The following is a 288,358-nucleotide window of genomic DNA, read 5'->3' as shown; positions in this document are numbered from 1 at the left end:
CACGACGACCCAAAACCCATGGGATGCAGCAAAGCAGTTCTAACAGGGAAGTTTATAGCAATAAAATCCTACTTTAAGAAACATGACACATCTCGAATAAACAACCTAACCTTGCACCTAAAGCAATTAGAGAAAGAAGAACAAAAAACCCCCAATGTTAGCAGAAAGAAAGAAATCATAAAAATCAGATCAGAAATAAATGAAAAAGAAATGAAGGAAACTATAGCAAAGATCAATAAAACTAAAAGCTGGTTCTTTGAGAAAATAAACAAAATTGATAAACCATTAGCCAGACTCATCAAGAAAAAAAGGGAGAAGACTCAAATCAATAGAATTAGAAATGAAAAAGGTGAAGTAACAACTGACACTACAGAAATACAAAAGATCATGAGAGATTACTACAAGCAACTCTATGCCAATAAAATGGACAAACCGGAAGAAATGGACAAATTCTTAGAAATGCATAACCTGCCAAGACTGAAACAGGAAGAAATAGAAAATATGAACAGACCAATCACAAGCACTGAAATTGACACTGTGATTAAGAATCTTCCAGCGAACAAAAGTCCAGGACCAGATATATTCACAAGGAAATTCTATCAAACTTTTAGAGAAGAGCTAACACCTATCCTTCTCAAACTCTTCCAAAATATAGCAGAGGCAGGAACACTCCCAAACTCATTCTACGAGGCCACCATCACCCTGATACCAAAACCAGGCAAGGATGTCACAAAGAAAGAAAACTACAGGCCAATATCACTGATGAACATAGATGCAAAAATCCTCAACAAAATACTAGCAAACAGAATCCAACAGCACATTAAAAGGATCATACACCATGATCAAGTGGGGTTTATCCCAGGAATGCAAGGATTCTTCATTATACGCAAATCAATCAACGTGATACATCATATTAACAAATTGAAGGAGAAAAACCATATGATCATCTCAATAGATGCAGAGAAAGCTTTTGACAAAATTCAACACCCATTTATGATAAAAACCCTGCAGAAAGTAGGCATAGAGACAACTTACCTCAACATAATAAAGGCCATATATGACAAACCCACAGCCAACATCGTCCTCAATGGTGAAAAACTGAAACCATTTCCACTACGATCAGGAACAAGACAAGGCTGCCCACTCTCACCACTCTTATTCAACATAGTTTTGGAAGTTTCAGCCACAGCAATCAGAGAAGAAAAGGAAATAAAAGGAATCCAAATCGGAAAAGAAGAAGTAAAGTGGTCACTGTTTGCAGATGACATGATACTATACATAGAGAATCCTAAAGATGCTACCAGAAAACTACTAGAGCTAATCAATGAATTTGGTAAAGTAGCAGGATACAAAATTAATGCACAGAAATCTCTGGCATTCCTATACACTAATGATGAAAAATCTGAAAGTGAAATCAAGAAAACACTCCCATTTACCATTGCAACAAAAAGAATAAAATATCTAGGAATAAACCTACCTAAGGAGACAAAAGACCTGTATGCAGAAAATTATAAGACACTGATGAAAGAAATTAAAGATGATACAGATAGATGGAGAGATATACCATGTTCTTGGATTGGAAGAATCAACATTGTGAAAATGACTCTACTACCCAAAGCAATCTATAGATTCAATGCAATCCCTATCAAACTATCACTGGCCTTTTTCACAGAACTCAAACAAAAATTTTCACAATTTGTATGGAAACACAAAAGACCCCGAATAGCCAAAGTAATCTTTTTATTTTTTTCCCTTTTTTTTGTGGTATGCGGGCCTCTCACTGTTGTGGCCTCTCCCATTGCGGAGCACAGGCTCTGGACGCGCAGGCTCAGCGGCCATGGATCACGGGTCCAGACGCTCCATGGCATGTGGGATCCTCCCGGACCGGGGCACGAACCCATGTCCCCTGCATCAGCAGGTGGACTCTCAACCACTGCGCCACCAGGGAATCCCAGCCAAAGCAATCTTGAGAACAAAAAAAGGAGCTGGAGGAATCAGGCTCCCTGACTTCAGACTATACTACAAAGCTACAGTAATCAAGACAGTATGGTACTGGCACAAAAACAGAAAGACAGATCAATGGAACAGGATAGAAAGCCCGGAGGTAAACCCACGCACATACGGTCACCTTATCTTTGATAAAGGGGGCAGGAATGTACAGTGGAGAAAGGACAGCCTCTTCAATAAGTGGTTCTGGGAAAACTGGACAGGTACATGTAAAAGTATAAGATTAGATCACCCCTTAACACCATACACAAATATAAGCTCAAAATTGATTAAAGACCTAAATATAAGGCCAGAAACTATCAAACTCTTAGAGGAAAACATAGGCAGGACACTCTATGACATAAATCACAGCAAGATCCTTTTTGACCCACCTCCTAGAGAAATGGAAGTAAAAATAAACAAATGGGACCTAATGAAACTCAAAGCTTTTGCACAGCAACGGACACCATAAACAAGACCAATAGACAACCCTCAGAATGGGAGAAAATATTTGCAAATGAAGTAACTGACAAAGGATTAATCTCCAAAATTTATAAGCAGCTCATGCATCTCAATAACAAAAAAACAAACAACCCAATCCAAAAATGGGCAGAAGACCTAAATAGGCATTTCTCCAAAGAAGATATACAGACTGCCAACAAACACATGAAAGAATGCTCAACATCAGTAATCATCAGAGAAATGCAAATGAAAACTACAATGAGATATCACCTCATGCCAGTCAGAATGGCCATCATCAAAAAATCTAGAAACAATAAATGCTGGAGAGGGTGTGGAGAAAAGGGAACACTCTTGCACTGCTGGTGGGAATGTGAATTGGTACAGCCACTATAGAGAACAGTATGGAGGTTCCTTAAAAAACTACAAATAGAACTACCATATGACCCAGCAATCCCACTACTGGGCATATACCCTGAGAAAACCATAATTCAAATAGAGCCTTGTACCAAAATGTTCATTGCAGCTCTATTCACAATAGCCCGGAGATGGAAACAACCTAAGTGTCCATCATCAGATGAATGGATAAAGAAGATGTGGCACATATATACACTGGAATATTACTCAGCCATAAAAAGAAATGAAATTGAGCTATTTGTAATGAGGTGGATGGACCTAGAGTCTGTCATACAGAGTGAAGTAAGTCAGAAAGAGAAAGACAAATACCGTATGCTAACACATATATATGGAATTTAAGAAAAAAAATGTCATGAAGAACCTAGGGGTAAGACAAGAATAAAGACACAGACCCACTAGAGAGTGGACTTGAGGATATGGGGAGGGGGAATGGTAAGCTGTGACAAAGCGAGAGAGTGGCATGGACATATATACACTACCAAACGTAAAATAGATTGCTAGTGGGAAGCAGCCACATAGCACAGGGAGATCATCTCTCGGTGCTTTGTGACCACCTAGAGGGGTGGGATAGGGAACATATGTATATGTATAACTGATTCACTTTGTTATAAAGCAGAAACTAACACACCATTGTAAACCAATTATACTCCAATAAAGATGTAAAAAAAAAGAATCAACAATGAATCAACAAGGTAAAACAGAACCCCAATCTAAAAGAGGAAAAAGGAAAAAAAAATAAGCCTTGGCTATGGGGGCAGAGATTAGGCTGGGGTTGAACTTAGGCAGGGGCGGGGTTTGGGGGGGTGGGGGGGTGAAGTTCAAGCATGGGGCAGGGCCAATGCTTAGGACCTGCGCAGAAGGGGAGAGGCAGCACATCAAAAGGAGGGCTTCTGGAGTGTGGGATTCCGAAGTTTGGAGGTAGGGTCCTGGGTGAGCGTGTGTGGGTGGGTTTTAGGCCCTGCACAGTTGGAGGGGGTCTCAGAGCGGGTCTCCGAGTGTAGAGGTAGGGCACTGGGTGGGGGTGTAGGGGCGGGGCTTGGGTTCTGCACAGCAGGAAGGAGGATCCAAGGGCAGAAGTTTAGGCCCGGAGGCCCAACAGGCTCCCCTGTGCCTAAGTGGACAGGGAAAGTGCTGGCCCCATTCCTCCACGCGCCCCCCTCCATCTCGCCCAGGGTCTCCCCCGTCGCCGCTGGACCCCTAACCCGGGGTGGGTCCTGATGTGTGTAGGAACTCCTCCCCTGCCCCAGCCACCCCTCAGGGGTGCTGGTCCTGGAGGTCCGGCCATTACTTCTGCTCGCCCTTCCCTCCCTCCCACTCCCTCAGGTCCTGTGTGGCTGGAGGGGGCCTCAGTGGGCAGAGGATCAGGCCCAGGATCTCAGCGGGTTCCTGGGGGCCCAAGTGGGCAGGGGAAACCCGGCCATGCTCCCTTTTGATTCTCTGCCCTCCCAATGGTCCCCCAATTTCCCCTTTGAGGCATGGGATCCCTTCCCCTCCCACAGCTGCCGCTCAGGGGTGCCAGTCCTATCCTGCCTTCACTTCTCCTCCTCCTTCACTCCCCCCAGGGCCCACGTCCTACCCAGGTGCTGGGGGTTCCTCCCGTCTCCTTAGGTGTCTGTGGTCCCCCACTGGTGCCTGGTAGGTGCCCTAGTTGTGCGAATACACGAATTCCGCGTCCTCCTAGTATGCCATCTTGACTCCGCCCTACTGTGTGGTTTCTGATTCCTGGTTGGACCCTCACTGATCTAGCCATATCTTTTGGAGGAAATGTTTGTCATACTTTTTAGCATATTAAAGAGTAAAACCTATTTTCAGATAAAAATGTACTAATCCTTATATATTAATATTTCCAAAAAACTTATTCTGTTCAGAGGAATTCAGTACTTATCCCATTTAATTCATACTTCATCTTTTTTTTAAGATTTATTTATGATTTATTTATTTATTTATTTTGCCTGCGTCGGGTCTTAGTAGGGTCATGCGGGATCTTTGCTGAGGTATGGGGGATTTTTGCGGTGCACAGGCTTCTCTCTAGTTGTGGCATGCGTGTTTTCTCTCTCTAGTTGTGGCGTGCAGGCTCCAGGGCACGTGGGCTCTGTAGGTGTGGTGCACATGTTCCAGAGTGCATGGGCTCTGTACTTTGCGGCATGCAGACTCTCTAGTTGAGGTGCACGAGCTCAGTAGTTCTGGTGCGCGGGCTCAGTTGCCCCACAGCATCCTGACCAGGGATCGAACCCACGTCCCCTGCACTGTAAGGCATTTTCTTTACCACTGGACCACCAGGGAAGTCCGTAAAGTATCTTCCTAAAAATACTCTACCTTTACGTGATTAAGAAAGCTACAGATTGAGAGATAAAGGGCTGATGCTCATACTCCTTTTCTCATCCATAGCTAATTCTCTTTCTCAAGGGTAAAAATACCACACTTCTTCAACCTCTAACTACCAAGCCTTTTTTTTTTTCTTTTAAAAGGCTTTGTCCCTTGTCTGTACAGTAAATTTATGAAGCTTAACTAGGGAAAGAATAAAAAGTGTTTCATTACTTAGGCTAGAGTAGATAGGAATCACCAAGAAAGAATATTTGCAATATTGTGCATTTTACTTATTCTTTATGAATTTTTAGTAGGTTTGTAAGACTTCCTCAATTAATCCTCAAGTTATCAGTTAACACGTTTGTGACTTCTAACCTCCAAAATATTGAGTGTTTATTATGAAAAAATGAGATCGTTCAGAAGTCATAGTTACCAATTTCTTTCTTGTGAATGTATTATCAGTTTTATAATTTTATAATACAATTCATTAAAGTGTGCCTTGTCATAACAATGGCCAAACAGCCCAAAGGACAGGATTCTGATTGCTTCTCATACAATTGTGTGTCTCATCACTTCCAGAGACTCAATTGCCCACTGAAAGAAATCAACCATTGTGCAGTAAATTGGTGTTTTTACCAGTAAGTCAAGTTTTCTAATTATTTCTTTGTTTTTTTCCAAATAACTAAATAATACATTATTTTGATCCCTATCTATTGTGAATTTTCATATTAGAATAAATTGTAAATGGTGTGAAGCAGGTATCAAAATACAACTCAGTAAGAATTTTTGTTGCCTTCATCATCCAACTGACTTCACATCTTCATTAGCTCTGAATACTTGAAAACGGAACAAGCATTCCTTGAGCCTCAGGCAACAGACAGGCACTTAATCCTCATTGAAAAACTACTACTGCCCTTATTTTATAGATGAGAGCACAGATAAGGCAAAGGATTAAAGGAAAGAACCTACAACCAAGATTACTCTACCTGGCAAGGATCTCATTCAGATTCGATGTAGAAATCAAAAGTTTTACAGACGAGAAAAAGCTAAGAGAATTCAGCACCGCCAAACCAGCTCTAAAACAAATGCTAAAGGAACTTCTCTAAGTGGGAAACACAAGAGAAGACAAAGATCTACAAAAACAAACCCAAAACAATTAAGAAAATGGTCATGGGAACATACATATCGATAATTACCTTAAACATGAATGGATTTAAATGCTCCAACCAAAAGACAGAGGGTTGCGTAATGGACACAAAAACAAGACCCATATATGTGCTGTCTACAAGAGATCCACTTCAGACCTAGGCACACATACAGATTGAAAGTGAGGGGATGGAAAAAGATACTCCATGCAAATGGAAATCAAAAGAAAGCTGGAATAGCTATACTCATATCAGATAAAATAGACTTTAAAATAAAGAATGTTACAAGAGACAAGGAGGACATTACATAATGATCAAGAGATCAATCCAAGAAGAAGATATAACAATTATAAATATATATGCACCCAACATAGGAGCACCTCAATACACAAGGCAATTGCTAACAGCTATAAAAGAGGAAATCGACAGTAACACAATAATAGTGGGGGACTTTAACACCTCACTTATACCTATGGACAGATCATCCAAAATGAAAATAAATAAAGAAAGAGAAGCTTTAAATGACACAATAGACCAGATAGATTTAATTGATATTTATAGGACATTCCATCCAAAAACAGCAGATTACACTTTCTTCTCAAGTACACACGGAACATTCTCCAGGATAGATCACATCTTGGGTCACAAATCAAGCCTTAGTATATTTAAGAAAAATGAAATCATATCAAGCATCTTTTCTGATCACACTGCTATGAGATTAGAAATGAATTACAGGGAAAAAAACATAAAAAACACAAACACATGGAGGCTAAACAATACGTAACTAAATAACCAAGAGATCACTGAAGAAATCAAGGAGCCAATCAAAAAATACCTAGAGACAAATGACAATGAAAACACGACGATCCAAAACCTATGGGATGCAGCAAAAGCAGTTCTAAGAGGGAAGTTTATAGCAATACAATCCTACCTCAAGAAACAACAAACATCTCAAATAAACAACCTAACCTTTCACCTAAAGGAACTAGAGAAAGAAGAACAAACAATACCCAAGTTAGCAGAAGGAAAGAAATCATAAAGATCAGAGCAGAAATAAAGGAAATAGAAACAAAGAAAACAATAGCAAAGATCAATAAAAATAAAAGCTGGTTCTTTGAGAAGATAAACAAAATTGATAAACCATTAGCCAGACTCATTTAAAAAAAGAGGGAAAGGACTCAAATCAATAAAATTAGAAATGAAAAAGGAGAAGTTACAACAGACACCACAGAAATACAAAGCATCCTAAGAGACTACTACAAACAACTCTATGCCAATAAAATGGAAAACCTGAAAGATATGGACAAATTCTTAGAAAGGTATAACCTTCCAAGACTGAACCAGGAAGAAACAGAAACTATGAACAGACCAATCACAAGAAATGAAATTGAAATCATGATTAAAAATCTTCCAACAAAAGTCCAGGACCAGATGGCTTCACAGGTGAATTCTATCAAACATTTAGAGAAGAGCTAACACCCATCCTTCTGAAACTCTTCCAAAAAACTGCAGAGGAAGGAACACTCCCAAACTCATTCTATGAGGCCACCATCACCCTGATACCAAAACCAGACAAAGATACTACAAAAAAAGAAAATTACAGACCAATATTACTTATGAATATAGATGCAAAAATCCTCAATAAAATACTAGCAAACAGAATCCAACAACACATTAAAAGGAGCATACACCACGATCAAGTGGGATTTATCCCAGGGATGCAAGGATTCTTCAATATATGCAAATCAATCAATGTGATACACCATATTAACAAATTAAAGAATAAAAACCATATGATCATCTCAATAGACGCAGAAAAAGCTTTTGACAAAATTCAACACCCATTTATGATAAAAACTCTCCAGAAAGTGGGCATAGAGGGAACCGACCTCAACATAATAAAGGCCATATATGACAAACCCACAGCAAACATCATTCTCAGTGGAGAAAAACTGAAAGCATTTCCTCTAAGATCAGGAACAAGACAAGGATGTCCACTCTCACCACTATTATTCAACATAGTTTTGGAAGTCTTAGCCACGGCAATCAGAGAAGGAAAAGAAATAGGAATACAAATTGGAACAGAAGAAGTAAAACTGTCACTGTTTGCATATGACATGATACTTTACATAGAGAATCCTAAAACTGCCACCAGAAAACTACTAGAGCTAATCAATGAATTTGGTACAGTAGCAGGATACAAAATTAATGCACAGAAATCTCTTGCATTCCTATACAATAACGATGAAAAATCTGAAAGACAAATTATGGAAACACTCCCATTTACCATTGCAACAAAAAGAATAAAATACCTAGGAATAAACCTACCTAGGGAGGCACAACACCCGTATGCAGAAAACTATAAGACACTGATCAAAGAAATTAAAGATGATACCAACAGATGGAGAGATATACCATGTTCTTGGATTGGAAGAATCAATATTGTGAAAATGTCTATGCTACCCAAAGCAATCTACAGATTCAATGCAATCCCTATCAAATTACCAATGGCATTTTTTACAGAACTATAACAAATCATCTTAAAATTTCTATGGAGACACAAAAGACCCCAAATAGCCAAAGCAGTCTTGAGGGAAAAAAACGGAGCTGGAGGAATCAGGCTTCCTGACTTCGGACTATACTACAAAGCTACAGTAATCAAGACAATATGGCACTGGCACAAAAACAGAAACATAGATCAATGGAACAAGATAGAAAGCCCAGAGATAAACCCATGCACCTATGGTCAACTAATCTATGACAAAGGAGGCAAGGATATACAATGGAGAAAAGACAGCCTCTTCAATACATGGTACTGGGAAAACTAGACAGCTACGTGTAAAAGAATGAAATTAGAACCCTCCCTAACACCATACAGAAAAATAAACTCATAATGGATTCTAGACCTAAATGTAAGACCGGACACTACGAAACTCTTAGAGGAAACCATAGGAAGAACACTCTTTGACATAAATCACAGCAAGATCTTTTTGATCCACCTCCTAGAGTAATGGAAATAATAACAAAAATAAACAAATGGGACCTAATGAAACTTCAAAGCTTTTGCACAGCAAAGGAAACCATAAACAAGACGAAAAGATAACACTCAGAATGGGAGAAAATATTTGCAAATGAATCAATGGACAAAGGATTAATCTCCAAAATATATAAACAGCTCATGAAGCTCAATATTAAAGAAACAAACAACCCAATCTAAAAATGGGCAGAAGACCTAAAGAGACATTTCTCCAAAAAAGACATAGAGGTGGCCAAGAAGCACATGAAAAGCTGCTCAACATCACTAATTATTAGAGAAATGCAAATCAAAACTACAATGAGGTATCACCTCACACCAGTTAGTATGGGCATCATCAGAAAATCTACAAACAACAAATGCTGGAGAGGGTGTGGAGAAAAGGGAACCCTATTGAACTGTTGGTGGGAATGTACATTGATACAGCCACTATGGAGAACATCATGGAAGTTCATTAAAAACCTAAAAATAGAATTACCATATGATCCAGCAATCCCACTACTGGGCATATACCCAGAGAAAACCATAATTCAAAAAGACACTTGCACCCCAATGTTCACTGCAGCACTATTTACAATAGCCAGGACATGGAACCAACCTAAATGCCCATCGACAGACGAATGGATAAAGAAGATGTGGTACATATATACAATGGAATATTACTCAGCCATAAAAAGGAAGGAAATTGAATCATTTGTTGAGACGTGGATGGATCTAGAGACTGTCATACAGAGTGAAGTAACTCAGAAAGAGAAAAACAAATATCGTATATTAACGCATGTATGTGGAACCTAGAAAAATGGTACAGATGAGCCAGTTTGCAGGGCAGAAGTTGAGACACAGATGTAGAGAACAGACGTATGGACACCAAGGGGGGAAAACCATGGTGGGGTAGGGATGGTGGTGTGCTGAATTGGGTGATTGGGATTGACATGTATACACTGATGTGTATAAAACTGATGACTAATAAGAACCTGTAGTATAAAAAAACAAACAAACCAAAAGCACAACTAATACTAAACTTTCTTTGGGTTATTTGTATGGAAATATCTTAATATAAATGTTTCAGACATTACATGAAATTTCTAAAAATCTTATATGTTCTGGTATAACATTATAAGTCATAATTCTAGTTATTACTTTAAAATGTATATCTCAGAAATAACTAAATTTCCTTGTCATTTGCATTATTACAAACTTTCATCAAATCTTTAACCATGGTCATTTTTAAGTCTTTTGTCATTTACAGACAGTTCTAGGTGTACTCTGATGCTTTTGCAAAAATGTTCCTATAAAAGGGTTTCATCTTCAAGGAATTCATGGAAAAGACTCTGACAAGTACAGGATTCTGGTAACTGACTATACTGCTGAACTGAATGAATAAGCATTTTCAGAACTCTAATGGAAAAACTGATGAATTCATAAAAATGCTAAAAAAAGATCAAGATGAAAAAGAAAAATTAATTTCATGGGACTGAGTGAACTGATTAGGATTATAATTTTTCTGACTCTGAATTAAAAAAAAAATCCCACAAGGACTCAGAGGCAAAAATATACAAATCAATTTTCACTACAAAGTAAAGGAGCTGTTACAGTGGAGGATTCCTGGACTGAATGTCAATATTATGACATAGTATGAGTGTGTTTCGTGTTTGGTAATTGCAATCATTGTTGCTTTTGTTGTGGTCATCCATTTACAATGCTTGGTGTCAGTCTATTTATCTCTTGTAAAAATAAAATACAGTGTATGTGTGTGAAAAAAACAATCATGATATACAATTTGACAGTAAGTACAAAGGTTTAAATCTGGGAATAAACGTCTTGGAAACATTCCAATGTAATTTTATTTCAAGAAGGTGCAAAACTTACATTGTTGTACACAAACCATGTATAAATTCATTTATAGCCCTCCTGATCAGTTTATATTATATATGGATCAGAAAATTTGATCATAACCAATGACACAGAATTCCTAAAGTTCTGAGAAAGAACTATCAAAGGAAGCTCTAAGTCTCTCTTTCTTCAGTCAGTTCCATGAGTTGAATTTTTGTTATAAAAGACAAACCAAGGAACTCTTTGTCCTCCATGCCTGAATGCAGCCCTTCTCCAGGTTCCCCCTCATAATGGCATTCAGCTCAGGGCAATAGATTATAATAATTGAAACCACACACTTATTTTAATTACTCTCCACATTTTCCATTTGCCATCTTGTCAGAACAACGTATGAATCACAGGGAACAATTAGTGCACTGAAAGAAAAGATTTGCAAGGCTGAGTGAAAGCCTACTTCAGTTTGTTGCTCAGGCCAATGCAGTGATGACTCCGACAGTCCCATTTCCTTAAGACCAAAGCCACCAGTGACAGTGACTTACTCTTCATGAAGAGAGAGAGGAGCTCTACTGATTCGATACCAAGACCTCCTTCTCACTCTCCCCAGGTTCTGGAAGATCCACACAAAGCAAAGCCACGTGCAAAGAAAACTCCTTCAGGACTAACCTGGCTTGACTCACCTTCACATTCTCACTTTGCCCAGTGCAGCCCTTGTGTCAATACCAAACTGGTTCTCAAAAATGCTGGGCAGATTAACCTACATGGCAAGCTCCTGTGATGAGGGAGAGAAGCTGTTTCCAGAAGTCTGCGGTTTCTTTCTTATTCTCAACAATAAAAGATAAATGTGTTCATTTCTAGCTGGATTATGCTATGGCCAGATCAACTGGTGGTTTAATTCTAAGAAAAGGCTTTGTTCCTTAGGTTCTCTCAACTGACATAACTTCTATTTTTGCAGAGCCACAGGCCCACTGGGGTTTTCTCATGGCTTTCTCTTATTTCTTTCAGGAACTATGGGCAGTAAGGTTTTTACGTTATTAATATTTGGGATTCTAAATAAGACCTGGACATGGGTAAACACCAACCCCAAAGTGCCATTTGAAGGACAACAGAACCCTACCTACTGAAACCTTCTCTTTTATAATCCTTCCAGATTCTAGAGAATCACTCCCCTGTTTATTGCTTCGGGCTCAATCCCTGAGGGCACCTGATAAAAACGCAAGAGTGTAATCCAGGAAAAATGACACACTGGGGTGAAACTTCGTTATAGTTTTATTCTTGTAACCTTTTAAACTCCTTCTGAATGTGTTTTGGAAATCTACATGCTGGATAAGCGTGGATTTGTTACTAGGAAGAGATATGACCCCTGTAACAGAAAGTTGTGTTCTAAACCAAGTTTATGAGTTTGAGCTTCAGTGAAGTGGTTAATGAGTACGTTTAACCAACGCACTTAAATTAGCTGCAAATTTCAAGTAGCACCTGGCAAGATGGAAGGGAAAAGGAGATGTTCTCCTAGTCACTAAAAGGAACTTAGAATATCCTACTGATTGGGAAAGACAGAGACCAGGGAGCCACCGCTTTTATGTCACCTTTCTTCTGGCTTCCATTGAAAGCAGAAAGAAAACTCTAAAGGAAACTAAGAACTATGAGACAATGACTTCAGTAGCAAGCTATATAAAAATGCAGTTAATGCAATCATTCACTAAAATAGCCATAGGTGCTACAACATGGAATTTCAAGAAATTTTGGAGCCATGCTGGTATAAAAAACCATGGCCAAGAAAAACATAAAAAAAAAAAAAAAAGAAGTGGCTATAGGGACTTCCCTGGTGGTCCAGTGGTTAAGACTCCATGCTCCCAATGCAGGAGGTGTGGGTTCGATTCCTGGTTGGGGAACTAAGATCCCATATGCCTTGTGACACAGCCAGAAAAAAAAAAAAAGTGGCTGCAACCTTGAGGCTAGGTCTTTAAACCAGAGTCATATTAAAAAGAAATTTATAAGCATCAAGCAAAAGTGAAGAAAAGAAATTACTAACAGTTCTACATTGGGTATGTGTGTCTGATTCCTTAAGCTCTATGTTATTGTCCAGTCTGCTGCTTATTAACAGAGCCAAGTCACAGAAGGGTTGAAAAGCCCCTGGATGCCCACTCCCCACCCTTACCTGGTTCAGTGCCATCGTGTGACTATCCGACCCAGACTGAGCCCTTTGTGAGGCTGATCATCCAATCTGTGGGTCCTCTGTTTTCAGAAAAACCCATCCCCCTACATCAACAGGTCCAAACGCTTCTGAAGCAAATAGAAGCCCCAAGTCATTTCCACGAGACAAAATTTGAAAACAGCTGTTGTATGCCCCCTGGGCCTCATGTTTTCCAGTCTAAATATCCAAAGTTCCTCCAATCATTTCACATATAAAATGGTTTCTGGTCTTTTCATCCTTTTAGTTATTCAGTCCTGAATGAGTTCCACTCTGTCTAATTCTTTCAGAATGTTGGCACCAGAATGCTTGTTCCAGCTGTCCTGTCTTCAACACACTGCAGGAAAAAACAATCACTTTCCTCTTTCCGAGTAGTATTCTCCTAAAATCACGGGCCAAAGTTGAGGGCATGCACACTTGCTCTGTTTCCTGCCTCATGCTGCAGGAAGGCCGTCTCTCCCTCATTCTGTGCCATGCATTTGGTTTTCCAAAGCCCAGAATTGACCTTCCACTCATCCCTGTTAAATTCAGACCTTCCTTCTAACCTCCCAAGATCTTTTCTATTCATATTCTGTCATCCAGCACATCTGCTGGGCCTCCAGATTTTTACTGCTTGCAAATGGGAAAATGACATCTAGGCCTTCATATCCCTCACCCGGTAAGGGAACAGGCCTGAGATGTGGGCTTTCCATCTGCCTATTGCTAAAGCTGGACTGGATGCTTTGCCTGGTTCCCTACCTCATGGGAAAAGAGATGTGCTATATTCTAAACTTCTTAATGTAGCACCACCACATCCCTCCCCACACTTTTAGGTCATTATTTCAGATACCACTCTGGTCCCCTCTCTGGATATCCACCTACTAAATGAGGAACTACTGGCCACCTACTTCACCACAGCAATACTTCCTGCCCTTACACCTTACAGACTTTTGCTAATCTCCACACTCAAGGGGAGTAGAACATGGAGCATGTAGAGTCAAGCCTTTATTAAATACTGAAAAGGCAACATTAACAAAATGGGGGGGGGGGCGGCAAGGAGGAGAAAGAAAAAGAAAAGAAAAGAAGGGACTTCCCTGGTGGCGCAGTGGTTAAGAATCCGCCTGCCAATGCAGGGAACGCGGGTTCAAGCCCTGGTCTGGGAAGATCCCACATGCCGCGGAGCAACTAAGCCCATGTGCTACAGCTACTGAGCCTGTGTTCTAGAACCTGTGCTCTGCAACAAGAGAAGCCACTGCAATGAGAAGCCCGTGCGTGCACCGCAACGAACAGTAGCCCCCGCCTGCCACAACTAGGGAAAGCCTGCACCCAGCAATGAAAATCCAACGCAGCCAAAAATAAAGAAAAGAAATTTATTAAAAAAAAGAAAAAAGAAAAAGGAAGGGAGGGAAGGGAGGGAAAGGAGGGAAGAAAGGAAGGGAGGAAGGAAGGAAAAGAATAATCAGATAAGGAGGCTGGAACATGAAGAAAGAGAAAAGAGTTACAGCATTATGGGCTTCATATTCTAGAAATTTCCATCATAGCATTAAGGTCCAATTCAACTGCTCCCATCTTATGAAGCCTTCCCAAATGTACCTTCACCAGTACAACTAATTGATTTCTCCTCCGAATTTCCATAGCTTTTTTAGTATGATTCCTAACAGTAATTTTTGCTTTATGTCAGGGGTATAGCAAATATGTCAAGCTTTGCAGGCCATACAGTTTCCGCTGCAGTGCTTCAACTCTACCATTTTAGCGTGAAAGCAGCCATTAAATCAATGGGCATGGCTGTGTTCCAATAAAACTTTATTTACAAAAACAGGTGGCAGGCTGGATTTGGTTCATGGACCATAGTTTGCCAACCCGTGTTTGATATCATGATTATCTGTGTATGTGTCATCTCCCACTCAGCCTGTGAGTTCTTCAGCATATCACAGCCATGTCTGAATTCTCTGTGATTCACTCACAGTAAGTGCTGTGGACTGAATGTGTCATCCCCCCGCCAGGTTCATATGTTGCAGCCTATTAGGAGCTGGGGACTCTCAGAGGTGATTAGGTCATGAGGGTGGAGCTCTCATGATGGGATTAGTGTGATTACAAAAGAAACCCCAGAGAGCCCTCTCTCCTCTTCCACCATGTGAGGACAAGGCAAGAAGACAGCCGTCTGTGAACTAGGAAGAAAGCTCTCACCAGACACTGAATCTAACAGTGCCTTGATCTTGGACTTCCCAGACTTCAAAACTGTGAGAAATAAATTTCTGTTGTTTATAAGCCACCCAGTCTATAAGATTTTTGGTATAGCCACCAAAAATAGACTAAAGAGACTAAAGAAAAGACTAAAACAATACAGGATCAATAAATGCAGAATATATAAACTGACAGAAGCTATCAGAAGGAGCACCACCTCATGCCTTGCTAAACTCCAGGTATACTACGACTACCAGGCTTCTCTCATGTATAGTCTAGGACCCTGTCAGAAAGAGAACAAGAGTCATCTAACATGAACGCCTGCTAGATCCTAGTGATACCTGCCTGAACTTCCGAACTAACTTGCTTGATTAACATCGAGATTGCTAGCACGTACCATGTGGGCTCCACCTTCTGGTGCCCCCAGTCTGAATACTGCAAAGTGTATACATCTGCCCCCTTCTAGTCTTTTGGGACGTCTTTTTTTTCATAATTGTTCAGCAATTATGAGCAGCAGTTCAGGTAACTCATAGGGAAGATCTTCCGTGGTCCTGAGTGTAACACAGTCACTTTTTAAAAGCCAGAAGTCCTATTGTTATACCACCTCCCATCGCCACCCCCTCAAACCTTTACCACTGTCTATTCTATGTGCAAAGAACATTCTTCACAGCACAAAAAAGAGAAAAAACAAAACATGGATAGATAAGATCAAAATTTTTGCTAAACAATCAACATTATGCTAACCATCTTTTATTTGCTCTGAACATGTCTTTAAAAACATCTTTTGTTGTCCTTGTCATTTTTCCAAGTTTCAACTCATCGGAGATTTTAGCTTCCGTGACACCATTCTGACAGACACATACTACCCTCTTACCATTACCCATGTATATACCTTACCTTTCATCTCTTTTATTACATAGACACGTTTGAAGAATCTTAACTCTGCTTCTTCAGGTACCTCCATTTGCTCATTTAGATCATTAGCAATTGGACAATCACAGTGGTAGCTCTGAATTATAGGAGGGGCTTAGGGATAGTAGTAATCTGACTGAAATAAGAGCTGGGTCTTACTTTGAGGTCACAATAATAATAAGCAAATATCTTTTTACCTATATTGTGTGTTATAGATCAATAAAAACAGTAATATTAATAAATATGCTTTCACACTTTAAATGAGATTAATAAAATACCTATTATCCATATCAATAAATAATATTTTATTATTATTCCCATTATTAGAGCTTTGTAGGGGCTAATGGAGATTAGTGAGGGGGGTCTCTTCCAAGGCTCCCTTTGTTACCACCTCTTCAGAGTTAGAATTGCATTTTTCTGAGCTTCCCATTTCTTGGGCCATCCTACCTCTCTGGGTATAATTCCATTAAAATGCCCAGGCCTTTCACTTCTCTGAACTTTTCGACATCTCTGGCACAGTCTGATTGTGCCTGCCCTCCCTGGAAACATGAACTCTTTGCCACGGGAGACCTCCTCCTCCGGACCTTCTCTATCCCTCCCACGGCACTAACCAGTGCCTCCTTAGCAGTCTGATTTAGAACCAGAATGGTAGTTTCCTTCTGACTTCCTTTCTTTTTCAATAGGGAAAAAAAATCAGGTTAAAAATGTTGGAGATTCTTTCCTTTGGGCCAAAAGTGGCTTCAGCAGACACCCAGAAAATGAAAGGTCCCCTTACTACCAGATCTTGGGCTATGGCAATGGCCAAGTTTTTCATGACCTTAAAGGAATAACCACTTCTAAAAGTGTCATTTTAACACACACACACACACACACACAAAATCACCAGAAGTAGATAAGCATATTTAAGAAAACAATCTTTTGCACACTGTAGGATAACATATTTCCCAACTGAATTTGTCAGCCACCATTCTAGGTACCAGGGCAGCCAGTTCTGAGCTTCTTCAAGAGTGCACTTCCATGCTCCATGAGGGTCCAATACAATTCCTCTAGTTCTTCTCTTGTTCTACTTCTTTCATTTATTCTCAGCCATTTACATTCTCCAAAAAAACCACCTACCTCCAAGTATATCCATATCTATGTAGGTATAAAACTTCTTTATATTATTCAAACTCCCCTCTTTGTTGTAATGTGATTCACTTTCCCATCACTGTGTCCTAAAATTGAGTCCTATTCCAGTAAGTTTGGGGGATACCTCTGAGAAAAACAGATTCCTTTTCATTTGAGTAGTGTGACCTTGATACTTCTCCAACAGTCTGCCATTAAGGAATATTAAATCCTATTGTAGAAATCCAAGGCCAACGGTTTACCCAAAGATCTTCTCTCTCTTCCAATGTCAAAATAGATGTCAAGTAGAAAAAACACCAGGCTTGTGGTAGCAGACTCCATATGGGCACACGTGTGCATATGTACACATGTGCATGCACACACACAATGCATCACGCCTCTGAGCATCACACTGTTGTATAGTTCATTCCCAAAGTGAATTTGGCCTGGTCCTGTGTAACCAACAGAATGTGGTAGAAGTAATGCTGTGTGCCTTCCGAGGCTAGGTCATAAGAAGGCTCACAGCTTCCTTCTTGCTCTTGAGGAACATTTCTTCTGAGAAAAACCACCCACTATGTAAGAAGTCCAACTATACTGAGATCCTCATCTGTGAGGAACCTCAAGATAACCATGCAGAGACTATGTGGAAAGACGAATGCCTGGCCAGCCTCAAGCTGTTGCAGATGCCCTAGATGTTTGAGGGAAAAAGCCATCTTTAAAATACGCCTTCCAGCCCAGCTGAACCTTCAGATGGCTACAGCCCTAACCACAATCTGCCTGCAAGCAAGAACCAAGGTGACTCCATAATTGGAAGAGATAATAATCATTTGTTATTTTAAACCACTAAGTTTTGGAGTGGCTCGTTATGCAGCAATGGATAACCAGAACAACATTCCATGTACTTACTTCAAATGCCCAAGTTTCCATAAACCTCAAAGGCATTTCCAAGTTCTCTTCTGTGTCATTTGTCCCCGCAAAAAAATTACCAGGAGTGGGTGAGTATTTTTCAGAAAACAATCCTGTTTTCCAGGATTGTGTACCTGTTTCCCAATTGAACCTGTTCAGCTTGCTCTGTTCCTGCCTCCCCATTAACAGGAAATCAGCAACACCACAACTTTTCATTCCGGGCCAGTGACAGGTGGCTGGCAAAGCCTAGGACTCTTCCTGGTTGGCATATAATCTTCCCCCAAACATCCAGCTCCCCTCTGTAGGTGACCAACACCCATCAGGAGTCTCCTGCCTCATCTGTCTCCTCTGTCCCATCTTCTGCTTTCCAAACCCCTGGTGCTGATTTTGATCGCTCCCACCTTAGCATAACTACCGTCTCCCTGCTTTTCCTTCTCTCTCACAAGCTCACGTACAGCCCCACTTTCCAAGCCTCTTCACTTTCAAGTATAAACATCAGCTTAGGGTTTACTCTCACCTCACTAGGGTTCATCCCAGGCAGGAAGACAAACACTTCTTCCAATCTCCTCAGTCCTCTCAATGGAGTCTGATCTCTTTTCTGGGCTTCATTCTTTATGGGATCCCCTTCTTTAATGGTGGCAGGTGCCCATCCCCTGCACCACCCCTGATGGGTTCTGAGAGCTGCTACCCTGCTTTGACTCACACAATCCTATGATGCTTCCTCCCATCTCTGACCGGACTCCCCTTCCCCACACATATCAGTATGTATCCTTGCTCCAGGCCACCTGCCCAAGTCCCAGCCTAGTTTTCTTGATTCAATCTTAGTGCCTCAGTCCAGACAGGGTCCCAGAAGGAAGAATTTCTCCCTCAAGACTATAGCCCTTGCTCAACTCCTGCCACTTCGACAACTAACCCAATTCCCCCTCTCTCCAGCTCTCTGCTTTCTGCATACACTCATTCTCACTCAGCTAGAAATTTCCTCTGCCTTGGCTCAGACCCCAACTGAAACCCCTTTGAGAGATATGCAGAAATAGGTTGGAGCAAAGTACAAGAGAGTGACAGAGCCTCAGTCCAGGTCATTCCAGATCTTCACCCACATCTGAACAGGCTTATCTGATTCAAGGAACGTTAACAAGGAAAGCACTAAGAAGAGAAATATTTTACATATGCATAGCACTTATCACTATAACATACACATTACATATTTAACTTATCTTGCTTATTGTATATCTCCCTTCATTAGAATGCAAATTTCATGAAAACACAGATTTTTGCTTTATTCACTACTGTTTCCCAAGTGTTGAGAAGAGTGCCTAACACATAGTAGGTACTCAATAAATATTTGGTGAATGAGTGTATATTCACAGTCTCAATCAGAAATCCTGTTTCCTGTGGGCTCACAGATGCCCAGTTTATATATTAAGGTTTTTTTGTTTCATTCAAGAGAAACCATTTCTGGTTTAGTTAAACAAAGGGGGATTTATCCGGATGCTACCATGGAGCTCCCAGATTTGTCAAAGATAGGAGAAACAGACTTGGAAAACAATTGTCACTCTGATGGCCAGAAAAGGGGAGTGACCAGAACATTCTGATCATACTGGAAATAAAGGACTCCAAACTTTTCCAGTGTTTTTGCCTCTACTGAAGAGTCCAATTCCAGAGAGGAGCTATGTCAGATCAGGGGCTGGCCCCTTGGACACTGAAGGATAGCATCAGACTACAGACAATAGGGCAGGGGTCCATCCCCCAAAGAATTTGTTAGGAAAGAGAAATTAATTCTGAGCAACCAAATACAAAACTCTCCAATCAAAGGATCATGTGATTAAACTTGGGTTTAGCAACTCCCACACCCTCACTAATTCTTAAACTGCTTTCCTGCTAAGAAGAGAATTTTCATGTATTTTCTTCCACTACTGCATGCTTAGATAAGCAAAACCAAACTGTATTAGAAACTTATTAAAAACACTGTAAAACTGTTTTAAATGCAGTTTCAATAAACTTTAGGAGTCAATACTATAAAGACTTGAAATATACTGATTCATTAAAAAAACGCTCCCACTTAGAACCTTCTCTAGTGGCCAATCACAACTTCGGGCTGCTTTGATTTACGACGCTGGCCACTGTGGCCCAGCCATTTAATCTTATAATCAACATCAATCACGAATTTTTATTACAACATTTTGCAGATTGAGCAAAAAATATTTCTCCTGAGGACAAATTAGCACCCCAAAGTGACACTTGCAAATAAATACTGTTGGCCATTACTTGCTGTGCTACAGTTCGCTCACAGCAATTCATTCTATAAGTGCCACAGAAGTGAAAAGCAACTGTATAATTTTTAAAAATAAAAGAAATATCCAAAGAGATTCATATAATATAATGGCTATCTGGTGACTGAGTAAAGATTTTTAGTGGTTCAATGACAACACGTACTTTCATTTATGCCTCCAATGGTTGTCATCCAGAAGATATTAAGTGTGTCCAAATATCCTTCAAGACAGATCATAACTCACCATTAAGATGATGCAAGGCCCCATTAGGTTGACAGGCAGACTTCCCCATTGGTTCAAGGTGCTCATCCCTGAGCTTGCACTCAATACTGAAAAAGTAATGGCCAAACAGAAGACACTATGCAGAATGGCTAATTGCCAGACAGACCACCAATAAATCAGCTTGACCCCATTAATAAGTAATGGTGCTCAATTTACTGTTAATTCAGATACTCCCTGCAAACCCAGGGAGCTCTTTAAAAGTAACTGCAGTAATAATTCCCCTTTATGTAAGTCAAATAAAATTAGCATTTAATCCTGAGGTTGTATCCTATAGAAATAATCATTATGATAAATTATTTAAATATTTCTCCACACAGGTTCCAGGATTCCCCCGTCCTGGGTTCAATATTGCTGCTTGGCTATCACTATACCATGCAGCTTGCTGTCTCTGAGTTCCCATGCTGCTGTTGGTAAACAGGAAAGCCCAAAATATTCCATAAATAATACTTAAGTCCAGATTGAATCACTATTGACTATAATAACAAAATGGTTTGTTTCCTCAGACAATCTCTACATACTTGATTCTCCAGGTTTCACCACGAATGACACAAGAAGGATACAAAAAAGTGTTTTTAAACAAGAAGGATATATATAAGTATTCAATAGGGAATCCAAGGGTTCACTGCTAATTTCTGTGAAGTAGAAGGTAGTTTTCTCCTTTAATCTTGTAGTTTTTCCTCCAAGAAAGTACTCATATATTTTGCTCTTTTTTCCTCCTACCATGTGGAAGAAATGATGAGACAGGATCAGTCCCTGGAGACTGACATGTCCAAAGCCAATCTGAACACCTGCTACCACACTGGTCCAAAATAGAGTAGAAAGAATGTTTGCGTTTCTATAGCATCTTTTTCTTCCCACGCATTACCAGGACTTTATCTCAAGCAAAGGACTTCAGTATCAACACTTGAAAACATCCCACTTCCCTCCCAGGATTGTTGTGAGAAACAAATGAGATGACACAAGCAATGGCCCTCTGTAGATCAGTAAAATGTCATACACATGCTGGACATGTGTAGGATATTATTAATACAATTTAGAGATAACAATAATATGCACTTAAACCCTCCATAAAAATAGCCCTCCATGGTCCATTAATCCAAGCCCTGTCTGTAGCCTGGTATTTATATGTGCAGCACATCCTCTGAGAGCTATTCTGAAGTGAATGCATACATTTTAAAAATATAATGACTTCCAAATTCCAAATTACGAATTTTTTTTCTTTTTTTTGGCGGTACGTGGGCCTCTCACTGCTGTGGCCTCTCCCGTTGCGGAGCACAGGCTCCGGACGCGCAGGCTCAGTGGCCATGGCCCACGGGCCCAGCCGTTCCGCGGCATGTGGGATCCTCCCAGACCGGGGCACGAACCCATGTCCCCTGCATCAGCAGGCGGACTCTCAACCACTGCGCCACCAGGGAAGCCCACGAATTATTTTTAGAAGACCACAATGGCTATTATAATGGGTAACACATTTAAATAACAATATAAGCTTTTCAAAAACTGTATTAAGAAATGTTTGCAATGATTGTTTTGTTGGTCTTCAAAGGGTCGAGCTAATATATACCACAATTTGAGCTATCAGAGTCTTCTTTTCTCCAAGTAGCCCAGAGGGCACCTACCAGGCTCTTATTTTCTTGGATCTGAATCTTGTAAGATGGCCCCACCTTCTACTACCAATATGAACCACATGGATAACTCAGTAAAGTCAGTGCCGGGGAAGACAGTGAGATCCAAGCATGGTGAATTTCTAGCACATTAACTACAAGAATTATTGTTGGTTTCAGTGTTGCTTTCAGTGTTCAGATATTTTAAAATAATTACAGAAAAATTTTCTCATTTTTTCTTCAGTAGTTGAAATCTTTTTTAAAAAAGATCAGGACCTTTTGTTCAAATCAATAACTAGCTTATGATGTGCACAAATTTGCTTGAGTTCAAAAGGCTCAAAGTCTAAGTATACAAAATAAATGAATCAGCGCTATAACTCTAAAGTGCATTTAAACTCAATACTCAAGACATGAAGAATATTTTCCTACCATCTCTCAAATCAAGTTAACATCCTGGATTAGAGAAATTAAATATTCATATAACAATTCCTAATGTGAGCTCTTGGAGATAGACATGATCAACCAGGGATGAACTCAGATTCTCCACAAAGCCAGGTGAAGAATGCAGCTCACCAGCCTTTGGGGCAGGCTCATCATAAGGACATGTGTCATCACATGTGCCCAGCACATCTCATATCCACCAAAGCACTGGCTTTGCCCATCACCACACAAAATCCTAGGAAGACCCAACAGATTGTGACAACTGCACAGATATGGCCAAGTCCCCCAACTTGTTTCATGTCTGTTGTATTATATATTATACATTTCCAACACTGAGCCAGGGAAGCTTGCTAGTGACACAAATACAAAAAGCTGCAATTTACTTGGTGTTTTCCTCAGAATCAGGGTTTCCCAAAGGGTGGCAAATGTGCCATAATTTTAACCAATACCTGGACAAACTTTAAAATGAAATTAGTAGGTCATAATTATTTTCATAGACATTTAAAAATACAACCAGCACATCAAACTCATATTTTTATTATTAAGATGTGACTATTAGATTCTTTAAAATTTTTAATTCAAATTTAAGTTGATATTTTTAATGTGTAAATTTAAATTTAATTTTTTTTAAGAACAGTACGATCCTAACCTATATGAGAAAAGAATCTAAAAATGAATGATTATATATATATATAGGTATAACTGATTCACTGTGCTGTACATCTGAAACTAACACAACATTGTAAATCAACTATACTCCAATAAAATTAAAATTTTTAAAAACTTTAAAGAATGTAATAGTATGTAGATATAGTAAAAAGGGTGCTGGTGGGCTTGCAAATTTCTGAATATTTAGAAATGCCAAGACTTTTTCTGTTACTAAAAATGTATTTATTTTTAATATCTAATAGTTTAGGATGCAGAAAGCTTAAATTGAGAAATTTACAGGTGTAAGTAGTATTGGGGATTTTTCCTCCTCGAGTTCCCTTAATGGCCTACTCAGTGACAGAGTGAATGTGAGTAGAAACTCTGATGTTTCTGTGTGCTAAACTGCGACTACAGACATTTATATATATATGAAAACATTCAAGCTTAAAATTGTGGCCCTGCACTGTGCAGATTAAAAAAACAAAACAAAACACAACATAGGCTTCTAAGGCCCTACTGGGCTGAGTGACTGAGATCTGCGGCAGGTGCTCTGAGCCTTCTCTGGAGCTTATCTGCAAAACAGGGGCAATAATAATCCCTACTTTTAGCAGGTCATGGTTGAGTGGAAAGGAATGATTTACAAGGAGGCATTTATACATATACATTACATGTGTATATATATACATATATAATTGTGTTACTATTATAACCTTTATTATGGAGAAGCCCCACAGTTCTCCAAAAGGATTTAAAAAAAAAAACAAAACATACTTCTCTGTCCCTCATTTTAGACTGCAGTCAAGTTCACCTCCAGGGAGTTCAGAATAAAGGACTGCAGGGCCAGACCCATGTGCCACTGTACTCAGAACCAGCACCTGCACCCAGCAGGCTGGGATCTGCCAATAGGTTCCCAATAGTTACAGGGCATCAGCACTCAACTTCCCAGCTCTCTGACCTGTGATGAAGTCTATAGAGCAATAAAGCCCAGAGCTCTGGAAGAGAACCAAGGGCTACGATACAGGATCCGCACTGGTGGCACAGGAAGACAGGCTCATTGAGGGAGCTCCTGTGACAGCAGGGGTAGCACAGGGGCCACTAAAATGTGTGGGAGCTGGGAGCAAGGCTGTGTCAAGGGTCTCAAACTCAAATGCCTTCTAGAGCCAAACAGATAATGAACAAGCCTGGACAAATGTGGGCCATGGTGAACTGGGGAGCCGATGCCTCAGCTCAGAGAGGCAGCCATTGCCCAGCGCCAGCTGACTATCATCAAACAAAAATCGACTCTTCAGGAGAAGGTGGGAGTCATTTTTATGTGAACTCTCCCACTTACTAACTAGGAACTAATCCCCCCCGCAAAAATGTTAAATCCTCTGCAAGCCAAATAACATAAGTCTGTGGGCCACATGCCATCCTACAGCTGCCATTTTGCAAGCTTTGCTGTATCTACCCGGGAGGAGGGTGGAGAAAAAGCAAATCATGCTAAGAAGGCCATTTTTTAGCCATTTTCCCATGACACACACACACACACACACACACACACACACACACACACACACACACAGGCGCGCACGCAAGATAGCTGGCTTGTAAACCAGAACTAACAACTCCCTTGCAGGAACGCTGAGAAGACCGGCCAGAACACGAGTTTTCAACCCTCTGAAAAAGCACTCGACCAGTGTTTGTCTTTAGCTGTCCAACGCGGTACCGTTACTCCAGCCTCCAGGTCCCTGGATTTTGAGGCAGGATGACAAACCTCTGACAGCGGCATACATAAGCCTCAGTCACCTGGCTTCCTAACAGAGAACTGACAGCTCTTCTGCCATTTCCCAGCCTTCCCCTCAACCCTTGGGGTGCAGGTCTCATTAAAGATGAGCACGGGCAGTGCAAACGCAATCATCTCCAGAGGTTACTGCTGTGCAGGCAAAGCTAACCCGGGCAGCTTCGAGTCTTGCTCTCCAAATTGCACTGCAATGCAATTTGGGGGGCTCCTCAATCCAACAAAGAACGGTCCTGAGAATACCACATTCACGGCACACCTGACCCCAACACCACATCTACTCGGAGGGGACCCCACATTTCTGAACAGAAACTTAAATCACCTGCCTTTTCATCCTGGAGTATGTCTTCCAGAGAAACGGGCACACAGGAAGCGCTAAAGCCTGTAACTTCTCCCAAGGCAGCTGATGTCACCGGATTTCGGGGCGCTCTTTGGTCGGGTTCGCGCGCCGCTGCCGGATCTCCAGGCCCTGCCTCCGTCGCTCCCACAATGCTTTGCGCGTCGCAGGGTCCGCAAAGGCGGCTGAGCCGCAGGGTTGCAACGACGCGCGGAGCGGCCTTCTCTCAGCAAGGAGAAATATTATAGTTAGTTCCCCTCATTTCTGTATTTCAGTAAATAAAAAAGGGAGAAGCATTCTTCGTACTCTGTCCTGATGAAACAGTAGAGATGTTTGGAAAATCATGAAATTCCTCCCGTGCAAAGCAATGAGATGTAAGCGATGAAACTCAAAAGCATTTTCCCCAGTATTTGGAGGCCAGATTTGCCCCCATCTGTAAATCCTACTTAATCCGGGTTTTTTGAAAAACCCAGAAGAAAACATCAGATACCCTTAGTTTATATTTCAGCTATTAGGTGGTTCCTTACCCATTGTATGCTGTGGATTTCTTTAAGGGTATTTTCTAGTTTAACAATTCCAGAAACACTTTAAGTTCTCCTTTTCAATTGGTACTTTTTACTAAAGCAAAGTTATGCAGTTTTTCATACTGGAGGCCTGGATTAACTGTATTTTAAAAAAATGCCATTAACTCAATAAAACAAGACTGAGAAAACAATAGCACTGAAAGAAATATTAGAGCTCAATCTTCCCAATCTCTTTATTTTTAAAGAATGTTTTTAATAAAAAGATAGCAAATATTCACCTGGGGAACTTTGCTCTTTGGGAATCACAGGTGGATGGGCTTAGAAGAAGGGCCATATTGTAATCACCTGTTATCAGGAGAAAGCTTTTGAATAAGGAAGTAAGAATTTTCCCTACTGGGTAAATTAGCCAAGAGTAAAAGGGCCTCAATGAAATTGGCAATTACAATGAAATATGGCCCCCATGTATGCCGGCCTTAGGGACATGCCACTGTGAAATGTGGTACAAAAACCCAGCCAATATAGGTATGGCAGCAACAACAGGAGGAAGCTGGACGGACCTCTTCACTTAGTTCTCTAAACCGACAAGGCCAAGAAACAGGGAGGGACTGTGCAAATGACCCTCGAAATCAGTCCTTCTTTTTCAGTGACTGAACACCTCAAATCCGACAGCACCACTTTCTTTTTCCAAAGACCACCATCTGGAGTGAAATCTGCCTCATCCCATCAGCGTCAAGGCCCTCATTATTCCTGACAGGGGAATTTTGTGTGTGTGCGTCTGAACTCCCAAAGACCAAGCAAGAAGTCTCTGTACAAGCCCAACCCACGGTCAGCTGCACAGACACCTGCGTGACTGTGCCCCCAGCCCACAGGACAGGCTGGAGGGGGGAAAGTGCCAGGAGGACGCCTAAGCACAGCTGAGTGCGGGTGTGTCTGAGACGCAACCCCACAAATCTGTTGTGTTGGCATAGCAATCCCATCTGAGCAGTAACGCCTGGAAATCAAAGAGCGGCACAGCATCGTTGGTCCTACAATGCCAGTCCTGTAGTTATCAAAAAGGAGGTGGGGTAATCTTGCAAGCACAGTTTGCCTGCCCTCGGCCCCGCACTCTGATCTGTTTGCCACCATGTCCCTGACCCTCCAAATGGCAGAGGTTAGAATTCAAGTTGGCAAATCTAAAGCAGAGCTGAAACTGTGTTGCTGAAGCTGTGTTGCTATGGAACACGAAGAAGTGGCCACAGAAACGGCGGCCTGGGGATGGGGAGCCCACAATGGCAAACAAGCAGCCAGAAGGCAAAGAAGGAACGTGGGAGAGCAACATTCCTCCTGTCCCTCCATTCCTCTTGAGCAGTAACTACACAAATAACTAGCCAGCCGCTTTCCCCAAACAGTACAATTCCCTAAGTACTGCTCAGTGCCTGGTATTAGGGCACTAAGGGGACAGTTGTTTCTGATAAAAGTGGGGGAGGCTTGAGATTGGTTTCAGAACAGAAGCCAGATTTGAGCTGGCCGGTAATGACAATGGGGATAACAGCTAAATGTACTGCGTGTTTACACAGTTTAATTAACTGTGTTAAGTGCTTATGTGGATTATATAATTTAATATAATTATAAAATTAGATGGGAAGGAAGGTATGTAGAGAAAGCGTTGCAGAAGGAAAAGCATGAGCAAAGGTAAGGAAGAGAGAAAGTGTTATCATGTTCAGGAAATGGTGAGATAGAAGAAATAATGAGCAGGTGAGAGAAGAATCATACCAAAAAAAAAAAAAAAAATCATGCCAGGATAGCATATTCTTCCAAGAAGCCTTCCCTCATGGCAAGTCCCATTCTGATCACTGCTCTGTGTATTGTCCCCTCCACATTTAAAATGCACGCTTTGTAGGAAGTGCCTGTCAGGATTACATTTAGCTGAAAGTATCAGCCACCCAAAATAACACAGATGGCAGTTTGCTGATCTTTCGTGGAGAAGCCCAGGTGTAGCTGCCCCATGGCCGTATGGCAGTCCCACAAATGCAGGGCCCCCAGCCGCTCCTGGACTCCATTCCACCATTCCTGGGTGAGGCCCTCATCTGTGTGATCCAGCATGGTCATAGGCACTCCAGCAATTACATCCACATCCAATGAACAAGAAGAAAACATGAAAAAGAAGGGCCAAAGGAGACATAACTGACATATAAGGGAGCTTCCGGAAGCTGCCACAGATCAGTTCCTCCTATACAGGATCATCCAGACGTGGCACTGGCCACAACTTACCTGCAAGGGAGGCTGAGAGATGCATTTTTACTCTGGGCGGCCATGTGCCCAGCTAAAACCTGGAATTCCGTTACTGAGGAAGAAGGGGAGAATAGATGTTGGGGGACACCTACCAGCCTCTGTCCATAAAAATTTATTTAATCTCCTGTTTCTAGAACATTTTCTTTGACTCAACCAGATCACAACTTCCTTAAGAGTAAGGACTACCTTCTGCTCTTGAATGTGTTACATGGCATCTAGCACATACCAAGCATCCAATAAATGATGTAGGAAAAGAATTGATGAATGACAAATGAAACAAGTAAATTCTGAAAATCTTGGTAGTGTTTATGGAGACTGTCTATTTTCACAGCTGAGCTACACACAAATAGTGTGACCATAAGATAATAGAACCGATTTCTTTTTCCAGTATGTATCATGGAAAGATAAGGACTTTTTAAAAGCCATGATCATAATACCATTAGAAACAGAAATTTTTTTAACAAACAAACCAGACCCTATGTAACAAAGAAGAGTCTTCACCTTCAATGCAATCTGCACAGCCCACTGCACTTTCTCTTTCACAGTAACCAACAGTGTTGAACCTTCTATCTTGTTAGGATGTGTTTGGAATTTGGAAAAGTGATCCAGAACCAAGTCTGATGAATAATAAGCTAGATGATCCAGCTATATCACACCATTTCAGTGTTTTTTAATTATGATGATAAAGTAACTAGTCTAGATTCCTCATACACTTTTTTTTTTTTTTTTTTTTTGCAGTATGCGGGCCTCTCACTGTTGTGGCCTCTCCCGTTGCAGAGCACAGGCCCCGGACGCGCAGGCTCAGCGGCCATGGCTCACGGGCCTAGCCACTCCGCGGCATGTGAGATCTTCCCGGACCGGGGCATGAACCCGTGTCCCCTGCATCGGCAGGCGGACTCTCAACCACTGCGCCACCAGGGAAGCCCCCTCATACACTTTTAAAATCCCTGTGGAAACTAAGTTCAGGAGTGCAATTCGTAAAATCTTTTCAAGAATGCTGAATTAACTAAATGTCATAATTAGTAGTTACTTACCATGCTACATTATTTTTGTAGAATAATAATACAGACATATATAAGCATATTAGCATAATATATGTATATCATGCATATGTATTATGTATACATACATACATCCTGTTATTTAATGAACAGGATTACACATTATGGATAATGCAAATTACCATTTTATATTTCTATGTATGTATACACAAACACTACATATAAAGATAGATACACCCACACACACATATATGAACACACATTTGTGTATGTAGGTATGTATGTATCCTCCCTATTATTTGATGAACAGGATTATCTAAAATGGATAAGCAGGGACTTCCCTGGTGGCGCAGTGGTTAAGAATCCGCCTGCCAATGCAGGGGATATGGGTTCTATCCCTGGTCCGGGAAGATCCCACATGCCACTGAGTAACTAATCCTATGTGCCACAACTACTGAGCCTGTGCTCTAGAGCCTGTGAGCCACAACTACTAAGCCCATGTGCCACAACTACTGAAGCCTGTGCACCTAGAGCCTGTGTGCCGCAACTACTGAAGTCCACACACCTAGAGCCTGTGCTCCGCAACAAGAGAAGCCACCGCAATAAGAAGCCTGCACACCACAACGAAGGGTAGCCCCGGCTCACCGCAACTAGAGAAAGCCCACGCACAGCAACGAACACCCAATGCAGCCAAAATAAATAAATAAATAAAATGTTAAAAATAAATAAATAAAATGGGTAAGCAAAATGTTTACCAATCTAGGCCTTCCATAATATAAAGCATTTACTGGGCTCAATATTACCACTGATAGTTGCTGAAAAGCAAACCAAAACAAACAAAAAGAAAATACTCTGATAGGCAAATAAAAATCCAGTAACAATTTAATCAGTTTAAATCAAGTAATAATGTCTTTTCAGAGAAAGAGAAGGCATTTTACAGACATCAATTTTCCTAGGGGAAAACACAGGCCACATCTCTCCTGCCAGCAATTCTTGGCTGTTTATGCAATGCTGAGCCATTATCTGATATGTGGAGAACTTTATGTTAACCACAAGGGAAAAATGGAATCAATAATGTTGCTTAGAATGGACACAGCACTTCTCATCTTCCTAGCACTTTACCAACATTGATGAATTAAGCCTCCCACGGTCCTAGTGAGACAAAAAGACAGTCATACTCTTTCACTCAGGGAAGGAGACAGAGATAGGAGGTCAAGTCAGGTGCCCTCAGCTCGTGGGGGGGAGGGTCAGGGCCAGCACCAAGGTGAGAACCTGGCATGTGGCGTCATGAGGACCACACCCAGCACACTCAAGCCTTGGACCCCGCCGCCTCGCGCCATCTTCAGAGAACAGTGGTCTTCAAGCTCAGGCGCCCCACTGTCTGAGGCAGCGTGGAGAATGTTTTCAAGTCAGATATCTATCAATCGACACACATTGATTTTCTTTAATTATCTCCACAGAGCAGACTTGATTCTGAAGAGCTTATGTGATTTGAAAAATGTATCGCCTGTTTGTCAGACATGTATAATTTATGAAGGCCCTTTCACTCCAGGTCTGTAGTCCAAAGCTGACAATTTGTGAGTTACTAACATGTTATTAGACATACCCTATTAAGATCTGCAGACTTTCAGCCCCTTACACAAAGTCAAGAAAGACACTATGTAAATTTTCACTTGTGTTATTAAGCTCAGAGGATTCTGACTATAACACCACCCCATGAATCCTTTCCAAGGAACTGCCTAATACAATGAAACTATCAAAAAAATTACCCTTACTTCAATAATTAAAGTCTTTGGTTTAAAACAAGCCTGCCTTACATGGAATGTGTTTCAGTGACTTTCTTCCCATGCATAGTGCTTGCCAATACTGCTAGTAAACTCAACAGAAAATCTTAGGAATCTTTATTACCAACACATGCTACTGAATTGGAGGACAGATCATCTATTTTAGAGGTAACTGACTTAAAAATAACTACTAATACTTAATTCATGAGGCAATATTCCCTTTATATTAGCTGTCACTAATACTAAATAATATTAAATTTAGATATATGTAAAAAACATGGTAGGAATTTCTATTAATCTGGTAAGATAATTAACTTTACACCTATTGTTGTCTTATGTGTAGCAAAAACGAAGCAAGAATACATAGACATATCTCCATTCATAAAGAGGGATAAGAGGGTGTTAGAGCGTGACCTGATTCATTTAATCTCTACAATTCTCATTTCAGGTTAGTTAGTGAGAGTTAATAAATATGTTTAGATCATCTGCTCAGCACTGGGGATCCAACAGAAAACGAGACCAACACAGACCCCAGTGAGGGGCTCAGGGAAGACGTCCTTGGAGAAGCACCTGGAGGTTAGGGCTGAAGGAGGATGAGGGACAACAGTAAGGCAGGCAGAGGCCACTGCCCTGTGAAGACCTGGTGGGAGAGAAGGGGGAACGTGGTAGGAGACCAAAGTCCAAGAGGCAGGGGAGGTACCTGGGGCCGGATGCTGCAGGCTGCAGGCCAGCTGGACTTCATTCTGAGGACAGCAGGGGGCCACGGGAGGGTTTTGACCATGGGAGTGGCAGAAGCAGGGGAAGGACCTCAGGGACTCCTGAAAAAATAATCATTATGAACGAAAAGGCCCTGAGAGTCCAGCTCTTTTTCAAAATGTATCTTGAATCTGAGTTTGAGGTAATGTTTTTAAATTAAAAAGAAAGAAGAGATCACCTTCTCAAAACCACATGAAGGTAACCCAGTCTTCTAGAGGTTGTTTTCCACATGCAATGCTACAACATCTCTCTGAGGTTGATATGAGGAAAAGGGGGGGGGAAAGGGAAAGGGGAATGACCATTTTATTAAGTATTTCCCATATACCAAAAAGCATAAAAAAAATAATAGATACCCTCATGCCCACCAGCAAGATTTAGCCAAGGTTAATGTCTTATAATATTTGGGGGTTTTTTTGTTTGTTTTCTGTTTTTATGGGTGGTTTTTTTTTTGAGAAATAAAACATTACAGACATAAACTAATTTCCCCAAAGGTGACCATTCTGAAATTCTTGTGTATCCTTCTTCTACATTTTACTTTAATTATAAATGTGTATACCTATATATAATATGGAGTCCTGTACGTTTTTAAACTTTAAGTGGTTTCATACTATATGTATAATTGTGCCACTTGCTTTTTTTCACCCAACATTTTTGAGATATTTTCATATTGATACATTTAGTTCTAGTTCATTCATTTTAACTGCTGCATGAATACTGTATGATTATAGCACAATATATTTATCAATTCTCCTATTGGTGGATATTTAGGCATTCTTTTTTTTTCCTGATCTCAAACAATAACTGCAGTGAACATCCTTGCATTTCCTATCTCCTGATGCACATGTGTGAGAGCTCCTCTGAGAGACAATGTTTATGTAAAATGTTTTAACACATTACAGGAAGGTAGTCCACTAAATTGAACTAATATTCTAATTGCTAGCAGTGATGACAATGACAGTGATATATTTCGGTTACAGGGAATAGTTCGAAGCCACCATTTTCAGGACACGTATTCAAAAATAAACGAAATCACTTTTGTAGAGATAAAGAATGGGCATTTAGAGGTCAACTAGAACTTGGTCAAGTTTTTAATCCAGTGGCTGAAGCTCTGCAGGGTCTGATCTAAGCTGAAACTCTGGTTGAAAGAGCTGAGCATTTCTAATTTAAGATATATGCCAAGTACACCTAAATAGCAAGGAAAAAAGGAAATAGATGTACTGAGAGAAAAAAATCTTGACATGTTCCGGTTAGCTTCTCACTGAATAAGTTTCCCAAACCCCTGAGGCTCATCCAACACAAAGAATTATACTGAATTAGCTATAGATCAATGAGATTTTCAAAGTCTGATTTTTTCTTTTCTGATTTTTTTTCTTTCCCAAAACTAACAATTTAGGGCCAGGCTGGAGTCAGGATTTCCATTCACATCCTACTGCTGCTTTTTTCATCATCACTCATCAACAAAACTCAAACAACCACCTTGTCAGAACTTGCCCTTTGGCTAAGTGAATTGAGAATGAAAAATCCTTCTAAACTGAACAGCAGTCCCATGTGGGCAAGTGGCAAGGCTTCAGTGGGAAGAAATTAAGTAGAGGATTCATCCGCTCTAAGGCTGGCTAAGGGTGAAAGCCTTACATCTCCCTACCTGCCTACAAAGTGCAGAGCAATGCTTTCTAACAGCCCAAAGAGGCCCCACAAATCACGCCCTCAATACTACCACTACTGTTACCCAGACACACCACACAGCATGTACCTGGAATCAGAGGAACATAGATGTTTTTTATTACAATAAACTTGGAGATGCGCCCTCAATACTACCACTACTGTCACCCAGACACATCACACAGCATGTACCTGGAATCAGAGGAACATAGATTTTTTTTTTTACAATGAACTTGGAGACGTGCCCTCAGTACTACCACTACTGTCACCCAGACACACCACACAGCATGTACCTGGAATCAGAGGAACATAGATGTTTTTATTACAATGAACTTGGAGATCCTCTAATTTAAACCCCTTGTTTTGCAGAAATGGGAACCCAGTGATACTAAATGTCTTGCCCAGGCTCACTCAGTAAACTATCGGCATACAAAGACTTCAAATTCCCCATATCATGCTCTTTGTCCTGCATTATGTGGCTTGCACATACTGCTGATATATCATGACAATTTAAAATATTCATTCTTTATTAAATTTTCATTCATTAGAAGTTGCCAAAACTTTTCAGCAGCAGTACTTTTAGATCATTAGAAACTTCCTGTGGAATATTATATTAACCTTCTCAATCATTTGCTCTGCCTCCCTATGAGAGAATTAAACTGTCCCAATGACATGCAAGCAGAAGTGAAGTATGCCTTTCTAAGCAGAAGCTTTAAAAGGCATTGCATATTTCCTCTCTCTTTTTTCCCTCTGCTATAAGGCAAACACGTCCCAGACAGGGACCATTCCCTCAGCCTGGATCCTAAGATGAAGAAGAGAATGGAAAAGAGCTGACCCTCACTCACATTGGCACATTGGGAATGGGAAACAAACCTTTGCTGTTTTAAGCCATTAAGAGTTGAGGGTTCTTTGTTATTGCAGCATAACCTAATAAAAGCTGACTGATACAGTTACCAACAAACAGCAAAAACCACAAAAATGCTTGGTCAGTCATCACAAAACAACTCATATAAAATTGTGAGTACAACTACTGAGACTGCGGGCTGCAACTACTGAAGCCTGCAACAAGAGAAGCCACCACAATGAGAAGCCCGTACACCACAACAAAGAGTAGCCCCCGCTCTCGGCAACTAGAGAAAGCCCATGCACAGTAACAAAAACCCAATGCAGCCAATAAATAAATAAATAAAATTATTTTTTTAAAAAAATGTGAGTAGAGAGACCAACCTAATACGTTATTTTTGAAGATGAAGACAAGTCATAATTCATTCTTCTTTATCTATTCACTTTCACATTGTACAGAACTTCTTTTCCAAGAGCAGAGTGAAAAGTTGGCTATGGAATCATTAATATTGGATTAGCCAAAAGGTTCATTCTGTTTTTTCTGTAAGATGGCTCTAGTAGCACTTGGTTATCTTTAACTTCGTTTAAAACATTTTTCTTAGATTGTATGTGACAGCTGTCATATCAGCGTGCATTTAAAAAAAGATCAAAATTGGTGAATTTCTGTGTAGCCAATTTAATATTGAGGATGGAAGAAAAAAAGCAACATTTTCAGCATATTATGCTTTATTATTTCAAGAAAGGTAAAAATGCAACTGAAACTCAAAAAAGGATTTGTGCAGTGTATGGAGAAGGTGCTGTGACTGATCAAACGTGTCAAAAGTGGTCTGTGAAGTTTCGTGCTGGAGATTTCTCACTGGATGGGTAGACCAGTTGAAGTTGATAGCAATGAAATCGAGACATTGTTGAGAAGAGTCATTATACTACACAGGAGATAGCCGGCATACTCAAAATATCCAAATCAAGCGTTGAAAATCATTTGCACCAGCTTGGTTATGTTAACCGCTTTGATGTTTGGGTTCCACATAAGTTAAGCGAAAAATACCTTCTTGACTATATTTCCCCATTCGATTCTCTACTTAAACATAATGAAAAATTCCATTTTTAAAACAAATTGAGATGGGCGATGAAAAGTGGATACTGTACAATAATGTGGAATGAAAGAGACCATGGGGCAAGTGAAATGAACCACCACCAACCACAACAAAGGCCGGTCTTCATCCAAAGAAGGTAATGTTGTGTATATGGTGGGATTGGAAGGGAGTCCTCTGTCATGAGTTCCTTCCAGAAAACCAAACGATTAATTCCAACAAGTACCCCTCCCAATTAGACCAACTGAAAGCAACTAATTCTCGATGAAAAGCATCCAGAATTAGTCAACAGAAAACGCATAATCTTCCATCAGGATAACGCAAGACCACATGTTTCTTTGATGACCAGGCAAAAACTGTTACAGCTTGGCTGGGAAGTTCTGATTCATCCACCGTATTCATCAGACATTGCACCTTCAGATTTCCATTTATTTTGATCTTTACAAAATTCTCTTAACGGAAAAAATTTCAATTCCCTGGAAGACTGTAAAAGGCACCTGGAACAGTTCTTTGGTCAAAAAGATAAAAAATTTTGGGAAGATGGAATTATGAAGTTGCTTGAAAAATGGCAGAAGGTAGTGGAAAAAAGGGAGAATACGTTGTTCAATAAAGTTCTTGGTGAAAATGAAAAATGTGTCTTTTATTTTTACTTAAAAACTGAGGTTGTTTGGCCTGAAGGAACCCAGCACTGGAGCCTACAGGCCCTTTGGTGGGGTTAATGGCAGACTCTGGGAAGGCTCACACCAAGGAGTACTGCCCAGAACTTCTGCTGCCAGTGTCTTTGTCCTCGCAGTGAGCCACAGCCACCCCCACCTCTGCAGGAGACCCTCCAACACTAGCAGGACAAGGCAAGACAGTGAAAATTTTTGTACAATCAACCTCAAATCTCAGTGCATCAAACCCCACTGCGTCCTCAGCAAAAACTCCAGAGAGAGACAGCAACCTAAGCTTAAGCTCAGTACGTGCATGAGATTGCTCCCTGGGATCCTTAAAATCTTACAAGAAATAGACTTGGAATCTGTACACCATGTCACCAGGTGATGAACTGAAGGTCAGTCTGTGTGGACCACCAAAACAAACAACAAAAGAACACAGAAGGAGCTTTAAGATGGAGGAAGAGTAAGATGCGGAGATCACCTTTCTCCCCATAGATACACCAGAAATACATCTACATGTGAAACAACTCCTACAGAACACCTACTGAATGCTGACTGAAGACTTCAGACCTCCCAAAAGGCAAGAAACTCCCCACGTACCTGGGTAGGGCAAAAGAATAAACAGAGACAAAAGGATAGGGACGGGACCTGTACCAGTGGGAGGGAGCCATGAAGGAGGAGAGGTTTCCACACACTAGAAGCCCCTTTGCGGGCGGAGACTGCGGGTGGCGGAGGGGAAGCTTCAGAGCCGCGGAGGAGAGCACAGCAGCAGGGGTGCGGAGGGAAAAGCGGAGAGGTTCCCGCAGAGAGGATCGGTGCCGACCGGCACTCACCAGCCCGAGAGGCTTGTCTGCTCCCCCGCCGGGGCGGGCGGGGCTGGGAGCTGAGGCTCGGGCTTCGGTCGGAGCGCAGGGAGAGGACTGGGGTTGGCGGCGTGAACACAGCCTGAAGGGGGCTAGTGCGTCATAGCTAGCCAGGAAGGAGTCCGGGAAAAGTCTGGAGCTGCCGAAGAGACAAGAGACTTTTTCTTCCCTCTTTGTTTCCTGGTGCGCGAGGAGAGGGGATTAAGAGCGCTGCCTAAAGGAGCTCCAGAGACGGGCGCGAGCCGCGGCTAACAGCGCGGACCCCAGAGACGGGCATGAGACGCTAATGCTGCTGCTGCCGCCACCAAGAAGCCTGTGTGCGAGCACAGGTCACTATCCACACCCCCATTCCAGGGAGCCTGTGCAGCCCGGCAATGCCAGGTCCCGGGATCCAGGGACAACTTCCCCGGGAGAACGCACGGCGCCCCTCAGGCTGGTGCAACGTCACACCAGCCTCTGCCGCTGCAGGCTCGCCCCGCACTCCGTGCCCCTCTCTCCCCCCGGCCTGAGTGAGCCAGAGTCCCCGAAGCAGCGGCTCCTTTAACCTTGTACTGTCTGAGCGAAGAACAGACGCCCTCAGGCGACCTACACGCAGAGGCGGGGCCAAATGCAAAGTTGAACCCCAGGAGCTGTGCGAAAAAAGAAGAGAAAGGGAAACTTCTCGCAGCAGCGTCAGGAGCAGCGGATTAAAGCTCCACAATCGACGTGATGTACCCTGCATCTGTGGAATACATGAATAGACAACGAATCATCCCAAATAGAGGAGGTGGACTTTGGGAGCAAGGATATATATTTTTTCCCCTTTTTTTCTTTTTGTGAGTGTGTATGTGTATGCTTCTGTGTGTGATTTTGTCTGTATAACTTTGCTTTTACCATTTGTCCTAGGGCTCTGTCTGTCCTTTTTTTTGTTTTTTACTTAAACAATTTTTTTCTTACTAGTTATCTTTTATTTTTTATTTTAAAAACTTTATTTTATTTTACTTTTACTTTTATTTTATTTTATCTTCTTCTGTCTTTCCTTCTTTTTTTTCTCCCTTTTATTCTGAGCCGTGTGGAGGACAGGATCTTGGTGCTCCAGCCAGGTGTCAGGGGTGTGCCACTGAGGTGGAAGAGCCAAGTTCAGGACACTGGTCCACAAGAGACCTCCCAGCTCCATGTAATGTCAAACGGTGAAAATGTCCCAGAGATCTCCATCTCAACGCCAAAACCCAGCTCCACTCAATGACCAGCAAGCTAGAGTGCAGGACACCCTATGCCAAACAACTAGCAAGACAGGAACACAACAACGCCATCCATTAGCACAGAGGCTGCCTAAAATCATAATAAGGCCACAGACATCCCAAAACACTCCACCAGACGTGGACCTGCCCACCAGAAAGACAACATCCAGCCTCACCCACCAGAACACAGGGACTAGTCCCCTCAACCAGGAAGCCTACACAACACACTGAAACAACCTTAGCCACTGGGGACAGACACCAAAAACAACAGAAACTACTAACCTGCAGACTGCAAAAAGGAGACCCCAAACACAGTAAGATAAGCAAAATGAGAAGACAGAAAAACACACAGCAGATGAAGGAGCAAGGCAAAAACCCACCAGACCAAACAAATGAAGAGGAAATAGGCACTCTACATGAAAAAGAATTCAGAGTAATGATAGTAAAGATGATCCAAAATCTTGGAAATAGAATGGAGAAAATACAAGAAATGTTTAACAAGGACCTAGAAGAACTAAAGAGCAAACAAGCAGTGATGAACAACACAATAAATGAAATTAAAAATTCTCTATAAGGGATCAATAGCAGAATAACTGAGGCAGAAGAACGGATAAGTGACCTGGAAGATAAAATAGTGGAAATAACTACTGCAGAGCAGAATAAAGAAAAAAGAATGAAAAGAATTGAGGACAGTCTCAGAGACCTCTGGGACAACATTAAATGCACCAACATTCGAATTATAGGGGTCCCAGAAGAAGAAGAGAAGAAGAAAGGGACTGAGAAAATATTTGAAGAGCATACAGTTGAAAACTTCCCTAATATGGGAAAGGAAATAGTTTAAAAAGGCCAGGAAGCACAGAGAGTCCCATACAGAATAAATCCAAGGAGAACCACGCCAAGACACATACTAATCAAACTATCAAAAATTAAATACAAAGAACAAATATTAAAAGCAGCAAGGGAAAAACAATGAGTAACACATATTGGGAATCCCCATAAGGTTAACAGCTGATCTTTCAGCAGAAACTCTGCAAGCCAGAAGGGAGTGGCAGGACATATTTAAGGTGATGAAGGAGAAAAACCTACAACCAAGATTACTCTACCCAGCAAGGATCTCATTCACATTCGATGGAGAAATTAAAATCTTTACAGACAAGCAAAAGCTAACAGAATTCAGCACCACAATACCAGCTGTACAACAAATGCTAAAGGAACTTCTCTAGGCAGGAAACACAACAGAAGGAAAAGATCTACAATACTAAACCCAAAACAATTAAGAAAATGGTCATAGGAACATACATATCGATAATTATCTTAAATGTAAATGGATTAAATGCTCCAACCAAAAGACACAGAGTGGCTGAATGGATACAAAAACAAGACTCGTATACACGCTGTCTACAAGAGACCCACTTCAGAGCTAGGGACACATACAGACTGAAAGTGAGGGGATGGAAAAAGATATTCCATGCAAATGGAAATCAAAAAAAAGCTGGAGTAGCAATTCTCATATCAGACAAAATAGACTTTAAAACAAAGACTATTACAAGAGACAAAAAAGGACACCACATAATGATCAAGGGATCCATCCAAAAAGAAGATATAACAATTGTAAATATTTATGCGCCCAACATAGGACCACCTCAAAATATAAGGCAAATACGAACAGCCATAAAAGGGGAAATCAACAGTAACACAATCATAGTAGGTGACTTTAACACCCTACTTTCACTAATGGACAGAATATCCAAAGTGAAAATAAATAAGGAAACATAAGCTTTAAATGATACATTAAACAACATGGACTTCATTGATATTTATAGGACATTCCATTCAAAAACAACAGAATACACATTCTTCTCAAGTGCTCATGGAGTATTCTCCAGGATAGATCATATCTTGGGTCACAAATCAAGCCTTGGCAAATTTAAGAAAATTGAAATCATATCAAATATCTTTTCCAACCAAAATGCTATGAGACTAGATATCAATTACAGGAAAAAATCTGTAAGAAATACAAACACATGGAGGCTAAACAACACACAACTTAATAGCCAAGAGATCACTGAAGAAATCAAACAGGAAATCAAAAAATACCTAGAAACAAATGACAATGAAAACACAACGACCCAAAACCCATGGGATGCAGCAAAAGCAGTTCTAAGAGGGAAGTTTATAGCTATACAAGCCTACCTTAAGAAACAAGAAGTATCTCAAATAAACAACCTAACCTTACACCTAAAGCAATTAGAGAAAGAAGAACAAAAAAACCCCAAAGTTAGCAGAAAGAAAGAAATCATAAAGATCAGATCAGAAATAAATGAAAAAGAAATGAAGGAAACAATAGCAAAGATCAATAAAACTAAAAGCTGGTTCTTTGAGAATATAAACAAAATTGATAAACCATTAGACACACTTATCAAGAAAAAAAGGGAGAAGAGGGCTTCCCTGGTGGCACAGTGGTTGTGAGTGTGCCTGCCGATGCAGGGGACACGGGTTCGTGCCCCAGTCTGGGAAGATCCCACATGCCGCGGAGCAGCTAGGCCCGAGAGCCATGCCCTCTGAGCCTGCGCGTCCGGAGCCTGTGCTCCGCAACGGGAGAGGCCACAACAGTGAGAGGCCCATGTACCGCAAAATAAATAAATAAATAAAATTTTAAAAAGGGAGAAGACTCAAATCAATAGAATTAGGAATGAAAAAGGAGAAGTAACAACTGACACTGCAGAAATACAAGGGATCATGAGAGATTACTACAAGCAACTATATGCCAATAAAATGGACAACCTGGAAGAAATAGCCAAATTCTTAGAAATGCACAACCTTCTGAGACAGAACCAGGAAGAAAGAGAAAATATGAACAGACCAATCACAAGCACTGAAATTGAAACTGTGATTAAAAATCTTCCAACAAACAAGAGCCCAGGACCAGATGGCTTCACAGGCAAATTCTATCAAACATTTAGAGAAGAGCTAACACCTATCCTTCTCAAACTCTTCCAAATATAGCAGAGGGAGGAACACTCCCACTCATTCTACGAGGCCACCATCACCCTGATACCAAAATCAGACAAAGATGTCACAAAGAAAGAAAACTACAGGCCAATATCACTGATGAACATAGATGCAAAAATCCTCAACGAACTACTAGCAAACACAATCCAACAGCACACTAAAAGGATCATACATTATGATCAAGTGGGGTTTATCCCAGGAATGCAAGGATTCTTCAATATATGCAAATCAATCAACGTGATACACCATATTAACAAATTGAAGGAGAAAAACCATATGATCATCTCAATAGATGCAGAGAAAGCTTTTGACAAAATTCAACACCAATTTATGATAAAAACCCTGCAGAAAGTAGGCATAGAGGGAACTTTCCTCAAGATAATAAAAGCCAAAAATGGCAAACCCACAGCCAACATCGTCCTCAATGGTGAAAAACTGAAAGCATTTCCACTAAGATCAGGAACAAGACAAGGTTGCCCACTCTCACCACTCTTATTCAACATAGTTTTGGAAGTTTTAGCCACAGCAATCAGAGAAGAAAAAGAAATAAAAGGAATCCAAACTGGAAAAGAAGAAGTAAAGCTGTCACTGATGGAAATGACATGATACTATACATAGAGAATCCTAAAGATGCTACCAGAAAACTACTAGAGCTAATCAATGAATTTGGTAAAGTAGCAGGATACAAAATTAATGCACAGAAATCTCTGGCATTCCTATACACTAATGCTGAAAAATCTGAAAGTGAAATTAATAAACCACTCCCATTTACCATTACAACAAAAAGAATAAAATATCTAGGAATAAACCTACCTAAGGAGACAAAAGACCTGTATGCAGAAAATTATAAGACAGTGATGAAAGAAATTAAAGATGATACAGATAGATGGAGAGATATACCATGTTCTTGGATTGGAAGAATCAACATTGTGAAAATGACTCTATGACCCAAAGCAATCTACAGACTCATTGCAATCCCTATCAAACTGCCACTGGCATTTTTCACAGAACTAGAACAAAAACTTTCACAATTTGTATGGAAACAAAAAGGACCCCGAATAGCCAAAGCAATCTTGAGAAAGAAAAATGGAGCTGGAGGAATCAGGCTCCCTGACTTCAGACTATACTACAAAGCTACAGTAATCAAGACAGTATGGTACTGACACAAAAACAGAAATATAGATCAATGGAACAGGCTAGAAAGCCCAGAGATAAATCCATGCACATATGGTCACCTTATCTTTGATAAAGGAGGCAAGAATATACAGTGGAGAAAAGACAGCCTCTCCAATAAGTGGTGCTGAAAAAACTGGACAGCTACATGTAAAAGAATGAAATTAGAACACATCCTAACACCATACACAAAAATAAACTCAAAATGGATTAAAGACCTAAATGTAAGGCCAGACACCATCAAACTCTTAGAGGAAAACATAGGCAGAACACTCTATGACATAAATCACAGCAAGATCCTTTTTGACCCACCTCCTAGAGAAATGGAAATAAAAATAAACAAATGGGACCTAATGAAACTTCAAAGCTTTTGCACAGCAAAGGAAACCATAAACAAGATGAAAAGACAACCCTCAGAATGTGAGAAAATATTTGCAAATGAAGCAACTGACAAAGGATTAATCTCCAAAACATACAAGCAACTCATGCAGCTCAATATCAAAAAAACAAACAACCCAATCCAAAAATGGGCAGAAGACCTAAATAGACATTTCTCCAAAGAAGATATACAGATTGCCAACAAACACATGAAAGAATGCTCAACATCATTAATCATTAGAGAAATGCAAATCAAAACTACATGAGGTATCACCTCTAACACCAGTTAGAATGGGCATCATGAGAAAATCTACAAACAACGAGTACTGGAGAGGGTGTGGAGAAAAGGGAACCCTCTTGCACTGTTGGTGGGAATGTAAATTGATACAGCCACTATGGAGAACAGTATGGAGGTTCCTTAAAAAACTAAAAATAGAATTACCATATGACCCAGCAATCCCACTGGGCATATACCCAGAGAACCATAATTCAAAAAGAAACATGCACCCCAATGTTCATTGCAGCACTATTTACAATAGTCAGGTCATGGAAGCAACGTAAATGCCCATCAACAGATGAATGGATAAAGAAGATGTGGCACATATATACAATGGAATATTACTCAGCCATAAAAAGGAATGAAACTGAGTTATTTGTAGTGAGGTAGATGGACCTAGAGACTGTCCTACAGAGTAAAGTAAGTCAGAAAGAGAAAAACAAATACCATATGCTAACACATATATATATGGAATCTAAAAAAAAAAGAAAAAGAAATGGTCAGAAGAACCTAGGGGCAAGATGGGAATAAAGATGCATACCTACTGGAGAATGGACTTGAGGATATGGGGAGGGGGAAGGGTAAGCTGGGACAAAGTGAGAGAGTGGCATGGGCATAAATACACTACCAAACGTAAAACAAATAGCTAGTGGGAAGCAGCTGCATAGCACAGGGAGATCAGCTCGGTGCTTTGTGACCACCTAGAGGGGTGGGATAGGGAGGGTGGGATGGAGGGAGATGCAAGAGGGAAGAGATATGGGGACATATGTATATGTATAGCTGATTCCCTTTTATAAAGCAGAAACTAACACACCATTGTAAAGCAATTATACTCTAAAAAAGATGTTTAAAAAAACACACACTAAGAAACAAAAAAAAAAGTTAAAAAAAAGAGGAACACAAAAAAAATTGTTACAATTGCATATAAAATAAAAGTCAGTTTAAAAAAAAAAACCGAAGGCACTTTTTGGCCAACCCAATAGGTTCTTCTCACTTACCCTCAAGAACACACATCTCATATTAAGGGAATCAAGACCTGAGAGCATGAAATTGTAATGTTCTACCTTATCACCTATGGCTTCTAGAGAGGGGACTGAAGAGCAGGGGCCATAAAGAAATTCAACACACCAAAAGTCAAGACTTTGGGGGCTGAAGGCTCAAGCTACCTTCCTGTGTCCATCCATGATGGTGGTTACCCAACAACCATTGTCTCAGAGGCTAGCCTGTAATTGTCTGTATGAATCCAGCAATAAAGTCCACCCTGCTGGGATGAGAAAGGCAGCATGACCCTCAACGGAGCAACACACTTGTCTCCCTCCCTCTGGGACATTAAACAGGGCACTCCATCATTCAGCTAAGATCTGTTGAGTGCCAACTAATTGCAAAGTGCTGTTAGGCCCAAGGATATAAAAAAGAACAAGACAGACAAGGTCTCTGACCTCAATTAAATTATATTTAACAGAAAAAAAAGCAAAATAATAAACAGATTTCATTAAAATATGGAAAGTAAATAAAATCCATAGGAAGGAATTACAGCACAAATTGTTTTAGATAGTAAAAAGCCCTCTCGGAACATATTTCGATCTGAAGGATAAGATGAATACGATCATACAGAGAAAAAGCTGGGGAAAGTGTGCTCCAAGCAGTTGGGAGCAGGAATAACAAAGACTCTGGGGCATGAATGAGCATGATGTGTTCAGGGGACAGATAGGCCTTCAGGGAAATGGACTTGTGATTTGGGTCCTGGAACCAAATTCGGCATGAGAATAATCCAGACTGAATGAGAGTCAAGAACGGACTATGGGGAAACAGGTTTTCTAGAATGCTTAAAAGCTACAGGCAGACATATTTCTCAGGCTCAACTGAATATTGACTCTCCTCCACTGATAATGTGGCTTTGCTGATGCTGGATTTGGTTCAAACCTGGAAAATCTAAGGGCACCATATACAGAAGGTTAGGCTAAGTCTTGATGTGAAGATAAAAGACTTGTGGTACAGCAAAAATCTGGCCATTTACTTAGAAACAGCAGGCCCCTACCCTGTTCTGTGTGGACATGCCATGGGGGAACTAGTAAAGAGGAAAAGCCCAACCAGAATAGACTGCATCTGCTCCTGTCCTCTGTGGCCACACTTTTTCTGAAAAGTTTCTGGGCCTTGACTCCACCAATCAGGGTGTGTATGTGTGTGTGTGTATGAGAGAGAGATTGCTTGTTGCTAACCCATAACCCACCTGACACATTGCAGGTAGGTGGTGGTTGGTGTGGCTACAGCCCCGTAACTAGGGGATAGAGAAGATGAGACGAGGTTGGAGTGTGGAGCAGGGATAAGACCACAGAGGACCTTATAGTCCATGGGAAGACATTTGGGGTTTATTCTGAAGGACAATAGGAAGGCAACAGAATGCCTTTAGATGGGCACAGAGTCTGACTTATGCCTCATACAGATCACCCTGGCTGCTGTGCATGGAGCAGGTAGGAGGCATGGAGACCAGTGAGGGGTACAGCTGAAGTGGGCAAAAGATTACAGTGCAAACACTAGGGTGGTGGAAGTGAATTAGCAGTAGTGGATGGTGTGACAGATATTTGATAAGACTTGGTGATGGACTGATATGGGAGAAGGGAAAAGAGAAGAATGGAGAATGATTTCTGGGATCTTTGCTTGAACGACTGGATCTGTAACAGTGCCATTTACTGAAATGATAAAGAATGTTGAGCAGAGAGACAGATTTGGTTGGAGAAAAATGAGGATATTAGGAGTTCACCCTTGGCAACATTAGGTTGGTGAAATCTGCAAACTATGCAGGCAGTTCCAAGTGGGCAATTGGATATACAAGTCTGGAGCTCAGGGCACAGAACAGAGCTGCGGGTATGGATTAGGGAGTTATCAAGACACAGATGGTGTGAAGAAAACAAGCTTCACATACTGTTTAGAAATTATTCTTCTAGAATCACAAATATATTTTTCTCATATAAACCCTATAACAAGGAAGTCAAGACAAAGGGGCTTAACAGTTCCTGCTAGAAACTGGGTTTATGAATTTATATAGAAATAGAGTTATGGGACAGTTAGTGAAGTCATAAACCATCTCCTACCCAGACATATTCTAATAGATACAATTTCTTATACCAGACAGATAGTGAATAAATGCAATTCCCCACAACAAATATGTAAAACAAGCTTTGCAGTTACTATAGCCTCGAGGTTAAAGATTGTAGTCCATAGATGATTACAATAAACCTCTATAATAAGGAAGGGAAATATCCCAGGAGAGTTCTTCACCTTCTCAGCAAACACGCCAGGAATTCAATTTCACAAGAAGAAGAGCAAGTATTTATAGATCTAACCTTAACAAGACTTTTAACCCACCTGGCTAATACACTTTATGTTTTGTGCCTTTATGGTAACTACTTGTAAATATTCTCCAACCTTATCCCTTATCTTTGGAGCAAAGGATAAGGAGTAGCTCAGTGCTTTGCTTTCTCAGATACACTTGTGTCAACAGTCTTCCTTCCTCTTAAGACTTCCCATTTAAATACCGTTTCTCATTAAATTCCATGGCCTACAGTCTCAACTACCATGTGAGCCAAGGTTGACTCAAAGTGCCTTGGGCTATGTCCATCTTCTTGGACTTGATGAAATTGCTTTGAGAACAAGTATAGTCATGGAAGGTTAGAAGCTCTGGAGCAGGGCCCTGGGGATATCCAACATGAGAGATCAAGTTGAAGTGAGTGACACAATGAGTGAGACTGAAAAGAGAGAAGTACTAGGCATATTAGGAAAGTGTGGTATCAGAGAAATTGCTCTGGGCATTTGTTATTTTTGCTGTCCAGTATTCAGTCCCTTTCTTGTGGTAACAGGACCCCAAATATGCTTTAGTGGAACCACCCTTTCCTCACTCTAATACATGTGATTTGGGTGAAGCCAATTCTCCCTTAGGTCCTAGGGGTGGAACATTTAACCAAGGCCTGGGCCAATCAGTGCATCCCATGCCCTGGCCATAGTGGTTGGTTCAGGGATGGACACTGAGCTTAGGACAAGACCACAGGACCAATCATTGCTAATCCCAGGACTTTCTGGTTGAGGCATAATTTTTCCTGCTGGATTTGCATATAATTAAATGAAAGAGTGGAGTTCATGGCAGCCGTCTTGTCACTATGAGGGGAGCGTATGTATGAGAATGGAGCCAATTTGGAGAAAACAGGGCCAAGAAATATATATAAAGAAAGCAGTCTTAGTAACCCTATGTGAGCTCCTGCATCAGACCGTGCCTAAAGCCAGCCTCCCCAGGACAGTGATTACATGAGCGAATCAATTATCATTTAGTTTTGTCACTTTTGGCATGGGTTTCTCTCAACAGCAACGAATCTTAACTCATGGAGAAAGCAAGAGAAGAGATGCTTCAAGGAGTGCTCAACTGCAGTATGCTGATTAGAAATTTAAATTGAGTCAGAAAAGTTTGCAGAGAATTTGGCAGCATGGGGACCATAGGGAACCTTGAAAAGACCAGTTCAGTGCACTGGTAGGTTTGCAACCAGATTCAGGTGGTTCTGTGGAATATCCTCCAAGCATGTGTATTATCAGTCACGGCTCCTAATTGATAAAATGGAGCAGAAAGAGCCCTGCATAGAGAACCGGGAGATCTGGACCTCAGATACAGTGCAGCCACTAACCAGCTGTGTCTCCCTGGGCAAACTGCTCACTTAATCTCTTGGGGTTTAACAGCTGCCTCATCTATCAAGTGATTACCCCTGCCTTGCACCCAGGGGCCCTCTAGCTCTAAAATTCTCAGCATTTTGTTATTTTCAGCAACCTTGTTCTGTTCTGAAATTTAGTGGAAGTGGAAGTCGTCCAAATTGGCCCCAGTCCCATTAGCATTCTCTACTATGCTGCTAAATTAAATTCTCCTTGGCTTGGTTCTCATTTCATAGAATCATTTCACTGAAGTCCACAGCACTAATGTGACTGGCTTGAGCAGAGCACTGGAGTGTGCTCCCTGCCTCTGGCATTCCAGACGGAATCTCTTCTCTGTGACCATCCAAGGCTGACACTGTCCGCACGTGTCCTCTCTGTTTTGGGGTCTCCATGCCACTTCCGCTCTCATTGTTGCTCTCATACAGAAGACACAAGTTATGGCTCCACAATACCTGACCAGGAGAGTTGCACAGGCCTTCTGACCTTCTAAAAGGCAAAGATATTTGCTGACTGGCTTCCATGCTTGGCAGAGTCTTTTCTGGAATGTTGAATATGCCCTGCTCTTTACTTCACACCATGGGCCAATCCCATCGCAAACTGGACATTGGCCAGGAAGCAAAACATGCACCAAAGGTCAGTGACTATTAAAATGAATCCCTCTTACTTAGCTCAGTCAGGAACAGGACAGGAGAGGTTAATTTTTCCACAGAGTAACATACCGTATATATCAGCACTAACAATGAGGTTTTATTTCCCTGAGTCAGCTTTAAAAATAATGTTGACTTTTATGGTCGATACATTATAGATCACCATATTTATGTCAGAACATATTGGCATAAAAATAAATCAATGAAGATACTAATACACGAGGCTTGTGTTTAAATGAAACCCCTTGCAACTCCACACCTTCCCCTCGTATTTCACCATAGTGCTTTCTGAGACTTCACCTCTGACGTGTTTTACTGAACATGACATCAAGGCCTGTTTTCACTCTCTACAACTCCTGTTTTTAATATGTCTTGCATATAATGAGGTTCAAAAAATATCCAGTTGGTTCTTTTACCATAAACATACTTAACTGCATTCCTTCATTAATAGGACTGTCAATTCAAATGCATGGTTTATGCATGAACAAAATATCTCACAGTCAAAGCTCTGATTGGTATACTATTAATAAATGAAACTGCGTTGGAGACCATCTTCAAATATTATGTTTGCTATCTACAACCGCTTTAAGGGTCATGAGAAGTTTCTAATATAAATATGTGTTTTAGAAAGCAAGTTCATAGTATAGACATCATTAAAGAAAAAGCGGGTTTAGTGAAAAAGAAAATCCATTCTCTTAGGTGTATCTTCTCTTTCTAACGCTCTGCTGCGCTCACAGAACACACCGAGTGCCAGCTGCTCACAGCCCTCCGCTGAGGGGAGCTGTCTTTCTCAAAACCTCCACAGAAAGAGCAACCCTTAGTGCTCATCCGTCAAGTGTGGCCCTGCTCCTAACTCTGTGATCCCATCACAGCAGCCCCTGGCCATAATGAAGGGCCCACCCAGGCAGCCCATGTGTGTGCAGACCCACAGCATGCCAGAGGCCTGGCTGCGGCAGTCCTATCCAAACAGGAATGATGGTGAATACCTGGGTCAATCAGAGCCTCTTGGGAAATTTTCTATGACTCTGTGGGCAGAGTTAGCCATCTGAAGCAGTGCTGGAAGTCGAAGGAAGCCCAGAGGGAAAGCCGAGTCAGGAGAAGCAAGGAGGAAGCACAAACTGAATGCAGAAGCAATGAAATCGAGAAAAAAAAGAAAAGGGTGAGTGTATTGGTTAGAGCAGCAGAAAAAGGGTTCACTAGGGGTAGTCCTCAGCCCCTCCCCCATATGCAATTCACACCAAGTCACACTCATTTCCCTCCTAAATGTCCACTGAATACATCCATTTCTTTCTGTTCCCACCCTCACCACTCAGGTCAAAGCTACCATGATGTCCCTTCTAGACTACAGCAAAATGCTCCCTCACCTGTTTCCAATGCTCTGCGCTCTCCACACAGCATTTAATCTAATCATCTTTCTCTGTGTTTCTTAGATGCACGCGCGCGCGCGCGCGCGCGCGCACACACACACACACACACACACATTAAACCCTTTAGTAGGAAAAATCAAATAGATCTAAATGGGAAAGGCTTTCATATGCTAATCCAGAAGAATATCCTTATGACCTCAGGGCAGAGAAAGTCTTAAACCAGATACAAAAAGCACAAACAAGGAATACTGATAATTTCAACTATGTTAAAATTAAAAACTTCATTCCTTAAAAAAAAAAACTATATATATATATATATATATATATATATATATATATGCAGTTAAGTCAGCGAAAGCCAGAGTAGGAAAACAAATAGTTGTAACATGAGTAACAGAAAATATTTTTATTGAAAATATGTAAATATCTCCTAAAACTCAATAACAAAAAGACAGACAACTCAATAGAAAAAATGAGCAAGAAGAAACTAGAAGAATCACTTCATACAAAAGGATCCCGGTCCAGATACAGCAGGAGCCCCTCATCTCCCACGTAGAAGCAGCACAGAAGTGTGTGGGGAGGAAGGGGGAACACCTCACAGGGCAAAAAACCCTGGGGTTTGGTGAGAAAGCCTGATGCCTGAGGGTAAGAGTGGATGAAGGCAGGGTCCCTCCTTCGCCGGTCACTCCCCTTGCCCCTCACCCTGCTCCCTGGGATTGACTCCCAAACACGACGGTAGCACACCCTGCTCCCTCTCACCCACTGTGCTGAATGTCTGAAGCCATTGTGGATTCCTCCCCCAGACCCTAGCAACACCCTAGCAACAGGAAAGACTCTGACAGTGGACCGCACATCCATCAGCGTGTTACTGCTGTAAAGGGCATTTTAGGGAAGCTGTGGGTGGAACCTGATGCCTAAGGGGAAGAGTGGATGAAAACAGGGTCCTAAGATACAAGCCCTCTACTCTGCAGATGCCTTGGGCAACTTTACCATTAGTCCTCAAGCCCCAGACTCTACCACTGATCTCCTCTCTTGCCCCAAACCAAACCAGCTTTCTACATATCTGCACAGGGCACACAGGCAAAGACTCAGTCGTGACGCGTTTAGATATCTTTGATGCCAAATGAAAGGAAAAGGAAGAAGTTTCATAAAGATCTCCTTTCAGGGTCGTGAGCCTAGAGGCAATGATGGACTTCCAGAGCCACAGGATGTTGCAGCCAAGATTATTTTTACTGCACCATTAATGTTAAAAATTCTGATTTCAAAGTCAGTGGAGGGGTGGTATTACACATTTGTATAGATGAAGTAAAAAGATAATTTTTTCAGTAGTGATTATTTTTCCAGACAGAGTAACATCAGTTTCAGGGCAGCCACCTTCTCTGTTGTGACAATACAATGTCAGAGTGATGTTTCCCAATCCCTCCCTGTGTTTACACTAATTTGAAGCTGCCAGTTATGTCAGATCCTTGTCAACAGAAAACAAAAATGTACAAGCTGCTAAATTAATTATTGAAATTAAGTACTCACTGTCTCTCGACAGTCTTTTAATTATTTAAAGGATCCAACTTGCTTTCCCTTGTGGAAAATAAAAGCCCTTGGGCTCTTAGGTTTGGGGACAATTCAGACATGGAAGAGAGATCTAGGTACACAGCAGGTGTAAGCCCACACTGGAAAAATATAATACAAAATCATTAAAAGGCTAACAAGTGCCTTTTATCTTAAGACTCAAGGTACAGTTTAAAACGGGGTTGCTGGACTTCCCTGGTGGCACAGTGGTTAAGAATCCACCTGCCAATGCAGGGGACACGGGTTTGAGCCCTCATCCAGGAAAATCCCACATGCCGCAGAGCAACTAAGCCCGTGAGCCACAACTACTGAGCCTGCGAGCCACAACTACTGAGCCCACGCACCGCAACTACCAAAGCCCGCGCATCTAGAGCCCGTGCTCCGCAACAAGAGAAGCCACCGCAATGAGAAGCCTGCCCACCGCAACGAAGAGTAGCCCCTGCTCACCGCAACTAGAGAAAGCCCACGTGCAGCAATGAAGACCCAACGCCGCCATAAATTAATTAATTTAAAAAAAAACAACTGGGTTGCTATGTAGATCTCGTTCTTGACAGTTTTTTAAAACTCTGTTTTGTCCTCTTTCTCTTTACCATTATCTCTAGACCATGCTTTTTGAGCTAGTGTTCAGTTATCTATAACAAAGGCACTACATCTAGTGACTTCTGGGATGACCTGCTCTTTTATTTCCCTGCTTTCTTTCTTTCTTATGTGATTAGGGGGGTGAGAAGGGGGAAGGTAGCTAAAAAAAAAAAAAAAAATTCCCTGGAAATCTGGAAATTTGCTGAGTCTCTGCTTTGTGAAAGAAGCCCAGGCTTTTCCCAAATCATTGCAGATAAGACTTCCACTGAACCTCAGTTTGCTCAGCTGTATAATGGGGGAAATAATGCCAGCCATGCCTATCTCACAAGATCTTTTTAAAAATCAATCCCAGAAAGGCTGCTTTCAGCTGATTGCAACACCATTTCATTGTGTGAACCTAACATAGTAACTTTGGACAGGAGGTGGTTTGGTTGGTGTGATTTTCTGTATGTCCTCAATGAATTATATCTTATCCACAGCTGCTATGGCTGGACCTGAGCCCAATCCCAATTTCTGCTTCCTTGTGGAGGAAAAAATTGTAACCTGTCTGTCAGTCTTTATCGCCACCCAGTGGTCTATTGGCCAAATAACACCAAACTATCTAGTGGATTTGAAACACTTAGGAAAAGTAATTCAAAGTAAACCACCGACTACGGTAATCCACCACCTAATTAAATGTACCTTGGGGCCCCATTTTTTAAAACTTATTGAAAAATAGAATAATTACGTTGTGAATATGAGTATGAATAATAATTTCTAATTCATCTCTGGAAATTAAGAAATGCATATATTACAGTGGCTTTTTGAGAAACCTCCATACTGTTTTCCACACCACTGTGGGAAGGGCATATAGGGGTGGGGAAGTGGGAGGTACAAGCTTTTGGGTGTAAGAGAGGCTCAGGGATGTATTATACGACACGGAGAATATAGCCAATATTTTGTAATAACTGTTAATGGAGTGTAACCTTTAAAATTTGTATTAAAGGGCTTCCCTGGTGGCACAGTGGTTGAGAGTCCGCCTCCCGAAGCAGGAGACACGGGTTCGTGCCCCGGTCCGGGAGGATCCCACATGCCGTGGAACAGCTGGGCCCGTGAGCCATGGCCGCTGAGCCTGCGCGTCCAGAGCCTGTGCTCCGCAATGGGAGAGGCCACAACAGTGAGAGGCCCGCGTACCGCAAAAAAAACAAATAAATAAAGTTAAAATTTGTATTAAAAATTAAAGGTAAAAGTATTAAAGAAATGCATATATTTATAAACAGTTTTAAGGAATAACTTGTAAAAACAAATTTACTGTCTGAAGGCATTTATGAGACTCCATTAAATAGCTCCATTTCTCTAAGAAAGGTCTCTAGATACAAGTAAAATATTAAAATCAATTTATAGATTTAAACACATTTATAATACAATAGTGGCATTTTAAAAATGAAAACAAGCAATGCCCACTCCTTTGACCCAAAATCTTTTTCAAAGGGGATCCTATTTTCTCAACAACCACTCCTCCACAACTGGGAGGCAGTTAACATTTTGTTGCTACTCAAATTTATTCATAACTTTTCCCTTTTCTGAACTCTTGAAATATGTATCTTACAAATACTTGTTAAAGGAGAGAGAACACCTCTTTCTTCATCTTAGCTGAGTCATTTCTCTGGGTAGTAATAACTATTTCAAACCATGAAAATGATAAAGACTTCCCTGTCCCCTTGGGAAGATGTACACCATGGTACTCAGAGGTCATTGCTGCTCCAGAGATGACTAGCTGAGACCCCTGTTTAGCAGGGAGCCAGGCTCTTGGAGACCCACAGTGGGAAGAACTCTAGGCTGAAGATTGGAAGTCATGGTACCCATTTAACCCACATTCAGGATTCTCACTTCATTATTCTCTCAAGGCCCAAATCCCCACTGAGGCCAACAGTGAAACAAATTCCAACTCTAAACCATGTCAGTCTTTTTGAAAGCTTGTGAATAAATGGTGACAAAGAGGGGAAACTACAGGGGCTTCCCTGGTGGCGCAGTGGTTGAGAATCTGCCTGCTAATGCGGGGGACACGGCTTCGGGCCTGGTCTGGGAGGATCCCACATGCCACAGAGCAACTAGGCCCGTGAGCCACAACTACAGGTCCGTGAGCCTGCGCGTCTGGAGCCTGTGCTCCGCAACAAGAGAGGCCGCGATAGTGAGAGGCCCGCGCACCGCGATGAAAAGTGGCCCCCGCTTGCCACAACTAGAGAAAGCCCTCGCACAGAAACGAAGACCCAACACAGCAAAAATAAATAAATTTTAACTCCTACCCCCAACATCTTGTTAAAAAAAAAAAAAAGGGGAAACCACATGTTACAACATACACTCACTTTCTAGAAGTGAGGACATCTCTCTCCTGAGAATTCCATTCATCACAGCAACTGTCCCCCAACTTCTCTTTTATTGTAAAACCCCAGCCTGCTTCTCTTCCACTGAGTCTTTTCCTCTGTTCTGTGAATAGCTAATAGCCCCTCGATGCTGCATCCCAATGAATGGAAGAAGCTAGGAGTTCTAGGGAGACAGGAGAAAAGTCAGGGGATTGCAGAGGGTAGAAAAGAGGCTTCAAGGAGGAGGTGGTCAACATCATCACAGCTTTTGGCAAGTGAATTAACCCCTTATGGCCTGAGTTTTTCTCCCTCTTCCTTTCTCCATAATAGCAGCCTCAGTAATGCACTGTTCCAAACATTGTATAGTTCTCTTACACGATGTCTCGACTAAGGATGGTCAATCTCTCACCAAAAGCTGTCCCTCCAGACTGGGTAGGCCTGGAAATGCATGGAAGATATCTGAGTCTTCTCAAACTGCTGGAACAAAATGCCACGGACTGGGTGGTTTAAAACAACAGAAATGTATTGCTCACAGTTATGGAAACTGGGAAGTCCAAAATCTCAAGAACTGCAGGGTTTGGTTCCTGACGAAAGCGCTCATCCTGGCTTACAGTCCACCTTCTTGCTACGTCCTCATGAGAGAGAGAAAGCTCTCCGCTGTCCTTTATTAAGACACTAATCCTACTGGATTAGGGCCCCACTCTTTTTTCTTTTTTTAACATCGTTATTGGAGTATAGTTGCTTTACAATGGTGTGTTAGTTTCTGCTGTATAACAAAGTGAATCAGCTATACATATACATATATCCCCATATCTCCTCCCTCTTGCGTCTCCCTCCCACCCTCCCTATCCCACCCCTCTAGGTGGTCACAAAGCACCAAGCTGATCTCCCTGTGCTATTCGGCTGCTTCCCACTAGCTATCTATTTTACTTTTGGTAGTGTATATATGTCCATGCCACTCTCTCACTTTGTCCCAACTTACCCTTCCCCCTCCCCGTGTCCTTAAGTCCATTCACTATGTCTGCATCTTTATTCCTGTCCTACTCCTAGGTTCTTCAGAACCATTTTTTTTTTATTCCATATATGTGTTAGCATATGGTATTTGTTTTCCTCTTTCTGACTTACTTCACTCTGTATGACAGACTCTAGGTCCATCCACCTCACTACAAATAACTCAATTTCATTTCCTTTTATGGCTGAGTAATATTCCGTTGTATATATGTGCCACATCTTCTTTATCCACGCACCTGTCGATGGGCACTGAGGTTGCTTCCATGTCCTGGCTATTGTAAACAGAGCTGCAATAAACATTGTGGTGCGTGACTCTTTTTGAATTATGGTTTTCTCCAGGTATATGGAGGCCCCCATTCTTATGACCTTATTTGACTTTAATTACTCCCTTACTCCAAATGTAGTCACACTACAGGTTAGGGGTTCAATACATGAATTCGTAGGTGACACAATTCAGACCACAGCAGAAAGTCATAGCCAGGAAGAAAAGTGACCTTGTCAGTAATGAGGCAGTAAAGTCACACTCGTCCTCCCATCCTTCCACATAAACCAAAGAGCTCAGGCTTCCAGGGCACCATGGTCTCTAGCAGAAGAGGGATGAGGGGAGGGAAGAGAACCAAAGCATGTTGGGTCACTCCCTTGTGAGTGTGCCTTTCTTCCAGCTAATTCTCACAGCAACCTCACCAGACACACTGTCCCATCTTACAACTGGGGAGACTGTCGCTGAGAGAGATAAGGTGACTTGCTTCTTCAGACTGTACTCATGGTCCCCGGCAGAGCTGGGATTTGAGTGCTTTTCACCACAGGTGTAAGGGGGCAGAAGCCTACAGCCCCCATCAGGGGCAAACCCCCCAGACTGGAGGGCCTAGCGAGCCCCACCAGGGTGTCTTCTCTGACCCGCAATTTCCTCACAGTAAAATGGAGCTAATGCTGCATCCACACGGTTGTTCTGAGGACTGAACAAGATCACGGTGTGACATGGCAGGCCCGAGTCTGCATTGAACCAGGCTGGTTCCCCTCCTCAACCTCCGTCTGAGAGCCCACACCGAGCTGGGAAGGCAGCTTCGCTGGAAATAACTAAGCATTTGCCAGCCCTCCACGTGGAAGGTGATGGGACAAAATGAATGAAAACGAGATTCTTTTTACCCACCCAGCCAAAAAGCTTTGCCCTCCCAGTCAGGCAGATCTTCAAGTCAGGCGACGAGGTGGCGAGTCCCTTGGCAGGCTGCAGCACAGACGGCCACTGTCCCCACCACCTCAGAGCATTGGCCCCAGCCTTCAAGCTTCAGGCTTCAGCTCAGGCACTGGCCTCACCACCTGTCCGGTCTCAGGGACACCCTCAACACCTCCTCTGGCTCACGCCCCACATGCAATCTGTCCTGTTGCTCCTGCCTCAGCAGCGCCTCTGGGGTCAAGTCTTCTCTCCTCGTCAACCCTGTATGGCCTCACTTGGGGTCCCGAGCATCTCTCACCTGCATGCACTGCTCCGGCCCCCTTACAGTCTGACTGTTCCAGCCTTGGTTCCGTGCTGCTGCCAGGTGTCTTCCTGCCACACAGCCTCATCCCGTCACTGTCCTGCTTAAGCACATCCATCATCCTCCTTATGCATCCTCAGTTTTCACCCTCCACACGGGTAATCCTGCCATCCCAGCACCCTTCGGCTCTGTTTCCTTGCATGTGCTGTGCCCCCAACCCTGCCCCAAATGCCCCTCACCCTTTTTTCCCAGCAAGCTCCCCTTTGTTCCCCCAAGCAGCTCCCATGGCACTAGTCTAAGAAGCCTTCACTCGACTCCCTCAGCACCCTGCTGGTTTTCCCAGCATTTGGTTGACCATTTCCCATATTGCAGGGCAATCATCTGTATCTGCTTGTCTTCCCCACCGGACTGTGAGAGCCTGGAGAGCGAGGACCGTGCTTTATTTATCTTTCGTCCCTAGTGCCTGACCAACAGATGCTCCGTAAGTGTTTGTTGACTGACAGAATGCATGAGGTCTCTGTTCCTTCTGTTGTGAATAAACATCTATATGGTAGAGTTTACAGCCAACAATCAATTTACCCCAAAATTACCCAACTTAAACTTTTCTCTCTTGCCCCGTATTAACGCATCTTTCTGAAGGTTAACCCCTAGAAATCAACTTCATTCCACCCCTGTAGGCTCCATGCCGACTGGCCCACTGATTTCCCAACGCACCAGGAACTGCAGGCTCCACGCACAGCTGCCTCAGCTCTGTGGGTCCGCCTGTTGGATCTGTTTTGTCAGCAGGGACAGGGGTAGGAAAGAAGATGCACCTGGCTTCATGGCTCAGATCTGTTTTCTTGGATGTCCGGGATGCTGAGATGGTTAATAAGCACATCAGCCTCAAGATTCAGATACGCAGTTAATAAATCCTGAAAGAGATACAAACCAAAATCCTCCCGCAGAGCCTGCAGGCAAAACCTGTGCTTTCCCTAATCCTCCCTAGCCCCCAAGGATCACGTTCTACTCCACCGTGGCACGTGGGGTTAGGGCCAGACTGTAGGCAATACTAACCCCCTAGGAATGTACCAGCATCTCGGGCTGCAGAAGGTCCTCTTGGAGGTTTCCTAACTCTATGCAGAGTAGCCTAGCCAGAGAACAGGTCACAGCGCTGGAGATGGTGTGTCCTGTTCCAATGACAGCAGCATCTTCCTGCCACCATTTATATCTGAGCTTCCTACCAACCCAGCCTGGAGCCAAGAGCATACAAGTCAGGGTAAGGGCAGCCCTGTGGACCTGTTAAGTCTAGAAGCCCTGCTTTTGAAAACTGCTTTGCCCTTGGGGTTAACTCTTTTTTTTTCTGGAGCTGGTCTCTCTCAAACAAGGACTCTGCCCAGACTTTGGGAATTGGATGCCACATCAAGGCAGATACTAACGCCCAGCTGAGGTCATGATGCTCTGCCATCCACCTTGTTTCTCCCCAGGGGAAGGAGAAGCAGGAACAGCTGTGCTCCCAGAAGGGGGCCTCCCAGGAGATGGAGAAGCTGGATACCAACATCTCAAAGGCAGAAAGATTCTGCTATTTCTCGGAGGACTACAAGCAGATCTACCTCCCCCGACCTACAGTATCATCTTCGTGCTAGGCCTTCCCTTGAATGGCACTGTTCTGTGACTCTCCTGGCACCAAACCAAGCGCTGGAGCTGTGCCACCATCGATCTGGTGAACCTGATGGTAGCCGACCTGCTTTATGTGCTGACACTGCCCTTCTTCATCATCACCTGCTCCCTGGGGGACAGATGGCGCTTCGGGGAGCTGCTCTGCTAGCTGGTGCGCTTCCTGTTCTACACCAACCTCTACAGCAGCTTCCTGCTGCTGACCTGCATCTCGGTGCACCGCTTCCTGGGCGTGTGCCACCCGCTGCGTTTGCTGCCCTACCGGACCCGCCGGCATGTCCTGCTGGGCACCACCGCCACGTGAGCCCTGGTGGCTCTCTAGCTGCTGCCCACGTTGGTCTTCTCCCAAACGGACTACATCAACGGCCAGATGGTCTGCCACGACATGACCAGCCCAGAGCATTTTGATCAGTTTTCCACCTATGGCGTGGTCCTGATGTTGTCCTGTTTGTCTTTCCCTCCTTGGTCATCTTGGTGTGCTATTCACTGATGGTCAGGAGCCTGACCAAGCCAAGGGAGACCCTCACGAGGGTCGGCAGCGCGGCCCGGGCCAAGTCCCTCCGGACCACCCTGCTGATGTGCGGCCTCTTCACCCTCTGTTTTGTGCCCTTCCGCATCACACGCTCCCTCTACGTCACGCTCCGCTTCCTACCTTCACAGAACTGCCAGCTCTTGAAGGTGGCCAGCCTGGCCTACAAGATACGGAGGCCTCTGGCGAGCCTGAGCAGCTGCCTCAACCCAGTCCTGTACTTGCTGCCAGGTGGGAACAACAGAGTCAGGCTCTTGCAGGAACTGAGGCGTAACAAGGTGGGTGAGCACCCAGCTGGAGCCAAGGGAGAGAGACCCAGGGGTGGGCACATCTGGGTACTGTCAAGATGAAGTTCAGGCGGAAGCTCCAAGACGTTGACAATGACTTGTTTGAACACAGTCATGTGCTATGGGACAGGGGCTCAGGATCTCCTAGTGGTGTCCTGCTAGAAAGGATTTTATATTGATGAGAGACTTTTAAATAAGAATGTTTGAAAGAGTCACCAACACAAAGGAAAACTTTCTTAATTTAATGAGAGCTGACATTTATCTCTTGTCATTCAGATCTCAGCTCAAACATCACCTCGTCCAAATCCACTCCTGCCACCCTAGCCAATGTTGGCCTCTCTCCCCCTAGCCCAGTCACTCTCTATTTCCCTATTTATTGTCTTTGTAACACTTATTAGTACCTAGACTTGTTCATTTTTTTTTTTATGGTCTCTTCCCCCTAAAATGTAGCCTCCAATAGGACAGGGACCTCTTCTGTCTGAGTGCTGTACCCCTAACACCAGCCTCCACAGCAGGGCCCAGCACATGGTGAGTGCGCAACAGATAGGGGCTGAGTGAGTGGGTGGATGGAGGCATGGATGGAGCCCTTGATATGTAAGAGCGCTTTATGAGAAGTAACTCATTTAATCCTCACAACAGCCCTTGGAGACAGAAGCTACTGTTAGCCCCATTTACAGATCAGGAAACTGAAGCACAAAGCTTTAAGTAGCTTGTCCAAGGTCACCCAGCTGGAGAATGCTCAGATCATAGTGTTGGATGGAAGCTTTGAACCCAGGCACTGGCTCTGAAGCACACACCCCTGAGACTGAAGCAGATGGCCCAATCCAAACACTGATCAAGAGCTGGCTGACGCTATGGAGAACAGTATGGAGGTTCCTTAAAAAACTAAAAATAGAACTACCATATGACCCAGCAGTCCCACTACTGGGCATATACCCTGAGAAAACCATAATTCAAGAAGAGTCATGTACCACAATGTTCACTGCAGCTTTATTTACAATAGCCAGGACATGGAAACAACCTAAGTGTCCATCAATAGAAAATGGATAAAGAAGATGTGGCACACATATACAATGGAATATTACTCAGCCATAAAAAGAAATGATATTGAGTTATTTGTAGTGAGGTGGATGGACCTAGAGTCTGTCATACAGAGTGAAGTAAGTCAGAAAGAGGAAAACAAATACCATATGCTAACACATATATATGGAATCTAAACAAAACAAAACAAATGGTTCTGAAGAACCTAGGGGCAGGACAGGAATAAAGATGCAGACATAGAGAATGGACTTGAGGACACGGGGAGGAGGAAGGGTAAGCTGGGACTAAGTGAGAGAGTGGCATGGACATATATACACAGTACCAAATGTAAAATAGATAGCTAGTGGGAAGCAGCCGCATAGCACAGGGAGATCAGCTCGGTGCTTTGTGACCACCTAGAGGGGTGGGATAGGGAGGGTGGGAGGGAGACGCAAGAAGGAGGGGATATGGGGATATATGTATATGTATAGCTAATTCACTCTGTTGTACAGCAGAAACACAGCATTGTAAAGCAATTATATTCCAACCAAGATGTTAAAAAATAAAATTTAGGGCTTCCCTGGTGGCGCAGTGGTTGAGAGTCCGCCTGCCGATGCAGGGGACAGGGGTTTGTGCCCCGGTCCGGGAAGATCCCACATGCCGCGGAGCGGCTGGGCCCGTGAGCCATGGCCACTGAGCCTGCGCGTCCGGAGCCTGTGCTCCGCAACGGGAGAGGCCACAACAGTGAGAGGCCCACATAGCGCAAAAAAAAATAAAATAAAATTTTTAAAAAAGAGCTGGCCGAGTTTTCCTTGACAGCACCAGCTCGCTTGTTTACATAACTGCTGTTACCAGCAGACCACTGGGTATGCAGTAAGTGCTCTTTTCCTACACTTCTTAACCAGCGTTCTGGTTAAGGTCAGAAAAAGCTCTGCAGGGTAAAGTGGCTGTGTGAATAACGATCCACCTTAATCTTATTTGAACATAATGTCTCAGTTCATGACAGAAACGTTTTACCACTGTCTTAAGTCATAATGTAATGTTCATCCTCTTAAAAAAAAAAAAAATCCAAGGTAATCCAAAAAGAAGCCCTTAAAAAAACACCTCTAATATTTAAACAATAATGATCTCCAAGGAGTTCTCAGATCTAAACATACATTATTTAATAATTCATTATAATCTCCCTGTGAAGAGAGATAAGCCTTTTTCGTAAAAACCAAAGTGAAACCCCTCATTACCACCCCACTCTATTTATAGGAACTGTCAGAGTAAACCACGTACATATCTAAATTATAAAATTTTATTCTAAACGTGCAGTTTATTGCTTTCAAGGGCACACAATAATTAGAAGTAGACTAAGTGTTGCCTAGCGGAATTCCTCAGGATAATTAGTTTAATGAATAGGCAAGGATGTTTTCTAATTAGCAGGTCAGCTGTTTCTACATAAGTAAGTGCTTCTATAGTAGCTGAGAGAACTTAAAACTGTTTGCTCTTTTGAATATTCTCTCAGTTGTCTTGCTTATATTATTAACTTTTGTCCCTTTCTTCTCATCAACACACAGGGAAGATTCAGCTGACCTCCAGTCCTAAGTACCACCCCTTACGAGTTAGCAAGGTTTAACATTCCTGGAGAACTGGCACGTAGGCTCCCCAGTAAAAGCTGAAAGCCATTCCACGTTCCACTGAGCCATGACCTCTTAGGCCCACCAGCCTGCCGACCCTAGAAATGGAAAGAAAATTAATCTAGACTCTTCAGGATGCATCACCTTTATCTAAAAAGCAAGCGCTTTCCACCCCTGGCCAAAGTTTTCCACCTTCAGTCCTTGTTAACCTATGTGCTTGCAATTATTTCTCTGATCCACATAATGCTCATTTTGCTTCTGCAGAATCTTCTGACCCACTTAACAGCAAAGTATAAGCATCCACTTTTAACTTATTTCTCGATAGTTGGTATCAAAAAAGTTTAACTTAGTTGTCATCGTATCCTGGTTTTCAGGGATAGCTATCGCAAGAGACAAGAATCAAAGCAGACTATTCCCTTTGAAGAAAGGGCCTTATTGAAAGGGGAGCTGGGAACCCACTGCCCAACAAAAGTCAAGGGGATACTCCTGACTCCCTTGTGGTTATCCAAAACCTACCTACACAATGGGACAAGGAGACTTTAAGAAAAAAGTTCTTCCTGAATCTCCCCACTCAATGCCCACCACCCTGGTGAAAGCCAGCATCCTCAAATGTGTTGTCACCCTGGGCCCCAAGCATCTCGCATAAGCTGCCTGGCTGCTTGGACAGGTTAAAACAAAATGGAAGGTCAGCAAATATCACGTTCGAAATACCATGACTGGGGCAGTACTGGATGCAAATATAATGGCTATAGCCACCTACAAGTGTCAAGCACAGTGCCAGCCCGTGAGGAGGTTACAGACTGTTGGAGAAAAAAACCAAAACATACAAACAACAGTATGAGCGCTAATTAACAACTTCAGCAGCTACAGAAAAAAAATCATGTCAGTTGTTGATTAATCAAAAACAAACCACACCGTCAGTATGAGGGAAGTTTCGGCAGGGGGCAGAGGCTGTGGGGACCATGAACGGCGTCATGAGTATGCTGAAGGCTGGGTGAAACTGCAATTATTAGAATTTCCCAAGCACTGGAGAGAACGGAAAATTTTGTGTGGAGACCAATGGTTGGTTCCTGAAGGGTAGGAGGTGGAGACAATGCTGGGAGGTGGGCTGAAGTGTGATCAAGAAGCGCCAAGAACCGCTCCTCAAGGCACAGGAACCCCCCAAGGGCATTTGGGCAGGAGGGTGATAGGATCAAAGCTGTGACTTAGAAACTTAATCTGGCAGCCATTGTGTTTAGAGAAGAGAAACAAAATGTCACAGCAGGCTTCTGTGAGATCTCCTAATGGGCCTTCCTTCCCTTCAAAGCCAGCCTACACACCACCTACAGATTTTCTTTTAAAGGACATTTTTGATAGATCACACTCTCCCTATTTCTGTCCATTCCCTCTCCCTATATCCTTACTTCTAATAGGATAAAGCCCAGATTTCTCATGCTGGTCTACCAGATCCATCACAGTCCAGTTCCAGCTAAACTTTTCAACTCACAGGTCTCCCACCAAACCATGTGGATTTCCACCTCTCACATGTTTACCATGGGGCCACCATTTACCACTCAACACCCTCCCCCAAACCTTCTCCACATGCCTAGGGACTCATCTTTCCCAGATCTTGGGCTCTACTTCCTCTGATCTCACAGTGCACTGCTGACTCACCCACTGGGCCTATCACCTTGGAGTTGACAATGGGCTCCTTTATCATTCAGGTCTATTTTGTCTCCCCTTCTACTCCATTTATCAATCTATAGACTATGGCATCCTAGCAACATTCTGAACACTCAGTAAGCAATGGTGATGCTGACAATAAAGAGGGGGAAGAGGAAGGTGATTACCATTTACAGGGGACCACTGCAGTGATCCAAGTGTACAGATAATGGGCGTGAGTAGAACTAAAAAGATTTTAAAACATACTGGAAAGAATGAAGACCTAAATGGGAAGGAAATCCAAAAAAGAGGGGATGTATGTATACGTATAGCTGATTCACTTTGCTGTACAGTAGAAACTAACACAACAGTGTAAAGCAACTATACTCCAATAAAAATTAAAAATAAAATAAAATGTGGTCATAGAAACAAACAAAGAATGAAGAGAAATGAAATAAATTATTGAGACATGGGTGGTAAGGGAGACAGAACAAAAATGACTCTGAGACTCCAAGCCTGAGGAATCAAAAAGAATGATCAACTAGCACCTAGCACGCGATGGGCACTCAACAGTTACTGGGGAAAGAAAAAGGAAGGAAGGAGGGAGGTGACGAGACTGTGTATCACGAGGGAGAGTTCAGGCAAGTTAAACGTGAGCTGCTAGTGAGGCCTCAAGTTGGAAATGTACGATGGAGGTTCAGAGACAGCTTAGGCTCAAGTTCTGGGTTTAGAGTTATCTGTCCAGGCAACTATTCAAAGCTGCAGATGGAAATTACATCTCTGAGGAAGAAAGGAAGAGAAAGAACAGAGGACCTAGGAGATACAGGAACCATAAAAAAAAGTCCTTCCAGGGAACACAGGGACAGGAGGTGGTGCTGGATAACAGAGCATTGGAAAATCAAACGAGGGCACAGTTTTAAGAAAGAGAGTAGTCAAGGGTATCACATGAAACAGACTAGTCAAAGAAGAATGAACAGCTTTCTCTCAGCAAACAGCTCAAATGCCACCTCTTCCAAGAAGCCTACCCTGATCACCCATAAGAAGGCTCTTTCCTTCTCTGACCCTTCATCCACATCTATTAAGGCACATCTCCCTTCTACCAAGTATGAGCAGCATTATTTAAGTCCCCTTATTTCCCCTCCTGCAGGATCTAACAGAGGCTTGAATATATGGGTACTCGCTAAATTTCTGTGGAGTACTCCTGTACTCCTGCGTATGCTTTTCTGGAATTACTGCCTGAACCCAGTTTATGAATGTGTGCCTATAAAACTAAATCACAAATCATTTGGGATTTATTTGTTCTCACACTCACCAACTGCAATTCAAAGCAATTCCAGAACACACAACACCTGTAAGCATTCTCACTTTTTAGCCCATATTTCAAGGACAGTAAAGACGGAAAATTTTTCACAAAGTCGTTTGCAATTAAACATAACCTAAGCTTATAAAGTTATGTATTCCCATTGTCTTTTACTTTCTTGTAAACAAACCAAATCTCTCGCAATTTCTCAACTTCTTGTTTTGTTGAGGTTTTTTGTTCGTTTGTTTTTAATGTACCAAACAACTTCAAAGGTAACCACCTCAAAAACAATTCCATGATAAGCAGAACTTATGTTCCTGCAGCAAGCTGTAGCTGGGCATTTTTATAGCGGTTAAATCACGAACAAAAAGCAAAAAGTGCCACTTAGAAAATTAAAGAATCAGAGTCTGAGAATGCTCCATTCTGCAAGCAGAAAAACACATTAGCCACAAGACCTTTAGAAAGCCTTAACCCAACAATCAAAGACACAGCCGCTGAACACTCCTTATGTTCTCTCTTCTTTTATAGCCTAGTTTCTTGTGAGAATAGGCTACATTTTTTATTGCAATTTCTACCTTGAATTCATATGCCAAATCATTATGAGCCGGCTGCTGCCCATCCCACCATCCCACTCCACTGAAATTGCTCTCAACAACACACCAATGGCTTTCCAGTTACAAATTGAACTGTCAGGGCCTACCCTGCTTGAGCTTCCATGGCATTTGTCACTGTCACCCACTCCCTTCTTAAACTCTTGCTTCCATAGAATGCACTCTCTCCTGCTTCTCTTCACACCTCTTTCTACTCCAGCCCCGTTAAGTGTGGTTGGGTGGGCCCAGAGCTCTGTCCTTGGCACTCTCTACTCTATCCTCACACTCCTCCTGGGCGATCTCACTGACTCCCTGATGGACCCACTGATGACCCCCAAACGTCTCTCCAGGGAAATCCTCTTGCATTTCAAACCCATGCTTCTGTCCATACAGCAGTCCCTTGGGCACTGAAAGTTCCACAACGCCAAAACTGAAATCACCTTCCTCCCAAACCTGATTTCTTTTTTTTGAACATCTCTAATTGGAGTATAATTGCTTTACAATGGTGTGTTACTTTCTGCTGTATAACAAAGTGAAGCAGCTATACATATACATATGTACCCATATCTCTTCCCTCTTGCGTCTCCCTCCCTCCCACCCTCCCTATCCCGCCCCTCTAGGTGGTCACAAAGCACCGAGCTGATCTCCCTGTGCCGTGCAGCTGCTTCCCACTAGCTATCTAGTTTACATTTGATAGTGTATATATGCCCATGCTACTCTCACTTCGTCCCAGCTTACCCTTCCCTCTCCCTGTGTCCTCAAGTCCATTTTCTACGTCTGCATCTTTATTCCTGTCCTGCCCCTAGGTTTTTCAGAACTGTTTTTTTTTTTTTTGATTCCATATATATGTGTTAGCATATGGTATTTGTTTTCCTCTTTCTGACTTGCTTTACTCTGTATGACAGACTCTAGGTCTATCCACCTCACTACAAATAACTCAGTATCATTTCTTTTTATGGCTGAGTAATATTCCATTGTATATATGTGCCACATCTTCTGTATCCACTCATCTGTTGATGGACACTTAGGTTGCTTCCGTGTCCTGGCTATTGTAAATCGTGCTGCAATGAACATTGTGGTACATGACTCTTTTTGAATTATGGTTTTCTCAGGGTATATGCCCAGGAGTGGGATTGCTGGGTCATATGGTAGTTCTATTTGTAGTTTTTTAAGGAACCTCCATACTGTTCTCCATAGTGGCTGTATCAATTTACATTCCCACCAACAGTGCAAGAAGGTTCCCTTTTCTCCACACCCTCTCCAGCATTTATTGTTTCTAGATTTTTTGATGATGGCCATTCTGACTGGTGTGAGATGATATCTCATTGTAGTTTTGACTTGCATTTCTCTAATGATTAATGATGTCGAGCATCCTTTCATGTGTTTGTTGGCAATCTGTATATCTTCTTAGGAGAAATGTCTATTTAGGTCTTCTGCCCATTTTTGGTGGGTTGTTTTTTAGATATTGAGCTGCATGCCTGTATATTTTGGAGATTAATGCTTTGTCAGTTGCTTCATTTGCAAATATTTTCTCCCATTCTGAGGGTTGTCTTTTCGTCTTGTTTATGGTTTCCTTTGCTGTGCAAAAGCTTTTAAGTTTCATTAGGTCCCATGTGTTTATTTTTGTTTTTATTTCCATTTCTCTAGGAGGTGGGTCAAAAAGGATCTTGCTGTGATTTATGTGATACAGTGTTCTGCCTATGTTTTCCTCTAAGAGTTTTATAGTGTCTGGCCTTACAGTTAGGTCTCTAATCCATCTGGAGTTCATTTTTGTGTATGGAGTTAGGGAGTGCTCTAGTTTCATTCTTTTCCATGTAGCTGTCCAGTTTTCCCAGCACCACTTATTGAAGAGGCTGTCTTTTCTCCATTGATGGCCCACCTCCAGGCCCACCTCCCCACCACCTCCAAGTCCCAGGCCAGGCTTCCTGCTGCTCATATAGGCCCTGTTCCCCTTGCAGCTGATTGTCTCATCCCAGCTCTCCCAGCCCTGCTGCTGCCAGCTCAAACCCACCCTCTCTCCTCTCCCTCTCATCCTCTTCCTACCTCACTCCACCAACCGTTTGACCACCTCTTGTCCACTGTAGCCCGCAAAATCTGGGCTCCATTGGGGTGGGGAAGGGGGAGAGGGATTCGCCTCTTGTCCTGATACTTTTATTTACTCAGGGCAGATCGGGTCTGCTTTGAGTGGTTAAAAACCACCTGAACGTGATAAGACACAGACCCTGGAAATAATCAGATTTTCCTTGGGAAACTGAACCAGCCTCAATATTTGGGGAGGAGCAGGGGGGAGGGGGTTGGAATGAGCCTGGCAAGAAGCTTGAAACTCTCACCAGCCCACAATTTTGGCTGTTCCTGAACAACCCACTGTATCCTAGAAATGTCCGAGAATGCTTCATTTGCTTGCCAAGGCCCAAAGGAATCTGAACGTGATCCTAAGAGGGCCCATCCTGACCAAGCCATCAACTGAATGCAAGGAATGGATAGCTATTTCTCTAGACAATGTTTTAGGTCATCCCTCAATGAATGCATATCTAACGTATGGCAATTAACCATACTTATATGTTTCATAAATTAAGAACATGAGTGGCAGAAGGAACTCTAGTGATATTCCATTTTGCTAATCAGGAAATGGAAGCACAGAAAGCTACTACCCTACTAAATCTTCGGAGACAGCACCGAAAGCAATCCCCTTCAAAAAACCAAAAAAGACAAACTCCTAAAAAGTAGATGCAAATCCCAAATGGAATACCTCATAAGTCCACTGATTTTCATTACACAACTGATTTGCAGTCAAACTTATGCGGGAAAAAAAATCAGTCCAGGGAGCAGAGTAAGTTGGGCAGGGTCGCTGCCAAGAAGTGGGACTGATAAAGATTCACCAAGAAGAGGCCACGTTCACTTCAGTGCATGACCATATATAAGAACACCTCAAGGGTATAAGTACTAATGATTTTGTAGTAAGTCTGGCTGTCTGTCCTGCCTGTATGATGTCAAGAACTTTTCAGTATTTCTTACAAAACACCGAAGTTTTCCCCATTGCCCTCAAGGCAGCAAATCTCTGCTCAGAGCTCCAAGAACCTGCAAATGGCAGAAGCCAAGGGGGCTGAGGCTGAGGCCAAGTCATTCCAGAAATCATGGACAGCTTGCAGACAACTTGAAGCTGCTCTCTGCTACCACTGAGTCCAAAATATAAGTGCCTTTATCCCCCATTTTCTATTGTTTTTTTCACCTGTGGTTCCCTTCACATTCAATTTCCTTCCTGTCAATGCAAATTCCGTTTCTCACTCAGGGTCTGTTTAACTCTCACCTACATTCCGAAACTTCTTTGGAAAACACTACCTGTTACCTCCGTCCCTTCTGAACACTAACTACCACTTTCTTCAAACAGTAGCACTTAAATTTCTGTTGAATTTGGTTCTTTGTGAGTTTTTTTAAACTCTCATTATACAGTAAGTATTTACTGTTGAAAAATTAGAAAATACAAATAAGCAAAACAAAAGTCAGCACCCAGAGACATTTAGGTACATATCCTTCAGACATGTTTGTGTTTGTTTTTACAAAAACAACAGCACTCTGAATCTTCCACATAATAATGCCACCATTCCACGTCAATATGCTCTCTAATGAAACCACGTAAAGACTGCTCAATCTTCCACTTTAAGCAAATCATACAACATACCTAACAAATGGTCGTTTCCTATTTTAGGCTGTTACGAACAACCTTGCAATGAAGATACTGCCTTAAAATATATTTATGTGTATTATTTGTCTGATGGTTTCCTTAAATTATTAGAAATGGAAGTGCTAAGTCAAAAGACATGCGGCCCACCACCATCCTGCTTTTTAGGTCTTTTTATTCATAGTGCCAATTTATCCTCCAAAAAGCTTATTCCAAATTACTCTCCATTTTACTTATCCATCATTCAAAAAATATTTATTTTGTGCCTAATTTGCACTAGGCTCTATCAACACAATCATTATCAACATGACAGACACAGTTCCTGCCCTCATGGAGCTTACAACTTAAAGGAAGAGACAGAGACCCCACATACCTCATCACAAATTCTTCATTATAAGCAGAGGTAAGCTTAGAAGGAAAAGTTCAGGGTTTTTCAAAGATCACAGGAATTTTAGAAGAACCTGATAGAGCCTGAAGGGTCCGGAAGAGCTTCCACAGGAAGAATGGTTCTGAGTTGGACCTAAAGTTTTCTGTTGTAAATCCTGTGAAACCAGGTTGCAGAGAACCCTGGATAAAATATTCTAAGCAAAGGGAGCAGCATGGACAAAGCCCCTGAGAAGGGAAGGAACATGACCAATTTGAAAAAATGTAAGCAGCTCACTGTAGCTGAGACAGAGAGAGATAGTGAAAAGAGTAAGGCAGGGCCAGACCACACAAGCCCTCCACAGCAGCAAACTTTTCCCAGCTGGTAAGGCCAAATTTCAATAGCCATGGGCCAGAACAGTCATACGGCAGTCAAAGCCTAGAGAACTAACAACTGAATGATGACACAATAAACTCTAAACCAGAAAAACGGATGTAAATCAACTTACCCTGAATAAGGAATGCACTTTCAAGCTGCTCTAGAACTTTTAAACTTACAATGTTAGGCCACGTACTTTCAAACACTATAATCAGCTAAATACATACAATAGTTGCTGTCTAAAATATCTGCATGTCCACAGAAAGCAAAACACATAAATTCCTTGACTTTAATACGTAATATGACAAGACTAAGTCAACTAAAAAGTGTTTAAGTTTGTCAGAAAAATTTCATATCTGTATTTTATTTAATGCAAAAAACATAAATGTTACTCAAGATCCTAGTCTGGAGAAAAAAACTACTCCCATAATCTTTCAATGACTGTCATTAGTCAAATTCTCTTTATTCCAACTTAGATTTTCTTATAGAGATAATTTTCCACATAAATAAGAGTTAAAATCAGTGTTTTAATATTTTTTTAAAATAAAAAGTTAAAAGACTTCAAGTATTCCTTTTGCAGTGTTTTTATTTATCCTTGTAGATATGCAATTATCATAATTTACAGGACGTTTTTTAGTAATTAATTGGACTATAAGAAAAACCGTACAGAAAGTTTGTACCACAAAATTATGTCCCTAAGGGATCAGGGTTCTCAGTAACAGAGAAATAAAGAAGCTCAAAAGGGTCACTGCTCAGCAACCTCTGGTAACTAAAGAGAGCAGAACACAATCTGCTATTTGTGGAAATGAGACTTCATAAAAATACCTTTCAAATATTCCCTATTACAAAAGGGAATGCCTATTAAAATGCCATTGTTTATTCTATATAAAATATCCTTTCTAATCCCCCAAAACTTTTTTTTTTGCTTTAAGATTAAAGGCCATATCCCTAAGATACACTTTGTGAAAATTATCTCAACACAAGATCCAAAGATTTCCATTATTTACTGTCCTTACTCAAAATCACCTGCACGTACCAGATGCAATTTTCTAAACTTCATCATTGATGAGCCTATTCCAAAGCAGAATTCTTCAGCAATACAAAAGACACAGGCTAAAATAGTCCTCACAGCTATACTTTAAAATAGATATATTCAAAATATAAATATAATAATTCTCCAGACCATTATTTTTCCTAACGACTGAACTCTAAATTAAAAGAAAAAAAAAAATGGAGGTTTTCAAACCAATGATGTGTGCAGCCCATTCGCATGACACAGTCATTTAAACTTCTCACCTGCAAAACACAATGCAATACATTATCAAAAAAGGGAGGGAAAAAACCATGAAACCCCATTATTACAAAATGAAAACCATAACCACTATAAAACATGCAGTGCCAAATATTAAGTTACACATTTTGCTGGATAATCTTTTCATTCCTCTTGATCATAAAAGTAATAGAGGATCGACTTAGAAAATTTGGAAAATATAGAAACGCCAAGAAAAAAATAAACTCTTCTAACCCTACCATTCAAATGGAATTGTTAATATTGGGGATTTTTCTTTCAGCATTTTTTCTATTATATATAAGTAATGGATTTAAGAAATACACATGCCTACATACTTTTTCTTGAATAAAACTGGGATATTATATTTGCATTTTTACCTTTTGTTTACTTAACACATGGCATGTTGAGTAACTCTGACTTCAAAAATCCTTCTTAAACATGATTTTAACAACATTTGTTTATAGTAGAATTACTATGTGAAAAGGGAATTTGAGACGGCCAAGAATCAAGCCCCAGAAAACACAGCCTTGTTCTACCAGATTTTAACCTACTCAAAATTCATAAAACTTACAGTCAGGTGGTATATATTTACAAATAAAGTTTTTAAATCATAAAAAATACAATGTCTAAAACACTAGAAATAACAAAAGAAATAGAATCACTACTATGCTTTAGCATGCACTCATGGAAAAAATTAATTTAACTTAAACCCCACACTAGATACTTTAATCTGTTCCAAGTGAGTCAGAGAACACATAATGGCATGTTAGTACCAGGAGAAAATAAAAGATTATCTCAACTAGTTAAGAAAAAGAAAATACGAGAAAGAATGGAAGGGTGAGCCCAGCACAGGAAGTCAGGACAAAGACCTTTCCTCCAATAAATTACAAATACTGCAGGTCTCTCTCTCTCTCCTCTCAGAAGGCAAGTTAAAGCCCAATTTGTTCTTTATCCCCTTCATTTTAACCTTTGATATCCTCCCTTTAAAATTTTTCTAACACAAAGAAAAATTATGTTACAATAGTTCCAGAGATAATTGTTGGCTCTCAAAATTTAAGAAAAAGACTAATTTCTTAAATGTCTAAACCCAATATCTTGAAATAAAATGCTACTGTTTCAAGATTTTCATAATAAAGACAAATTTTCTTTCTTTCAATACTTACTCTGCATGAGAAAGTTTTATTTCTTCCCTTTGTCTTGCAGAATAATTTAGGTTCCCACCTAAAATACAAATAAGCATTGAATCTTTTCAACACAACTATCGAAAGTAAAATTCAAACATGCACATGTGTACACACACACATACAAATGCCTTTAAGTAACAGAAGAGGCTATGGAAGGTGAGAAAGAAATAGTTTATCTCCTGGAAACTTCCCAAGGGGGAAAAAATGTTTCTTAAGAATCACTATATGATACAAATAATCACTCCTTAATGTTAGCATTTTTTAAAAAATTTTGGACTTATGTATTGCTCGAGGTTTTGTTCTTTGGGACACTGCATCAATATTCAATAATAGTGAAAATTAAGAGGCATTAAAGTAAATGACCTAAAATTATTTAAACAGCATATGTATTCATTCTTCTAAATACATGACAACCCTTAGGGCCAAGCCAGTTTAGAAAAATTAATAAAGGTAATATCAAAATCTCATACATAACAAAAAAAGCAAAAATAAATGTAGTAGATATTAGCAAATGAAAAAAATCTATAATTTCTCATTCTATATTAAACACTTTCAACCTTAAAATGCAAACTGCAGCTATAAATATGTTTACTTCTCATTTTTTAAAAATATAAGACAATAACATAGGAAGGGCTTTAGGTTATTTTTTTAGAAGTCATACAAATACGACCTTCTGCTAATATAAGAAGAACATCTAAAATTTTATATTACAAAACTTAAATTGAACTGGCCAGAAAGAACATGACAATGATTTTAATATATGGGAAGGTCCAAAATACATAATTATATGCTATGAAGTAAAATGTGTTTCATCACTATGAATAGAATGTTATTACATGAAATAAAGCCTCCTGGATGGAGACAATCCAGGAGCCCCACAAGATGATCCACTGTGGGCTTCCCTGGTGGCGCAGAGGTTAAGAATCTGCCTGCCAATGCAGGGGACACAGGTTTGAGCCTTGGTCCAGGAAGATCCCACATGCCACGGGGCAACTACGCCCGTGTGCCACAACTACTGAGCCTGCACTCTAGAGCCCGCGAGCCACAGCTACTGAGCCTGTGTGCTGCAACTACTGAAGCCCACACACCTAGAGTCCATGCTCCACAACAAGAGAAGCCACCACAATGAGAAGCCCGCACACCACAACAAAGAGTAGCCCCCGCTCGCCGCAACTAGAGAAAGCCTGCATGCAGCAGCAAAGACCCAATGCAGCCAAAAATAAAATAAATTAAATTAAATTAAATTAAAAACAATGATGATCCACTGTGGTTTAAGAAGAAAATACCTGAACTTCTACTTACCTTGGGCACGATTCACCAAGTAGAGTAAGAGCACAGATAAAAGTGAGACTGGAAATGAAAAAAACATAAGGTCCTTAAAAACATGTACTTTTCCCCAATGATTCCTATGTAATCATAATTACAAAGTAAAGCTTAGAAAATCAAATCTTTATTAACTAGCATTTAAAAATGAAAACACTCTTCACATTATTTTCCAAAAAGCACTAAGTTACACACCATTTTCTCCATGAGAAATATATTTTTAAAACCTGAGCCCAGGGATGGCAGGGACAGAAAAAGAGAAACTGAGACCCCTCTGCCCCCAGGAGAAGGGGCCAACCCACCCACAGATCATTTCTCTTTCCTCTCCCTTTGTAATGCTGGTAGTTCCCAGCACTTTCCCAAAACCCTGCCAGCTGCTAGACTGTTTATGTTTTTACAGAGAGCCAAATAGAAGTAATCCTTTGGGGGTTTTAGGTCTGAAAACACCATGTTCATTTTACAAATTAACCAAATATTAAAATGTGGTCATTAAACTCCCAGAAACCCAGACCAGTAAAGGCCTCAGAAAGTCAGGTAGTTGGCTTTTCACTTTAACAAGTGTGGCACACTTAACTTACTTTAATACCTCAACAAAAACCTTTTTAAATGGAGTGGTGTTTGGTTTGAGAACCAAATTTATAAGGAACCGCTGACTGAGATTAAACCACACGTTGCAGCATCAAAAATAGACAAAAACACTTTCACAACCTAGTACTATGAATTCGTATATGGCCCACTATTTAAGAATATATTTTTAAAATTTGATGTGCTAATTTCTAAAATTATGAGATAATAAAATGCATTCAGGCTATTATTCATAAGCAATCATCTGCAAATACCACACCTCAAGTATAGACAGTCTTTATTCCTGTAAATGAAAATGAAGTCAGATAAAATCATTACTCGGGCTTGCCATTTTAAACACAATTTATCGAAGCATGAAAGACATCTGATATGTTATGTGAACATTTTTTTTCAGATGAACACGATGTGTAAGGAGAACACAGTGGAAAAATACTGATTTATTTTTGTAGTTTTCGGCAGTTTCCTAATGCTGCCTATTTTTAACCAATGAATCATTACAGGTAAAAATTAAATTACAGGACTAAGAATAAAACCAATTCAAAACAGACTAATGAATAAACAATGAGCGCTCACACCTAAGCCACACTAATGTCCACACATTCACACCAGGGACATACTCAGGACCCTTCAAATGGTTCCACTCTAAAGAGGAAAGTGTTTTCTAACAACCATAAATATTTACGAAACAGACAAGATGAGTATGGGATCTGGGTGGCCTGTTCTGTATGGTTTTTTTCACTAAGGATGTTTTTAATGTTCACTGATATTGTAACATGTATCCATACTACATTCTTTTTTCTATTATAATTAAAAATACATAACATGACATTTACCATTAAAACAAAATAAATACTTAAAACAGAATATAGAGCAGATTCCATTCCTGCCTTCAAGAATAGGAATCTCCTGAAAAAATCCTGTGAATCTTCAGAAAACTAAAAAGTCACCAGCTGAGAAACTGATGCACAGGCTAAGAATTAGGCAAATCTGAATGATACATCTTAGGGATTTGGTTTAAAAAAGGGGAAAAAAGAACAATAACAACAAAAACCTGAAAGTATAAATGAGAACATTCTGCTGCATATTAAAAGAAACTAAATGTTGCCAGGTGGCGCACTTACAAGAAACACAGGCAATGAAGAAAACTTCTAAAAACAGATATCCCCAAGTATCCAATATCATGCCAGCAATGATGGAAATGACTGCCAACCCAAGATTCTGAATGGACTGCATGCTACAATTTAAGAAATTAAAAAAAACCAAACATTTCAATTCTAAAGTCTTCACACACAGAGTACCAATTCACTATAAATATTAGTATCTATAACCACATACTATCAGTGTTAAGAGGGTTTTCAACCAGGAATGACCTGATTAGATTTGTTTCTTTAATCCCATGACTGTTTCCACTACTTAACTTTAGGCTCAAAGGCAAGGGAGTTTGCCTTAGCAAGTACAGTCTGAACTCAACGCCTTCCTGCGGAATGAATCCAAGGGCTAAGTGAATACCAACCAGAGATGTGGTTTCCCTGTTCAGCTTTTGTGCTAGAGATTGGAACTCAACTTCTCACTGAGAGGCCCTCAGATAAACGGGCGGTGGGATGGTCACGTCAGCAATGACCTCTCATGGGGTAGCTTATCTCCAGCTCTCTTGCTGGAGGCTCGGAGCATTTTTTTTGCCACAATAATAATACAAATAGATTAACTGATTTTCTGGTTATTTCCAGGTTCAGAGCTGTCCCAAAAGCCTGAAGACGACTAGATTCAGGAGACCTGGAGTTTTATAAGATAATTAAATTGACACAGCAGAGAGAGACATTATATGATCCACAGTGCAAACACTTACAAGCCATATGCAGTTCCCAGTTGATGTTCGGGAACTACAAACGCCACCATTGGCCACAATGCACAGGCAAGCAATGAGTAGGAGAGTCCCAGGAGACACTATTGAAATCAATACGGAAAAGGGTAAAGAAGTCTTATATTTACCAAAAGGTGATTTTCTTTCGATGCAGATTAGCAAGAGTGACATAATAACTAATATATGAATATCCATGCAAATTGTGTTGCTAAATAATTAGGCTAAAAACTCATATTCAACACAAAATGGTCTTGGGCCTCTCTAACAGTATCCCTCTAGGGACAAGATACACATAACACTGTCTTAACCATTTTATATTATATGAATACATAACTGGCTGGGCCCAGGGTGCAGTCAAAGACCAAACAAGAAAATAAAGCTAATTTGCAAAATGTCTTTACCAATGTTTCAGGCAAGCTAATTTCCCAGTATTCATTAACAATTACAAATTAAGCAATCAAGGTAACATCATGCCAACAGTCCATTATCTTACTTCTGGGTCATCACCACCCAACTGGAGAGCCAAGCAGAGGACCAACAACAAGCACTGCTTGATAAACATCACCTAATGCTAACTTTTTCTTCAATTAAAGAAGAAACCTTATGATTTAAGTTAAAATAAGATCATTTATCAGATTGGGAACAATTAAAATAATGCCAACGTCTAACAATGGCAAGGATACTAAAAAACAAACACATTCATGTATTATTGGTAAAGCTATAAATGGGTAGAAAGTTGTTAGAGGAGAGGTTTCACAGTATCTATCAAAATGTTAACTGTGCAAAGCCTCTGCTCTAGCATTTCTACTTCTAGGAGTCTGTCCTAGAGAATTCTAACGAAGTGCACAAATATATATGTTCAAGATATTCTTTTATTAACAGGTAAGAAATGCCAGCACTTTGGCCTATGGTCTTAAAAACGACATTCTGAAGAACAATTACAAAAACTTGATGAATTCATTATTACTTTTTGACCTACTAAAAGTCAAAGACAAAAGAACGCAAAATCATGGATACTGGGTTGACAGATGTTTTTGCCACCTATGATGGAATGACTTCTTTTAATGAAGTACTGAAAAATAAATGGAACTAATAAGCATTGGGCTTTTATAAGTCTATTTTATTTCAAATTCTATAGCAGCATTGAGGGTACTATTATATAGGCCAAATGAAATCAAAAACATCTTATGCATTAATGATTAATATTTATATACTTTAAAAATAGCTAATCTGTAGAAACTGAAATTGTCATTGTTTTTCCCACTGTCACAAGCACTACTATCAGAAGAGCTGAGGGTTGGCTTCTGATACGTGCTGTACAGAGTCCTCCCTGAAGCCCTGAGCCCCCCAGCTGTTCGCAGCGACTTTACCATAGCAATCCAAGGGTTCCACAGAGTGAAGGCCAGCATCATGTGGGAAGCAAGAGCGGTCACCACTGCACACAGAACCCAGATGATGTTCTTTCCTGTTTTATCCACCAGAAGCCCAAATATTGGGGACATGGGAGCTGATATTACATATACAATACTGCCCAGAAAATATAAAAGATATTTAATAATATATCACAGGAAAAAAGAATTAAAAATCCACAAAGTCCTAAATCCTACAATGATTAGGTAAAGCAAACCCTAGCTCATTTAATTTAACATCCTTCTAAAATGGTCAGCAATAAATAGAAATATAAAGATATAAACAGTGGTCCAAGACTTCTTTGGTTTTCCCTTAATGCAAAGATGGCCATTCAGGATCAAGACCCAAGACAGACTTTGTTTCACACTGTAGATGTTAGTTCACATACATCTTTTCTGTCTCTTATAACATCGGGTTATAATTAAAGACCCACAATAAGCACACAGTAAGCACTTACAGAATTAATGGAATACCTGTTAATAGCACTCGCTGCCTGGGAGGAAAATCCAAATTTCTCTGTAAAGAAAACTCTAAGATAAAAACAGAGAGGACAAAAAACAGAGACTTTAGAAAGAACTATTCTGTTTTTTAAAAATAAAGGCAAAATAAAACTGAATAAAAATAAGTTTAGGCAACTTTCCCTTCTTTATACTGTTTTCCCACCTTATTTGGTATCCATCTTCAAGCAACTGGCTAAAGATTTAGTATTTACGTAAGTACTTCACCAACTAAATAAAATATATCGATACCTATTCTTTCCTCTTTTACGTGTACAGCAAACAATACACACAAATTTTCAGAAACCCAAATGTATTACTACAAGGAATTAATATGGCTTCTTTTCCTTAAAAGCAATACTGGACGGGTTCTTTGCTAAATAATGCATAAGGTTCTTGTCTCAAACTGTAAAATGACAGCCTGAATTTAAAGGTTATAATTACAGAGATGCATCTCAACAAACACACTCACACTCACACACTGTTTAAGTAGCTGCCCGTGAAAACGGAGAGAAGGTAGAAGATAAAGCAAAGAAGAATTTGATTTAAACCCTGAATTTGAGTCTGCAGAAACGCAGTCCTAACAAATGGAGATATGCCCTGTCACTACGAGCTAACGCACTGCCTCCATTCTCAATAAGAGGCTTCCTAACAAAGAAATAAAGAGGAAATGAAAAAAGAATACAAATCCAAAATCAAGCATTAAAGTAGATCAATATTATGTATCAAAAACTGTTTCAGGTATTTCTTCAAAAACCTAATACAAGTATTAAAGCAACACTAAACCTTAAGCTAAGAAAATCAGTTGTGTCCCAGGATGTAAAACAATTCCTGTGAAAATATCAACCGTAACAGAGAAGCAAAATTTATACCTTAAAAAAATTACATTTATGTGACTGAATTCTCATTATAATTTAGCCAACAAAAACGGAATGCTAGAGAAGACTCACTTCCCAAGTCCAATGAAAGGGAACACAGCAACATAATAGCCGACGCAGATGATGAATATGAGCCACAGGGGGAAGGAGAAGTCCTTCACGTCAGTTAACTTGATAACTTCACCTTACAGAAGAAAGGGAAGATGCTGTCAGTGTCATTTTGCATTTCTAAGTCAAGATTATTTTTCTTTTATCATGTGATTAACCTTTGCAATTCAGTTAAAAAATACTTGTCTCAGTAAATTACTAGAACATAGTTTCTAGGATAAACTAAAAAGACAACAGAAAATGCAAAACCTAAGATTAGCATCTACCTTCTTTCTTTCTTCCAGAAACACTCATCACTTTGCAAATATACAAAGTACAATCAAGAATGTAAATTCTGCCAAAACCGCTTAAGGGGGAAAAAAAAAGTATCCAAAAATTTAGACAAATGGAAATAGATTAGGAAATAAAAGATTTAAATAAACTATATGCCCATATAAAATTAAAAAATTTTTAAAGTGGAAAAAAAAAGATTTAATAAACAAGTACTAAGCCTCACTGGGTTTACAACACTACATTAGGAATTTACCTCATTGTAAATTATCTCAAAAAGGCCATAATTCCTAAAAGCCTAACTTTTTCTTGCATTTAGACTAACCTGTTTTTCCTTGTTCTTTATGAAGGATTCGTTCTGCTCTCTGATCCAAGTACGCAAGGGCCAAGGCACAGACTAGTGAAAGAATACATGTTATACCCCCTATAATAAAAAAAAAGAGAGATTTTTAAAAGAGAACCAAAATGAAGGTTCCTAAAAGGTAGCACATTACATTAACAGCAAAATACTTAGCAACTTAAAGGGATGGCATCTAGACACATATATGAAAAGCCTACAATTACTAAATCAGGACAGAAGGAAAGGAAGTGCATTGGGAAGCACTCAATGAACAGCAGTCGCTATTACTATTGTATATTATTTCCCGGTAGAAGGTTGGAGATTAGAGGGGAAAGACCAGAACAAACTAGTCTAGTCTTATAATCAGAATATAGACTGAAGAAAGCTGATGACCAGCTAGCAAATTAGTCCTAATTTCTTAATTCAGTCTAAGCACCAATTATTGATGGATGCCAGGGGAAACAAACCGCAAAAGCAAAGTCTGATTCTGTGATCACCTCATGTTCCCTCTGATTCCTTCCCAAGTCTGACTCTTGCTCCTACCCTGTGGCAGCCCCAAGGGCCCCAATCCTCCCACAGCACAGCCCGCTCACTCTCCTTCAGGTATCCAGCATTACTCACTAATGCTGACGTCGTATCATTACAGTGAATCAGGATAAACAGTGAATCAAGTGTACACTTCTCAAAATTTTTAATAAAAAGCAGCTTAGTAAAGTAAATGACATCTTTAATTGGCTGACATAATAATGAAAAACGGCAAAGAGTCGGTAGACGTGGGTTCTACGTCTGGCAGTAACAAGCTGATTGATCTTGGGCAAGGAATTTAACGTCTCTGGGCTTCAATTTTCCCAAGTGTAAAATCAGAGGCTTTGATCTGATGGCACAGATCTTTTCTGGCTCTGAAATTCTCTAAAATTCTCAAATTCTCCACTGTGGAGAGAACTGGAAGGAATACTGAAGAGAATCTGAAAGTAAGAAAGAGGTTATAAGTGGCAAAGGATTTAATAGGGAGGGGGAGAAAGAAGGGGTCTCTAGACACAAGTTGCCCATCTAGGATTACCTCTCACTGTCCTCCCTTTAGGAGCCTGTACCAGGGAATACAAGGAATAAAAGATGGCACAGAACCTTCAACCCAGCACCCACAGGTCTCCCTAGGGCTCTGCAAGCAGCTCTCCACATCCTGTGGGGCTCAGTTAGACAAATTCACTGCTCAGAGAAGAAGCACAGGTGGTAAACCCAGAGAGCATCATGCGCTTCTCAGTGACCCACCCAGCAACCAGCAGAACCCAGCTTTAGCCAAGAGAACTTAGGGTCAGAAGGAGCCTATACAGTTTTAGTCCAACACCCACAGTTTTACAGAGAAGAAAACAGTTTTACAGAGAAGAGACACAGAGGTTAACATCCTGTCCAAAATGAGCCAGGACCAGAACCTAGACTCCCGACTCCCAACTTGGTGGATTTCCCATCACATCCTATCACCTCTGACTTCTATAAAATCTAAGCTCCATAAGCGCATGAAATGAATTTGATCAAAAGGAAACAATTCTCCCTTCTGCCACAGCCTATTAATGAACACCTTAGAGGTACAAACTCCCTGACTGTTTTCAGGGTTCTCACATACACTCTCATTTGCTCATCACAACAAAACCGAAGCACAGGGACTTCCCTGGTGGTCCAGTGGTTAAGAATCCACTTTCCAATGCAAGGGACTCAGGTTCAATCCCTGGCAGGGCAACTAAGCCCGTGCGCAGCAACTACCGAGCCCGTGCGTCACAACTAAAGAGCCCACACACTCTGGAGCCCATGTGCCACAACTACAGAGCCCAAGCGCTCTGGAACCCACGTGCCATGACTAGAGCCCATGTGCCACAACTACTGAGCTTGCACACTCTGGAGCCCACCACAACTAGAGAGAAGCCCACGCACCACAACTAAGACCCGATGCAGCCAAGAATAAAATAAATAAATATTTTTAAAAATCTATCCTTATTTAGGGAAAAAAAAAACCCTGAACACACGTGGTGGTACAAGATCATTATTTTAAGAAAGTGGAAATAAAAATACAAATGGGGTGAATGATTGCCAATATGTTCACTGTGTCTAATTAGGTCCAAGAACTAGTGAACTGTACAGGCAAAACTATAACCAAGTGGTCTAAGCCCAATTCCTGTGTTCTTTCCTCCCTGTCACACCATTTCCTATGACAAGCTTTCAGGACAGATAAAAGGTGGGACTTCAGGATCCACTAACCGATAATAAGTGTGACCCCAAGGGTTGTGTGACCAGCAGAACCCAACGAAGCTTCAACCTTAGAATACAGCCATCCCATGAGGTTCATGTTTACTGTACTTCCCTGAAAGAAAAGGAAAAAAAAAAAATCAACAATTTTCATTTCTATCTGTCTTGCTCAGAAAAAAAGGATGTCAGTTAGCTTAGAGAAATAGGTTTAATAGGGTTCAGATTAAACAACAGATAATTTTTTAAAAAAACACTACAAGGAAAGAGCTAACAACCTAGGATAAAGCCGCAGATAAGATTACCACACAAAAATGCCAATTTATAGAAAATGCTAGCATTCAAAACAGCACAGTACATCTAGATCTTCCTAGTAGCCTAAACAAAAATGAAACACAAGTTATAAAATTCACAGGGTACCCAAGACAAAAATAAACTTTGGCTCATAAAAAGCACAGCTTTTCCTGATCCTGACATGTGAAAAAAAAAATTCATCCTCTGATCATCCTTTAGAAGACAGTAATAGTACTACCCTCATTCATTTATTCTTTCATTTAGCAGTTATTGAACCCTGATTACATGCCTGTCACTGTTCTAGTTACTGGGAATAAAATAAAGAACAGAAAAATTTCCAGCTCTCATAGAGAGCAACCCCATTTTAGTGGGGTAGAAAAGGTAAAATATACAGTATATGAAACAGCAATGAGTGCTTCTAAAAAATAAGGAAAAAAGATAAAGCATAGGGGCTTCCCTGGTGGCGCAGTGGTTGAGAGTCCGCCTGCCGATGCAGGGGACACGGGTTCGTGCCCCGGTCCGGGAAGATCCCACATGCCGCGGAGCAGCTGGGCCCGTGAGCCATGGCCGCTGAGCCTGCGCGTCCGCAGCCTGTGCTCCGCGGCGGGAGAGGCCACAACAGTGAGAGGCCCGCGTACCGCAAAAAATAAATAAATAAAAGTAAAGCATAGAAGGAGAATAAAAAGGGGTAGAGACCTTGCTGAGAATGTGACTCTGGGTTAAGAACTTGAAGGAAGCTGGGAGGCTACCTGGAAGAACAGCACAGCACTCCTGGCAGAAGGAATAGCCAGGGCACAGGCCCCGAGAGGGAGGCTGCCCGGCGTGCTCAAGGCAAGGAGCATAGAGACTAGAACAGTGTCAATGAAGAAGGGAGAGGATGAGACGAGGTCCCCAGAGAGGAACTGATAGGAAAGCAAGCTATTGGTAATAAGAACTTCTGGCTTTTACTCTGCGTGAGATGGGAAGCCATTGGGGTTCTGAGCAGAGAAGTGGCACAATCCCTTACGTTTTAAGAGACTCACTTTGGCTGCTATATCCAAAGCAGACTGTCAGTGAGGACGGTGCAGAAGCAAGGACATCGGCTGGGGGCGGCTGCAATAATGCAGAACAGAAACGATAGGTCTTGGACTGGGGAGACTGGCAGTGGGCACAGTGGGAAGTGGTCGGAATACGGACATATTCCAGTGGTAGAGCTAACAGGATTTGCCAATGGAAAATACGTGGAGAGTGTGGGGTTAGGGATGGGGGTAAGGAGTGGTTCAGGGTGACATCAAAGTTTTTGCCTGAGCACCTGGAAGAACAGAGTTGCTCATAACTGAAGATGAGAAAACTTCAGCATGAGCTGGTTTGGAGGACAGGAGGTGAAACATTAAGAGCTGGGCTTTGGCTGTGTTGAGTTTGATATGCCTACTAGACATCCAAGTGGAAATGTCAAAGGAGGAAGCTGCAAATACGGGTGTGGAATTCAGCGGAAAGGCCTGGACGATATAACTTCAGGAGCAAAGACACGCTATTTAAAACTTCAAAACTAGATAAGATTACCAAGGTAGTAAGCGTCAAAAGAAATGAGAGGGTGTCCAATGACCAAACCCACATTTACAGGTTGAGAAGACTGAGGTGGAACGAGCAAAAGAGGTAGAAGGAGCAGACAGAAGGGCAAGAGGAAAACTATGAGACTGTGGAGTCCTAGAAGCCAAGAGAAGAAATCAAGGAAAGGGGAGTGCCAACTGTGCTAAATGCTACTGATAAGGAGACTGAGAAATAAACATGTCCTCAACCATGTTCCCACAGCAAATACAGCAGCAAATCGCACGTGGCTATTTCTCACAAAATGTTAGCCAGTGGCATTATTCAGATGCTCCTCTGAATAAGGTATAAATGTAGACCTGCTGGAAACGTTCCTCAGCATCAGCAAAAATACAAGCCCCTCAAAGACGTATTGTCTCAATAACCCTTTAATTCTAAAATGCCTAACATGACCTGGCTTAGCAAGTACTCAATAAATATTTGTTGAAATAAGGAGTTTTTAAAAGTAACAAATTACAGAGGAAAATCAAAAGAGTGCTGGACTTCCAACCTCCAGCTAAGACAGGAATAATAAGAAAAGTGAAAAGTCCACTGCCTGAATGATAAGAGTCCAAGGGTCTAAAATCAGACAAACTCACAGTTCAGCCGACAAAAAACTCACGGCGAGGTAAAGCCAAAACCTCTATGATCATTCTGAGTATGTGCAGGGCCAAGAGAAGCCACAAAAAAGACTGAACCTCCATCTACCCCAGCAACTCTGTAATGGAGTCCTTTGGTCTCCTGCGTGCATCTCACAAGGACCCTCAATACACCAACCAGATCAGAGTCGAGCCACCCTGGCTGACGGAGAGGTGGCTGCCTGAGATCTGGCTCCTGCCACCTCCTCCTCAGGCCCCCCCACCATTCCCATAACCTCCACCCCGCATCCTAGAAGCCCCTGAGATTCCGTTCTAGAAACTTAGGGCTCCTGGGGACGCAGGTGAATGGATTATAACTAGTTTGTGACCACACAGAAAAGAACGTGAAGATCATTAGTAACCACAATGGCGTCACTGAGAATGAGTCTTGCTCAACTGCTCCTATTTCCTTCTTTTAGAAGTTATTAGACGATGAGATCCACCAGGTGCCACAGACATGTCTTGACTTGCACAAGATACATAAGGAAGTACCAGGAATGTCCTTGTGGTTAAAATTTAGAAAATGTGGAAAACCACACTAGTTATCAAAGAATTACAAATTAAAATAATGTTTAGGTGTTTCCTATAAAATTGATAAAATGACTTTTTTTTTTTTGCGGTATGCGGGCCTCTCACTGTTGTGGCCTCTCCCGCTGCGGAGCACAGGCTCCGGACACGCAGGCTCAGCAGCCATGGCTCACGGGCCCAGCCACTCCGCGGCATGTGGGATCCTCCCGGACTGGGGCACGAACCCGTGTCCCCTGCATCGGCAGGCGGACTCTCAACCACTGAGCCACCAGGGAAGCCCAAAATGACTTTTTTAAAGTACTATCAAAGCTGCAATAAAAAGGATCCTCTCATATCTCACAGATGGAGATGTAAACATCTCTGAGAGGAAAAAGTGGAAATATGTCTCAACAGTCTTAAAAAACCCTAACAAACCCTCTGACTCAGTGATAATTCCATTCCTAGCAAGCTAGCCTCAGGAAATAATCAGAGATGCAGACAAGTTCTGGAGTGTTGCACAACAGTTCTATTTATAATACTGGAAAATTAGAAAGAGCCTACATGTACAAAAATATAGAAATGTTACATATGTATGACATATGTACGTGTTATATATTTCATAAGATGAAATATTACATTAAAAATATTTCATTTGTACTGGGTTTTTTTGTATTGGATTTCTTCCCTCAAGACTATGTTCCAAGCATTTTCATGCCACTTACAGTCTTTAAAACCTTGATTTTTAATGGCAAGGATCTTTTTAAAAACCTCTATTCACAGGAGCTCATGAAGGAAAAAACCTAACAGGGTTTGGGATGGCCAAAACCCCTTCCAGGTTGCATTTATAATAGCATAATGTTGTTCCCCTGGGTACCCTCTACCAGATCCCCTATCATGAAACACCACGATCACTTCCAGGTTCCAAATGCTGCTGAGGAGTACTGGCCACCTGTGATGAAGTCCAGAGAGGCGGGAGCGCCACGGTCAGGGAGCTGAAACCCATGCCACATGGCTTAGACAAGCACAGGAAATGAGCATGTCTGACCAAGACCTTCAGAGTTGTCTTCATAAGCAAAGTGCTGCTGCACAGCAGAGAAAATAAACACTCACTAGAGGGCAAAGGTCGGAACAATCACTAAAAGCTACTTGTACAGGCAGATCTCATCTCTATGGGAGATTGAGCTTCACAGAGTTAATTGTAGTAGATGAGCTGTCCCATCACACGGCGAGCTTCTAATCACTAGAAATGTGCGAGCAGAACCCGGATGACCATATGTAAAGACTTTCATTGCAGGAACGCCGAAAATGGGTAAAGAAATTAGACAACAAAATCTATACGATCCATCCCAATGCTCAGGTTCTCTGAACTAACAAATGCTCAATTAGCCATTTTAGACTGTTTCCTAAGTGAAATAAGGTTAGAAATGCCTTAATTAAAGTCAGGTAAATGGGGGCTTCCCTGGTGGCACAGTGGTTGAGAATCTGCCTGCCAATGCAGGAGACTCGGGTTCAAGCCCTGGTCCGGGAAGATCCCACATGCCGCGGAGCGACTGGGCCCGTGAGCCATGGACGCTGAGCCTGCGCATCTGGAGCCTGTGCTCCCCAACAAGGGAGGCCGCGATAGTGAGAGGCCCACGCGTTGCAATGAAGAGTGGCACCCGCTTGCCACAACTAGAGAAAGCCCTCGCACAGAAATGAAGACCCAACACAGCCAAAAATAAATAAATATTTTTTTTTTTTAAAAAAGGTCAGGTAAATGGTATACTATGGTCTAGAAAAATATATAAAAAATCAATACCTAACTTATACACAAACACATTTCATCCTGTAATCTTTAAGAGATAACTACAACATTCAATCTTTTGCTTCCCATTTGGCTTCATTATCTGTGTCATACTTACAATTCTAGCCATGCTAAGCTGGAGTCCAAACACCAAGTTTAATTCTTTGCCTTTAAACCAACTCACAGCATATGTATTCTGGGCAACTGCTAAGGACTCCCCACCAATCCTAGAATAAGGAAAGAAAAGTCACAGTTTTCAAAGAAATACCCCAGTTAACAAAGCAGCAGGTGTAAAATTTTGACACCCCTCCCGTCAAGAGGTGGGGTCTATGTCCCGTCCCTTGAATCTAAGTGGGCCTGTGACTGCTTCAACCAGTAGAATGTGGTGGAGGCAGGGTTGTGTGATCCCAAGGCTGGGCTATAAAAGGTGAGATCTGCCTTTCCATTCAAACATTCACACTTAGAACCCTGAGCCACCTTGTAAGAAGTCCAACTACCCTGAGTTCGCCACACTATGTGAAAGCCAAGAGAGGCCCTGTTTAGGTGCTCCAGCCAGCAGTGCCAGCCTTCAAGTCATCCCAGCTCAGGCTCCAGACACACTGTGCACACTGTACCCTGTCCAAATTCCTGACCCACAAAGCCCACAAGGTAAGGGTTGTTTTATACTCAGTGTGGGTAATTTAATACACTGCAATGACAACCACGACCAGCAATAAAAGGAGTTTGAGCTACCACATCACCATCTATGCTATATAAAATGCTCATGTGGGGAGAGCGGTCCGTACTTGTGAAAACACAAAAATTCACACTTTCCAGGCCAGTACCTTCCATAGTCGACATTCTCCTACTTCCCGGATTTTAATTTTCCTTCTGTAAGTTCTACACATTGACCTTTATGTAGGAGCTTCCTCTCCCCTGCATCCTAGCACTGAGTCCTCCTCATCACTGTCCTCGTCCAAAAATATCTCCCCTCTTCTACTAATCCAAATCCTATACTGATGTCAAGGCCCACTTCATCCACGAGGCCATTTCTGACCACACTTCCATCTCTGAATCCCTTTCATATGTTTATATACTTTTTTTTTCCTTCTCTCTCACTTAGAGCACTTTTGGGGGTATGTCACCTATGTCTACATGTCGCTTGTACTTGTAAAAAGCATGAGTAAGTTATGTCATCTGCATCCCTCTGGGCAGGAAGCCCAAGGCTGAACTCAGAATGGGTTTACTGAACAGACACTGAAATTCATTAAGAGCAGTTTGTCTTCTGGTAATTTACTCCTTCAAGCCTCTTCAACACGGTTCAAAAGGACCTACACATACCCGCTAAGAAGGAGCAAAATGTCCATTAATCACCAACCTAGAAAATGATGGTCTATGCTTTTCTAAATGAGGTTTAAATCACAGTCTTCAATACTATAGAAAAGCAAAACACTTGAGAAAAATATCATTTCTGGAGAACTATTTAATATTCAAACCCTACACAGAGTTAACTATGACCCCTCAAAATTGTTGCTTACTTTAAGGGAAAATTAAGACAACCATTGAACAATCTTACAAATATAGCTAGATTTCAAGGATTTGAAGTAATTCTCCAGAAGATATAATAATATATCTTTTTGTAAATCTTTAATAAATTGACAGATGAACACTAAAACAGTAATATGTTGGGATAAGTGAAATCATGCATAACTTACCCAAACACAAACCTTCCAAATTCCATCAGCCAAAAAGCATTAAATATTCCACCCAGAGCAAAAACAACCTGTAATGTAGAATATAACGTAAGATCAAAGAAAAAGTAAATTCAAGGAATCTAAGAGAAATAAGTGACTTATGATGAAACACAACCTCTACAATGATTTTAATATTCCTTCTTAGTAAATCTGTGAAATTTAAGTATCAAGGTTCATCTGTCTCAAGGCTTAAAATGCATTACTATGCATTACGTTACACGGGCATTTGTGAGCCCTGCTTAATTAAGTCAGGCATTCACTAAACACATCTTTGCTGGTGGAATGAGACAAGAATTCAAGAGTCACTGTCACAATGAATCAATGAACGTTTTGTCTTTTCTTACCTGTCCAACGCAAACAAAGCAACTAAAAATAATGGTGCCCCATCTGTTAGAGAAAGAGAGAGAATGAAGGAAGAGTATATCACCGAGTCCTTCTTGGGTTTCTCTGACCCCTCTGCATTCCCTCCAGAGAAAGGGGTCGGCCTCTGAAGTCAGCAGCCTTCCTAGGCTGCATGGTGACCTACAGAAGTCTTGACTTCCAAGGAGATTCCAGAGGCTTTAGTGATGGCATATGCTTGTTTAAGCCATTATCATATCTTGAACACAACTTATTAAATAATCTTCAAGAAGTTCCCAGGGTTCCCATTTAAAAATGGATATTCTTTATAAAATTTTTATTGAGTTTAGGATTGACTCCAAGGAATCCTAGATTAAGTAATTTTAAGTGGTTATAATTCTTGATAACTAAAAACTATCTTTAAAAGGAAAAATAGCCACCATGCTAATACACTTATAAATCTGCCTACTCTAGTATCCCACACTCTGAATAGCTCATTAATGTTTCCCCAGAGTAATAAAATACCAGTACCAGGAGAGTTCTTAAAGATCATATGAGTAAACCATTCTTCTGAAACTCAAATCCCTCCAAAGATCCTTGTGAAACGGTCATACCAGAGTCTCCTGAATGTTCTCTAGCACTGGAAAACTCACTGTGGTCCCAAGGCACCTCACAGCCCCACCTGTCACCCTGATCAAGCAAAGTTTCCATCATACTAAGTGGAATCTGGCTCCCTGAATTGCAAACTTATTCTACCCCTTTAGACCAAGCAAATTAAATTTAAGTCCTCCTTCATACACTCTTCAAAATGTTTAAAAGTTAGTCCCCAAATTTAAACACTTATAGTTTCTTCAATTCTTTTCCACCAAACATGGTTGGAAAACCCCTCGTCATTTTGCCCTCTGCCTTCCGAAAATATTCCCAGACTACCTCCCTGCTAAAGTCTCCACTAACAGCGCACACACAACCAATCATTAGGATGAAAACTGACAGATCTTATAATGTATGCCTTCCTCAGCTAAGAGGAGTGGCCACAAAAAGTTTGATGCCTAAAGAAAGCCAAAAGAGAAAATCTCATTAGGGCTGGGAGAGGTAAACACTAACTACGTGCCAAATACTGTCCTTCCATCTCTCTCAATCCTTATAACCACCTTGCAAGACAGGAAGTACTATCCATATTTTATCAATGAGGAAACTGAAGATCAGGAAGCTAGGAACAGCTCAAAAGAGCTAGGAAGTTGAGTAAGTGGCAGCAAAAGGATTCAGACTCTGGTTTGCTGATTCCAAGTGAGGGCATAATTTACCTTTAGATAACTGAGCTACCATATTCCCTGAGCAGCATTTACCTTAACTGAAATACCAACCAAGTTTCAAAAGCCAATTCCAGGGGCTTCCCTGGTGGTGCAGTCGTTAAGAATCCACCTGCAAATGCAGGGAACGTGGGTTTGATCCATGGTCGGGGAAGATCCCACATGCCGCGGAGCAACTAAGCCCGTGCGCCACAACTACTGAAGCCCACGTGCCTAGAGCCCATGCTCAGCAACAAGAGAAGCCACCGCAATGAGAAGCCCACACACCACAACGAAGAGTAGCCCCCGCTGGCCACAACTAGAAAGCCCACGCAGCAACAAAGACCCAACGCAGCCAAAAATAAATAAATTTATTTTTTTTTTAAATTCTGGAGATATAAAAATCACACACACACAAAAACTAATGCAGATTATCACAGTCAATACACAAGTTTATTCAGTTCTTTCCAGAAATACTTAATCTAGTTCTGTGTTTTCTTAATAATCATATTTACCCATAAGTGAGATTTTTCCCAAGCTTACCGTATTCCAAATACGCGGTCTACCAAAAAGCCACCAAAGAAACACAAAACTACATTGGGCCAAGAATACCAGGCATACAGCAGCATGAATTTCGTGGTATTCACCTGCATATCCTATACGGAAAGAAAACAAAACTATTTTTTTCCAGTTAAGTTTAGCAACTAACAAATCAAAACATTCTTTCTGGAAGGGCAGGCGTTTCTTAATCATTTGCAGTTGCTAAGTGCTTTGAGACTCTCATGACATCTATGGCCGCTACCCCAGAAAAATGGTCACACCGAGGAACTTCCTGAGTGTGCAGTCATTTCAGAGGCTTCATGGAGTTCAGGATCAATCAGCTCTTTCACTACTGGGACCACTTCTGTCTGCATCTGCCTGTATCTTCTACATTTTATTCACCATGTACAACCTGCTGTGGGGTTCTATACCCACAGGAAAAAGGGCCATCTTAGCTTATCCCTTCCCTCCCCTCCACTAATTCCTATCTTCCTTCCCTCTCATTCTAGAATGTGAAGGGCCAATCTATGTATTTCTTCCTATCCAAAGGTGAAAAAACTTACAAAGGAAAAAAAAATCTAAATACACAAGAAACTGTAAATGTCAAATATATTTTTATAAAGCCAGACTAAAAATACTGACATGGACAATCCTCTGGAATCAGTAGCCGCATTTTAAAAATGAAATAACAACAAAAACATATTTAAGAAAGCAAAATGCCATCCTACCAAATCATTTGTCATTCCAATGATTACACAATGAGAGAAATGCAAACAAAAAACTGCCAAAATACTTTTTGGCAATACTGTAGAAATAGCAATTACTTATCTAAGATGTGAAACGATATCAAGTCACAAGTGCTATGAATGAATTTTTTGTGGCCATTCATTCCAACTCAAGAATACTCCTTGCCCACACAAATTTGGTGACAATGGATATTAAAATGGATTCATTAGACAATGTTTCAGACCGGGCAACCTGAGAGCTGATGATGCCTCAACAGTATACCTGTTCCAGAGCCAACAAAAGAAACAAAGGTGAAAAGTCAACTTACCCGTTTAACCTGAGTCTGAAGGGCAGCAGGATTATCATAGCAAAAATAGCTGCCTAGAAAAAGAAAAAGCAATTTTCTTCTAAGTAGTAATACTTTCCATATAAAAGTTTCAAGCTGCAATTACTACTCAAATGCTGATTTTAAATGTCTATACTAGGGGTTCGAAGACTGACACTGGAACCTTTTGTAGACCACTTCCTTGTCCACCAATATTCTCTAAATTGCAGCCAAATAATCCACAGAAAACATGCCAAGTTATTTACAAATTATGAGCCTGCATACACAGCAAATACTGGGAACCTGGATTAAGAAGTTAATCAACAACTAATTGTTCTTCCACCTTACTTTCATCATGTTTTGTATGTCTATTGTTTTATTAGCGCCTTCATGAAACAGTTGTATTTTCCTTAAAGCTACCAAAACACACATACACTAAAAATTTCAAAAACATCCTCAGCAGTTTCCTAGTAACGTTACCTAAAGCCACCACTTATCTTGAGAGCAGAGGAATGGAGTTTAACTATTCTGATTAAACCTGTTTTTAAAACAAGAACTCTTAATTCTACAAACAGCATACCCAAGATCAAATAATTTAGCAAATACAGTGCCAGGAATGAAGAAAAATAAAACAAGAATTCTAAAGGGTTAAATTAAAACATAATAATAACGTCTTTTGAAGGGTAAGAAAGAGAAGTGGAGAGAGGTTGGACATTCACGCACTCAGAGTTATTTTTACAGTAATAAAATCGACAGATTTTTTTATAGGCACAGGATAATGCTGCCTCCATTTCTTCACCAACTCCGTCTAGAAGTATACATTAGAAGGCACCAGTTCAAAAGAAAGAAAACTGTCATTAGTAAGGTATGACTCTGGCTTCTGAAACCCATCCAGGTAACCATAATTTACTAAAAATAAATTGCTTAAGTACGTGGTATTTTAAGTGTTTCGTGTTGTTCTTGTTTTTTGTTCCTCAACTCAGCAATTTATGATTCCTGCTTTAATCTCTGTCAGGGATACCAATCTCAGGCTTTAAAGCCAATGAATGGGTACCATCTTTCCACAAAGTGAGAAGAGGGGGAACAAAAAGAGATGCAAAGAAACTAAAGCCCAAAGCATCCTGCATGCCTACTTATATATTCCAGCAGTAGCATAAAGCAATCCACCATCATGTTCCTAAATCTGTTGATTCCACCAATTCCAGCCAGCCCATGAAAAACACATTACTACTTTCCTACCAAACTGATATTGACATTAGAATGTTGCTGAATAAATTAGTTGCTGAAATATAATAGAGAGATATTTTAAAAATTATCTCCAGAAACTGCTTTCAGAGTCACCAAATTTCATGACTGAAACCAAACACCACAAGTCCAATCCAGTTATGACTGCTTCACATTGGCAGAGCGGGAGTACAAGTACACATCTACTCACTGAAGCTATCAAGATATACTCATACGTTTTACCAAAGAGGGTGAGAAACATATAAATAACTGCCAACGAATTATTCAATCGAAAATTTTAAAGTATGTGTGGGGTTTCTTTGGGGGGAGGGGGCCAGTTAAATCTTTCTGAATTCCTTCTGAACAGTGTCATGAGAGGGTTACCAAGGGGGGAAGCGGGGAGTGGGACAAACTGGGAGATTGGGATGGACACATATACACTACTATAAATAAAAGAGATAACTAATGAGAACCTACAGTATAGCACAGGGAACTCTACTCAGTGATCTGTCGCGACCTAAACGGGTAGGAAATCTTAAAAAGAGTGGATATATGCATACGTATAACTGATTCACTTCTCAGTACGGCAGAAACGAATACAACATTGTAAAGCAACTACACTCCAATACATTTTTTTTAAAAAAAGGATTAAAAATAGTGTCATGAGAGGAACCCTGACGATCTAGGAATTTCTTCGTATCTGTGGCCCCAGGGCCCAAGCTGCTAGCCTTTGGGACTTCTTGGAAGCAAAGGAGTGGGACGAAACTCGCCCAGCTCAGTCCCCTGACCCCCACCTTCGGGACGCTGAATAGCTAGCAATGTCCACAGGCTTGGGTGGGGTCGCGAAAGTTAAAGAAGGGAAGCCCAGGAGCTGAAGCAAAAAGCTTCCCTGAGGCCACGTGGCACCTAGGAGCTCAGTGCAGCTCCGAGAGAAAGTCGGGAATTCCTTATTATCAACCCCACCCCACCAGGCCAGCCGGCTCACCGAAACCAAGGAAGCACATCGGCAACAGCACCAAAAGCCGGTGCGCCAGGCGACTGGGGTCGCAGAGGGCCGGCAGCGCCCCGGGGGCAGGGGGTGTAACGGGGGCGCCTCTGCCGGCCTCGTCGGGGCCGCCGGGCAGCAGCGCCCTCACTTCCTCCTCCTCCATCGGGCTAACGGGAGACCGAGAGACGACAGCGACTGCAACTCCGGGAGGAAGCCGCTGCCAGAGCCCGGCGAAAACAGTGCTCACGTGACCGCAGTTAGTCATGTGACGCCGCGGTAGGTCAAGCAGGGTTACGCTCACGTGAGTGGGCGTGAGCACGTGGTGGGCAGGGCCGGCAGGGAAAAAGGGGAGGCGGCGACGTTCGTTTTCTTCAGCAGCGGTCTAGGCGCGGAACCCCGGCCTTCCACCGTCGACCGCGCTGTCCTCTCGTTTCTTGCCCTGCTCTCGTTGCCGTCCCCGCGCCGCTCCTTCGGAGAAAGTGCGGGCCTCCCCTCCGGCCCGACGCCAGGCGTGATCCCACCGCGAAGGAAGCGAAAACGCCCGCCGCCCTTCTCGCAGCGCTGCTCTCCGCAGCCTGTTTGGCTTTTCTTAATAACACACAGTTGATTGAGCACCTTATGATGTATCAAGTTACGTGCCAGGTACTGGGAATACAAAATGGAGTGTGACAAGCTCTTGGACCTCAAGGAGTTCACGGTTTAGTTGGAGAGATCGACAGAAACTGATACTTTAAAGACCAGTTTGGTTAATGGATGAATGTAGTGAGAACAGCGGCTGAAATGAGCACTGAATTCCATAGGAATGCCTGGGAAAGGCGTTCGGGAAAGGGAGAGTAAGTGTACAGTTTAACTAGCTTTGGGGGTAACTTGGCGGCGGGGGGTGGGTGAGGAGTGGAAACAGATTAAGTATTTCGCAGGTGAAATGGATGACGTTGTGAGTAATAGCTTATGAGGTCTGAGAGAAAGGCAGGATTTGAGAACATCTCCCAGATTTCTAGTGTGGGCTCCCCAGTGTAGATCAGAATATAGGAAGAGAAGAGAGTGGGGGAGGATGCCAGAGAAGATAGATCAGTTTGGAATGTGTTGCCTTTGAGATGTCTGCACAAGAGGACTCCACTTTCCACCTCCCATGGTCTCTTCAGCTCCAAAGGAGGAGCCCCCGGTCTAATAAAGCTGACTTTTGTTAGATGACTAACAACTCCATCTTCCCAATCACAGTGGTCACTTCTCTGTCCTCATCTTACTCCACTTCTCAGCATCAGTTGATGCAGTTGACAGCCCCCTTCTCATGGCCTCCTTGACACTACACTTGCCTTGTTTTCTTCCTAGTTTACTGGGCTCTCATTTGCTGTCTCATTTGTCAGCTCCTCCTCTTCTACCTAAACTCTAAATGTTCAAGGGCTCCAAAATCCAGTCCTGGGCTCTCTTCCACTCATCCAGCCCCATAGCTTTAAATATCATCACTGTTCTGTACTATCCAATAGGTAGCCATCACCACATGTGACAAGTTTATTTTCTAGGAATTCTCTTCATATCCTTTGCTTATGTTTTCAGATGAGTCGTTTTATTTTCTAGGAATTCTCTTCATATCCTTTGCTTATGTTTTCAGATGAGTCGTTTGCTTTCTCTTACTGATGAAATTGGCTTTGTCAGTGACGTGAGGTAATTTCTTTTGACTATGTTTATGGTATATTTTTCCATAGAGTTTTTTAGTGTAAATGGTTTTTTTTTCTCAGAACTCCAGGGATTTGCTTCCCACACAAGATTTTCAGCAGTCTTAATTGGGTTTCCTACTTCCACTGTTGCATTTCTGTGATATGTTGCCCACACAGCAAATCAGAATGATCTTTTCGGTTAGTTTTGGGGTTTGGTTTGTCAAAGGGTGATGAGACAACCGTCCAACATGTGAATTAAAAAAGACAAAACTGGAGTTACTGCGTACTCTTGTAAGGGAGAGCTGTGTGGGTATGCACAGTGTCACCAAGCAGAGCAGGCCGTGGATCCTGTATAGGACTTACAGGAAGTACAGGGTTCAGAGACAGGTACATTTAGGAGGCAAAGGGTTGGGCGTCATCTGTCTAACTGCACTGGCTAATACCTCCAGTTCAGCGTTAGATAGCAGTGGAAATAGTGCACATTCTTACCTTGGACCTGGGTAAATGCTAAACAAACAAAAAAGGGGGAGACGGGAAAGCTCTTCCTTACAGTGGAGACCCAACTAACAAATGTAGAAGGAACGATGGAGGTAAAACATCACAATTTAGCAACCATCATAGTACTGATTCAGGCAAGAATCATCAATGTTTGCTGAAATTAGTGGGTGAAATTTTGAGGAGGGGTAAGATACATATATAGTCTCAAAGTATCTCTTCACAAGACACTTATTAATTATAAAAAGAAAAAAATAATGGAAAAACCTGGCACACGCACCACCTGAACCAGGTGATCAAAGGTAATATGACCAGTACTGAGATAAACTGACATCATGGGCCTCCTGATATTATGCACTGAAATGGATACAGCCCTCTGTAGTAGACCTACCAAAAGCTCATGCCTAGGGCTTCCCTGGTGGCGCAGTGGTTGAGAGTCCGTCTGCCGATGCAGGGGACACGGGTTCGTGCCCCGGTCCGGGAGGATCCCACATGCCGTGGAGCCGCTGGGCCCGTGAGCCATGGCCGCTGGGCCTGCTCATCCGGAGCCTGTGCTCCACAGCGGGAGAGGCCACAACAGTGAGAGGCCCGCGTACCGCAAAAAAAAAAAAAAAAAAAAAAAGCTCATGCCTAAATCTAACCATGAGGAAACATCAGACAAACCCAAATCGAGGGACATTCTACAAAATAACTGCCCTGTACCCCTTAAAAAAGTCAATGTCATAAAAGACTAAGGAACTGTTCCTGATTAAAGCAGACTAACGGGGCATGACCACTGACTACAACATGTGATCCAGAATTTCTTTAGTTGTAAGAAGCATTATTGGGTCAGTTGACAAAATCCGAATAAGGCCTATGATTAGATAATTTATACTCTATCAATGTCATTTCCTTATTTTGACTATCACACTGTGGTTATGAAAGAGAGAATACTTCCTTTTAGAAAACACACTGAGATATTTAGTACCAAGTTACCTGAAGCTTACTTTCAAACAGTTCCAAAAAATGTGTGTGTGTATGCATACATGTATGTATATGTGTATAGGTATGCAGAGGGAGGGAAAGAAATCAAATGTAAAGTGTTAACATTTAAGGGATCTGGGTACAGGATATATGGGAATTCTTTGTACTAGTCTTACAACTTTTATGTAGGTCTGAAATTATGTCCACCAGACTTTAACCTCATGAGAGCCTTGTGCATCTTTGTATTTCAAACACCTTGCACAGGACCCAGCTTGAAAAAATGCTGAAGTGGATGGATGAGGCTCTTAAATCCGGGGAGAGTTGCACCAGCTCGTGGTGTAATAAGGAAAGCATACTGCCGTGGAAAAGCCCATTCCTGCCTGTACAATAAGCATGCTTATTCTACCTTCATCGACCTTTTACGAGTCAAGCAAGTCACACTTAAAATTACCGAGTGATGGAAAAATAGGAATGAGGGTATAGGTGTAGATTTTATCATCTGGCCAGGACACAAGGCCATTAGATTGATCAGCTGGTTTCATTGGTGTGGGGATGGCTGTAGCCTCTGGAGCAAAGTTAGCCCCACAGGCAGAGAAGAGGATAGGGTTCTCTCAAAAATCTGAGTTCTAGATTCAGCCTTCACCTGCCTTTGCTTCCTACCACTCATCCTGAGGGCTGTGTGGGTCAAAACATTCCCCTAAACCCATCCTATTCGGAAGCCAAGCTGGAAACCATATAGTCCTTGTCAGTGTCTTCTTTCCCTCCTGGGTCTGCCCCAAACCCACCTCTCCCCACCAGCAGTGTGAGTTTCTAACGTGGGACAAGCAGTAATAAGTGAGCTTGATCTCAAAGAACAGAGAAGACTGAGGGAGGAGGAAGAGGAGATTGAAGGTATTTCAGGCAAAAGCAACATCATATGCAAAGGCTTAGAAAGATATTCAAAAGCACATCAACTGACGTATCAGCTTCATCCAATTCTGTGTGGAATATGTGCCAAGGAAAGCTTTGGATATAATATAAATAATTTTTAGGTTGATTTAAGTCCTGGAACTAGAATTTAAGTCTGGTTTTTCCATTTATCAACTTATAACAAATATTTTATAGGTCTCTGGTCAAGTTTATATGATCAGAATGAAAATTTTGTAGATCCTTATTTGAATGAGGTACCAATTTTTAAAAGAAAAATATGTGGTTTAGTAGTATAAGATTGCCTTTATACTTTAGAGTTTAATTGGCAAAACTCGTGGACCAGATCATGAAAAGGCATCCACTAGGAGGTCTGGGGAGCCTTAGCTAATTCACCTACTAATCATTCTTCTTTTCTTTTCTTTTTTGACATTACCATCGTGACCTGAGAACCTGTGTCTTTCACACATTTTGCCTGTTACCTTGCCTTTGACTGTCCCTGGTATGGAGAAAGCTCTTCCTTCACCTCTCAGCTCTGGGACTCAGGTAATGTTCCTGTTCATTCATTAACATTTCTCTCAGCAATACATTTGCAAGGAAGTCCACTCTGAATATCTACTTCCTTTGTCCAGAATAGAAAATTCAGTCTTTATAAGGAACAATAGCATAACAAAAAATTAAAATGATGTCCTCATAAAGCATAATTTTAAAAGTTGCTTGAAATAGAAGTGCTTTTTTCAGTAAAACAAGATATTCACTATATGATTTGGGCTCATTTCAGATTTTAATTTTCCTATCAGTAAGAATCATATTTGTGACCTGCATAACTCACTGGGATGCCAAAGTGATAGTGGGATTTTTAAGCATGTCCATGTCCTCATGTGGAAAAATATGAACAATAAATACTAATCTTAATGTCTTTTGGGTACAAAGTCTTGAATATAAAATAATTAAAGCCAAAGAGTAGTCTTTGTGGATCACAGCCTCTGCAGCCAAACTTTTTTTTTAAAGGTCTGAAAGAATGTTTACATGCTTAGTAAATAATGCTTTTTATTATATAGCAAAATACATAAGAATCATTTAGATCTATTTTACACACTTCCCATGGAATAATTCTGTTTTCCTCATTTGTTTATGGCAAACTCGAGTCCTGAAGGAGCAGAATTTGTTGCAATACAAATTAGTGAGTGAATGAAGATTAAAAGTAAAGTACTGTATAACTTACTTCAAACCACTGGTTAAAAGAAGGAAAAGGATTGCAAAAGATATTACATTATTTATATATATATATATGACTATTCCACTGAATGAAAAAATTCATTAAAAATGCAAAAATCTATGGAAGTATTGGAAATATGTGAAGCAATATGACCAAACAATAATAAAGAGATATGTAATACAGAATTACAAAATGAAGAAGAAAAGATAAGAAAAGACTAACACCAAAACCAGCACCTTGTAAAAGCAGCCTTAGAAAGTAAATATGAGTGTGCTGGTACAGCAGCATATGAGGTTTCCCACTGGGAAGAATAAAAATTGGGAAGGGGAAAACTCTTACACCTCAGAGCTCGGAGCCTCTGACCCTCAGATGCCAGCATGACTGTTAGAGCTGTAAGTACATGCGTGTGAAGTCTAAGAGTAAATACATACGTGTGTTTCCATTTATACAGATGGGCACATTATTATCTGTTTTGAAAACTAATTAAAAACTAAGGGGGCTTCCCTGGTGGCGCAGTGGTTGAGAGTCCGCCTGTTGATGCAGGGGACGCGGGTTCGTGCCCCGGTCCGGGAAGATCCCACATGCCGCGCAGCGGCTGGGCCCATGAGCCATGGCCGCTGAGCCTGCGCGTCCGGAGCCTGTGCTCTGCAGCGGGAGAGGCCACAACAGTGAGAGGCCCGTGTACCGCAAAAAAAAACCCCAAAAATCTAAGGGACCTGCTCCCAAAAATACTAAGTTGGTGAATATGTCAGGATGAAGAGGAGAAAAGTCTGGCTTATGGGGCACAAAGATAGGTACAATGCCTAGGATAAAATGCCATCCAAAATTGCCCCAGATTTCTAACACCAATGATTAAATTTATGTCCTACAGACTTCAATTTTTAATAGTTATATCTCTCTTACTATGAGCGTTATCTGTGTATGCATTCTTCTTTCAAACTATTTCTGTTTTTCTCTTTCTGTATGTGTCCAGCTATGCATTCATTCATATGCCTATACACTTATCTGCCTATTTGTCTACTACAGTTGTGGAAGTCTGTTTTACAGTCTAATTGCAAAAATAAACTCACCATATTTTTCCTCCTTCATAACAGGTGAAGGGAGTCAGGAAAGAATAGGTAATATTACATTTTCTAATTGGAAAAATCTAAAGGAACTCTCTCTCTTGGTAAAATAGAAAAATATATACACGTATAAATATGTATGTGTATATATGAATATAAGCAATAAAAAATATGTGCACACGCTTATGAATTACATATTGAAGAAGAGAAAGACAAAGGATGAGCAAATATTTTAAGAAAGAATTAAGCTGTTAGAGGAACAGCCATAGCAAGTATATATGGACACTCCTTATGCAGGTTATGGTTTTACTGTCTGAGCTCCAGTTCATCCTTTTCACCTATTCTGTGACCATTTAAATATGCTTCCTTCTCCAACTGGCACCAGTTGACCTTTGTCAGTAGATGGCGCAGGAGAGACATCTCAGACGGAAAGGGTTTCGCCCCCAGGTCTCCTATGCTCCTTGGGCTTCTGAGTGCACAGGCTCACCAGCACCCAGTTCCTGCAGCACAGGTGTTTTTTGGGTTTTTTTTAAGGAAAAATATTAAGAAAACCACAGCTTAATAGAAGAAAGAAATATAGTACTATAAAATTAGTACTGTTACAAAACTATACAATAAAGATACCTCTGAAATTCTAAGAGAAAAAAGGATGAGAAAAAATTACACTAAATTAGATTAAAGTAAATATAATCTAATTTAAATGACCAGCCTGCTGGAAGAACAATGATAGAAAGGGAAATAGGAGCATACCTCTACAGAAGCATGGCAGATTTCACAGTCTGGGAAGCAGTAATGTCTTCCCTACTCTAAGCTTGAAATTTGAGTCAACACACACCCATGTCAAACAGATCAGTGTAAAATCTTGAAGTAAACAGTCTTACTAGACTCTGGTCCACCTGCTGTCATCTGTTCAAGTGTGATTTGTCTGTAAATACTGCAAATGGCAGAGTCAATGTGTGATTCAATTCATATACCTAAACCCAGACATTTTTATTTTCTGCTTCAGATATCTATCTGAAGCAGATATATCTACGTATGTAGGTATGTATGTATCTATCTACCTATGTATGTTTGTATGTATGTATGTATCTATCTATCTATAGAATGACTATCCCTGATAGATTGCATTAGTGAGTGTATCAAGAGGGCTGGCCCATGAAAGACAAAAACAGGTATCACAGGTATCATACCTGGCTTGAAATGCTTTTCTCATCCGTCTTTACCATGCCTGATTCACCACAAATTTCTAGCACTAAAAATTTAAATTATCTCCTGGATTACGTAAAAAAAAAAAAAAAGTATTGTTACCAATGTCAGTCATTAAAAGTGGTTTCTCTCTGCCTAATGATCTATCCTGAAAAGCCCTCCATATCAGTTCATATAGATCTTACTCTTTCTTTTCTTTCTCTTACCTGCATAGTACTGTATTGTATGTATGTACCATAGTTTTTTCAACGACTTTCCTATACTGAGGCATTTATTAAGTTTTCAGCATTTTGCAATTATAAATCAAGTTGCAATAAATAATTTTGTGCATATGTATTTTTATATTGTTGGAATTTTCTCAGGGTCAAAGTGCGATTGCTGGGTCAAAGAATAAATGCATATGTGGTTTTGTTGGATATTGAAAAATTTCCCTTTAGAGGGGTTGTAACATTTTGTGTTGTGAAAATACCTGTTTTCCCACAGCCTGACCAAGAGAGTATGTTGTCAAGCCTTTGAATTTTTGCCAATATGGATTGGCATATGCCGCATAGATTTGTAAAAATAATGTGAAGAAGTGTATGCAATAGTGGATATAAATTTTTAAAGGTGGAAATCATTTGCTTTTGGATAGATGTGTTCAGCTATGTAGAGCATCTGTCTTTGAATGTTCTCTTTCTTTGTCACTCCTCAGAGGTGAGCTCTCTCCCCCATAGTCACGAAAGCTGTTTGGCCAGTGGATGTCACTTTTGTGCTACTTTAAGGGATAGATTCTAGTACAACCCTCTCAGTTCGTATATTTTAGGACAATGACCCTCTTTAAAAATCCACCCCATGTGTTCATTAGATAAAGTAGGCAAGAGTTGAAAAGCCCAAGACTATCATGCTTAACAGGAGTGAGCGGGAGCTTTTTAAAGGGCTAAATTCAGCATGTTCTGATTTAAGCTGTGTAGTAGGTTTGAGCTGATACCTAAAATCAGCTAAATTAAGAACAAACTTCATAAGCAGTGAGAACTAAACGATGATCATGTAGCTCTTTGATGTACGTAAATATTAAGAGCTTGGCATTTTTGTCCTTGATGAAATGTCCTGTACAGGTTCAGAGAACTAGATGGAGAGGGTTTCCCTGCACTTCTACAGACCCCTCTCCAGCCGAGGGCAATGGCTTTTTTACTTAGGACAGTATACAAACACGAAATGCAAATCTTTTAGCTTAGCTCTTGCAGTCCCTCTCCTAACACTACCTTCGTAAAATTGAACTTTAAATGAATTCCTGAAGCATTTATACATTTTTTTTAAAATTGGCAAGGTCGATCTTAAGGACTGGGGAATCCTTGAATTAGTTACTTTGTGCATTAAAGGGAAAGGGAAATCTTAGCCAATCTAGGGCAGTTAAATATTCATTATTGTTGCTCTTTAGGATTCATTATTGTTTACTTCAAAAAGCAGGTAATTTTCAAATCCGAGAGAAAGAAAAGGTTAAATTCAGGGATTAGAGCTGTGTTATTTGTCATCAATCCAGCATATTTGTTATCAAAATTAATTAAATATAGTTATTTTTAAATAGATATTTTATCAGGAGACTCCCAGCAGAAAAATGATAGCATATTCAAATTAGGATACATCAAAAAAGGTTCGAAGAATCTTAAAGACCACAAAACATTAGTTGGGATAGCCCCACTCCCCATTCTGGTATAAGCTCAGTATTCAGTAAACATAACCATGATTAGTAAAACTGGCAACAGTGATACACACTGAGTTCTGGTATAAACAGGTAAATCCCTCCGGATGACAGCCCTCAGGCAGGGGTGGCCGAGAGCTCATCTCCATTCTGAACCTTTCCCTCCACACTGGGGAAGTCTTGCCACACATTGTCACCTGCTGGCTCAGTCCTGTTTGGGCCTTTGTTCCAGTTGCCAGGCCGCCTGAGGTTCTTGCTTGTGCTCTTGTTCCAAGATCACCTGAAGTGCAGTCTTCACAGGGGAGTTCTCAGGAGCACCCTCTTCCTTCGGCTGTGCTTGCTAAGCGTTCGTTGTTCATCACGTGTGACCACAGGACTGGCTGTCTCACGGAGCCCATGAGGCCCTGTGGCTTCTGTATGTTTCTCATGTGAGCACTCTAAATTTTTTGGCCGTGGCCTCTCTCTTCTCCCCACAGGTGGTTTTGGAGGGGGAGGAGTTTTCAAATCTGTTCTGTAAATATTGGACTTTTTTTTAAAAAAGAGAAGATTAAACTGTATGGATAGTAGAGGGTACAGTGAACTTAGGAGAGTTACCACTTTATTACCTTCCATTCCTTGAGCAAGAATGTCACTAAGTCTTCCTAGCAACCTTGATTTTAGGAGTTGAACATGTAAATCACTCACAGCTGTTTGAGAGGAATAGTATTTTACCTAGAACTTCTGACAGTTTTGAAAAAGCTGAAATTGGAAATCGGCTGAGAGTTCTTGAAGAATCCATTACCATGCTAGTCTGCTGATGCATTGCAAGGAGCAAGTTGAAGCAATCTGGGCGTTCTATTCTTCTAATAAATACACATCTGCCAACTAGTTATAAATACCTAATAATAATAGTTAACTCTATTGAGTGCTTACTGTGTACCAAGCACTGTTTTAGGCACTTGTATTATCTGACATAATCCTCGTGGCAACTCTCTGAGGTAGGTACTCTTAATATCCCCATGTGACGGATGATGAATTTCTAGCTACGTAAGTAGGAAAAGGCAGAGTGAGGAAACTGTAAGTAAGCCAGAGAGTTCTGGGGAGTGTGGGAACTCTACCAAGAGCAGACAAGGTGGATCAGCCCCAGTGGACCCACACAGCACCCAGACAGGGAGACCATCGCTCAGTGTGTAGCCTGATGGAGGAGGCTCCGTCCGCCTAGGTGCCCCTTCTGTGGGAGAGGAAGCCTCCCATTGACCTACTCATTAGACTGAGCTAGTAAAGAGGTGAAACAAGAAACAGTAAACCAAAGCAGGGATTCCTGTGCCCAGGACTTGAGGGTGGAGAGGGAAGAAGAAGGACCACATCTCTGTCTCGAATAGATAAGGCAACCTCTCCCTTGTGCTCATGGTGCCCCGGGCGAGGCTGCAGCTTACAGCGCCCTCTCCTGGAAGGAAGGGCCTCTCTGGTGGGAATGAAGCACAAGTAATCCATCTTCCCTGTGTTGCTAAGGCAGGTGATGAGCACCTTGGGAAAGACTGGGCAATGGTCCTACTTCATGTTTGATTTCATGCCTTTTAGGGGCAGTAGCAGAAGTGCCCCACCGTATCCTCCACAGGCACATGGCATGCTTCCAGCTGCAGCTCTTGGCTTCAGGGCTGGCTGTGGCCACCAGAGCCCACTGGGCCCATGCACAGGGTAGGCTGGAAGTTCCAGATAATTAATACCAACTCAGGAGTTGGTGGATAAATATTACATCCCCCCTTGCCACAGAAGTGCATGTTCTACAATCGTTCCAAATTCCCCAGAAGAATTTTGTCCCATTCACCCACTCTGGTAACTTATTTGACAATATATACCTTTAAGGCCATCATCCCTTCCCTTCTTAGTGTCTCCTGGGATCACCTCCTGTGTTGAGGTCTCCAAGATCACCCGTAGGTTCAATGATTATGTAGAAGGACTCACACAACTCAGAATATATTCGTACTCGTGGTTTTGATAGATTACAGCTAGAAGACACACAGCAAATTCAGCAAAGGGAAAAGGTGCATGGGGTGAAGTCCAGAAGACCAGGAACAAGCTTCCAAGACTTCTCTCCCAGTAAATCACACAGGATGTGCTTCATTCCCCCAGCAACAAGTTGTGACATGCTGTGTGTGAAATGCTGTCTGCCAGGGAAGCTCTTGAGAAGCTCACTGTCCAATGTCTTTCATGATAGGTGGTCACATAGACACCCTCTGCCTGGCCTGTGCCCAAATCCCAGGCTCCCAAAAGGAAAGCGTGTGTTTAGCACAAACCACATTATTGGCACAGTTTAGGCACAGTGAACCATTCTTATAAGGGTTTTGGGATCCTTCCCCAAATCCAAGTTCTCAGATGACCACCAAGGGCCTCAGGATAGCAGTCTCAAGCCTGCATGTTAATGCTTTTCTCTACCTCTCAGGTCCCTGTCTCAGGGTTCACTTAATCCAGGCTAATCCTGGAGCATGCCCTGCCTCTGAGGGTACTGTCCAGTAACTCTGTCATAACTCAACATATTTGCTTTTAAAACTCCTTCATGGGCTTCCCTGGTGGCGTAGTGGTTGAGAGTCCGCCTGCCGATGCAGGGGACGTGGGTTCGTGCCCCAGTCCGGGAAGATCCCACATGCCACGGAGCAGCTAGGCCCGTGAGCCATGGCCGCTGAGCCTGCGCTCCGCAGCGGGAGAGGCCACAACAGTGAGAGGCCCGCGTACCACAAAAAAAAAAATAATAATAACTCCTTCATGTTTCACTCGTTTTCACAATGCTTTGGATTTGTATAAAGTGATACTATACAAACTAAAAAGAACTGAACATGTGGCGTAGTGGCCAGACCCCTGCTCTGGGAGTCACAGGGGTCCTAACTTCTCATCCATATGTACCTCACATAAGGACTGGCTCACATTGGTGAATTGCAGTTTGTTACCACCAATAATCCCTTGTTAATTCCTGTTTTAGTCCATTCAGGCTACTATTGAATAAAACAGAATGCCATAGACTGAGTAGCTTATGAATGACAGAAATTTATTTCTCACAGTTCTGGAGGCTGGCAAGTCCAGGATCAGGGTGCCGTCAGGGACAGTATCTGGTGAGAGTCTGCTTCCTGGTTCTTTTCACTGCATGCTTACATGGCAGAAGGAACAAGGAAGCTCTCTGGCTTCTTTGTTATAAGGGCACTGACCCCACCTCCCAAAGGCACCACCTTCTAATACCATCACTTTGGGGCTTAGGGTTTAACATTGAATTTTAGGGGGAAAACAGACCTTCAGTCTGTAGTAATTCACTACCTGCATAAACCCCACATTTCTTTGATTTTTGTCTAAAAATTTTTATCACTTTTATTAAGGCATAACTTACATTCAGTAAAATGTATACTTTGTCACTGTACAAGTCAATGACTCATGACAAATGTATTCCATTATGTAACCACCACCCACATCAAAACATCACCCCCCAAAAGTCCTTCACAGCCCATTACAGTTGATCCTTTCCTCTACTCCTGTCCCTATACATCCACTGATCTGGTTCCCTTCATTACAGTTTGCCTTTTCTAGATTTTTATATAAGCAGAATCATAGAGTATGTAGTCGTCGTTATCTGTCTTCTTTCACTTAACATAAGCCATTTGCGATTCATCTATATTGTTGTGTGCACCAGTAGTTTATTCCTTTTATTCCTTTGAAGGGATATAGAATGGTTTGTCTATCCAACCACCTTTGCTGAAATCTTGAGTTCCTTCCAGTTTAAGCTATTATGAATAAAATTGTTAAGGACAATCATGCATACGTCTTTGTAAAAACATAGGTTTTTATTTCTCTTGAGTGAATACCTGTGAGTAGGATTGGTCAGTTGAATGGTAAGCGTATACTTCAGTTCTTAAGAAACTGCCAAACTGCTATGCAAACTGGGTGTGCCTTTCAGCATCCCCAACGGAAATGTATGAGAGACCCAGTAACACCACGTGCTCATGCACACTGTGTATTGTAAGGTTTTTTCTTTGATTTTAGCCATTCTAAAGGATATGTAGTAATAGCTCTTGGTAGTTTTACTTTATATTTCCCTGATGACTAATGATGTTGAGTGAACAACTTTTCATGTGTTTATTTAGCATTTATATATCTTCTTTGGTTAATTGTCTATTCAAATCTCTCCTCCATTTTTTCAAAATTGAGTTGTTTGTGTTCCCAATATTTAGTTGTAAAAGTTTTTTTTATATATTTGGGATGTAAGTTCTCTAATCAGATTATATTTTGTAAATATTGTTTCCCAGTCTGTGGCTTGCATTTTTATTTTCTCAATGAGGTCTTTTAAAATAACTTTATTGAGATACCACTAACATACCATACAATTCAACCATTTAATGTGTGCAATTCAATCGATTTTAGTATCCCTACAGAGTTGCGCAGCCATCACCACAATCTAATTTTATAACATTTCCACACTCCAGAAGGAAACCCTTTACCCATTAGCACTCACTCTCCATTTCCCCTTACTGTCCCCTACCCACCCAGGCCTCAGGAACCACTAATCTGTTTTCTGTCTCTATAGATTCGCCTGTTTGGAACATTTCATACAAATGGAGTCACATGTGTGGTATATTATGATTAGCTCCTTTCCTCTTATAAAATGTTTTCAAGTTTCATCTGTGTTGTAGCATATATCAGTACTTCATTCCTTGTAATTGCCAAATATTAGTCCATTGTGTGAATATACAACATTTTCTTTATCTGTTCATCACTTGACGGACATTTGAATTGTTTCCACTTTTTGGCTATATTGAATGAAGCTGCTATGAACATTCTTATACAAGTTTTTGTGGATATATGTTTCAATTCTCACTAGTAATGTATAAGGGTTTCAGCTTCTCCACATCCTTGTCAATACTTGTTATTGTCTTGTCTTTTTTTATCATAGCCATCCTAGTGGGTGTGAAGTCATATTTCTTTGCTTTGCATTTCCTGATGGCTAATGATATTGGGAATCTTCTCATGTGCTGATTAGACTTCATAGATCTTCTCTAGAGAAATGCCTATTCAGATCCTTTGCCCATTTTTAATTGGATTGCCTTTTTATTATTGGACAGAATGAATAGTTCTATCCATTCTTTTCTGGTTATATAGACTACCCAAAATTTAGTGGTTTAAGCAATAACCAATTGATACTACGTGGAGGAAAATACTTTATAGCTGGGGAAGCCTTGTGAAAACATAAGGGATTATTACTACTGATGCTCCAGGCTAACTTAAGTTCTCACCAATTCCAGCCAACTAACTGGGAAAGGAGTAAAATAATGTCTAATAATGTACTAATGCCACAGTTCTGAGCACTTGTAATCCTGACCAACGTCTAACCAGCAATGTCTCATGTATACTCTAAGGTGAAGTCACCTATCAGAGAAGGAACTGGGCATAAATCCCCCTCCCCTCTCTCCAGATGAGGCAAGCTATGGCAGCCCAGTCCCCCTGAGAAAGAATAATATGGAAAAGAAGATGCCAAGGCAAGATGACACATGGGAAACAGGGACAAGGAGAAAGGTAGCTCATTCCTTCCTTCCTCCAAAAGATCCTGGATCTTGTCAAACATTCCTGCTTGGCTCAAGGATGATCCAGGTTCTAGCCTGGCCCTACCACTAACTTCTCTATCACCTTGGACAAGTCCACTTCATCTCCCTGGGCTTCAATTTTCTTACTTTTTCCCGCCCCCCCAGCTTAATAGTGATATGATTGACAAATTAAAATTGTATTTATTTAAGGTATACAATGTGATGTTTTGATATATGTATCCACTGTGAAATTATTACTATAATCAAGCTAATTATTATATCCATCAACTCACATAGTTATCATATTTTGTGTGTGTCGTTAAAACACTTGAGATCTACCTTTTTAGCAAATTTCTGTTAGTACTTTGTTATTAACTGTAGTCACTATGCTGTACACTAGGTCTTCAGAAATTATTCATCTTGAAACTGAAACTTTATCCCCTTTGGTCAATATCTCCCATTTTCTTCCACTCCCACCCCTGTCTGTGGTACCCAACCACCTTTCTACCCTCTGCTACTATAAGTTCCACTTTTTAAAAAATTCCACATATAAGTGAGATCATGTGACATTTGTCTTTCTGTGTCTGGCTACTTCACTTAAAATAACATCCTCCAGCCTTATCCATGTTGTAGCACATGGCAGGATTTCCTTCTTTTTATGGCTGAATAATATTCCATTTTATATACCACACATTTTGTTGTCCATTCATCTCAACACTTGTGTTGCTTCCATATATTCCTAATGTGAATAATGCTGCAATATAAAATGAGGAAATTTAGCTGAGTCTATGTGATTTTTTCCAGTTTTAAAATTTTATGACCCAAAGGCAGTACAGTCAGCCCTCCATATCTGCGCATTCCACATCCACAGGTATGAAGGGCCAACTGCAGGTCTTGAGCATCCATGGATTTTGGTATTCATGGCCGGTCCTGGAACCAATCCCCTATGGATACTGAGGGACGACTGTAGTTGCTAACCGCCTGTTTGAGTGCACAGTCCTCACATATGCATATTTATTTAGTTTCAAAATGTATGCATGTATCACAGTACTAGTACCTTATAGTAATGAACACACACACACACATTTTAAAAGATGAGAGTTTAAAATGAAATAATATTTTAGATATTTTGATAACTGGGATGCTCTATATATCATTATCACTATCTCAAGCCACAATATAGATTTTGTCAATAAGGATAGTGAATGTGAATCCATTTTTTATAATATTTTTAATCTTAAAGTTTTGTGTGTTGATTTTTATTGTTGTTTGTTGTAGCTGTGTTTTTTTTCTCCTGCTAGGAGAAAGAGGCATGTCTGCTAGTCACTTTCTTCTTCATTTGTCCCTGCCTTGTTATTTAGCTGAGAGTCAACAAATAACCCTTATCTGTTACCCATGTGTGTTCCAAGACACAGTCAGAGATGGAGATCAAATTGATAGGTGTTACACTAAAGGGCCTTATGTACAGAGAAGAGTTAACATAGCAGGTCTGCCCTGCTTAACTTGAAAACGCTTGCAAGGTTGGCCGTTGGCTGGCATCTGGGAACTTAGATTTCAAGAGGGTTCCCATCCATTAACTGATAAATGAGGCTCACTGTGCCAAACCGTTTGTACAAATAGTGTAGTTTATGGTAAACACGTGCTTTCCTTCTGGGAGCCTGGAATTGGGATATGTGCTAGATAGAGTGCTGTGTGATCAGTCTCCAGGGAAACCTCTAGGCACTGCATCTCTAATGGACTTTCCCGGTTGGCAACATTCTGTATGTATTGTCACAGCTTGCTGCTGGAGGAATTCAGTGTCCTCTGTGACTCCTCTGGGAGAGGACTCTTAGAAGCTTATGCCAGACTTCACCTCATCCACCTTTTCCTTTTGCTGATTTTGCTTTGTATCTTTTCTCTATAATAAATCACGACTACAACTTACCTTGCGTCCTTTGAGTCCTCCTAGAAAATCATTAAACCTGGGACCTCATGACATGGCCTGCCAACACTCCCTGAAATGAAATTGTACACCTCCCTTTGTTGAAGTATTTGAAAAGAAAGAGCCTTTGTCAAACTTTCAATTTATTTATGAAAACAAAAATAAGCCCACATACAATATCTTGAGAACAATAGCAAGGAACACACAAGCTAGTCAAAGGAAAGCAATACAAATCTGTGCCTTTGGCCCATGCAAATTCTCTTTTTCCCTTCCTTTTGGCCTTACTGTATACACATAGGCTGAACTCAATAAATGCTTACATACTAAAAATATGCATTCTGCAAATGAAAATGGAATCTTCTCCAAATTTTTCATAATTTCTTTCAAACGTTTAAAACATCTCTTAAATTAGCATTAGGGATATTGGGTGTTTTTTTTCATTATGCTGCCAACCACCTCTTAGATGAACTAAATGCATTTTTGTCCAAACTTGTTTTAACACTGTCTAAAAATAAACATTTTTCTCTCATTAAAATGGACTCAATTATAAATAATGTTTCCCTGTTATGAAATTACTTTGAATTTAGACTCTCTTTACTTTGGTTTGTACTGAAGTAGTTCTTAATTTAATTATGCCAGCGTAGTTGTATCCATGCTGGCAAAATAAGCATGAGACAATCCACATAAAACTAAACAGACCTCAAGGGAATTATATTTGAATGGAAAAAAAAAGCCAATCTCAAAAGTTTACAAACTGATTTCATTTATACAGCATTCTTGAAATAAAAAAATTATAGAAATGAAGAAAAGATTAGTGGCTGCCGGAGTTGGGGACTGGGCGAAGGAGGCGGGTATAAAAAATAAACAGAATATGATTATTAATCAGAAATGTAGAAAGGTGAAATCCTATATATCATTTATTTGAAAAATATCATTACACATTTAATCTTTTTCATTTCCAACCATGTATAGTTTTCACCTTGGTGATGACCTTGCTGAGTGGGAAACATAATATCTTTAATACATGAGTTAAATCTAAGATGATGATCAAGAGGACTGCAGGTAACCATTTATGTCAATAATAAATACAGTAGATTACTTAAAAAACCCATACTTGGGGCTTTTTATTACAGATGCAATTGCTGACTTACCATAAATCAATGTGCTTAAAGTGCCATATGATATCAAATGTTTAGCTTAACAGCATAAAATTGAGCAGAAACTATAAAACATGTTTTATAGATGCTATAAAACCCTGGGGCTGGAGGACCCGCTTTTTTGCATTACTTTGATCCATCAGGTCCACTGAAAATTCTCGATAGCCAGTACACTTGGGAACTGAAAATTGGCTTTCAGAGTTTTACTCACTTCGGTTATTATGACCTCCAAGGAGAGCATTTTATGTTTCCTAACGTGAGGAGAGAAGCAGAGGCTAGTATAGGACCCATTGAGAGTTAAATCATTGTATCCTTTGTAATGCTCTTTGTTACTAGTCCTTCCTGTTGTATCAGGTCTCCCCTACCCCCAACCCCTTGTGGGCCTTTAGTATCTGAAAAGAGGCTAATTGATATGGCAAGAGGGTAGTCTTGTTTGTCTTAAAATGTTTGTTTCTGTGAGCATTCATTTAGCAAATTGAGTCATTAAGCACTGTTCTGTGATTTAGCAATAGAAAAGACTGGGTAGAGGCAGTAAGAAAGAGTATGGAGGATGTGGATGGATGTGAGGGACCTTTAAAATATAGAGGCGGTCAGATTTGGTGATAAAAAGAGATGAGAAAGAGGGGGAAGTCAAAGATGATGCCCAGGTTCTAGGCTTGGCAACCTGGTCGATGGTGGTGCTATTGCTGAGATAGAGTACAGAGAAGCGAGCCAGGGCAGAGAGGGAGGATACACTGAATTTGAGATACTCATGGGTAATCCAGTATAAATTTCCAATAGCAATTGGTTATTGGATCAAAACCAGAAGGCAAATTAAAAGGAGTTAACTGTTGTAAACACCACTGACGGTGTTTTCCTTTGTTGCAAATGTAGTCCCTTCCATGTAAAACCATGTATCTCATGGATTCCTTCAAAGAATTACCTAGTTCAGCCTTCCATTTTTATTTATCCATCCAACCATTAATTTCTAAGCTTAAACCATCTATTGCCCACCCCTTAGCACTCAGAAAGTTTGCTACTTTTCCTCTTCAACCTGTGAAACCTGGAACTGAAAGTAATACCTTAGTATGTAGTCAGAGATCAGCACTGAAGACATGAAAACACTAAGTAAAGAAATCTATGACATGTTAATGAAGGGGTAATATGGAATGATAAAAAAATGTTTCAGTCATTCAAGAGAAGGAAGGGAAAAATTTTAAATGGAACATAAAGCAGGCGGGTTAATTAGAAAACAAATAGTAAGATAGTCACTATAAACCCAACTATATCAAGAACTAATATAAATTAATCCAAGTAAAAAGCTAAAACTGTAATACTGTATAAAAAAATAGACACATTTGAAATATAGGAACACAGAAAGATGGAAATTGAGAGAATGAGTTCTCATGCAAATGTTTACTAAAGGAGCTGGGGTAGCTCTCCTAACATCAGACAGTAAATTGTGAGGCAAGAAGCATCACCCAGCAGGAAGCGGGACACTTTATAATGACCAGAGGTCAATCCACCAGAAAAATAACACAATCTCAAATGCTTACACACACAATAACTTAGCTTTAACTTAAAAGTACAAAAAGTAAAAAATTGACAGATCTGAAATCCACTGAGGGAAGTCACGGATCAAGTTCAAAACTGATCTGAAGAGTGACTCACTTCTAACTCTGAACTCATTATTGCAAACCACCTGACTTTCTTGAGCACCATTGGCCTTGAAGTTGCCTCAGGGACAGTCAGGAAGGGGCAGCAGCTGGACAGTGAGCTGCATCCATCCCACTAGATCTCTTGCTTAGTGAGACCTCAAGGAAACATCTCCAGGCACTTCAAGTAAAACACTATGTGTTTATTACATCATTAAGTGAGACAGTTGCATTCCATCTGCATTTTTCTAAATGAATTCTAATGTCAGCAGATCACCAGGGCCCTGTCCTGCCTTGGGATCCTCTAGCTTCTAGTCTTGTTGTCAAAGGACCAGGTACCTGGTCCCTCAGGAGCCCTCCTCAGACACTTAGAACAGTGAAGCGCTCCAGGAATATGGTCCAAAGGATGGTAAATATGTAGAGGATTTTAAAATGCTGGTTTCCTCCCCAGCAAGGAGCACATCGTTCGGTTCCCTGTGTCATGACTAATTTCTGCCCCAAGAGCTATTGTTACATGAGGATCATTTAACTCTCTCCATCGAGTCTGCAGAGTCACCTGGTGCCTGCCACCGTAACACACACTGCCTACTCAGGGCACAATCTCAGGTCAGAGGTCGCAATCTCTGCATTAGAATCCCTGTCTCTAGGAACAGGATATTACTCTACTACATTTAACCATCAAAGAACGTGCACCATTCTTTTGAGGTGTCCCCTCTCCCTGACATAGGGCTTTGGCCCTAGAGTTCACCCACTTCCTCTTCCTCCAGGAGAAAAGACCCCCTTACTCTTCTTTAGTGCTGGGAGAACTTCCTGGGATTCCAGCCACTGCCTTCTCCCCAGAACTCCCTGTATTTCTGCCATCTCTGCAGGATCCCACATAATCCACCTCCAGCAGTTCAGGAAGTAAACCCAGCCTCTCTTGCTGAGGGTGGCTGGAGGGGTGAATTCAACAATGAGTAGGTTATTATTAACAAACATGGTGAGATGTTACCTTGAGATATTAGTCTGTGGATTTTTCTTTCCCTGCTTCCTTATACAGTGACCAAGTGACCTCATGGGAGAGTAAAGTTGATAGAAGGTGATTGAAAAGAGCCAGAAATAGTTAATGTTGAGATTTGTGACTCCAAAGCAGCTTTAGAAAAGCAAAAAGTGAGGCTTAGGGCATGAAGCATGGAGAGAAACAAAACAAGGAGAGAGACTAGAGGAATTGCCAGACAACTGCACCCCAGTGCCTCCCAGGGAGGCCAGAGTAGGTCTGCTGAGCTGGGCAAGGGGAGGAGCAGGTAAGAGCACCTGGAGAGGAACAGGTCAGCATCAGGAACCTGGAGAGCACCTGAGAGGGCTCCCCATCAGCACCCTTCCTCCTGGGAGGCTTTTGGGGGCAGCATACTCCTGGAGATGTTTGCTAAGCCCTTTCCACACTCCTCTGATTGGACACCCTCCCCACTTCCACGTTTCAGGACTCTCACAAGCCCCATGTATCTGTTAGGAATGCTTTCAGTTGCAAACAACAAAAAAAGTATATGATTTGCAGTGCCTTAGGCACCAGAGGTTTCTTTTTCTAATGTAACAAGAAGGCAACTGCATTTCAGGACCCAGTTCCTGAGGACCAGATTCAATTAGTTCTGGAATAACCTTCGAGGATCTGTAATTTTAGAAGCTTCCCAAGTGACCCAACCAGATGTGGAGCCACTGTTCCTGAGCTCACTGAACCTACTGTGCTCTCCCCCCTTCTGAGTTTCCAGAGTCCTTTAGCTTCCAAAGGAGCCAACAGCACTACCAGTAAACACCTGATTCATTTATTCATTCAAATAGTCAACCAGCAGTAACTGCTCACCTTTTACATGGCAGACAGCTGAGCGAGGGTCATGAACTAGACCTATAGATGCGATGATTTAACTTTCTCAAACTAGGTAGAATTGTCATAGAATCTATTTTAAGTACTTTTTTTCCATTGAAAGATGGGGTAACCTTCCAAGTAAACATGGTGGATTAAACACCCTCTTTTGCCTCCATTCTGTCTCAAAACCTCATTACGATATAAAGATTTTGTTAAAGGCAACAAAATCCTCAAGGATAAAGCTAAAAGAAAAGGCAATAAGAATGGAGAGAGAGATGTGAACAAAATGTTGGAAACTGGAAAGCAGATAGCAAGTAAGAAGTGACTTAGAGACCAGGCATGAGTTGCAGATAGGGGGCAGGAAGCTAACAGATTGGCCCCATAGAGCCCCTGAAAGGCAAGGGATTGGAGACACCAGGAACCTCTCAGGAGGTGGGGTGTGGGCTAAGAGGCTGTACTAAATGCAGGGGGACCCCTGGATCACTTCTCCACCCCACCAGTGAGGCATCTACTTCATCCAACAGAAAACATGCTGGAGAAGGAGCTTAAAGGCAAGTTGGCATGCTGAATGAATGGTGAGAACCACCAGCTACAGGTTGGAAAGTTCTTCTTTAGGGTAACTGAGCTCAAAGAAAAGACTTATAGACCATGATTGTTGGGAATCCTAATCAAACACAGGAATTCAGAGGAACTTAAGGCAGCCCAAAGAACAGCATAAACTTTCAGGAAAATCATAATTAATATCTTCAGAGAGGTAATGGAAGATAATTGCACCAATGAAAAAATACTACTTATAGAATAAAAATGAGTTCTCAGTTTTAAAAAAATATAAAGACAGAAAAAAAAAATCAATAGAATCCAAGCAGGCTTTATTGGGAAGCTACTGGAGGATGTGTTCCACCCAAACGAGGGAGTAAACCAGGGAAAGAGAAGACATAGGTTTCAAGAAACAGGGATTCAACACAGGAGAGTTGGATGACACATCAGAGCAGGAGGCCAGTGGGCTCCAGAGGGGCTGTGTTAAAAGTAAAACATCAACAGGTTACCTGACACCTTTGACTGTTATGAGGAGATTAACAATTCTGGCAAAGAGTTGAAAGAACATCCGGAATAGTTATAAATCACAAGATAATTTTGAACTCCAGGGAGAAAAATAAATGTTGCATTACAAAGGAAACATTATCAGTTCGCCTGAGCTGGGAAAAATATTTACAATAATCACCACAGTGTTAACCTTGACTATTGATTTAATAAAAAAAATTATGAGACAGTTACATTGGAAGAATGGGCAGAACAAGAGTGCCAAATCCTCATCTTTCACAGCAGGAAGTCAAGAGTTTATATCTAAATCTGAAAAATCATTACAGAAGCATATGATTTAGACACATGGAGGAAAGATCCAGAAGAAGCAGCGGAGCCAGTTGAAATTGAGACTCATTTCTCCGATGAAGAGGAACATGTGGGAAATGGTAATCTGTCAGACCACAGGGACTTTTCTGGTCAACTAGTCCCAGGCTTTTGTAATTCTTTCCCCCTAGTTCACAGGGTTCAGCCAAAGTCCTCCCTTGAGGATTGCCAAGTGTAAGCTCTAAGGAAACATACAAACACACACAATGAACTTCAATTGAACTTTGTTTCATCCTTTTTTTTCTAAGCCAAAAGCATCATAACAACTAGGGAAGGCGCCAGAGCCACACGGATAGCTGGGGGTGTCTGTGCAGAGGCTCTATTCCCTGAGCCTCTTGTCAACATGGAGACCCATGAGTGTCTTCACCCAACGTACAGGCACAGGTTTGAATGAATGAATGAAAGCGAAAGAAAACCCTACTATTTTTCATACATCGTGAACGCTTAACAAATTTTAGGACCAACACTGTTTGCCTCTAGCGCTTCTTTCTGACTCGCTCAGAGATTTACTGGTCCATTGTGTGTTTTGATATATATGAAGTGTGCATCTCTAATGTGCAAGGGACACTCCTGCCTTCAAATATATTACTATCTGTTTGGGGGGGCAAAATGTGAACAAAGGAAAATTTAAGCTTATGGCCGTGGGCAGTTGAGCAGTGGGTGCAAAGGAAGAAGTTACTATGGGACTTGAACCCATAAGCTGAGTGAGGGTGTGGTGCAGGGAGGACTGACTTTCCCGACACTGGCTGCAGAGTCCCTCTGTTCTTTCCCAAGTATTTTGTTCACACTGAGGATGGAAAGAAGGGAAGACAAAAGTCAACAAAGTGCAAATTTGGTTGGCTTCCCGCAAGCATTCTCATGTTTACCTTAAGGCTTTCACTCTAAGTCAGAGAAATAAGTTTCTCTGGTGATGAAATCTCACCAGTCTTTCCTTCCTGCCGGGAGGGCCGTGGGAGGAGTGCTAGGCAGCTGCCTGCTCTGCTCACTCCTTGACTCCAGATATCAATTGATTTCCTCCATTTGTGTATTTCTTCCCACTGGAACAAGCATTAAACCATTATCCAGGAGTAGCTAAGAGAACTTTCACTGGTCTAGGCCCCTACTTTTGGTGTTTTCTAATTCTGCAATTCTGTGTCTCCACTTCTGTGTCCTCAGGAATTTACTGGGTACAATGCCAGACACACCAGTTCACATCAGAACAGCCCCTTCCACATTCTAGGAGGAATGTCCCGGTGGAGGAGAATTCTTGGTCTCACATTCTACTTGTTCAGACTTCCAAGTATAGTGTCTTTATTTCTTTAGCTCCAGTTCCTTTGCTTCTATTTACTCTTGTAAAAATATCTGGAGAGCAATACTCTCAGTTTTGTAAATATTCCTTTTTAGCAAGAGGCATGCCCTTGACATTTAAACATCCCTGACTTTGGGAAATAAGATAACTACAACAGGCGTACAATCTTAAAAGGCTCTTGAACTCTATAGGTTGGTCACTTCCGGGGATCTGGTTTCTTGTATGTGTGTGTTGGAGTGCTCAGTTCTAACCATGTGTGTCCAGAACAGAGCCTTGCTTAGAGAAGTCCCTCCATAAAGATTTTTAGGTGAATGAAAAATAAAAACCTTGCATCTGATAGCCGTAAGCTTTTTCTACCACACAAGAGAGTGTCAGAGAGTTCTCTTTTGTGTTCTTTTCATATCCACTTGTCTATCCTGTGAGCTTCCATAGACTCTACCAATTTTGTTTGAGGCTGGCCTGGAAGCCCATGTATGCTGATTAATCTAGTGGTTCTATGGCTCAAATGTAGAGGAAAAGACCTCTCTCCTGGCTCTTTTCAAATCATCTCCTTTGTGAGTCCAGCTCCTGGAGGCTGGGGCTCAATCTGCCATTTTCCATGAATCACACAGGCTCTCTAGAGTGGTTTATGGTGTAGGAAAATCTGTGTGGACAGAAAGCAGGTCTCCCCTTAGAAGGCATAGGAAGAAGGTCCCCATACTCTGTGTCCTGACCGTGCTCCATTTAATGGTTCTCTTGGGGGTGCTGAGCACCTACTACGTGTCAGTGGTAAACAAGACAGACACGTTTCTGCTTTCAGGGAACTCGAAGTCTCGTGGAGGAGCTGGAAGTTGTAGAGTCTTATAAGGCTACATAAAGGGACACATGGCCCAGATACCCAGAGAGTGATCTCTAAGAGCTGAAACCAGGCCAGAGCAGGTGGGCAAGGAGAGTTCCCAGCAGGGGAACAGCCCATAGGTGAGAGATGCTGTGATATATTTGGGCTAAACCTGGAACAGAGAATGCACAGAGTGCAAGAAGCTGCAGATGAGGGAGGGTGAGGGAAGCAGGGAGAAGATCACAGAGGCATCATATTAGGAGGTTTGGGCTTTATCCTGAGAGAAATGGGAAGTCACTGAAGTATCTTAAGTGCAGGGCGAGGGGGGCATAATCACATTTGCATTTTAGAAATATCAGATGGTGATTTGAACAAGCAGAGTGACAATGGAGATGAAAAGAAGCAGCAGAATATTAAGAGTCTTTTAGGAGACAGAATTTATATGTAGGAGGGAAAAGGATATGGGGGATGACGGAGGAGGAGAAGTCAAGATGAAGCTGCAGGCTTCTAAAATAAGCAAGTGGGTGAACGAGGTGCCATTCCCTGAGCTAGAGCCCACAGAGGAAAAGCAGGTTTGGAGAAGGTGGGAAGACAGCTGATTCAGTTTTAACCTGTTGAATTTGACTTACCTGCAGGAAATCCAAGCATAGATAAATGTCCATTAGATGGACACTGTGTATTTGGGTCTAGAGCTCAGCAGAGAAGCTGGGCTGAAAACAGGGACTTAGATAGCATCAGCACAAAGATGGTAAGGAAAGCCGTGGAAGTGGATGAGAGTGTGTCAGAGAAGAAGAGAAAACAAGGACAAAGCCTTGAGGAGCCCCAACATTTAAAGGCAAGACAAACGAAGAGGAGTCTGTGGCGGAGACTGAGGGGAAGCAGCCAGAGAGATGGGAGAAAAACCAGGAGTATGGAGACAGGGAAGGAAGAGAGGAGAGAGTTGTAGGGGGAGGTGAATATCTTTGTCCAGTGATGCTGAAGGATTAAGCAAAACAAGGGTAGAAAAGTAGATGTTGGATTTAGCAGCAAAGCAGATTTTTTGAGTTGAATTGTGTCCCCCATTCCAAATTCATATGTGGAAGTCTTAACCCCCAGTACTTCAGAATGTGACTATATTTGGAAATAGAATCTTTAAAGAAATAATTAAGGGAATTCCCTGGCGGTCCAGTGGTTAAGACTGCACTTCCACTGCAGGGCCCGCGGGTTCGGTCCCTGGTCTGGGAACTAAAATCCCACATGCCGCGCAGCCAAAGGAAAAAATAAAAGTGATTAAGTTAAAGTGAGGACATATGGGTGGACCCTAATCCAACATGACAGGTATCCTTATAAAAAGAAGATATTAGGACACAGACCACACAGAGAGAAGACCATGTGAAGACACAGGGAGGAGGCAGCCATCTACACGCCAAGGAGAGAGGCCTCAGAAGAAACCATCCATCTGACACCTTGATCTCAGACTTCCAGCCTCCAGAACTGTGAGAAAATGAATTTCTGTTGTGTAAGCCACCCAGTCTGTGGCACTTTGTGGTGGCAGCCCTCGAAGACTAACTCAGCAGCAGTGGTGACTTTGACAAGAGAGGCGGATTTGAAAGCAGCATGAGGGGAAGCCAGGTGGCAGGGAGTGAGGAGTGAGCAGGAATGAGGACATGTCAACGATCGTAGAAAATGTTTTCCAAAACCCTGTCTGTGAAGGGAAGGAGAAGACACAGATGGTACCCGGAGGAAGCTGTGGGGTCAATGGAGGGGAGTTGACTAGTTAGTTACTGGATTAGTTAGTTGGTTTAAAAGTGAAACAGCTAGTTATTAATAGCTCTGCCACTGAAGATTCATTTCAAGAAGGTCACTTTGTTTTTTACATGTTTTATAAATTTTATTTCTAAAAAGTATATGTTGTGCTAGTGTAAATGGTATTTTTTTAATATCTTTATTGGAGTATAATTGCTTTACAGTGTTGTGTTAGTTTCTGCTGTATAACAAAGTGAATCAGCTATATGCATATGTATATGCCCATATCCCCTCCCTCTTGCATCTCCCTCCCACCCTCCTTAATCCCACCCCTCTAGGTCACTTTTAACATTCCAAGGCTAGAATTTAACCAAGACCAAGCTAACACCCATTCAGGTCAGGATTCTAGAGTGGCACTCTCCAATAGAGCAGCCACTGGCAGCATGTACTTATTGCAATTTAAATTAATTACAATTGAATAAAATTTAAAATTCAGTTCCTCAGTCACACTTGCCACCTTTCAGGTGCTCAATGGCCGCATATGGCATATTAGGCAGCACAGAGGATATACAACATTTCCATCGTCACAATGGTCAATGCTGGTCAATGCTGCCCCAGAATTTATACTATCGTCAAGTGAAGAGCTGGCGCAAACTCCACCATGTCACATGGTACAGCTTAAATGAATAGGGGAGGGTCAGCAAGAGAATGCATGTCAATCCCAAGCCACTTGTCATTCAAGAAAGATATGCTCCTATTTACAATAGCCAGGACATGGAAGCAACCTAAGTGTCCATCGACAGATGATAAAGAAAATGTGGCACATATATTCAATAGAATATTACTCAGCCATAAAAAGAAACGAAATTGAGTTATTTGTAGTGAGGTGGATGGAACTAGAGACTGTCATACAGAGTGAAGTAAGTCAGAAAGAGAAAAACAAATACCATATACTAGCACCTATATATGGAATCTAAAAAAAAATATATGGTTCTGAAGAACCTAGGGGCAGGACAGGAATAAAGACGCAGATGTAGAGAATGGACTTGAGGACACATGGAGGGGGAAGGGTAAGCTGAGACGAAGTGAGAGAGTAGCATTGACATATATACACTACCCAATGTAAAATAGATAGCTAGTGGGAAGCAGCCGCATAGCACAGGGAGATCAGCTTGGTGCTTTGTGACCACCTAGAGGGGTGGGATAGGGAGGGTGGGAGGGAGGGAGATGCAAGAGGGAGGGGATATAGGGATATATGTATACATATAGCTGATTCACTTTCTTATACAGCAGGAACTAGCACAACAATGTAAAGCAATTATACTCCAATAAAGATGTTAAAAAAAAAGAAAGAAAGATATGCTGGCTCAGACCAGGCACAGCTGGACACAGCCTGGCTTGTGCTCCAGGAGAGAGTCTCCTTGGCTCTCCCTTTTGCTATGGACTTTGAGATTTGAGACCAGGCAGTAGAACCTGACCGATGGTATGACTTTTATGGTCAGGAGGCCTGATAGTGGAGATGAACTTCCTGCCAGCTGAGCAGGGGCCCCTCTCCTAGGGGCCAGGAGTGAAGCTGAGGCATGGGAGTCCCAGGGAAGGACCTCTGTGTCAGCAGCTTGGATTGTCCTTCCTAGAATTTCCAGGCACTGTCTCTGGTGCTAGAAAGTATGAAATGGGTTACTTTTCTTTAACCATTCTACTGGTACTGTTTTTTGCTGTTGTTATTAAAATGGATGTATTTGTTGCTTTTCATTTTTTAAGACACAGCCATGTTTGACTGCGTCTTTTTTTCTTTTCTTTTTTTTTTTTCTTTTTTTTGTTGTGTTAAAATACACATAGCATAGGGCTTCCCTGGTGGCGCAGTGGTTGAGAGTCCGCCTGCCGATGCAGGGTACATGGGTTCATCCCCCGGTCCGAGAAGATCCCACATGCTGCAGAGCGGCTGGGCCCGTGAGCGAAGGCCGCTGAGCCTGCGCGTCCGGAGCCTGTGCTCCGCAGCGGGAGAGGCCACACAGTGAGAGGCCCGCGTACCGCAAAAAAAAAAAAAAAAGGGAGTCTTCCCTGGTAGCGCAGTGGTTGGGAGTCCACCTGCAGATGCAGGGGACACGGGTTTGTGCCCCGGTCCGGGAAGATCCCACATGCCGTGGAGCGGCTGAGCCCGTGAGCCATGGCCGCTGAGACTGCGCGTCCAGAGCCTGTGCTCCAAAACGGGAGAGGCCACAACAGTGGGAGGCCCGTGTACTGCAAAAAAGAAAAAAAAAAAAATACACATAACATAAAAATTTACCATCTTAACCATTTTTAAGTATACAGTTCAGTGGTATTAAATATATTCATCTTGTGTAGCCATCACCACCATCTATCCCCGTAACTCTTTTCATCTTGTAAAACTGCAGCTATACCAGTCAACAATAACTTCCCATTCTCTCCTCCCCCAGCCCCTGGCAACCATCATTATACTTTCCATCTTTATGATTATGACTACTCCATATAAGTGGAAGCATACAGTATTTGTCTTTTTGTGACTGTCTTATTTCACATAGTGTGATATCTTCAAGGTTCATCTATGTTGTAGCATATTGCAGAATTTCTGTACTTTTTAAGACTGAATAATATCCCACTGTATGTATAGACCACATTTTGCTTATCCATTCACCCACTGATGGACACTTGGGTTGCTTCCACTTTTTAGCTATTGTAAATAATGTTGCTATGAACACTGGTGTACAAATATCTCTTCAAGACCCTGCTTTCAATTCTTTTCGGTATGTACCCAGAAGTGGAATTGCTGGGTCATATAGTAATTTTATTTTTAAATTTTTTGAGGAACCTCCATAATGTTTTCCATAGTGGCTGCACCATTTTACATTCCCACCAACAGTGCACAAGTGTTCCAATTTCTCCACATCCTCACCAACACTTGTTGTTTCCTATCTTTTTGGTAGTAGCCATCCTAATGGGCATGAGGTGTTTCTCCTGGCACTTTTTTGGAATACTCTAGTTTAAATATGTCCATCCAAAACTGACCACAAAGCTGACCAGTCCAGGGTTACCTGAGCTTAAGCTGTCAGTAGGGTTTGCTGCAGCGCATCACTCTAAAGGGACCTATTACACTAGTGGCCAGCGAAACCACACACACACACACACACACACACACACACACACGTTTTAAAGAAGTTGTCATTTAAAAGAGGAATGTAACCATGGTTAAAACGTTCAAACAGTATAGAAGTATATAAAGTGAAAAGTAAATCTCTTTCCACTGCTTCTCAATCCCCAGAATTCTACCATCAGGAGAGAAACACAGTTGACCTGTGTATCCTCATGGAAATTTTCTATTCACTTCCTCACACACCCTATTTTATACCACCTGCAAACTGATCAGGAAGACACAATAAATCTCATAAATTTTGTATTTTAAAAATATATATGTGTATGTGTGAATACGCCCAGTTCACTCCTACGTTGTGATCTCCCCCCCATGTCGTGGGCTCTCAGCTAACAAGAGCTAGTGTGGTCACCTGTGGGGTGTGTCTATATGAACCTATGTATATATTTTACACAAATGAAAGCTTACCTCATATACTTTCTGTATAAGTAAGGTATAGTAAGATACACTTACTTTTTTTTTTTTAACCTTTTAAAGATATCACAGTGTGATGGGTTAATTTTATGTGCCAGCTTGACTGGGCCATGGGGTGCCCAGATATTTGGTTAGACATTATTTCTGGGTGTGCCTGTGAAGGTGTTTCTGGATGGGATTAGCATTCGAATCTGTCGACTGAGTCAAGCAGATTGCCCTCCCCAGTGTGGGTGGGCCTCATCCAGTCCATTGGACGCCTGTGTAGAACAAAGTGTGAGGTAAGAGAGAATTTGCTCCCTCTGCCTGTCTTCAGCTAGAACATCCATCTTCTTGAATACTTGGACTGGAACCACACTACCAGCTCTCCTGGGTCTCCGGCTTGTAGATGGCAGATCTTTTTTAAAATTTTATTTTAACATCCCTATTGGAGTATAATTGCTTTACAATGTTGTGTTAGTTTCTGATGGCAGCTCTTTTAACGAATCTTCGTAAAATTCATGATCTACTCTCACTGTCCTGACCTTAAGCTGCTTAACATTTTTGTCTAATTAGTTTTCTCTCCAAGAATGGCTCTGACCTTTGCTAGGGTGATCACCTTAGAGAGGACACCCCTGAGGTCCCACGAAAGGCCCCTTGGGGAGGGGAGAGCAGCCCGTCAGTGACTCGAGGAGTGGATGGCTGCCTGCACGCCTCAAGGGCAGGTCGGGAGGAAGGACCCTAGGTGTTGCCCTCATTTCAAAATTCGACATTCCATTGCTTGGCCCTTGCAACATGTCAGAATTGGATATCTTTTGTTTTTCAAGAGAACCAATCCGTGATTTTATTTAGTTACTTTTCAATAAGTTTAAATCCTTGAGGGGGTACAGCATTGCACAGATTCTACGTGCAATGGCCGTAGCAGGAAGACCGTTCCTAGCAGTTCGGCAGGAACTGCCACTGTTTCCATGGGCACGAGTTACCTTTCTCCAGATTCCTCTGGTTTTGTTTGGTTTGCCGCCAGAAGTCACTCTGTTGCGCTTTATGCACACGCCTCTTGCCCAAACAGAATTCGGTTTCATCTGGGGGCATAAACACTTTCAGTTTTAAGAAGAGCTGTGTGCTCCTTCTGGTTGCAGAGACCTCACTTAGAGCCAGCAGAAGTGGCCCTAGGCCCCAGCCTCCCCAGCGGTTACTGCTGTGGAAGTCCCGTTGCTGGCAGGCTTCCACAGGCGCCAGGATGGTGAACAGAGTGGATTTGATCTCTTTTGATAGGGTAAGCATCCCTCTGTTCTAATTAGAGAAGAACAAAGTATTTTTTAAATGTAATTTGTCGCAAAATAAACTATTTTGATTGCTGAATCCAAGATGCAGTGATACATGTAGTCCTAAATCTTACTCAGATCACCTAAAACCAGCCTTAATTTCCAGAAGGTTGATACCATATTATTTTGTTGGTACCATTTATTATTTTGTGGCAAAAAATTAACACTACAAAAACGTAATAGCTCCACTAAATAGTTCTGCCAGAGAAAACTCACTTCACTTTTTTAAGATTTGAAAGACAGCATATCAGTTTACACGGACATTGCCTCAAAATTCATAATTAATCCTCAAATGATGTACGTGAAAGTTTTGCAGGTCAGTAAGGAGGAAAATAGAAATGAATTTCATTAAGAATTACGATTGCTCAAAGTATGGCCTGAAGCCATGCCCTCTCAGGCTCTGTAGGATCGTGTCCTCAGGCAAAGTGGGGTTGGGGCAGGAGAGAACACAAGCAGGACACCACCAAAAAGCACCCTGGGGCCTAGCAGGATGCGGCAGTTATGATTTAGGAAGCCTCAGGCCCATTGGGTCAGCAACAAAAATATTTAGCCCTCCTGGGGTGCTTTTGAAACCTTAGAAGCTCCTCAAAGCCCCACCGTAGGCCCAGGGCACCGAGTTGCTGAGAAAGGTCACCGCTACAAATATTGTGTAACCTGAGGTCTTGGTGGACAGACTGGGGGGAAGGAGACGCCAACACTGAGTGGGTGTTACAGTAACACCCTCCTCACTGAGCTGCCAGCATCCTCCTGTGCCTGTTCCTGTATGTTCACAGCAGGGCAGCCAGAGTGACCCTTTCCAGACACTTCTGATCGTGTCAGGCCTCTGCTTAAACATTCAGGCCTCATGTCACTCTTAGAACAAGGACCACATCCTCCTAGGGTCTTCAGGCCCGCCTCTCCACCTTCATCGTCTACTTCCTGCTCCCACGCACCAGCCTTCTGTAAGCTCCTCAAGCATTCCATGAGGGCATTTTGCTGCCCTGGAGCTCTGTACAGGCTGTTCCCTCTGCCGGGAACTCTCTCCCCTCGCCTTTCCTCTGCCTTGCCTCACACTTGTGCTTCAGATCTCAGCCTAAAAGTCAGTTCCTCCATAAACTTCCTGCCCCAGGCTAGATTGTCTCTCCCAGCACCAAGTGTCTTTCCCTCAAGAATTTATCACAATAGGACTTCCCTGGTGGTGCAGTGGTTAAGAATCTGCCTGCCAATGCAGGGGACACTGGTTCGAGCCCTGCTCCAGGAAGATCCCACATGCCATGGAGCAACTAAGCCCGTGTGCCACAGCTACTGAGCCTGTGCTCTAGAGACCGCGAGCCACAACTACTGAGCCTGTGAGCCACAACTACTGAAGCCCGCGCGCCTAGAGCCTGTGCTCCGCGACAAGAAAAGCCACTGCAGTGAGAGGCCCACGCACCATAACGAAGAGTAGCCCCCGCTCACTGCAACTGAGAAAGGCCGCATGCAGCAACGAAGACCCAATGCAGCCAAAAATAAATAAATTTATTTATTTAAAAAAAAGGATTTATCACAATATGCAATTATGCAGGCATGTGCATGATTATTTTATGTCTTCCTCCTGCACTTAGGCAGTGATCTCCACAAGGTCAAGGCCCATGTCTGTTTCGCTCACCATGTTATTTCCTAATGCCTGGCACAGGTACCTCATAGGCTCTCAATAAATGCTTCATGCATGAAGAAATGGTAGAGTGCTGTCCCATCCTTTATAAATGTAAGATTGGGGTTCACTCCCCAGCACTCCAGCACAGGGTATAATCAGCATGCAAATTTCTATCACAAATACAGTGAAGGTTGCCTTGTATCTTATCCTCTAGGATTTAATTGTATTTTGATTACTTCAATTCGTGTATCTCTGTCCTTTAAAGACAAAGAAAATCACAGACTCATAACGGTGAAGGGGACATCGTTATTTTGACTGGGTAGTTTAAATATTAGGCAAATGTTAAGCAGTCTAGTCTAGTTAACTGAGCTTCCTAAATTTTTCTACTGTTAGAGATTATCTCCCTGCCCTGGAAGTCTAGTCAAATGCCACTTAAATCTTCATGCACCCTAATAGACAAGGAAAATTTCTCTTTGCTTTTCATGTACCTTCCCTCTGACTGATGGTCTGGGAAGGGAAGATCAACCAGATGTAGTTGCAGCATCTTCCTCATCCTTCATGAGCTCTCTGAGTAGCTGACGGATGCTATGCCCTCCATTCTCTGAAACATTTCTAGCTTCATTCCTTTATTTAAAGTGGTTTTTCTTCTTAACTTCTGTGTAGGTGCCATGGAAAAGGCAACTTTGGAAAGAATTGTAAGGAGGAATCAGCTCTGCCAAATATTAAACACATTATAAGGCTATGATAACTGATGAGACGAGCGCCAGGATTTCTGCTTCAGTAGCCATGTCCTTCGGGCACCAGAGTAACTAAAGCACTGGAAATCCCAGACAGTGCTGGCCAGGGCTGTGATCCCTCATGGCTCCTCATGGCGTTCCCCACTTGAGGCTACCTCTAGGCCAAGGCACCCACTTAAGGATCACAGTCTCAGCCTGAGAGTGCCTAGCTTCTCCTGGCTTTCCCGGCCTCACTTGTTTTCTGGTCGCTATCCCTTTTATCCTCTGAGTGAAAGCCCTGCTCTCTTCTCTTCCCTTACAATATCTGTGGTTAGCTTATTGGGAAGACCCTCAATTGCCCTTTCAGTGATAAGCCCCACTTGTCATAAACTGACAATCAGTCCTCAAGGGCAAGTGGTGCCCATTCTTCATCACACCTGATAAGTCTCATCTTTCTCCAAGGAGGGAAGAGAGGTGTTAACTCTGAGCCCTAGAGAAATTGGACCTCACACCCAGAATGGACCAAGCTCTACCATCCACAAAGAAAAAGACAATGAAAGTTGAATATTCATTTAAAGAGAAAGTTTATATTCTGCTTTTCAGACTATAATCCATTTAATACTCACAAATATCTCCAACATACACACACAAAAAAGTGATTACTTTTTTTATATTTAAAAAACTCCCCTTGGAAAGAACACTCATTGTAATTTGTATTTTGTTTAATGTTCAATTTACTAAACCTTCAATTTTAATAAAACTTTGAAAGTCAAATTTTCTTATACATTCAAGCAATGATCATATACTTATATTACCATAAATTACCTAAGCTACAATTAAAATTTTAGCATGACTCATTTTTGAACACTTCACACACGAACACAATGACTACGGAACACTTCAAACTACTCTAAATTATCAACCCAATTCATTTCCTAATTTTTTCTATACTTCATAAGCCTTCTCTAAGTTATACAAAATCTAGTACTATTTACTACAATACCTTTCTAGTATTATGGAAATTTTGGTCCAAGATTTGTTGAACCCACTGTTTTTGGAAAGCCAGCTGTAATCATGGCCCAAGGGAAGAAATAAGTGGGTGTGTGTTACTGTTCTACTTGTTACAATCAACCCAAAATTAAACACGTGTCATCGCATTCATTCTTCTACTGTGACCTCCTCTTCATTCATCTTATATTTTCTTTTTTTTTTTTTTTTGCGGTACGCGGGCCTCTCACTGTTGTGGCCTCTCCCGTTGCGGAACACAGGCTCCGGACGCGCAGGCTCAGCGGCCATGGCTAACGGGCGCAGCCGCTGCGCGGCATGTGGGATCTTCCCAGACCGGGGCACGAACCCACGTCCCCTGCATCGGCAGGCGGACTCTCAACCACTGCGCCACCAGGGAAAAGTTAGGGAAGCCCTAACTTTTCTTTTAAATGTTATTAACTTTGTACAAATTCAACAATTCCAACTATAATTACCATTTCCTTTGTGATGGTCAAAGGCAGGTGGGAACCTCCCCAGGTCAATTCCTGTGTCCTTCCAGCACAACTCTGGAAGTCCTGGAAATCATTCTTGCTTTGCTCCACATATATCCTGAGGTTTTCTCTGCCCTGGACATGGACTCAGCTACCCTCTGGGAGTCCTGTTTCCTTGTAGAGACCAATTCTGGGTAGAGGGGTGCACAAGAGAGTGAGTGTGGGGAAAAGTGCCTCCACTGCTTTTCTCCATCATTAGCAGTGCTAGCAGGAAGTGTCTTTAAGGACTTGCATTACAATAAGGTGCTCTGATTTAACAGATATTGTTGTAACCCACTTTTCTCTTTTCTTTTTCTGTCTTGTAATTGTTACCATTTATTATTTTTTTAATTGGAGTACAGTTGTTTTACAATATTTTGTTAGTTTTTACTGTAGAGCAAAGTGAATCAGTCATATGTATACATATATCCCCTCTTCTTTGGATTTCCTTCGCATTTAGGTCACCACAGAGCACTGAATAGAGTTCCCTGTGCTATACAACAGGTTCTCATTAGTTATCTGTTTTATACATATTAGTGTATATATGTCAATCCCAATCTCCCAGTTCATCCCACCCTCCCTTTCCCCACTTGGTGTCCATACTTTTGTTCTCTATGTCTGTGCTTCTATTTCTGCCTTGCAAACCTGTTCATCTGTACCATTTTTCTACAGTCCACATATATGCGTTAATATATGATATTTGTTTTTCTCCTTCTGACTTACTTCACTCTATATGACAGTCTCTAGGACCATCCATGTTTCTACAAATGACCCAGTTTTGTTCCTTTTTATGGCTGAGTAGTATTCCATTGTATATATGTACCACATCTTCTTTATCCATTTGTCTGTCAATGGGCATTTAGATTGCTTCCGTGACCTGGCTATTGTAAATAATGCTGCAGTGAACACTGAGGTGCATGTGTCTTTTTGAATTATGGTTTGTAACCTACTTATAGTGTGAGATTCATTCACCACCACGTTATTTTCTTTTCTACTCTTTCTTTCCTCAAGGCAACTGTGGCTGAGAGAGCTTATGTAATGGGTCCCAGGTGACATCATCAGTAAGCAGCAGACGGTATTTCAAACCTGGTCGAATCCTAAAGCTCATATTCTCTCTGTTACACAGCACTTTGTGAACCAGAAGCTATGGTCCTAGTCCTTTGTTCATTTATTCCATCAATCAGTCCTTCCATATATCTTAGGACTTGTCTTCTTTCTCCATCCTCTGTCAAGGGTTATAAGGTGATCCATTCTGGACACACTACCAATGAGGAAGAGAAAAAACGGTTCCTGTGATTTCATCAAAATGAGAAAGAGTTCTTTTTAAAATTATTTTTATACCTTTAAGAACTATTCTCTCAAAGCGATAAAATTACCTTATGTTTCAAGGTCAAGGTCAGGATAAAGAGTAGAGTATACGTGAACAACAAAAGAAATAACCTGGACAGTGCAAGCCAGCAGAAGGACAGTTAATGAGGATTCAAATCTCGCTGAGCCCTAAATTTCACAATAAACGACTTGCTTCCTCCTTATACAATTGGCCTGATGATCAAAAATCAGCCCATTTAAAGCTCTTATCCCAGCACCTGGCATAGAGCAAGTGCTCAAAAAATATTATCAACCATTAGTAGAGTTACTTCTTTCTGAACCAACCAGCTTTTGGAACACCTACAATATGTACAGTATTATGATTCAGTCTGGGGGTTAGTATAAACAAAACAATCCTGCCTATCACATAATTAAAATAATGATTTCAAGAATTAATGTTGCTGATAAAAATGTTTATAAAAGTCACAAGGTGCTGTTTTGAGTCAGAGGAAGAAGACGGGCTGGCAGCAGGTGGGGGTGAGCCAGCTCAGAGTGATGGGAGACACTTGCCATGCTTCAGTGGTACCCTTCCACCCGTCCTCTTTCACAGCCTGAGAAAAATAAATGAGTCAAAAATAACTGAGCTCAGAACTGTGGTGGATTAACATAGACTAAAGGTACATCTTTATTAAATATTAAGTCAGGTGGTTTAAGCATTTAAGATGTCTTGCCTTCATCAAGAAGTCAAAGGGCAATCTTGTTTTTAGACCTAAAAAAGACTTTATCTCACCCCAATCCTACTTTCTCCAAATACGTCACACTAAAGTATAACTAATACTTTAGTTATTAATACTTAGGTTTCTTCGAAATTGAGTTATTTGTAGTGAGGTGGATGGACCTAGAGTCTGTCATGCAGAGTGAAGTAAGTCAGAAAGAGAAAAACAAATACCGTATGCTAATACATATATATGGAATCTAAAAAAAAAAAAATGGTCATGAAGAACCTAGGGGCAAGACAGGAATAAAGATGAAGACCTACTAGAGAATGGACTTGAGGATAGGGGGAGGGGGAAGGGTAAGCTGGGACAAAGTGAGAGAGTGGCATGGACATATATACACTACCAAACGTTAAATAGATAGCTAGTGGGAAGCAGCCGCATAGCACAGGGAGATCAGTTCGGTGCTTTGTGACCGCCTAGAGGGGTGGGATAGGGAGGGTGGGAGGGAGGGAGATGCAAGAGGGAAGAGATATGGGGACATATGTATATGTATAACTGATTCACTTTGTTATAAAGCAGAAACTAACACACCACTGTAAAGCAATTATACTCCAATAAAGATGTTAAAAAAATTTTTTAATAAAAAAAATAAAAAATAAAATGTGAATACCACAGTCTAAAAAGAAAACTTAGGTTTCTTCATTCAGAGTGATTATAGTCCCAAATGGGGGTCTACTAAAGTCTTCAGTGGCCTTCCATCTGTAGGGCTGCTGGATCAAAAATACTGTAATCAGCTCAGTAGGATGTAGTAATAAGTAGGTGAGAAATTTGGAAAGTCCCTGTCCCACATATTATAAAAGTTATTTTGTGTAAAAGCAGAAGGAAAATCCTCAAACCACTGGTACACAGCAAATCTTAGTCAAAGCTGATCTCATTTTCTGTAGACAGTGGTACAAATAGATAATAAATAATTCCTTTTAGTTCCTAATTTCTCAAATACAGAATAAGTTGGCTAAGATAGCTGAGCAACCTAATTAGTAGCTTCAGCCAACTCAGTAGAAGTTTTAAAAAGATAATTTTAAAATATTATATATGACTGAAGTCTTTCTATCAAGCTCAAAAGTAGTGTTGGAAATACATGCTAGAATAAACACTACAATGAAAACCTAAGCTTATACTGTTATATATTTTTTCCCCTTGTAATTGGCACTTCTGTATCATTTGATCAAGTGTTCATTGAGAGAGTCACCTCTCAAATTTCTAATAAATGTAGCACAAGTTTTGTAACTCTCTGTGAACCCTTCCATGAAAAGGGGGCTAGAAAAACTATACACATAAATATAAGTGATTCCCCCAGGACTACGGGTGTCCAGCGAGTTTGTCATCTGTCTGCTGCTATGGATAAAGAAGAGTAAGTGTTTCACATGAAATCAAATCCCCAGGCTTACTCACTCACAGAAATAGGAGCCACGTGTACATTATTCCCAGAGCACAGGAATCCTAATCCAAAAAATTAAACTGAGTGCAAGGCAGAAATAGAGACACGAATGTAGAGAACAAACGTATGGACACCAAGGGGGGAAATTGGAGGGGGATGATGAATTGGGAGATTGGGATTGACATATATACACTAATATGTATAAAATAGATAACAAATAAGAACCTGCTGTATAAAAAAATAAAATAAAGATGTTCAAAAAAACCAAAAACACAAAAAAACAAAAAATTAAACTGAGAGCTAGTCTGGGACTCCAAAAGCCCTTCGATCTAAGAAAAGGCAGACTACCCTGTAAGGATATCAGAAAGAATTAGTGTTTCAAAAATTTGGAATAATCTGACCATGTGCCCAATGTTAGGAACGTATTTTTTTTCCTGTCACACTTAAAACATTTATCAAAGTTGAATATTTACAAAAATTGATCCCTGAACAACAACAAAAAGAATCTCAGTAAGTACAAAAACTCAGTACCACCAAGAAAATACAATCAAAAACAAATTTTTTAAATGAATCAATGTATTTGAACAATAAGAAATAGTTTTCTAAATATTTCATGTGTTAAAGAATAAACCATTATAAAGATTACAAAATATTTAGAAATGGGTACCATTCTACATGTGGAATGCAACAGTGCTTAGAGAAGAACTTAGGTACAATAGAAAAGAAGAAGAATTAAAAGCTAATGCTGTAAAGCATTCATTTGAAGACATAAAAATAATAGTAAAACAAAGTAGAAACTAATAAATGTAAGAACAGAAGTGAATGGGAAGCTAACTAACTAGGTTTAATAAAAATCAAAAGCTGACTCTTTACAGACCTGTAAAATGGATAAAACTCTCCAAAATTAGTCAGTAATAAACAAGAAAAGGCACAAATAAATGATACTAAATATGAAAATTAAATATAAATATTGATATGGGAAAAATTTTTTTAATTTCATGAAAGCTGTGAACAATAGAAAATTAATAATTAGATGCAGTAGACAATTTTCTAGAAAAACATTAAAAAAATCAAACAAGAATTTTAAAAGCCTGAAAAGATCTATAAACTTTAAAAAATAAGTCAAATCAGTAATAAAAAAAAAATTCAACAGCTAAAAAATGGCAATGATCTTTCAAAATCGTTCAGCAACTTGGGAAGACAGTTTGGCAGCCTCTTGCAAAACTAAACATACTCTTACCTATGATCCAGCAATCACACTCCTCAGTATTTACCCAAAGGACTTGAAAACTTATGTCCACACAAAAACCTGCACATGGATGTTTATAGCAGTTTTATTCATAATTACGAAAACCTGGAAGCAACCAAGATGTCCTTCAGTAGGTGAACAGATAAACTGTGGTACATGCAGACAATGGAATATTACCGAGTGCTAAAAAGAAATGAGCTATCAAGTCATGAAAAGACATGGAAGAAACTTAAATGCATATTATGAAGTGAAAGAAGCCAAAGCTGCATACTGTATGATTCCAACTATATGACATTGTAAAAGAGGTAAAACTATGCAGACAGTAAAAAGATCAGTGGTTGCCAGGGGTTGGAGGGAGGGAGGGATGAATCAGCAGATTGCAGAGGATCTTTAGAGCAGTAAAAGTACTCTGTATGATACTATAATGGTGGATGCATGTCCTTATGCATTTGTTAAAATCCATAGAATGTACAACACCAAGAGTGAAACCTAATGTGAACTATGGACTTTTGGTGATAAGGATGTGTCAACGTAGATTCATCAGTTGTTAACAAATGTACCACTCTGTGAAGGATGTTGATAACGAGGGAGTCTGGGAGCGTGGGGAGAGATGGAGTTTATGAGAACACTCTGTACTTTCTGTTCAACTTTGCTGTGAATGTAAAACTGCTCTTAAAGAAAAATTCTATTTAAAAAGAAAAAAAAGCGAGGAGCTAGCGACAGGGAGGGCAGGGGGTCTGGGCTTAGTTTTGGGGGAGGAGGTGGCCAGTTTAGGGTCTCAGGAGACAGGTGGGGGAGATGGCAGAGTTAGATGGGACTGGGGGGATGGGGGGTGCCAGGAGAAGGAAGGTTGAAGGAGAGACTTGATGTTGGGGGAACTGTGCTGGGAAGAGCTGCGTCGGAAGTGCCCACAGTAACCCGGGGGGAGGACAACACCCCAGTCCTGGCTGTCGCAGCTGCCTGCTGGAGAAGGGGAGCCTGACCTCTAGGAGGGCGCCGCTCCTGTGTAGGCTGAGCGGCCCCCAGTGCCCTGGTTTGTATGGAAGGAGGAAGGCAGAGAGACAGGAGGAGGAGGCTGATGGTCCCGCGGCCCTTGCTGGAGACACACTTGGGCAGTCGACGCCCTCAAAATTTGCAGGAAGGAAGGCAGTGGGGTACAGGGATGCAGATGGGCAGGGAGGGCAGCACTTGAACTTGTCAATACCAGCAGCCCCCTTTTTTTTCCAGACAGAGGGTTGTGAACCTGCCTGGCATTGTGGAAACTGAACTTAGCTTCGTGGGGCTGACAGTTCTGGCACAGGGCGGTATGTAATTCTGGTTCGGCCTGGGACAGGGTCCAGCCAGGCCCAGCTGGGTGGAACCCAGGTCTGGGTGTGAGGGTGGTCTAGGGAGTGATGGAGGTCAGGTGCCACCCTGAACGGTTACTGGTACGGCGCCTGGTGTATCTGACAGGCGGGAGCTGTAGGCAGACAAAATTGACGCCCACTTTATTTTCCAGGTGGCAGTGCACCCCTTTGGACTTTTCCTCTAGGTCCCATGCTTACCTCTTCTATGACCTCACTCTGCCCCTCCTCCCCCCTCTTAACTCTCTCGAGGTTACCCCTTCACTTAAAACGTTGCTTCTGGTAATCTGGTAAGCCGGGAAAGTTGCTGGAGTCCCTGCCGGAGTCGGTATTGTTGGTAATCCCGAAGGAGGAGAGGCGTCCCCAGCGGAGACTCTGGGTGGGCGGGTTGGTCTTGCTTGCCGGTGGAGAGGGTGGGGATTGAAGGTGCACCCTTGGGTGGGCCCACAGCGATGGTACCAGCTGAAAGCTACAAAAATGCTTCGTAGACCGTGGTTTGTTACTATAGTGTTCATCATGGCAAGCTGGTGGCACCAGGAGAAATGGAGCCCCTGGCCAGTGTGAGTCGTAGCAGTGCCCGAGGGGAGACCCTGGAGGAGGAGAGAGCCCGCCTAAATTGATGTCTACAGATTGAATTTCCAGAGGCTTAGGAGGAGGAGTTCTTCAGTGTCCTGTTTCCAGGCCTTGCTCAGGAAGCCCTGTATTCATTCAGGAGACCACCCTTTAAGGTTTTCAGATGAGCTTATGAGGGGGCAATCTTTAAAAGTCCAAAGCAGATGCATCCGGGGCCTTCAGCAGTTGTGTTGCTTTGAGTGTGTAATCCGGGAGCAGCGATCTCTGGGCACGTGAATGCCAGCAGGCACCTGTCCTGTTCTGGGGTGGAGGTTTTCAGATGCTGCATCTTCTAAATTCAGCCTCCTGTTGTACTAGTTCTGTGCTATGCACCTTGCTCCCAGAGGACTCTTAAGCTGTAGAGCATTTTAACGCGATGCCACAACGCAGAGTGCTGCCTTGTAGACGGAGCTTGCAGATGCATCCCCGTGACCCTCTCATCTACCCGCCCGCCAGTCAGCATACATGAAGTGATATAATCTGTGTGTTGGGAAAGCGTTCAAGATTGAAATGCCTTAGGCAAATACTTAAATGAGCCAACTGGCAAATTGAGGGGGGTCATTGTACTGTGCTGGAGGTACGAGTTGGTCATGCCCAAATTGTGATAGAAATGGCAGGTCTAGTTTGGGCATTCCTACTAAGAAGGGAGTGGTCAGGGTACCGATAGTGATCTTTGATTCATCTTGCTCTATGTGTTTTTTAACTTCGATTTTACTTGATCATATTTCAGAGCAATCTTAGTGTTCAAATGGGAGGACCCTGAGGTGAGGGGTGGTGGGGAGGGAAAAGCCTGCCGCAGGTGCTGGGAAGGGTGGGAGGGGTGGGCGTGAAGAAAGGGAGAAGGGGGGAGGGTTGTGGTTAGGTATGGGTTGTAGAGGGTGGGAGTGGTAGGGAATGGGGGTTGAAGGGAGTTCTCTGGAGAAAAGATCAGTAGGCAGAGCTCTGGGGAATTATATAGAGCTCATGGGCAAATAAAGCACTAGTTAATAGTAAATTGTTAATGCTAGTTAAATTATCGCTTGCAAGCACACAAAAAAAGTTGCTTGGAAACTTTCTAAAATGCTTAGAACTCTGCTAAGTGCAGGGGAAAAAGCAAAATTGCTTTGCTGCAAGATGGGGAAGACTGAAAAGATAACTGAAGACCTGGTTATTGGTGGCTTGAAAGATTGGTGTCAGAAATTTGCATCAGCAGGTTAACATCCTTCACTGCTTTCAAGCTTCTTACATGGTTTATCTGGAGATGTGTGGTATTTGGGAGAGGTCTTCGAAAAGACTTTAAATACCCATATTGTGGGCTTTTAAAGTAAGCTTGAGATTTTGGAGTGCACTTAAGATGGTGAGATGTACTCTTATGGGTTTGCAACATTTTTTTCCACTGAGGTTTTGCAGTTGAAAACTTGAGCAAAGTGAAAATGCAATGATTTCTAAAGGAATTTTGTGTTACTTCCTGCCTTATAAGCACATCTCTTCTTTGTGATGAGTATTAGAAACAGCAAGAGTTTTTACTTTTCGTCGTCATTGTAACAAGGAGAACCTAATGACTTTTTGTGATCACTGTAAAATTACTGTAATATTTGGGAGCAAACAATCCATGTAGGCTTGCTAAGGTTCCAGTCAGTAATCCACTGTATCTTTAGTTTGAATGTTTGTGTTTTTTTAAGTGATAACCGTATTAGAGAGGAAGCTATCAGCCAAAATCAGTTTGGGAAATAAGCAAAACTGGGGATGGGGAGGTGCTTTATTACCAGATTACGGTGTGTTTGTGAAAATTCAGGGAAAGATCTGAATCCTTTGTGATAAAGTAATACCAGTGGCTTTTTTATCATGTCCCTCTTCCCATTGAACTTCATTTTGAAAATTTTAAATCCCCAATATTTATACACTTGGGATCTTTCTAGGTGCTCTTTTTAATGTTTAAAAATATGTTGACATGATAGTTCAGTTCTTAACCCATGATTTGGGCATGATGCAGTAACTGTCATTGGTATTTAAAGAATACTAGTCATGCATGTATGGGGAAATGGTAAGCTGTTGTGAAATTGAAACTGTAAAAATAGGAGGATAAAGTACTTTTATGTTGCTCTGTATGGGAAGAATCAGTCTTGTTACACCATGTATGTGACTGCTAATCATTTTTCTTCCCCTTTCCAGCATGAATAAAAGTTTGAGTTCTAAACTCAAAAAAAAAGAAAAGAAAAAAAAGCAACAATCCTTGATAGTTTTCCAAATATTTGAAGAAAGATAACAAAAATCTTAAATAAGATTTTAGCAAACTAAATCCAGCAATGTATTAAAACCTAAAAAATAAAGTGAGGTTCATTGCCAGAATGAAACAGTGGTTTAGTTTCAGAAAATCTATCAATGTAGGGGCCAGTTAGCATGTTAAAAAAGGAAAAATACATAATTATTTCCATAGATCTAGAAAACTCATTTAACAACTTAAAACCCATTTATAATTAGAAAATAAACTCTTAGCAAAGTAGGAATAGAAGGGAAAGCTCATGACCTCATAAAAGATGTCCTCCAAGAAATCACAGCAAACATTATACCAAATGATGAAACATTGGAAGTGTTTCCTCACAATCAAGAAAAATTCAAGGATTTTCAATATCAGCTCTTCTATTTAACCCAAGGTTTCAGCACCCACAGTAAGACCAGAGGTGAATATAAAATGTTTAATGGTTGGAAAGGAAGAAAAAAATCTTACCATTAATTGCAGACAATATAATTGCTTATGTATGTATTTGTTTTCTGTTTCAGGGTAATAAATTATCACAAGTATAGCAGCTTCAAACAGTACACACTTATTACCTCATAGTTCAGTAGAATTTTGTTCTCTGCTCAAGGTCTCAGAAGGCAGAAATCAAAGTGGCTCCCTGTTTCTATTCTCAGTTGGAGCTCAGGGTCCTTGTCCAACCTCATGCAGTTGTTGGCAGAATTAAATTCCTGTGGTTGTAGGACTGAGGTGTCCATCTCCTTGATCGTCTGGGAGCTGCCCTCAGCTCCCAGAAGCCGCCTGCAGTCCCTTGCCACATGCCCCGCCCTATGACAGTGTACTTACTCAAAGCCTCCAGGAGAGTCTTTCCTTTCCATGTGCTAAGACTGAGTCTTGTATGATATAACAATAATGGGAGTGACTATCCCATCATCTTTACCATGTAAAATAACCTATTCAAGGGAGTGACTATTCCACCATATTCACAGATCTTGCCACACTCAGTGGAGGAGATTACATGGGGGTGTATATCAGAAGGTGAAAATCTTGAGGACTTTCTTAGACTTTTGCCTACCACAACACAGAAAATCTAAGAGATCCTTTAAAACTATTATACCTAATATGACATTTTAACAGGTTGCTAAATATAAAAGATCAACAGATGAAAAAACAAAAGTATTTAGACAAGAGTCAACTAATAAAAATTGTAATAAAAAAGAAGTTTCCAATCTTAATACAAAACAAAACAAAACCACCAGGTATTAAACTAGGAAAAAAATTCTAACAAAAATAGTACATGATCCAGGGGAAATTATCAAATTATAATGAAGGACATGAAAATGAAGTACACCTAAACAAGTAGACATATGTACCACAGTCACAAATGGCAAAACTTAATATTTTTGTTTGTTTGTTCTGTTGGGTTATTTTTGGCCGAGCCACACGGCTTGTGGGACCTTAGTTCCCCGACCAGGGATGGAAACCAGGCCCACAGCAGTGAAAGCGCCAAGTCTTAACCACTGGACCACCAGGGAATTCCCCAAAACTTCTTATTTTAAATAAGTCATTTCTCTCCAAATTAATCAATAAATGCCATGCAATTCCAGACAAAACCCCAACAAATTTTTTTCATGGAACTTGTCAAGTTCATTCTCAGATTAATAGCAAGTAACAAAAGGAAAAGTACAGCTAAGAAAAAAATTGAAGAAGGAGGAGGAAGAGAAGGAGATGGGGACTCACACTTCTGGATAATACAACTCACTAAGAAGGAGACACTAAAATAACGAGTGCCAGGTGTCTGTAAAATAACAAGCCCAGATAGACAAATCAGCCAAGGAACACATTTACATGCAGGTCCCCACACGTGTGAAAACCCCATTCATGGCAAGGGTGGCATTACAGTTTAGACCAGTGAATGATGCTGGGACAACTGGCTGTTTATTGGGGGGAAAAGTCACTTTTTCACCCGCACATACAAAATTATAGATACTAGGGACCAATGCGGAAAACAACATCTTAACACAGGTAGAAGAAAATAAGAGCCTATTCTTACGACATCTGAGTAGGAAAGGAATTTCTTTAATGAGATAAAAGCACGAACCATGAAAGAAAATCTAACTCTGATTATATTAAAGTGTAAAACATATGTAGAACAAAAGTCAGCATACATGAAGTGAAAAAAGCAATCCATAGACTGAAAGAAGTTTTCAATACCCATACTCGACTACGTCAACGGGGCTCCACCGCTTGCTTCCACTGGCTTTATCAACGGAGAGCCCAGTGGAGTGGAGGCAGGCGAGTGCTCTGAGGTCAGAGCATCTATCCTCCCCGTATCCGTGGATGTCCCCATGACTGACTGTGACTCTCAACCAAAGACCGCAGCTCCTGAAAGAGCCCTCTCCACACAGCCTCACTGTCCCCAGCTTTCTCCTCTGCTCCACTGGCTTAGGGGTCCAAGGGCCCCACTGTTAATAGCCCTTATGGTTTCCTTAAACCCTGCCCACACCTTAGGTATACTCACTTCTGATCGCCTAATTTATGTCGGCCATCTGTTCTCCCCTGGGACACTGACTAGTAAACCTGGTACAAATGCTGCTGCTCATGTGGTGTAACCCTGTTAGGCAAGTTACTTAACCTGTCTGACTCCAATTACTTCATCTATAAATGGTGCAGCCGTGGGAATTAGTTAATATGACTTACATAAGCTCCACAGCACAGCATCCAGCACATGAGCAGACAGTAACGGTTGCTATTGCTGTCATAATGGTGGTGGTTATTACTGATGTTACTGCTAATAGTTCTTCATTGCTACCCAGTGATGTAAGTAGGACCTAACCATAGCTGGGCAAAAACACCAAAGCTGAACCTGAGACAGGATCCCTAAAACATAATTTGCTATCCGACTTAAAGAACTTCCCAGAGTTTTCCTAACGTCACCATCATAATAAATGTTTCACGATTTACTATTTCCACACTCTTTACGAGGTAGTATTACAGAGAGTTATCTTCTGTCCACTTATGATGAATGGGCCAGTCCAGTTCCTCTCTGGCAACAGAAGAAGTCTTCACTATTTGCAAAGCCAGGCCCCACCAATCACTCACATTCACCAGACACCTGCAGGTGTGTCAGCCACAGCAGTCAGCGATGCACTTGCAAATGCAGGGCTCCTTAAATAGCAGCCAACACAAACCAGTGATGGAGGCCAGCCGGCACCCACTCCTGCACCTCTGCCGACTGCAGGCTTCATGGGTCAATTCTGCCAACCAATGACCATGACATTGGTCCTTACATACCTAATGACACTTGTGTCCAGACAGATTCAATTTTATATACATATTTGTTAAATACTACAAGTTACAGCACAGAATAAACACTTTAATTGTTATGACATGTTGAGGTATTTGAAAAAAATTATGCAATGGGAATTGTGGGGAAACAATGTAGTAAACACTTGGTTACCTTGCCCCGTGGAGAGGGAGGAACATTCTAAACTGGAGGGACAGTTGAATGTAGGAGGGACATTCAAATCATGTATATCTCTTAATTTTATTCTTAGAGCTTATTTACTCCACCCTAATTATATCTGCATGGTGTCTAAGATCTGTTGCCATGTTAGAGCCTTAGACCGTGTGAAGGGTAAAGGAGGGGACCTTCCTAGGGTGATGGACATGCTCTGTACCTTGATTGGGGTGCTCATTATATGGACGCATACTTTTGTCAAAACTCTTGGAACTGCACATGGAAGACCTTGGCGTTTCTCCGTAGGCCATAGCTCAGCTGTAATCGAGGTTATAGGAACAGGTAGAGGAATAGAAAAGTTAAAACACAAGTTCTAAGAGGATACATTTGAAAGTATAATATATCCCACGGTACCAATTTCTTTATGTGACAGAATAAAATCTTGGAATACTAAGCAAATCGATCTGAACTCCCCACGGGTTTACTAACTAATTTCTGGTGAGAGGAGGAGACTCAGAGACCTGTGAGTGACCAAAGGGAGTCAATTGACCATTAGGGCTTTGCAGGGAGTAAACCGCCCACGTAATTATAGGGTCAGTACCTCAACTATCTGTGCTCATTCAGGTGGAGTTGACCTGGTGACACCCTCACCTCTTTGGGAAAGGCTTCAGCCCCTAAAGTATCTTTATTTTTCAGGAGCATATGCTCAAAGTCATTGTGGTTTACCCCCAAGGGCCAAAACACAGTGAGATGGATTCCTAGGTGGCTGAACAAGAAAACTACAGATTATTGACTGACAGCTTGTTGTTACTCTAAAAGGATGTCTCGGTGGTGTGCCCCAGGGCTCTTTGTCAAACATAATCAACAATTTGGATGAGGGCATAGAAGAAGTGTTTACCAAATATTCAGAAGTCACACGCAGGCGTGAGACCACCAGTAAGAGATGCTACATGCTCACCATTCACATCACCTGGACAAGAATGATGCCTGGGCCCAAGCCAAAATGTTAAACTAGAATAAATTAAAAAACAAACTGCCATTAGTTTGAAAAAGCCAATTGCCAAATCCAGGGTGAGAGCGGGGAAACCAGACTTGAGGGAAATAAGCCCTATGGTTTTAATTGACCACGTGTACACTTATGAGCCAATGGTTGTACAGTTGGTTACAGATTGACTGCATTGACAGGTCTGCTGAACTCAACACTATTGTCTCTGGTTCCAGGTGCTGCATTTTACGAGTGACGTTGACAAGCTGGAGTGTGCCAGAGAGGAGGGACAGGGTGGGAGGAGACACCTCATTCTACTACCAACATTTTAGGAAACATATTGCTTAGCCTGAAAAAGGGTAGACAGGTACGGGTTAGGCCCTTAACCATCCTGATTTGCCCAGGACTGAGAAGGTTTCCAGACACAGAGCTTTCAGGGTTTTGTTTTGTTCTGTTTAAAAGATTTTTTTGATGTGGACCATTTTTAAAGTCTTCATTGAATTTGTTACAGTATTGCTTCTGTTTTATGTTTTGGTTTTTGACCACAAGGCGTGTAGGATCTTGGCTCCCCGACCAGGGTTCGAACCCACATCCCCTGCATTGGAAGCTGAAGTCTTAACCACTGGCCCACCAGGGAAGTCCCAGAGCTTTCAGTTTTAAAGCTGGGATAATCCTAGGCAAACCAGGACAAGCTGTCACCCTAGGTCGAGGTGACAATGGGGTAAGAGGTACCAGGACATACGACTGCTGATTTCCAAATATTTGGAGGGGCTTATTCTCAACGGCCCTTATGTGGACCAGATCAGTGGTAGAACTTACCCAGAGGCAGAGCTGAACTCCAGGTAAGAAAGACTCTGAGATTCCCAGGGAACTTTCTCAGGAGAAGGAACAGCACAGGGCAGGTCTGCATGAGGAGGTGGTCATGACTCCTGGGGTATGAAAACCCTTTAAATACACACGCACCAGAAAATTCCTCATGGTCACAACCTCTGCATTCAGTGATGCTTTTATTATATTAATATATATTATATATCATTCTACATAGTAATATATATTATTCTATTATATATATTATTATATTACATTAATCACAACAGTGTCTTGATACATTTGGAAACTGGGAGACATGATTTAACCTTTCTATACAGAATGCTCTGCTCCCAGCTCCCATGCAAGTCCTCCAACCCCCTCGCCACTTCCGAGTTTGCCATCCACAGGGGATAGGGTGAGGCTGGATGTTGCCTGAGATTCCTTTCAACTCCAGGGTTCTGTGTGTCCTCGGCTTGGCATCGTGCTTGAGCTACAGTAAGTGCTTATCATCAGCATCATCAGTGGCAGGGAGCATGCTCATGTCCTTTCGCAATCACTTCTTTTCCTTCCCAGACACCACGCTGCCTGAGGCAGAGCCCGCGCGGGTAACTGAGTAACCAAAAACCTGACAGAGGCCTCGCTGAGTAAGGGGTTTGTTTTCTCACAGAAGAGGAAGTTTGGAGATCAGCAGCTGCAGGGAGGTCATTCAAGAGACAGGCTCCTTCTTTCTTCCTGCTCCAACTTCCTCAGTGTGCAGCTCTTGTAGCAAAGTGGCTGCTGCAACTCCAAGCCTTGCACCTGAATTCCAGGAAGGAAAAAAAGGGAAAGGGGGGCTTCCCTGGTGGCGCAGTGGTTGAGAGTCCGCCTGCCGATGCAGGGGACACGGGTTCGTGCCCTGGTCCGGGAAGATCCCACATGCCGCGGAGGGGCTGGGCCCGTGAGCCATGGCTGCTGAGCCTGCACGTCTGGAGCCTGTGCTCCGCAGCGGGAGAGGCCACAACAGTGAGAGGCCCACGTACCGCAAAAAAAAAAAAAAAAAAGGGAAAGGGAAGGCCATAAGAGCACCCCAGCTGAGCCAGACCCCTTTTAAAAGCCATTCCTGGCAGCCCCATGCAGAAATTCCTTGGATGTCATTGGTCAGTACTGGGTCACACAGCTACTGCTGGCTGCAAGGGCATTGCCACGGCATTTAGGGGACACATTGCCACCCTGAACGACACTGGGATCTGCTTAGTAAGGAAGAAAAGGAGAACGGATATTGGGTAGGCAGAGAACAATGTCTGCCTCAGCCACCTCTGGGCATATACACTTGTCACCTCCCTGGCTGTCCCTGCTCCTTGGGGAACTAAAAAACCACCAGTCCTAATGGCAGGGCTGGAGTCTGCAGCCCCAATAGGAGGGCGAGGATGTCAAGAAGAGAGTGAGTACAGGCTGCCATGCTGTGTCTCGGCAGGGAGCTCCGTGACACCCAAAGCAGAACTGGTCGAAGTTAACCCTGGGCCCAGGGAATTTTTGTTTGTGACAACAGCACGGTTGGAAATGGTAAAAGGATTTGGGTTAGTCTTTTTTTTTCTCAAGACTGGTGGAATTGGCATAACTGTTCAAAAGAATGTTCTACCAGGACCCTCTGTTCTAAAAACAAAACCAGAATGACTGAAAAGTGAGCCGAGAGGAGGCAGGCCTTGTGCAGAGTGAGGAAGGTTAGTTACATGGTTTGTGCAGTGATGAAAAACACAGAAGAGCTAGTCCTGGTTAGATGATTCCCCCTGGCTTGCTGTCTGCCAGTGCCTGGAAGGTGCCAGTGTGCATACCTACATTAACCTGGTAGCTCCCAGCACCCCCACACACAGGCACCCAGATGAGAAGGCACGTGAAGCTGGTTTTGCATCACCCCAGCCACAGCTTCCTAATCCAGCCCTGCTTGAAGCCTGGTCCCTGGACCCGAAGCAGCATCGCCAGCAGCACCTGGGAACTCAGTAGAAATGCAAAACCTCAGACCCATCCCAGACCTACTGGGATTCTGATATATAGGCAAGTTTGAGAATCCCTAGCCTAGGTCAGTGTCTAATAGCAGGGAAGTATTCAATAAGAGTTAACTGGTCTGTGGTTTTCTACCATATAGCTATCACAAGAGAATTACTAAGCCAGTAAAAAGTGAAATCAGTACTATCTAATAAGTTCAGAAAGAGTTTAGGGTGTTCAATGAATTAGGGAAACTTTCTCTATAGGCCTGCCATTGAATTTACATTTCTTAAAAAAAATTTTTTTTTTAATTCTAATCACAGCATCTGTCTTAAAGGTCATAGCAAGAAATGATTTGTTTGCAGAAGTTTATTTCATTAGAGTTTTGGCACCAAGTATAGGGATAAGATGTATCCAAAAGTTCTGCATACTCCTAGCATTGTCATAGCCCCAATTAACGAGACAGGCCCCAATTTTAACATGATATCTGTTATGAGATAAATTGTGCTCCACCCACCCCTCACCCCAAATTCAGTCCTAACCCCCAGACTTTAAAGAGGTGACAAGGTACAATGAAGTCATTAAGGTGGGCCCTAGTCCAATATGACTGGCGTCCTTATAAGAGGAGGAGATTAGGACACAGACAGGCACAGAGGGAAGGCCATGTGAGGACACAGGGAGAAAACGGCCATCCACAAACCAAGAAGAGAGGCTTCAGCAGAAACCAGTACTGCCAAGCCTTGATCTCAGACTTCTAGCCTTCAGAATTGCGAGAAAAATTTTTCTATTTGATCTACCCAGTCTGTGGCATTTTGTTAGGGCAGGCCTAGCAGACGAATAACGTTATACAAAAGACTCATGATGAAGTTGGGCCTCTCCTGGCACTTATGTGGTGGTAGGCATTTGTGCTGTTCCAAATACTTTCGGCTCCCTACCTCCTGGGGAACGTCATGATACTGTACCTTCCCACCCTCTGAAGAAGTTAGGCATGGCCATGTGATGTGCTTTGGCCTATAAAAGGTGAGCAGAAGTGACATCACTTCCGGCAGGAACTTCACGAGCCTGCGGACAGTTGTGTCTGCTCTCTTTCCCCTCAGCCACAGCAGGGAACAGTCTCCTGAGGAAGCTATTCCATCAGCTTGGCCCTGGTTGGCCCCCAGCCAACCCAGTAATGGACTCACAGTGAGAACGGCAAGTAAACTTTTGCTATTTTAAGCCCTGAGATTTTGGCATATTCATTATTGCAGGGAACCCAGACTCTCCTGACCGCTACATCAGTTTACTCACCATTTCAGATCTGAGTCATCTCATTTACCCAATCTCAAACATTCAATTGTTTTGTTGAATTCAGATGATAGGCCTATCCATTAAACCATTGATGGGGGGGCAATGGATTTTTTTAAATCTAAAATACGTGATACTTGCATGCTAGTAAGAGGGCACAGGGCTTCTTACAGAAGGTGGGAAGATGTCACTGAGGTTAGTCCCAAGAAAAGACAATTTCGCAAGTCTCCCTGCACTGGGTAGGCACAGCTAAAGGAGGGTACAACCAACGTGCTCCAAACTGGCAGTTCCCTCTGATTATCATCGCATTCATCCCACACCTGGCGTTTTACACAGAAGAGACTGAAGCCAGTTTGGGTGGTTGAGCTGGGACTAGACCTCATTCCTCCTGCCTCTCAAACAAGAGCCCTTTGCACTAGACTGTACTTGTTTGTCCTTTAAGAATCAAAAGACAGGGCCTCCCTGGTGGTGCAGTGGTTGAGAATCCGCCTGCCAATGCAGGGGACACGGGTTCGAGCCCTGGTCTGGGGAGATCCCACATGCCGCGGAGCAACTAGGCCCGTGAGCCACAATTACTGAGCCTGCGCGTCTGGAGCCTGTGCTCCACGACAAGAGAGGCCACAACAGTGAGAGGCCGGCGCACCGCGATGAAGAGTGGCCCCCACTTGCCACTAGAGAAAGCCCTCGTACAGAAACGAAGACCCAACACAGCCAAAAATTTAAAAAAAAATAAATTAATTAAAAGAAGACTCAACATTAAAAAAAAAAAGAATAAAAAGACAAGAATCTCACTCTAGCCAGCAGTAGCAGCTCCTTATCCTAAAACCTGGTCATAATTCTATTACCAATGAAAACTGTTTTGCACGAACATTTGTTTCCAAAAATGAATATTCCTATGATCCAACTTGTATGCTTTTTTCAGCCTAGGTGTGTAGAACTTCTGAGGACCCTCTAAGAACAAATCCCATTTCTGGGCTACCAGGTCTTCCACCTTTTGGCTTTACCCCAGGTAGCCCCTGGCGCCACTCCAGCCAGCCTCACTGCAGCCCCATGTTTGCTTGCTCAGTAACCCCTTCTGCCTGAAACAGCCTGCCCCTTGATATTCTCCCAACTTGCTGTCTCTTCTAAACCCACCACAAATCCAGCCTGTCTTGAATAGTTTCCTGCCTTGAAGATCCACCCACTGCATCATTACATTCTAAGAAACACAACCAACCTCTGTATGTATATAAATTGTCTAGGCAATTGTGTTATCTATGTATTACTCAGATGATTTACTTATCAGCACTTTATTCTCACTATTAGATGCATGCCCTGTAATGTACCTGTGGAAAGAATGGTAAGGAGGGAAAGAAAAGCAGAATGGAATGTGGGTTTTCTGACATATTGTTGTGTTATCTAGGCTGCCATATGTGGGCAGATGCCTTCCTCTGTGGTGTGTGAAGTTGGTTTTGGTTTCCCTGATAACATACTCTATGCAAGTTTGATTGGTGAACAGTAGTGTCATTAACAGTTTCATAAGTCAGTTGCTCCAGGAAGTTTATGGTATACAAATATTAACAACTACTGGAGATTTTTCTTAGAAGACTGTAAAATTCTACGATTATTGCCAGGAAAAAAACACTTTAAATTCCTTTATTTCACTCTGTAATGCATATTCTCAAATAGGAAGGAGTAAACTTTATAATTTCAAGTTTAAATATTTTTTGCTTGGGAAATTAAAACGGTCCCAATTTATAATTTATTTCACATCACAGTTTACAGATCGCCGAATAGAATGTTAATTCATTCTCAGAATGGCAAACATCCTGTCTTAAGGGAGTGATGGAAAAACAAAAGGCCATGCCAAGTTAACCATAATATGTATAACTGGTCTACAGTGATGTTGTGTTCTTAACTAGCGTGACATGCCAAAAATGAGGGCTTACTTTGGAAAATTGCAAAATCCTATACATGCAATACTGACTGTGTTCATTTCATTACATTTTATAAAACTATCTGTTGGCAATTGTGTGTCAAAATGGGCTTGTCAAATCTTTGCAAGAGAAGGAGTTTTTTTTTTTTTCCTCAAAGCTACACAATCTAAATTACTTTGTTTCAAATGTGAAACATGGTGGATTTTTAAAGAATTGTTTCATGCCCACAGGTAAGTGGAGCAGAGAATTGCATAACAGTTCTATTCATCTGCTCAAGCTTGGCAATAACTCCGCATCAAGAGTGGCCCAGCAGAGAGGCTGTCCACACTGTGTGCTTTTGCTAACACCAGTGTTGAGATCTACGTGTAATCTGAGTACAGGCTTCTGCTTTTAGAAGCCACCAGTTTCTGGTTAGCCTAAATGCTACTCACAGTGTCCTAAGGCTGTCGAGTTCCTCCTGCACCAGAGTTGGCCCACGGGGACCTAAGTCCACTCAGGCTCATTGAGATGTGGAGAGAGTGCCCCCCACAATACAACTAAGACTTTATTACATTCTCCCATGGCCCCCATGTTAACCAGAATTAAGTGCCGCTTTCACTAGTGGTGCCAGAGGCAGCCTGCCACTCTCTTGCAAAAATTAAATCTTTCAATTTAGTACTAAAGATTGAGTGCTTCCTTCAGTATTCTTCTCTTGAAATAAGATAATCCCAACTTCCCTAACCACAAAGTCATATTTTCCGGCCTTAATTAGCTTTGTTGCTGTAACCTAAACCCCTCCAGTCCATCCTGAGTCTCTCTGGTTGTGGCACATACAAAATGGTGCTTGGAGAAAGAAGGGGCCAGACCTAAGCGTGAACCCCTTCCCTGACCCCTCTAGGGATGCAACCGTCGGCAAGTCACTTACCTCTCTCTGTTCCCCAGTTGACCCCTCTAAATTGTGGGGGTTAGATGAGATAATTCCGTTACGGAAAGTATCCAGCATTGTGTCTGAAACGCAGCTCCCCAAAATACTACTTTCTTTCTTTCCCCAAATCATTATTGTAGTGAAAGTCAGTTGTCTATAACTGCGTGTCTAACGTGATCATCACCACCCACAAGTAGCTGTGTATATTTAAATCAATTAAGATTAAATATGGTTTAAGATTCAGTTCTTTGCACTAACCAGATCTCAAGCATTAAGTAGTCACTTGTAGCTAGTGGCTACCATGTTGGACTGTGTGGATGTAGAACATTTTCATCAGAAAGTTCTATTGGATTGTGCTGGTCACCGTATTCACTTGGATTTCAAGGCTTCAAAACACATCCATGTCAGTCTCTACCTAAACTGTGTCATGTGAAATCTGTAAGGTCGGATCTTAACAAACGGCACCGCGAAACAGAGGAAAGCTTCAAGTGAGCTTTATTAGGGAGCGCTCCCGGGCGAGGTTCACTGGACCGAGAGAAAGGGGCCAGAGAAGTCGCACCCGGGCGAGGGTTGGGCAGGATTTTATAGGGGAAGAAGGGAAAGGGGTGTGGTGAATCTGGGAGGGCGCAGGGTATTCCTTATTTGGTGGTCTCTTCGGGTATCCTGGGGGACCGTTAGTCCCGCCCTTCGAAAGGCGGGAAGGCTGGGCTGGGTTCAAAGTCCCCAGGTCAGTTCCTGGAACTGGGTGGTCCGGAATGTCTCCAGGGCAGTTTCTGGAACTGGGTGGTCCGGAGAATTTCGGTCTGATGCAACCTGTGAATCTGATTGTGTTCCCCTGCCTCGGGCCAGTTGGCCTTACAAAATCTTCCCTCGGTTAACAGGAATAAATGCAACCACTTTGTTTCCTATCACATCTCTTTTTTTAAAAATTTATTTTGATGTGGGAAATGTTTAAAGTCTTTATTGAATTTGTTACAATACTGCTTCTGTTTTTTTGTTTGTTTTTTTATTTATTTTGGCTGCGTTGGGTCTTTGTTGCTGTGCGCGGGCTTTCTCTAGTTGCGGCGAGCGGGGGCTACTCTTCGTTGAGCTGCGCGGGCTTCTCATTGGGGTGGCTTCTCTTTGTTGCGGAGCACGGGCTCTAGGTGCGCGGGCGCAGTAGTTGTGGCATGCGGGCTTAGTTGCTCCGCGGCATGTGGGATCTTCCCGGACCAGGTCTCGAACCCATGTCCCCTCCATTGGCAGGCGGATCCTTAACCACTGCGCCACCAGGGAAGTCCCCTGCTTCTGTTTTGGTTTTTTGGCTGTGAGGCATGTGGAATCTTAACTCCCTGACCAGGAATCAAACCCACACCCCCTGCATTGGAAGTGAGGTCTTAACCACTGGACTGCTAAGGAAGTCCCTCAGATCTCTTTTAGAAAGAACCTTGTCTCCAGTTGTGTGAGTCTCACTAGATTCAGCTAGAAATGCTCTCTCCTTGGCCCTCACAGATTCAGAAAACAATTGTCAGCTGTCGCACCGCAACCTAGACCTACATCTAGTGCCCTTGGCACTGAAGCCTCTGCCTTGCCCTTGAGGATCTGGTGGGGTGTGGGCATGACACTGAAAGCTCCACTGGTGGTCTTCCCAAAGCAAAAGGCCATCTTTGGGGACTTGCTGCAGCCAGTGTGAGCCTCAGGGAGCTTATGGACCCTGCGTTGAGGACACGGGGAATTCCCCCACGAGTTCCAAGCACCCTCAAAGGAGAGATAAAGAAGCCAAATGTCTAGGACAGCAGATGGAGTGAGCAGGGCTTCTGTTCTTTCCATCACCAGTAAAGTGTCTCCCTCCAGGGGTTTCAGGAGAGACGTTGTGGGCCATGGATACAGCATGGAAAATGTGCAGGTTTGCAGGGTGAACCAAAACAGAAGACAAGAGGTCACTTCGAGCATGCTAGATGCAAACCCAAAGAACCAGGTGAACTGCACAACGCTTTTCTCCACAAGCGTTTCTAGTTCCGCGGCTTGGAGATAAAGATCATCTCCGTCACACCTGAGCTACAGTTAAGCAGCTTTCAATAGTCAAGGATTGATTATCCATATTCTCCCAATTCCACCGACCTTCACCTAGGTCGGTAAAGAATAAAAAAACAATAGAGAGTCACATTTTCTGACTTGCCAATAGCTCCCATAAAAGATGAGATTAAGAAGGCTAAAAGTAATAGCTAAGATTTTATATAATGACCCAGCAGTTTTTAGTCCCTACTATCTCTTCTCATCATTTGTGAAAAGAAGTCCACAGCTGATTGCATTCCTTTCAGGATAACACCCAGGGACTTCCCTGGCAGTCCAGTGGTTAAGACTCTGCGCTCCCAATTCAGGGGGCCCAGGTTCGATCCCTGGTCAGGGAACTAGGTCCGCATGCAGCAACCAAGAGCCCACATGCCGCAACTGAAAATCCCGCATACTGCAACTAAGACCCGGCACAGCCAAACAAATGAATTTAAAAAAAAAGATTACACCTAAATTTTTAAAGTTAATAACAGTAATCTCAGTCATAGCCATTACTGTGAAGTGCTTTACTTATGTGTAGATATTAGGGCACGTGAGCCTCACCAACGACTCTGTGAGGGAGGATGTACCCCCAAGGCACAGGGTGGGGGTGAAGCAACTGGCCTCAGCTCACACTGGTGCAGCTGCGCTTCAAACCAGGCAGCCTGGCTCCAAGTCTGAGCTCTGAGCCGCTGCGCCATCTGCAAAGGAAAACAGAAAGGAACCGAAGAGTTACAGTTTGAGTGAGCCCCTCCTGCCCCCAGCTCCCTTCCACTGTTAGCAGCTTCTGACTGTCCTTCTTAGAGGTGTTCTGTGCCAACATCAGTATCCAGAAAGGAGAAGTTGTGGCATTACATCACGTGTAATGGCACATAAACTCACTCGCGTACAAATAGGGGACGTCTTCATTTTTTTCTAGTTACTGACATAGACTTTGCTCTCCAAGCCTCCACGGCGGGAGAAAACGTTGTCAATAAGGGTACTCGGGCCTTTGCGAGAGATCCCATCCACCCTGGTGGTGCTGCCCTGGACCCTCCTCTGAGCCATGGCCCGGGTTCCAGTCTCTATCTTAGGGATTCCTTCTCCTCTAGCAGGGTGTTTTCTCCGTCGCACTCCTCCTGAGTCTGCTCTTCTTAGAGTAGAGCCTGAGCGAGTGCAGCTGACAGCTCTCCAGCCTGGGCAGGTCACTTCGCATCTGGGCTCACGGCCTGGCTTGGCCCCTGTGGCTGGAGAAGGTCCACAGCCAGGCTGGGAGTCGTTGGGGGAAGGGTGTACCTTCACCACCTGGTTCAGCCTGACGCTGGTGGAAGCTGCCAATATGGTCTCCTCAGGTTAGAGGCAGCGGAGGTGTTCCCTGTCCCTGGCACAAGCAGACCCCCAAGGGCAGCCTTATAGCTCTTTGGTTCCTGCAGTAGTACCTGCCTCAGCAATCCGTTAGGAATTTCTCAACTGGGGCAGCAAAAGCATGCTTCAGTTGGCTTAAACAATAAAGTTGGCATATTGGCTCCTATGATGGAAAGGTCTGGATAGGGCAGGCTTCAGGTAGGCCGGGAGCCAGCAGGTCAGTAATATCCCCAAGGACCTGGCTTCCTTCTGTGCCTCACCTCGGCCTTCATCCTGAGGCCCGCTCCCCCGAGAATGGCAAGATGGCATCAGCAATTGCTGGGGACTTCCTCTCAAAGTCCCAGCAAGGGAGGGAGGAACATGCTGTCTCAGAAGGGCGAGGGAGCTTCTCTCCAAGACCCCACCAACAGCTCCTCGTGACTCACTCACTGTACGGTCAGGCCATTCAAGATGGCTGTTCTCGTGCTCTCTGTACATCCCCTGGTTGACCAGTCCCTGCTTCACTCACATCACCAACCAGTCCTCTTAATTATAGGGCTTAATCAGGAACTGCCTACATGCTTGCCTCCTGTCCCAGACACTGGTCTCCCTGGTAACTGATGAGTCAACTTGATGTTAATTCCTCCTATAAACGGTAGCCTCCTTCTCCCCAGAGCAGTGAAGATTGCAGCCTGGTGTCTTGCCTACTGTACACAGTGGGGTGTCACTCCAGGACCTTTTGCTTCAGACTTGTAAGTTTCCCCTATCTGATAAACTGTTGATGTCTCTGTAGCTGTATCTGGGCTCTTTCTTCCGTCTCATGGCTGGGCAACTCCAAGACTTGCTGGCCTGTTGGGTGCAGCCCAACACTTGCCCAAATAGGTCCCGAGCCTATGCCTGAGCCCCCTACAACGACCAGGGGTGTAAGGGTGGAGGAGGAGGGCCCCTGGAGTGAGGTGTATTCAGCAGCATTGGAGAGGGGCAGGCAGTGATGAAAATCAGAGCTGCATCACCCAGAGGAAGAGGGGACACTGCTGGGAGGCCCTAGCTTTTTTTTTTTTTTTTTGCTCTTTTGCTTTCCTTTGCTAGAAAAGGTGTTTTCCTCCCATTTTATTTGATAACGCATTTTCACAGAAACATGATAGTGTTTACAAATATGTCGACAAGAGACTGCTGGTAAAAAACCTTAAGCTGAAACTTTCACCAAAAATTAATTTACAAGGGCTTCCCTGGTGGCGCAGTGGTTGGGAGTCCGCCTGCCGATGCAGGGGACGCGGGTTCGTGCCCCGGTCTGGGAGGATCCCACATGCCGCGGAGCGGCTGGGCCCATGGGCCATGGCCACTGAGCCTGCACGTCCGGAGCCTGTGCTCCGCGGCGGGAGAGGCCACAGTGGTGGGAGGCCCGCGTACCGCAAAAAAAAAAAAAAAAAAATTAATTTACAAGACCCCCCTCCCCAGTTGTCCAAAGGGGTCCCAGGGTGGAGAATCTGGACAGTGCTCTGGGCTGGATCTGTGCAGAGATAAACTTTTCAGCTCTTCCAACTTCTGTAACCTCAGATGAGCCGAATGCCCACTCGACTCCACCTGTTCTCAGGTGTATTCTCAGGGCTTGGATAAGGAACATGGGGCTGCAGGTCAGGGAACTGGCCCCTGAGTCCTCATCCACACTCTCTAAAAGCCAGCAGAGCTGGGAATAGCCATGACAGTCGTGTCACCATGCCTTTCTTTCTGTGCACATCATGACCGAGTCCCGTCAGGCCGCTGGTGAGGGTACTTCAGCAAGGCTGTGTTTAGCCACGTCCAGGGAAGATGCATCCCAGCCCCTCCTTCCTGGAGGAGGGAAGCCAACAGTCAATGCCTCTCGAAACCCTCCCATTCAGCTCTCTGGCCTGTTATTACTCAAAGGCATAGGAAGGGGCAGGTGCAGATGCTCAGGGCTGCTAAATGCCTCTGCTTCGCACACTGAAGAGCTGCCAGTGCCTGCAATCTGTGCAATCAGAGCTCAGGTCTCTTGGGCTCAAGACTTTGACCCTATTAAAATGACTGGGCCTGAGGCAAAAGGGGAAACATGACTGGGCCTGAGGCAAAAGAAGGGTGTTGGAAGGGTGAGGTGCAGAGGCAGGAAGACAAGCCTGAACTGTATGTATAAGGTGAGGTCAGGCTTGCTCAGACTATGCTGAGTGATAGAATTGTAACGTCCCTGTAGAAATGGTGATGAAGAAACTGATACAAAGTGCATTCATACACAGCATTTCATTTATGTAGTTATTTAGAATGGGTGATGCACGTTAGAAAAAAAAATACTGCGAAAGGGTATATAGTAAAGTTTCTCACACCCCTGTCTCCCATCTTATAATTGCTAATTTCTTATGAACCTTTTCAGACATCTTTGCACGTTTCCACATTTATGTACTCATATGTGTATGTCATTTGTTTCTTTTTAAACAGTAGCGCACAATTTGCCCTACTCTACACCTTGCTGTCCGTTAACATTATACCTTAGAGATAGTTCAATATCTACACGCCTGGATCTCACTCCTTAATAGTTGTACAGTATCCCGCTAGATGGAAGTACCGTAATTATTCAGCCGTGGGACTTGGATTTTTTTCCAGCCTCTTACTCTTCATTCTTTCCTAAAGTTTGTACTGATGCCCAAGATGTGCCAGGCACTGTTCTAGGGATGGAGAGCAGAAAATAAGATATTTGAGGAATTTACAATCCACATACAGAGAGGAACATTCTCATACATCTGTGTACATGTGTGAATGTATCCTTTCTATAAACTATAGAGGTAGAATTGCTGAGTGAAAAGGTACATGCATTGCTAATTTTGATAGATATTGCAAATAGCCCAAGAAAATGTTGTATCAATTTCCTCTCACTCTCTGTTCTGAATATTTTCATGTGATTAAAAGTCACTATAATTTTTTATATTTCTTAAACTAAATTCTCCATATAAAAATGCTCACAATCACTTGAGCAATGGCTAAGGAACTAGGAAACATGACCTATGGGACACTCTTGGTGGGGGGGGCCAGACCCTGCTGACTAAGACTTTCCTCCCTGCCTCCTGCAATGCCAAGAAGGAAACACGGGGGTGGGAGGTGGTACATGTGACCCAAGAGGACAGGCCCTTTGGAGAACATGGTGTGCAGTTAACAGAATCGCCCATGCACACGCTATCTGACAAGGAGGAATACACACACACACACACACACACTGTGTAGGAACTGAGAAAAAAAATATTAGTGATACCTATGACCTAGGCCTGATTTCCTTAGTATTTAAAGAACTTCTACAAATCAATTAGAACTCCAACAACCCCACAGACAAATGGACAAAGGACAAACACAGTTCTCAACGAAGGAAGTGTTCTCCTGTGTTCCAGAAAACCTGTTAATAAAATGAATGCTGTTCATTAAAAACTTTTAAAATGTGTGTTTCTGATCAACATCAATCTGCCCCACGTGTAGTCATTACCACTATTAAAAACAGCTGGCCTCAGAGGAGTCCTCTGCACTCAGCCAGCCACACTTGTTCCCCTGGCCCTTTCTGTGTCTGTCTTTCTTCCTGTGTAAGACTTGCTGTGACTCACCATCTCATAAGCACTGATGCTGCCATCAGCCATTCCCACCCTCCCCTCCCGGCCTCGGTGACAGATTCCCACTTGCCTGCTTCTATCCACTCTCCCTGCAGGGACCCCGTTGGGGCTCTGCCCAGATCCCCAGGATCCCTTTCCCTGATTCTGCCCCTACCACTAAGTATGCTTTTGCTTCCAATCTGAGGTACCCGCGACACTTCTCAGGAGGGCTGTCCTGTACGACTGCCCCTTTGTACCCAGATAGACAGCCTGAGTGCCTGGATTATGTTAACCAGGGTGGCCCCTAGCCAATAACCCACAGGCATAGATATGGAAGCCCAGATCCCCTGCGGGGGGAGGAATTCATATTCCGGAGCTCCTCTGCTGACCAGGTGAAGTTACCCTTCTTGTAACTTTGTCTGAGATCCTTGCTTGCTACCCTTTTTCTAGGTCCTTACTGGTTTCTCCTGGGAGTGTTTCCTTCATAAACCACTCTCACATAATCCTTGGGTGTCCCAGCAGCAGGCTCTAAAGGCAATGTAAAACAAAGTCTTCTTCCTTAGTAACAAAATCCTGATTTCTTTTTTTTTATTCTGGCATGCAACTTCTCCAAAAAAAGGCTACCTTTCCCAGCCTCCTTTTCAACTAAGGCTATGACTAAGTTCTTAACAATGAGATATAAGCGGAAGTGCCCTATAGGACTTCTCAGAAGCCTGTAAAAGGGCACTCCTGCTGATGGCTAGAGCTTGTCCTGTACTCTGAGGATGGGGGCCACACCCTCAGATGTGGGAGCAAAGATCTGGAAAAACCCTGGGCCCCTAACAATGTCATGGACCTGCCAAAACTAACCACAGATTGCCTACAACTTCTTTTATGTGAGATAAGTTTCTCTCCTGTTTAAGCCAATGTCATTTGTTTTCTTCGTCCTATGTGGCCAAGCCTAAATCCTAACTTATAGACCAGACCACTGTGATAGAGGCTGAAAAAAGGCAGATGCGAGCTTCCCTGGTGGCGCAGTGGTTGAGGGTCCACCTGCCGATGCAGGGGACATGGGTTCGTGCCCTGGTCTGGGAAGATCCCACATGCCGTGGAGTGGCTGGGCCCGTGAGCCATGGCCGCTGAGCCTGCGCGTCCAGAGCCTGTGCTCCACAGCGGGAGAGGCTACAACAGTGAGAGCCCCGTGTACCGCAAAAAAAAAAAAAAAAAGGCAGATGCTTGCTTTTCCAGCCTCCCTTGCAGCTAGGGTTTGCTAGTGTGACCCAGTTCTGGCCAACGAGATGTATGGGAAGGTCGGGTGGGGAGAAGGGTGGGGGGAAGAGTTTCCAGAAAAAAAAATTTTCTTCTCTGATGAAAAAACAAAACAAAAACCAAAACAGGTGCATGATGTAGAGCTCTCTTGCTACCCCGGCAACCTACTCTGTGCTACCTGCCTTTGGTTGCAGCATGTGACGATGTGGTGTCTGGAGCTGTGACAGCCATTCTGAAATTATGGAACTACTGGTCAGTCTATGGACAAAAAGCCAAACAGCTGAGGAGAGCTGTGTAGAAGGATGGAGAGAGCCTGAACCCTTCAAGCCATCCCCGAGACCTCCCACTCCACACCACTGCAGAGTCCACAACGTTAATCAGTTTTCCTGTTGTTTGCAGCTGAAAGCAGCCCAACACCCACTGGGGCTGAAGCACTGAAGTAGAGTAAGGAATACTTAGTCTTTATAAGACCTAGAGGTGATAATTCTCAAGAAACCTACTACATTACTCCTTGGAGGGGAAGATGACTGAGTTCTGGAAGATAATTATCTGCGTTAGACTGCCTCTGAAGGCAAGAAACAGAACCTCCAGCTTCAAGGAACATAATAAATAAGCTCCAGGGTCAGCTGATCTGGGTGCTCAACAGTGTCATCAGGAACCCAGTCTCCTCCCCTCTCTCTGCTCAGCCATTCTTCAGATGGGCTTCATCCCCAGGCTGTTAGCAAGATAGGGGCATACGGAGTCCGCCTGCCGGTGCAGGGGATGTGGGTTCGTGCCCCGGTCCGGGAAGATCCCACATGCCATGGAGCGGCTGGGCCCGTGAGCCATTGCCGCTGAGCCTGCGCGTCAAGAGCCTGTGCTCCGCAACAGGAGAGGCCACAAGAGTGAGAGCCCCGTGTACCGCAAAAAAAAAAAAAAGATAGGGGCATACTTCCACGCGGCACACCCAGACACAACAAGGGTCTACCAAGTCCTGCATGCTCTGCCCCCTCTCCATTATCCCTCAGACTTCGCATCCTGATACTTTCCTCCTTGCCCTCTCCCTCCAGCTGCATTTGCTTGCTCTTCTTCAAACATGCCGGTGGACTCCTGCCTCAGGACCTCTGCACTCGCTGTTCCCTCCACCTACAGTGCTCTTCCCATACATGTCCATCTGGCTCCTTCAGGTCCTAAGTATCACCTTCCCAGTGAGGCCTGCCTTGACCACACTATTTAAAATTACAACCAACTCCCCATCCCCTTTCAGGCTTAATTTTTCTCCAGCATGTAACTGCATCCATCATTCCTTTGTCTCTCTGATTGTCTGGGCTCCCCTTGCCCAAAAGGTGTGCTCCAGGAGTACGGAGATGCTTATCTGATTACCCTCTCTTCACTTCCCCCAGGGCCTAGCAGAGTATGTGTTCCATAAATTTCTGTAGAAGAAAAGACAGACAAGAGATGGACAACATCCAGAGGGAGAAGTGGGGGAGGGAGGATGTTTTCAGAGATGGTGACCCCATCGCATCACCCCCTCCCCAGGCTTCCCCCGGCATATCTCATCCAGAATCGCACATGTGGGGCCTCAACCAGTCACTGGCAAGAAGGGACTTCCTTTAGCTCCACAGTGGGGCTGGGGTCAGCGGGTGTTGGGGAGAGGTGGACCCCTGAACAAAATAAAGAGAGGTAGGAAAAAGGATGAGGGGAGTGCATCTACTTCCTGGTTCTCCTGGGCTTTCTCTCTGTGGCCTAAAAACAATGGCCATCTCATCCCTTCACTGCCAAGCATCTAAAAAGAGTCGTCAACCCTCACTGCTTCCACTGCCCTACAGCCCAATCCATGCCTCACTTCCCTGGAATCTGGCTTCCACGCCCATCTGTGCCGCACCAGGGTTATCAATGTTTCTAAGTCCACTGGGGCCTCTGGGGCCTTATCTGGCTCTGCCCTGCTGGCCACGGCAGCCTCCTCTCCAGCCCCAGTTCTCTGGCGACCTGTCCCACTTCCAAGGTCATTGTGCTATAAGGACCCCCAACAACGCCGGCTGCGTCCCGCCCCCTTCTCCACCTGTTTCCAATTTCATCTTCTGGGAAATGAGCTCCAAGCCTTGGAGAACTGAAGCAGGTTTGCTCTAAAACCCTAAGGGCTTCGAAATCACAGCAGCCTCCGGGGAGAGAAACGAGGTCCCCAAGCTGGGTTGGGGGCGCGGGGTGGCGCCAACCCGGCCGCTCTCCCTTGGGGGAGGAGCGTCCACTGCTCCCCTCGTCCCCTTGCCCGCGCGGCCCCAGCCAGATACCCGGGCCCCGCGCCGCGGAGGCGCCGCCGCGTCCGCCGCGTAAGGAGACGGGGCATTGGGGGCCCAAGCGTAGTGGGGCGGGGCGGAGGGGCCCAGGGGCTGCGGGAAGCGCCGAGAGGGTGCGGCCGAGCGGGACCCGGACTCCTTCCAGCCGCCGCCCCGGGGGCGGAGGGGAGGGGCCCGCGCGGCCTTATTGACTCGAGCGCCGGCGCAGCCCGCTCGAAGCCCGACCCGTCGAGCGTCGCGCCAGCTCGCGCCCATGCAGCTCCGCCGGCAACCGCTTCCCGCGCCACGGCCGGGGGACCCGTACCCCGCCGCCCCGCTGCTCGCGCTGCTCCTGCTGCTCGCCCTCCAGGGGGCGGCGGCGGCGCCCGCGGGGTCCGGGGAGCCCGAGGACTCCGGGTGGCGTCAGGACGCGGAGCCCCCGCGCGGGCTCCTGTCGCAGGCGGCGCGCGCGGCGCTCCACTTCTTCAACTTCCGCGCGAGCTCGCCCAGCGCCCTTCGAGTGCTGGCTGAGGTGCAGGAGGGCCGCGCGTGGGTGAGTACCAGAGCGACACAGTGGGCGCGCGCAGGGACAGGCCGCGAGCCGCGTGGGTGGTGACGCCTGGGTACGCGCGCCTGTGCGCCCGGCGGTGGATCCGCGAGGGAGACTGTGATGCGCCAGGCCCCTGCTGGGATCCCGGCTCGCGCCTTGGCGCTGGGAATTGTTTAGGCGTGGAAAGGCCAGTCAGTGCGCGGAGTCAGTAGAAAGCTGGCTCGTTCTTTCTGGCATTTACGAGGCCATAACGATTTTTTACAGGGCAGCTCCCATACCTGGGAAAGAGGTGCATGGGGAAACTGAGGAGCAGGCCCAAAAGGCAAGGCTTTATCTTTTCTGCGACTACCCAGAGTTGGTTGCTATGGGGTGGTCACGGAGCATTAGTTCAGGGCGGAATTTCCAAAATCTAAGCCAGTTTCCAGGCCGAACCGCTGACGTTCCCTGGTTAATTGCAGGCCATCCTGCAAGGGCTTCAGGATAATATTGCAATTTACGCGTTGGCCTGGGCAAGAACCTTCGTAATCCTGGCGTCTGCTTTAATCTAATGGGAGTGAGTGAACCAGGGCTGTTTTCTTTGTGAACGGAGTGAATAAGAACGTGGCAGCTCGTTCGGTTGCTGATTTCAAGGCACTGGCTGTAGGTACCATTTTGTGCCTGTGGAGCTACGTTGTTTTCTTCATCAAGTAGAAGATTACGAAAGTTACAGAACTACACTTAGCCTGTCCCAAAAGTGACGATGCTTTTTCCAGTAATCCTCCAATATTCCACGAAGCCTGTAGACTCAGCCTTAAGGAATCTAGAGTTTAGTAAATAGTGTAAATAGAATTTTAAAGAGTGGCTGTAGGATTTTTCTTTAAGACTGTTCTAGACGTGGTGTTAAGGGTGTGAGAAAGCCATTTGGAAGTTCGGCCTTGGTTCTTCAGACTTAACCCTACACCCAGCTTGTCTAGATTTATTGAATGGTGAAATAAAATTTTTCCTAAAAAAAGGCAACCTGTGCTTGTCACCTGTTGTAACAGATCTTTGCTGTGTCAGGGAGGAAAAAGTTCAGTTTACCAGCCCAACAGAGAAGTGAGGGAACAGAGCTTGAGAACTTTCTATCAAAGTAAGTGAGTCGCCACCTCCCAGAGCCCAAAGAGGGGCCCCCCTGAATATTTCCTCCCTGGTTATCAGTGGCAAGGATTCCCTACAGAACACCAAGCTCCGATTTCTAAAGTGCACCAGGAATTTTTCAGGTCCTAGGAATTTTTTTTCTTCCTTCTAAGACCATAAAAATAATTAAATAATAAAATAATTTGCATTTTCATGCATTTAGTTAACCCCTTATTGAAAAAATAAAATACTTGGCACTTTTCATAAAATGAACTAAATCCAAGTGAGTTAAGAAAAACTTCCTGTCTTATCCACAGAGAGCTCAGTTACTGTTTTCGCCTGTAATAATATAATCGTGAATTTCAAAGGGATCTCCTTTTTTGGCCTAAAAAAGCTGGGAGGGATAATCAGTAAATTAGAGACAGGTATGCAGGAGAGGGATGAGGAGTTAAGAAGTAGAAGAATCCAGGACATTGACCCTAAGAAAAGGTACCTTCCTCGATCATCTGGTTTACCTTTACATTTCCTCCCAAAGTGATTATAAATGTTTTAACATCAAGGAGCCAAGGAAGAGAACTTAGTGATTTTCAGGGCCAAGACTCTAGAGACTAAAGTGGTTTCAGTTTCTCCCTGGAATTCAGTGAAATTGCTTGATTGATTGAAACTACTTGAATGAGGAGAACAGGCACCACCTGCAAGGAGCCTTCAATGCAAGGAATTTCTGCTTCAATTACAAGAGCAGTCATAGCATTGACAAGAGGTGGAAAATGATAGACCCTCAAAACTCTTTATCCAATCAGTGCATTATTAGAGTGAGCACTGAGTTGCTGGACAATATCTGTCATTCCTCTAGGACTGACCCGGGGTTAGCAGGTGGCTGGGTGGGCGAGAGAAGTGTAGCTGATAGCATCCTTCTCCATCCTCGGGGTCAGTGCATCATCCCTTTGTATTACAGATGAGAGGCTGGGACCAAGTCAGGGTTTCTCAAACTAATGGCACACTATTGGGTTATGAAATTTATTTATTGGTTGCAGTTTTGTTTTGTTTTGTTTTAAATGAAATAGTTTGGAATACAAACTGTTTAGAGTGCATTGCAGAAGACAGGGTAAGTAGTGCCTCAAAATGTTGCAAACATATATGTATGAACTGGGTCATTATGAAGCATGCAGTTCTTGCTATGTGTTTCAGCTGAAAAAATTTTGAAAGCCAGTGAACCAAATGATTCTTAAGACCTCTTAACAGCTCTGAAATTCCTTGATTCTAAGTGATGTTTCGGTTCTGCAACAAACCCTCATTTTAGGAACACTGTTGCCCTCTAGTGGTAAAATGCAGTAATAGCTGTGGTAGTAAATGCAAGGAAGTATTGAGAAGAAATCAGAGCTAGCTAGCGAGCTTGCGAGCATTCTGTTTTGTTTAGTTTACTAATTGTAAGGAGAGATCACAGACCATGACTTGTGTTCCCTCATTGCCCTTGTCTGATGACATCTCTTTCCTGACCATACACTACCTTTCCACGACCAGGAGGCTCCTATTTTTCTGATGCCTTAGGACCCAGAGCATGGAGGGGTGGTGTTGAGAGCTCCTATGCTACCCAGGGTATCCTAGATCAGCCCTGCTCCCGACGATGTGGGGCTGTCTCTTACGCTGAGACAACTATCCTCTGGCCAATCGTAAGTCCTACGACAACTGCCCCTGCCCCAAGCAGCTGGTGAGAGGCCAGCCCTTCCCTGGCATTTAGAGAGACTGGCGAGATCTTTATGTGCACAAACTTCAGGAGAAAGGCAACCCATTTGAAATCAGCCCTTGCTTAGGGATTGCTCACAAGGACCAGGCCAGGACCAGTAGTTGGTAACATATCAATAATTGAAACAATTGACCAAAGGTGGGGCAGGAGGGACTTACGCCCAAACCTTAACTGCTTCAATTTAAATTAAAATCAGTAAATATAAAACTATCACCTGTCTTTCAATTTAAATTAAAATCAGTAAATATAAAACTATCATCTGTCTTTTTGTGTAGGGCGAAGGCCATTAATTGGCACTCCTTGCAGTCTTTCTAGCAAGAAGACACACCCATAATGGGCATCTGTGATTTCCATTTTTGTTAACTTACAGTGGAGGGAGCACTTGCAAAGAATACAGTTCACGATCCTCTCCTTTCACTTTTTTTTTTGACTTTTCTTGCCTAACTATGACTCACCAGCAAGAGTTTTAGAGACTTGATTTCATCAATTCTTTCTACTGCATTTAACTTGGATTTTGTGGACATGACATCTTTTTTTTGTGCCCCCTCTTCACCAGAACATTTAATTATGCAGTTAGGTAATGAGTACACCTGGCATAGGTAAGTTTGGGAGCAAAACAGCTGACCTCTGGTGAGAATCGGGCCGCCCCAGCGCTGGTGGGCTGGGCTGCTGCCCCCCGCCCCTCCGCGCCCCGCGCGTGTCTGAAGGCGGAACAGAGCCGGTCTGATGAGCCACAAGGCAGCTGGGTGAGCGCCTAGTCTACTAAGAAAAAGCTTCTTCTTTTATCCCTTTTCAATCTATGAAGCACTTTAATGCAACACAATTCATCTAATTACTGCTCTCCTTGAAGGCTTCTCTCCATTAATGTCAATAATTTAGAGGTGATGGTTCACAAGAATAGGAAAGCGATACATCAAGCCGACCATAGAAATGAAAACTGGAGACTGAAGAAGGCCGCAATGAATACGGAGGGGAAAGATAAGTAATAAAACCCTTAAGTGAAAGAATCTCTGCTTTCACGCTAGCAAGGCTCCTAAGTGCTTTTACAGCCCTCATGAAAGAACAGTAGGGGGTGGCTGTCGGCAGGATGCAGGTGGCGCTCCTCAGCGCCCTCTGCCGTGAGGATGAAACATAACAATCCTGAAAGCACAGAACCTAGGCTCACGCCCGCCCTCCTTTCCGGGCACTGCCACTGATGAAATGGCACAGGTGCCCCCAATGGCTCCGCTCACCTCCCACCGCGGCGCCCACCTGATCTGCAGGCTCTGATTGCAGAGTCTGGGTCCAGCATGGGGTGGGAAAGGCCACTGGCCCTGAGGGTATACTTAGGCCTTGGCCTTCCTGGCGCACGTCCCTCAGTCGCTCAAGCCAGCTGCACGTGGATGAGCGAACGCTTTTAACCAGCTTGTAAGAAGTTGTTTTTGAACAGCAAACTTTTTTTTTTTTTTTTTTTACCAGCCCACAGCATTTCCACTTGTCTTGCCACACGGGGAGTCATGGCCAAGGGTGCGTGTGATCATGGAACGTTAGTAGTGATCCCAAATAAATTAGGCCACCGTTGGTGGGTTGTGAATTTAGCCATCAGGAGTGTGGCCTGGCTGCACACTCTTCCTTGAACGGCCTCAGTGGTTCTGCTGCAGACGGAATGTCAATAGCCCTAGAATGACTAATCTTAATGAGACAAGGAATGTTAACTCCACACACGTATACACACACACATGCACACACAGTCTCCCAGATCCAACCTGACCCTTGATCTCAATTCATCAGCATGAATCACCCTAGAGATTTAGTCACGCTTTTGCAGCCGTGGTATTTATTTGCCTTTGTGACGGCCCCTCAGTTGAAGAGGTTTGCCCAGAGCTGGTCCCACAGTAGCCGTAGCAGTTCCCCACTCTGGGTTACTGCTTAGGATGGCCCGAGACGCCTCTAGCCAGTAAAGTCGAGTTATGAAAGAGTCTTGTACGAGCTGTGTACGAGATGTACGTGAACCCACAACGGCCCCACGAGGAGGTGCCAACACAGAACACTATGTAAAGGATCCCAGGTAGTTTTGTATCTGTATTAGTTTCACTGCTGTAACAAATGACCACAGACTTTGTAGAAAATAACAAAACAGAACAACTCCCACAAATTTATTCCCTTACAATTCTGGAGGTCAGGAGTCTGAACTAGGTCTCACTGGGCTAAGATTAAGGTGTTGAAAGGGCTGCATTCTTTCAGAAGATTCTAGGGGAGAATCCATTTCCTTGCCTTTTCCAGCTTCTAAAGGCCGCCCGCATTCCTCCATCTTCACAGCCAGCAGGTAGCACCTCCTGAGTATAACATTACTCTCCCTTATAAGGACCCATGTAAGTACACTGGGCCCACCTGGATAATCCAGGATGCTCTGTCCAACTCAAGATCCTTAACCCGATCATATTGGCCAGATCCCCTTTGCCTTGTAAACATGTTCACAGATCCCAGAGATCAGGATGTGGACATCTCTGGGGGCCATTACTCAGCCTCCCACACCCAGCTTCCGGGTGGCTGCGAGCTCATGCAAGTATTTACCGCGCTGCCAAACACGTGCCTCTACCCAAGAGGTGGCAGCACTGGCTGATCTCTGCAGCCTTGGTAACCTCCTTACCCCCAAACACGCCCACCCTCCACACCCCGTGTTGGTACCTGACTGTAGGCTGCTTTGTTCTCTTGCCCTGCATGTGTGTCTGCTTCCACAGGGTGGAAGGCCTCCCTTCTCTTTATCGCCACGTCCTAGCATAGGGACCTGCTAGAGACAAATATGAAATATTAGATGAAAACAAAGGTAGCTGGAAGGGTGCTGGGACCACTGGGCATCAGGAACAGGAGGCTGGGCCAGGCCCCGACCCATTCCCAGCCCTCCTACAGGAGGAGGGAGATCGAATACCTCAAATCTCTTACAACCAGCCTTTTCTAATTTTCTGAGCCCCACCTTGAGCTAGAGGGGAAGCGGAGGGGAACACTGCCTCTGGCCACTTCTACCCTGGCTCCTTTGGAAGAAGGGTCAAGAACTCGTACTCAGAGTTGGCCACACAGATGAACACACAGTATTCTGTCTCTCTTTCTCCACTGCTCCTTAGCCTGATGAAGTGTCCCGTGCAAAGGTCTCCTTGGACCCCACAGGATAGGGCCTGATCTGGAGGTCATTGACTTTTCCGTAAACTGCAATCGCCTTATCTGGCATTGCCCATAAGGCATTGCCCGAGAGAAGGAAAATGCAATGAGATAATTCCAGGGTCTAATGTAATACGCTGATGTTCTCTCTGTCCAGAACATAAGAGCAGCATAGCAATTTTTGTCCACAGATGAGTTGTTTACTTATCTACAACTAAGCCTGACTCATAAAACTAACCTTATAAAATGAAGAAGTTTGCTTTTCCCGGAATGGCATGACATTTATGTTTTCTTACCAAATGTGAAGGCTGGAGGGGACATTTAGAAGCCCAGTCTGTTAGGCCAGTGAGGCCCACTGTGTGCCCGAGGGGAGATTAGCATCACCATTCGAGCTCTTGACAACTGGTCTGTCCCCACTGCCCACCCCCTCAATGTGGAAACATGAAGTTTAAGGCTGTCACTACCGGCTCTAAGGTTACATGAAGGAACCATGCCTAGGAACCAGTGGCAGAGAGAAAAAACAAAAGACAGGCTTCCCCCAAAGCACAGGGTTTTCTGTTTCCTTTTTTTTTTTTTTTCGCTGCGGGGCATATGGGATCTTAGTTCCCCAACCAGGGGTCAAACCCACATCCCTTGCAGTGGAAGCGCAGAGTCCTAACCACTGGACTGCCAGGGAATTCCCAAGGGTTTTCTTTCTGTAGATGAGCTTTGGGCAGAATCTTATCTTTGGAGACTCCCAGAGTCTCGGTGTTTTCGTGACCCCTGCGGCATCCGACAGCAAGGTTTCTCTGGGTACCATCCCTGCTCTTACATTTGCCCTAGGTTTTTGTTGTGTTTTTTGAGTGAGTTTAAAGGGGGTGTTAGGTTTTTAAAATGTGCTCTTAGAATAATAAATACCTATTCTCCATCCCTTATCAAGTTCCTCAGTTTTATGTCCAGTACTCACACCCAGTATTTCAATGACTTAACTTTAAACAAGCAAGCAAATGTTGTATAGTGTCTAATATAGAGATAGTTGGACACGTGTTGGAGGAGACATCTCTGATCTACTGACATGAAAACAAAAGCTTTGTGTTTTACAGAAAATAGCTTTGTACTGAAAATGAGACATGGCTTAGTAGAGTTGCTATTAGAACATGTAATTTTTAACTTCCTGGATATAAATGGCATTACACGGCCAAGTCGTTATCCATGTAGCAGGAAGGAAGGAGTGAATTTTCTTCAAAAATGATTTAAATCCAGACTGCCTTCTCCACATGTTCCTGCTTGAAAAACAGCACATGCTGTGTTGCCACGGAGTTTTACCAGCTGCACCCCCTGAAGCAGAGGGTCGATCTGTCCCACGAACTTCCTAAATCATCATGACCTGATTTGCCAAAGACTCCAGGTGGACCAAACTTTGAGATGACATTCCTCCGTTTCGTTTAGTTTCATGATACCCTCAAACCTTTGGAGAGGATTAATTGTCATGTCCTTAATCTCCTGCTTATCTGTCTTCTAGTGACAGTCACTGGAGCTACTTGTTACTTCCTGTCCCTCCCTCTGGACTTCAGTGGTTCCACTCAGTGTCTAGAGAGAAGTTCTTAAAGTGTGGTCCCTAGCAGTAGCAGCATCAGCATCCCCTAGAACTTGTGAAAATGCAGGGTCTCAGGCCCCACTCCAGGTTTACTGAATCAAAACTTGGGGTGGGGCCATCACACTGTGTCTTACTTAGCAAAGCCCTCCAGGAGATTCTGTTCCAGCTCAAGTTTGCGACCCATGGCTCTGCAAGAAAGTCCCTTAAGGGACCTTCTCTAATCTGGCCCCATCCACCATGGTAACCTCCACTCCAAGTATCCCCGCTATTAAGTTGCTAATCTCCCCAGCCTGGCTGCTCACCTGTCTTCCTGAGTGTCCTCGCCCTCTCTCTCCCCAGTTGTCTCCAGCCTAGTCGTCCTGGAGATTTCCCCCTCCTGGGCTGCACTGGTTCAAGCTCCCACTTAAACCCTGCCTGAAAGAGTGCATCCAGGGACTCCTTCCAGAGTCTCAGATCATCATCACTTCCATACTGTTGTGGATTGTTGTGTCCTCAGAAAAGATACATTGAAGTCCTAACCCCCTGGACCTGTGATTATGACCTTACTTGGAAATAGAGCCTTTGCAAATGTAATCAAGTTAAGATAAGGCTGTACTGGGTTAGCGTGGGCCCTAAGTCCAGTGACTGATGTCCTTATAAGAAGGTCATGTGAAGATACAGAGAGAATGCCATTTAAAGACAGAGGCAGAGACTGGGGTGATCCAGCTCGAAGGCAAGGATTGACGGCTGCCGCCAGAAGCTCGGAAGAGGAAAGGAGGGCTTCTATCCAGAGCCTCAGAGGGAGGCCGGCCACGACAACACCTTAATTTTGGACTTTTGGGCTTCAGAACTGTGAAAGAATCGATTTCTGTTGTGTTAAGGTACCCAGTTTATGGTACTTTGTTATGGCCACCTAGGAAATGGATACACACTCCACTCCCTGCCTGGCTCTCTCCCTTCCAGAAGGTCTGCGTGGTCTTGTCTACAGGAACTGTGGTTTTAAGCACAGTCCAACTCTCTCAATGCCTCTCTCTCCCCCCCTCCCTCTCTCACACTTCACGCCCGCACACACACTCACACTTCCCACACACACACCAGGCAGCTTTCTTTCCGCCCTCTCTTAAAGGGATTGACTGGGTCTGTTTGTATGACCTCTGTCCTGTATAAGGGGAGAGCAGGGCTCTGGAGCCAGGCTTCGCTACTTACTGGCTCTGTGACTTTGGACAATTCCTTAACTTTGGGCAAGTGCCTCAGCTTCTTCATCTTTAAAATGGGGATAAGATCAGTATTTACCTCAAAGGACTCTTGTGCTGTGTTAAGTAGTTCCTGGGCACTGTGTTAAACCACGTGAAGCATGTAGTGAGAGCTCAATATATATATATATAACATATATATTATAGTTTTTATCATGATTCTACCCAGTGGCCAGCAGAATGCTTTATACACAAGTGCTGAATAAATGCTTGACATTGATTAGATAGGGATTTGAGGAACATTTTTTTTTGACCCCCCCCCCAAAAAATCTAGTGAGATGAGTTTGTCCTATGAAGGCATTCTATGGTACACTTTCTTAAACAAGACTTTAAAAGTGGCCTGTTTCCCTCCGAACTGATTGCAAGGGAAGCCCCCAAACAGTGCTGGTCACTTTCCTGAAGAGCCTGTCCTGAGGCAGGGCAGCTGCCTGGGGCTACCCTTCCTCATGGCCTTTGGGGACAAAAACCAAGGAACCTACAAAATCAAGCAAACACACACAAAAAAAACAGGTTAGAACATAAACCACATCATTGGCGGTCCGTGACTGTAAAGCATTTAGTTCTAGGCCACAGTACATAAGTCCTCTTTTACACGTAATTAAAAAGAAATGTGTACTAATTCATTCCTTCAGGTTATACAACCATATAGTAATTTGCTTTGTTTGCCAACTTTTTCTTTACATGAAAAGCTTTATTCCGGAAAAGATTAGAGCAAGACACTGTGCCCCTGGCTGTGCTTGGACAGGGATGTGAACTTCCTAATCCGTATGGCATGTGGGCAGTTTTGGCAGCGTGGGGATGGGAGAAGCAGAGCCCCATGATCCGCTCCGTGGGAACACTCCTCACGTCAGGAAAGCCAGACCTGCCTGTCACCTTCCCTGCGACAGCCTAGGCTCTTTAAAAAATGTCTGTGTAGCTTTTCAAAAAATGTCTTTAAGTGAATGGATTATTAGCTTTGCACCATCTGGCCGTCACAACACGTGTTGTCAGCACAGAGGGAGGAACGCCTGACCTTGAGAGTTTGGCTTTGGCTCCGTCCCAGGTACAGAGCTTCTAGATTCAAAACCACTCTAGCGGGCAGTTTACCTCACTCTGCAAATCTGATCACACCAACAACATGAGGGACAAAAACACAAGTTTAAGATACGGGGTGGGGACATCCATACCGAGTTACTTCGGACTTAACGTTTTTTAAATGACTTTCTATCTTGTTAAAAGTCCATTCATGCACTTGTTGGTTCCAGGTACAAAGCTGAGGGAATAACACCCTCATTACCTTTGCTTCGTGGAGACCCCTCTCTGATGGCTGTTTATTCTCTTTTATCCCCTTTCCCATTGTCGACTGAAAAAAAAAAAGCACAACCTATAAGTTGAGAATTATGTTTTATTCGATGAACTTAGAACTATAGCCCAGGATACAGCCTCTCAGATAGCTCTGAGGAACTACTCCAAAGAGGTAAGGGAGGTGCCAGGATAAGTAGGAGTTTTTGCTGGAAAAAAAAACAAAAACAGGGGCTTCCCTGGTGGCGCAGTGGTTGAGAATCTGCCTCCTAATGCAGGGGACACGGGTTCGAGCCCTGGTCTGGGAAGATCCCACATGCCGCAGAGCAACTAGGCCCGTGAGCCACAACTGCTGAGCCTGCCCGTCTGGAGCGTGTGCTCCGCAACAAGAGAGGCCGCGATAGAGGCCCGCGCACCACGATGAAGAGTGCCCCCCCCCCGCTTGCCACAACTAGAGAAAGCCCTCGCACAGAAACGAAGACCCAACACAGCCAAAAATAAATAATTAATTTTAAAAAACCCCACAAAAACAAAACAACATGTAGTTCAACGTCAAAAGATTACTGCTAATCACAAAAACGTCTCAAGTTAGTGATTTTAGTGCTTTTCTATGTATGGGAAGATGCAAGAGTCTGGGCTTATGTAAATCATTCCTTTGATAAGCATCTTAAATATTTAGGGCCAGTATCCTGTGTTTCTCCATCCTGAATTCTCCTCAGGGCGCACTTTCGGGAAGCCTGCAACATCCTTTGTTTACTGAAATGGCAGGCGACATTCTTTGTCCACAGTGCCTCTTCTTTGTCCACAGTGCCTCTTCTTGGTCATAAATTTGACCAACATTTGGGAGGCATTTCATGACCAATTTTGTCCCGTGGTTCTAGGAAAGCTCATTCCTAGATCAGGTGAGGATTTTGTGGATAGGCCACTCAATGTGCTAAGTTTTTTGGATTAGGCCCTGTCGATAATCTAAAATTCTCTGGATTGCCTCTTCTACTAGTCTGTTATGATCCAGGAAATGTTTTCTCTTGTTGCTTCTTCCCATGTCTACAGTTGCACTCTTACAATTATTCTACGTAGAGTTATATATGTGATTGATTGCCTCAAGACATTTAGCCATCATTAGTTTTGTTGGAGGCCTGGTTACACGTTGGGTAATGCAAGAGACAATAATCTCATAAAATAGACAGGATGTAAATAATACACCTGTAATGTTAATGAAGTATGGCAGAGAAAGGCACGAGCCATAAATAACTTGAAAACAACAAGAGAACAAATTAAAACAATGATTAGTATAACTAGTTGTAATCTGGTCTCAATAAGCCATCAAACCCACAGGGGAGCCAGCTGGACAAGCCAGATTCTGGAAGGATCATGTAGAGAGAAAAAGGTAAATGTTTCATCTTTGTTTACAAAGGTCCACTTCATCAGTTTGTTGTAGATCAAAATTAGCGTAAAGAGAAAGATTTTCTGGAAAAAATTAAAAGCCAGTATATTTCAGAAAAAAGTCATAAAATTATAAACCATATTTATCAATTCATTCAGTCCCATGTAATTAATTCCAGTTGATCTGGATGAAGTCATCAGGTTTTCCGTTAGGGTTTTGTAACTTCTTACTGAGTCCAGTGGTATGATCTAAAAGTTATCAGAAACAAATTTGTCAAAAGTCTTTTTTACGAATCCTCTTGAGAATCGTCATTTTATAAAAGCATCAGAGTAAAACAGTGATTGTCTATAAATGACAAAAGACTTAAAATGGCATGGTTAAAGATCCGTTTACAGTGTAACTGACGAGAAACTTGGTTATTTCTGTGTCATATGACATTTTAAGATAACAACTAGAATTACAACTGATAACATTATATCAGGACTTATCAGATTTTTAGGAATTCCATATAAGTTTTGGAATATCTATATTAATGACATTTACCCATAAAATAAGAAGGTTTTATCACACTTATTTGACAATGTTTCCCATGTAATTTAACATGGCAAATAAACCTAATTAGTTTAATATCTCTCCTTGGGATGTTTCAGGGGTCCTTTGAAGCATCCCAAAGTTAGTTGGAAAGTCAAAAGAATCTTAATTAGAATTTGATATTTGGGAAGTTTGTTATAAAAAAAAAGTCAAGTTTTTAAAACACTTGGTCAAATAGGATCATAGGTCACTGTGAAGCAATAGTTATTCACTCAACCAAAGTGACAGTAAAAGATTTTTAAGGCAAATAACAGATGATTTAGAAGGCAAAGAAACTCACAATCTGTTACCAAAAGTATTTAGTTCAACATTCCAAGAAAACTCTTTTCTCTTAACACAGAAAACCAAACTCCAGTCCTGCACCAGCCCCACCCTGAACAACAAAATTCACTTACCCAATTAAATTCAATCCAAACCCAGCCTGGCCATGCATGGAACAACTTTTTCAGAGCTGTCTTTCTACAAACCTTTCACACTTTCTATATCCATTTTAGTTTGTCACTTATTTTTCCGCCCTGAGACAACCAGCTCTAGGACAAAATCTCTCTCTTCCCTTAACAAAATGTACTTCCACTCCTCATACCTTCTTTGCCAAAAACACTCATCCTACTTTCCTTGCATACTAGATCATGTGAACCTGGAATTCATTCTGGCCAGTTTCCTTTATACTTGGAAATATTTAATTTGTAAGTGCTTACTAGTTAATTAAATAGAGCTCTTTTATAAGTTTAATTTTGATAATATTTTCCAGAGGTAGAAACACCTATATGTGTAATGTACACACTGACATAAACAAACAAAAATAGAGATCTCATAGCTTCACTTTAACACTTAGTTTTGAATCAGGTATTACGGTATAAACTTACTAGTTTATAAATAAGTTGGAATAAGTCAAATTTATTTTCTCAGATGACCAAGACTTTACTATTGATATTTGGGGAAAAGACTTCTAAAATTTGTATTCTTGATAATCGCCTAAGGAAGCTGTGAATTAGATTTTGAGCGTGGGAGCCTTTCCAATGGTTTGAGTTTTAAAAGGCCATTTTTTTCCTTTTTTTTCTTGTATCAGGTTTTACCTGATTAAGCGGATTAGGCTCAGTCTCAGGTCAGTGTAGCTTATCTACATTCCTGATTTGTAGAGATTTGAAAACCAGACAGTTGCTTTTCATTCCCCAGAGAACAGATCTGCTGCCTAAATTATACTAGAAGATTGATTTGTCCAAAAACATTTTCTTTAAGTTGCTTTTTTTATATCAGTGAGAAGATTTCCAACTAAACTGAAATTCAAGAGTTCTATGTCCTAGAATTTTAAGCTTTTATTTATCATGCTTTCAAAAGTTTGCATAAGGGATTCAACAAAGGCCCTCTTTCTGAGTGCACAGGTTAAACCTAGAGCAAGGATCTCCATTATTGTTTTTATTGGCCCCTGAATGTTAGCACTCAGTTTTTATTTCATATTGTGTGGTCTCAGGTAACCCTGTTGGTTTCTTTTAGTATGTTTAACTAATATTGTCTGGGGGCGGATTTATATGCCCTGTCTTATACCAGGAAGGGGGAGACATAGTGTCTGTCTTACAGTATAATTAGGGAAAAGAGATGTAACCACCTTATAAAGCCCATTTAAACATACCAATTTATGTAAGCTTTCATTTCAATTCTATCAAGTTTTATACCTGTAGCTTTAGTTTCCTTAGGACCCCATCAATAAGTCTTGGTCTTACAAGGAGTCTTAGATGCTTTTCCTTTTTTTAATCTCCCAACCATTTAATCTATTTTTGTATAAAAGGCTCTGGGGTCCCCAGTGAAGGGCTGAGCTGAGGGATTCAGGCCCTTTTGTCAATCTTTTAACTTGATTAATTGGCCTAACTGTCGCCCCAAGCAATTGCTGGTCAGGTGTCTCAATGTAATTCCGCCCCCGCCCCCCAGCCTTTATATATATAACTGGGGTAAATAAAGCAGACTTGTTTGGGGCCTTTTATGTTGGGGGCCAATAGGGGTCCCTTTAACCTACCCAACCTTAGGTAGTGTTGTATCAAAACCTTTTGTTTTAATCCCATTAACATCTGTTTTATTTATCCCATTTCTTAATAACCATCTAAAGATTTTTATCCTTTTGGAAGGAGTCCCTTTAAAATTTCCACCTTGCTGGGAAGAAGTCTCTAGACTTTCCCCTCAGTTTTTTCTCCCTCCCTCCCCATTAATCAACCTAATTTACATTAGTTAACCTAATGTTTTTATTAGGATTTGTTAGACCCACTGAGGGGAAGCAAAGGCCACAAATAAGACTTCCCAAACTGTTTTTTTGTTTGTTTTAAACTAAGGGAGTGGGACTTCCCTAGTGGCATAGTGGTTAAGAATCTGCCTGCCAATGCAGGGGACATGGGTTTGATCCCTGGTCCAGGAAGATCCCACGTGCCGCGGAGCAGCTAAGCCCGTGTGCCACAACTACTGAGCCGGCACTCTAGAGCCTGCGCGCCACAGCTACAGAGCCTGCAAGCCAAACTACTGAGCCCACGTGCCACAACTACTGAAGCCTGAATGCTCTAGGGCCTGCGTGCCGCAACTGAGCCTACATGCTGCAACTACTGAAGCCCGCGTGCCTAGAGCCCGTGCTCTGCAACAACAGAAGGCACTGCAATGAGAAGCCTGAGCACCTCAATGAAGAGGAGCCCCCGCTCACCACTAGAGAAAGCCCACGTGCAGCAATGAAGACCCAATGCAGCCAAAAATTAAAAAAAAATAAATAAGAAATTAAACTAAAGGGATTCTTTTGATTAGCCATTTTATATATACATATACCTATACATCTCCACCTTCTGATTTTTTTTATAGGTGCCAATAAACTATATAATAAGAGCTCTCTAAAAATTTACCAATTTTGAAGTTTCTCCAATTTAAATGATCCATCATCTGGCCATTAACAAGATATATCTTAATAGTGACTCAGACTAGGAAGATGAAAGAGGCATCCCCACAAGAGAGTGCAAAGCCTACACAAGATACAGAAAGTTTACTCATGGGAATCCCCTGGCAGTCCAGTGGTTGGGACTTGGCTCTTTCACTGCAGTGGCCCGGGTTCAATTCCTGGTCAGGGAACTAAGATGACGCAAGCTGTGCCGTGCAGCCTAAAAAACAAGAAAACTTTACTCCCCAAAATAGTCAAAGAAGGTAAAGACCTTTGTTGCACAGGTTAAGATGACAAAGCCCCTGAGAGTTGGTACAGCCAGACAAAATGACTTCTCAGAATCCCAGCCTATTCCACCGACTGCCAAATGTGCACCATATGTGCACTTTCCGGTCATATGGTAGTTCTATTTTTAGTTTTCTAAGGAACCTCCATACTGTTCTCCATAGTGGCTGTATCAATTTACATTCCCACCAACAGTGCAAGAGGGTTCCCTGTTCTCCACACCCTCTCCAGCATTTGTTGTTTGTAGATTTTTTGATGGTGGCCATTCTGACTGGTGTGAGGTGATACCTCATTGTAGTTTTGATTTGCATTTCTCTACTGATTAGTGATGTTGAGCTCTTTTCATGTGTTTGTTGGCCATCTGTATGTCTTATTTGGAGAGATGTCTATTTAGGTCTTCCCCCCAGTTTTTGATTGGGTTGTTTGTTTTTTTTGATATTGAGCTGCATGAGCTGTTTGTATATTTTGGAAATTAATCCCTTGTCAGTGGCTTCATTTGCAAATATTTTCTCCCATCCTGAGGGTTTTCTTTTCGTTTTGTTTATGGTTTCCTTTGGTGTGCAAAAGCTTTTAGGTTTAGTTAGGTTCCATTTATTTATTTTTGTTTTTATTTTCATTACTCTAGGAGGTGGGTCCAAAAAGATCTTGCTGTAATTTATGTCAAAGATTGTTCTGCCTATGTTTTCCTCTAAGAGTTTTAGAGTGTCTGGCCTTACATTTAGGTCTTTAATCCATTTTGAGTTTATTTTTCTGTATGGTGTTAGGGAGTGTTCTAATTTCATTTTTTTACATGTAGCTGTCCAGTTTTCCCAGCACCACTTATTGAAGAGGCTGTCTTTTCTCCATTGTATATTTTTGCCTCCTTTGTCATAGATTAGGTGACCATAGGTGTGTGGGTGTATCTCTGGGTTTTCTATCCTGTTCCATTGATCTATATTTCTCTTTTTGTGCCAGTACCATACTGTCTTGATTACTGTGGCTTTGTAGTATACTCTGAAGTCAGGGAGCCTGATTCCTCCTGCTCCATTTTTCTTTCTCAAGATTGCTTTGGCTATTTGGGGTCCTTTGTGTTTCCATATAAATTGTAAAATTTTTTGTTCTAATTCTGTGAAAAATGGCCTTGGTAATTTGATAGGGATTGCATTGAATCTGTAGATTGCTTTCGGTAGCATAGTCATTTTCACAATATTGATTCTTCCAATCCAAGAACATGGTATATATCTCCATCCATTTGTGTCATCTTTGATTTCTTTCATCAGTATCTTAGTTTTCTGCATACAGGTGTTTTGCCTCCTTAGGTAGGTTTATTCCTAGGTATTTTATTCTTTTTGTTACAATGGTAAATTGGATTGTTTCCTTTATTTCTTGATGATCACAAGAGATTTCTGTGTATTAGTTTTGTATCCTGCAACTTTACCAAATTCATTGATTAGCTCTAGTAGTTTCCTGGTGGCATCTTTAGGATTTTCTATGTATAGTATCATGTCATCTTCAAACAGTGACAGTTTTTTTTTTGTTTTTTGTTTTTGCGGTATGCGGGCCTCTCACTGCTGTGGCCTCTCTTGTTGCGGAGCAGAGGCTCCGGACGCGCAGTTTCAGCGGCCATGGCTCACGGGCCCAGCTGCTCAATGGCATGTGGGATCTTCCTGGACCGGGGGCACGAACCCGTGTCCCCTGCGTCGGTAGGCAGACTCTCAACCACTGCGCCACCAGGGAAGCCCAACAGTGACAGTTTTAATTCTTCTTTTCCAATTTGTATTCCTTTTATTTCTTTTTCTTCTCTGATTGCCATGGCTAGGACTTCCAAAACTATGTTAAATTAAAGTGGTGAGAGTGGACATCCTTGTCTTGTTCCTGATCTTAGAGGAAATGCTTTCAGTTTTTCACCATTGAGAATGATGTTTGCTGTGGGTTTGTCATATATGACCTTTATTATGTTGAGGTAGGTTCCCTCTGTGCCCACTTTCTGGAGAGTTTTTATCATAAATGGGTGTTGAATTTTGTCAGAAGCTTTTTCCTGCATTTATTGAGATGATCATATGGTTTTTATTCTTCAATTTGTTAATATGGTGTATCCCATTGATTTGTGTATACTGAAGAATCCTTGCATCCCTGGGATAAATCCCACTTGATCATGCTGTATGATCCTTTTAATGTGTTGTTGGATTCTGTTTGCTAGTATTTTGTTGAGGATTTTTGCATCTATGTTCATCAGTGATATTGGTCTGTAATTTTCTTTTTTTGTGATATCTTTGGTTTTGGTATCAGGGTGATGGTGGCCTCGTAGAAAGAGCTTGGGAGTGTTCCTCCCTCTACAGTTTTCTGAAGAGTTTGAGAAGGATAGGTGTTAGCTCTTCTCTAAATGTTTGATAGAATTCGCCTGTGAAGCCACCATCTGGTCCTGGACTTTTGTTTGTTGGAAGATTTTTTTTTTTTTTTTTTTTTAGTATGCGGGCCTCTCACTGCTGTGGCCTCTCCTGTTGCAGAGCACAGGCTCTGGACGCACAGGCTCAGTGGCCATGGCCCACGGGCCCAGCTGCTGTGTGGCATGTGGGATCTTCCCAGACCGGGGCGTGAACCCGTGTCCCCTGCATTGGCAGGCAGACTCTCAACCACTGCACCACCAGGGAAGCCCTGTTAGAAGATTTTTAATCACACTTTCAATTTCATTACTTGTGATTGGTCTGTTCATATTTTCTATTTCTTCCTGGTTCAGTCTTGGAAGTTTGTACTGTTCTAAGAATTTGTCAATTTCTTCCAGGTTGTCCATCTTTTGGCATATAGCTGCTTGTAGTCTCTTATGATCCTTTGTGTTTCTGCGGTGTCAGTTATAACTTCTCCTTTCTCATTTCTAATTTTATTGATTTGAGTCCTCTCCCTTTTTTTCTTGGTGAGTCTGGCTAAAGGTTTATCAATATTGTTTATCTTCTCAAAGAACCAGCTTTTAGTTTCATTGATCTTTACTGTTGTTTTCTTCATTTCTATTTCACTTACTTGTGCTGTGATATTTATGATGTCTTTCCTTCTACTAATTTTGGGTTTTGTTTGTTCTTTCTCTAGTTGCTTTAGGTGTAAGGTTAGGTTGTTTATTTGAGATTTTTCTTGTTTCTTCAGGTGAGATTTTATTGCTATAAACTTCCCTCTTAGAACTGCTTTTGCTGCAGCCCATAGGTTTTGGGTCATAGGTTTTCATTGTCATTTGTTTCTAGGTTTTTTTTTTTTTTTTTTGCGGTACGCGGGCCTCTCACTGTCGTGGCCTCTCCCGTTGCGGAGCACAGGCTCAGCGGCCATGGCTTGCGGGCCCAGCCGCTCCGCGGCATGTGGGATCTTCCCAGACCGGGGCACGAACCCGTGTCCCCTGCATCGGCAGGCGGACTCTCAACCACTGCGCCACCAGGGAAGCCCCTTTCTAGGTATTTTTTGATTTCCTCTTTTATTTCTTCAGTGATCCATTGGTTATTTAGTATCATACTGTTTAGCCTCCATGTGTTTGTGTTTTTTACAGTTTTTTTTCCTGTAGTTGACTTCTAATCTCATAGCGTTGCGTTCAGAAAAGATGCTTGTTATGATTTCAATTTTCTTAAATTTACCAAGGCTTGATTTGTGCCCCAACATGTGATCTATCCTGGAGAACGTTCCATGTGCACTTGAGAAGAAAGTGTATTCTGTTGTTTTTGGATGGAATGTGGCATAAATATCAATTAAGTCTGGTCTAATGTGTCATTTAAGGCTTGTGTTTCCTTATTGATTTTCTGTCTGGATGATTTGTCCATTGGTGTAAGTGGAGTGTTAAAGTCTCCCACTATTTTTGTGTTACTATCAATTTCTCCTTTTATGGCTGTTAGCATTTGCCTTATGTATTGAGGTTCTCTTATGTTGGGTGCATAAATGTTTACAATTGCTATATCTTCTTCTTGGATTGATCCCTTGATCATTATGTCCTCACTTATCTCTTGTAATAGTCTTTATTTTAAAGTCTATTTTATCTGATGAGTATTGTTACTCCAGCTTTCTTTATTTATTTTTAACATCTTTATTGGAGTATAATTGCTTTACAATCGTGTGTTGGTTTCTGCTTTATAACAAAGTGAATCAGTTATACATATATATATGTTCCCATATCTCTTCCCTCTTGTGTCTCCCTCCCTCTCACCCTCCCTATCCCACCCCTCTAGGTGGTCACAAAGCACCGAGCTGATCTCCCTGTGCTATGCGGCTGCTTCCCACTAGCTATCTATTTTACATTTGGTAGTGTATATATGTCCATGCCACTCTCTCACTTTGTCACAGCTCACCCTTCCCCCTCCCCATATCCTCAAGTCCATTCTCTAGTAGGTCTGTGTCTTTATTCCCATCTTACCCCTAGGTTCTTCATGACATTTTGTTCTCTTAGATTCCATATATATGTGTTAGCCTACGGTATTTGTCTTTCTCTTTCTGACTTACTTCACTCTGTATGACAGACTCTGGGTCCATCCACCTCACTACAAATAGCTCAATTTCGTTTCTTTTTATGGCTGAGTAATATTCCATTGTATATATATGCCACATCTTCTTTATCCACCCAGCTTTCTTTTGATTTCCATTTGCATGGAATATTTTTTTTCCATCCCCTCACTTTCAGTCTGTATTCAAGTTAATGAGTTTCGTGCTTTTCTATGTACGGGAAGATGCAAGAGTCTGGGCTCACTGAAATTATTCCTTTGATATGCATCTTAACTATCGAGGGCCAGTATCCTGTTTTTCTCCATCCTGAATTCCCCTCAGGCTTGCACTGTAGGGGCTTTATGGCTGCAGTATCCTGTGTTTACTGACATGGCAGGTGACCTTCTTTGTCCACACCTTCATTCCATTGCCCTCCCATGGCAGCCACTTTGAAAAGGGCTGTTGTATATTCTTCTGTCTGTAAGTGCTCTTATAAAAGATATTGTTGGTGTGTGTGCAAATTTTTATTTAAAACATTTTTGTAAGTGCTGTTTTGCCATGCGTTTTGTTGCTTCTGTTTGCACGCCCAGCCTTGAGGAGCTCTGTTGGTTGCTGTACGTATGGCTAGTTGGCTACCTCTCCCTGCTGCACAGCAACCCCATTTTACCTGCCCGCCCCCAAGGGACGCACACCAGATTGCCTCCCACTTCCCACCACACAGATGATGCCTCAAGGAACATGCTCCCACGAGTCCCTGTAACAGCATCACAGCTTCTCTGGGACACATACCCAGCAGTAGGTTGTTGGATCATAAGGTGTGTGCAGTCTTGATTTGACCAAGTCAGCCAGACTGCCTTCCAGCTAGACTGCACCAAGCTACCTCCCCCCAGCAGGAAGGGGACCACTTCCAGGGCAGTCAGCTCTTGTTCAGCACTTGGAAATGAACTGTCGAGGAGACACGTGTGCTGACGAAGCAAGAGACGTTATTGGGAAGGGGAGCCTGGGCAGAGAGCAGCAGGGTAAGGGAGCCCAGGAGAACCGCTCTGCCACGTGGCTCGCAGCCTCACGTTTTACGGTGATGGGGTTAGTTTCTGGGTTGTCTCTGCCCAATCGTTCTGACTCAGGGTCCTTCCTGGTGGCATGTGCATTGCTCAGCCAAGATGGATTCCAGCGAGAAGGATTCTGGGAGGTCGGTAGGACATGTGGACTGGCATCTCCTCGCTCCTTTTGACCTTCCCCGAATTCTTCCTGTTGGTGGTGACTTGTTAGTTCTGCGTTCCTTACCAGGACCTCCTGCGGCAAGATAACTCATGCAAATGGTTTCTGTGGTGCCTGGCTGGAGTGGGCAGTTTCAGTCATTGGTTCCCCTATCAGCCATGAACCCCCCAAACCCGGCCGATGGGTTGGCCCTGTGCATTTTCTCATTTATTGCCAATCTAACAGTTGTACAGTGGTCCCTCACTGCTTCTTTAGCTGGCACCCCCCCCCCCCGATTATTCACTTGTGCGCAGGCCTTCAGAGCTCTGGTAGCCCAGGTAAAACACGTGATATGCTTAGAACCACACCCAGCACAGGCCCTAGAGGGTGTCTGTTGTTGTTGTTGTTGTATAAATACAAGCGTCCTTTAAATGATGGTGGACGTAATAATGTTGTCCTAATACAAAACATGTATTCTAGTGATTATTTCTGATCTTGAGTGATGTGACTGGTCAGTTGACCTGCTAGTTAGGACTTACATCCACTTCTCTCCACCATAAACTTCCCTCCATTTCCGCTGTCCCCACCCTGGTTCATCCACCCCCTCAACGAGCCTCCTGGTCTCTGCATTCACTCCGGACCCCTCCTCACTCCAGCACCACCAGTTCTCCATATGTGGGCTAGAGGGATCTTTAAAAATCTCTCATTCCTGTTCGTGGCTTCCTGTTTCTCTTAGGAAGAAACTCTTACTGCAGCCTGCAGGGGACGGCCCCTGAGCAGCCGGCCAGGGCCAGCCTCTTCTGGATCCTGGCTCCCATCTTTCTGCCCTCTGCCCCCCAGCTGCTCCCCAGCACCTTCAGCCCCATCTTCCCTCCATGTGGAATGTTTGCCATCCCCCCACCTTCACCCTGACACCCCAAAGTCAATTCCTTCTTAATGATCAGAGTTCAGCTCAAATGTCACGTCGCTGATCCCCAGACTAGATCACTTCTCCAGTTATCCTTTCATAGCTCTTAAGTCATCCATGATCATATAATCAGCTCTACAGCCATCTATTTGAAGTTCTCTTCCTGTCACCTGACTGCCCTGAGGGCGGCTGTGACAGTCTGTTCCCTGTCGTCACCTAGCCCTGCGCTCACACGCTCACACGTTCAAAACTCCTGGGGTAGGTGTTGAACTACAAAGACCTGTTTATCACAGGATAGTTTAATCAAAGGCAGCTGCAGGGAACTCACAGCCCTAAAATGTCCCGAGGAGTGTGAGACACTTTGTCCCAGACAAGGAGGCCCTGGCTGGTGCTGCTTTGCCCAGGGCCTGAGGCTGCCACCTTATCTCAGGAGAACCAGCAAAGCTGCCTCAGGGGAACTTGTGGCTCAGAGGAAGGGAGCGGGAGAGGCCTCTGTGGGAGAAAAAAGGGCTGTGTCTTGATAAAGGATAAAGTACAACCAAAAATATAAAAGTCTTATTTTGGACAGAATGTAGATGCCTTTAAGAGTGCCTAATTAAAACAAAAGAAGGAGATCAAATCAGGAAGGAAAAATTACTCTTCAAAAGGACAGCTCGGGGAAATTCCCTGGTGGTCCAGTGGTTAGGACTCCGAGCTTCCACTGCAGGGGGCGTGGGTTCGATCCCTGGTCAGGGGAACTGAGATCCCACAAGCCGCCGCTGTACAGTGGGGCCAAAAAAACCAGACAGCTCCATTCAGCTCACAGCCTTGGTTTGGTTAATCCACTTGTTCCTTTCCCTGCAAAGAATAGGTACTGGTACATCACTTTGCCTCCGTGTGTTTTCAAAAAAATGTTGAGTCAAATAATATCTTAAGTACTTTATTTAAAATATGCACAGTTATATCAAGAATGAGGCAGATTTTTGTGAATCCTTGTGGGTAGCAAGTAAGTGTGCCCAGTTTATTACCGATGGGAAGATTGGTGGTCCTCAAGATTCTTCTCAGTGTACACACCTTCCCTGGGGGGATTGCAGCCAATTCTGTGGCTTCAACCACCACCTCTACTGAATGTATTTTTATGACATGCAGCTGCCTCCTGGCCGTATTCCATGTCCCTGAGCACAAAGAATGTAGCACCAACCCTGCTGCCCCTCCTCTTCCCATGAATGGCCTCACCACCCACCCCACTCACCCCCAGCTAGCAGCCTGAGGGGCATCCTGACTCCTGTGTAGGAGGCTGCACTTAGACCCCTAAGTGGACGGGAAGGGCAGACTCCTAGGTCGTGCATGCAGCAGGCCAGAGGGCCCTAGGACTGGCGCAGCAAGCAGTTTAAGCTTTAGACCTGCCGGCTGGCGGAAGTGTCGCCTCCTTTGAGTCTCAGCTGTTGGTGCCCGAGTGGCTCGGGTGAGTTGTTCCATGTGTCCCTCTAACTCGGGTGGGGCGACGAGGACACTGAACTTTAGGAGACTTGGAGACGGATGTATGGAGCGCCTTGTGCAGCCACTTTCGTGCAGGCCCTATTTACACCCTTTAATGATTCACTGCGAGCTCTAGGCAGGAGAAAACCAATGTGAAAACAAGCTAGATGGAGTCTGTATCTCAGCCTTCCCTAGCCGCATCCTTGGGCCAGACCCTGCTTTCCAGCACAGTTCTCTCCCTCCCTGATGTGTATACGTTTTGTTTTCTTTGTTTTTGCATTTTACTTTTTTTAATTTAATTTTTATTTCATATTGGGGTATAGTTGATTTACAATGTTGTGTTAGTTGCAGGTGTACAGCAAAGTGTTAGTTATACATATATCCATTCTTTTTCAGATTCTTTTCCTGTATAGGTTATTACAGAATATGGTGTAGAGTTCCCTGTGCTATACAGTAGTAGGTCCTTGTTGATATCTATTTTATATATAGTAACGTGTATATGTTAATCCCAAACTCCTAACTTATCCCTCCTCCCCACCTTTCCCCTTTGGTAACCATAAGTTTGTTTCTGAAGTCTGTGAGTCTATTTCCGTTTTGTAAATAAGTTCACTTGTATCATCTTTTTAGAGTCCACATAGAAGTGATATATAATACTTTCTCTGTCTGACTTACTTCATTAGTATGATAATCTCTAGGTCCATCCATGTTGCTGTAGATGGCATTATTTCATTCTTTTTTATGGCTTAGTAATATTCCATTGTTTTTAGGTACCACATCTTTTTTATCCATTCCTCTGCTGATGGACTTTTAGGTTGCTTCCATGTCTTGGCTATTGTAAATAGTGCTGCAGTGAACATTGGGGTGCGTGCATCTTTTTGAATTATGGTTTTCTCAGGGTATATGCCCAGGAGTGGGATTGCTGGGTCATATGGGAGTTCTATTTTTAGTTTTTTTTTTTTTTTTTTTTGATACGTGGGCCTCTCACTGCTGTGGCCTCTTCCGTTGCGGAGCACAGGCTCCGGACGCGCAGGCTCAGCGGCCATGGCTCACGGGCCAGCCGCTCCGTGGCATGTGGGATCTTCCTGGACTGGGGCACGAACCCGTGTCCCCTGCAGCGGCAGGCGGACCCTCAAGCACTGCGCCACCAGGGATATTTTTAGTTTTTTAAGGAACCTCCATACTGTTCTCCATGGTGGTTGTACCAATTTACATTCCCGCCAGCAGTGTAGGAGGGTTCCCTTTTCTCCACACCTTCTCCAGCAGTTATTGTTTGTAGACTTTCTGATGACGGCCATTCTGACCAGTGTAAGGTGACACCTCGTTGTAGTTTTATGTTTTGGCTGCCGCTGTGCAGCTTGTGGGATCTTAGTTCCCCGGCCAGGGATTGAACCCAGGCCCTCTTCAGTGAAAGTGCCGAGTGCTAACCACCGGACCGCCAGACAATTCCCATGTATCCTGCAACTTTACTGAATTCATTGATGAGCTCTAGTAATTTTCTGGTGGCATCTGTAGGATTCTCTATGTATAGTGTCATGTCATCTGCACACAGTGACAGTTTTACTTCTTTTCCAATTTGGATTCCATTTCTTTTTCTTCTTTGATTGCATGGCTAGGACTTCTAAAACTATGTTGAATAAAAGTGGTGAGAGTGGACATCCTTGTCTTGTTCCTGATCTTAGAGGAAATGCTTCCACCTTTTCACCATTGAGAATGGTGTTTGCTGTGGGCTTGAATAGGTTTTAATAATGCTAAAAAGAGTGAGCATATGTTGGACTTTTACCCCGACCCAGGCACAGTCGAAGCCCTATTTGTGCCATGTCTTACTCTCCACAACAGCCTAAGTACTGCATTATGTTAACTGGGGCTCCCACAGACTTTGGGATCAAGTTCCAAGTTGATCCCAAACTTTTTTACAAAAAAGAGGCTTTTGTGACCTTGCGCCAGCCTCCCCAGACAGCCTTTTTTCTAGCTTCACTGCCTTCCCTGGAACGCCAGGCCCTGCACCCCATTCCCACATCTTCGCCTGGGCCCCTTGCTCTAGATAAGCCCCCCCTAAACTGAGTGCCCGGCACACGTGCAGCTCTGGCCACATAGATGCGCTGCACTGTTGATATATCTGTTTCCACACAGGAAGTAGGTTTCTGGTCAAGCTGGACTGGATGTTCTGTTTCCTTGTGTATCTCTGGTGCCTGGCATAATAGGTGGCAAAAAGTGAATGCGAAGACAGACTTGTTTGTATGAATTCTATAATTTGTATGAATTTGTCATGGAAATCAATGTTTCAGCGTATACCAGGGCTTGTTTCAAGACTGAGCATGAGCCCTAAGCAAACTGCTCTCGTACGTGTGCTCTGGGTGCCCCCCGCCCCGTCTCCCAGCAATATCCATATATCCACATGTTTAAATATTCTTTACATAAATAATTGCCACAGAATCTCGCCCTCCATCCTCTGGTTTCCCAGAATTTTTTAAAAATCTGTGATGGGAATAGATGATATCTGGTCTACTTCCAATAAGTCAACCCTGTTTGGTTGTTGTGTTCTTGATTCAAGGGAAATTGTTGTTTCCAGAATCTAACTTAATCAACACTATGAAATAACTTCAGCTCCAGGCAGCGGAAGTTTCCTTTCTTCTCTAGAAAACACTCCTTTTACTGAATGGTCACTGTGGTGTTTAAAAAAAAGTTGGCCAATAACATAAAGTTCTTCTAAACAGTCTAATATGCTTCAATGATATGGGTATATATACTCTAAAACTCTGCATTGGGTGCACGTGTGGGTGCCCCCCGCCTACCCTAGGTCCGGGTGTGGCTGCTTCCATACTGTCCCTTTGGCCTCAGCTGAGGTCTCCTCCTCCTAGATGCCTTCCTTGACCACCTTAAGGAAAGTAGCCACTCTGCCCCACCGCTCTCTCTTCACCATCTGAAAACCCATTATTTATTACGGGGTGCACCTTTGTCGCTGGATCCCGTGTTCAGCTGTGAGTGGCAGGAGGGGGGCCGCTGATGGGGCCCAGCGCCCTGCACAGGGCGTGGAGGGGCACTCCATGGCTGGGGAAGGAAGGAAGGCCCCTGCCTCTCAGCCCTGTGTGCTCATGTCTGTTTCTCATCTAGCTGCTTCCACAAAGCCAACTTGTAGCTTCAGGACCACTGTTTCCCCCTCTCAGCCTCCCTCCTTGTGAGTAGCTGTCAAATCAGCCAGCAGAGTGTCATGATAAGCCCAAAATTTGGGATCTTCTCTCTTTGTGAAAAATCAGCGATTTTATTCAGGTACGAATGCTAGAGCTGCAATTTGCATGTCATGTTATTCTCAGAGAGCGAGCGGTTCTTGGATATGAAGGTGTTAACAGAGCTTCCACGAGGCTAAAGTTCTACTTCTGTGTTTCAGATTAATCAAAAGAAGGAATATAAAGTTGACCTGGTGTTTACCACGGAGCTCTACAACCCAGAGGTAAGCTGCCATGGTTTGTGAAGTGTGCTATTAACAACTTGTATGAATTTTTTTTTTAAAGTGAGACTCTTAATATGTAGTGACCTGGAGGTTTGCCTTTTTTTTTTCTTTCCTGCTTTGTTTTCTATTTGTTCTCAAGAATTGAAGACAGCGCTAGGCAGGACCACTTCATGGTCTCACACAGGGTTCCTTTTACCGCGTCCACACAGCCGCCGTCCCCTCCTTCCTCTGCCGCTGGGAGGGCGTTTCACACCCCCTTTGGACCCGGTGCCCCTCCCTAGCACCTCCGAATCCCCAGAATGATTCACTCTCAAATGCCAACCTTCTCTCCTGTCAGCTGGTGGCATTTCTCGTTAGCGTGCCGGCATAGCACGAGGCCACCTCCAGGAGCTTCCGTGCACAGAGGCATTCCGCAACTCAGAGCAGCCCACGTGCGCCGCAGGCATCTTCAGCCTCTCCTTCTGACCCAGCGGGCCATGGTCACCAAGTTTTCTTTCCCCACCACCTCCCCCTTCGCAAGAAGAGAGGAAACAGAGGACTCATACAGAAATTAGAGCCAGATGGACTTCCCGGGGCTGGGCCAGGCTGGGAGGCAGCACCCGGAACCGGGGTGGAGGGACCAGCCCAAACCCCTTTGTGTGGCGCGGAGTCAGAGCAGGGGATGAGCAGGCAGCATGGGCATTATGGTGTCTCAGGAAGGCGGAGCTTCGGAGAAGGCATAACCCCTCCGGCTGATGCTTCTGGAAGAAAGCTTACCAGCATTCACAAACAAGTTCTGACAAGAAAACACTATGCCAACTTTGCTAATTAACCTAAGAATTAACGTTTTCTTAAAGCATATGGAAGGTGCTTTTGGTTTCTGTGTTGCAAACGAAGTGTTAGATTAAAGCTAAAAGGAAAACAATTACTAGATTACTTTGACCAACTGTGCTTCTCTGAAGGGCTAGCTAATTGAAATGCTTCCTTTCGGGAGGTAGGGAGAGTTCTTTCATCTTCTGGCAACTGTTTTGATTCTGTGGAGCTGTTTGGGGGGAAAGGGAAAGAAAAACAAAAGGGGACAATACCTATTGCCTTTTCTCTTCCCTGGAAACGGTTTTGACACCAAAAGAGTCCACGTACCAGCCCTGTCTTCTGCCTTTCATAAGCCTCTTCCCCATCGCTCCCTTCACCGTTTTCCTGTATTGCACCGATCATTAGGATTTTAATGTACCACTTAAATTTGCTCTCCTGTAAACCAGCACTACGGGAGAAGACGCTGCCCACTGGAACGCCTATTTCAGTTTTTTTGCATTAGTTCAAGGAGGGGGCTTATTTAGCAGATCCAATTTTAAGTATGGTTTGTTTCATTGTGGGCTTTTTCTTTTTGTTGTCTTAACTGGGACTCCACCCAGTTTAAATGACTGTAAACGTGAAAAGAACTCAGTTGCTCAACCAACCATGTTGTAACAGGAGTTACAGCCCATGGATGGGTTTTGAGTGCCGCCATGAACCCTCTCAGATTCTAGGCCCAGTGGATGGTATGAGTGAATGTGCATTTTTCTGGGAAGCGGTTCCCTGGCTTTTATTGTCGGGTTAAGGAATCAGTGACCTAAAAGAGTGGAGAAGCACCGTCCCAGAAATGAGTTGTACTCTTGATGTCTACTTAAAGCATCCAGCTACCCAGCTCCATGTGTCTCTGGATTGGAAAGTAAGTGAGGGAGATCCCAGAACACTCAGTGTGTCTACCTTTAAATATGAGTGCAAGCAGACTTCCTTCGGTCACTCAGGTAGTTGAATCAGTCCCATTTGGGTGATCTGTCCCTCCACTTCTTCTAGATTAGACCTCGGAGTAGAGAGATGGCGTTCTCACAGAGCTGGGGCCCTGGCATCACACAGACACAGCTCAGGTCCTGGCTTACCACTTACTAGCTGTGAGACATGGAATAGGTTCCTCTTTAAACTTGTCTTAAACTGTAAAATTGGAATAAGAGGACTGAATTCATCAGGCAGCATGAAGACACTGTCATTTGTGTTGATGGGAATCAGCTTCCTTTTGGTTCAAGTCGGCCAGCTTGAGGGCCAAGTAAGCATTATGTTGGTTGGTCCACGGTAGAGAGGAAAGTACCTCCATCCTAGCTAGAGGTTTGAGCCGAGTAGCACCCACAGATGTCAGTGGTATTTCTTTGGAAGAGGCCCAGCATTCTTTCATAAGGGCACCATCAGAAAGCAGTTTTTTAAATGACAGCAAAGACTGAAGATTGTTGTGTTTGGCTGTGAGCACAAAAATCATTTTCTACAAAGCAAAGAATACTACATATGGATGCCAGTGCATACCTGCCATGTACAAGGAACTCCCCAATCTTGTGTGTGTTTTTCATTGGAGTGAGTGGGGAGTGATAAGGAACCATTCTAATTCCAAAATCTTTCTTTCAGGAAGGTAAGGAACATCTGGGGAAATGTTCTGCTCGAGTGTTTTTCAGGAACGAGAAACCCAGACCGGCCATTAATATAACGTGTACTCGGCTCATTGAGAAGAAGACAAGACAAGAAGAAGATTATCAGCTCTACAAGTACATGAAGCAACTTAAAAACCTCTTGGATGTTGTCAGCATACCTGGTATGAACCAATATCTGGAATTTCTATATTCAGGAATGCATGTCATTACTGTATCTTAAAAAGAATGATCATGGAAGCAACCTAAATGTCCATCGACAGATGAATAGATAAAGAAGATGTGGCACATATATACAATGGGATATTACTCAGCCATAAAAAGAAACGAAATTGAGTTATTTGTAGTGAGGTGGGTGGACCTAGAGTCTGTCATACAGAGTGAAGTCAGTCAGAAAGAGAAAAACAAATACTGTATGCTAACACATATATATGGAATCTAAAAAAAAAATGGTTATGAAGAACCTAAGGGCAGGACAGGAATAAAGATGCAGACCTACTAGAGAATGGACCTGAGGACACGGGGAGAGGGAAGGGTAAGCTGGGACAAAGAGAGTGGCATGGACATATATACACTACCAAATGTAAAATTGATAGCTAGGGGGAAGCAGCCACATAGCACAGGGAGATCAGCTCGGTGCTTTGTGACCACCTAGAGGGGTGGGATAGGGAGGGTGGGAGGGAGACTCAAGAGGGAGGGATATGGGGATATATGTATGCATATGGCTGATTCACTTTGTTGGACAACAGAAACTAACACAGTATATTGTGAAGCAGTTATACTCCTATAAAGATCTATGTTTAAAAAATGATTATCTAAAAATGTATCCCCCAAATGGCAATTTAATTCAACTACAGAATGTGGTACACCTGATTATCTGAACAAAATTCACAAGTATCCTTTTCCTGTTTTCCCCCTCGAGTACAATATAGTGACTCCACTGAAAACTATCTGTGCCCCTTTAATCTGCCCACTTCTCATCCCAGACGCAGGGCTGGGCAAGAGCCGGACTCCAGGGAGAAGAGGTGGAGGTCGTTGCAACAGGACCCACACGTAGGGGTGCAGTTCTCAGGGTTGAGTCCAGAAGCTGAGGAGAAAAATTCTAGAGGTTTCTGGTGGTGGCTTTGGAAACTTTAGGTGACGGGACCCCATCCAGGGCCTCTGTCGTGTGCATCATGGCCTTCTGCACCAGGGCCAGGCGAGCTGTCTCGGGGCCTTGCTGGGAGACTGCAGGGAAGTCAAGCTGATCTCATTTTAGGTCCAGAGCTAATGGGCGGTGGTGCCGTCTCTTATAAGAAATGAGCCCTGCCACTGAAGTGACTCAGCTGAAGTGAAGCAGAGCCCATTTGCGCTGGCACTCAGCAGGGTCTGTGGACAGCAGCTGACACTTGGCACTTACCGGCAAATCCAATCTCCAAAACCACAGAAGTCATCTCTGGACTTGCACTGGGGTATTAAGCTTGACATCTGACCACCACAGCGCTTCCTGCCCCACTGTCTCTCTCTCAGTTCACTCATTTGCCCGGAGACTGTGACAGGCCCGCGTCAGCATGGAGGACCTGTGGTCTCCATTTCTGGCTGCATCTGTGTCCCATCCATTACTGAGACTAAGTGTTCTGAAAAACCCGGAGGTGGGATACTGCACCTTGGCGTTTCTCGAATTCAGAAGCTTGGCTCATTCGCATTCTAGTTCTCTGACAACTTGGATTAAATCCTGTTCCAAAGAATTATGAAGAAAGTTCAGAATCTTACATTGTAGTAGCATTTGTTTATATTTAACTGCCTGAAATAAATGGGCCATGACTAATACTTAAAATCTATGGTTATTTAGGGATTGGTCCCCTCATTAGCATTAGTTGGGGAAATAGGGTTTTATATATTCTTCTTAAAACACAAATTTTAGAAATCGTATTGGACCCTTTCTTTGAAAGGGTCTCAGTCCTTTTGCCACAGGGTCTCTAGATTCTGGACAATTTTTAATAATGCAGGTTAACTGGATCCTGTTCAGTTAAGTCCTATATGCCCACAAGGATTATTCTGTAACAGTCTAACTTAACGTGGCTGCTGTGAAGCTTTGAAAAAGCTTTTGCTTAATATAGGGCACGTTTTCATCAACAAAATCTACAAGTTCTCTTGTCACTTTAAATTCAGCAGAGATGTTTAATGGTGCTTATAGCCTGTATATCTAAAATTATCTATTTAAAACTGAAAAGGTTTGGTTTTAGGTAAGTTGAATCAAAACCTATGTTGGAGCAGCCAGTTCAGATCTCAGCAGATCCCATTCAGTATTTAATCAATCCAGGGTATTTGACTGTTGAGCAGTTTTCTCTACAACTGCTAAGTGAGAAGATCTAATCCATTTTAGGCTATCCTTGCTCTGCACTGTTTTTCCCCTAAAAAAAGCAGTTGTCTGGTTTTTATGAAGAGTAGAAATTTCTCCTCTTCTAATGAATTCATAAACTTCCTATAGATGAGCCCAACTACATGACATACAAAAGAAAAGACTGGGGACCTGGGAATAACCAAAGTCCTAAGTGACTCTGTAGCAGTGCTACTGGCATTTATAACTTTCAGTTGTCCTCAGTATTCACAGTATTTTGTATAACTAATTTTTCTTCTATGGTAATTCGTTTTGATCTCACAAGTTAAACTCCTAGTGGCACTGTAAGACGAAGGAAGTCTGTCACTCTCTCGCTTCCACACACACGACAGGAATTCAAGGCTCAGCTCAAATCTCATCTCTGTAAAGCTGTCCCCAACCTCTTCAGCCCAAAGAAACCCCCCCCTTCCCTGTGTCCCCTCAGCTCTCTGATGCTCCCTTTTTCTTAAGGAAGGTGTCAGCTGCATTTCCACACTGTCAAGTGGAGGGTAGGGCCTCTCTTTGCATCTCTCACAGCACCCAAGCAATCAGTGAATGCCTTCTGAATTGACTACCACTATAAACCGGCCAAGTCTAGTTCTACCAATACAGAGCAGAATTTATGCGAAAGATTATTTTACTAAGAAGGATTCATTTCCTAATAAGCTGTTCGTATTCCTCACATATTATACTATCATTGGGCTTTAATATACACTATCTCTTTCAAACTGCATAAATGATGGTCCATGAATAGCTCATAAATTACTTGCTAAAATTTGAGTTCCTAAAAGTCACAAGAGGTAATTTATTAGTCATTGTATCCCTACCTATAGCAGTATCTGATACTAAGTAGATTTTTTATAAATGTTTGCTGAATTTAAAAGATTGCAGTTCCAAAAACAATGCCACAGGAAAAACCCACTTGATTTCTTTATGTGGTCAAAAGTGACAGATGCCGCCAATACACAGATTAGCTTTAACGCCAAGGATCAGAGAAGGACAAAGACGTTTGGTAGACTGTCAAAGACCAGCACATTGACTGTAGACCCAAACCAGAAGGTAATGTGGAGAAGATGACTGATAGATGTTTCCATCTAATTAAAAGATTTTAGATTAGAGGTTTTAGATTAACTTTGAGTATCATTATAGCTCTTAGTTTGCATTTATATTGTACAGCCAATAGCCCTTAAACTGTTTTATAGTAGCTTTACTCAGCAGGGCAAGTTGAAGCATGTAAGATTCCATACAATACAGAAACAGACAGTCACACTTCACTACTGAAACTTGTAATATTTTGTCCTGAAAACGTCTTAATATGAATGTACTTTTTTTTGTGCCCTCAGATAGTCATGGACATATTGATCCCTCTCTGAGACCCATCTGGGATTTAGCTTTTCTGGGCAGCTCTTACGTGATGTGGGAAAAGACAACACAGTTTTTACACTACTACATGGCACAGCTCAGCAGTGTGAAGCAGTGGGTAAGAAAAACTGACAATTAACTTGTACCACAAGAGATACAACCAATGCAATGTTCTTAGACTAAATTAATGTGAACTTCTAGATCTGTGGCAAGAGTTTTAATTGCATTTCATTAACTCAATAAATATGTGAATGCCAGGTATGGTTGTGGGGACTGAGGATATAGCACTAAACAAAAAACTCAGTGTAGCTCCCCTTATTGAGACTAATTCTAGCAAGAGAAGAAAGACAGTGAAGCGATAAACAAGTAAACATGTGGTAGGTGCTATGGAGAAAAATAAAGTAGGGAAAAGGGAATGCAGGGTATTGACAGAATTAAACTTTAGTCTAAAGCAAGGCCCCTCTAATTTAAGCAGAGGTGACACTGGAGCAGAGGCCTAACGGAAGTGAGAGTGAGCCACGCCTCCAGAAGGGAAGGCATTTCAGACAGAGGGGACGGAGGCAGCATTGTGGCTGATGGGTTGGAGAAACAGCAGTGAGGCTGGTATGGCTGCAAGAGATTGAGCACGGGGAGCGTGCCGGGAGATGAGATCGGATAGAGGCGGTCAGTTCATGGAAGGCCATTAGAAGGACCCTGTCTTTTACTCACTACAGGGTTTTTAGCAGAGAAGTGACACGATCTGACTTACAACAGGATCATTCTGGCTGCTGTGTTAAGAACAGACTGTAGATAGACAAGGGTGGAAGCAAGGAGAGCAGTAATGTACTGCAGTAGCCTGGGCAAGGCCTGGTGGGAGCTCGGACCAGGGTGGCAGCAGTGGATGTGGTGAGAAGTGTTTGCATTTTGAAGGTAGACTGACAGTATTTGTTGATGGGTTAGATATGGATATATCCAAGAATGAGAAAAGTCAAGGATGATTCTTATGATTTTGGCCTGAGTAACTGGATGGAAGGATAGAGTTTTCACTTACTGATTGGGGAAGACTACAGAGGAACAGATTTGCGTGGAAATTAGCTTGAGTTGGAGCATTCTAAATTCCATAACCAAGCAGAGAATTTGTATCGTCATCTGGACATAAGAGTCTGAAGTTCAGGGGAGATGTCTAGGCTGGAGTCATCACCACATAGATGGTTTTTAAAGCCTCAAGAGTGGATGAGATGAGAGAATGAGTGTAAACAAAGGAAGGTTATGTAGGGATTGAGTCCTGGAACACTTCCAACTTTAGCGGGTTTAGAGATATGAGAAAGAAGTATTTCAAGGATGAGAATTGACTATCTATCAAATGCTGCTGGAAAGTCAAGAAAGATGAGGACCGAGAATTGCCATTAGGTTTAGGCAAGCTGGAAGTAGATGGAGAGCTTATCAAGAGCTGTCTCACTGGCACAGTGTGGGCAAAGTCCTGATTAGAATAGGTTCAGGAAAGAATGGGAGAGGAAGTGGACACTCCATGTCTTTCAAGGAATTTAGCTATAAAGCGGAGTAAAAGGGAGGGAGGGGGCTAGAGCTGGAAGATGCGTAAGCACAGGGTTGAAGGAGGGTTTTCCGTTGTATTTTTAGATTGGGCAATTTAACGGCATATTTATATGTTGATGAGAAAAATCCAGTAGAGAGGGGCAAAGTAGGACTTGTAGGGAAGAGAAGGAAGACTTGTTGGATTTAACATCTTTGAGGAGATAAAGAGGATATGATCGATCCAGGAGATGACTGGACAAGGGCACAGAGTTCACCTGGAGCAAGGCTTTCAATGTGGCACAGATGCTGGTAGGAGGGTGGGTATCACGTGGCGGCCTGTGGAAGTTCTTTCCTGACTGCTTCTGTCTTCTCAGTGAAAAATGAGGCAAAGTCACCAGCTGAGCGTGAGGATGGAACAGGAGGTGAGAGGGGGTGGGAGTGCGTGGATTCGAGCATCACGCAGCACTGCAGGCCTCTGAAGGTCTGTGGTCGCGAATCTAGAGAAGGGCCAGTCACTCAACTGGTGGGGTGCGGACAAGGAGGTGGCTGAGGCACCTGTCATGTGGAGCGGGAGGGGCACTTCCAGAGTAAACAGTATCAACTACTCAGAGGCAGGCGGAGCCAACCATAAATACACATTTCTAAAAATCGTTTTCTTCACGGGTGGCTGAAGCAGTACATTCGCCATGGATGGAGAGCAGTGAGTATCTTCTGAGTACAAGGAGTTGCCTGGCGTCCAGTCAGCATTATTCATGGTGGTAACAGCTCGGTGTACCTTTCAAAGGCCACTTGTGAAGCAGACAACTGTTTGAAATGTAGTTTCATTCCTTATCGAAATGAACGTTTCTTTCCCCTATGGAGTGGCTTTGATAGAAATGGCCGTGTAATTGACTGCTGTTACACCAGGAGTTAGGGCACAGCACCGATTCTTTGGCTGCAGGTAAAAAGTTTCTCTCGTCTACCAAGACAATCGTGTCCTCCACAGAAGGCTTTTCCTTTAACTGAGAAGTTAGGGGAAATTTTTTGTTTAGTGTAGAAAATGGCGTCAAGATAATAGAACTAATTTTAATGAATGTCAGAGGAAAACTCAATAAGAATAGAGCAACAGGGACACAAAAGAAAAAATTAGGATCTTTTAATGGCATTGTTTTCCATTCTTCTGCATTTATAAATGACACATCACCTAAGTAAACACCAGGACTTACTATGGTTTGAAAACAGCAGCCCCATTTCTCACTCATTCTAGCCAGTCTGTCTTTGATGTCCATCATCTGTCCATTAATATCCCTACAAGTGGGAAAGTGGGGACAAATGTAATTGTAGAGCTAAGAAAACAAAAATGCAGGGGGAACAGGACTTTTAGATTTTTTTACCCTGTGGTGTCTGTGTTTTAGATAAATAGTAATTGAAGATGCAGCTGACTTGGTTGGGTCACCTAAGGCAAATGACTTCTTCTCTTAGGGCTATGAAATGAGGGTCAACAAGCTTATTGAGTGAAGCCCTCGAAACTAACATAAAGCTAAAATACGGAAGCAATTGGGAAATTTGGATTAAGGTTGATATGCATTTCAGATTAGAGTTTTTTTTTTTTTAAAAGCCTACAGCATCCAGTATTCCCAGGCGGCCTCCCATCCAAGTTACTAATCAGGACCAACCCTGCTTAGCTTCCAAGATTAGAGTTCTCTTAAATAAAAGCAAGCACATACCCAATAGATTTTCAAATTCTGCTATTTGGTGGTTACTAAAGATTCTTGTGATCTTGCAGAAAAATAAGCAACATAACAACAAGCAAAACAAGCAATAATTTCTAAAAAAGTCACCACAATCAGAAAGTCTAGGGACTGTCCCTGGAGACCAGAAGCAGGACAGTAGGGCTGACAAAGCAAAGACAGAAGCAGGGAGTGACTGGAGGTGCCCGTGGCCCAAGGTAGCTCAGGAATCTATAGGGATTATAGTTTTTTCCAAAAGCTTACTGGGTGGGAATTACTCTCTCTCCACTCAGGGATAATCCAATTGTGTAAGGCAGTGCAGCCTTATAAACTTCACAGCCCCAAATGAACACAGCCTGAGAGAAGAGTGGGCTAAGAAATAGCTGAAATACAAATATAAGACCCATCTTACCGGCAGTTATTGCCTTAGGACTGAAGAACAGATGTCATTCCCAAACCATGAGGACTAAGCCAAGGGCAGGGGAGATACTGATGGCTGACACCCTTTAGCCTTTCTTTAATGTGAACTGAGAAAAGTAAAACTGTTACTTTTCCAGCATTGTTCCAAATCTTATCAGTACCAGATACTGTCAGCATCCCAAACTATCTAACTGGCAGCACATCACTGGCAGCCAGCCCAAGTCTTCACCCTAACTAGAGGCCTCCATCGGCCGACAGTACATTACAGAAACCATTGTATCTACCTCATTCTGCTAAGAAATCTACTTTTCACTTGACACCATAAAACTCCTTGAAAAGAACATAGGCAAAACGTCCTCTGACATAAATTGTAGCAATGTTTTCTTAGGTCAGTCTCCCAAGGCAGTAGAAATAAAAGCAAAACTAAACAACTGGGACCTAATCAAACTTATAAGCTTTTGCAGAACAAAGGAAACCATAAACAAAACGAAAAGACAACCTACGGAATGGGAGAAAATATTTGCAAACGATGCGACCAACAAGGGCTTAATTTCCAAAATGTATAAACAGCTCCTACAATTCAATATCAAAAAAAAAATCCAATCAAAAAATGGGCAGAAGATCTAAACAGACATTTCTCCAAGGAAGACATACAGATGGCCAACAGGAAAAAGATGCTCAACATTGCTGATTATTAGAGAGATACAAATCAAAACTACCATGAGGTACCACCTCACACTGGTCAGAATGGGCATCATTAAAACATCTACAAGTAACAAATACTGGAGAGGGTGTGGAGCAAAAGGAACCCTCCTACAACTGCTGGTGGGAATGTAAATTGATACAGCCACTATGGAGAACAGTATGGAGGTTCCTTAAAAAAACTAAAAATAGTTACCATATGATCCAGCAATCCCACTCCCGGGCATACATCCAGAGAAAACTATAGCTTGAAAAGATACATGCACCCCAACGTTCACAGCAGCACTATTCACAATAGCCAAGACTTGGACGCAACCTAAGTGTCCATCGACAGATGAATGGATAAAGAAGATGTGGTATAGGCACACAACAGAATACTACTCAGTCATAAAAAAGAATGAAATTCTGCCATTTGCAGCTTCATGGATGGACCTAGAGATTCTCATACTAAGTGAAATAAGTCAGAAAGAGAAAGACAAATACCATACGCTATTACTTATATGTGGAATCTAAAATATGAAACAAATGAACTTATTTACGAAACAGAAGTAGACTCACAGACGTGGAAAACACACGGTTACTAAAGGGGAAAGGGGGTGGGGGAGGGATAAATTAGGACTTTGGGATTAACAGATACAAACTACTATATATAAAACAGATATGGACTTCCCTGGTGGTGCAGTGGTGAAGAATCTGCCTGCCAATGTAGGGGACATGGGTTGGAGCCCTGGTCTGGGAAGATGCCACATGCCGTGGAGCAACTAAGCCCGTGCACCACAACTACAGAGCCTGCGCTCTACAGCCTGCGTGCCACAACTACTGAAGCCCGCGTGCCTAAAACCCGTGCTTTGTGACGAGAAGCCACCACAATGAGAAGCCCGCACACTGCAACGGAGAGTAGCCCCCGCTCACCGCAAGTGGAGAAAGCCTGAGCGCAGCAACGAAGACCCAACGCAGTCAAAAATAAATAAATTTATTTAAAAAATAAAATAACCAACAAGGACCTACTGTATATCACAGGGAACTAGATTCAATATCCTGTAATAAACCATAATGGAAAAAATATTAAAAATATGTATAACTGAATCACTTAGCTGTATACCAGAAACTAACAACATTGTAAATCAACTAAACTTCAATTAAAAAAATATCAACTTTTGATAGCATATATTAATAACCTAAGCCTACTTATTCTCTACTAAAACCACACTGGTTCTGCTAGGGATCATTCCTTTTTTTTTTTTTTAGCGGGGAGGGGAGCAGTAGGGGTAGGGTAGGTCACGAGTAAGTATAAGGAAACCAAATACTTCATTCTGTCTCTAGGAAGATTAAAGTGCTAGGTTATCAGAAAAATGTGACAGTAAATCATCAATTTGGACTATAAGGATTTGACACATGTGATGATTTGAACAAAACCGAGGAGATTATTTCTGAGTATTAAAAATGATGGCTTCCTGGCAGAGCCTTGCTTGGTGTGGGCAGTGCCCCCTGGGTACTTTGCCAGGCTGGGCTGCGCCGTGTCTGGGCTGCAGCTCTTTAATAAGGCCTGGTTTGGTTTGGTCTAAGGGCGCTTCCCCCTGAAGGAGGAAGAATCTATGAACAGAAACATGAGGTGTGTCTCAGGAGCCTTACTGAGGAAGGTCTTAATTAAATGAAGAGGGTGCCCAAGCATTATAATAATCCAAATTTTTGTTTGGATTATTAAAAAATGGGTAACACTTGGTATTGAGCAGAAGTTTGTCAGATGGACTTGGAACGCCATGATTTGTTTCAAGCCTTTCTTCCTTTTTGCCTAAAATCTGGGGATTGCCATGATTTCCTTAAATGCTATTTTCAGAAACAGAAAGAGGCACTGTCCTGAAAAAACACTTTATAAGACCAATTTTTTAACTGTAGAAATACATGGTAAACAGACCTTGAGAAAAAGTGCAGGCAGCACAAAAGTCTGAGACAAAAATTACACAGCACAGCAGCCAGCTGTGTCAATATAGTCCAAGGTCAACATCGTCACCAAATAAGAGTCAGACAAAGGCTAAATGGACCCCCCAAACCCAGCAATGCCCAACTGATAAATGGAGCCTCCAGAAACCGTTCCTTTAGATAAAAGATGCTAAATTTTCTCTCATGAATTCTGACTTTGCAGCCTGTGTTTTGGATATTTGCTTTCACCATTCATGGGTACACTGCAAGGCAGAAGGGAAACCTACCCAATGACGCAAAGCACCACAGAAAAGCAGTCACTTTCTGATTGATCCAGGCCCTCTCTTGTATCATATCCCTCCAGTACCCCCTCCACCTGATGGAAATTTCACGGCTTGTAAAAGTCTTCATCAGGGTAAGCAAAGGGAAGATAAAACTTAATATCAAGTCCTTTTTGTTTTTGCATATTCTTAGTCTCAATGAAAGCCTGGTAGATTAAAATCATAATCCAAATTAATTTTTTTACTCCTTCTCTTCCATTTTTACTAGTAAAGGGAGAAGCACTTTTGTGCCCCAACCTTTTCCCCTCAAAACAGTTACTGTCAAAAAGAAAGCAGGAAATCAGTTTAGTCACTCTTAAAATTTATAGAAATCAAGAGAATAAAAGAGCTGAGGGAGACTGCCTGCTTACCTATAAAATGTGCTGGTTTTAGAAGCAGTGTGGTACCGCATGAAGGATGTGGGTGGTGGAGTCAGTAGATCTGGGTTTGAATCCCCACTTGTCACCTACTAGTTGTAACCTCACGTTGCCTTCCCTGTAAAAGACAGAATTCCATAAGAACATGTATAAAGTGCCTAGCAGAGAACCTGGCCCATGGTGTCCTTCTAGAAATCCTGATTGCCCTGCCCCTTGTCTTACTGCCTGGCATATCAGGGCTATAAATCAGCTTGAGGTGCATATACAGTATCTAGATTCCTTAGCTTGTCAAAAGATTCTCCCTATTCTCATAGACCTTAATCTCCATCAAAACCCATAAACATTAGAGAGAAAAAGTGACAGAAGGACCTTACTAGATTATCATGACAGTGGCAAAACAGTAAGAATCAACAACTTCCACATCTTAATGCAGGATACCACCAAAGGAGATGAGGCTAGAATCAAAGAGGCGGCAGGTGATTCAAGGCACCCATCCACCCATTCAAGGCAGGTGATACAAGATGAGCCTTCCAAATTCTAAGCTAATATAAACCCACACTATCTATCGCACTAACTCTTTCTTTCTTCTTCTAGAAAACAAATGAAGATGCAATTGATTTTGATTATACTGTTCTACTCCATGAATTCTCAACACAGGTAAAACAAAACGGTATATAGAACTGTTTAAACCACAAGTTTTTGCAGATCATAATATTTTAGAACTCTTATTTCCCAGGAAATGATTCCCTGTCATATTCACGTGGTCTGGTACCCTGGCAAACCACTGAAGGTGAAGTACCACTGTCAAGAGCTACAGACACTAGAGGAAGCCTCTGGAACTGAAGAGGCATCAGCTGTGGCACCGACAGAGCTTAGTAATTTCTGAAAAGCAAAAAAGATCTGTTTATACCAAATTCTGAACAAAATGATTATATTAAATAGCCTAAATCATTATTCTAGTAAAATAGCCAAGGTACAAGGCATTCTAATAATTTGGGAAAGCCTGTGATTACAAGTAAATACTCAAAAATTAAAAGATACTGGGATTTTTGGTTTTCGATTGGTTTGGTTTAGTTTTCAACTGTGGGAGCACATGCAAACTGAACTCTGCTCAGTGCTAAACAGTTACTCTGCAGGTTCCTCAGGGTTTCAGCCCTAAAATGTAAAACCAAGTCAGTTAGTGTGTGCTGCAGCTGGACCAGTAAGTATTTTAAAACATAACAATAAAATTGATGGTCACATCTATAAATCTGCATTTCTCAATATTCTGAACATATTGTAGCTAACTATTCTGTGTTGTTAAATTGCTTCTACCTAGTATGTAAAAAAGATAATATATTTCAATGAAAGCAAATTGTAGGGAAAATATTACCTGTTTAAAAGGAACTTTACTATTTTTTATGATTTTGAGCAAGTATTCCTTTTAAATTTGATATCTACTTTTAAATGTGTTTCTAAATAAAATGTGTTACATGTGTTTGTAGAGATTTGTCTATATAGGCAAAATTTGTGCTAAGCTGGAATTAAAGGATATTTATATATTAATAAAAACTTTACAAATAAAAAGAGTGTCTCAGAGATAAAGCCGAGAGTGTCTCAGAGATAAAGCCGAGTGTCTGCAAACATGTATTAAATGGAACAGTGATGTAACTGAAAGTACATAAAGTATTTACAATTTTCATTTGTAAGGACAACTTGGACCCAGTGTTGGCCTAAGTAATTTACAAAAACAAACAATATGTACCATTATCAGATTCGTGGAGTACCTCCCCAAGGCAGGAAGAATTGATCCAGGAAATGTGGCCAGCATTTGCCTCTCAAAATTAGTATTTAATGGAATGCTTATATTCATGTCTCAAAACCCCTAGCCGGGTTCCTTGATCAGTAGCTGGTTAGGAAGCATCAACCTTTTTAAAACATACCAAAATGTTACCTTTATGTCTGTAGTAGAAAACTGAAAAAGTTTATACTAAATAGAAAAAATTTTAAGACATGGACTCTTACAAAATAAAAGTAAGATGAATTATACTGTTACTTTTTAGCAGAGGCAGATCATGTATTATTCTGTTTAAAACCCCAACCCCTCTGCATTCATCTTCCCAACATCCTCTGGATTTAAGGACTGTAAGTTTTCCAAAGCACTGGAAACAATCATTTAAAGAAAACATCAGATCTCCCACATATATGATAATGCAGAGAAAATACTTTCCCTAAGATATCAAACAATCTAGTGATAAACAATGCCAGAACCAAGTAATAAACTCTTCTAACTGAAGTTCCCTAAATATCTTGGAAAAAAAAGTGCCAAGAGCATTATAAGAGCATATTCAATGTCCTGTGATTTTTAATCTTTCAGTGTCACGTTAAGAGCTAGAAAGGGGTTTCAGCTTTCTTGTCTCAACTTTCTAAAAGTCCTCTCATCCTTGTAAAGGCATTTTAAATTAGTGAGATTAGGCTCACAAACGTGATCATAATTCAATCAGGTAAGGAAGCTAAGGTGGTAACCCTTTAACAGATTTCGGTATAATCGATTATGAAGGTGAATTTACACATATGACATACAAAAAAATTACCTAATTTATAAATTTACAAAACCTATAAGTTAAACCAACTAAAAATTTCTCAATTTCACCACCAGAACATCTTTTCTAGCACAAACTCTAGAACTGCTGACTTGATTTTACTAATACTGATTTTGCTAGCTAACAGAGGAGAAAAATTGCCTCATCTGCCTTGATATAAAATGAAAACCTCTAAATTCCCTAAGCCCTCTTTTATTCATTAAGAGTCTAAAGAATTCTGAATCACTCTGACCCAATGACAGTAACAGAGAGCATCACATTTATTTTCCTAATCTCTTTAGAATTTTCAAAAATTTTAAGACATACAAAATAACACCAGGATTTTGCCTGCATTCCATTTGACTCTACTTATAGTTTTCTTTTCCCTACCTGAGTTATGAATAGTTAGAAGTTAAACAAGTTCTTCTGAAAGTCAATTGGAAGTTTCTATATTGGCCCTTGAATGAATGACAGTGCTTCATGACATATGAGTTTATCACACTGATTTCTCTCAGCTTAGAAAATTCTATGACCTGTTCTGTGACCTTTCCTAACTTTCAAAGTGCTACAATCACTAGCATGCTGCCTGGCACTTATTTGAAAGGATAAATGAATCCATGCTCCCAATAAATTGCCTGTGAAAACATGAACTGTTTCAACGATGCATTACAGTTTTATTTGAAGACGCTTTAAGCAGCAATTAAAGCTCTAATTCAAAAATTGACAGTTCTAGCAATGCACGTAGATGTTTTCTACAAAGGGATATATTCCTACATGTCACAATTTACTACTTACCTGGTGGCTGCCTCACTTCACTGGCATCAATTTTAAGTCTCATCCAGATTTCAAAAGTATTAAAATCTGAAAAATCCTAAAATTTCAGTATTAAATTTTAGTGACTTCACAACGTAAATCTAAGAGTGAGTAAGGAGGCAAGGAATAACAGAAAATTGACTGTACATCTTTAAAGATAAACTTACCAAGCTAAGAACCAATAGCCCAATCACTAACGTCACACAAAAGAATACTAATAATGTGACACATCTGAACAAATCCTGCATTTCATGTTTTGGAGGTACACGTTATACTGCAATGGTCTTTAACCTTGCCTGTATACTAGAATAAGCTGGAAACCTTCTGATCTTGATGCAAAGAATCAGAGTATCTAGGGGTTGGCCTGGGTATTTCTCTTTAAAGCTCCCCAAGTAATTTTTAAAGTGCTGCCAGGGTTGCGAATCAGGGCGATACTGCAGCAGGCCTAGTGCCGCTACCATTCTCCAACACAAATAATACTGTCTTTAAATTAGCCAACAATCATCCTTTACAACAGTAGTATAAAAGAAACCCTCATTTATGAATATTCTCATTAATTTTTTCCTTATACAGACTTTGGCTGGTATGTGGTCTTTACCAACTCTAACCAAACTGATGAGTTAACAAAAGATGTGGACTCTGGTCCTGGATGGGTTCCTATGTGATCCTATTCTAGTTACTCCCACCAGCTGGGCCTGTGTCGTTGCCTGTGAAACGCTGGTGTTGTGTTAGATATCTCGACTCTTTTCTGGCACCGTATCTTCATAACCAAAATGTTTTCACAAGTAAAAAGCACTTCCAAATTTATCCATCTTAGTTCTAATATTTTTGACTGTTAGCAACAGCAAGAGGAACTGTGCTAAATTCTATGAAGGTATTTCCTCATCAGGAACAATATTCAAAGTCAGTGTGAATAGCATGAGATGTTGATGAAATGCCAAAGCAACACAATTTTTCAGGCTTGATGCTACTGTAGCAACAGACATATTCATGGGAAAATGCACTTGGTTTGATAAGTATCATAACTGCATTATCAATTTGAAAAGTTAATGAGCTGTGTGGTCTTTAAGTTATTTACCTTACTCTGTGCTTTTGCCTCCTCTATTACAAAATGGTCATAATAATAGTACCTAGTTTCATAGGGTTGTGAAAACTAAAATGAATAATGCATTTAAAGCATTTAACAAATGCCTTGAAAACATTTGCTCAATACTTTTTAAAGGTCTTTTTTTCTAGGAACCTGAAGTTATAGAGCCAAATCTACAAATCAAGAAAAACAAAGGAATTTAAAACAGTTATTTCATGTCTATTATCCACTAAGGGAAAGGACTAGGATATGTCTTTCACATCAGATGGTTTTTGGATGAAGCAATTCTGCACAATATGGTAGAACTCCCTGGCAATGTCCAACATTCTCTAGCTTAACATTTGTTCTTTCACAATCTCAATGAATACAATATATGATACATTCCGGCAGACTCTAATTCAACTAGCATTTAATAGGTGGATGAAATAGACTAGCCACCAACCCTATAGGTTATTATTTCCAGGCTGCAGAAACAGTAAAATGAACATAGACAAGAATAGCATATGCAAGGGCCTTTTTTTTTACCTCACAGGTCTGCAAAAAAGTAACATTTATACTCCTAAAAACAAGCAGTTCAAAATCTGCAGAAGCCACAAATTGAAGCAATCAGCTCTATATAAAACAGCTAGAAATTGAGCTAGCATTAGAAAATCTGAAAAGTGTTCTCCATTTCTTTTTAAGAAAACACTTTATCCCCGTGCCTCATTTATTTCATAATGAAGTTTGCACCTTTTCATCTCCCTCACCTATTTCTCCCCTCCTGCCCCTCCCTCCCCTCTGACCACCATCTACTGGGTTGTTCTCTGTATCTGTGAGGCTGTTTCCATTTTGTTATGTTTGTTCACTTGTTTTGCTTTTTAGACTCCACATTTAAGTAAAATCATACACTATTTGTCTTTCTCTGACTTATTTCACTTAGCATGATACCCTCTAGGGCTAGCTATCCAGGTTGTCACAAAGGAATCCACTCTGAAACAAAAAAGGTGATGCTCCAAGAAGTGTTATGATATATGCAATTCACTTTCAAGTATACAGCAAAACAACTTGAAGGATGGAAGTATGCAACACAGATGGACAACAAACAGAAAAAGCAAATATGACAAAACAAATTATTATCCGATAAACACTTGACAAAACTGTTCATTGTTGAGTCTAGATGGAAGGTATATGGCTGTTCTTTGTACTATTTTTTCAGCTTTTCTGTATGTTGAAAATTCTTATGAAAGAATGTGGACGTTTATACATGTTCTAAGCTTATTCAGTATAACAGAAATAAGTATCTTCCTCCCTCAAATAAATATTAAATATATTTCAGTAATAATATTTTATTTGAGGTATAAAACCAATCAACCATTGAGACATACACAGAATTAACTATGATATAACAGAAGCTCCTGAATATAATAGGAAGGGCTTCTAAAATTACTTCTTTTCAGGCTGAATTTATTCCATGAATCCATTAACATATCTAAACCTTGCAGATACAGTTAAAGTTAGTCAACAAAGTGAGGAAAGTTAGTTCTTGGCGTTTCCTTTTTTTACAGGAAGTTGACCTGTAGCTTCCAAATACTTATTGATAAGGTCTTCTTGTGTAGCTGGTAAACATGGCTGATATCTGCAGTACTCCATTGTATATTCTCCCTTCCCCTGGGGGTTTAACACAGAAACAGAAACAAAAAGCAGATTTTTTTTTTTTTTAAACAACTATCAAGTAAAGTCATGAAAAGACAAGATTTCACAAAAATGATGATTTTGCAGGATGGTCTCCTGAAGAACACTGAAGTAAAATTTAAACACTTGCTTACCTCTGTGCATGACCTAAGTTCAGTAGAATAACCAAACATTTCATTTAGAGGGACCTGAAAACATACACAGTAGATATTTCAGCATTGCTTATTGAAAAATATTTGAGAAAAATACAGAGAAGACTTAGTCATTTAACTCCTTCCTTTAGACTCAGGTTTCTACTAACTACTCCTGGTTTAAAAGAATTAAAAGCCAAATAGAAACCTGTTTTTGTTTTACCACAGTAGAAACCCTATTTGAAAATAATTTCATTTGGCAGACACAACTAGAAACCCAATCTTTCAGTTTCACGGAGCAGACGGACACCACTAACAGCCGTCCCTCTCATCCCCACTCCACGCAGCTGCAGCTCAAGCACTCAGAAGTGTTTCTTCTGTGAAAATGTGAATACAACTTTCCCTTGGACTCCTCAGTGATAGGCCATATGCCAAGGGTAGTGTCTTCTAAGAGGCCTTAGGTAACGTGATAAACCCTTTCTCCCATGAGATTTAAGTAAGGGACAGGCAAGGGAATTAAATATTATCCCAATAAATTAGAACATCATAAAACGGCTATGCAAACAAAGCTATAATGAGAAAGGTAATTATGCATCTAAGAAAATGACATACTCACAAAAGGCCTACCTGAAATGAATCTTATTTTTAGATTTTGCACTTAAAGAGATACTCTAACAGCAAAGTACAGAAATTGCCACATACATATAAGCCACAAATTCAACACTCAGCCATGGAAATGTGCCAATCTGCTCTACAATTTCCAAAAACAAAAGCTAACTCTGATTTCCTCTTGTGGATAATAAAAGCAAGGTTGTCAGTGACTAACAGTACTTACATCTGCATATAGTGTAAAATAGTCCTCAATTCCATCTTGTCCCGTGATTATTCCATGGCGCCGGTTAATCCCTGCAATCACTGGTCCCTGAAATTCATTTGGAGCTACAACTTCCACAGACATAATAGGTTCAAGAATACATAATGTGGCATTTGCCAGGGCTAGGGTTTGAAAAAAAAATAAATTGGTTTATTAATCTTTAAACAAACTGGAACTCTTTCCTATCCACATATACAAAAGGGAAATAGAAAGTGCTCTCCCAAAGGTACACACATAAATGATAAGGTTAAAATATGTGATCTGGACTCATTTTTCTAGTAGCAGCAGCAGTCACTCTTCTAAATGGAACTTACAGTAAGACATACTTAATTCTAATATTAGTATGTCCATTACCATATTTTTATCCTAAAAATCATTAGGTTGCAGAAATAATATAAAAGGGTCTTAAAACAACATTCGATCAAGTCCCTTCCCATTTAAATTATGCAGTTGAGGGTTACTAATTCTTTCTGAAATCCTTCGGGAATAAAGACACTATCTGTTAAGCCTCTGACCAAGGTAAATCAATTCTTTTCTTGCTGGTCCCTGGCAGACAGTTACTTATACTTGGAGACAATAATCAAGTCATGCCTGAGATATGTCTAGGCTAAACAATTTCAATACCCGATTGAGAATTAGAAAACCAAGTTTCTAGTTTCTGCTCTGCCTCTAATAAGTTATATGCCTTTTGGAAAAACACAATCTGTCCAGGTCATGTTTCTTCACCTACAAAATAAAGACATCGGCCTAGATGCTAAAGGCCATTTAAGCACTAAACCCCAATGTGTTTTTTATGTGTGTTTTTTTTTAATTAAAAAAACTTATTTTTTTAATCCCACTTAGTACATAACAAGAACACTTCTTACTGTGACAAATGTTGACTGAGATTGAAAATGTAACAGTGTGGAGAGAATATAAAAAAACTTCAAACACTCATATTTAATTTGGACGTTATGATAGTGTGGAATAATACTTCCGCCTCAGACTGGATGAATTATCTTTAAATAAAGACTTTAAGCGTAACATGAAAAGGTGACAAAGAAAACGTTTTGTTTTAAAATAATCATAATTTTCCAAGCATCAATTTGTTTATAATAATCTAGTCAGCAATTATTCTTGTATATTCATTAAAGCACTTGTTCTAAAGACACTATTAGTTTAAGTGCAATAGTTATAAGAACAGCCATTTAATATACTTGCATTTCTTTGAAATGTTTTCTAATTCAAATCATATCTTAGCTCAGACCTAACTGACTCATTACTCTTAATTAGTGAATTTTGTTCTGAAAATAGGAATAAATGAACTCTGCAGACTCCTAAGTTTCATTAGCTAAGCCTGCAGAATTCTATGTAGACAGCTAAAGCAGTAGACTAAAAATTCTAGACTGCAGAAGAAGCTCTATTTCTTGTTAACTTCTTGGGTTACCACAACAGCAGAGCTTCCTTGGCTCTAAATAAATGTAATTAATGCAGAAGAAGGTACCCGGAAAGAGAGATGTGAACAGACATATTAAAATTTAGTTACACATTATCTAGTGTTTTCAATAGGTCAGTGGTATAAAAGAGCTAGAGTGTGAGACAGTCACATTCTAAAGAGAAAGAAGGGGCCAAGTATATAGTGTATAGTATATAATTGTTGAGGACGACCTGTCCAGTTCTCGGTTTCATATTCCCTCACCCTGCTCCTTTCAACTCCCTCTTTTTTCCTAAATCCACCTTCTGATTCACCTCGCCCTTATTCATGCTTTTCTCTGTCCCATTCCATATGACAAGATACCAGAGCTAAATTCATCCTGCCATTTTTTAATAGTCACATGGCAGCCAAGCCCTACAAGCAATTTTTCCGGAAGTAGAATAAAAAGCAAGTGAAAATACCCACACCATCACAGGACCTTTAAGCCAAAGTGGTGCGTAGAGATGGTAATGTTTCTATTTCAGCCCCCTAGGGATAAAGCTGATAACACCAGGCTGGGTGCTAACAAGGTTGTGTGAGAAGGTGGTCAAGGGCTAGGCTCTGGTCTGGGTTTAACTCTCGGCTCCACCACTAACAAACATGTAACCTTGGGCCATTTGATTGACTACTCGAGTCTCAATTTTCTCAACTATAAGGCCACTGTTGAAGATAAGATATGATAATTCATGTACTCAACATAATACACAGCACAAAAGTGATCAATAAGTGTTATTATGACCACTCTGAGACCAAAAGCTGGCAAATGGGTGGCACTGCACAGTGCTAGGTCAAAGGTAATGTGAAGGGAAGAGGGATTAGACTTCACTATGCCCAAATATGTGTGTGCAAGTGTTTTCAAGTACATTCTCACCTAATACTTTGGCATTACTATCTCCAAACAGCCTGGACTTGCCCATTTCCACAGAGTTAAGTATGAAGTAGAGCCAGCATTCAAACTCGAAGCCCAGGAGATCAGAAAAGGCACACTGCTGAGTAAAATGAGCTAACATGACTCTGGGTAGGCCTTTATTTCTCTTGTAGAGTAGCTACAAGTTCAATGTTTCTGCAGAGACCAAGCACAGCGGTCTAAAAATTGGCCATAGACAATGATGGCAACGGTTAACATCCATGGGGTGAAACAGTCCCTGAAAGAACATTCAATTTCACGTTTCAGTTTTAGTTACTGATTAATCTCAGGGGCAAAGTTTACATTGTGACTGAAAATAGTTCCAGTTTTGTTTTTTTTTTTAATGAAAACTACGTGAGAATTTGAACGATTTTTCTTCCAATTTTGATAATAGAGAATAGCTCAAAAGTATAAGCTAATCTGATACTAGGCTAATTTATCAACATTTTCCACCCTAAAACTCTCACATGATAATCAGTGGAGGTGTATGCATGCATGAAAAGCTGATTTTCTTAAGAGCCCAGCAAAAATTTCCTTTTACCCTTTTATCTTTCAGTCATGGAGAAATAAGAATCAGATGATGATACAGCAAAGTAATTCATTTTTCACACTTGCAACCTATTTGCACATATTTATCTGGCAAAAACCAATACTCCTCAATTCAATTATTATCTGGTGCTTTTCCTTTGCACCCCACCAGGCAATCATCACACATAACAGTATTTGTACACTTAAGTATTTACAAACTGAGTGTACATATTTACCTGTTTAGTTAATATGCATAGACATACAGTCTTTTTTCATGGCTATATATGTGTATGTTATGGGCATATAATCTATATTTATTTATATTTCATATAGGTACAATTAAAAAGGTTGAGGCTCTTTGTTAATTGATTTTACCAATTACCTTGCTTTATGTAACCTCTATCCAGGAAAGCTACCAATTTCCAGTCAAGAACCAGCATAGAACAGTTGATTTCTAATTTGTTTTAACTATACTTTAAAAAAGTATCACAATGTATACATTTATCAAATCATTACTTTAAATATTTTACAGTTTTGTCAACTGCTCAATAAAGCTGAAAAAAAGAATATGAAGTGATTACAACCAATTTGCCAGTTTAAGATTTATTAAAGTGGTGAACCCCTAGAAGGCAAGAGGCAGGTGTTATCAGTACAATCTGAATCATGCCTAATAAAGTCTTATTTTCTTTGTGACTTTATTTCCCTTTTTCCTATTAATACAACTGACAGACTGTGACAAGGTTTCTAGATCATAAATTTCAAATGCATTTTTAATAGCTAGCTGGGGTAAAGAAAATGGAGGATTCTCTCACCCTTTCACAACTGAGAAACAAAACCACAAATTACTAATGGCTCCCATTAGTTTAATTAAAATAAGGAATTAGCAACCTGGTCAAGGAATAAGCAACCTTCCCCAGCCACTGCCCCACACCTGGTCACAGATGCAAACAGACCAAAACCAACAAAGTCCAAAATTCATACAATAACATCCTGATTTTCCAAATGTCTGGAAATGATGTGTTAGGATTAATTTTCTGCTGTCTATTTTGACCCTCTCTGACAAAAATATCTCTGAAATGTTTTGTGAATCATAATGTAATTCTCTGCAAAACCCCACTTATGGACATAACTAATGAATCACCATATAATGGATATGGAAGAGATGACAAAGAGAATGACTTTTCTGGCTCCCAGTTACAACGTAAAAGCCCCCAATGTCAAACTGCTGTGCCGTCATTTGCTTTTCTCTCTTCAAAGCAAGAATCAGATATAGCTGCAATTGCTTAGGGTTCTGTTTCATCAGGGCTTTAATAGACATATTATTCTATGTGGGAAAGGTTGACAATTTTAGCAGTTTAACAAGAAGTCTGCACTGAGAATAAGGTTTACTGAATTCTTTCAAATGCCTAAAAGCCTACAATGTCATATATGAAAAAGTTGTTTACAAATTTATAGATTTTTCTGACATCTGAATAAATCACTAAAAACAGGATGACTATAGTTAATGTTTCTTTAAAATAATTCTGAGCATTTCTGTCTTCTCTATTAAAAGTAGAACTTACAGATTATCTATGAATTTAAACTTACAAAAAATACCAGGTAATTTAGGAGAACAAAGTAGGATTTTAATTTTGTAAGAAAGAAAACACAGTAATCTATCCTCACTTTGATTCTATGAGTACTTGCCCAGAGTCTATCCATGTCCCCTGGTGTGCTGCTTACTGCTCTGGTGGGGTGGGGGGGGATGGGAAGAAGACCTAACCAACACAGTGCTGCCTTCTGCGGCTCTGATGGTCCACCAGGGAAATAGATGCACTGATGTGGTGGCAACTGCTAGACACAGCATACCTTGTTTAAGAGCACCTTCTCCTGCGCGGATGAAAGAGATTTCATTGGAATCCACCATGTGATACGCTCCATCTTGCAGGACAAACCGGAGCCCAGAGAGCTTGTGACCAGACAGAGGGCCCTTCTCGCAGGCATCCAAAAACCCCTGTTAATGAATGAACACAACTTCTGGAGTGAGTGGGTTTCACTCACAGAAGCATTATGAAAAACCCCCAAACGTTTTAGTATTCAGAAGTGTAACATTTTTATGTATGCTATATTTCATTCTTTAAAAAAAAATTATTTTTTTAAGTTGAACAGCCTATTTAAGTATTATTATTGTGGAATCTAGATGAGCAATCCCTTGCAAAAGTCTATTACTTAAAGGTGAGAGCTGGTTTGAAAGTGATGCTGAGAGTGCTAGCAATCACTTTCTCAACCTTTTCTTCAAGAATTACTAAACTCTCATGATGCATTACAGAGACAGCATGATCTTAATTTTACAAGGAGGAAACAGAGGAAAGGCAAATCTAAGAAATTCTCTAAAATAAAACTTCAATCAAAACTGACATCTAATCAACTGCTGTGTCTTAAGCTCCTACTATATACCTATCCCTGCTCTGCCTCATTGGCAGATCACTAACTAACAGCTTTAGTGTTATACAATGTCAGTAAGAACTAAAATTAAAAGCTGATTTCATTTTTCCAAAGCAATTCTTTTTTTAAAAAGCAGCTTTATTGAGGTATAACTGATATACAATAAACTATACATATTTAAAGAGTACAATTTGATAAGTGTGCAATTTTTTTTTCCATTCAGTCACTTAAATACTCGTAGAGCTCCTACAATTCAAGATAGTTTTTCATGGCAAGACAATCACACAGCTGCACATGTAGTACAATATATTTCTGACATTCAAAACTGTAAACTCTAAATGCTGAAAAATATCTGAGCTTTCCTTCACTTACATTAATCCTGGAGAGTAAAAGATAATTTAAAAGTGTGTGAATGACAAACTATTGTCTTGAAATAAAGTATAATGAATGAAACACACTAATCACAAAAAATGCTACCAAAATTAATGCTGAAGCCAAAATTATGATCTGTTAATAAGGATTTCTAAGTTAAAAGGTTAAAAAAAACCTAAAAATATCAATCTACAAGAATAGACAGTTGCTAAAGGTTTACAACAGTCTTAAAGCCAGTTGACCTAGAAAGCCAACAAATCACTAGTAACCCATTATATGTGCAAATCACTTCACAATTCCCGAAGAAATATCAGAGTCTTATCTGATCCTTGAGTTTGTGAGGGGTTCGGAATTAAGTACTATATGCTCAGTTTACAAAAGAAAGTGGCTCTGAACACCATGATTTACCCAAGGGCATGTTAATCACTAGCAGAGATGAGGACAGCACCCAGGTGTTGGGAATCTTAATGAATGTACATTCTACTACATCAGTACACCTAAAATTTTCATAAATCCCTAACGCCTACTGCAAATTTCAAGTGCTGATTATAATCAATGAAGTAGTTTCAATTTATCAAGAGAAATACAATAACTATGATTAAGAAACAGAATGACTTCCCCTCGTCATAGCATATATTTATAGCTCTTGAACTTAATGATTCTAATCAGATGGAAAGCTTAATGAGAAAAAGCAGAACTGTAATGAAAATGAACCACAGAAAACAATGTGATAGCAATGTGCTTTGATACCTAATAGACTGTTTTTGATTTTTTTTTAAATGCCATAAAGTTTTTGTTTGTTTGTTTTTACCTTTTCTACGGCAGGCACAAATTGCTTTGGAACATTTGACCCGAATGTTTCATCTGAAAACTCCAACTTAGTGTAGTTCTCTGGGTCCAGAGGCTCCAGTACACCTATCACTTTTCCAAACTGGCCTGCACCACCTGATTGTTTTTTATGTGTAAACTCAAACCTGAAAGTAATTTAGGAAGAAGAAGAAAAAATCAACATAGCATTATATAATCACCAAAATGAAATAACTCCTACTAATTTAAATGAAAAACCACCTCTCATCATTTTTACTTTTTCCTTCAAATACGATGGCCTTGCTATAAAATTATTATAGAATTTATTTAAAAAGTAATCCTGTCCTTTCTGTTCTTACTTGGAGGTGAGGGTGAGGCACACCACCAAAGTAATCCATGGTTTTAATTCTGCTAATTCTGAATTTCACAAGTAGAAAGTAAAAGTCAACAAATTAAAATAAAAAGTTTGTGTAAGGTTCTTATTCTAGTAATAGTAATCTACATTCCAAGAGCTTACCCATTTCTTTTGGAATGCCTCCCTTCCCTGGGACACAGTGTTCTCTCCTTAAATCTCTATGAGGACAATTACCTGAAAATAGGAGCTATGCAGTTAGTTCATTGAGATAGTTGCTATTTGATTTTACAACTTGTACACTATGGACTGAGAAAATATGAGAGAAGGGAGTTTCAGGCGGAATAACTAACACCTGAAAATGATTAATGGCAAAATGATCATGATTAACATAAGTCATTCAAATAGACACACAGGGCTTCCCTGGTGGCGCAGTGGTTGAGAGTTCGCCTGTCGATGCAGGGGACACGGGTTCGTGCCCCGGTCCGGGAAGATCCCACGTGCCGCGGAGCGGCTGGGCCCGTGAGCCATGGCCACTGAGCCTGCGCGTCCAGAGCCTGTGCTCCGCAACGGGAGAGGCCACAACAGTGAGAGGCCCGCATGTCGCAAAAAAAAAAAAAAAAAAACCAAAAAACAAACAAATAGACACACAGGTCAGTGTTTACTTGAAACTACTAATGACAATATAAATAGGATGAAATAATCACCTTACACGCATAATAAATATACGTAAACACAGGTTACAATATCATTGAAAAAACATTTCATGAGTATCTACTGTTTGCAAGGCATTTTTCCTTTAAACTGAAACCTTCCTCAAGACCGTAAGATGTAAGAAGCTGGCTGCTTTCAAAGGTGTCTGCAGATAACTGCAGGTAAATGGGCATTAATGAGTGTGTGTTCCTGCGTACAGATCTGTGAATGGTTTGGAAGAAGTAAACAGCAAATTTCAGTAGATGTCAGCTTGGAATAAGCAGTTTCCATAGAGAGCCTAAGCGTGAATGTGCCTGATGAACTGCCTTTAAATAATCTTCCAGCAGCCAAGAGCTTCAGGATAGGCTGGGAGACAATGCTGAACGGTTGATTTTCCCGGGAGAGAAACAAACAGCTATCAGAACCGAGAGCAGGAAAAGGAGAAGAGAAACAACTGCCAAATCACCACAGAATTACTGAAGGGATTCCAAAACTGTGGTCCACTGACGTATTTTCTAGTATGCTCAAGTTCTCTGAGACATTTCAAATTGTTTTCAATTTGACAATAATATGACATACAACATACTCTAGATCTGTGCTGTCTATATGATAACCACTAATCATGGATATTTACATTGAAATTAAATAAAATTTAAAATTCAGTTCCTCAGCTGCACTAGTCATGTTACAAGTGGTCAACAGGCAGGTGTGGAGAGTGGCTACTGTCCGGGACAGCAGAGCCAAACATTTCCATCACTGCACAAACTGCTACTGGACAGCAGTGCCCTGGAGGGCCAGATCACAGCCAAGCAATCCCTGCAGTTTCAGGGACCATGGCTGCGTTTATAATCACGTGGATGCCAAATAACAGGACACTTATGTGCCAGGCTTGTGCTAAGCACTTTTTATGAACTGTCTTACTTGTTCTTCACCACAGACCCCAGGAAGTAGGCACTATTTTTTATTATTATTTTACAGGTGAGAAACCTGAGGGTCAGAAAAGCTAAGTAACTTGCCAAACGTGATACAGCTCTTAAGTGGCAGAGCCAGGATTTGTACCAAGACCAACACTCTTAATCAAACATGTTTCTAAAAGGCTAATAAGAATATAAACTGATTTAAGCTGCACACGATGCATTCACTTCAAAAGCTGTTAGAAAACACTGCACAGAGAGATTTTACTGTAGCTTAAATAGAGAAGTGGAAGAACTAAGACATCACTTGATAGGCACTGGATAGATATGCTGAAGGCAAAAGAATCCATGCTCCTGTGGTCAGACCACTGGAATTTTGTAAAAGACAATTTCATTTTGACAAAACATCATCATCTCTCACATTAAAATTACTGTTAATTAGAATTGTGTTGGTTTTATTGTATATCTCTGTTTTGTAGATTTATTTTGACTTCATAGTCTTATCAAAGTTGCAAGCCATAGGCGTTTTTACTTAAGTTTTATGTCCATACAATTATTTAAAATAATAATTTAATTTGCCCGATCCCAGAGACCCATAATAATTTTGCTACTTTCAAGGTAACTCATACATTATTCAAGTTTGCAGATAATGATCTCTTGACTTACCACTAATGAAATTTTAGTAAGTAAGATTTCAAGGACTCAAATATAGGAATAAGATTCTCTCAATGCAGTTTATTTACGTAACATCTAAATAGGCAGTTTAAAAACTTTAATATAATAATTATATTTTAAAAAGAACCTAAATTGGTATGTGTACTTTTAGTAAATAAATGCCTGATATGTCACAACCTCTGTTACTAGCCTTGATCGACAGAGATGGTAACTGTATCCGTAAAGCTTCAAAAGGGTGATTTCATCTAGGAAGCTCACGTATTGTACTCCTCACAACTCTAACTGGTAATAAAACAGATGTTAACTAGCTACTTGTGAAAACTTCAAAATTTCATTATCAGCAAAAAAGCTCTTTCTGGGTAATTAGAATGTATTAGGCCACTCCTTCTTGGACACTATCAAAGGAGCACATAATTCATACAACTAACACACAAATACAATGACAACCTAAGAGGTTGGCTGATAGATGAATGACTCACACCCCCACCCCCCGCCCCCGCCCCAAAACAGAAAAACAAGCTTCAACTTTTTATAAAAAGCCTTGAGGAGAAACTAACCCTTTCATCCTCTAGTTACTTGATGGTTGTTGGCTAATATAATTAGAAAGAATGGGAATGCCTTACTACTTACTATTCTTTAAAAATCTACTTACTCCAAATACTTTATTTATAAATAAATAAAAAAGGGTATTTGAGGAAAACAACACATTACAAATACATTTTTGTTAACTTTTTTTTTAAAAAAGCAACACAATATATGTCTACCCAAGGAACCTTCAAAATTCGTTTTGGGAAAATAGCAAAGAGTCTTTATTTCTAAGCCAACAAGCTACAGTGTCAGTTTGGCTATACATTTGATGAAAAGAAATCTTAGCTGGTAGATCTACAGCAAATCCAAAGAACAGCCTAGACTATAGTTCCTTTAAAGCTCACAGGAGGTAATTAAGAGATCTGGAGAGTAAAAATGCACTGCCTACTAAAAGTCTGTGCTTGCTTAAGGAGCTTTAAAAACTGCTTTTGTTAGAAGTTACTTCAATGTAGTGCTTTGTATAAATTCAGTTTTTAAGTAAGTTTTAATCCTCAAAGTAAAATTTTCAAAGTGATTCAGAAAGTTGGAAGCATGGTGTGATATCAAAACCTCATCTTTCGAAGATCAGCAAAGGGAGAGGAGTGCAAGTACCTTTTAAAATTCTCCTGACCTAAATTACATAATCCTCCAAATTAACGCTATCGTTTGCAGTCTCTCGTACCCTGATTTGGGCTGAACTGATACACCACCACAGAAAGCTGGGTATGAGCAAGCCTGTTCCTGGCCAGGGAAGGGAAAAGAAGGAATCACAATGACTCACTACCTGGCGCTCCTTTGTACTTTGCCCCGTGCCGGACACTGTGGATGGTGTATAAGGAAGTTGCGCTCGTGCCGGACACTGTGGGTGGTGTATAAGGAAGTTGCGCTCCAGTCTGCAAATAAAGTAACCAGCCTCCTTCCACGAAGAGTAAACTTGAAGCCCCAGAGACTCTCCACTAAGGCGAAGGCCCGAAAGCCCCTCCCCAAGCTTCTGTAAAGGTTAATAAAAGGAAGGATGTAGTCCCTGACAACCCAGCCCAACGACCCCCTCCTCACCCCCCCTTAAAGGAGGAGGGGGCTCTCTCTAAACAGGGACCAGAGAGTAACAGTAGGCGGTAGCAGGGCGGGGCTCCAAGAGCAGCCTCGGTAGGAGCCAGCTCCCAGGCAGCGGCTTGCAGAATCGGAAGGAGGGAGACAGGGAGGGAAGGAGGGAAGGAGGAAGACAGGGAGGGAAGGAGCTGGCGGCCCCGCCCCAGGCCCCGCCCAGCCCGAAGAAGGAGGGCTGACTTTTTCCGCCCGGGGGACTCGGCAGCAGGCAGGACGGGGGTGCCCTTCCCTTCCTGTGAAGCTCGAGCAGCCCCACGCAAGCCCAGCCGCCGCTCACCAAGAATGGCAATCCCTCCGACCCACTACCCGGCCTCCAGGGCGGCCTCGGTGGTAGAGAGCTGCATCAACTACCAGCAGGGCAGCCCCCACAAGGTGTTTCTGGTGCAGACAGTCAAACAAGCCAGCCTGCAGGTGAGTCGGGCAGAGGGTGGTGGCGGCACCTGCTACCGTTCCCCCCACCGTCGAGGGTCTCAGCTCCACCTGCTCCTGACTCCCCACACCCCTTGCCCGTTTTGGGCCTCAAGGCTAGCTGTCTCTCTAGAGGAGTTGGCTTTTCTGGGCTTGGGCTACACTCCAGTCTCTGGGGACAGCCCCAGGGCTGTTTGTTGTTTTTACGGGAAGGCAGAGACACTGATGGTTTTTATGGGCCCTGCTACAAGGAAATCGGTAAATGTTCTCAATTGGGGCAGCTTCTCCCCTTTCCCCAAGTGAAACTTATAGGAATCATTTTCAAAAGGATCTTAAAACTGGCGCTATGTTTAGCATCTACTACTCCAATCTGGGCCAAGAGAAGCTCCCGTCTTGCAAAAGATTCTTCACTGCCTGAATTTTAAGATCAATCCTTTATTAGACTCTTAGACCAAAATGAAGGGGTAAACAAAAAGCAACAGAAACTGACAAAGCAGAGTAAAAGTACTGTGGCCTGAAGCTTCACTTCAACCATCCAAACACTACTGCCAGTGACTGCTGTGAATGATGGGCCCCCTCTGGCTAAAGGGTTAAATTTAAACTGCTCAAGACCTCAGCAACCACTAAGCTTGTTTCCGTTTTACTAAAATCTAATAGATTTGAGACTGTCCCTTACTTATCTGACAGAAGTTTAACTGCTAACAGTCTTTAAGAGCTGACAGGGAGTAAATGTTATTTCAAAACCACACAACATAATTAGGTACAAATTCTCCATTACATCTTGATTCAAAAGTGAAATATCTAAACGTCTGTCTGTTATAAAATTTGTTAACGCATCATTTTGCAGGTCCACTAACATACAAGTAAAAGCAGTACTTAACACTCTCTAACCACTTCGCAGTATGCTGCCTCAAAATGGAATTCATCTTCATTGAACACTATTTGGAGGGTACATAAGGGTTTATGAAAAGGCTTTTCAATGGTGCATCCTATTTGTCACCTTTAGAATTAAAATTTTCAAAATTTCTTACGTGGAATTTAGGATCACAGATCCAGAGGTTAGAGTACTCTGATGACTGAAAGTGAATTATAACCGATTTTATTTATATATGCTTTTATCTCACCCTCTTGTTCTCATCCAAAATAACCCTGCTAGAGGACCTGCTAAATTAGATGTCACAAACATGGTGACATTCCTTGGTCAAGGTGTAAGGCCTTAATCATTTACCCCCAACAGTCAGCACCATGCCCAACCAAATGAGAATGGGTTCTTCTAACAATGTAAAGAAATTGAGTTATTGTTATAATAACACATTTTCTTAATTTTAGGATATTCCGGGAAAAGGACGAAAGTATTGCCTTAAATTTTCTGTGGAAGAAATTATCCAAAAAGTAAGTGAAATGTCATGTTATTATGAAATAAAATTTGATTCCTAATATTCCATATCACCTCTGCTGATCAAATCATAGGGTTAATTTGGTTTTTAAAAGAGTTGTTGTAAAATCCCTGCCTCAAAAACAAAATGATCACCATACAAAGGTCAGTTTTTACTTTTTGTGTATTCTGAGATACACTTAGTATTTCTATCACACTGTTTAGAAAAGAGACTCTATATACTTCAGTTCAAATAAACTTCCTTTAAAAATGTTACATACTCACAGGCCAGTATGAATTTATGCCTAATATGAACAAGTGTAATAATGAACTCTACAATCATCATCACTTTTTAAATGTCTGTTTCATTCTGTTTTTCATTTCTTTTATTTAAAGAAAGCAAGTGCTTTCTGAGATATTTATGAGCAATAGAATGGCCAACTGATACCACTGTGTTCAGATAAGAATCTTTCAGTAATGGGGCAGGGAAATTTAAAAAATACATACACCTGTCAAATTATTAATGAGACAAACTTAAAAGGAAGGAACTGCCACTTGTACCATAACCATCCTGAGATTTAAAAAAGCTTGCCCTTTTGTTAAGCATAATTAAGAAGAGATACAGGCTAACATAAGGAGATTCGTTAAAAGGCATTTGAGCTGCTTGATAGTCATCTTTACAAAGCAGAACCAACGCTACAATCTTCTCATTTTATATTTGGATATAGATTGCAGAATCTGAGTTTGAAATTTCTGTTATTTCAGGAGGAGAGAATAAGAGTAATGGACAGACTTAAAAAAAGTAACCAGAGTCTAGAGTTGGTATATAAAGACAGACTAAACTCTGCCTTACAAATGGACTTCCCATTAATACTGAAATACATAGTTTAAAATGAATTTACAAGATTATGAGACCTTATATGTTATAAAATAAGTTACCTATTTTAGATACCTCTAAGAAAATTATTGGGCCACCACCAGTTAGATACCTCTGGAATAGGTACACTCAGGTCAAGTCTGAAAGAACATCATTAGGGGGGCGATGCTTTAAATGTTATAACTCAAAGAACAATAATCAGTAATGGATGTCCATCTACATGTAAAGATCTTTCACAAAATGTTTCAAACAGCAAGTTACAGTGAATTGCACAGCTGAAGTACTGTACCCTCCAATGGGACAAGATACTGCACCAGAAGTCAACTTCACATTTGAAGGAGAAATTGGAAAGAACCCAGATGAGGAAGATAACACATTTTATCATAGACTCAAGTCTATGAAGGAACCACTAGAAGCACAAAATATTCCAGGTATATAACTATATGGCACGGGAAAATATTTTTTTCGACTTTAAGATCAATATCAATTACCTATGCTCAAAATTGTTAGATGTTAACATTATGCTGGCAATATACTGACTTTTGCAAAAATATTTATTACTAATCTAATTCAACAACAAAAAAGCCTTGAAACTTTATAGATCAATCTATGGCTTAATTAAATTAATTACTTTCTGTACACATTTGAAGAAAACTAAGACATGACTTAAAATTTAGATTTTTTTTAAAGGTTAATACTGTATATATAAAATAATTCCATTTATCATATAAATGTTTCCCTCACCAGACAGTTTTGGAAATGTACCTCAAGAAATGAAGCCAGTTCAACATTTAGCCTGGGTTGCCTGTGGTTATATAATATGGCAAAATTCCACTGAAAATACATGGTATAAAATGGCAAAAATTCAAACTGTCAAGCAAGTGGTAAGTAATTTCTATAAAATACACTATTAACAGATTTAATATTTACTGAAGGTGTTATAATTCATGATTGGATGAATAGTGCCCCTTTAGTCATTTTGTATTTAAGATAGTGAAGTCAGTATTTGAAGGAGAAGTCAGTTATCAAGGCTAGAGAAGGTGAAGCTGCAGTTTCAAGAGAGTGAAGTCTTGAATTATAAATAATTTGGCAATAGTTTTTGTGTGCAGCTTAATACAGATTATTTCCTTTTGCAACCTAAGTTTTGTGTTCAAATTACTATAATCATGTGATACTGAAACCACCTCTGCTTTTCTCCTCTGGTGAAATGGTAGTGTCAGAGCTAGAGATATGGCTGGATTTTTTTCCCCCAGGATCAGCTGGAACAAAAATATTAGCATCTCAGTCTTTGTGAAGCTTGCTGTATATAATTATCTTTTATAACCCATTTAGTCATAATTGACAACCTCATATCTTACTTGTTGCTAGCCTTGTATTTTAAGTCTGATATGACTATTCCAAACTGCCTCTTTCTAGACCTTAAAGAGATTAAATTCTTTGAGTTTAGCTTTATTAAGAGGTTTAAAAGAAAAACAAAATATGTCAACTAGTAGTATTCAATGGAATACAAGAAAAATACTCTGTAAGAGAAAAGCACTTTCCATTGGCTTGTTTCAGTTTGTTGATAACAAACTGCAAGGCAGTTGGAGCACCTTTACTCCACAAGCTTTTGCAGCCACTTATTAGATAACTTTGGACACTGGAGGACAGGATACCAATTACAGTACTCAGAGTGTAATGCCAAATACCTAGCATCACTATCTATAACACTTTAAGAGAGCCTTTTTCTAATGCATTTTTGTAGATAGCAACCTTGGTTACAACACTCCTATAGGGGCACTGAGGCTCAGATAATTGAGTAGCTGGGTCCACGTTACAGAGGATATACAATCACAATCATGATTTTCAAGCCATGTTTTTATAGCAAAATATGCAGTGTTACTGCTTTATGAAATAAATTTCCTGTAACCCTTCACTAAATTGAAGTTTTAAAGCATTAATGAAAATCCCAACAGAAGAGTTTAACCACTGCTTCAGCGTGTATATATTATATATCTTTACCTATTATGATCCAACACGTAAGAAACCTTCCTGATTTTTACCTTATCCTTAAAGGACATTCTTTGTTGATATAGTCAAAGAAGGGATTGCTTCAAGATACTATTAAGGAGAGAAGAGTACAGTTTTATTTGATCCTGGGGCCATATTTATAATTACTCTCAACCAAAGGAGCCACAGGAGTTTGTGCTGCCTCTTGGAGTCTAGGGCTTGTTTCAATACATCAGTTATAAGCCTTAAAGAGCCTTGGGTGAGTACAGCAAATTTCTGACGACCATGGTTTGAAACTCTGTAGATGCAATATTTCTGTGCAGCTGATAGTATAAATACTTTATATGTCCAAAGCAATAAGCAGCATAGATCAAAGCTTTAGTTACAAAATCAAACATTACATTTTATTATTTTCAGTTTTTTAAAAGAGAATTTCTATTATAAAATTGGTTTCCTTTAGTGTAAACTCTCATTTCAGTAGTTTATATCCCTTAAACGATGCTTTTCTGAATAATGGAAACATTAAGGAATTTAAATGACAAATTATAGACTCTAATGTTCTTAGTAGCTACCACAACTCAGAAACTAAAAACAGAAAGGGTAAATGATTTTTAGAGTAACAAGTTTTTTAAAAATCATGATTTTAAAATGTAGTTTGAAAAAAATCTTATTTATAAGAGAATAGTTTTTCTGCCAGGCTAAATAAATTATGACATTCAATTTTTAATTTTACTTAAGTGGAAGTATTACTGTCATCTACTAATGAAAGCTGATTCTTAAAATTATCATTTTTGCCAATGATATCAAGTTTTAAATGCAGGTTTTTATTTTCTATTATAGCAAAGAAATGATGACTTCATTGAGTTAGACTACACCATTCTACTTCATGACATTGCATCTCAGGTAGAGTATCATTTTCCTTTATTTGATGCTACTTTGAAAATTGAGACTCATTTTGTAGCCACAGTATGCCTTATTAATTTTGACTCTAAATCAGAATTCATATAAATTCAAATAGGCACCAGGTTGAAATATATTACACTTGCAGCAATTTAACTTGTTTTGTGCTTTCTTTATGAGGACTGTTTTGTTTCTAACAAAATATAAACCCAACTGTTTCCTTAAATGTTTTCTGAATTTTATCATAGCATCGGTTTCCTTTACTTGCAGGAGATTATTCCTTGGCAAATGCAAGTTCTCTGGCATCCACAATATGGTACTAAAGTAAAACATAATAGCCGTCTACCAAAGGAAGCACAATTGGAATAAATGAAGACTGTAACATTCGATGAAGTATAAACATGCTTATTAATGACGTGTATACCAGTCTTCATTGATATCTAGCTTAAAGGGTCAGACAAATCTCGTAAGTGTCCCTTTGTATAAACGGCCTGAACTACAGAACTATATAGCTTCCATAATAAAGAGCATCACAATGTAAAAGTGTCTTATCAACAGTAATAGTGCTATGTATATCCCCTAATAAAAAGCTTTAAATTCCAGCCTCATAGTTTATGTTTAATCGTTTTGCATACTTACGGGACAGGGGCCGTAATGGTTTCTCTGAAAGCAACTTTTGGCTTTCCTGTGATACAAGGACAGCCATATTCTCTTTCCATCCTCTAAAAAGAGCAGGAGAGATCTTTTTGATATATTTAAATTAAAAAAATAATAAACTAAAGGAAGAAAAATCCTAAGAATCTCAAATACCTTAGAAGCATTCATTTAAATATGATAAGCAAATGATAAATCTTAAATCACTTAAGTACCTTATGAGGATAAATACATGATATTAAGCAATACAAACTGCTTTTACAGATTTTATATAAATGAATTCTAATTTAGAATGATTAATTTATACTTACCTCCAATTAATCTATCCACTAAAACTTTATCTTTGCTCCATTTTATTACATATTTACTGGAAGAGTATATGAATCTGCTGTCATAATTTTCTACTATCTCAACTTCAAAGATATAATCAGAACCAGAATTTTTAATCGTAAGTCACATATATTTTGTTTTCGTTCACATACACACAAGACCTTTCCTAGGTAAGCAGGAGCCCCATCTACCCACTTGTTTATCTCCATTATAATGATCTTCAAGTAGTGACTTGAGAAGAAAACAGGCAAGAAATGGCCTGAAGAGTGGGTACTGGTGGGCCGACTTCTCAGCAGGTTTCTCCCTGAGGTTGTCTTCCTAAGGCTGAGACCAGGATACACTCGACCCAAGGGACCATAACCTAGGGATGGATCAATGGTCTTACTGCAAATCCCCTGAGCCTTGATTCTAGAAGTCTGCAATGTTTTACGAATAAAAAGATTTAGAAACCAAAAGTAATTAATTAGTAACACACACTGGAAGAAGCAGTATACCACATCTAGATACAAAAACCAGAGTGAAGCTTGAAGAACCACTATTAGTTTACAACCATTAGATTGAGAATTATCGACTTTTAACAAAACATAGACATAAATAAAGTGAATTTTTTTTTAACTTCTTTGTTATTCATTACCTGAGCATAGATTTCCAGGTGTAATTCTCCCATTCCAGATACAATTGTCTCTTTGCTCTCAGTGTCAAAGTGGACTTTAAATGTGGGATCTTCTCTTGTAAACCTGCCAATGCCTTTTGAAAATTTTTCCAGATCATTCTTTAAAAAAAGAAAATCATTACACATTTTACTAAGCATGGTAAGCAATGAAATTGTTGAAAAAACTTTAATGAATGAAATCAAATACATGAACAGTTAAAAAATAAAAATGATCTACCATCTAGTTTCTAGGCTATATCCTTTTAATATGAGAGCTTGGATACCACACAGCCAAGACAGCAGGGAACAGCTAACTGAGAGAATTTTCTTTTCACACCAAGATACAGGAGTCCAAGACTTAACTCTATGCCCTTTCCTATTATATTGACAAAAACTGTCCATTTGTGGAAAACTGCCCATAAAGCGGAAAGCAGAATCTGTGTTACTGTGTTATATTTTAGAAATCCTATACATAATCAAAGGAATCAGCATGGTTACCAAGATTCTACTGTAGATTCAAGAGGGCAGTTAAGACCAACACTAGGCAAATGCACATGAGACCTCTCCCTTTCAAAACTATCTGCTTGGATGCGGTTTGATGCACCTTTATTCTCCTTAGATGTAACTTCCTTATGTGGTAAGCAGAATAATGGTCTTCTAAGGACATGCCCTAATCCCCCCCAAACCTGTGACTGTTACCTTACACGGCAAAGGGGACTCAGCAGATGTAAGTAAGGTTACAGACTTTGAGATGGGGAGATTATCATGAATAATCTGGACAGGCCCAATTAAATTGCATGGGCCTTTAAAAATGGAAGCTGAGGGACTTCCCTGGTGGCGGGCGCAGTGGTTAAGAATCCGCCTGCCAATGCAGGGGACACGGGTTCAATCCCTGGTCTGGGAAGATCCCACATGCCACAGAGCAACTAAGCCTGTGCACCACAACTACTGAGCTTGCGCTCTTAGAGCCCACGAGCCACAACTACTGAGCCCACACGCCGCAACTACAGAAGCCCATGTGCTCTAGGGCCCATGTGCTGCAACTACTGAGCCTGCATGATGCAACTACTGAAGCCTGCATGCCTAGAGCCTGTGCTCCGCCACAAGAGAAGCCACTGCAATGAGAAGCCTGTGCACTGCAATGAAGAGTAGCCCCTGCTTGCCGCACATGCACAGCAACGAAGACCCAATGCAGCCAAAAAAAATTTTTTTTAATAAAATAAAATAAAAATGGAAGCTGAATGAAGAAAGGTAGTGGAGAGATGGGAAGAGAAAAAGAAGAGACAGGAGATATTTGAAACATGAGAGGGGCTCATTTTGCTGTTGCTGGCATTGAAGACAGGAGGAAGGGGGCTATGAGCAGCCTCTAGAAGCTACAAACAGCCCTCAGGTGACAGCAAGGAAATGAGGACCCCAGTCCTACAACAAGGAGCTGAATTCTACCAACAATTTGAGTAAGCAAGGAGCTAAACTGTCCCCTAGAGCCTCCAAGAAAGAAACAACACAGCCTTGCCAATACTTGATTGTAGCCCATTAAGAACTGTGTCCGAATTGTGGCCTACACAACTGTAAAATAATACATCTGTGCTGTTTTAAGCCACTAAGTTTTTGCTAATTTCTTACAGCAGCAATAGAAAACTAACACGCCCCAATCACCAATATTAACAGCTATCACATGTGGCTGAAGATGTGTTGTGTGTTTTGTATACGTTATCTCAAATTCTAACCACAAGGCTGCACGACAGAATTATCCATGTTTTACAGGTGAGGAAACTAGGTACAGACAAGTTACTCAAGTCCACAGAGCTAGCTGGGCTTGAATCCTGGGTTAGTCTATCTCCAAAGTCTTTTCCCTTTTTCCTGCACTAGCCAGGGACTCTCAACTTACTAGAAGATCACCCCTGCCCCACTACTGAGATTCAGGGTTTTATGCAGTGATTTTATTATTTGATATATATTAATTCTCCAGGAAGCAGACAACCCCAAGACACCAAAAAACCTTTTGAATATTGATGCGTTTGATTTCCCTCCATGATTGTGAACTATCAACAGTTAAATGTCTTACATGAACTCTGGAGTTACGAATAAAGAAGAATATCTTTAACTTCTAGTCCTTCATCTTCTGAAGGGAAAAGCAACCAATCTGGCAAAGTACTTGGAGCAAACTGTGGCATCTCACTGTGGTAAGATGTAAAGCTCGCCTTTCAACTTTCTGAGATAAGAGTGACTGAACGTTTCCTGCCACCTCAACATTCTCTTTTCTATAATGAGAAGGGCCTGGAAAATCTCAGTTCCTCAAAATAGATGAAGTAGTTGCTGTTAATATATCCACAAGACAATAAATCAGAATACGTTCTGTAAATGATAGTATCCAGATGACAAGAAATCATAAAATGTTCACTCAATGCATGAATGAGTTAATGTCAATATATCACGTTAAAATGACTGTTATGAATGTAACTAACTTAAGAACTAAACAATTATGTTTCAAGATCAGGACTAATTCCAATGACAAGCAATGCATATGCAGAACCTATTCAAGCAATTTTGGCTAAAAAGCTAAATGACATCAAATCCAATCATAAAACTTTGTATTTGAAAGTGAGTCAAAACAGTCTTGTTTGAAGGCCTTCCATGTTATAGTCAGACATTTACTTCATAACTACCACAGACGTAGAGATGTGTTATAATCCATAAGGCAATTAATCTACGCAATATTTTAATATACTTTACAGTGAGGTTTTTCTGCAACTTAGGACAAATGCCTCAGTTGCCTCTCTTCCATCTCTTATGATCTGAATCTAGGAAGTTACTCACACTTAACACTCCAGAGCCAATGATATACCTTTACTATAGTAAAGAGTTATAAAGCACAGTCTCATGAATACTTTAATACCATCAACTTCTTCAAATATACTGTGAAGTACTTACTACTAATAGACTGGTAAATTTTAAAAGGTGATCTGAATACCGAAAGAGGAAATAGAGACCAAAAGACTGCTGGTTATCACAAGACACCATGTGCATTGTGGAGACAGACAAAAAAGAGCTCAAGTTTTTACTGTGATATACTGAGCGTTAAATCAAACTCCTACCTTGTTAGAAGGCTTCATTGCTATTGAAATGACAGGATCAGGAACATGAATTGACTCCTAAAATATTTTTCAAAGAACAGAGAAGAATTCAAATACAGTACCGTATGTGTCAGGGATGGATTAATTTTAATGTTCTCCTTTACAACAGAACAAAAGACAAATACTAGTCAACATCTTAGGGTAGACAAATATATCTTGGTCTGTTTTTCCTTAAATAAATGAATATACTAACATATATAGGTGTCCACTTACATGATCTCCTCCCTCCCAAAATAACAAAAATAAAGCATCTATTTACTTAACTGTTTAAGACCCTTAAGTTTGTTGACACTTTCAGTTTAACATAATCGTTACGTATAATGAATTCAAATGCTGAGATGTGGAATACTTATTAGCTAGTGGCTACATCTGCTATAGCTATCTTCTGATAAGTTATTTAATCAAAATATACTGCCATCACTGATAAGAGAAGCAGAGAAAGGGACTAGATTCTTTATACATATGGTATCTCATTTAATCAGTCACAACTCTGAGAGGCAGATATTATTATCCCCATTTTACAAATAGAAGCATTAAAGGCCTGGCAAGAAGAATAACTAACTTGGCCAAGGGCCAGCAGGTAGCACAGGGCAGAGGTAAGACTGACCAGGGTCTATTTGCCTCAATGCCTGAGTACTTCCCACAACCTCCAGTCCCTTCATATTGGTAATGACAAGTTTAGAAAAAACCTTATCAATAATACTTGTCAAAAAGTCCCCTTATCTAGATCCCCCAAAAACCTTTACAGATTTATGATTTTTGTAGTGTCCTAACTTCACATGTAAAACCATAGACATTAGAGAGTATTTTACACAAAAAAGCTAAATTATAAACTTAAGAATTCATCATATGATACAGGAGCTATTGTAGTGCTCATCTGTTATGTTGGACCAGTTCTTATATAAACAACCCACTGTAAATTCCTTCCCTGCAAATCACCTATACCCTGTGTACTCATATTCGTCCTTTACTGAATGAATTCAGGAGAGGGAGCACCCTCATGAACACATGGTCATACTGTGCAAGAGCCTGCTGTCCTGTGGGGGCAAAAAGGGGAGGAGTAAAGGGGACTGAAAGGCGGGGACTGAAAGGCGGGGACTGAAAGGTGGGAATTGCCCGAGCATGCTCTTCCCTTCAGTCTCCCTCAGTGATGAAAAGGGACCTATGAGTTCCACAAGGCAGGCTGTGTACAGTAAGTGGGACTGTCTAGTTGCATCCTGCCTGCAGGGCAGGGTTCTGTTCTGTCATGCTGCCCCTGGAGTCTAGCCAAAATGTTACAGCCTGCTCTTACAGTTCTCTAGGGGATTGAGGGAAGGGTCCAAGCTCCAGCTGCCGAGTTAATAAGGAAGGAGCAGTTGGCTGGGACTAGCCTGATGACGGTGACAGCAATTAGAGGTGTGCCCACAATGGGGAGGCACATCTCAGGGTAGGAGTCAGCGCTACACACGCCAGGTTACCTGGTGGAGATTCTCCCTCCATGCTAAACCCTGGAGAATGGTGGAATGATTTTACTATGAAAAACCAGGTAAGTTAGCTAACAGAGCACTTGTTTAGCTGACATTAAAAGAGCCATAACCAACCTACAGTTGATGCCCGTGGCACTCAATGAAAACTTCTGTGGTTGTTCTTCTGAAGTACTAAAACATAGACTTTTGAAACGCAAGTGATAAACAGCTTTGAAGTTAAATGACTTACCATAGAAAGGCCACTATTATCTTTGTTTGTGAATGTGTCTCCACTAGCACAGTCAATGCCAAACAATGCACAGATGTCTCCGGCAAACACTTCCTCAATATCCTAAATAAAGAATACAATATGACACTTGCAAGTAATACAAACCAGGACATCATAACTAAAAAGTAACTGCACAATGAACACATTGTACACAAACAAACGTGGCAGAATCTCACCATGAATTCCACGAAGAAGGAATTAGATAGAATCAATGCAACACCAACAATCAACCACGGCAAGATATACCTTCAACAGGGCCCTTATTTAAACCACACCTCAACTGAAAAGATTTTACTTTAAATGGAAACTCCGAGCTATGGCATCTTTACTTGGAGGATCTGCAGTACTGACGGAACACAGAACCTCACGGTTCTAAAGTTATTTCTATAAAATTAAAAAGCACGTAGTATAGAATGAATAAACAACAAGGTCTTACTGTATAGCACAGGGAACTATATTCAATATCCTGTGATAAACCATAGTGGAAAAGAATATGAAAAAGAATGTATATATATGTATAACTGAGTCACTTTGCTGTACAGCAGTAATTAACACAACATTGTAATTCAACTATACTTCAATTAAGAAATAAATTTTAAAAAGATAAATTCAAAAAAATAAAAAATACAATTCTATCAGAAAGAAAAAAAGAAAAACAAACAAAAAACATGTAGTACTATATGTGCTGCCACAGTCCAACAATGAGATGTGTATGACAAAGGCATACAAGGAAAACCTGCAAAGGAAGTTTTGGAAAACAAAGGCAGGAGAATGGAGTCTACTGTACTTAAAATAATCTTAATTTCTCACAGATGCAGGCAGTTAAAAAAACACAGGAAATCTAAAAAAACACAAGAATAAAGCACTGGTTCCTCTAAACTTCCTAGTCTTTTTTATATTGACAGTTCATTAATAACAGCCGTGGCTGTGAATGAGCAAGTGTGTGTGTCTTGCTTTACTGGTTACACAGCTGTACGGATCTCCTAGCTTCTGGCCCATGAAAGAGCTGTAACAATCACTAATCCCTCTAGCCTGCCCCCTGCTGCCTATCTCAAAAAAGAGCAATGATGTCTAATTTTGAAAGACTGCCTGTTCATTTTCCAGGAGATAAAAAAGTTATGGCCACTGAAAATTTCTGAATGTCGTAACATTTTGCTTAGACTAATAAATTTCTCTAGGAATATAGAGCTGAATTGAGAAAGGGTGCAAGAAGGAGACAACCTCACACACTTGGTATTCCTGCCAAACCTTAACCCTATGGACCACAGAAGGCTAGGACAGATTCAGAGCCAATTCAAGGATTCAAGCCATAAGCCAAAGTTTATCTCCCAGACTAGACCTTCAGAGGTTTTAAATGCTCAGATGAATTCTGGCATCAATATGGCTCTTCTGGGGGTTGGTTCTACTTCCATATTTCAGGAAGTAAATCTACTGAACAATGTGGGAAGTTATGTATGAATTTATTACTCTCATTTACCTTTGAGAACCACAGTTCCACTGTGCTAAAAACCTATTATACTCTTCGTAAGGATAGCTCTTGAGGAAAGTGTTGAATCTTGTGCTCCGAATCTTAGGGAACTAATGTCCCTTTTCCTTAACCTTGGCCACTGAGGAAATACAGCTAACTCACAAATGGTGGTTTTAAATGTGTTCCTGACATTTGCTAATTTAGCCTACACCAAAGTGCCACATGAGAATTGTAGCCCACCTAACTAAAAAGGAAGAAGCTAGGAAAACACATTCAACTAGAAGTGATTTTCTTGTGGGGCTCAGGATACCAAGAAGGTAGATATATTTCACTTGCATTAGAGAAATTTCTGATCTCACAACAATGCCCAGGTACTCGCCTCCATCATGTCGGCATGCATGTGAACCAGCCGTTGCACCCGTACTTTCTTTCTCGTCCTCGTATTATAGATGGTATCACCCTTCTTCAACTGTCCTTGATAATTTCGAACATAAGTTAACTGTCCAAATCGACCTGCCTAGAAGTCAAGATTGGATAAGGTCAGAAAGAATGAAAAAGAAACACAGGAATCAAAATTAAGAGGAAAACTTCACAACTACCTTCAAATATCTGCTATCAGTTTTAGTAGTACAACTTATACACATGCTTCAGTTTGTTGTCATAAACTACTTTAATACTAGTTTTGAATATAGATAAGTTAAATGGTTGTTCTTTGATATCAAAATCCAAGATACTACTTTTGCTTCCTCTAAGTTATTAGAAAAAGTTTTAAAATTTATATAATAAGGAAGTTATTCCATAAGTTCAGTTTAATACAAGAAGACATAAAAATAAGGTATAATTATTAGAAAGACAACAATGTTGGAGAAACTAACATTGTTAGTTAGACTACATGTTAGAGAAACTTTGAGAGTCACCTGGAAAGCTATACAAATAAGATTTCTGTAAAGTGACTGAATATAAAATGAATAATCAAGGATCATTTCCTCCTGAATAGTAACACTAACTTATTAGGTAAGTATTTAAAAGTTGCCAATTCTTCCCATGTTAATTTCCAGGTTTAACACAATAGCAATAAAAATCAGAAGAGGAATTTTTAAACATTTTATTAGTGACTTTAATATTAGAAGAATGGATAAAAATAGAAAATAACTCTGATATAAGAATATATTAAATACTCCAAAACATAAATAGTATAAAACTAGCACAAATTAAACTGAACAGCCCATAGGGTATAGTATAAATATCTAAAATGTTTAATTAATTTGTCAATAGAAGATAAATGACACATGACAATCAATGAAAAAATATAACATTGTTCAAAAACTGGTAACTAGACAACTGGTCTTCTATTTGAAGGCAGAGGAAATACATTTAGATCCTACCTCACAGCATTCAGCAAAACAAATTCCAACTGGATTAACAATGAACAAAACAAGAAACCCCACCACAAAGAAGGAGAAAGAAAAGTAAATCTTTACAAAATATAATCAAAGAGGAAGATTTATAAGGTTAAAAATGAGATAATGACTAAAGACAAAGACTGATGTATTTGTCTATGTAAATTTTAAACTGCAAATTGTTTTTTAAAAAACTTTATTAGAGAAAGGCTCGTACAAATAAGTAAAACACTTTGACTCTAATTTTAAAAAAGGAAAGACAAAAGAAATAGAGGCAATTACAAAAGAGGAAATACAATTCCATAATGAATATATGGAAAAATGTTCTCTATTATTAGGAATTAAGGCAAGATGAAGTATTAAAATACTATTTTCATTTATGAAATCAGTAATGATTTTTAATAAACAATACTCAATGCTGATAAAGATTCACTGAAATAATCTAACATATACATTAATTCTGAGTATGAAAGCAATCTGGCAATATAAATCATTAAATATTAAAATATTTCATACCTGTTACTCAATAATTACAATTCTGAGGATCCTAAGAAAAATAGTCCTAAATATATATTTTTAAAAGCTTTATGCATAAAAATTGTCACTGCAATGTTATTTCTACTTTTTAATTTAAAATTACTTTTTCTGGTTTTAGAAGTAATAAAAAACATACTGTAAAAATTTAAAAATAAAAACTAGGAAAAAGCCCTCCCCAATATAATTCCATCCCAGAAATAACCACTCTTTAACACTTTCAAATTACCCAACTTTTTTCCCACTTAAAATATTATACACAGAAGCAATAACACAACAAAAAGCACACCCAGTCCCCAAATGTTGGTTTCTAATACCATTCACAATTAAAAGAAATCAGGGCTCTTAGAGAAATGGCTGATTCTAGGGCTGGGGCAGGGAATATACAGCGTAAGCCTGGAGAATCCTGTAGTGCCAGAAAGTAAGCAAGTATTCAAAAAAGCAAAATACGGTGGAATGTCTAAGGGGCACAGAAGCCAGGTGAAACAGCTCCAATGGCCAAAACTGGTCAATCTGGCAACAAAATAAGTAACATACCACTGGATTATAACTCAAAGTACAAACTAAATATCCACGAGTCCATACTGATAAAAATAAATGATTGAATAAATAAATATATGGGGAGAAAAGACAATTCTCTTATACAGAAGAATCTCAAATAACTTACATAGATACTGCTCCCTCAAGGAGGAAGAAAATAATTCCCAGCCCTTAAGTGTGGGTTGTGCCCAGGAACCTTCTTCTAAAGAGTCAATATGGAACGGGGTAGAGGGGAAAGTAACTTTACAGTGGAGAAACCTGTAACCAAATATTTCCTAAGAGTCATTTTATAATAGGAATAAAAGCCTAACAGAAAAGAAAATTTCTATATATAGCAGTTAAATACATTAGAAAGCAACTTACCTCCAGTTTAAAAGCCAGGCCTACAAATGGATGGGAATTGTCTCTTTTGGGGTTCATTAAGATTTTGGTTTTCTCTTGTGAGTCACTTAAAATAAAAGAAATACACATTTATGAGATGCAATATTTCATATTTCTTTTATATCAATTTTTTTCATCAGAATATTATCTGAGAAGAAGCACATGTGCAGTAAACACTTCTGGGCTGATTCATAAGTGAAATTTCACTGAAAGGGATCAATAAGAATAACTTTTCTGGTCTTAATTACTGCATTGTGACAGGACCAGAGCAGAATAAAAAACACAAAAATAGTCTGGCAGAAAAAGAAAAATTATCAATGAGAACTTCAAAATTTTTGTCTCTTAAAGCATTAAAAAAAAATACAATTGGTTCCAAATGAGTAAATTTTCTAATGATGTAAACTTTGATAATGAAATAAATCATATTTCTAACTTACAAATAGAATATATGGGAAGGTATAATAAATATTTTTCTCTATGCCAAAATCGTTACCCAAATAGAAATGGAGATTGATTTTTGTAAATTATGGGGAAAAACCCACAATCACAACTACAAGAACCATTCTTAAATACTTTCCCAGTGCACAAATGTTAAAGTCTTTGTGCATAAATTAAAAATCAATTTCCAAGACTTACTCCTGATTGAGAATAGCATAATTTTGGACTTCAGATGGATTTGGGAGGTATTCTAAAACAGCATCTAAAAGAGGCTGAACTCCTTTGTTCTTCAAGGCGCTTCCCAAAAAGACAGGAGTAAATGACCTATTTAGAGTGGCTCTTCGAATTGCGAGCTACAAACGAAAAAAATTAATGATTAGTTTATCTTAAAGTTATTTTGTGTTTCAGATCAATTACAAAGTGACAAATCAATGAAATGAATTGGTACTCTTTGGAGTACTGGCTCTGGTGAAGACTGGAATCAGGTTCTCTATAACTTAAGATCAAAATACAAAAAAAGAAAAAAAAAGAAAAAAAAAGAAAAAAGGCTATTTAACTTTCAACACTGCAATTGCTTTCAACACTCCTGGAATGTCACTAACTTTCAATTTGGCAAAAAAAAGAAAAAGATATATATATACACACATACATAGAAAATAAACACACACACAGAACAGTGTAAGCAGTATGTTAACAATTGTGTAAGATAGAGGGAACAGCAATACACACACACACACACACACACACACACACACACACACACACGTCTCTGGAAAGATACACCAGAAACTATTAACTGGCAACCTGTTTTAGGGACAGGGCAGAGAACTGGGCAGATGGGAGCCAGGTGGGAGACTTTTTCCTGTGTACCTTTGTATAGTTGTTAAATGTTTAAATGATATGAAAGTTTAAACGATATGAAAGTATCACCTATTAAAAAAACATTTAACTGATTTGTTTTCTTTTTTTAAAGGACATACATACAGGAAGCCAAACAGTACAAACTGCTCATAAATTAAGGGCTATGATAGTAACAAGGCTCTAAAATAACGACCTCCTGGTCACGTCCCAACCCCTCGTGCAAGCACCGTCCATGTGTCCCAGCCTCATTCCTTACTGGCTACTGGCCTCAGAGGGAGCAGTGGACCTTTAGCTCTAGCAGCTGGAAGAGGCCAACAGCAGTGCTGTGCTGTGGCCACAACCCACCACTGCAGAAATATGCAGCTGCATACAATTATTTCTCAGTCCTCAGGAAAAACAGAAAACTAGTTATCCTAAAAAGCTTAAAGCAAAACATTTATAACCACAATTTCTAAACATCACAATGAAAAGTAGGATAACAGCTGAGCACAATAAAAGGAGTATAAAAAGGAGAAAATAGGCATGGTAAGAAAGCAATTACTATTTGGAGCTATCTTAAAACACTTGCCTTTGCTGTTGCTAGGGACCAGAAATGGCTTGGTCACTAATCACTTAGGCTACCCTAGGCCACAACATCAGGTCTTTGACTTTCCAACCCTCCCTATATGCAACAGTAGGAACATATGAATCTTACCACGCTTAACTTTACATCCATTGAATAGAGAAACACATGAGCATGGTTGATAAATAGAAAAAAGGAGAAATTAAAGCTAACCCTATACCAGCCTAACAAAAGCTTTATTTTCCGGAAAATTTCCCTAACTTTTATAAGAATCACATTCACACTTGAAAACCGTTGCCTTTCCACTGTCCCTAATAACAATATACCCAACAACAACATAGAAACTAAAGTACACCCACGTATCCTGGCAGAAAACAGTAAACATAGCAGGGCTAAAACTGTCCTCCTTATAAAGGCCTGCTTGCAAGGCTGGGCCCCTGGCTGAGGCCTGGGGATCTGGATTTCTGGGAGGTTCCCAGCATTCCCAGAACTGGTAAGACTGGTTCACTGTGCCTATACTGTTGTACAAACAATGTAATGTGTGCTAAACACCTACTTTCCTTCTGGGAGTCTGGGATTTGGTACATGCTAGGCAGCGGGTGTCTATGTGACCAGCCCCCAGTAAAACCTTGGCACTGAGCTTCTAATGAGTTTCCCTGGTAGACATCATTTCACAGGTGCACTCACAACTTTCCGCTGGAGGAAACAGGCAAGCACTGCAAGACTGCACTGGATGCCTGGGAGCTTACGCCTGGTTTCTTCTGGACTTCACCTCATGTGCCTTTGCCCTTTGCTGATTTTGCTTTGTATCCTTTCACTGTAATAAATCATAGCCATGAGTGTGATTATGTGCTGAGTCCTTACTCCTAGTGAATCACAGAATCTGACATATTCCCTTTCATAGATCGAAACCTAACTCTCTACTGTGGTTCCTGGGTTACGGTTCTTGACTTCAATTAAGGCCCAGACCTATACTTTCCTACGTGGTGCTCCTTACTCATTAGAGAGCTGAGGTGATAAGGCCTTTGTGAATGGTAAAGAACTCAAGCTATGAGATAAATTAGTAAGCATCTCAGCTTCAACAGGGTTCTTTCCTTGTGCATTTGATCTATAAACTCCCTGAGTGCAATGTCTTACACACAATAATTACTTGTCTGATCTCTGCTAAGGGCACCAAGTGGTTTGGCAAAATAAATATCAGTCTTTTTATGATTTTTATTTTTATGATAAAATATACATAACAAAATTGACTATCTTTACAATTTTTAAGTGTACAGTTCAGTGGCATCAAGTACATTCACATTGCTGTTACCACTATCCACCTCCAGAACTTTTCACCATCCCAAACTGAAACTCTGTACCCACTAAACTTCCCATTCTTCCCCCCACCAGCCCCTGGTAACCACTATTCTACTTTCTGTCTCTAGGAATTTGACTATTCTGGGTACCTCACAGAAGTGGAATCATACAATATTTGTCCTTTTATGTCCTTTTACGTCTGGCTTATTTCACTTAACGTCACGTCCTCAAGACGCACCCATACTGTAGCATGTATAAGAATCTGATTCCTTTTTAAAGCCAAAAAATACCCTCCATTGTATGAATATACCAATTTTGTTTATTCATCCATTGATGGACATTGGGTTGTTTCCAACTTTTGGCTATTGTGAATCACGCTGCTATCAACACTGGTGTACAAATATCTGAGTCCCTGCTTTCAATTCTTTTGGGTACACAGAAGTGGAATCGCTGGATCATACGGCAGTTCTAGGTTTAATTTTTGAGAAATCACCATACTGTTTTCCACAGTACATGCATCATTTTACATTCCCCAGCAATGCACAAGGGTTCCAATTTCTCCATATCCTCACCAACACTTATTTTGTTTTTTAAATAATAGTCATCCTAATAAGTAAAGTGGTATCTCACTGCGGTTTTGATTTGCTTTCCCTAATGATTAGTGATGCTGAGCATCTTTTCATGTGCTTATTGGCCATTTGTTATCTTCTATGGAGAACTGTCTATTTACAAACTGAATACCAGTTTTAGGCAGGGATCTTCTCTTTATTTTTTAAGAGCTGAACAATCAAGTAAAAAAATCTATACAGCCTTCCAAATAGTACAACAGGGTACATTTCTAATTTATCTTCTTTCTTCTTAATAAGACTATGTCCAAGAGGTTGGCAGTGTAAGTATCTTTTTTCCTAGAACTATGACTCCTTTCCCATTTTACATAACTCACTACTTAAAAAAAGAGAATAATTTGCCATGTCAAATATTTTTTTAAGAAACCAATTATGTTAACAACTTTGCTCCGATTTCATTAATAAAACCCCTGCATAAAAGCACCATGTCCCTTCCCTGCAAAAAAAAAAACCCCAAAAGCCCTCTTTTTTCTTATTAATATAAGATTAATTTTGAGAGCACTTGCCTTTAAATCAGAAATTGAGGGAATTTTTTCTTCCAGAAACATCTCACCAAGTTGCTCATCTGAATTAGCAACACATTCAATCAGCTCCTGCCGGTGGTCAGCTGCCGCCGCCCTGAATTCTGCTGGAATTTCCCCATATCGAACAACCTGACTAAAAGTAGAAATGTTTTATTTTGGTACTTTAAGAATATTCAGTTAAACTGTAAATCAACTATACTCCAATAAAGATTAATTTAAAAAAAGAACATTCAATTAAACATATAAGCACCAATGAAAAAGATAAACTAATGGCCAAAATATTTTTTTAGATAAGAGCTCTGATATATTTGCGTTAAAATCACAAAAAAGAAAAATGTGAATCTTTAAAATTCAGAATAGTGGGCAAAATACTTTAAACAAGCAAAGCAAACTGCTCAAGGTTGTACTACTAGTAAACAGATGAGCCACGATTCAAAGCTAAACTGACTCCAAAACCCATGAGTACAGGTGACCTTTGAACAACACAGGTTTGAACTGCACAGGTCCACTTATACACGGATTTTTTTCAATAAACATGAAAAAATATATGTGTATAACATTGTATACAAAACTTGTATTGAAGTGGACAGCCTATCATTATATAGGAATAAGATAAGTGATATTTAATATGAAATTAATGTGTTAGTTTTCTTACTGTTTTATAACTTTGCTTTCAAAGAATTATATCACCATACAGTATGCCTTTCTCACATAATTAAAGACACTGTGTATCATCACAAGTAATTTTTTTAAGTCACAATGCTTCCAATACTGTATTATGAATATGATTATATGATATGCCATAAAAAATTCTATAACGACTCATTCATTAGCATACAGACTAGGCTACTGCATTACATCAATTACACTAGGCTACCATAAAGCAATATAGTGCTGCTTCTTCCTTATCAATGTATGAATTGTTATACCTGTATATAAATATGAATTTCTTTTCATATTTTATCTTTTCATTTTTGATATCTAGTGTTAGTAATACATATAACATCTACAGTGCTTTGACTCATATAAGATTTTACTGATGTAGGTATTACTTTCCATATTGATAAATACAGTACAATACTATAAATGTATTTTCTCTTCCTTATGATTTTCTTTAACATTTTCTTTTCTCTAGCTTATTTTAAGAATACAACATGTAACATACAAAATATGTGTCAATCAACTGTGTTATAGGTAAGGCTTCCAGTCAACAGTAGGCTATTAGTAGTTAAGTTTTGGGGGAGTCAAAAGTTATACTTGGATTTTCAACTGCACGGGGGGATCAGCACCTCTAACCCCCACATTGTTCAATGGTCAACTGTACTTGAAAATTCTATTAACCAAATTAATCAGAATATCACAGTCAGGACTTCCCTGGTGGCACCGTGGTTAAGAATCTGCCTGCCAATACAGGGGACACGGGTTCGAGCCCTCGTCCGGGAAGATCCCACATGCCGCAGAGCAACTAAGCCCATGAGCCACAACTACTGAGCCTGTGCTCTAGAGCCCACAAGCCACAACTACCGAAGCCTGCACGCCTAGAGCCCGTGCTCCACAACAAGAGAAGCCACCACAATGAGAAGCCTGCGCACCGCAAGGAAGAGTAGCCCCCACTCGCCACAACTAGAGAAAGCCCGCGTGCAGCAACAAAGACCCAATGTAGCCAAAAATAAATAAATTAAATAAATTTATTAAAAACTCCATGTATCAGTAGTTTTCATAATCTTTAAAAAAAAAAACAAAAGAAGAATATCACAGTCTCTGACAAGCAGGATTAGAGACTTGACTATTCCTTTTCATTAATAGCAATCTTTAACACAGAACACTCCATTCTGTAGTTTTAAAAAAAAAAAGGTTACTAATTATGACAGACTCTTCAACCTTGACCTCAGTTCTCCGTCCCTCTAGGGGCCAGACAGGTAAGAGTCACAAATAAAATACAAAACAGAGAAATGGATATACTTGATATTTAGAAACATCAGTCTTAACATTTTAAAAGGATTTCTTTAAAAATGGAATCTAACGTCGAAAAATAACAAGCTTTTCAGAAAACACATTCCTGGGGGAAAAAAAAAGGGAAAAGAAGCCAATTGCAAATAATTGCAAGTAGTCAGAAAATAATTCTTATTGTCCTAAAGAATGCTCTTCACAGTCTTCAGAACTTAATTTTTCCATTTTGGCAAGCTCCCTCCTTCTTAGTCGTTCACGTCAGAATCTTCCTTTCAAAATGTACATACCCAGTGGTCTAGGGCTGGGAAAGGGGGCAGGTATGTTAAGAAGTTCCACCTGGGCTTCCCTGGCGGCGCAGTGGTTGAGAGTCCACCTGCCGATGCAGGGGACGCGGATTCGTGCCCCGGTCTGGGAAGATCCCACATGCTGTGGAGCGGCTAGGCCCTTGAGCCATGGCCGCTGAGACTGAGCGTCCAGAGCCTGTGCTCCGCAACGGGAGAGGCCACAACAGTGAGAGGCCCGTGGTTCTGATGTACAACAATGTTTAAAAGCCTCTGCTTCAGTAGGCAGAAACGTGTGCCCTGGTAATTCTGAGGAAGCAGATTTATTCATTTACTTAAAAATCTTTTTTGAGTCTCTATTTTGTACCAGACAGTTCTAGGGCTGGGTACACAGCAGCAAATAAACCTGATAAAAATCCTTGTCCCTTACATTCTAAGGAGTGAGAGAGAAACTTTGTTGTCATTACTTAGTTGTCAAACAAAAAGTAAGAGTGAGAAATGCCTACAAGACGGTCGATAAGGATAAATTCTATATAGTTAACTGATCACAATGCCTTTCACCCACCTGCCAGACCAGCAATCTCAGTTCCATAGCAGAAACAGGAAACCCCTAATAAAGGACCTTCGGAGAGAACTGCCGGGCTACTGGGTCCACGCTTCAGAACAAAGGTTCATTTATGACTCCCCAAATTGTCTAGAATAGTGCCATTCAAACTGTGGTCTGCAGACCTGAAACATCAGCACCACTTGGGAGCTTTCCAGAAATGCAAACTCCAGGCCCACCCTACAGCTACTGAATTAGAATCTCTGAAGGTGAATCCAGAGATTTGTGTTTTAATAAGCTCTCTAGGTGACTTTTCTGAATGCCATGGTTTGATAACCACTGCGCAGTTACAATGCTTTGTGTGCAAAGGTCTCTTCAAAAGTTGGTTGACAGACCAAAACCATTTCAAAAGTTACCAATTTGCTTTTTGTATTGCCTAAACCACAGGTATACAAGTTTTAACTTCTTTTATATATTAATCTTTTTATTTTTGTAATCCCATGAAGTAGGTAGAGGAAATATTTATGATCCCTATTTTCTTCCCAGTTTTTATAATAATACCCAGAACATAGTAGCTGTTCCAGAAAAGTCTACAGAATGAAAGAATACATGGATGAATGCATGAACAAGTAGAAAAAGAGATATTACATCATTAGCCCAAGCTGAAGGTCTCCTTTCACCACACCGTGTATATCATAATGCGATATAAATATATCATCCAAAGAGTAACATACTCTCCCTTGGAATGAATACTAAGCAAAATGGGGAGTAACTAGGATTAAAAGCATTAAAACAAAATCATCTTAGAGGATATTCTTCCAGCCACATTTCAAAAAGAAGTTTATATTTAAAGCACTCATCCTTTTCCTTCTCTTTGATACTTTTTAAAATATAAGATTTTAATAGAATAGTATATTTTTAACACTTACCCAAAGTCTCCATCAAAATAGATGGCTCGTTCCTCAATAAGATCTATAATACCTTTAAAATCACCCTCCAAACCAATGGGTAATTGCACAAATGCTGCATTATGACTTAGTTTAGACCTGAAAAATAAAAATACATGTTTACCCCTTTTTTTCTCCCCAAATCCCTTTGAAATGACAAAACAAATATAAAAAGAAATCAATGGCAGATCTGTGGAAGTGATCAGCAGGTCAGAGCGGAGGATACAAAAGCATTTGGGAACAGACTGACAGCCAAACTCACTGTGCTCAGGAAGCCTCAACCCTATTCGGGCAACAAAAAGAACTGTAAGATACGTATTTTCCCATCAGATCCCCAGAATACCCTGGATCAGAAACAGAAGAGGGAAAAACAGGTCATTGAGTGGTTGGCCAGGAAATTAAAGCATAGTGGGATAATTGTACCCACATCTCATTCTTGGATCAGCTGACTCTAGTGAAGCTGAGTATAGCTATCTGAAAAGGAAGTTCCTTAGGGGGAAAACCCTTAGAGTGGGTATTAAAGTCAGACACTCATCATCGGCCTGTACCCTCAATCAGGCACAACCACCGAAGAGAAATCACACTCACTGGCAGGGATTTACACTCAAGTAGAAATATGCTCTAGCTAACTATGCTCTAGATTCTAGGTACCCATCTATAACTATGGATAGATAACTAAGAACCACCAAATATCTGAAGGAAATCAATAGCTTGCAAGAGAGGTGAAATTAAGAAATAGTACTAACCTCCAAGGAGAAAGTTACTAGAAGAAAATAAAATGTAAAGATCTAAAAAGGAATTACCTCTATTAATAAAGATGTCACAATAAAAGGGAAAGTTTATAGAAATTAACTACATAACTGCTGGGATTAAAAAGAACAAAAAACAGGCTAAATAACAGAAGGGATGCAGATGAATACCAGATTAGTGAGTTGGAAGACTGACCTCAAAAATTCTCTCATAACCCAGTGAAAAATTAGGAGACAGAAAGTATGAGAAAGTATGGTAGAAAAGTTAAGACACAGAGGCCAGATTCAGAAGTTTCAAGATCTGTTTAATGGGAGCTACAGAATGAGGTAACAGGTAAAAGGGAGTGGTGCAAAGAAAGAACCAAAGTAGTCAAATAAATGCTGAAAGAGAATCTGCCTGGAATTCAGGAAAAGACTTGGTGCAAAGAGACCATCTATTGCCAACCACAAGTAAAATATAACTAGAAAAAAAAAGTGAAAACGTTTCGTTATCCCAAGAAAGTATTACAAATGCCCAATAAAGAAATATTTCACTCTCATGTTCTCAAAAACATCACTTCCATCAGAGAGCACACAGCAATACTGTCAGTTAAAGTTCCTCAACACGGTATCTTTTGTCATCAGACACATCATTCTTAGTCTCTCCACTACCACAAACCTTACTGCCTACATCCATCAGCTCTGCCATGTGAAACTTGGGTAGGAACTCTACCGCTACATTTACAGATCTACAAAAGGTGAAAAGTGAAACTCCGACTCTTTTCAAAGGCTGTGTGAAACACGTAGTATTGTGCAAACTGTAAAATCATATCAATACCACTGGGTTATGTCTGATTCAGAAAGGAAGTATTGCTGTTGTCTTAACAAATATGTTAACAAAGAAAAGCAAGAGAATATAGCGTACTAATTTAAGTCATTAATTAAAATTCCTCAAATGAAGGTTAAAATTGAAGATAATCCTCTAGCTTTGTCTAAATAAATGCACAGTACTTTTAGAATCTACCCTAGATTATAACTTCTCTAATTAGAGCAAAACACTACAAATTGCCAGATGGTTTTCTGAATTCACCTTCAATCTCCCTAAAATTTAAGTCATATTTCTTCCATTTTACAGAGAAAGTAGTTGATGAAATCACATCACAAACCAAACTACGGACCTTTGTGTTCCATTTACTGTAAGTCATACACATAGATGAATTTTAAAAAGGGAAAAAAAATTTAAGGGGATAAAGCTTAATGACACTGAGTTAACTGTCCTTCTGGATGTGAGGCTTGTTATCCGGATCATCACCCCCGCTCTGTTCTAAGGTTCAGTACCTCATTTGCTGCAGGGCCCGGGCTGGGTTGGAGCCCATTCGGTCGAGTTTGTTAATGAAAGTTAGAAATGGAACACTGTAGCGCTTCATCTGACGATTAACAGTCATGGTCTGGCACTGCACCCCTCCAACGGCGCACAGAACAAGGATGGCACCATCCAGCACCCTCAGGGCTCTTTCAACTTCTATTGTGAAGTCCACGTGCCCTAAATGAGACAGAGAACTGTGTCGGGGTCTTAAAAAGCAGTATGAATTTTTACAACATGTACAAGTAAAAGTTCTTCTATCTCTGATCACTACGTATGTCTTCTAAATAAAATATGAACTCCTTAAACCACCAATACTGTTCACTTACCATAAGGTTCAGGGGCTCAACAAAATCACTTCAAAAGATACTAGGGCATGGGCATCTTTGGAATCAGCTGCAACATGTAAAAGGCAAGAACATTCCTATTCACAATTTCTTTGCACTATTTTTCAAAGAAACCACTTAAAGATGAAGTATTCTAGGTCCCAAGTCAGATTTCTCTAATAGGGAATTCACAGTCACACTTTTGAGTATTATTTTGTACTCAAAAATGAGCTAGATCACGGTAAAGAACTAAATATGCCACTGCCAAAACAAGCTGCAATAAAACCAAGAACTTAGCTCACCAGGAGTATCTATAATGTTGATATTGACATCTTTCCACATGGTATAGGTGGCCGCTGACTGAATAGTGATTCCTCTTTGTCTTTCTAGTTCCATGGAATCCATGACAGCACCAACTCCATCTTTACCTTTTACCTAAACACAAGCACAGCAATTCAGATTTCTCTGTCCCTGCATTCCAAGAAGGAAAGAAATCTTCACAGATGGAACCAGAACACAGATAGTTAAGTGATGCAATTTTCAGAGAAACCTAATTGTCAAACCATATCATCTCATGGAGTAGAAAATTGATTACAGGTTTTGCCCTCTATTAACCCTAACCCTTTTTTCATTGCCATTTTGAGCAGCTGCTACCACTGAGCATTACCTGGTCTTAGAGCTATCCTTGCTCCCTCTGCACTGTTCCTGCCCACCAGCCCTGTGTTAGTCTGTGAGCAGATATGCAGAGAAGAGATTTTTCCCTGCTGTGTTTCTTGTGGACTTTGAGGTCTGCGTGGGAAGAATTCAGCTTTTAAAGTCTGTGATTTAATGAGATGATCTTCATCTGAAGTAACATTTTTAAGTGGAGAGTTGAATTACTCAATAATATGTAATGTAATGTCTTCAGGAGAGTTTCAAGATTTTCTAAAATAATTCTTTCCTGACATATGTATTTTTAAACTATTAAACTCATTTTAAACCCTTTTTCCACTTAACATTATAAACATCTCTCCATAACATTTAAAAGTATGTAAACATTATTTTAATGGCTGCTTAAGGGTACATCATACTGACTTAACATTCTTAAAAAACAGCCTACTCAGTATACCCACAGTGATGGTCTCTAGAAAGATTCCTCAGAGCAACATTTCAAGCCAACCTGATCTATCCATTTTGTGACTCTGATTAAAGATCCACTGTTACCATTCTTTTAATCTTTCAGGTTTGTAAAGTTTCTTAAATCCTTATAAAACAATTAAAACCAGGGTCAAACTAATGGCATCAACCATGAACCACATACCTCATGCATTTTTGCAATTCTGCCAGTGTAGTAAAGCACTCGTTCTGTTAATGTAGTTTTCCCAGAATCAATGTGAGCTGAGATTCCAATATTTCGTATCTTCTCATTAGGTATCACCCCTGATGAACACCATCGGCAAATCTTCCAATTAGCCTGAAAAAATAAGAGAGCTCAATTCAATGCACTTTTCATGAGAAAACAGTGGACAATTAGAAAGGGTTTAGTGGACATCTTTCCTCCGAGAAATCTCAATGGACACAAAACGTCATATATGATTGTCTGAAAAGGCAAAAGAAGGAATGTCTCAACCTGAAACTCCTGTAACCAAAGAAGAGGTTGCAAGAGAGAACAGAAAAGACATACTCTTAAAAATAAATAAATAAGTCAGAAAAGATATATTCAAATTAATTAATTAAATAAATAAAAGGGAACAGATACTTTTACCGGATGGCACAAGTTTGAAAATATACACTGGGGCTGATAAAATCAGAAAAACTGCTCCCAACAACTACTTTAAAAGGAAATATAGTTTTTACTCTAAATTTTACTTTTTTTTCCCCTTCCTCCTTACTGTAGTTCACAGCTAGCAAGGACGTTTGCGGACTTATATGCTCTATGCAGTGGTGCCAATAGCTTCAAGGCAGCCCACAAAAGGTCTCCAATTCCTTTCCACCCCCAAACAATTAGTAACATTAAAACAACAACAACAACTTTATTTTACTCTGGTGGTGATGGGGAATCCTGCATTTATGGAAACAAGACACCATATAAATCTCTCTATATAGGACTGCCCATCCAAAATGCACTGCAGCCACTTCTGGGAAAAGGGAAGAACTTGGAAAACCTGGGTAAAATGGAATCTGGGTGATCGGCACTTGGTTGATTAAATCCCACCGATATCAGCGAGCAAAGCAAAGGAGGTTTGCATGACAGGAAAGGCTCAACTCCTACCTAATCCTAGTCCACTCTGCGCTCCCCGCGCCCCGCACAAAAGGCAGACACAGAACCAAAGAAAGGTACTGGGAGGGTCGGGCTCCAAATCAAACAACCCAGAGTCAGCTGAAAGAGGGATCAGTCAGGCCAACGACACTCTGTAATGAAAAGAGCACGGCATAACGAGTCAGAAGCCCTGGACACACTAATTTTTCTCGAGTGAAGGTTGTCTCGACCTTCACTCCAGTCACCTCTCCTCTCTAAGTTATACCAAAAATAAGACGCTTAACCGTAAATCGGAGGCCGCCGAACCTCCCAGCGCACCGAGACGCTGCTCATTAATAACCAGCAGCTGTGCAGATACCGAGGGGCTTTTCAGCGCTGAGGTCGACAGCTCACATTCGGAGCTGTCAGTAAGGAGGTGCCAGGGAGGGTAGGAGTGTCACTTCCTCCCTGGCTCCGGACACACCGCAAGGTCCCGGGGACAGTCCGTGGTGCGGTGTCGCCCTGCCGGACTCCACTACCTGCTTCCATTGCCAGCACTGGGCGGTGGGGACCCGCGGGAGCGGCCGGCTCTCCAGAGCCGCGGCGGCGGCGGCGGCGGCGGTTCCCAGCAGCCTCATGGCTAGCGCAGAACAGACGCGAACTTCCCGCAGCTCCGGCTCTGCCCGGCAACCAGCACCACTACTACAGGCGTTCACATGCACGCCAGCAAACAGTGCCGGAAGAGGACTTCACGTGCGAAGGATGAGAGGGCGGGGAGAAAAAAAGAGAGAGGGAGAAGCTTCCGGTTCTCAGAGCCGAGCAGCACCCTCCGCTGCCAGGGTGCCCTCTGCCGACTAGGAAGAGGAAGTGCAGTCACTTTGCGGAGCTAATCAGGGTTTTGGCACGCTACCAGAAAGATGCAGCCTTTAAACGTGGTTGTTTTCCCCATACAGCAGAGTGCAGAGACGTTTATAATAGAATTTACGTTAAAAAAATGCAAAATTGTTACCTATGCTACTACAGAAATATGAAAAAATAATTGATCTATAGGATGACCTGTAAAGAACGTGGAAAAATAATGAACTATCTACAAGTGCTTTTTCTCCTTTCAAAATGTTTCACCTTTGTTCTATGTTAAACATTATATGTCCAGTCCTATAGAAGACAGCATCCTTGAGGATTCCACTTGGATCTCTTAGAGGCATCTCGAACTTAATATGTCCAAAAAGGAGCTAATGATCTTCCACCAAAACCTTCTTCTGCAGTCTTCATCCGATAAATGGAAACTCCGTTCTTTGAGTTGCCCAGACCAAAAATGTCACTTTGAACCACTCTTTGACTCTGCTGGTCTAGTCTGTCAGCATATGCTATGGGAACTACGTTCAAAAATAGATCCAGAATCGGCAGCTTCTCTCCACCTCTCAAAGCGCTGCTATCTCGAGGGAATTACTGTAATAGCCTAACTGACCTTACTGCTTCTGCCCTGCGACTGCTCAGTCTATTCCCAGCACAGTAACTAAAGGGATCCTTTTAAGCCTGGCCATGTCATTTTTCTACTGAAATCACTCAACTAGTGAATTCACTGTTGCTGTCATCTCTACTTTTGTGTAGGCTTGAAATTTTTCATAACTAATTTTTTTAATCTGAAATTTTTAATGACCTTAAAAATTTAAATAAATTAAAAAAAATTAACCTTCAGAATAAGCACCTACATTACAAGGTCTTGCTTGAGCAGCCACACCAGTGTAACTCTACGTCACTTGCTCATTTTCCTCCAGACACATTGGCCTCCTTGCTGATCCTCACATGACCAGAGCCTGTGCTCTCCTCTGGATACCAGCATGGCTCTTTCCCTTACCTTCTTCTATCTGTTCAAATATCCTCTATCAGTGAGGTGTTCCCTGACCAACTCTTCTAAAACAGGAAGCTCTTCCCTATGTTCCTGCACTGCTTCATTTTCCTTCAGAGCTCTTCTTAGATACACCCAGACATTTTACATAGCTGTCTGTTGTCTGACTCTCCCAATGAGAATGTAAGTTCCACAAGGACAGTGATTTGGTTTTGTTAATTGCTGTACCCCCTGCTGTGCTCAATAAATATTTGTTAAATGAATAAGATCAAATAAATGGAAATCAGAGTAAATTACAGAATACAAGGAAAGAAAAACCAGAGATTCAATGATGAATTTTGTGCTTATTTTTTGTATATCATCCATGTATTAATTTTTAGTAAAGGATTTACTTTGATGAATCAATCCATTAATGTTGAATACTTTTAAGTAAACTTTTTTATTTGTAGGCTTTCAAAAATTTAGTCTTTATAAGCCTGTGTATTTGTTTAAAATATGTAAATTAAATAATAATTATGTAAATAGTAATAACATTAAGGTTTTACTTTAATTTTAAGATATAATTATGTTAAATAAAAAAGTGTATCTGGGGCTTCCCTGGTGGCGCAGTGGTTGAGAGTCCGCCTGCCGATGCAGGGGACACGGGTTCGTGCCCCGGTCCGGGAAGATCCCACATGCCGCGGAGCAGCTGGGCCCGTGAGCCATGGCCGCTGAGCCTGCGCGTCTGGAGCCTGTGCTCCGTAACGGAAGAGGCCACAACAGTGAGAGGCCTGCGTACCGAAAAAAAAAAAAAAAAAAGTGTATCTGTTACTTTTGAAATTACTTTTTGAAATTACCACTTTAACAAACTAAGTTTCCTGAAGTAAAAATTCATACTCATTGTCCTCTGTGTGTGTATATATATATTCATATTTTTCTGTAATTATTATACCAAGTATATTCTTAATTATTTTTATTAATCACCACTTTTAACCAAAGTAATAAACTTGTTTTCTCCACAGAGTAAACTAGAGGACAAAAGGCCAAGAACTGTCTAGCTAAATTTTTATATGGGTATACATTATAGATTACTTCTGTTAGGTTTTAAAGTGGCAAAATACACATACATTATATCATTCAAAGCAGTTACACATTCTATTAATTCATAGTCATTTTATAACTTTGCTATAACTTTGCCAGGTATATGTTATAACTTTTATATCTTATCTTTATAAGAATAAAGATCAATTCAGTGAAGGTCCTGATTCACTGCAGTAAGGGTCTAGGTCAAACATCAGTAGAATCTCCAAATTGCCCGAGCCCGACTAGCCTAAGACCATTGCCTTAGTCCATTCAGGCAGCTATAACAAAAATACCATAGATGGGGTGACTTGTAAACAACAGAAATTTATTTCTCATAGATCTGCAAGGTGGGATCAAGATCAAGGTTCCAGGAGATTCAGTGTCTGGTGTGTCCCACATCCTGGTTCATAGGCAGCCAACTTCTCACTGTGTGGGCACAAGGCAGAAAGGGTGGAGGAGCTCTCTAGGGTCCCTTTTACAAAGGCATTAATCCCATTCATGAGGGCTCCACTCTCATAACCTAATCACCTCCCAAAGGCCCCACCTCCAAACACCATCACATTGCCACACGTAGGGCACCATCTGATACCAATGTGCTCCTGCCACTGCCCTGTAACAATAAAAGATAATGAAGTCCTAAAGATAAATAATGAAAACCTATCACTGAGACTGAAAGTTACCAGGAAAATCACTAAAGTAGCAAGGAGCCTAAGTTTTCAACTTGGACTTATTGTCAAGGCCACATTCACAAAATAGTTAATATCCTTACATTCCCCAAGGACCCAGCGTTCCAGAAAGATCAGTGGTTGTCAATAAAGAAAAAATAACATGTGAACTACAAGCTATGGCGAGCCTTCTTTTTTATACTAGTTGACTTCAGAATGAAGATAAAAATAAAATCTGAAAAAAGTTAATTTCAGCATCGTGTGAACATAAAGAATTAACACTTAATCTCCAGATGTCACATATTTTGTAAGTGGCCCCTTAGGAAGCACTGTGGCATAGGAGGAAATATATATCTAATTCAATTTTAATTTGATTTCTACAGTAAACAAATTGAGATGAAAAAAGCATCTATGAATTCTCTGTTATATGATGCATAGAAGTTATACTGTTTTAAGTACAATTATTTATTAAAATGTGTTTTCATATTTGAATATAATGATTCAAGTTAACTTCAGTGTAATAATTTAGGCAAAAGGAGAATAATTACAGTGTCTACCGGGATTTTGCTCTGTCTAGGGAATTTATGCAGAAGTGTTATTTCAAATGGATGCCTTATGATAACTTCCCAGTATGTAATAGTATGTTATTAGTATACTAAATTATCCATAAGAGGAAAATTTTAACATCTTTAATACTTGCTCAATTGCTTTCCATTATAAAAATGAATTGACACATATGCATCTTATTTTAGTGACTAATTAAAGGCATGAAACACTGACTAGTAAAATTAACAGGATATGATATAGAAAATTAGATGAGTATAAGCACAATCACACAATTCTACTTCCAAAATTTAAAAGGGAAGATATTAGGATTATATAGAGTGATAATCGATTCTGTTTTTCCCCCCCTTGAAACAACAAAAACTTAAAAGTTAAGATTATATATTCTCACAAACTTCATGCCTAACTTTATAAAAACAGATTAATGCTCGCATTCTAGAATGAAAAAAACCCAAGAGCTGAATTTTTAAATAGTATACTTAAAAAGGGAACAATTGAATTATTAAGTACCTTGCTCAAACACACTTCACCTGTCTAAGAAATTTTGAGACAATCAATCATTCAGGTTTGCAGAATACCAAATGCATTTTTCTAAATGTCACAAAAAGGCCGAGCAGAGTTTCTCCAAGGACACTGCAACTTTAGAATGTTAACCGTGGAGATAGATTAAGCTGTCTGTGAGAAAGGAGAACAGAAATATGCTACCTTAAGATGTTAAAGAGAAAGGTCAATATAAAGTCTGTCGAATGTTGAAAATGTAACACAGAACAAAAAAAGAATACACTGTATAAAGAAACGATAAGAAAATTCATGTATATTAACAATTTAAAATCTCTTTGAAAAGGAACTATTTGATTATTCTTTATGTTCTTTATCAAAACAATAACTAATTTTTTGTAAAAGAGTACTAGTATAGTTTTGCTTTATTTAAAAAAATTCTTGGGCTTCCCTGGTGGCACAGTGGTTGAGAGTCTGCCTGCCGATGCAGGGGACACGGGTTTGTGCCCCGGTCCAGGAAGATCCCACATGCGGCGAAGCGGCTGGGCCCGTGAGCCATGGCTGCTGAGCCTGCGCGTCCGGAGCCTGTGCTCCGCAACGGGAGAGGCCACAACAGTGAGAGGCCCGCATACAGCAAAAAAAAAAAAAAATTCTTTAAGCTAGCTGGCTACATAACACATTATAAAATTTGAGCTAAATAATTTTAACCTTTGTAAACATCACCCTATTATAGTGTTAGTAAAAATTGAGACTATTTTTTTTACAGTTTATTCTTTTAACTAATTTTATATGATAGAACAGCTAGCTGTACATTCAATCTTGAATGTATAGGGGAATACATAGCCAATAGGAAAATAATTGTGAAAGCAAAATCAGCATGTGTTATGTTTTAAAGAGTGTCATAGAATGTTTAACAGCTTGCACTATTGAACATTAAAGTTTTATTCCTAAAGTAGGGACAATATAAAGCTAGCACTTCCAAGAAAATTCAGAAGAAAGTTGCTAAGAACACAGTATTGATTTAATAACAAGCAATTGGTCTTAGGTGTATTACTCAGCACCATTACTTTCTCTGTTCAAACAACCAAAACTAAACAAATCAAGTGCAATGCTATTTATTTTTTGTTGATTTTCATAGGTGATCCTTTGATGTTGAGTTTATCCACATAAACATTTGATCTTCTTCCACGTTCAATGGCTGGACTTTGATGCAGTTTCTCCCTGAGAAATATACATGTGAACATTAATACCATTTTTTAAATGGTCATTAAAAAAATCAATACAAACATGATACAGACCACTGTAATTTAAGGTGAGTTTTATCTTAAAGGTTCCTTAATAGCTTTGAAAAACATATGGCATACTATTTCACTTAACATTTAAGAAAGCAACAGCTGCTTTCCTGAGATAGATTTAACTGTTTACCGTTGAACCATGCTGTCCAACATGGTAGCCACTAGCCACATCGTTTACATTTAAATTAATTAAAATAAAATAAAAATTAAAAATTCAGTTCCTCAGCTGCATTGTTTACATTTCAAGTGTGATTCAATAGCCACGTGGGGCTACTGGCTACCATATTGGACAGTACAGATGCATAACATTTTCGTCATTGCAAAAAATCATTTCAGAAAGTTCTATTGGACAGTGCTGGTTTACAGAAAATGCCACTGATAGGCCATAAATTTATAGATCATCTATAAAGAGCATGCTTTTCTCTAACTGGGACCTGGATTTCATAGTCAAACTTAGCACTGTTAGGTTTTTATCAATAAGCTTTTCAAAGTGAGACAAATACTATCTAAAATTAATATGAGAGCAAGATTTCTAAAGAAAACATTGGGGCTCTAAATTCCTAAACAAGTATTTTAAAATAAAAGATGCTAGCACATGAAATTCTGCACAAGTCTTCTAATTTACTTGGTACCCACTTGTCGACCGCTGGTTCTGGGAAGGCTTCCACCTTCTGCAGCAATTCTCCACTCTCTTAGAGCCTAGAACAGATTTCTGTTTTCAGGCCTGCTGAGCTCTCTCTCTCTCGAGTCTAATTTTCAATAGGATTTAGGTAGTGTTTTCAATTGTTCCCCCAGAGTATCAAATAAAATTGTAACTCTAGGATATATACTAAATGTGTCAAAATTTCTATAATCTCTATAAAAGTGTGGTATTAGCACGTTCATATTTCGCAGCTATTCCAAACGGTAATTCCAAAGGAGGCTAAAGTTTTTGCAAAACTCTTCCAAAATATTTGATATCTAATACAGATACTGTTACATATTATACAAGGGTCTAAAAATCTTTTTACCATTAAATGCTCAATTTTGACTTGTTAGGGAAGTTTTGTTCAGCCTTTTAGCTACAGTTCCTCTCTCCTTACCATATCCCTAAACACCAGTATCTTTACCTGGTACAAAACGTATGACTCCTACTCTATCCAGATGAAAATCTGTTTCACAAGAATAACTGCATTATAGTATATTGCTCTACCTTAGGAGGATTTTAGCCCCAATGTCTAAAGCATAATTTGCTAGTAAGGTACTAGTCATATAATCCTAAAATACTATTGGTTTTCAGATACAAATTTAAATTTGTGTTGGAATACTCAGAAATAATATAAAGTTATTACATCTTTCACAAAAGATATTATTGATACAAACAACTTGGATGTTAATCAAAACTTCCCGATAACAGAGGTAAAATTACATAACTTCTCTTCTAAATTGTCTTTAAAAAACACAGCTTAGTTTAGAAATAACTTTTACCTTCTTTTAAGTTCTCGGGATCCTGAATTCTCATGACCAATGTTTCGCATCCTAGAGTTTTCTAGATTGTGCCATTGTCCCCTTGGTTGGTACTTCAGAACCTCATTTTGCCACTCATCATCAAAAGCATGAGCATCACCTACATCCAATATCAAAATAAAGTGGTAAGTATTAAGGTATCAGCTGTCAGTAATTGCCTTGCTCCCCACACATTTCACTCTAGCCTGGTGTTTCCATCAGCCTAACCTTAAAGTAGAAGCAGGAAACTGCTTCAAATAAAAAGGTCTTGGACTCAGAGTAGTATTTCCTTTTCTCTTTGTTCCTCTCCTATTCCTGTTGATAATTTGCTTATGGATGATCTGGTTTTTCACACACCTGCCTGGATATCACATTACTTATCCAATGGACCCCATGACCCAGCGACACTAACAGGCTTTCTTCCCGGGTCATCTCATGGTGATGCTACTCTTCCTCTTACTGGGAGGACACTCCTCCTGTGCCTAGCACTTCCTGTCCTCAGTTTGGCCTCACAAGCTTCTTTTTCAATTTCCTGAGACAGGTTACTCATCTGACAGTTCATGTTGTTATGAAGTAGGTAATCTAAATTCCATAATAACAATAAGTAAATGATAATATGTGTTCTTTCAGATTGCCTTTATAATAATGTGTTACTTTACTAAAATTTTCTTCAGTATGTTCATTATTGTGAAGTACTCTGTATATATTTAAATATGGCCAAATTACAAAGGTTAAAATTAAAGAGAGGTTAAGATGTTGTGGCTTCCATCTCATTGCATAAGAATAATTTTATCCAGCTCCAAGAGAATTTCTTTTTCTAAAATCATATAATTTAAACCCTTTACTATGATAAAACATTTTTATTCAAAATACTTTCTAAAAACAGGAAATGAATACAGCTTAAAAACTATAATGAAAAAAGTTAGGAAGTCTTAAATGAGTTGAAGAATGAATATAAAATCTAAGAAGTGGAAAGATTTGCTTGATATATATGTGATTTATTGTCTGACAACACCAGAAATTTAAATCTTATCTATACAAAAGCCTAAGTGCCCCACAATACAGAATAGTTGAAATAAATTATGGCCAATTCATGATAAAACTTTTAGGTAACCATCTAGGATGTTTCTGAAAAGTAACATCATAGGTGACTGTTCACAATTATAGTGGGGAATTAAAATAAGCACAATATAAACTATATAGATAGTAAAATACAAATTTTGAAAAACAGTATGTGTGATTGTATGTTTATATATATCAATACATAAAACTATTAGGAAGAAATACACTAAAACGTTAATAGTAGTTATTTGGGGTTGGAGTTATGAATAATTTTAATTTCCTTTATACTTTTTTATACTTTTCGAATGTACTTCTTTGATATCAGAAATAAATAAAAACTCGATTTCCTACTGATAGTCTTACTAAAAAACAATTCAAAAGATTCCATTTTCCAAGTATAAAACAAAAAAATAAATGATACTCAACATTAACAAAAATCACTATAAAAAACAGATCTACAATGAAACACTGAAACCACAATTTTATTACTACTTTGATAACGTATTCTCTACATTTACAATTCATAAACTGTCTGAAACAACATCATATAAAATGTTTCTATAAAAAATATTCACCAAGTTCTATGGGTACAGCTGCTATTTTAACTTTGAGAGGAAGAATGCTATTTTCTCTGATAACTTACTTTCATTCATATTGATGAACTCTTGATTGACCTCTTCATCTCCAGTCTTCTTGTTCTTTGACTTTTTAATGACATGAGCTCGGTCATGGAGGTGATGACCAACAGCCATTTTTTCTAGTCCACTCTCAGAATCTCTCAGTGCTCTCCTAGTTTCCTTTACCTGTGAAAATGATGAAAATAAAAATTAGTTATTATTTAAATAAATATAGACTATAAACTCCTCAGAACCTGTTTACCTATAGAGGTAAGAATATAAATCTACTGCTCTAAAAATAATGGGTACTCAGTTCCACTACCAACTTGTAGTAAAATTATGGTAATAGTTCTCTGATATTTCCTGAACTGCTTACAATTAAAATGTCTAGGACAAACAGAACGAATATAATTATTAAAACAAAGAATAACTTAATTATATTAAACTTAGTGCTTTCAACACTGTCCTTGACAATTAATAGATGGGAGTACATACTAGCATTCCTACAAGAAAGGGCAACTAATTATTCAGCACTCGTGAAATGACTTATATATTCTATTTTCATTTAAGTCACCCATTAGACAGGCAAACCCAAATTTTCTTTACTATAAGTACTAACAAGGAAGTGGAGAAATGGGAACTCATACCAAAGTCTGTGGGAGCTAATTGTCTCAATCACTGTGTGATAATAACTTGGTGATTTCTAGGTAAGGATGAAGACACACATCTCCTCCGATCCAACAATAGCATTCCTAGCCCTTTTGCACGAGGAGACAGGTATAAAGATGAATAGGTGAAAAATTATAAACACCTAAATATCTATCAATAGAAAAATAGATTAAAAAACTGTGGTATAGGGCTTCCCTGGTGGCGCAGTCGTTGGGAGTCCGCCTGCTGATGCAGGGGAAACGGGTTCGTGCCCCGATCCGGGAGGATCCCACATGCCGCGGAGCGGCTAGGCCCGTGAGCCATGGCCGCTGAGCCTGCGCGTCCGGAGCCGGTCCGCAACAGGAGAGGCCACAACAGTGAGAGGCCCGCGTACCGCAAACAAAACAAAACAAAACAAAACAAAACAAACTGTGGTATATTCATATTTTAGACATTTATATAGAAGTTAAAATAAGAAACCAGAGCTACACATATCAACTTGAATAAATCTCAGAAGCAATTACTGAGCAAAGTCAAGCTGCAGAGGACACGTACAGTATGAAACCATTTATACAAAGTTTAGAAACCTGTAAAATAATTCACTGTATTGTATATGAAGCATACATAAGTAATAAAATTATAAAAGCATGCATGAAAATGATAAATTCCAGGTACAGGCATACCTTAGAGATACTGCGGGATCTGTTCTGGACCACCACAATGAAGGGAATATTGCAATAAAGTGAGTCACATGATTCTTTTGGTTTCTCAGTACACATAAAAGTTATGTTTACACTATACTGTAGTTATTAAGTGTGCAGTAGCATTATGTCTAAAAATGCAATGTACATACCTTAATTTAATAACACTGTATTGCTAAAAATTGCTATCATCTGACAACACAGGGTTGCCACAAACCTTTAGTTTGTTAAAAACACAATTTATCTGTGAAGCGCAATAAAGTGAAGCCCAATAAAACGAGGTATGCCTGTATAAGAAAATGGTTGTCTTTGGGGGACGGAGAAAGGGAAAAGGAGGAGGAGGGAGGAGTATATTGGAAGCTTTAACTGAATCTGTAACATCTTTGCTTAAAAAGGAAGCAAAACAAGAGACAACTTAAATAGAGAAAAGTGTTAATGATTTGACTAAACTGGATTGAAGGAGTATGGGGTACTTATATTATATTATTCTCTATGTCCTTTCTGTATACTTGAAATATTTTATGAGTTAAAAAATTCATCTACTTCAAATAGAAACTAAAAGTAGACATTTATTTCATGAAACAAAGACTTCTTATAGTGTCTACTTACTTTGTCAACATGTAAAGCTAATAAACATCCATGGATATTAACATGAAAAAAGGCACCTGGGGCAGGGATGGAGGTAGGTGGGGGAGACAAAGAATGCCTCAAAATAAATACATAAATACAGTTAGTTTTATTGCTTTTCACACTGACCTGTGTTTTCTCCCCCCATCCCTTCCCCTGACCAGTACCAGGTCAAATTTTAATAGTTAAAATTTGATATAGGTGATCTATGATTCCACAACTTTATAAAGTTCCAAGAAAATACTTACTCCTCCTGGAGCCCTGCGGGTTTGAGTTGAGGCCTGGAAAACCTTTGGTGGTTCATCTCCTACTTTGGAATAAGTCATAACTGAGGAAGAACTAAACGAATGTCCATTTGGATCCGTTGAAAGGTTACCCTAGAGGTACATATAAATTGTAAATCCAGTGAGTTCAGTCAAATACGAAGAAATAATGTCAGAGGATTCAAATAAAGTAACAACACTAGCTAGAAGTTCTACTAAAGATAGTATATATGATCAGTATGATGTCCAAATGGTACCCCCATGAAGGCCCTAACCTCCTTCCATTTTAGGTACCAATTCATACTCTCCTTGTAAGGAATAATAAATGCAAGTGATTCATTCAGAAATCCTCAAATCTTTGAGGTCAAAGACTTGTGGCTTAAATTTATAGATGCCGTGCCCTGAAGCATGTAATACTTTTACAGTCAGTGGTTGACTTTTGTGTGCAATTTTGCCAATGTTGAGCCAATTAGCCATATGCCAAGAAGTTTTATACCTTCTGTGGGTACCAACTGCTACATTTCTAAAATCATTAATAATGTCCTAGATTTGGACATTCTGAAATGATCCTTAGATTTAAAACTGGATGACTAAAATAATATGGGTGGTCTTCATACTGAATCAAGTTATTTTGATTAATATCATGAGTAGAAAAGTAAGAGTATTAGTACTAGTTTATAAGTGTTTGGACTGTATGAATCTAATCCAGTGCCTAAACATCATTCCTGAAATTTCTATTTTCAGAGTTTTTTTTTAACACTAAAACTTAATTTCTTAGATGCTACAAATCTTTTTAAGTAGACAAGTTATACATAATAAAAAAATCTAAATTCATATAAAACATTCATTTACAATAGTGATCTTCAGCAGAATAAATGTTTTTGAAGTTGAATGTTTTTATTTTGAAAGTTTAATTAATGCTGCTTTTCAAACTTGCAGGTTCTGAGATCATTTTGGTAGGCTGTGACCAGGATTTTTAAAATATGAAGTAAAATAGAAAATATCAGCACATGCTGTAAACAGTATGATTATTTTCTCATGAAATTTTTATTTCAGGTGTAAAATATATACAGTACACAAGTACTGTCATGATGTAAGATATATTTTTCAATCACTGTGGACCATGGTTAGAAAAAGGTTGAAAGCCACTATAATATAGGATACCAATAACTGAAAATAACATTCTCATCAGTCCTTTAGTACTTACAAAGTTTCTTTGTAATTCCTGCATGCTGTTTCGCATATTTAACATCATTCGGTCCATTGCCTGAAAAGGGTTGACATCTGTACGCTATAGGATATTAGGAAGTATGTTATTAACTATAAGCACAACACAAAGGAAGCAAAATCAACATTCCCAAAACAGCTGAAATTTTTTTTTTTTGATTTTTGCTGTGGGGTCTCATGCAGTGATCGACCAGGCAAAGATAATTTAAGGACTATATAATGAAAGTGATTTATTAAAGAAGAATTTGAAGCATACACAAAATCCTAAACAGCCAACATACAAATGGTTAGGGAGTTGTAACACTATAAATACATGCATACATACATGTGTATATATCCACACATATATACATGCAAGAACATATAAATACACACACACATAAAATTCAACTTGCTCATAACATAATCTGGTTAAAATTTAAATACTGAGTGGTGTATCCTTGGCTGTGGGACAGCTCTAGCATAGACTAGTCTTCCAATTTTTCCTTCTTCCTTCTGGATATCCTACCAGGCAAATAAATAAAACCCAAGTATAAGATGACAGTGTTCCTTCCAGCAGTCCAACATGGGTGATAGAAGCTGCCTCTGGAGTAATCAGTCCTCCTTTCCATCAGACTTGGACCCAAGTGATATAGGTTGATTCCACTAACAGTCCTTGGATTTGCTGCCCACCACTGCCAGCTCAGTAGGGCATACACTTGAAGCATGAGGTATGCTCCTTTATTTATTTAAGTAATTTATTTATTTTAATAGACCTTTATTGGAGTATAATTGTTTCACAATACTGTGTTAGTTTCTGCGGCACAACAAAGCGAATCAGCCACATGCATACATATATCCCCATACCCCTCCCTCTTGAGCTTCCCTCCCACCCTCCCTAACCCACCCCTCTAGGTCATTGCAAAGCACTGAGCTTATCTCCCTGTGCTATGCTGCTGCTTCGCACTAGCTATGTATTTTACATTTGGTAGTGTACAAATGTCGATGCTACTCTCACTTCGCTCCAGCTTCCCCCTCCCACCTCGTGTCCTCAAGTCCATTCTCTATGTCTATGTCTTTATTCCTGCCCTGCCACTAGGTTCATCAGTACTATTTTTTTTTTTTTAGATTCCATATATATGTGTTAGCATACGGTATTTGTTTTTCTCTTTGTGACTTCACTCTGTATGACAGACTCTAGGTCCATCCACCTCACTACAAGTAACTCAATTTTGTTTCTTTTTATGGCTGAGTAATATTCCATTGTATATACGTGCCACATCTTCTTTATCCATTCACCTATCGATGGACATTTAGGTTGCTTCCATGTCCTGGCTATTGTAAATAGTACTGCAATGAACGTTGTGGTACATGTCTCTTTTTGAATTATGGTTTTCTCAGGGTATATGCCCAGTAGTGGGATTGCTGGGTCATATGAGAGTTCTATTTTTAGTTTTTTAAGGAACCTCCATACTGTTCTCCATAGTGGTTGTATCAATTTACATTCCCACCAACAGTGCAGGAGGGTTCCCTTTTCACCACACCCTTTCCAGCATTTATTGTTTCTAGATTTTTTGATAATGGCTATTCTGATCAGTGTGAGGTGATACCTCATTGCAGTTTTGATTTGCATTTCTCTAATAATTAGGTGATGTTGAGCAACTTTTCATGTGCCTCTTGGCCATCTGTATGTCTTCTTTGGTGAAATGTCTATTTAGGTCTTCTGCCCATTTTTTAATTGGATTGTTTGTTTTTTGATATGGAGTTCCATGAGCTGTTTGTATATTTTGGAGATTAATCCTTTGTTGTTTCATTTGCAAATATTTTCTCCCATTCTGAGGGTTGTCTTTTGGTCTTGTTTATGGTTTCCTTTGCTGTGCAAAAGCTTTTACGTTTAATTAGGTACCATTTGTTTATTTTTGTTTTTATTTTCATTACTCTAGGAGGTGGGTCAGAAGAGACCTTGCTGTGGTTTATGTCAAACCACATATATGGTTTGTGTTTTCCTAAGTTTTCCTCTGAGAGTTTTATAGTGTTTGGTCTTACATTTAGGTCTTTAATCCATTTGAAGCTTATTTTTGTGTATGGTGTTAGGGAATGTTCTAATTTCATTCTTTTACATGTAGCTGTCCAGTTTTCCCAGCACCACTTATTGAAGAGACTGTCTTTTCTCCTTTGTATGTTCTTGCCTTCTTTGTCATAAATTAGGTGACCATATGTGCATGGGTTTACCTCTGGGCTTTCTATCCTGTACCATTGATCTATATTTCTGTTTTTGTGCCAGTACCATACTATCTTGATTATTGTAGCTTTGTAGTATAGTTTGAAGCTGGGGAGCCTGATGCCTCCAGAGGTATGCTCCTTTAGAAGAACAGTTAAGAATTCCTCCAGAACAGTAGTTTCTTAGCCAGGAGTGATTTTGATCCCAGGGGGACATTTGGCAATAATTATACTCATTTTTGTTTGTCACAGCTGGGGAGGGTATATGACTGGCATCTAGCGGTAGAGGCAAGGGATTCTGCTAAACATCCTACAAAGCATAGGACAGCTCCCCAGAACAAGAATTATCCAGCCCAACGTGAAAGTAGTGGTGTCAAGGCTGCAAAACTCTGCTCTAGAAAGATCTGCTATTGATTTTAAGTTTTATCACTGGAACAATCAGCAGGAATCAAAAAGTGAAGCACATATTCTAGTGTGTCACCCAAAGCATCATCTACTATTATAAGGAGTGTTTAGTTCAAGGAACTCCCCTGCTCAAGCAGGAGTGTTTTGAATCCTGTAAGGCACTGTTATTCAATGCTGGTATTTCAGCCCTTCTGGATATTCTTTTGCTTTGTGCCAAGCTGGGACTCAGTAAAGAATCATCAAAGGCCTGTTTATGTCTCTGCCTTCTACTGGGTTTTTATTGCTAGTTACAATAGAAAATAGATGAAAAAAGCAAATTCCTTTTTAGAATCTGCACTTAGCACAGTAGGGAACAACAAAGACACGTTTAGGAGTTACTGATACATCTTTAGTATGCAAAGGACTACAATAGAATTAATCTGCATTTCAGAGATTCAACACAATTCAGGAAATGTTGTGAATTTTTTGCTTCAACATTAGGTTGAGAATCAAGGCTGTATAAGAGAGAACAATTCAAGAGAGACAGAAGGGCTGGCCTAAGGAAGGAGAGGAGGAGGAGGAGGAGAAAAAGATCCGATGTTTGGGGTATATTCTGTCTCTTCTCAATTCACTATTAAATCAGCCATCAAAAGATGTATCTGTACTTGCTATGGGGTGGCCCAACGCCTTGACAAAAAAGTGGAGCTACAAATTAGAGCGGAGATTCCAGTGGGCTTTTGAGGCCTTCAGGAACTCTGTACAGCTGCTCTTCTCTGCCTAGAATGTTTTCTCCTGACTCTCAGTATAGTTTCTTCTAATCATTCAAGTATCACCTCCTTAAGAAGCCCACCCGTCTAAACTAATCTCTGCCTCACATCCACCTGTCACTATATCATTACTCCATCTCCTTCAGAGTACTTTGACGATCTGAAATTATTTTGTTGTTTATTGTCTGTCTTCCCACTCTGTAAAAATAATCTCTGTGAAGGCAGGGCTATATTCTCTGTCTTACCCACTACTAATTCCCAATACTTTAAAAACAACTCCTGGCACATAGGAGGGCTCAATAAATATTTGCTGAATGAAGGAACTAATTATCTCTAATTAGTTAACTAATTAGCTCAGCTCAAACCCATATATCCAACTGTTTACCAGATAAATCCCACCTGGACAGCCCACAGATGCCTCAAATGCAAAACACCCAGAATTGAAATGACCTTTCTGAACACCCCTGCCCTCATACCTGCACTGCATCAATGCTCTCTGTTCCTAGCTCAGTGGCATTCCCATCTACCTAATTCCTCATGCCACAAAAATAAGCATAATACTTTCCTTCTCCCTCTCTACTGATCCATCAACCCAATTTATCAACAAGTTCTATCCATTCACTTATTTAACTCTTTCTCAAAGGAGATTATTTCTCCTTATCACCACAGCTATTACCTGAGTAGAAGCTATCACTAATACTTCCCAGAATACTTGATCAGCCTCCTAGTCTCCCTGTCTCCACTGTGATCCCTTCTAATCTCTCTCCTCCCTGCAGGCACAATGATCTTTAAAAAATGAGAACCTGGGGGCTTCCCCGGTGGTGCAGTGGTTGAGAGTCTGCCTGCCAATGCAGGGGACACGGGTTTGTGTCCCGGTCCGGGAAGATCCCACATGCCACGGAGCGGCTGGGCCCAAGAGCCATGGTCGCTGAGCCTGCGCATCTGGAGCCTGTGCTCCACAACGGGAGAGGCCGCAACAGTGAGAGGCCCGCGTACCGCAAAAAAAAAAAAAAAAAAATGAGAACCTGATTCTACTACTGTTTTGATGAAAATTCATCAATTGCTCCCCCTGCTCTTAAGATAATGTCCACAATCCTTACCAGGGCCAAAAGAAGTCGCCCTGGTTACCTCTCCATCCTCATCTATACACACTCTCCAACTCACATCCTAGGGCCAAATGACCCTAAACATCTTTGGGCTCCCTAGCCTCTAGGTTTCTGCACATGCTGTTTCCTCTGTGTTGAGCACTCGTCTTCTCCCCTCCCAGATTTTCCTGGCTAACTCCTATTAATCCTTAAGGTTCAGGAAGTGTTCTCTAGTTGACCTCCACTCCACCATCCCCAAAGGTCTGGGCTACAGGCTTTTTTCTGCCTGTGCTCCCACAGCATGCTGAACTTCCTGATCATTTTTACTGATAACTCTGTGCTATAGCTGTTTTTTTTTTTCCTTCATCACTTGTCCCACTAAAAACTCTGGTCAGGAAGGACAAATGTTATATGTCAAACTTTAAGGAGAGAAATGGCTGAAGTCTAGCACAAGAGAATAAAAAAACTTTTTCATGAGAGCATAGGTGCATCCATAGGAAATGTTCCAAGGTGATGCTATTTTCTGTTACTCCTCAGATTGCCTTTAATGTGTTAGAAGCTAGAGCCACAGAAAACAGGACCAAAGGCCTGGAGAAACAGGGGTGGGAGAAAAGCTGGTTGCAGAGTAGCCATGCTTGAACATGGGAAAGGAAACGCATGAATGAATTGGCAATAGAGTCCTAGAGAAAGCAGCCAATCTGAGCTTTTCCAGATGTGCTTGTCTAGCTACAGTCTGGTGGTTTTTCACCTTTTGAAAAGTCTTCATAAGCTTGGGGAAGTTTCCAACTTTTAAACACAACTGTGGGGATCCCTTTTGCAAATCAAGTGAGTAGTCATCAACTAAAATGTACTTTTTCTTTTGGAAAACTGATTTTATTATGTTGATATTACTTACTTCACAAAACACAGGCCTAAACACTCTAAGATAAATTTAACACATGACACAAGTTTTCAGTACTAAATGCTAAAAAGCCATTATGAAATTGGGCATGCCAATTCAGTTTGCTTGAGTTAATGAAAAATAAATATTTGTCAGAAAATATTGCTCAAATGGTTTGTGTCTTATCATATGAACCATACTACCAAAACTGCCAAAAGGCACAAGAGAACTCATCACCTAGAAAAAAACTCCAATTAATTTTGGTTATGATATTTATTATATAACAATCTCTGAAAAAGAGAGAAATGCACTGCATAATCACATAGTTCAGAGCTAACCAAATTACAGAACCTTTTAATCAAAAAGAATTCAACATATATTTTTAAAGTTATCTGCTTATTATTCATTGTAGAGCCTGACAGGATCCTGGCAGGCAAATAGAGAGACCATATATCACTTTTAAATAAGACTACTCTAGTATTTGTTAAAGGCAGTTGAAAGAGAAAGTATTTGCTATGGATTGAGACAAACATTTCTCAAAGGAAATGCAAATTCACACCAAAATTAACACATAAGGTACAATGATTAAGATTATATCATCTTTCCTTTGTTCAACTATTCCATATTTTTTTAAAAATCAGTTAATCTTTCCTTTAACCTGTTAAAAATCAAAAGTATCTAAATTAATAACATTTCAAAAAATTAGTAGAGATATTCGGCCAAAAATTTAATGAATACCTCCTAAGAACTAATTTATAGAATAAGTAATATGGACTTCAGAAAGGATCACACATAGATATTTAAAGATATTTGGAGTCTTCGATAGGAAAAAGAACATTAAGTATAATAGATAGAATAATCAAAATTAATAGTTCATAAATTATATTTCTCAATAGGTACAGATGAATGAAAATACATTTTTAGATTCGTATACAAATTAAAAACTTTCATTACTTGGAAGTTTTAAATGTTGAAAATAAATTTTGAATTTCTTGGTAAAAGGTATATATAAAGTTTTACCATTATTCTGTGATAATTTTCTCCCTGTGTAAGTTATGACAAAAAAACTAGAGAAAACTGTGTTTATCTTCAATTTTATAAGTTGTATCAGTTGATATATACTTATACTGTATATGTAGAACGGTAATCTCCAAAGTGTATTGATGTACCAGTCAAATTCCTCTTTCTGTTTCTTTTTACTGAAAGGAAAAACAGATTTTACATTGACTCTGGCACCATCTCTCAATCTAACTGTCAAATGGTCACATGTCATATCTTGAATTATAAACTGCCTAATTAAATAAATTTACAGATTAAATTATAGTTTTAAACAAACCAATCCTCTCAAAATGGACAACTGGCTTAAAAGTATCCCAATAAAGAAATCATGAACTGAAGAAACTGCTAATAGTACAAACACAGGAAAACGGCAAAGCTGATGCTTCTTCTACTTCTGTAGGTGTCTCTGTTTTCCCTCCTAATAGGGCTGTTAAAGATGACAAACATCAAGAAATGGGCCAAAAATAAAGAAAAAAGTTATCAAGTGTCTATTTGAAATATAAATTTTCATCCACTATGCTTAAAAGCATCAGCATATGGCTCGCTACTTAATCAAAATACTCATTTTAAAATTTATAACTTCATAAAAAGAGAATAAAAAGTTTGTGTAAACTGTTAATAAAAGTTCAAATAGAACAGCCAGCATGCTCAAAAAGTCTACTGTTTTCTTCACTGTGCTCTTTTCAAACTAGGTAGCCATCTTTTTCATCTTCTGCAGTCAACTTCTAACTTGTTTCTACTTTCACATCTAGTTATGAGACACTGACTTAGAAAAGTCAAGTTAGGATACAGGCCTTCTGTTGCTACTGTTGTTTGTTTGTTTTTGTTTTCTTTTAATTAATTTATTTAGTTTTGCTATTACATATCTCTTTCATACTGAGACGTAAATATGTCAAATGTATCACACCCTAGGGAAAAAAAGGTGAGCCATATCTCACCAGTATAAATTATAATGTACCGGGAAAGAAAAAGTGTTTTGGCTAAAAGAGAAGCTGAATGTTCCTTGTAAAACTGGATGAAATTCCTATATTTAAAAATTACTACTGCCCTTCAACTGCCCTAGGACAGTGCTCAGTACTCTTGGTTGGCAAAGAGTTTTCATAGTTTGAACAAGAAAAAACCCCACTGGTGTTAGCTTTCTAAGACAGTTGATACAATACAATGTAACTGAAGAAGAATGTATACTACTTGATTTTAGATGGGAGAGGCAACTAAATACTACCTAGCAGTATTGACTATATAAAAAGTTATAAAACTCAAAGTTTTATGAAATGGTTTTGTCTAAATCTGATATAGTAAAAATTACCATTTACTTTTTATTTAATAGGTAGATGAGTACTGCAGTTTTTCTTGGGAAAATGTTTAAAGACATTTTTATTAAATTAAAACATAAGATGATAGGTTCACATATAGGTGATTAGTGTACTTTACTCAGCATTGGTTTAAAAAAAAGCTAAAAGCTTTCCAGTCTATTTGAATATCATCATGCTCTCCATTAAGGTGGCCAATAGCCACGTGTGGCTATTTAAAATTAGTTTTAAAATAATTAGAATTTAATTAAAAATTCAGTAGCACTAGGCACATTTCAAGTGCTCGACAGCCATATGTGGCTAACCACACTGAACAGGGCAGATTTAGAACATTTGCATCATCCAGAATGTTCTATTGGATAATGCTACAGACTTTAGCCTACATCTATGATTAACAATCTTACACAAAAGTTAATTTATGTCACTATAAACCAGACAAGGTAGCAACTATTTTAGTTTTTCATTCAAATGTTGTTCTTGGCCTTCCTTTATATTCAGAGTTGTTTTCCTGCTTGACTTTCCTTATTCAATCATCACATTTATGCAACCATATTACTTCAGCTGTGTGGGTGTTTTTGGTTCCCCAAAACTTGATTTCAAGCCACATTGGCAAGGTAACTATGAGGCAAGCTAAAATACAAATAGTTCTAAATTATGAATCGTATAAGCTACAGTTTCACAGAAATTTATCTATTTGGTTACATATATTTCTTATTCCAGCTCATTAAACATTCAGATGTTTTAAGCACAAGTACCCAGGAAAGCACAAGTACCCATTTACTTCTACTTCCAATGGATGACCAGCAATGTGTTTTAAGCACAAGTACCCATTTACTTCTACTTCCAATGGATGACCAGCAGAGTTACAGCTTAGGCATCCTTAATAAGAACTTTATATATATATATATATAATATAACTTTATTATAAACAGATCTCCTTTCTATGCTTACAAGGGAATAAAATTGTCACTTCTTTTTCTACAAAGGCTACGAGTAGCTCATTTATGCACGTAAATACAAAGCACTATGTACAGCCCTACTCTTTCTTTGCTGTGGTTATAGCAGATATATAAAATGCTTCAATGCTCATGTGAAAGATAAAATTTCAGAATGTCATATTTGATTTTTCTGCTCTCTTTGACAATTTTTTCCTTTGACCTTAATTTTCAACTTTTATGGAAATTTATAGCCCTAACAGTAAAAAATATATATAATGATACCACATTAACTAATTTAAAAAATAACTGGAATGTAATTAATATATATATTGGAATAATATATATGTGAAAAAGAAGGTGAAGATTACTTTCATTTAAATGGCAAATGCAATGTTATCCATCAAACGTCTTAGGAGTATTTGAAACATTTTGCTCTATTTAAGACCACTGCAAATAGAAAATACAAAAATGTTTTCCTGGAAGATTCGGGAAGTTTCCCAACTGACCAATTCAAAATGTTTACTGAGTTCCAAATATCTACATTTCTATTGCAGAGATTTATCTTTTAGAAAGAAACTCCTGTGGATTTGTTGTTCTAGAACTGCCATTCCTGAGGCTGAAGAAGCAATAGAAATAAGCAGAAAAGAAGATACTTAAGGTATATAAATATCCTGTGTTTTTTTTTTTTTTTGAGTTGAGTATGTTTGTAACCTTTTAGTTTTGCTCTCAGACAAGACTTCTGAATATATATTGTAGTTTTGCAAGGCTTTTGAATACAATTAAAAGTTAATCTCGGGCTTCCCTGGTGGCGCAGTGGTTGAGAGTCCGCCTGCCGATGCAGGGGACATGGGTTCGTGCCCCGGTCCGGGAGGATCCCACATGCCGCGGAGCGGCTTGGCCCATGCGCCATGGACGCTGAGCCTGCGCGTCTGGAGCCTGTGCTCCGCAACGGGAGAAGCCACAACAGTGGGAGGCCCGCACACCGTAAAAAAAAAAAAAAAAAAAAAAAGTTAATCTCAGTTTTGAAGGTCCAAGGTAGCCATGCAGAAGACTGGTTTTTCCTGGTCCAATAGAGATAAAGCATTATACTATCCTTTTTTATTTTAAAGTGGGAAAAAAAAGTGTTGTATGCAATGATATTTCCTTGCCTGTTCTAATGTAAGACATGGGAGTAAATGATGAGGTGAGGAAAAAACTATATACATATGTAAAACAATGTTTTAAGTTTGGCTTGTAATATATAACTTTATGGTGCTAAAAGTTTTAGTAGCACAGTGGAATTCTATACAATTAACAATTCATTGTTAAAGAACTCAGCTTTCCAACCGGTCCCTCCTTTTACATAAGTTATTTCTATAACATAAATATTAGTCATATCCTGTTGTCAGAGATATATTCTTCTGTAATACTTTTCTTTACTAACTTTAAAATAAAGAACTTACAGTCAAGGAATTTTCTCCATCCTCATGTCCCGTATGGTTACGAGCTCTTCCTCTGCCATCAGAGATGCTGAACAGGTCTCTTCCAAAAGGTTCAGAAAAATTTCTCATCATCTGTCGCATACTTTCTTGGTGTGCCATAAAAGAATCACTGTTGAAAATACATATAATCATGTAAGAGTAAGTGTTGGAATTTAAATAATAAGTAGGCAGCTTAATACTACAAAGAATTATTTTACGCTAATATGCTTGTTAAAGAGACAAAAGAAGAGCTTAGGAGAATAGAATTATCTCATAAAGACCCACTATTCATGAATACAAAACCTGTTCTGTTTGTTACCTACCATAAGTCACTTATGTATAATAGTAAAAATATACCTTTATTTATCTCATTGTATGAAATTGATAAACACAAAGTAACACATCTCAGGTAGCTTAAGCCAGCACTAAAGGAAATGGCAAAAAAGGACTGAAAAATATTGCTACTAGGTAGAGGCCACTTTGGGCAGTCTACATACATTCTAGTGAGAGCTAATAAAGAATGCTGGCTTGTTTATTTTTTAACTCTTATTTATTAAATATGAGCATTGAGAACCATAGCTATGTTATGAATACCATAAAAGATACAACATTATTTTTTAAAAAACAGGTTTTTTTTTGTCTGAATGTTATGGAGTTGTAAGAGTTCTTTATATATTCTAGACATCAGGCTTTTATTATATATGTCTTGTAAATACTTTTCCCCCAATCTTGGACTTGCCTTTTCATTTTCTTAACATCAGCTTACTGAGCCACACAGCCAGGATCCTCTGTTAGGTCTTCAGTTTTCATCAGACTATGACCTTTGCATGGAAATTTTATTTCTGACTTAGTTTTCTACCTCTGCCTTTCATCTTTAACTAACTCCAACTCCTATGACATTTTACATATCTCCATAAGCATCTTTTATTTTTAGAAGATGAGGAATAAGTAGAATTTAAAACATGAAGGGAAGAATTGTAATAGAAAGTCAGAAGTGGACAATCTGACAATCTGAGGGGAGTATCGTATAAAAGAGTAAATTGTGTTGATTATTCTACCGTACCTTCTAAATTTCCTGTCTTAAATTTAAAAGGCTTCCATTTTTATTTTACATCTTCTAACATGGGAGATTTATTTGTAGTTTTTTTTTTTAACAAAATGTTCTAATATTACTGAACTTAATTTCAGTTAGGTATATTATAAACTTGATTATCTAGTCTCTGATAAACCAATGAACTCACTAATTTATATGTGTGGTACCCAGCTTCTAAGATGGCCCCAATGATCACCACTCCCTGGTATTCATGAGCTCATGTAAACCCTTCCTCCCCTTAAGTATGGCTGGACTTACAGACTTGCTTCTAATAGAATATAAGTGATGGGATGTCAATTCCAAAATTAGGTTTTTAAAAAGACTGTGGCTTCTGCTTGTGTGCTCTCTTAGCATGATGGCTCACTCTGCAGGAAGCAGCTGCCACACTATGAGGCAGCCCTGTGGGGAGGCCCACCTGAGTGAGCTTAGGGGCAGGTTTTTGAGACCAGCCAACAGCCACGTGAAGGAACTTGGAAGTATATTCTCTGTCAGTCAAGCCTTAAGATGATGACAGCCTTGACTCACAACTTGATTGCAGCCTAACAGGGCCCGTTGGAACCACTAAGCTGCTCCTAGATTCCTAACCAACAGAAGTTATGACATAATCAATGTTTGTTTTAAGCTGCAATAGACAACTAATACATATTACATCCCAAAGAGCAGTGTATAACACATTTAAAACTGCCCTTATTCTGTCAATTTTGGTAGTTTCATCTAATGACTGGGAAGGAAATGAATACAAATCTATAAAAATAAGTAGGTCTGTTTCTGCATCATGAGAAAATGTTTTCTAGATTTTCACCAAGTTTTGAGACTATGTTTGGGATGGTATGAATATATATATAAGCTTCTATGGCATAAAACAAACCTCAATTGAGGGTGGTGTTTCTTAGATAGGTTTCTTAGATAGGTGGTCTTACTCCAGAGCAGTTGAAACTGAGGTACAAGAAGACACGGAACTTGTATTCTATTTATTCCTCATCTTCTAAAAACAAAAGACGCTTATGGAGATATGTAAAATGTCATAGGAGTTGGAGTTAGTTAAAGATGAAAGGCAGAGGTAGAAAACTAAGTCAGAAATAAAATTTCCATGCAAAGGTCATAGTCTGGTGAAAACTGAAGACCTAACAAAGGATCCTGGCTGTGTGGCTCAGTAAGCTGATGTTAAGAAAATGAAAGGCAAGTCCAAGATTGGGGGAAAAAGTAGTTACAAGACATATAAAATAAAAGCCTGATGTCTAGAATATATAAAGAACCCTCACAACTCCATAACGTTAAGACCAAAAAAACCCCTGTTTTTTAAAAAATAATGTTGTATCTTTTATGGTATTCATAACATAGCTATGGTTCTCAATGCTCATATTTAATAAATAAGAGTCAATCAAAAGTCACTAAGGAAGAAGTTCGGAACTACAGGTACTGACTGCAACGGAAATGCTTCTCTATGTAGCATGCTTCCAGGTGAGTGGAAACTTTAAGAACAGTAAGCAACTCTCCCAAGAAATGGTGGCTGGACAATATGATATACCAGTTCAAGTTCAACAAATGTTTATTTTCTATATTGTGCATCAAGCATAAAGGTTGATTACTGGTCTGGAGGAACTTCTGGTCTGACAGAGAAGTGAGACTTCATGTTTTAAAATTAAGATTTTAAAACTTAGATATTATATTAGTTTACTATTGCTTCTGTAACAAATCACCACAAATTTAGTGACTTAAAACAACACAAATTAATTTTCTTACAGTTCTGGAAGTTAGAAGCCTAGAATTGGCTAGAATCATTGTGTTGGCAGGGCTGTATTGCTTCTGGAGGCTGCAGGGGAAAATCAGTTGCCTTTTTCTAGTTTCTAGAGACTGCTCGTGTTCCCTGGCTTATGGCTCCTTTCCCCATTTTCAAAACCTGCAGCATAGCATCTTCAAATCTCTCCCTGAGGCTTCCATATTTAAAAGATTCTTGTGATTAAATCGAGCCTGCCTGGATAATCCAGGTTATTGTCCTATTTTAAGGTTAGCTGATTAACGGAGTTAATTCCAACTATAACCTTAATTTCCCCCTGCAATGCAAAATGACATATTCACAGTTTTGGGGGATTGGGACATGGGCATCTTTAGGGGGGCATTATTCTGTCTACCACAAATACATTCCTAAAATCACTTTATTTAAAGCAATTTCCAATTGTTCCTGTCAGTCTGCATAAAATAGTCTTAGAAGATTGAAAAGCTATAAAATACAGCTTGTGATTAACCTGGCACTAGTGTGCTGAAGGGGATTTCTATGACTGATGATGAAGACAATAGATTAAAGAACTTGAACCTGAATTAGGACAAGCCAAAAGACATCAGCTCTGAAAGCACCATCTCTTGAAGAAGTATCCACCCCAATGGCAGCATTCTCTCTGACTAATGGCCTGATTTGTAACTATTATTTCTTGTTATAATTCAAGGGGACTTTTGAGGTCCTTTATTAGACAACTAAATAATTACAATTTTTTAAAAGTAATTTATGAAATCCATGCCAACGCAAACTACCTTTTGTTCTTAAAGTACCAAAGAAAGGCTTCTGTTATACCTTGCCTCCCCCTCCCCCAAACCCTTTCCTGATACTTTTCCAGCTACTGTCTCCTTTCTTTTAGCACTTAAAATCTTCCAATAGTCATCTATACTTGTGTCCTTTACTTCCTTGTAGCTCATTCCCTTTATTTCTTTACAAATGCCTTTTCCTTCCCTTCACCTCTGCAATAAAACGCCAATGATTCCCTTAACCTTCCAATTACTGAAACCCAAAGGTCATCCCTAGTCCTTGAATTCTCCACAGCATCTGGAACTCTGGGGGCAATGCGCTGTTCTCAGCCTTGTTTGATAAATTTCTCCTTTAAATTCTCCTTTCCTTCTCGCCCTTGATGGAGCTTCTTTAGTGTCACAGATAGATTACTGATGTGTCAAAATGTTGATACCTCATCCTTGTGGCAGCCAGGTGGGGCCTGAACCTGCCAAAGTCCCTGGCGCTGGTTACTTCCAGCTTCTATCAGTCTCTCCTCCTTTGTACTCCAAGGTGCTTTGCAAATATTCTCTAATTGTAAATGATGTTAAAATGCTGAAAAGCACTGCCCCCTAAAGACATACTTCCTCTGGGCTTTACCTGGTCTTCTTTTCCCTGCCCTCTGTGCATTATTTCTTTTAACTTGACCGTGCTTAAAAGTCACCAGAGGTACCCATTAAAATGCAGATTCCTGAGACATACGCCCAGGGATTTTTGATTCAGTATATCTGGAGCATGGCCCAGTAATCTGCATTTCAGCAAGCATTTCAAGTAGCCCTAATGCAGATGTTCCAAGGACCTCAAATGAATAAACACTATAATCTGTCCTCTTCAACCACTTTATCAGGGACTGTAGTTCAATTCCTGCTTGTTTTGATGCAAATGGTCTCCATTTATTTAACAAATATATACTGAATACCTATGTAGAAGGCCCTGTGCCAGGCAGTGGGTATAGAGCCCTGAACTTTGGAGGGCTAAAATCAATTTCAACTTCCTATTGGCCAGGAAGTTGTAATACTTTTTGAAGTACTCAGAGTATAAATTACAATGATAAAGCAATTATTGAACATTTGCCCATTTCTATCCAAATAAGTCTGTGTTTACTGAAGTATAGTTGATTTACAGTATTATATTAGTTTCAGGTATACAACATAATGATTCAATATATTTATAGATTATACTCCATTTCAAGTGATTATAAAATACTGGCTATATTCCCCGTGTTGTCCAATACATCCTTGAGGCTATTTTACACATAGTAGTTTGTACCTCTTAATCCCCTCTCCCCGCCTCTCTTGCCCCTCCCCTGTGCCCTCTCCCCACTGATAACCACTAGTTTGTTCTCTATATCCGTGAGTCAGTTTCTGTTTTGTGATAGTCTTTCATTTGTTTATTTTTTAGATTCCACATATAATGATAACATACAGTATTTGTCTTTCTCTGTCTGACTTATTTCACTAAGCATAATACCCTCCAGGTCCATTCATATTGTTGCAAATGGCAAAATTTAATTCTTTTTTATGGCTGAGTACTATTCCATTATACATATACCACATCATCTTTATTCATTCATCTGTTGATGGACACTTGGGTTTCTTCCATGTCTTAACTATTATAAATAATGCTGCTATGAACACTGGTGTACATGTATCTTTTCAAATTAGTGTTTTCATTTTCTTTGGATATATACCCAGGAGTAGAATTGCTGGATCATATGGTAGTTCTATTTTTAGTTTTTTTTTGACAAAACTTTGTAGTGTTTTCCACAGTGGCTACAAAAATTTACATTCCCACTGACAGTGTACTAGGGTTCCCTTTACTCCATATCCTTGCCAACATTTGTTATTTGTGAGCTTTTTAATGACAGCCATTCTGACGAATGTGAGGTGATATCTCATTGTGGTTTTGACTTGCATTTCTCTGGTGATTAGTGGGATGCTGAACATCTTTTCATGTACCTGTTGGCCATCTTTATGCCCATCCAGTGAATTTTTTTTCTAAAAATACTGCATTTTTCACTTCTAGAATTTCTATTTGGTTGTTTTTGTTTTATAATTTCTCTTCCTCCACTGAGATTTCATATCTTTTCATTCATTGTAAACATATTTTCCTTTACACCATTGAGTAAAATTGTAATAATTGTTTTAAAATCCTTCTTGGTTAATTCCAACATCTGGATCAGTTTGGGATCAATCTCTATTGATTATCTTTTCTCTGGAGAATGGGTCACATTTTCCTGTTTTTTTTTTTTGTTGTTGTTGTCAAGTAATTTTGGATTGTATCTGTAAATTGTGGCTATTATGTTTGGGAGTTATAGATCTGTTATACTCAGGAGTAGTGTGGGTTGCTGTTGTTGTTTTAAGCAGGCAGTTATTCTGGCTGGCCTTAATATTAAAATTCTGTCTCTTGAGTGGCAGCTCAATTCTCAATATTGGTTTTATCCTTGGCTGAACTGCTTTATGTCTCTCCCGCATATACAGGTGTAAGGCTCAAATGGAGACTTGTGCAGAATTTATTAACAGCTCTTAGAGATCACCCTCTCTGATTCTCTCCCCTTTTGGGACTTCACTCCTCATTTTCCTGTGACTGTGGCTGCACTGAACTTTGAGCCTGGTTCTTAGCCAGACAGTTTCAAGTCTTCTATCAGAGTTTTAGCCACCCCTACATAGCACAGATCAAGCTTACCCATAGGCTACCATTGCTTTCCCTTCTTCCAACTGTTGAGTCACCTCCAGTGTATGTCTGATTTTGGTCATTTTCCAGTACCTTCTACAGAAAGTTGTTTTTGTGTTTTATTCTGGCATTATACTGTTATCTGAAGGAGGGTTGGTACAACTGGAGCTTTCTTGGCTATGCTAGAAATGAAGGTCTCCTGAAGATATTAATCTCACATTCTATAGTCTTTTTTGTTTCATTAGTTTTGTTTCCTTAAATGTTGGTTCTTCTGTTTGGTTAGTGTAGCTTCTGTCTTTCGTGATGTTAGTTTTCCTCAAATGTTTGCAGTTATTTACATATTTTGAACAAGATAAAGAAATAAATGGATGCAGGGACATGAGTGGTTAAAAGTATTTTAAGTGAGTTTATAGATCTGAATTAGGAGGGAGAAGCTGGAATGTGTGCTTAGTCCTACAGTTTGGTTCAGTATTTGAGATTTCCTGTTTTAACCTCCTCCCCAAACCCTTTCAATCCAAGGCCTAATAGACTACTCTCTCTTTCTTCTATCAAATTAGCTTCTCTAGCTTTTTACAATTTTCTTTTATTTTTACTGTGATAAGAACATTTCCTATGAAACCTACCCTTCTAAGAAAATTTTAAGTGTACAATACAGTATTGTTAACTACAGGCACAATATTATACAGCAGAGCTCTAGATCTTATAATTTTCTTTTTCCTTCATTCCTGAGACACAGAACAGCAAAGGAGTACCTTGGGAGCAATAATTTATCCCCCTAAAAAGGAAATGAGGGGAGCGTAGTGTGACTGTAGACTTTAATCCTCCCCATCATGTATAGTTATTTTCACTTACCTGCTTTAAGATAGCAACACAAAGGAAAAAAAGACGTTGGGGTTGGAAGGGAGCTACAGATTGGAGGAAGGGGAAGAGGATATAAAAGACAGATTGGCATTCAATAATTTCAACTTCCTTTCAATGTGCCTTTTTATACTGCAGAAGCTCAAAAGGTAAAATTTAATTTCCTAGACCCCCCTGCAGCTAAGATTCTGGATTTAGGTTCTGCCAATTATGGACAATGGATAACTGGAAGGTAGAGATGTAGGAGAGTCTGTATGTACCATTAATTCTGTTTGTTGGTAAACATGATCACAGAGCTATGTAGTTTTTCTGTAGCAGTATTAGCAACTCAGAGTGTCTCATCACTAGAGCTTTATGGGTATTGGGGGACAGGAAGTGAAATCCATTTCGCTGATATGGTTGCTAGCAGGTACACAATGGCTTTGGAGTTAGGAGTAGCAGCAGCTTCCCAATTTAGTGATTCCTAACTTGGGAAGTGGCAGTTGCTTCCCCAGTGGTCTGGATGTGATGGGACTTTGAGGGTCATTCCTGAAAGTTTAACCTAGTCTGTTTCTTCAGCCATCACAGTGATTCTCTAAGCCATCTAATGCCCTGTAATAAATCATTTTCTGCTTCAAGTTGCTAGACTAAATTTCATTTTCCACAATATCAACGTAGGTGGGAAGGTTTACTCCTTTTATTTTCGTCAGCCTTAATCCCATTGCAGCATGTCTGAACAGTACTGACTGTTTCAACTATTTTATTATCTTTCTTTTATGTACTCTTCAATATTTTTTTCTACTTTCTTTTCTTTCCCTTGAAGGGAAGGCATAGGTTACCATTATAGGGAGTCAAGGGGAAATTTTTTTTAATTTAAGTTAAAAATAAAGTCTTGCTATTTGTTTTAGTCCTCTTTATAAAACAAAGACATTTGAAAACAGAATATCATACAGAAAATATTATTTGTCTTTTCTGCCCAATTAGAAGCTTCTTGAGGAAAGGGGACACATCTCTCTTGCTCCCTCTACTGTACAAAATTATCTGGCCCACAGATGTTTCTGGACTGACTGATGGAACAATAACCAAAAAAGGATAGGAAAAGAGCCATTGAAGACTTTTCAGCACTTTAAAAGCATTCAGATGGAATATAATGCCACCTTTAAAAGTGCAAGGCAGATATTTATGTATTGATATAGAAGGATTAGCAAGATATGTAGTATACCTCCATTTATATTTAAAAAATTCATGTACATATGCTTATAAATGTATAGAATATATCCCTAGGAGGCTATGCAGCAAACTGGTCATAGTGGTTGCATTCTGAGAGGGTGGCTAGATGTTTGAGGGCCAAAGGTGGGAGGGTCTTTTTTTGTCTTAAATTATTTTATTGAAGAATAGCACATATAGAAAAGTGCACAGATCAATCACAACTGTACAGCTCAATGAGTTTTCCCATTTTTAAATGTACAGTTTAGTGTTAACTATATTTGTTTTGTTGTGAGGAGGGGTCTTTTAGTTATGTACTCTTCTGTACCTTTTTGAGTTTTTGCCACAAGCATGTTTTACACATTCCAAAAACACATTTTTGAAAATGTAAAGCACCTTGATACTTTATAAAATAAGGTATTAATTGCTGGATGTTGGATGTTATTAAATTTTAAGAGATTTTCCTCATTTTTTAAAGTCTTATAGTGCATGTGTAAACATGGAAAATTGAAATGGGAAAAAAATTCTACAAAAGTTCTACTCCCACTAAAATGCTGTAAAATAAAGTACACCAATTTATTTCTGTGAAAACCCTAAAGCTTGTCAAATTTTGGTCTTCATGGTAAGATGTTACTAAGATTTTTGCTTCAATAAATTAATATTTCCCATCTGTTTTCAGTTAGGCATTAGTTTTAATTATATGCTAAGACAGAACTTTACTCCAAAAAATATTGTGTAGTTCTGAAGTCTTATTGCCTTAATTCGACTTGAACATAATTTCTGAAAATTGAATGTAGAAATTTATGTCGAATGTTTCAAATGATTAAACTGATTCTACAATAACTGGTGTAAAGGTGAGTGTTTTTAAGTTGTATAAAGGATTTCCAGCAATTATAGTCTTCTACTCAGAAAGCAGTGCCATTTCCCAGGTACATGTGATGATATTACAAAGTATTAAAATAAAAAATAAAAAGATGAGGGCTTCCTTGGTGGCGCAGTGGTTGAGAGTCGCTCATGTCCCCGTCCAGGAAGATCCCACATGCCACGGAGCGGCTGGGCTCGTGAGCCATGGCCGCTGAGTCTGCACGTCCGGAGCCTGCGCTCCGCAACGGGAGAGGCCACAACAGTGAGAGGCCCGCGTACCGCAAAAAAATAAATAAATAAGATAAAAAATTAAAATAAAAAAAGTATTCTCTAAATATATCTAATAGGGAGGCTGTTTCCTGACTGTTTTGTTCTACAGATCTGTTTACTCTTGTGCAGTATCAATTGTTTTAAAGGAAACTGGTTAAGTAGAGAAAGAAATATATTTATGAATGACAAATAGCAGGGCTTCTGCATATCTGACCGAAACGATAATTTTCAACCACCCCTGCATTAGGACCACTGCTGGTCTGGATGATTGATCCATATTCTAAAAAACTGTAACATGTCGGTACTCTTACTTCTTCATTTGTTCTCCTACTGTCACTCCCTTGTCCTTTACACACCAATCCACTTGTGGACATTGCCCTGACTACTTTCCAGCCTCCTTCCTGCTGACAAACTTTATGCAAAGTCATAAAAGGAAAGTGCTCTCCAGTGTGTGCAGGTTGAGGATGCTCTTAGTGCAACAGAACACAAAAATTTCAACAGGAGTCCAAAAATTAAACTGTTCTTAAACAAATTAGTAACCGAATCTCTGAGAATGAAGAGTCTCTTTAGTTGAATGTTCAGTATTAACTACAGAAATGTACTTGTACTAAATTCATTTAGGAAATAGGATAAACTGAAGACACTAGAGCATTAGGTTTATTTAGAGATTATTCATATTTCATTCTTTCCAACTAAAAACAGACTCTAACATACTACGAATAATCAAGTAAAGATATTATACACACAATGAAGAAAAATATCATAAATAATTTTCCCATGAATTCTTACAGAATTTTTAGTTTTGGATTTTTGTCTTATTAATAGGAGCGATGGGCATGGAAAATTTAACAGACTACTATTCCTAGACCTGCCACCTGTTAAAAGTTTGAGAATCACTATTTTAGCAGAAGTATAGGCAACTAGTACCATGCGGAAGTTGTGACAGTTTAAAAATTAAGTGGATCAATGGCACACAATGAGAATAGAGGGCAGAAACAGTTTCTCAAAATCAAGTTTCCCAAATCAAGACGTGAAGATCAAAAGTTAGTTTACAATTAAGGAATCAGAATTTGGTGTATGTATCTCCCTACTTTTTACTTAAAGAGACAGAGTTTCAAGTAGTTCTAAGACAAATAAATGAGTTGTCTAAGAAATAATTTCTAGTTTTTACCTTAAAAACCAGACTGTTCCTAAGTATTTCATATCTAGATGATGATATTCAATGCCAGATGATACCAAGAAATTGGAATTATTTTTAATTTTGTTAGATGTAAATATGGCATTGTGGTGATGTAAGAATACAACAATATTTTTCAGAGATGTATTTAGAAATACATATGAATAAGATGACAAGAAGTCTGGAATTTGGTTTAAAACACTTTGGGGACTTCCCTGGTGGTGCAGTGGTTAAGAATCCTCCTGACAATGCAAGGGACATGGGTTTGAGCCCTGGTCCGGGAGGATCCCACATGCCGTGGAGCATCTAAGCCCATGCGCCACAACTACTGAGCCTGTTCTTTGGAGCCCGTGAGCCACAATTACTGAGCCCACGTGCCAGAACTACTGAAGCCCGCACGCCTAGAGCTCGTGCTCCACAACAAGAGAAGCCACTGCAATGAGAAGCCCACACACCGCAACGAAGACCCAATGCAGCAAAAAATAAATAAATAAATAAATTTATTTAAAAATACCCAAAACGCTTTGGAGACAGCAGCAGTGATAGAGATGGGTAAAGCAGGTGTAAATTTTGAAATTTTGGGTGCGGGGTATGCAGTATTGTTATACTGTTACACTTTTGTAGTATATATTCAAAATGTTTCATAAAAATCTTTAAAGAATAAAAAAGAAATAGAACTATGTAGAGTTAAAGAATTTCATACCATCTGATGTTTTTAAAATGGATGAGTCAAAAGAGAGTCCTTTTGCTGAGATCTCTATACTCACTGGACTTTTAGAGCTTAGAATATGGGTACAAGTATGAAGATTAAAATATTCATTCTAATTAATATGCAGTTACTTAAGAAAACCAGTCAACTTTCCCTTTAGATACATGGATGACATTCAACTGCATGAAGAAAGATACTTCAGGGAATACTAGTTTTGCTCAGTGAATAAATGAGTATTAAATAGCTATTATTTTCCTATAGAAACATAACATTCAGTAAGATTTATTTTTCTGATTGCATTATAATTGGGTTAAAAATGCAGCAACTAAATGTGGCTCATTTAAAATGTTGCCCAGGTTTCTCTTTATTTAAATAGGAGTAGGTATATTTATACATAGAGCAAATGCTAAAAAAATCTTAATTTTTTTATTGACATGAACAAAAGGCTGCTTGTTGGAAAAAGCATTAAGACAAAAGTGGGCTCACAGTCTGGCTTTTGCACCTGTCTGAACCATTCAGGAAGAAACCTGGCTGGACCCTGAAGTGAGTTCAACTCATGTCTACCCAAAACAGCAGCTGCTTGGAAACAGGACTTTAAGATTTCTCCTGTTCAAGCTTGATTTTTTTTCTTTTTTAACAAAGGCAAAATCTCTTGTGGTAGCAAGAAGTTATTTTAATATTTAAAAAATTAATCTAATAGAGTTTGTTTTCTCAGGTAGGAAGAGTTTTTACATTTTTCTACATATTCATATTGTTCTCTTTTGAAAATTAATGTTTAGGGACTTCCCTTGGTGGTCCAGCGGTTAAGACTCCACACTCCCAATGCAGGGGGCCCAGGTTCGATTCCTGGTCAGGGAACTAGATCCCGCATGCAGCAACTAAAGATTCCACATGCCGCAACAAAAGATCCCGCAGGCCATAACAAAGATCCCACGTGCTGCAACTAAGACCTGGTGCCGCCAAATAAATAAATAAATATTTTTTAAAAAAGAAAGAAAATTAATGTTTTATTCTTCTAGGAAAATAAACTAGAAATATGATGACACTTTACAAAGCTAATACCCTATAAACTGGTTATACTGTGTACATAAACTGGTCTATAGTAATAACTTGAAATGTGGTTAAAGATGTATATGAAAAATATTCTTTGTACATCCATAGGATGCAGTATTTTGCATCCACTAAATTCATGCTTTAAAGAATACCTAAAGACTAGGGAAATGCTTATGGTGTATGTTGAGGAAAAGCACAGTATATTTATTTTTATAAATTTATTTATTTTTGGCTACATTGGGTCTTTGTTGCTGCGCGGGCTTTCTCTAGTTGCGGTAAGCAGGGGCTACTCTTTGTTGCGGTGCGCAGGCTTCTCACTGCGGTGGCTTCTCTTGTTGCAGAGCATGGGCTCTAGGTGCGCAGGCTCAGTAGTTGTGGCGCAGGGGCTTAGTTGCTCCGCGGCATGTGGGAGCTTCCCCTACCAGGGCTCGAACCCATGTCCCCTGCATTGGCAGGCAGATTCTTAACCACTGCATCACCAGGGAAGCCAAAATAGTATATTTATAACCATAAAGTGTGGTTCCAATTTTGGAGAAAAAAATTCATATATGGAAAATAGAAACGAAATACACCAAAATAATGATAGTAGCTAAAATCTTGAGTTGCATGATTTCCTTTACCAAATTTTCTATAGTCTTCAGATTTTCCATGAGAATGCATTTTCATTTAAATGAGGAAAAATTTACGTATACTATTATAATGGCCATACTACTTCTTTCAGCATTGCTGACACAAACCACAATCAAACAGAATGAAATTTAGCACCAAACATATGTTTTCTACTCCGTTTTATTTGCCTATCAGAAGCTAGGAAAAATTGTTGCCCCCTCCCCTGACAAAAAAATCTTAACTCCTAGATTGATTCTGGGTCTCTTGGGATAACCTCAACATAAAAGTGTTTTTTTTAAGGGCTGGTAATGTTTCATTTCAGAATAAGTTTTTTTTCTTTAAGATTCTCTCAAATATATATATGTTGTATATATATATATATAATATTTATATTATATATACATGTAATATATATTTTTTACCAGAATTACAATTTTACTGGCCTGTACAAGAATATAGATATTTGTGCTTCTAAGTAGAAAAGCAGTACACTATTCTTTATTACACAAGGGTCTTAGATAACTGATACGGCAGTCCCATTCATCAAGGGAAATTCCTTCCTTCCACTATACATGGTAGTGGCATAAGCAGATTGCTATGGGTCTTTGATCACAAAAAAATGTTTCCTAGTCTCAGTAAGGTGTATGGGTCCATAAAGAAAATAGATCAGATGATATATTTTCAACACTAGAAATAATGCATACAACCTTCGTAAGAGAATCTTTTAGGGCATGGACCATGACTTCTACAAATTTATAACAAAGTCCATGGGGCTGGGCATATAGTAGAAAACTAAGAAATACCTGAAGAATGAATTACATTTCCATAGGCAATTTTATCTGCCTACTGTTTAGAAGCACAGTTTAAAATGGTGGTGTGGCAGAAGGCTTTGATATTGTAAGAGATGTAGGAATGACTATGGCTCCTTTCCCATCCTGTAGGTACTCCCCTACTTCTGTGTGAATGCTTACAAAGTCACTGATAGAACTAAGCATTATGATATGATCAGATGGTACCAAATGGCATTCTTTGACTAAGTCATAATCATGTTGTGCTCCTTGGCTCCTAACTCAGTGGTTCGTACTTAACGAGCCAAAGAATGCCCCGAACAGTCTAGCTTATTTAATAAGGTGATTTTGTTTTATTTTCTATCGTGGCAATATTCTCAATCAAGAAAATATCAGTCAATGCCTGTCTTGTATGTGTAATACATTCACTTTCAACTCAGTAAATAGGTCAAAGCAGTGTCCTCTGACTACCTCCAAAGTGCAAAATAAATAAATTTTTAAAAATTAAAAATAGAGATTATAGATATGTAAATTTTAGCCCCTGATGAGAGCGAGGAGATAGAAAAAGTAACATCCTAAGAATATAGGCAGGCTTCTCTAACCAAAGACTGGTCATCACAATATGGTGCCCACATGAAGAGTTTGGGTGGCTTAAAGAAATGCTAACAATTTACTATGAAAAATAAGGCTGATTTACCTTATTAAAGGCTGTTTAATGTCTAATAGCTGATAAGTAGTAACACAGCTATTCTTTGTAGACTTGCACAATCAGAATTTCATTTCCGTAGCTCAGAAGATTCGAAGTTCATGTTTCTGTACAAAGCAGAAGTTTCTAGATTGTACTAAATATATGTAAACTTTTACATTTAATAATCAATGTTTTTTAGGGTGTAGGATAGATGCCAAAATCATTTTATTCTCAAATTAATTTTTCTGTCCATACTTGCATATTTCTATTCTTAAGAAAATGCAAACGGGAGGAGAAAGTAGTATTCTTGAGAGAAAACTGCATGCCAGGAAGTGCTAGCTTTTAGCCTTTGTGTTTTTAACCAAATTACAAGTATTATTTGTTTAAAAAGGTATATGTGAATGTATACTGTGAGGCAATTTTCACCGAAATAACTTCAGCTCTGAAACATATTATGACACCAAAAATGTCCCAAATATATAATAAAACAACAAACTTTAAAATATCACTTTTAAAGTTTCCCTTTAATTTTCTGATGAAACATTTAATATGTGCTATTATAGGAAGGTAACCATTAAAAATGAATATATTTGAATTCAAAACTAGATTTTGTTTTTTACTCAAATCTCTAAAGTGTTTGACAATTTGACACTGTATTTTACTAGTCTTAATTTATTTAATAATTCTAATTTTATATCCAAGAAGTATATACTTTTTGTCTGCCCATTTTTAATTAGTAAATTAGTAGAGTGTGCTTATTATTAATATCCCTGATTCTGAACTAATGAATTATTTAGAAAATGGTAGTATTTAAATTAGAAAGTGCCAACATCGACAATGGCACCTGTTGAATGCAAATACAGAGATCTTCCTCTACTTGTGATGATAAACCCATCGTAAGGTGAAAATAACCGTAAGTCGAAAATGCATTTAATACATCTAATCTACCAAACATCATAGCTTAGCCTAGTGTACCTTAAACGTGCTCAGAACACTTACGTTAGCCTGCAGTTGGGCAAAACTAACACAAAGCCTACTTTATAATAAAGTATTGAATACCTCGTGTAATTTACTGAATACTGTACTAAAAGTGAAAAACAGAATGGTTGTCAGTGATGGGTTATTCACTCTCGTGATCGTGTGGCTGACAGAGCTGAGGCTCACTGCCCCTGCCACTGCCTACCTCATCACAGTATTGTACCACATGTCGCGAGCCCGGGAAAAGACTGAAATTCAAAATTCAACGTATGGCTTCTACTGAATGTGTATTGTTTTCTCACCATGGTAAAGTTGAAAACTCTTAAGTGGAACCATTGTAAATTGGGGACCATCTGTAACTACTTTCAGCAATCCAGCAATCAACTAAATACCACATTAACTACAAGACAGAGTAAAAGACGCCAGATTGTCATTAAACAATATCTCTTGAATACTTTCTACATGTCAGACATTAAAATAACCACTAGTGAACCCAATGACCAGACACATAATGTTAGCAATAGGGATAATATTTATATAAAAGATGGTGGGCATGGAACCCTTCTGTGTTCCTTAAGGTCAGTGGATGATTTAATAAGGAGTCTGTCACCTTTATCAATTCCTTATGCTTGACTTGTATTAAGTAGTGGATTCTCATTGTTTGGGGTGCGGGTAAAAGGGGTGGGTCAAATGACACATTACTTGAAATAAATATAAACTCACATTCTCTTTCTCCCTTGTCTCCCCTAATTATGTTTATTCTCTATATTGTTAATTGTGGAGCAAAGAAATTATACGTCAGTTTTATAAAGTTAATTAATTTTATCCCAGATTTCTATGATATGGCTGCCTACATTTGAAGAAGGCTACAGAAAACGATGACTGAAAAACCTACTGACATGTAACTGATGGTCCTATCCATCCTCAGCCCATGGGAAGAGTGTTCTTTGATGTATGCCTACTATTTGTGGTCTGTTACTATTTCTGACCCTGACTCTTGGGTTCATTGCCTTTGCTCAGAAAGCGTCACCCAAGAGTTTAAATTACACTTTTGCTAGACGTTTTAAAGAAGGTACTAATTATACATTCATGGTTTAGTTTAGTTCATTGCTCTTTTGATATAATCAAAGACAATACAACTCAAAAGTTGTCTGTCATAATCTTCTTAACTGTCGCCCATTGTACTGATGTCACAATTACATAAGAGCCACTTCAACAGCTCAACTAATCTATGGATATATTTAGTCCCTACTCTCAGAGGCTTTTAAAAGAGCAAATCATAATCCAAAATTTGAAATGTGTTAAAATGACACTGGTCATAAGCGTCCCAACTGCTACTAAACAAGTTAAAACAGCATGATAAATTTGCTAGAGTCCATACACCCCTTAATTATAATGAATAATCTTTAGAATAAAATATTAATCATTTAACTTTTTCTAAATTTATCATTTCATCTTTCTACTGTTAATTTTCTTTCAGTTATTACTTTTATGTTATTTGGTTTTAATATAGTACTAATACATTTAAGCCAATATAATATTTTTCTTTAAAAACAAACAAAAAAATCGATGTAGTAAACTGTTAACATTTTAACTTTTTAAAAAGATGGTCCCCAAGTTGCACAGATAGAGAATTTAAGTGATCAAAATAAATTAGGACAGCAAGTCAAAATTCAAACTGACAAAACACTTGGGTAAAAAAGTAACACAAATCTTCCTGTTTTAGGGATCACTAGATTGTGTTATTACTTTTATATAATCGACAAAGGAAGAACTAAAGAAAAAACAAGACACAGCAAAACCCAGAAAATTAGATCATAATGAAACAACTAATTTCTGGATGCCTTCGTCTTAAGGCATCATATTATTTCACTTGGAACCATTCACTGGGTTGGCACTTGTTTACCTGAGGTGTTCAGTGCACCTCTCTCTGCTTCCCTGTCCTATTTGTACTTTTGACAGAAAGAGGAGTCTCTCTCCAAACAAGGCTAGCTTTGTAACAAAGCAAGCAAAGGAAACAAACAGGGCACTTGGCAATTTCCAGCCACTTCCAGGGAAAGACAGCAAAACTCTCCAAGTGCTCTTACAAGCACGTATTATGGAAAATACTTCTTTAAAAAAAAAGGTTCCTTTTTTGAAGACTTATTAAACATTCCCTGCCCCTCATTTGGAATAGAAGCAGGTGTGGAAAGGGTCCTGTAAGTATAATTCTCTGCAGAAGTTCCACCGAGAGGGCAGTTACCGTTGTCACCTGCAAAGCCTCTGCGGCTGCGAAGACGGGACTCCCAACACCAGAAGCACAGGGGTTGCAGGGCGGGAAGTATCCGAAGTCTGGCCAAGTTGAGAGCAGCCGGCACACGGGTTTGTTGGGCGGGGAATCCCCCCACCTCACGCCCGCCAAATTTCTCTCCCCTCCTTCTCACGTCCCGAAATCCTCCTCTCCTCTCCCTCACACGCCCCTAAATCTTCTCCGTTCCCTCTCACGCCCCCCAAGTCTTCCTCTCCCTCAAACTGCCTCCTGGAGTCACTCGAATTCCCTCTCGCCCTCTTGAGTTTTAACTGACTCTTTTCCCTTAAGATAGCTCCGTTCAAGATCCCCGAGTTCCCGCGCGACCGCCGGCTCCCGGCCCGCCGACACTCACGAGAAGAAGGGATCATCCTCAAAGCTGCTGCTCAGCATCCCGAACATCCTGGCTCTGTCTCGGGCGGCGGCGTTTGCGGACAGATTGGAAAACGATGTAACGCCGCGGCCGCGACCCGAGCCAGCCGGTCCAGCACTTGTCGACGCTTGTCTCCCAGTCGCTAAGGCAGTGCCCGTCGGGAAAGGCGGTGCTTGACGCGGAGCTGCTTTCCCATTGAACGCTGGTCCCATAACGTCACCAAGATGAGGCGGGGAAACAATGTGCCACTGCCATGGCAACCGCCATCAACACAGGAGACTGGAAGTCTGGCCACGCGCCAGCCAGGCAACCCATCGTGAAGCCTCGGGTAGCACAAGATAGCTTGTTCTCTGGGCTGCAGGAACACAGAAATCAGTCTA

At 40.8% G+C, this 288,358-nt stretch overlaps 5 protein-coding genes and 1 long non-coding RNA gene across 17 annotated transcripts; 3 read left to right on the top strand and 3 right to left on the bottom strand.

Moving 5' to 3' along the window:
• Positions 1 to 70,628: 70,628 nt before the first annotated feature.
• Positions 70,629 to 94,270, bottom strand: MFSD1 (major facilitator superfamily domain containing 1). 6 transcript variants are annotated; one of them, XM_067737871.1, is made up of 16 exons: positions 93,992 to 94,268; positions 91,786 to 91,838; positions 90,735 to 90,847; positions 88,908 to 88,950; positions 88,525 to 88,592; positions 86,949 to 87,057; positions 82,058 to 82,160; positions 79,793 to 79,891; positions 79,162 to 79,273; positions 78,188 to 78,244; positions 77,675 to 77,831; positions 76,290 to 76,387; positions 75,565 to 75,677; positions 73,838 to 73,885; positions 72,515 to 72,572; positions 70,629 to 71,356 (listed from the first exon to the last, which is right to left on the bottom strand). In XM_067737871.1, the coding sequence occupies exons 1-16, from the start codon at positions 94,257 to 94,259 to the stop codon at positions 71,353 to 71,355; spliced, it is 1,503 nt and encodes a 500-aa protein (XP_067593972.1). In that variant the 5' UTR covers positions 94,260 to 94,268; the 3' UTR covers positions 70,629 to 71,352. The 6 variants fall into 6 exon arrangements, with proteins under 6 accessions (XP_067593972.1, XP_067593974.1, XP_067593976.1 ...); XM_067737873.1 differs by lacking the exon at positions 75,565 to 75,677 and having other exon boundaries at positions 93,992 to 94,270; XM_067737875.1 differs by lacking the exon at positions 90,735 to 90,847 and having other exon boundaries at positions 93,992 to 94,122.
• Positions 94,271 to 98,502: 4,232 nt separating this feature from the next.
• On the top strand, positions 98,503 to 201,794 carry RARRES1 (retinoic acid receptor responder 1). 2 transcript variants are annotated; one of them, XM_067737879.1, is made up of 7 exons: positions 98,503 to 98,559; positions 153,475 to 153,552; positions 187,035 to 187,097; positions 189,510 to 189,693; positions 193,232 to 193,368; positions 200,805 to 200,867; positions 200,947 to 201,794. In XM_067737879.1, exons 1-7 carry the CDS (start codon positions 98,518 to 98,520, stop codon positions 201,094 to 201,096), a joined length of 717 nt encoding a protein of 238 aa, XP_067593980.1. In that variant the 5' UTR covers positions 98,503 to 98,517; the 3' UTR covers positions 201,097 to 201,794. The 2 variants fall into 2 exon arrangements, with proteins under 2 accessions (XP_067593980.1, XP_067593979.1); XM_067737878.1 differs by lacking the exons at positions 98,503 to 98,559; positions 153,475 to 153,552 and adding an exon at positions 160,144 to 160,437.
• Positions 193,375 to 196,969, top strand: LOC137224854 (uncharacterized). Its single transcript, XR_010943535.1, has 2 exons — positions 193,375 to 194,080; positions 194,172 to 196,969. It is a non-coding gene; the product is annotated as an uncharacterized lncRNA (long non-coding RNA).
• A 4,182-nt stretch (positions 201,795 to 205,976) lies between the features above and the next one.
• GFM1 (G elongation factor mitochondrial 1) lies at positions 205,977 to 247,948 on the bottom strand. Its single transcript, XM_067737858.1, has 18 exons — positions 247,729 to 247,948; positions 246,272 to 246,424; positions 245,274 to 245,406; positions 244,621 to 244,825; positions 242,537 to 242,653; positions 238,815 to 238,965; positions 235,159 to 235,313; positions 234,505 to 234,589; positions 232,047 to 232,184; positions 230,161 to 230,262; positions 228,427 to 228,483; positions 225,314 to 225,451; positions 224,335 to 224,417; positions 213,843 to 214,005; positions 212,084 to 212,228; positions 207,309 to 207,469; positions 206,477 to 206,530; positions 205,977 to 206,318 (listed from the first exon to the last, which is right to left on the bottom strand). Exons 1-18 carry the CDS (start codon positions 247,825 to 247,827, stop codon positions 206,187 to 206,189), a joined length of 2,271 nt encoding a protein of 756 aa, XP_067593959.1. The 5' UTR covers positions 247,828 to 247,948; the 3' UTR covers positions 205,977 to 206,186.
• LXN (latexin) lies at positions 218,257 to 224,297 on the top strand. Its single transcript, XM_067737880.1, has 6 exons — positions 218,257 to 218,557; positions 219,884 to 219,946; positions 221,060 to 221,237; positions 221,554 to 221,690; positions 223,636 to 223,698; positions 223,966 to 224,297. Exons 1-6 carry the CDS (start codon positions 218,429 to 218,431, stop codon positions 224,062 to 224,064), a joined length of 669 nt encoding a protein of 222 aa, XP_067593981.1. The 5' UTR covers positions 218,257 to 218,428; the 3' UTR covers positions 224,065 to 224,297.
• Positions 247,949 to 250,404: 2,456 nt separating the features above from the next.
• Positions 250,405 to 288,132, bottom strand: MLF1 (myeloid leukemia factor 1). Of its 6 annotated transcripts, none has more exons than XR_010943533.1 (9): positions 287,961 to 288,130; positions 269,817 to 269,964; positions 260,179 to 260,256; positions 259,733 to 259,816; positions 258,511 to 258,639; positions 256,313 to 256,472; positions 254,590 to 254,728; positions 252,592 to 253,048; positions 250,405 to 252,535 (listed from the first exon to the last, which is right to left on the bottom strand). XR_010943533.1 is itself a non-coding variant. In XM_067737853.1 (8 exons), the coding sequence occupies exons 1-8, from the start codon at positions 288,005 to 288,007 to the stop codon at positions 252,943 to 252,945; spliced, it is 891 nt and encodes a 296-aa protein (XP_067593954.1). In that variant the 5' UTR covers positions 288,008 to 288,130; the 3' UTR covers positions 250,405 to 252,942. The 6 variants fall into 6 exon arrangements, 4 of the variants coding, with proteins under 4 accessions (XP_067593954.1, XP_067593956.1, XP_067593957.1 ...); XR_010943534.1 differs by lacking the exon at positions 250,405 to 252,535 and adding an exon at positions 253,759 to 253,821 and having other exon boundaries at positions 252,927 to 253,048; positions 287,961 to 288,132; XM_067737853.1 differs by having other exon boundaries at positions 250,405 to 253,048.
• Between the last annotated feature and the right edge of the window lie 226 nt (positions 288,133 to 288,358).

The sequence above is a fragment of the Pseudorca crassidens genome, chromosome 5, assembly GCF_039906515.1.
Source record: "Pseudorca crassidens isolate mPseCra1 chromosome 5, mPseCra1.hap1, whole genome shotgun sequence".
NCBI lineage: Eukaryota > Metazoa > Chordata > Mammalia > Artiodactyla > Delphinidae > Pseudorca > Pseudorca crassidens.
This window is presented reverse-complemented; position numbering and strand designations above follow the sequence as displayed.

What these genes read in the sequence shown, in the direction of transcription:
- MFSD1 (XM_067737872.1), bottom strand. Translation starts at nt 94,259, where the DNA reads ATGACTAACTGCGGTCACGTGAGCACTGTTTTCGCCGGGCTCTGGCAG. An exon ending in TGGGGTCACACTTATTATCG is followed by an intron (nt 79,892 to 82,057) that starts GTTAGTGGATCC and finishes TTTTTATTATAG; the next exon opens with GGGGTATAACATGTATTCTT. An exon ending in GCAGCGAGTGCTATTAACAG is followed by an intron (nt 77,832 to 78,187) that starts GTATTCCATTAA and finishes TTTTCTGGGCAG; the next exon opens with TATTGTATATGTAATATCAG.
- RARRES1 (XM_067737878.1), top strand. Translation starts at nt 160,159, where the DNA reads ATGCAGCTCCGCCGGCAACCGCTTCCCGCGCCACGGCCGGGGGACCCG. An exon ending in CGGAGCTCTACAACCCAGAG is followed by an intron (nt 187,098 to 189,509) that starts GTAAGCTGCCAT and finishes TCTTTCTTTCAG; the next exon opens with GAAGGTAAGGAACATCTGGG. An exon ending in GGATGTTGTCAGCATACCTG is followed by an intron (nt 189,694 to 193,231) that starts GTATGAACCAAT and finishes TTGTGCCCTCAG; the next exon opens with ATAGTCATGGACATATTGAT.
- LXN (XM_067737880.1), top strand. Translation starts at nt 218,429, where the DNA reads ATGGCAATCCCTCCGACCCACTACCCGGCCTCCAGGGCGGCCTCGGTG. An exon ending in TGGAAGAAATTATCCAAAAA is followed by an intron (nt 219,947 to 221,059) that starts GTAAGTGAAATG and finishes TGTTTCAAACAG; the next exon opens with CAAGTTACAGTGAATTGCAC. An exon ending in AGAAGCACAAAATATTCCAG is followed by an intron (nt 221,238 to 221,553) that starts GTATATAACTAT and finishes TTCCCTCACCAG; the next exon opens with ACAGTTTTGGAAATGTACCT.
- GFM1 (XM_067737858.1), bottom strand. Translation starts at nt 247,827, where the DNA reads ATGAGGCTGCTGGGAACCGCCGCCGCCGCCGCCGCCGCGGCTCTGGAG. An exon ending in ACCATTACGGCCCCTGTCCC is followed by an intron (nt 214,006 to 224,334) that starts GTAAGTATGCAA and finishes AATTACTTTCAG; the next exon opens with GTTTGAGTTTACACATAAAA. An exon ending in TTGTGCCTGCCGTAGAAAAG is followed by an intron (nt 212,229 to 213,842) that starts GTAAAAACAAAC and finishes ATTCATTAACAG; the next exon opens with GGGTTTTTGGATGCCTGCGA.
- MLF1 (XM_067737853.1), bottom strand. Translation starts at nt 288,007, where the DNA reads ATGTTCGGGATGCTGAGCAGCAGCTTTGAGGATGATCCCTTCTTCTC. An exon ending in ATGGAGAAAATTCCTTGACT is followed by an intron (nt 260,257 to 269,816) that starts GTAAGTTCTTTA and finishes TTTGCCTGGTAG; the next exon opens with GATATCCAGAAGGAAGAAGG. An exon ending in AGGAATTACAAAGAAACTTT is followed by an intron (nt 258,640 to 259,732) that starts GTAAGTACTAAA and finishes ATGTACCTCTAG; the next exon opens with GGTAACCTTTCAACGGATCC.